The sequence below is a fragment of the Pygocentrus nattereri genome, chromosome 18, assembly GCF_015220715.1.
Source record: "Pygocentrus nattereri isolate fPygNat1 chromosome 18, fPygNat1.pri, whole genome shotgun sequence".
NCBI classification, from domain to species: domain Eukaryota; kingdom Metazoa; phylum Chordata; class Actinopteri; order Characiformes; family Serrasalmidae; genus Pygocentrus; species Pygocentrus nattereri.
In genome coordinates this window covers 10,476,508-10,764,865 of record NC_051228.1, presented here as the reverse complement: position 1 = coordinate 10,764,865, position 288,358 = coordinate 10,476,508, and the positions used below count along the sequence as shown (strand labels likewise).

Genomic DNA, 288,358 nt, shown 5'->3' with positions numbered 1-288,358 from the left:
GTCCAATGAAAACCATGTATCTCCATATTTGTTGATCTTTAGTTTTATACATCATTTCAACACACCAGCTGTCCTTTACATTGTGTAAATATTTCATGAGGAATGGACCGATAGAAATGCTCTAAAATCACTTGGAGCTAAATCTCTTTACATAGAAGTTGAGTGTTTTTGCCTTCTCCTGTAAAGTTAATATTTTGGAATTAGTTGTGTGTCATTGGACAGCGATGAGATGTTTTCTATTTTTTTTTTCCTGACACGAAAAAATTTGTAACTTGTACTTCATGGTCATTTGAGTGGAAGTTAAATAAGGAAGGACGGTCCCTGACTTTTGCACAGAGCTATATATATCAAAATGACAGTTATTCCTCCAGACTCCTAAATGACAAGCAGTCTGATCTTTAAAAACAAAGTTATTTCATCTATTTAAAGATAATAGATGTTGAAATGTGTCCATGTTGTCATTTTCAATGAGCTCCCATGAAGTGTGCTAAATATATCCGCCATGCGTCTGAAGCCTGTGCTAAACCACAGAGGGCAAAGTTCCTCCGATTTACTTTTTACTTCACTATTAGATCCTTAAGAGAACGGCAGTCTGACTGAGTGAGTGGCTTTGAAGTGCCTTCATTTCCTTCTCAGGCGCTTGCACAGTACAAAATGGCCAAACACGCCTCCAGTGCAGCAGAAAAACTGAAAAGCCTGTGAAAGTAGGACGCTGTTCCAGCCTTTATTGGATTTGGCTGCTAAGCAGGGAGTGAAAAGACTTATTGCTAAACTCGAGGTAAGGGTGGTGGCCATCAATAAAACATGAGGTGGAGGAACTTGGAATCCAAAGGATCATTCTTATTTATGTAGCTGTTTCAGCACGCTCTCAGATCCTATCTGCAGCGTACAGAAACCTGTGATCTATGCCTTAAGAGCTATCTGATCTCTGGGAGTTTGGACTGCTGCGAGAGGAGAAACATGCAATGCGCTGCTTAACCCTTCCAATTCGAGACTTATTTTTGATATTGTGCTATGCATTTGGCTTATAATTATTTATTTAAATGTAATTATACAAAATTAAGTGTAGTAGCATCTAGAGTTATTTAGGCCCAATCCCATTTCTTCTTTTTACCCCTACCCCTTGTTTTCAAGTGTCACCTTAAACCCTTGGTATGGAGTTACAAAGGGTAGTGGTTGATATCTTGCCCTATGAAATGGGACCCTCAAGTGAAAAAAAATCAAATAATTACTACATTAAGAGGCTACCAGCGCTGCTCTGTAGGCGACCCGGCCCGATAGCAGAGAAGGGAAAAGTTCAGCAACCTCGCCGCTGGGCTTTACTTACATTTAGGGTAACATATGCAAGAGGGGGTATAAGACAATTATTTATTATCACCCACTGCTAATTTGTTGGTGATACGAAGCTATTGTGATTTCAGCTTCCCATTCTCTGTTCCACCTTGAATGTTTTTTTCCTGTTCCACCTTAAATGGTGAAGCAGTTACATTCTGGCGCCTTCATGCATCAGTACTGCTGGACTATTTAAGGTGGAATGGGAAAATTAGCTAGTTAGCTACCGAGACATTAGCATACTTTTAGCATTTTTATTATGCTGTTTATGAAGAAAAGGACCATAATACATTGAAATGACACCTCAGATAATACAATGTTTGTTGTCATTTTTTTAACAGAGAAAACTCACATTTTGTGATTCTTTGGTCACTCGTGCAGCCATTTTGCCAGCTTTTGTTTTTTTTCCCCTCATAGCACTCCATTTGGAGGGCCATGTAGCCCTAACACTTTGGCGTACCCCTCCATCTCAACAAAAATTGGGACACCCTTATGTAACCCAGGTCACAAAACATCTGAATAAGACAGTCTATCCATCCATCCCCATCCATCCATTTTCTAAGCCGCTTCTCCGTCAGGGTCGCGGGGGGATGCTGGAGCCTATCCCTAATTATTAAGAATTTCGCTACAGAACACTGGAACCATGCAATAACTCATTCTTGATTCTAAGAGAAGAAACTAATGTTTAACTGTGATATTTCACCAGAAGTGAATGACACTGACCCTGATGGACCCAACTATGTCAGAAGGTCCACACGTCAGAGAGAGAAACCTGAACGTCTACAATATGCTCAGTTTGGAAACCCAATGATTTCCATTGTTCAATCCTTATTTCATGGGCTGAGCACAGCTTTCACGGAAACCTTGAGAGACGTTCCAGAGGTTGACTACTTACCTCGTCCCCATAACAAACCTATTGTTACACAGCCTTGCCATGCACAGGGACGTGCATTGATTCAAGCGGGGAGGGTGTAACCCAGGTCACAAAAGATCTGAATAAGACAATCTAATTATTCAGAATTTCGCTACAGAACACTGGAACCATGAAATAACTCATTCTTGATTCTAATTATTAAACTAATATTTAACTGTTAAAATTTAATGTACAAGTATTTCTGAGCCTGAGCCAAGCTCAATCTATATGAAATGAGCTGAGAATAAAATAAAATGACACAAATATTAAAAACAAAAATAGGTTTATTTAGTCCGTAAGTATCCATTTCACTGATTGGAGAGATATTTCACGTCACTGATCCAGCCAGCCAATAAGGTGGCCAGTTACATTAATGTGAGGGTAAAATACTGCTGGATTTGGTGCCGAACTCCCTTTTTGGGTTCAGCCAGCAGCGAAGGTGGTGGATTTCCCTGCAAGAGAACAGAGATAAGCTAAAAGTTATAAAAACAGCGCTAGGATTAAGAGAATCTTTTGTTTATTTAAGCTGCGGCGAACCCAGACGAAGCTATATAAGAGATATCTGTTGAATTCCAGAGTTCATGCAAGTTTTTTGGCGCGTTTTAGACACAGCCTGTGCTGCGCGTGGCTGAGAGGCGATGTTACGGTGCACGCGGCAGAAGTTAACCCTTTCAGTGCCGAGTGATGCAGTTTCTTCGTTTGTGTAGAAACAATGTGTAGATAACTTTGTAAATAAGTGCAGTTATTCGTGAGTCATGCCGGTTACAGTCTATGTTCATGTTTAAAGACACTTTGAAACTTGAATTTAATAGTGATTTATGGCCTTATTATAGGTCAGGTTTTTTTGCCAGAGTCAAAGTTGGATCCGTTTTCATTCAATGGCGAGCCACCCTGGAATATTGACCCTAAACAAGTGATTTGCAAGCAGTGGACATCATTTAGTCTGTGAAATCCCCTGTTCCTGTTGAACTTTGCACTGAAGCCTTTCTCCAGAGCGGTAGGAGGAATACTTACTTTTTTTTTTTCTTCACGGACTGGAACAGTCACAGCCACATGTGCAATTTGCAACCTGTGGAGCAACAAGGAACATTTATTATTTACACACACACGTATATGAAAACAAGGGATACTGAAATTGTAATTGAAATTGTTCCATTTTGCTAGACGAAATTGAATTGTATTATTGTTGAACTGATTGAACTGTGATTGGAGACTGTTTATGGTTTTAAACCAAAAATTGGATGTTTTATTTCCTACCCGGGTAGGAGCAAAGTAGAGTAGTAGATTTACTAGCTAATACCAACACAAATTTGATTGGTTTATTGTATGTTTTATTTATGTGTTTTTTTTTTTTTTATTTACATACCTGTTTCTTTATTAAATGGAAGTTTTCCTAAACTCCCAATCATAGTGCAGTGGTGCAGTGTCATCTCTTGGGTAGTAGTTGCCCCGGCTCCGTAGGCGATCCTGGGATCATTCTGATTTGCTCACAGTATCTTGTGTTTTCTTCTTTTGCTTATTCAATTAAACCCAAGGTCAATGATAGAAATTACCTACTGTGTTGTCGCTCCTAAATTGCAATGCCATAATCCAGCTAATGCCCGCTGTTAGCTAGAACCCGTGTTACAGGAATAGTTGGGGAGCCAGCCAGGAGCCTGGTATAAGTCAAATGCGCACTTGAGGACTACACTGCACAACTGTCTAAGCAAGGGTGAATTGTTGCACACACTAAAATGGAGTTCATTGAGCGAAATGGTGTAAAAGTCCCTAATTCTGTGGTAGTTAGTGGATTAACTGGTTCCAGACTGCGACGAAGAAATGTTTATATTTTTAAAAGAACATGGTTCAATAAACAGAACGCTAAAAGTAGATGATGCTAGCTCAGAGCTACATTCGCAAGTAATTGTAGAATATGTATCTGGTTCTGCTTTGCAGACTTTAGAAACCCTTCTACCCTACTGTCGTGCCCTTGCAAATGATCCAAATACTGCCTGCTGCATTTGAGCATTAGCCGATTTTTACTGTCAGGGAGTGGGTAGTAAGATCACTCACACTTATGTAGGTGAGCTACAGAGAGTGGCTAAGCTAAGTGGGAGAGGTTTAGAAGCAGTCCTGAAAGAAGCCCTAGAACAGATAGGTGAGTTTATTGTTACCTCTGAGGCCGCTGGACTGAACAATGACCCTCAACCTGTGAGTCCCATCAAAGTTTCAGAACCAAAACACTCTGAAACACTCCGTGTCCCAGACCTTGGTTGGTTCTCACCTGAAGCTTACCTCTGATAATCCGGAGAGTCGTCATACTGTAGATTCCTTGCCATCTAGGCATGGAAAAGTTCCGCTGCTTGAGTCTTCCACGCTTAATCCACCTGAGGTGCAGAAGCTCGTAGTAGAGCACATTGTGAGAAGTGAAGATAAATCTTTATATGCTTGTTCATCTATGAGATTGAGAGTCTTTTCTGGGAGAGTTCCCAAGCCTTACAGCGAGGTTGATTATGACACCTGGCGTTCCCAGGTTGGGTTGATGCTTAATGATTTCATCAGTTCCTGATCGTGAGAAAACGCGTAAGATTCTTAAGTCTTCTTTCCCCTGCCTCAGACATAGTCAAGCACATCAGTCCTGAATCTGCTGCCACAACATATTTGCAACTATTGGATTCAGCTTATGGCACTGTAGAGGATGGAGAAGAGTTGTTTGCACGGTTCATGAGTACTCTGCAAGATGTAGGTGAAAAACCCTCAGCATATCTCCAATGTCTTCAGTCTGCATTGAGTCTTGCAGAAAGAGCAGGTGGGATTTTAGCTTGTGACATGAATCAACAGCTTCTCAAGCAGTTTTGCCGAGGCTGCTGGAATGAGAGCCTATTGACAGATCTGCAGTTAGAACATAAGATTTCGTATCCCCTGCCATTTGCTGAGCTCTTACTGTTGCTGTGGACAGCAGAAAACAAGCAAGAAGTTAAGGTTGTGCGGAAAAAAACAGTACCTTAGCATGGCAAAACAGAAGGTAGCAGTGCAGTCACACAGTACCTGTAATAGTACTTTAGTGCCTGTTGAACCAGTTTCCAGTGGAATGAGTGAACTGAGAAAAGAACTAGCACAGATAAAGAGCCAACTAACCTCAATTCTGACACAGAGAAGTGAACAAAAAGTGTGTTCAAAGTCTCCACCTCTGAAAAATGATCCTTTGAAACAGTCTGGACCTACAGAACCTGACCATGCGCAAAGGAGAGGAATTAAACAAGTAAAGGAAAATGCTAGTATGAGACCAAGGCCCTGGTATTGTTTCCGTTGTGGAGAGGATGGGCACATTGTGGCTAATTGTGAGGCTGATGCCAACCCTGCTCTTGTCGCTGCAAAGAGGAGAGAGTTAAGAGAGAGACAAAAGGTTTGGGAGGATGACCAGAGACCTTTAAACTGAAGCCAGTTTCTGTCAAGGGACTGCCAGGAACTGCAGCTACTCATCCCAGTCCCATTAAGCAGGAATCTGCGAAGACAAATGCCAAACACACCTTGCTAAAACATGCACATACAAGACAATCTTATGCTATACCCAAAGGACTAATAGGAACCAAATGCACAGCTCAGGTAAAAATTGGAGAAATCAAGACAAACTGTTTACTAGATACGGGTTCACAGGTGACTACAATTTCCCAATCGTTCTCCAGCCAATATTTGCCTACACTTCAGATAAACCCGCTTGGTGACCTGTTGGAAGTGGAAGGGGCCAACGGTCAAAATGTGCCTTACCTGGGATATGTAGGTTTAAATATTACTTTCCCTAAGGAGAAAGGTTTGTTGGATTGGAGGTGGAAGTTCCTACCTTAGCTTTGGTAGTTCCAGACTTGAACACTGAAACTAAGTCACAGGTTCTTGTTGGTATGAACACCTTGGATGTTTTGTACAGCACTATCAGTGAAGGAGTTGTGGAAAGGTGCAATTCCAGCTCTTACGGTAATAAAGCCATATTGAAAATACTTAAAGCAAGACATGAACAACAAAGCCTTAGATATGGATTGGTTAAACTCCACAGCAAAACTCCAAGTCATCCCTGCTTGTGAAAATGTGGTCTTGGAAGGCTGTATTTTAGCCAACCAACGGATTTCAGAAACAGTTGCTGTTTTAGAGCATCCTACGAGTTCCACCTTGCCCGGGGGACTATTTGTGAAGCCATGTTTGATGAGCCTCCCTAGTAGACCACCCCACAAAGTGCCTGTGCTGCTGAAGAATGAGTCTCAGCACAATATAGTCTTTCCCCAGCAATGCATCATTGCTGAACTTAACTCTACTCAGGCTGTACTGCCTAAGCCATTCCGTTCAGCTACGTCTGTGCCAGTCAAGCCAGAAATGAGTTTTAACTTTGAAGGTTGTCCTATTTCCACTGAATGGAAAGAACGAGTCATAAAGAAGTTGAACAGCATGCCTGAAGTCTTTGCACAAAATGACCTAGATTATGGGAGAACCAATAGAGTTAAACGTAACATAAAACTTGTTGACGAAACTCTCTTCAAGCACCGAACTCGACCCATTCATCCTCAAGACCTAGAGGCGGTTCATAAACATCTGCAAGAGCTCCTGCAAGTTGGTATAATCCGAGAGTCTGAATCACCCTTTTCATCCCCCATAGTGGTACAGAAGAAAAATGGGGAAATTCGGCTCTGCATAGATTACAGGAAGTTGAACCTTCAAACTGTTAAGGATGCCTATGCTCTTCCAAACTTGGAGACCTTTTCCATGCTTACAGGTTCAAAATGGTTCTCAGTGCTAGACCTAAAGTCTGGTTATTACCAGATAGAAGTTGAAGAAACTGACAAGCCCAAAACTGCCTTTGTGTGTCCAGTGGGGTTTTGGGAATTTAATCGTATGCCACAAGGCATCACGAATTCTCCATCAAGCGTTGGAACGTGCTTGGAGCAATGTATGAGCGGCATAAATCTAAAGGAAGTTCTTGTATTTCTAGATGATTTGATTTTCTCCAAAACACTAGAGGAGCACGAAACGAGGCTGCTAAAGGTTCTGAATGACTCAAAGAGTATGTAGTTTAAAACTTTCTCCAAATAAATACGTTTTTTCAAACTTCTATCCGGTACTTGGGCCACATAGTATCCCAGAATGGTGTTGAGACTGACTCCAGCAAAGTGGAAGGCTTAAAAACATGGCCAAGACCCCAAGGATTAAAAGAACTGAGGTCTTTCCTTGGCTTTTCTGGGTACTACAGGCGGTTCATTAAGGACAATTCCAGTACTGTCAAGCCACTCACAGATCTAACTTCTGGGTACCCGCCTTTAAGAAAAGGTGTCCGGTCTAAGAGTGAGAGCAAGCAGTATCATGATCCGAAACAGCCATTTGGTAGCCGCTGGTCTCCTGAGTGTGAGCACTCATTTCAGACAATCATTGAAAAACTTACCTCAGCACCTGTTCTTGGGTTTGTGGATCCCCAGCTTCCATATGTCCTCCATACTGATGCCAGTACAACGGGACTGGGTGCTGCCTTGTACCAAGAGCAAGAAGGCAAATTGAGAGTTATCGCCTACGCAAGCAGAGGATTATCACGTAGTGAATCTAAGTACCCTGCTCACAAACTTGAATTCTTGGCACTTAAATGGGCAGTCACTGAAAAGTTCCATGACTGTTTATATGGAAGTCTGTTTACTGTTGTGACCGATAGCAACCCACTAACATACATCCTCACTACTGCCAAAATGGATGCTGCAAGCTACACGTGGCTAGCAGTGCTATCAACTTTCAACTTTAAGCTCAAGTACAGGGCTGGGAAGCTAAATTCAGATGCTGATGGTCTCTCAAGAAGGCCTCATGGTGAGCTGACAAATGATGCTATTTCTAGAAAAGAACAAGAACGGATCCATCAGTTTGCTGGTACTCACCTGAACAATTCAGATGTTTGTGTGAGCCCAGATGTTGTGAAAGCTCTTTGTGAGAAACATTTAATCAGACATGTGCTGGATGAATATCAAGAAGACAGTGACACTGTGGCACAAATACATTCTCTTGTGGTTTCCCCAGATTCCATTCCAGTTAGCTACATGGATGAGGAACAAAGTGGGTTCCACACTTCCATTCCACAGTTGTCTGAGGATGAGATCCAGAACCATCAAAGGGCTGATCCTTGTATAAGGGAAATCATTAACCAAATGGAGACAGGGGAGACTATTTCACCAATTGTCAGGGAGGAGCTACCCCAAGTTACAATTTTCTTGAGACAATTGATTAAGCTGAAATTTTACAACAAGATCTTGTATCGTAAGCGTTTAGAAGGAGACTATTCTACGTACCAACTAGTCTTACCGGAGGCATTAAGAGCTGTTGTCCTGAAAAGCTTACATGACGACATGGCTCACATGGGACTGGAGAGAACACTCAACTTAGTAAGGTCTAGATTCTACTGGCCAAAATGTTGGCTGATGTAGAAAGAAAAATCAAGACTTGTGACAGGTATGTCCGAAGGAAGACCTTGCCGGAAAAAGCAGCACCCTTGGTGAACATCACTTCGACCAGACCGCTTGAGCTAGTGTGCATGGATTTTCTGTCCCTGAAGCCAGACAGAAGCAACACCAAGGATATTTTGGTAATTACAGACCATTTCACGAAATATTCCCATGCAATTCCCACACCAAACCAAAAAGCTCATACTGTCACCAAATGCCTTTGGGAAAACTTCATAGTTCATTATGGTATTTCTGAGTGTCTACATAGTGACCAAGGCCCGGACTTTGAGTCTCACGTCATAAGAGTTGTGCCAGATCATGGGAATTCGCAAATCTCGTACAACACCATACCATCCTCATGGGAATCCTGTCGAACGTTTCAATAGGACATTACTAAATCTCCTTGGATTTCTTAACGAGGAGGACAAGTCAAAATGGAAACAATTTGTCAAGCCTCTGGTGCATGCTTACAACTGTACCAAGAACGATGTAACTGGGTTTAGTCCATATGAATTAATGTTCGGCAGACAGCCAAAACTGCTCGTGGATTTAGCGTTCGGCTTACCTCCGAGAGAGAAGTTATAAGTCACATTCTCAGTACGTGCACGAACTCAAGCTACATCTGGATGAAAGCTTCAAATTAGCCAAGCAAGGTGCTGACAAAGTAGCAAAAGCTAATAAGTCCAGATTTGATCGGCAAGTCAGTGCCTCCAAGCTCGAAGTTGGTTACAGAGTTCTTGTAAGAGCTGTCAGACTCTGTGGCAAGCACAAACTCTCTGACAAGTGGGAGCCAGATATTCACGTAGTGGTTAAACAGGCTGAAAACTTTCCAGTCTACACAGTCAAGTCTGAGGCAAAAGATGGTCCTCTGAGAACCTTGCATAGAGATTTGCTAGTCCCTTGCAATTTCTTACCTGCGACTGTTGTAGGACCAACTGTGGTACAATGTCCACAGAAATGTCCACAGAAACCTAGAACCCGTCAAGTGGCTAGACAAGAATCAGTGAACCCAGATTTGGCCTCTGACAATGAAGTCCTATACCAGAGAGTCAGTGCAACCAGTAGTTGAACCCACCAGTTTCACCACTATCTATGAAGTACCGCTGAGAATAGAGACATCAAAAGATTTACCTGAGAAGAACTTATATGAAGTGATCCTACCTGAAGATCTGCTTGAAGAAGACTTACCTGAGACGGAATTACCTGAAGAGGGTCTGTTTGAAGAGAGCTTACCTGAGAAGGAAGTACCTGAAGAGGACCTACCTAAAAGGATCCAACTTGAAGAGAACTTAACTGCAAGTGACTTACTTGATACTCCGGATGACTTGGATGTTAGTAATCCTAGGAGGGAAAAGAGAGATGAAGTAACCAGAGCTGAAAGTTTGTCAGTACCCCAAACGTTAGCATACAAACCTATACTGATTGAGTCAGGGACTGAGAGAGACTCTGAAACGAGTATCCAAGTGGAAACAGAAAGTGAAACCAGTGATATTTCACCAGAAGGACAGAGTCCACAAACTGATGACACTGACCCTGATGGACCCAACTATGTCAGAAGGTCCACACATCAGAGAGAGAAACCTGAACGTCTACAATATGCTCAGTTTGGAAACCCAATGATTTCCATTGTTCAATCCTTATTTCATGGGCTGAGCACAGCTTTCACGGAAACCTTGAGAGACGTTCCAGAGGTTGACTACTTACCTCGTCCCCATAACAAACCTATTGTTACACAGCCTTGCCATGCACAGGGACGTGCATTGATTCAAGCGGGGAGGGTGTAACCCAGGTCACAAAAGATCTGAATAAGACAATCTAATTATTCAGAATTTCGCTACAGAACACTGGAACCATGAAATAACTCATTCTTGATTCTAAGAGAAGAAACTAATATTTAACTGTTAAAGTTTAATGTACAAGTATTTCTAAGCCTGAGCCAAGCTCTTCTATATGAAATGAGCTGAGAAGAATAAAATAAAATGGACACAAATATTAAAAACAAAAATAGGTTTATTTAGTCCGTAAGTATCCATTTCACTGATTGGAGAGATATTTCACGTCACTGATCCAGCCAGCCAATAAGGTGGCCAGTTACATTAATGTGAGGGTAAAATACTGCTGGATTTGGTGCCGAACTCCCTTTTTGGGTTCAGCCAGCAGCCAAGGCGGTGGATTTCCCTGCAAGAGAACAGAGATAAGCTAAAAGTTATAAAAACAATAAAAACAGCGCTAGGATTAAGAGAATCTTTTGTTTATTTAAGATGCTCAGTGGTTGGACCTAAAAAAAAAAGCACTTCCCCGGCGAACAAGGAGTTCTATTTGCCGACATAAACGGATTTTCGCATTGGTAAGTGTACTGCATTGCCGATGCTACAGGCGATTATGCTAAGTTAAGTTAGTGTTTACCTATATGCAATGCGTTAAATACTACCGGTATAATGTGTTTGAACGTGTTCTTATAACTTGGTAGTAGAACGGCGAACCCAGAGGAAGCTATAGAAGAGATAGATAATGCAGTTATTCGTGAGTCATGCCGGTTACAGTCTATGTTCATGTTTATAGACACTTTGAAACTTGAATTTAATAGTGATTTATGGCCTTATTATAGGTCAGGTTTTTTTTGCCAGAGTCAAAGTTGGATCTGTTTTCATTCGATGGCGAGCCACCCTGGAATATTGACCCTAAACAAGTGATTTGCAAGCAGTGGACATCATTTAGTCTGTGAAATCCCCTGTTCCTGTTGAACTTTGCACTGAAGCCTTTCTCCAGAGCGGTAGGAGGAATACTTAATTTTTTTTTCTTCACGGACTGGAACAGTCACAGCCACATGTGCAATTTGCAACCTGTGGAGCAACAAGGAACATTTATTATTTACACACACACGTATATGAAAACAAGGGATACTGAAATTGTTCCATTTTGCTAGACGAAATTGAATTGTATTATTGTTGAACTGATTGAACTGTGATTGGAGACATTTTTGGTTTAAAATCATAAACATGGATGTTTTATTTCCTACCCGGGTAGTAGCGAATAGTAGTAGATTTACTAGCTAATACGACACAAATTTAATTGGTTTATTGTATGTTTTATTTATTTGTTTTTTTATTTACATACCTGTTTCTTTATTAAATGGAAGTTTTCCTAAACTCCCAATCATAGTGCAGTGGTGCAGTGTCGTCTCTTGGGTAGTAGTTGCCTGGGATCCTGGGATCATTCTGATTTGCTCACAGTATCTTGTGTTTTCTTCTTTTGCTTATTCAATTAAACCCAAGGTTAATGATAGAAATTACCTACTTTGTCGCTCCTAAATTGCAATGCCATAATCCAGCTAATGCCCGCTGTTAGCTAGAACCCGTGTTACACTTACCCTAGACGTGGATGCACAAAACAGAGGGATATGGGATAAGTGGTAGGGGCAAGGGTTGAAATGGGATTGGGCTTTAATGTGTCATTTTTACATTCTATGTCAACAGAATCTGCACTTGATAGTCTGTTTTTACTTTGGCTATATTTGTGAAATGTAAGTATGTCATTACATACAGAGATACATTTACAATCCTTATCAACCTTTATTCTCTCTGTATGTACTCCAGAGTGAGGGTTTCGCAACTATTTCAACCTCAAGGCCCACCTCTTTATAACTTGAAAGCACAGCGGCCCACAAGAAATAAAAATACTTTTGAATAAAATGTTATTTTGATTTTATTTAGTGCTGACATTGAAAACCTAAGAATTAATGTCTGAAAAAGATCAGACTGTCCAGAAGGAAAAGTTTTGAACATCAACTGTTGTTTGCAGCAGCTTGCACTGCAGGAACGATACAAGCATCTATGAAGAGTCAGACCCTGGAACAGGCAGATGCAGAAGTGAAAATGTACTCTGAAATACAATTCCCTTGTTTGGTGCGGATTGCTGTAAAAATGCATTCCTTCCAGCAGTGAAATGACCTAGGTTTCATCTGTTCACACAAATGGTCAAAAAGACCTATCAAGGTAGTGAAAGCACCCAAGAAACTTGTCCATCTCTGGCTAGTTAACATTAACTTGCGTGGCTGCGATGTCTCAAACTGATGTTTAATTAGCCCGTTCTTACTTAGATTGTTTATAATTTGAAAAATAATGTTTTATCTTACACATTATTAAGCAAATTGCTTGGCATCTTGTATTTAGCCTATTTTGTAGTTGCTTTAATTCACTTTCAAATGTTATGATTCCTAGTGCTGTTAAAAGCCCATTGAGAACTGCTGCCTCCCCCTGAGTCAGGGCACAGAACGCTAGAGAGTACCTTGTGGCCCACTAGTGGTTCAAGGCCTAGCAGTTAATAAAACTTGCTATACAGTTTGCATGATTTTTTTTTTATGTCAACAAATGACTAAAGTGTTTTCTTTCTCCAAACAACACTGTACACCCAACAACTTTTTATTACATTCAAATGAGAATAATATGCAGTCATATTCAAAAGTTTGAACGCTGCCAGTAAAGTAAGGTGTTGTCCATCCATCCATCCATTATCTTCCGCTTGTCCGGGGTTCGGGTCGCGGGGGCAGCATCCTAAGCAATGAAGCCCAGACCTCCCTTTCCCCAGCCACTTCCACCAGCTCTCCAAGGGGGATTCCGAGGCGCTCCCAGGCCAGCTGGGCCTTCCCCGGGGTCTCCTCCCAGGTGGACTCGCCTGTGACACCTCCCGAGGGAGGCGTCCAGGAGGCATCCTAACCAGATGCCCGAACCACCTCAGCTGGCTCCTCTCGACGTGAAGAAGCAGCGGCTCTACTCCGAGTCCTTCCCGGATGACTGAACTTCTCACCCTATCTCTAAGGGAGAGTCCAGACACCCTGCGGAGGAAACTCATTTCGGCCGCTTGTATTCGCGATCTTATTCTTTCGGTCATTACCCAAAGCTCATGACCATAGTTGAGGGTGGGAACGTAGATCGACCGGTAAATCGAGAGCCTTGCCTTATGGCTCAGCTCTTTCTTTACCACAACAGACCGGTAAAGAGCCCGCATCACTGCTGACCCAGCACCAATCCGCCTGTCAATCTCCCGCTCCCTTGTACCATCACTCGTGAACAAGACCCCGAGATACTTGAACTCCTCCACTTGAGGCAAGAGCCTATCCCCGACCCAGAGAGGGCTCTCCACCCTTTTCCGCCTGAGAACCATGGTCTCGGATTTAGAGGTACTGATTCTCATCCCAGACGCTTCACACTCGGCTGCAAACCGATCCAGCGAAAGCTGAAGTTCGCGGCCTGATGTCCCCAATAGGACCACATCATCTGCAAACAGCAGTGATGTGACCCTGAGGTCACCAAACCGGACACCCTCCATCCCTTGACTGCGCCTAGAAATTCTATCCATAAAAATTATGAATAGAATCGGTGACAAAGGGCAGCCCTGACGGAGTCCAACTCTCACTGGGAACGAGTCTGACTTACTGCCGGCTATGCGAACCAAACTCCAGCTTTGTTTGTACAGGGCCTGAATGGCTCGTAGCAAAGAGCCATGTACCCCGTACTTCCGAAGCACCTCCCACAGAATACCCCGGGGAACACAGTCGAATGCCTTCTCCAGATCCACAAAGCACATGTGGACTGGTTGGGCAAACTCCCATGAACCCTCCAGAATCCTGGAGAGGGTGAAGTTGGTCCAGTGTTCCACGACCAGGGCGGAACCCGCACTGTTCCTCCTGGATCCGAGGTTCGACTATAAGCCAGACTCTCTTCTCCAGTACCCCTGCATAGACCTTGCCAGGGAGGCTGAGGAGTGTGATTCCCCTGTAGTTGGAACACACCCTCCGGTCCCCTTTTTTAAAAAGAGGCACCACCACCCCAGTCTGCCAATCCAGTGGCACCTCCCCCGATGTCCACGCAATGTTGAAAAGGCGTGTCAGCCAAGACAGCCCCACAACATCCAGAGCCTTGAGGAACTCAGGGCGGATCTCATCCACCCCTGGAGCCTTGCCACCAAGGAGCTTCTTAACTACCTTAGCGACTTCGGCCTCAGTAATGGACAAGCCTATTCCCATGTCCCCAGACTCAGCCTCCTCACTGGAGAACGTGTCGGTGGGATTGAGAAGGTCCTCAAAGTATTCCTTCCACCGCCCAATGACGTCTTCAGTCGAAGTCAGCAGCACACCATCTCCACTATATACAGTGCTAGTGGCACACTGCTTTCCCCTTCTGAGTCGCCTGACGGTTTGCCAGAATCTTTTCGGAGCCGACTTAAAGTCAGTTTCCAAGGCCTCACCAAACTCCTCCCATACACGGGTTTTTGCCTTGGCAACAACTGAAGCCGCAGATCGCTTGGCCTGTCGATACCTGCCAGCTGCCTCTGGTGTCCCACAGGCCAACCATGCCCGGTAGGACTCCTTCTTCAGCTTGACGGCATCTCTCACCTGGGGTGTCCACCACCGGGTTCGAGGATTACCGCCCCGACAGGCACCAACTACCTTACGGCCACAGCTACAGTCAGCCGCTTCAGCAATGGAGGAACGGAACATGGCCCATTCTGAGTCAATGTCCCCCACCTCCCCCGATATCTGGTCAAAGTTCTGACGGAGGTGTGAGTTGAAGATCAATCTGACAGGTTCTTCTGCTAGACGTTCCCAGCAAACCCTCACTATGCGTTTGGGCTTGCCTGGTCTGACTGGCATCTTCCCCCACCACCTGATCCAACTCACCACCAGGTGGTGATCAGTTGACAGCTCAGCTCCTCTCTTTACCCGAGTGTCCAAAACACATGGCCGCAAGTCCGATGACACGACTACAAAGTCAATCATTGAACTGCGGCCTAGGGTGTCCTGGTGCCATGTGCACTTATGGACATCCTTGTGTTCAAACATGGTGTTCGTGATGGACAAACTGTGGTTTGCACAGAAGTCCAAAAACTGAACACCACTCGGGTTCAGATCAGAGAGGCCATTCCTCCCAATCACACCCCTCCAGGTCTCACTGTCATTGCCCACGTGAGCGTTGAAGTCCCCCAGTAGGACAATAGAGTCTCCAGGAGGAGCACTTTCAAGCACCCTTCCCAAGGACTCTAAGAAGGCTGGGTACTCTGAACTGCTGTTCGGTGCATAAGCACAGACAACAGTCAGGACCCGTTCCCCAACCCGAAGGCGTTAGGGAAGCTACCCTCTCGTCCACCGGAGAAAACCCCAACATACAGGCACCGAGTCGAGGGGCTATGAGAAAGCCCACACCTGCCCGCCGCCTCTCACCATGGGCAACTCCAGAAAAGAATAAAGTCCAGCCCCTCTCAAGGTGATTGGACCCAGAGCCCAAGCTGTGTGTTGAGGTGAGCCCGACTATATCTAGCCGGTATCTCTCAACCTCGCGCACCAACTCAGGCTCCTTCCCCGCCAGTGAGGTAACGTTCCAAGTTCCAAAAGCCAGTTTCAGCAACCGAGGATCAGAACGCCAAGGCCCACGCCTTCGGACACTGCCCGATCCACAACGCACCGAACCCCTACTACTGCCCCTCCCATTGGTGGTGGGTCGATGGGAGGGGGGACTCATGTAACTCCTTCGGGCTGGGCCCGGCCGGGCACCATGAGTAAATGCCCGGCCACCAGACGCTCGCTGGCGAGCCCCTCCCCCAGGCCTGGCTCCAGGGTGGGGCCCCGGTAACCCTGTTCCGGGCAGGGTACACAAGTCCTGTTTTTGTGTCTTCATAGGGGTTATTATGGATCACACTTTGTCTGACCTGTCACCTAGGACCAGTTTGCCATGGGAGACCCTACCAGGAGCTTTTGCTCCAGACAACATAGTTCCTAAGATCATTCAAACACGCAAACCCCTCCACCACGATAAGGTGGTGATCCAAGGAGAGGTAAGGTGTTGTTGATTTTCTAAATGAAAATGATTTGACACATTCTGTATTTCATTTTTCTGCAAGTTTTTGTGCAAATTTTAACATACTCAAAATAATACTTTAAATATGAAATTTGCACAGACCACATTGTGTTTCCCCAATATATTAAATTCAGCAAATAAACAGTAATTGTAAAATGTGCAGAAGTGTGTTCTCTGTGGAACATCATTTGACTGGGTCATTTACTTATGCCTGTTTAATAAGTTGTTTGTTTTTTTTCCAGCTGTTTCAATGAACTATGATTTAATTAGATTAGAATAAATTTGCTAAAATTGGTACTTCACTAACTATGACTATTAGAGAGAAGCTTTCAATTTGGGCCACAAATCTTAAAACACTGTGACTAGAGCTCATTTCTGCTAATGCTATGGGATTTCTAACGGTCTATTAGTGCTAATGCAGATACACATGAAAACTTTAGGCTAGAGATGAAATACAGATATCTGAAGCTTGTAAAAGACATTCCATATCTTTTTTTATATTATCATATATTTTAACTTTATTGCAGTTTTACAGTACATCACCTTGGCGTAGAGCTGCTTTCCTCCTTTCCATTTCTAACAACTGACAAACCTGGTCAGATTATTGCTCAAACTCAGTCAGTGACATATCTAGGACTTCCAGAAGGCCTGTTTTCCTAAGACAAATGATCCCACCCATTGGAAGTTCAAACATAATTGATTGATTCCAATGTGAGTTCCTAATTGAGGTCTTCTGTCCAGCTCCTGAAGTACTAATCAATGGGATATGACTAAAATACTTGCAGAGTTTGAATACAACATGCTTGCTATTGTATTAAAGCTACAAAACTACATTTTTGTTAAAATGGTAAGAAGTAGCATTACCAAGTCAGGAGAAAAAAAAAGCCCTGTTCCCCTGTAAAGCCTGAAATAATCATAGTCAGTCGTCTCAGATTGTAATTTGTGTTCATTTTTCAGGCCATGTCATGCGTCTTCACATTTTAACAGCACACACAGACTCAAAAAGAAGGTCTAGCTCAGTGTTTTGGTGTCAAATTGGTGCAAATTGACATTATGCTGATGAAAATATGCTATTTATTTATTTATTTATTTATTATTTTTTTTAAACGCCGCTTTCTTCTGAATTATAGTCATCGCCAGCTCCACCCACTGTCCAGTCACACATTGCCAGCAGACTGGGAGGGTGAAGCACATGCTACCTCTGAGTCATGTGAAGGCAGCTGCACCTTTTTAAGCTGTTGCTGACAGTGTCATTGGACAGCTCAACATGCTTGGTGGAGAGCACCGCATGGCCATTCCTTTCCATTACGTTAGTTTTGCCAGTCTTCTCTTTGAATACCCTTTAAATGTGTTTGCAGTCATCAGATTCGTCTTCCTGGAGAAGGGGGTCTGAAGCACAACCAACATTACAGAATGTTTTTCTACATGTTGTATTTCCATGCTGTATTTCCACCAGAGAGGTCTCCAGATCCCCCAAAACTTGCACTGTGTAGTGTTAAATTGAGGAGGTGTGTTAAGGATGTAGTGTGAATGACCATCAGGAACATCAGCCAATGTAGTCCCCTTAACTTGTCCCCCTTAACGTCCATGGCCGTTTCTAAGGCTTCAGTGCCTGCTGTCCTGTTCTATGAACCGGATAGATGTGGAGCTACATGACTGCACCTCAGTGCCGTCCAGCACATTTATAAGACAATATTAAAAAATGTTTCAGAGAAATCAATCAGAAAAAAGGAGACTTTATTGATTTGTGGGCTGGGATTTGAAATGCTTAATCACAAGGGCATTGAGGTCCAGTGCTAGAGTGTTGGCCTTCAAGCCTTGAGGATTGCCAAACATGAGTGACAGATACGGATGAGTGAATGTGTCAACACACATCTCATTTACACTGCCAGTCAGAACGTTTAAGGACACCTAGCTTTTTCAAAATGAACTTTCTTTCTTATGGGGTTGTAAAAATGTGACATATTGAACACTAAGCAAGTTTATTGTAAAGAAATCATCATGGAGACAATATTTGTGACAATATTAATGACAGATCTGCTTTTAAAATGAAATCAGGCCACACATTTTATCTGTGTTGTGATGTCAGCACTTAAAACCTGGTACTTAAAATGCCTTTAGACTAAAATATTTTCTAGATGTGCTTTTAAAGTCCAGGAAAAAGACGTGTGGTAAAATACAGCTTAAAAACATAAATTGTTGGCTCCCGAGTGGCGCAACCGTCTAAGCGTTGGCCCCGTCATCAGGAGATTGCCAGTTTGATCCCATGATGCTACAGCCGTCTGTAGCCAGGAGTCCAAGAGAGCACAATTGGCCTCGCTCTCTCTGGATGGGTAGGATGGCCCACCTTCTCCCCCCATCACTCAACGCAATACTAGTCAGTGAAATGTTCCCCATCACTCAACATGATACTAGTCAGTGCAGGCGTCCGTTAGCTCACGTAACAGATCTGGCGGTTGGCGCTTTCCTCGGAGTGCGTTCAGCTGTCCCGTCACGTCGCATGAGTTCCAGTTCGAAAAGAAGCGGAGGTTGGTTTCACAGGTCTCGGAGGAAGCCTGTGCTGGCCTTCACCCTCCTAGCATTGGTAGTAATGTGTGATTGGGGGAGTCCTAACTAGCGGAATTGGATTCCTAACTAGGTGGAATTGGAAACGACTAAATTAGGGAGAAAATCGGGTAAAATAAAAAAAGGAAAACATAAATTTGTGGATCAGACCTATCTGAATACTGTGTGGGTGTGAATTAATATTCTGATAAGCTTGTTTGACATCTCTCTGTGCAGAGAGTGCCAGTGAGCAGAACTGAAAACTGTATGTAATGCGACAAATGCAGAGAATCAGGATTGTTCTTTCTACTCATTGATGCTAAGGTGGAGAATTAAAAGAAGTTCCAGACAGAAGTCCCATAACTTTGATCAGTCTAGACAGAATGGCAAGTTTTTGTTTTTGTTATTTTATTTTATTTTTTTAATTGTAAAGGACTATTTTCTGCTGGCTCATCTATAGAATTTGCAGTGTTGTGATAGCAGCAAGCTAGCAGTGATGTTTATTCACAAGCTAGCAGTGATTTGTTTATTCATCTTTTAAATTGTTAGGTTGCTCACAAAGCAAGGACACTCGAGCAGAAATGCATAGGTTTGATGAAAGCCATGTGGGCAGGACAAGTGACGTCATTCTTGTGATCAGGGTGAAGCTCATGTAAGCATTGCCCAAGATTAGGACTTAAAAAGAAAAATGGCAAATCATTATTTGGGCAAACCTGCTTTTCATACCAAGGAAGACACTTTGGCTACGTTTACACAGCAGGTAAAAGTGGCCCAAATCTGATTTTCTCACCAAATCAAATTTTTTCTGTTTGGCTGTTCACATTATCTTTTAAATTTGATCTGTATGTGACATCAGTCTGAACAGATGGCATGCGCAAAAGAACAATGTTTCACGTGGCTCAACCAGAGGTGAACATTAATGATGGCCAGCAGACACCAGTTGCTCCCTGAGCTTCAATTTCATCTTCGCCAGCATCACAGGAGTGATTTATTAAGTTCCAGTGGTTGTGCTGAGCTGGGCTCATCACCCAGAATGTGTTAGAGTTCACTGTAAAAAGTGCATGATATTTGGCCACGTTCACTTTTTTTTTTCGTTCGTGTCCTCAGATTCTTTGAACTGTTCTTTGATGCTGCAGCCTCTGTCTCCTCTGCCTGCGTTTGAACCTCTTCGAACACGGAGTGGTTGCTATAAGTCTCTTCCAAGTTTTTCATACGGAAACATCAGCCTAAATGTTCATGAGCCTCAGCCGCTCAAAATTATGATGAATGTTGAGATGGATTGATGTAAAAGTTGCATGAATTCCGATCTGGCTGTACAGAGTTACATTGCCACAGATCGGATACAGATTGGATTTCAGTACCACATATGAAAGAGTCTCAAATCGGAATTGAAAACGTCAGATCCAATGTGTTTTTTTTTTTACTGTTCATACAGCCACACAGATGACACATCTGTGTCACATACAAAGAAAAAGATCGGATTTGGGCCACTTTTACCTGCTGTGTAAACGTAGCCTTTTATTTTTTTTCTTACTTTGAAATAAAACATAATTTAAACAAAGTTTCTAAAGACAGTAACGTGTCTCTAAGCTCTTGATGGCTAGTGTAGATGATGTCCTTGTGTGATAAAATGAAGTCCTGAGCGCTGGCCGATTGCGTGCTTGGACCCCTCCCTCTGGATGATGAGCTTAGAGGTCAGGGGAAAATGAAGACTTCTTCCATTTGCAAATTTCACATGTATGGTAATTTACTTGTATGGGCTAAAAGTGTTCTGATAAGACCCTGAATCAGCTCGTGCTTCACTTTCATTTCACCCCTGCTCATCAGTGCTGGACGATGATTAATGTCTCCGCTGCTATCAGGGTAGTATCTGGTTCAACAAAATGATTCTATAAGTGACGACTGAGTCAGAACAGAGCGACCATGTGAGTTTATTACCCCTCAGAAATAGCTGTCACCAATGATAACGACAGTGTGCTGTAATTTTATGATAATTATTTCTTACTTGTCGGTCAGTGAACGTAGCGTAGGAATTCAGCGGAACAGAATTAGACATTAGTCTTTAGTTTTTATTTATTTTATTACAATTTGAATTACAGTTCTTACAGTCTTGTTTTTTGGGACGGATACATTTTTTTTGTCACTTTTTTGCTTTTGAAATAAATAAATCTGTGTATAAATGCAAATATTATGGTATTATGTAGTTTTAAACAGGGTAATTTACTGTGATCTTACATTTTTATGTAAGACTACATAGGATTTAACAGGAGGAAAGGACCCCAGACCCCCCTATAAGAGAGACAATACTTAACTTGAGAGAGTGCCGTGTTATTTCTTTGACTAAAAATGCAATTTCTTGACTGAACAAATGTCCTTACATGAGGTGACCATCTTCTTATGCTTTCTTTGTGTTCAACAGTAGATTCCTCCTTCTAGATAAACTGCAAGCTCTGAACAGACCAACAAACGTTTTTGTTAGTAGAGTTTCGGGAACAGTTTACTGTAAGTTACTGTTCATAGGGCTATATGACACCTACATTAGCTTGTTGGAATAAACATTTATAAATTCTTATGTAGGGTTGTGTCAGCTGTCATGAAAAGCTTATGTAGGTGTCATGTAGCCTTATGAACAGTACCGTATAGTAAAGTGTTACCAAGTTTTCAATTTAGGCTTTTCAGGAATGTGATGGGCAACTTTCACACTAGCCTGTCCCATCTTGTTATGACACATGTTTTTTGCACAGCAACTGATATTGGAATTTGGTTTGCCAATTCTGCCTGCTGATGACTAAATTATTTACTACCAAAAGAATATTTTTAAATTAATTAACCGCAAAAAGGTGTTATTAGACCTTCTTGCTGTGTATTCTCATGTGTAAAAATCATTGACGTTAAAAGCCTTGCAATGCCTGTGTAGAAAAACTAGAGGGCTAACCCTCACAAAAATATATAATGTATGGTTCATTCAGCCGAATTAGTTCAAAGAATTAAAAGGAATTTTTAGACTTTTAAATAATTTTGGACTTTCAATGATTCTAATCTAGTGACACTGTACCTTAACTATTTTATTAAAACAAATAAATAAACTCTCCATTTTGTCATTAACATTGATCATAATACAACCAGTTGCTTCTGTAGTGACTGTTTGGTACTGACAATTTTAGCTATTTTTGGCGCATAAAAATAGAACATTAATGCTAACCTGAATATGATTAGCAAGCACAGCTTTGAACAGTTGTGCACACAAAATATTTTTCATGAAAAACGTAAAGCTTACCTAATTGTAGAAAAAAATGTGTTTTGGTAGTGATGATTCTTAAGGTTACACACTGATTTTCACACCTCCCACATTTATTTCAAAAGAATGGGATCTAACTGCTCACCATGTGGGCATGAGGGACAGGGATGCAGCCTCACTTTTTGCTCTAAAATGTAGGGTTTGGCTAAAATAAGGCTCCACCTATGGACTAAAGCTCTGTGTGTTTCCGTAATGATTATAAAAAGGTTTTTTTTTTATTTAAAAATGTTACTCATGAGATTTGTATTTGTTTCACTTTAAAATAATTCAATCTTAAAAACAAACAACAAAAAAAACAGTACTGTACAAAATGTAAGAATTACGTTCACAGTTGAAATTTAGGGGTTAGGGTTTGAGACCATCACCTCCCAACAGAGAGTAGCCTATAAATTATGGTATGTATTTATCTTTTTACTATCTCAATTAATGCCTTGAGTTTAAATCATAGTTAGATTGTAACAATCTTTGTAAATATCTAAGTTAATTAATTGATACTTTTTTGATCCCACAACCGGGGAAATTCCATCTCCACATTTAACCCATCCGTGAAGTGAAACACCACATACACACTAGTGAACACACACACACACACACTAGGGGGCAGTGAGCACACTTTCCCGGTGCAGTGGGCAGCCCTATCCACGGCGCCTGGGGTGCAGTTGGGGGTGAGGTGTCTTGCTCAAGGACACCTCAGTCATGAACTGTCAGCCCTGGGGATCGAACCGGCGACCTTCCGGTAACAGGGCCAGCTCCCTAACCTCCAGCCCACGACTGCCCCCAAAAGGGCTGAATAATAATGTCTGCATACAGATTTTTTTATTGCAAGACCATAACACATTCAGTAAAACACTGTGTGTATTTTGTATGTGTGTGTGTATATGTGTGTGCTCACTTCTAGACTGGCCACTTAATTGAGAACGCCTCCTTAATTATAAACTCGTTGACTTAATTATAAACTCATCCATTTTATCAGCTCCGCTTACCTTTGTCTTGACCATTGAAGAACAGAGTGAAAGGGGTAGAGAAACAGATGCACTACAGTCGGTAGCTGCAGACCTAAAAAGTGTGTAATGGACCTGATGAAATAGACTGAGTGTAGATACAAGGTATGTTTATCCACCACTTCAGTATGCATAATCTAACTATACATGGCCATGTAGATTGTAGATTATTTTGTGTTTATTTTTTCCTCTATTTTAGTGGAATTTGTGTATGTGTACCAGAAGAATGCTCTTGCACAAATTGTACTTTGTAAAAAAAAAATTGTTTCCAAATAATTAAAATTGAATGTAGACAAATAAGAAAAATAACACTGAGCTTATAAGTATTAAAGCAAAACAAAGCATTTTAAGCATTTAATTTAAAAACTGCCCACTGATACCAAAAGACTGCGCACTGTTAACAGCTGACCAGCCTGCTGGAAAGCGAAAAGGCTTGTTCCAGAGCACAAGGTGTTTTTTAGCCATGGCACGACCACCAGCCTGTGAGGTTGTGCAGTGTTAGTGTTACCTCAATTTATGACCATAAAGTACCTTATGCCATTCCAGAACACAGCCGCTCACCGCGGCTCTCTTTTGCATCAGTAAATGGCACATTAATATTCTCAGTGCATCGTGCTGTGATGATTATGATGGATACACACTGACAACGGAGGTCTGCAGTGTCATTTGTAATTGGTTGGTGCGTGGAGATGTTTTCCATGTACTGTTAGGTCCCACAGGATTGCTAATCAGATACTGGACTGCCAGTAATTACCCAGCCCACCTACACCATAGAGAGTGGCAAGGAATCTTATTGTAATCAGCTAACCTTCAGATGTGAGCATGTTTATTTAGTGCATTTGACACCTGCCTTGCGCCTTTAATTGAATTAGGGCGAACACTCAAGAATACATTAAAGTAAACCAAGACTTGTTGTAATATAAGGGTATTACTTTCTCTGCAGATACGACTGCAGAAGCTGATCACATTTAGACATAACTATTCCTGACAGCACTAGAGAAAATATTGCTTAATGTTTTGTCTGTTTAACAAGTCTAAGATTTACATTCCACTCCTACCGCTTTATTTGAAATATCTAACTTCTATTTCCATTTGCTGGCCACTTTCTTAAACACCAGCCTGATAGGTCCAGTATATAGGTATACAACCCATCATTTGTCATGTACAGTCTGTCATTCGCCCTCTGTCTCGTTCATCATTGGTCAGGTTCTCACCACAGGACTGCTGTTGACCAGACATTATTTCCATTCTCTGCACAGCAGTGATGCTGACGTGGTAACAGCATGGTGCTAAAGCATCAGAGTGGTCCAAAATTCAAAAATATCCAGCTGCTCGGTGGTCAGAAGCTGACCATTTAGGGAGAGCAAAAGCAGTAGTGTCTGCGTGCTAACAGGTTGTTGTCCATGACATATGCTGACCATGCCAGCAGAGATCTGATCAAATATTATTTGTCATTGTTTAATTTCAGTCATAGTCATTGTTTATTGAATTGCTTTTTATAAAATCAACTAATATTTAGTTAATGTTTAAATAAAGACAAATTATGGAATCCATTTAAATCCAGGAATTTAATTCTTGCTCCTTTATGTATGGTGTGCCTTCGAGTCTTAAGACTGAGGCTTAAGCATTAGTTAGGAAACAGTTGCAATAGTAGCCTTAAGTAGTAGATTATAAATAAAAACAAATAATATAAGCAAGTGAAGAGAAAATCAGTCGATGATTTAACAAAGTCCTTTTGCCATGTTGAGAAAAGTATCATGTGGCCTGGAGGTCCCATGTGAACTTGGAGATCAGCATATGAAAATTAAGCCTGAACCCAACCTGTACCCAAAATTTTGAGATCTGACCCAGTTGGCGCTGCTAAATTTGGAAACTGAACCCACTCCATCGCACTAACGGAGATGAAATATCCTCAGGCATGTGCACATTTTGGGGGGGCTCAAGGAGGAAAAAGGGGAAGCATGAACATGAATTAAATTTTCAATGTACTATTGCAGTTACTCTTATCAAAAGAAACTGGAATTAAGTTTGAGATTAAAAAAAAAAGCCTAAACAGTGTTTGTTTTTCCAAAGGCAGTCTTCACTATATAATTCCAATGTAATACTTTAGTTTTAACTTAAGTCTCGTATAAATTCACATTTTTAACAGTAACAAAAACTTGGTGTAGCAAGTTATTAACATCTGTTATTACTAACATTGTTTTTAATGAAATAACCACATTATGGAATGTGACACTTGAAAGAAATTATCAGCATTTTAAGGCGTTTCCAGCACTTTGGTGACGAGTGATAGGTTGGAGTTACTGGAGAAATCTGATCTACAGGAAATTAACTAAAATAAAGATTAGCACATTTATCTGGATTGGGTATACTCAGTGTACAGTACACATACAAAGGAAAAAAAATGAAACAATCAAACTACTGTCAAGCTACGTTGGTGTAAATGCTTAAAAAGGACTTCACCAACCAAACTCAGAACAAATGGTTTTGTTTTGTCCGTGTTCTGTGCTGTTCAGTCACTACCAGAAAATACAAAAAAAAATGTAAATAGTGGCTCAGCATTGGCTAACAGGCTCATAGCCACACACCACAGAGCACACTTGATTTCAGCTGGCAGTCCATCACCAGGCACTCAACTTGTGCTCTCAGATATGAGTTTGTATAGTCCACGCTTGTAACAGTAGAGCACCAGGCCTTCCAGGTTTCTCAAACGCTAGGGGGCGCTCCCAAGTGAGCCCGAAATGAATGGCTTAATGTGCAGCATTTGAGTAAAATCATAGTTTATAAATGCTTAAACATTTTTAAGATAAAATAATATATTCATATCCTGAACACACAAGCAGAAAACATTTTAACATCACGGTTGTATTTTTAAGGGCTCTTAAACTTGAGTTATAGAAGTTTAAAACAATGCCTCATGTATGTTCATGACGCCAGTGAGCTCAAACAACCAATGAGCTGCTCCGCTCGCCAACCAATCAGCATTTGGTGTCAGTAATTCTAACGCCCTGCTGTCTGAAACACATTTGCTGTATAAAAAGGAAATATACAGGTATGTTTTCTTTGCTATTATAGTGAAATACATCCTTCAACTCTCAAAATTTCAAAATTTTGTTTTTAGCCGATTAACTCCATTCACCCCCATTCAATGAAGACACGCTTACTGGTGCCCTTTGGTATTTTGCAGTCCTGTTTTTGATATAACGGGAGAAATAGGAAGTGGTCAGGCTCCTCATAAACCAGCTCTGCTGTAGCCCAGTAGTTTAGCTGGAGTGCTGCTAACTAGGACACAGGAGCCAGCTAGCATTTAATCTCAATACAGACACCACAGAACAAGTTTAATTTTGCTGTCACTTAAGCCCAGATGCTCGACTTTACCTCCTCAGTTTTGTGTCATTGCCATCTAAGTTCTGTCAGAGTAGCTTCTGTTAGCCAGAATGAAGCCTGTTCTGTGGTGACCAGAGCTGGTATCATGCTAAAGCTAACAAGCTCCTCTCAGGACCATTTAACATGTTGTTAACTGCTGTTAGATTGATGAGTTTTTTATTTTATAGAACGGTGAATTGAAAATGCGCTCTGCTTTCACAACCATTTAAGCGAACTGAACTTCTCTGATTATTTTTGTTGTTTTGGTTTCGACGAGTGGTACATTACAACATAACAGTAGAACCAGTTAGCAAATAGCTACGTCTTTGTCATTCTCCTGGGCGGTTCTGTGGACCTCAGCAGGGGTAGATAACAGCGTCTTGAAACCGCACTGAGCAAGGTTTACAAGTGTTTCTTATCCAAGTGTGTCTGGAAATGCCACTGGGAACAATTATTCTCAGGGCTCAGAGCCATTCGGCCCTATGGTGGAAAAGACGCCAAAGGTTCCCATTTGAAGTCCCTGACTCATTTTGAGTTCTGCGTGAGTGCATAAAATGTATGTTGGCATAATCCTTCAATTAAAACCAAATCTAATACAAAATCAGTAACTGGAAAACAAAGATTCCAGCATAAGCTGAAAAACTGGCCAAAACAATATTTTCAGGCCCCATTGTGTCAGGTAGCAGACCACTAGTATAGTAGCAGATGAACGACAGCTGCACATCAGTAAGGTGGAGCTAGACAGTGTATCAAGGCTGAGCAGTGTGCAGTTAGCTGTCTGTGTATTTATTAGCAACACAAGTGGCATAATGTACAACATAATATGATCAATGTACTGTAAGACAGTGCCAGATGCTATAAAATTGATAGCGCTGCTGTGTACTGGGTCAGCTTCCATGCAAAATAATCGGACTGCGAAAGAGTAAGAGGAAGCTCACTCGCTTGAAGCTGGGCAGGCCGCTGTGGAAGACTGAGGATTTTCCGCTTGCCATAGCAGAAAATGCATGGGGATGAAAATAGCGAGGCCGTGCACTGCTCTGGAAAGGAGGGCTCTCCTGTGCCTTTCAATCAGTTCATTTCATAGATACTTTTTCCTTTCCCATTCAAAGAGTGAGAGACAGATTTTAATCATGAAATTGGTGCCATTGTAATGTATTTGATACATCTGGAAAGATGGCTTTTAGCATTTAGCCTTTGCTCTTCTTCTGATCCAATCTTCCTTTTGAGGTACTGGCTTTACTGTCTGTTCGTGTTCTTTGTATTACTTTTTTACAAAAATAAAATAAATACATTTTGTTCTTTTGTTTCTTCTTTCAATGTTTCCTTTAACCAGGACTGAATGTAAACATTTTGAACAAGGAGCACTGGTGCTACAAAGGTTAAATGTGTAGCAGTATTGACTGACAGACTGACTGACTGACTAACTTGAATTACTTACAGGCTTACTGGTTGACTGATTGACTTACAAGCTTGTACCCTGCTGCATAGCGCTGACATAACCCTGCTATAAATGTGTCACATCAGATGTCTTATTATATCTACTAAAATAAGTGTCATGTTACTCTTACTATTAATTGTTAGGACAAATATTTGATGTCATGATAACTAACGTGAATACACTTTTACTCAAAAACTAGCATGTCATGATGTCAAACATGGTCATTGGTCATGACAATTAACATGACACAAAATTTGGCATGCCTTTTGCCAGGACATGTTAAGAAGAAGGAGGAGGAGGAGGAGAAGAAAGTGAAGAAGGAGGTATAAAAACATCATCGTTCAGAAATATTTGAATTTACACATTGGCCCTTTTTCATCAACACAGATTTGACCTTCAAAGATGTACGAATGGAACATCATTTACATGAGGCGTGCCAGATGTTTTAGTGTGGAGCCAATACAATGACCACACTAGCAGCTCGTGAGCCAAGGGCTATGATTGTAGGTGGGATTTGAGGTAATGATCTGCATGGACCTATTTTTCCAGTCCTGCACCCACCCGCTCCTGCAGAAAATTGGATTCATTTGTCCCGAACCCACCTGCAACCCAACCATTTTGGCCTGCTCCCACTTGTGTGATTCTGTCAAGGTGAACTGGCGTCTCATATCTGACAGTCTATTCACAAATTCTCTGCTGAAATTAACACAGCAATCATGGTCATCAGGCTCCCTATGAGTAACTTCAGCAAATGGCATTTACCAGTAAACACAAAACACAAAGGAATTAACCACAGAAGAGTTATTTTTGCCGTTTTGCTGGGCTCGGCAGCTTTGGCTTTTGGAATGAAGGCTCTGCCATCTCTAAACTATAAAGGTTTACTTGCTGTTTATGTGATAGTTGCTTGGTAACTCTTTAGATTGACTTCATTCATTTGAACTGTTTTACTGTTATTTTATAGTGCATATAAATTTGATTTAGTGATCGTTTCTCTTTATTTAGGCTGTTCATTAATTTGTGTGATTTCTCTTAATGCATGCTTTGGCCTGCTCCCACCTGCAATGAACTGGTTACCCATCCGCTCCGGTGCACAACACTGAAAGGCACTGCAAGATACAGTTGCGGGTCCTGCACAAATCTGTGGGAGTGCAGACCTCTAGTTTGGATCTGTGCAGTGAATGAACTGCGGTCTGGCTGTTGGTGACCTCTGTTGTCGATGATATTGATGATAGTTTTGATTGGTCAACCGCAGATCAAACATTTTTTTGGCGGTTGTTAAAATATTAAGCTCAAATTTACACTGGCTCCTACCAGATGTGAGTTTAATGGTACAGATATGTCAAAAATGAAATTGATGAGTGAAGTTTCTGTGCATTTTTTTTATGATCATATTTGACTGTATCAGTACATGAATTGATACATGAATCTACCTGATTCCATAACTACTATAAGCGTCAGGGTCCGGTTGCATAAAATGTCTTTAATTGATTTTTCCTTTAAGGAACAGATTACTGGCTAGCATGAGAAGCTGAAGATATGGCTGAGTTTTGGAGATGTTTGAATAGAAGAGGCTCCTGTGAAATTATTTATGATGGAGAACATTTTTTTGACCGCCACTCTATTAGCCGGTAAATGCCAGTTTTCATGACTTCTGTTAAAACTGCATACATGTTTAATCCATGTGTGCTGAAGGATATATTGTCTTCAAAATAAGTTAAATGTATATAAAATATACATAAGTATTTATTTCTGCACTAATAACTCATGTTCACACTGGGTGCTGTGAATTTTTAGGCTGCCTCACCTTCATGGCTGCAGCCTTTATTTATTTATTTTTTTAAAGTGAAAGGTTGTTAGCAGCCATGCAACATATCTACACTATATTGCCAGAAATATTCGCTCGTCTGCCTTCACACACATATGAACTTGAGCGATATCCCATTCTTAATCCATAGGGTGTTCATCAAATAATGTCGGCCCACCCACGGCTTTCAACAAGGTTTAGGAGTGTGTTTATGGGAAATGTTGACCATTCTTTCAGAAGTGCATTTGTGAGGTCAGACACTGATGTTGGACAAGAAGGCCTGGTTCACAGTCTCCACTCTAATTTATCTCAAATCTTCTATCGGGTTGAGGTCAGGACTCCCACAAAGCTGGGAGCATGAAATTCTCCAAAATGTCTTGGTCTGCTGAAGCATTAAGAATTCCTTTCACTGGAATTAAGGGGCCGAGCTCAACACCTGAAAAACAACCCCACACCATAATCCCCCCTCCACCAAACTTTACACTTGGCACAATGCAGTCTGACAAGTAACGTTCTCCTGGCAACCGCCAAACCCAGACTCAGCCATCGGATTGATGGAGAAGCGTAATTCGTCACTCCAGAGAACACGTCTCCACTGTTCTAGAGTCCCTTTGCATTGCACTTGGTGATGTAAGACTTGGATGCAGCTACCTAGCCATGGAAACCCATTCCATGAAGCTCTCTATGCACTGTTCTTGAGCTAATCTGAAGGCCACATGAAGTTTGGAAGTCTGTAGCGATGGCCTCTGCAGAAAGTTGACGACCTCTGTGCACTATGCGCCTCAGCATCTGCTGACCCCACTGTCATTTTACGTGGCCGACCACTTCGTGGCTGAGTTGCTGTCGTTCCCAATCGCTTCCACTTTGTTATAATCCCACTGACAGTTGACTGGGATAATTAGTAGCGAGGAAATTTCACGACTGGACTTGTTGCACAGGTGGCGTCTGATCACGGTACCACACTGGAGTTCACTGAGCTCCTGAGAGTGACCCATTCTTTCATCTAATGTTTGTAGAAGCAGTCTGCAGACCTAGTGTCTTGGTTTTATACACCTGTGGTCATGGAAGTGATTGGAACACCAGAATTGATGATTTGGATGGGTGAGTGAATACTTTTGTGTATAGTGTATATGCAGTAAATAAAATAGTTTAAAGCATCTAATAAATATAATCCAACAAATAAACGACATCTAGCCGAGCTATTTGTGATGCAGATCATGGATTTTACCAAATTAAAATATTTTAAAACTGTCATTGTATAAATAACAGGACTCATAGGTGAGTTAGGTTAGATAGTATCAGTATCAGTACTCAGTATTGGCCAATTCTAAAGTGTCAGGTGTCGGTATCAGAATCTAGAAGGTGGTATCGGTGCATCTCTACTTGGTATGTAACATTGATGACGGTAAAACAGTGGTATATCTGAAAATAAATGCTGTACATGTTATGTTCTTAGATCGTAGGCCTAGTGCCAAATAATCTTTACCATACAGTCTGACTTAACATAAGAGCATAACTGGTGTTGCACAGTCTGCCATAGGATATGGCCAGGATTCCATTTGCGGCATCTTGTTCAGCACAACATAAATGTGAAGTATCATGGAATGCATGTTTGCTTTCTCAAACAAGTAGTTTGTGACTCTAACAGAATAAAAACTTGGCCTTGTTAGATCGTTTTCTAAACATTTTGAAATAAATGTAAGGACTGCATTGAGAAATCACACTGCTAATGGAGGAGAGTCGATTAATCCACTGAAACAGTCACTGTCACAGCAGAGCAGCGTAGGTGTTGCTGACTTGTATTCAGTGGATGGTATATGTGAAATAGCCTCTCAGTGACTCCGACATGCATGATATGACTTCACCTGAGAGCAAGCTAGTAATGCATGGTGGAGATGAAAGGTGCAGTCGCTGTCCTGAAAAAGCACTCTAGCGAGAAAAAAAAGAAATAAAACCCCGATATCTACTGAGAAAATGGGCTAGATTAAGGCCACTGCTTAGCTGGACGGCTCTCCCCCATGCTGAGATCAATAAGGACATCAGAATTCATGGCAGATGTTCACAAGTCTTACAGATTCATGCGGCCTACATTGGGGGCAAAGTAGTGTCGTTCTTAAGTATGGATTCAACGAGGCCCATATGCTTCATATGCTTCATTTTATGCAAACTTTCACAATATAAATAACAGTCAGACTCTTTCACTGGCATAAATACATATTTATTGAAGTCACTAGGGCTACACAGTTTATCTTAAATGCAAAATATTCTGAAAAATAAAGCTACTGTAGAAGGTTTATGAGCTTACATGCCACTTTATTAGAAACACCCACATTGTGCTTATACTCACTGTCCACTTTATAAGAAACACCTGCCTTGTGCATCCACTCACTGGTTACTTCAGTAGAAACACCTGTCTTGTGTTTTCAGTCACTGGCCAGTCTATTAGAAACACCTACCTTGTACTTCCACTCACTGGCCACTTTATTAGTAACACCTACAGTGGGGCAAAAAAGTATTTAGTCAGCCACTGATTGTGCAATTTCCCCTACTTAGAAAGATGAGAGAGGTCTGTAATTTTCATCATAGGTACACTTCAACTATGAGAGACAAAATAAGAAAACAAAATCCAGGAAATCACATTGTAGGATTTTTAAAGAATTTATTTGTAAATTATGGTGGAAAATATTTGGTCACCCACAAACAAGCAAGATTTCTGGCTTTCACAAACCTGTAACTACTTCTTCTCTCCTGTCCTCCACTCATTACCTGTATTAGTGGCACCTGTTTGACCTCGTTATCTGTATAAAAGACACCTGTCCACAGCCTCAAACAGACAGACTCCAAACTGAACCATGGTCAAGACCAAAGAGCTGTCAAAGGACACCAGGAAGAAAATTGTAGCACCAGGCTGGGAAGAGTGAATCTACAATAGGCAAGCAAGTTGGTGTGAATAAATCAACTGTGGGAGCAATTGTAAGAACATGGAAGACATACAAGACCATTGATAATCTCCCTCGATCTGGGGCATCACGCAAGATCTCATCCCGTGGGGTCAAAATGATCATGAGAACAGTGAGCAACAATCCCAGAACTACACAGAGGGACCTGATGAATGACCTGCAGAGAGCTGGGACCAAAGTAACAAAGGCTACCATCAGTAACACGCTACGCCGACAGGGACTCAAATCCTGCAGTGCCAGGCGTGTCCCCCTGCTTAAGCCAGTACATGTCCAGGCCCGTCTGAAGAAGTGGTTGGATAGTGTAGTGGTTAACACCTCTGCCTTCTACACTGTAGACTGGGGTTCAATCCCCACCTAGGCAAACACCCTACACTATACCAATAAGAGTCCTTGGGCAAGACTCCTAACACTGCCTTGGCCTACCTATGTAAACTGATCAAATTGTAAGTCGCTCTGGATAAGAGCGTCAGCCAAATGCCATAAATGTAAATGTAAATGAAGTTTGCCAGAGAGCATATGGAAGATCCAGAAGAGGATTGGGAGAATATCATGTTGAAACCAAACATCAGATGAAACCAAAATAGAACTTTTTAAAAACTCAACTCGTCGTGTTTGGAGGAAGAAGAATGCTGAGTTGCATCCCAAGAACACCATACCTACTGTGAAGCATGGGAGTGGAAACATCATGCTTTGGGGCTGTTTTTCTGCAAAGGGGTGAGGACGACTGATCCGTGTTAAGGGAAGAATGAACGGGGCCATGTATCGTGAGATTTTAAGCCAAAACCTCCTTCCATCAGTGAGGGCATTGAAGATGGAACGTGGCTGGGTCTTCCAGCATGACAATGATCCCAAACACACCGCTTGAGCAACGTAGGAGTGGCTCCGTAAAAAGCATTTCGAGGTCCTGGAGTGGCCTAGCCAGTCTCCAGACCTCAACCCCATAGAAAATTTGTGGTGGAAGTTGAAAGTCCATGTTGCCCAGCGACAGCCCCAAAACATCACTGCTCTAGAGGAGATCTGCATGAAGGAATGGGCCAAAATACCAGCTACAGTGTGCAAACCTGGTGAAGACTTACAGGAAATGTTTGACCTTTGTCATATCCAACAAAGGTTACGTTACAAAGTATTGAGTTGATTTAAATTCTGTCATTTTTGTGATTTCCTGGATTTTTTTTTTCTCATATTGTCTCTCATAGTTCGTGTACCTGTGATAAAAAATTAGAGACCTCTCTCATCTTTAAGTAGGAGAACTTGCACAATCAGTGGCTGACTAAATACTTTTTTGCCCCACTGTACCTTGTTTCGACTCAGTGGCAGTGGTGGACAGTAACTAAGTAAATGTAATTAGTTACTGTACTTAAGTAGTTTTTTCGTGTATCTGTACTTTACTTAAGTTTTTCCATTTTGGGTGATTTTTTACTTTCACTCCACTACATTTCAAAGTCAAATATCTTCCACTCCACTACATTTTGAGAAATCTGTCGTTCCTTTTGGTTTTTGTGTGTATAAAAACGTAACATGTCAAAACAAAAGAAGTGCAAAGCAAGAACACCAATGATGGAACTAACCTAACCTGTAAATAGACCACAATATAGAAATATGTACGCATATGCAGTCGTGACTGGCACGTTTCTTTTTTTCTGAATTCATACAAACACTTTAACTTTATAATAAATTAGTTTTGGTTAGTTTATGTTTATGAACAGAGACCTACAGATCAATATAGTAAAGGAAAACTTATTTGTGATCCTGAGTTTAAAGCCGGTTTTTATTCATCTTGTAACTAAATTACAAAGTAATCTTAAACTGAAACTTTGCTTGTTTGTAAAAGTGATTTCAGGGCCACTCAGTTCTAACTGATTGGAACTGTTTGCCTTTTAGTGTTTTGTGCTTATGATCATTTTAATAGACGTCAGCGTCACTAATTAATGACGTTCTATTAAGACTGGTTTATCAAGAGAGACGCTGGAGGATTTTCACCTAAAATTAGTTCATGAAGCGAGCCTTGTTGCAAAAATAACAGGACAGTAGAGCCATAATTAATCTTTTAGTACTTTTACTTTCGATACTTAAGTACATTTGAAGCCATAATACAATATAATATATGACATATTGAGTAATATTTTACCTTGGGTATCTCTACTTTAACTCAAGTACATGATTTGTGTACTTCGTCCACCTCTGCTCAGTGGTCACTATCAGAAACACCTACCTTGTACTTCCACTTACTGGCCACTTTATTTGAAACACCAAGCTCGCACTTCCATGCTTTCAGTGAGTCACGTCACTTGATTCAGTTCATATATAAGAACTGACTTATTCGGCACCCGAATGGCACTTCATTTGATAGTAATGCCAGTTTTTCCCACAAAGCTGAAGTTAGCAATATTATAACCTGTGATTATTTGCTTTAGTCTATTTGTAACTTTTGCTGTATTTTTTAATTGTTCATCTAATGGTATGTGTGTAACTTATAATAATGTAATATCCATTCACACATTTATTATCAAATTACAGTCACTAATGCAGGACTCAAGAAACTAGTTTAATAATTTTTGCAGCAGAGTGATGAGAAGTGGCTCGATTTTAGTTCATAAAAAAAGTGCAGCTGGCTGTTTGAGAATATGATGAATGGTGTATTATTGGTTAAACTGTGATTCTGAGAGGTCAGTTTGGGTGGGCCAGTGATAAGTGGGTTACACACAGGACCCAGTCAGAGTGCCGCCACTGATTGAGCATTGTGTTTAGATGTGTATTGTTCGTAGTTCTGCATTGTGTGCAGGTAAAATGTGCATGGCAGAGCTACTCCAAGACCAGGATTCAAAACCATTGAGTTACTGCAAGGGAGAGCCTCCTTAAGGGACAAGCTTTGCTGTGCCTTCTTGCAGTCCATTAGTGGTGGTGAGTATCTTTACGTGAGAGATCAGTGGGTTTTACCTGGCTCAGGCTGTCTGGCTGCATGGCTTAGGCACGCATCAGTGCGCCTGATGGCCCATCGATTAGCTGTGTCAACTCTCTGCTTTACAGAGATCTCTGCGTCACACATTAAGAAAGCAGCAGCACACGCTTACAAAATGCAGTGTCAGATACAGAGGGAGCTCATAACATCTGCCAACATGTTTAAGAAAGGGTCAGCGATTTCGAGGCAGTACACTTTTTGTAGTATTTGTTTCAATTCTCTGCACATTCTTGTAGCTGTCAAGGCAATATATTCTCAGAGGGCAAAAAACGTCTGCGTGGCTTCCCCAGGCTTTATAAATGGGAGGTAAATCAAATGATGTGGACCTCCAACATCCAACGAACCAAGAGTGGTAACTTGCCCAACAATCAGTCAGGACAAAGAGGTGAATCAACTTGCCTGGCAATCGTATAGCCCTAGCTTAATGTGCTTTGGTGGGTGGACAAAATTTGGTCATTATTTTGGTGGTTTAATGAACTGCTTTACTTAATAATGCAGCTGAAATTTGAATAGATCCACACATCCAATCAATTATCAAACCTTTGATATAGATGTTAGTTAGTCCTTTAGAGAGGAGGCCTTTGCCCCACCTATCTGTGTCACTGGCAATCGACATCAGCATTTAACATGCTCAATTAATTATTTATGTAATGGATTTGCATTTGGGCCTAACGCAGCATAGACCATCAGTTCACTCTGCATTACTGAAGGTACAGAGTTCTGAAATAGTAGGGAATTTGAATGGCCTGTGATCAGTTCATCAGATCCTATAAAAGTAAGTTTTAGAAGTGTGTATGACTTATAGTTGTGCTTGCAGTATTAATGCTATTCAGTTGCTTTTCTGATTGCATGGGATCTTGGGTCCTATTTTATACAATGCATTAAAAAAGTGACTATGCTAAACTGTATGCTGAAATCATTGAATTTAGGTGAATTCTTCAAGTTATGGAAATAACACACACACACACATTTTCTAAGGCGCTTCTTCCTCAGGGTCGCTGGGGGGTGCTGGAGCCTATACTAGCGGTCATCAGGCGGAAGGCAGGATACACCCTGGACAGTTCGCCAGTCCATCGCAGGGCAGACAGACAGACAGACAGACAGACACATTCACTCACACCTAGGGGCAATTTAGCAAGTCCAATTGACCTGACTGCATGTCTTTGGACTGTGGGAGGAAACGGGAGAACCCAAAGGAAACCCAAGCAGACACGGGGAGAACATGCAAACTACACACAGAGAGGACCCCAGTCGGGGAATCGAACCCAAGCTGTCCTCGCTGTGAGGCGACAGCGCTACCCACCGCGCCACCATGCCGCCTGGAAATAAAACACACATACAAATAATCAAATAATTGAATCATTTTAATGAAATGGCTTATAAGAATATTTAAATCTTTCAATTTGTCAATCATGTAGTGCTAGAAAGTTAGTGAACCCTTTAGAATTTTTATATCCCTGCATAAATGTGATCTAAAACTTCATCAGATTTTCACAAAAGAACCAAATTAAACAAATGAGACAAAAATATTAGACTTGTTCATTTATTTATTGAGGAAAATTATCCTATATTACAGATCTGTGAGTGGCAAAAGTATGTGAACATTTGCTTTCAGTATCTGGATTGACCCCTTGTTGTGCAGCAATAACTGCAACGAAATGTTTCCAGTAATTGTTGAGTAGTTTTGCACAACGGCTTGGTGGAATTGTAAGCCATTCCTCCGTACAAAACAGCTTCAACTTTTATGGTGGGTTTCCTCCCATTAACTGCTTGCTTCAGGTCCTTCCACAACATGTCTATAGCATTAAGGTCAGGACTTTGACTCGGCCATTCTAAAACATTACCTTTATTCTTCTTTAATAACAGCTCAGCTCACAGACAGATGTCCTGACATTTTTCTTTACAATTTGAGTATTTCCATCAATGATGGCAAGCCATCCTGGCCCAGATACAGCGAAACAGGCTTAAACCATGATACTACCACCACCGTGTTTTACAGATGGGATACGGTTTTTATGCTGGAATTTAGTGTTTTCCTTTCTCCAAACTTAACTCTTCTCATTTGAACCAAAAAGATCTATTTTGGTCTCATCTGTCCACAAAACACTGTTCCAATAGCCTTCTGGCTTGTCCATGTGATCTTTAGGAAACTGCATATGGGCAGCACCGTTCTTTTTGGAGAGTAGCGTCTTTCTTCTTGCAAGCCTGCCATACACACCATTGTTGTTCAATGATCTCCTGTTGGTGCACTCATGAACATTTACATTAGCCACTGTGATCCAGGCCTTTAGTTCTTCAGGAGTTAACCTGGGTTCCTTAGTGACCTCGCAGACTATTACATGCCTTGCTCATGGTCTTGAATTTCCTTCATTTGTATCTGACTGTGGACTGATCAGGTCCAAACTCTTTAGAGATGTTTTTGTAACCTTTTCCAGCCTGATGAGCATCAACAACTCATCTTCTGAAGTTCTCATAAATCTCCTTCGTTTGTGCCATGATACTCTTCCACAAACATGTTGTAAAGATCAGACTGTAATAGATCCCTGTTCTTTAAATAAAACATGTTGATCACGCGTTGAAAACACCAGACTCTACTTCCACCTTCAAATTCATTTATCTCATTTGTTTAATTTGGTTCTCTTTATCTACTTTTAGGACGTTTGTGAAAATCTGAAGGTTTTAGGTCAAGTTTATGCAGAAATATAAAAAATTCACAAACTTTCCAGCACCGCTGTATTTAGATTCAGCGTCGCTCCAAAAGGGTTTTGGTTGCCGTCTCATAGGTGCTGTTAAACCTTGCTTCTTTATTTCCTGTACCGCAGTGTTCGCACACTCACAGACTGAAATCTGAAAGAAATCAGAGTAAGAGTATACATGCACTGAAAAACCCAAATACTGAGCTAAAGTCCAGCTGTCTTTATTGGATTTGGTTTGGCTGTTTATAGGACCATATGAAGTTCAAGCAAACACAGTGTCTCTTTCCAACATTGGAGGGAGCTAAAGCAGTTGAAGGACATATGATCGGCAGCCCTTGCTATATCTGCTAGACAGGTGATTTTGTACAGTTCACTCAGTTCATTTTAAATGGTACAGCTGAGGAGCTAGATAGCTAAGGAATTAAGTCAAATAGAGATTTGGTGAAAATTTGCTTAAAGCTAACAAAATGGGCTCCTGGTTCTGAGGGACTCAGTCCAATAAAGATAGTATTAGCTAGCCTCTGTGTTAGCTGACATTGGCTAGCTAACTGGCTGTGTCCATATCCTGTGTCCATAATTGAAATCGTTTGTGACGGTCGTTTACAACCAGATGTTTTAGCCTAGTTAGCCTGTATGCCTGTAGTTTGAAGGCTTTGACAGGAACACTTAAGAGAGAGGCTGTAAGTACTTAAGTTTTAGAAGAACAAGCCTTCCCTAAAATCAAAAGTAAGTCCATTGAACCAACCAAAGTTTTTTCAGTTTCAAAGTGTCTGGTCTGCTTCCTCAGTTCTCCCAGTTCCATTGTACCTCCTTTATGCAGTATAATGAACGCCAGTGGAAACATGCAATTTGGCACAAAAACTCCTGTTAAGACCTCTTACATCTGATGGGTGCACATGAATAAAACTCCCACTCACTTGGTGACTGAAACGTCACTGTGTTCTCAACGCTCGATGACCCTACTGATCTTCCTCCATTTCGTTCTAGTTTTTCACATCTCTGTTGCTGGTCTTGGCTGTTTTGTGCCTTTAGTCTTCAGGCGCTGTTTTAATCTTTTCATTCCTCTGGGTTCAGCATGCATAGGCCTTGTTTAGCTCTCTTTTAAAAGCTGAGTGAGTGAAAGACTTTGCCATCCTTGAAAGGGGGCTGTGGGGAGGGGTTGGGTTATAGGTTAATAAACATCAAGTGGCCTAATCCAAACAGTTCAGCAGTTACAACACATCACAGAATGACAGTAGCCAGTTTAATTGACTCTTTTGTGACCTTGTTAAATGGAAATTTTGTGCATGTGTCCGTGTGCATGTGTCTGTTTTCACTTATTACTGCACAGTACCAGTGAAGTGTCTACATCCTTCAGCTATAACGTTTGTGCCTGTGAAAAAAACAGACTGACATTATAGTCTACACTGTCCTGAATGTATACATCTTTAGTTTTCTGATCTAAATGTAATTGGATTTTTTACAATTTTGCATTCACCGTCCTTTATTAGAAACCCCTGCCTTGTACACTTGTACAAGCACCACACCCTCTACAACTACCAGCTCCTGCTGTATCAGCTTCTTACAACTCATAACATTTACAGTTACAATTTATTTTTAATCCAGCCAGCAAACCCCCCCCCCCCCAGTTTTCTTCTGCTAAATATTTACAGCTGGTGGGTACTTCACCCTGCTGACATTATGGCTGGTTACCCAACATAAATGATATAAAATCAGCACAGACTGATTTTTATGATTTCAGAAGCAAAATGTAAGAGGAAACATCGTAATGGAAACTTGATGCATTGCAAAGGCAACACACTAAGCAAGTATGGTTATAATTTAGCTGTAACTAAGTTATTAATCTAGTTTAGACTGCTAGTTAGTTAAATCTGCCTTGGATGATTCATTCATGACACAGTGCATCAGAATTAAGACAAGAACAGAATTGTCAAACAAATCTACTGAGCTTTAACTGCTTGATGTGCCAGCACTCGCAGTTACTTCACTTGCATTCAGGAGGAAGGCCGGTATTTCACACCCCATATTATGCTACTGATAAACAGAATGGCCAGGGCCTAGCAGTGGGCCTAAAGTTTTAATAATAATAAGTTACCGTTTATTAAGCCCACAACAGGGAATTTCACCTCCGCGTTTAACACATCTGTGCTGTGACACACCCACATACACACTAGTGAACACTAGGGGGCAGTGAGCATAACCGCCTGGAGTGGTGGGCAGCACTATCCATGGTGCCCGTGTAACAGTTGGGGGTTAGATCATGACTGATCTAGGTCATCAAGGGCACTTCAGTCATGTCCTGATGGTCACAAGGCTGGTTCTGTAACCTACAGCCCATGACTGCTTAGTATGCATGGGATTTTGAGAGGTTAAACACTGAATGTATCAAACAACTACAACTATTGCTGCAAGTCGTCTTCTTCTTCTTCTTCTTCTTTTGCTTCTTCAAGATCCCCGTCATTGTCACTGTTGTGCTGAGAATGGTTCAACATCCAAACAATATCTGATCAACAGCAGTCCATGTGAAAATAGTGAAAGTACAAGGTAGGTGTTTCTAATAAAGTGACCAATGAGTGGAAGCACAAGGTGGTGTTTTCTATAGTGACCAGTGAGTATATACAAAAGACCAGTAATTCTCAATTATGAGGCATTAAAAAAACCAACAGTCACTACAACACAGGACCTGACAGGCTAGATCATGGCACATGGGTGGTCTCTGTGGTTGGCAACAAGAGGGTTTCATACTCATTTTAAACAAGAAACTTCGACAGAATGATAAGTTATCCAATTACTGTATAATGGACCCTGGATGGTGTTTGAGGTGACATATGGAGTCATTCTTACACTAGATTAATATTTCAAAGTTATCACTCGCTGTATGTTTGAACACACAAATTCATTCTGCACATTTCTTTATAATCACATTTGACATAATGGGAATTCATTTTGCTCAGGCTGCTAATAATCACAGCTCCGTATGACTCAACTAAATCAGTACCACACTGACCTTCACGTTGGGACCCATTTTTGTTTCCATTTGTTTGTCTTATCTGACAAGACCTCTGGCAGTCGACTGTTCTTCACCAGCATTCAGCAGGTATATGAATAGAATTAGTATGAATAATGAATATACCTGATTAAAAATAATGAAATATTATGGTTTCCGTGCTTGCTGTCAGAATGTGTATGCAACTTATTTATTATATTTTTCATCTAGCACACTCTGCACACTTAGCTATATGGATATGATCATCTGATCTAAAATGAGTGAAAACAGGGAAGAGGGGCTTCAGTTATGGTCCTACCCCAATCCTCAGTTATTCCATAACTCTCTTTATTGTACTTTATGAAATATGAAGTTGGAAGATTGATTCCAAATGTTAGTTGTCAGTTGTTGGTCAGTTTATACTACAGATCAAAAGAATGAATGTACTTTGCACCCCATCTGACCACAGGACCACTGCTGACCAGATATTATTCTCTGACATAGTAGTGTGTGCGGTGCTGACACACGTGTCAGACGCAGTGGTTTTGCTGGGGTTTTTACACATGCCAGAAGATGGCAAACACTACCAGTGTAGTAACAGAAGGGCTAGTCTCTAACTGCACACCAACCACATACAAGATAGAGGTTTCTGATAAAGTGACCAGTGAGTAAACAGCAGTGTACCATTAGGCTGGTTTTACATAGTGAAACTGTCATATTTCACTAGTTGCACGTCATGAGTTGCCTGCAACATAATTTACATGCAACTTGACAGTCAAACAAAACCATTCAAAAACACAGTTGCATGCATTGCATTCATTTACTCCACTACTTGGCCAAAATAGCAGTTCATATTTTTGCATGCATGGAATCTTTCTCACCATGAACTTATCTGTAAGGGGTAATTTACATAATTGCATATTTTAATCATGTTCTTCCAGCTGTTTTTGCTGTCCTTTTTTCCATGTGTAAACACACCAAACAGCCATAACATTTTGACCACCTCCTTGTATTTTTGTCCATTTTATCAGCTCCACTTATGATAGAGGTGCACTTTGTAGTTCTACAATTACAGACTGTAGTCCAATTGGTTCTGTGCATACTTTGTTGCAGCACTGCTGTGTCTGATCCACTCGTACCAGCCCAACACATACAAACACACCACCACCACATCAGTGTTACTGCAGTGCTAAGAATGACCCACCACCTAAGTAGTGCTTGCTCTGTGAGGGTCCATGGGGGTCCCAACCATGGAAGAACGGGGTAAAAGGGGGCTAACAAAGTATGCAGAGAAACAGATGGACTACAGTCTGTAACTGTAGAGCTACAAAGTGGAGCTGATAAAATGGATAATGAGCGTAGAAACAAGGAGGTGGTCATAATGTTATACCGATCTGTGTATATCTGTATTTTATCTTTCTAGGGTTTTTACTATATATTTGAGCTTTATTTTTTCGGTTGTTTGTATGTTAAGCCATTGAAAAGTAATGTTGTGTAGCCATTATGTCCATTACTCACGTCTCACTCATCCTGTAACATAAGCACAAGATCATCATGGGCTGAGTCTCACTCTCCTTTTCTGTAATAAATTTAATCATTTGCATTATAAATGAATGCTTTCTAAAATTACGGGACATCAAAAGAGGAAAAAATGATTATAGCTATGTAAATCACAACAATTGCCCAGTAAACCATCCATTTTCTTGTGCGCCTGTCCAGGGAAAGTAAGTGCTTGCTTGTTTCAAAGTCCTTTGATGTGATCCCATGATGCACTTATTGGTGTTCTGATTTGGCTGTTTCATGAAACTTGGCCCACAACCTTAACACATGTGCTACTGTTGTGGCTGAGTTTCAAGTGAGTTGCTGAACATTTTACATTATGCAACTCGAATGCAATTTAGTTCCATGCAAGTTTCATGCAACTTCAGTTTGAGCGTGTAAAGCTAGCCATACACAGGTACAGTAAGAATTCTGAGACCCCCAAAAACTGATAGTTTTTCCCTGCATTTTCAGAAAACATATTTAGCTTTTAGATTTTTAAGCTTTAACCAGTGTTGGTTGTTTATTTAATGTGGAAAAAGTCATTAGCATACTCTGTACTTAATAATGCTGGACTTCAACATAGAGAAAAAAAATATATATATCAACATCCGGTTTACTCCATTGCTGTGGTTTTGCTTGCATACTAGCAAGTTATAGTGCTAATATTTGCGTGGTTATATTTTGTATCGCTTCTTGTTCATAAAAGTGAAAAATCTTCCCTGTAGATTAACCAAAAATGGTGGCAGAGCCTAAACTATCTATTTAAAATATTGAAGGGACAAAAATATTAAAATATTAAAGAGAAAAATAGCTGTTTATCTAGATACTTTACCTGAGTTCAATTTCTCTGGTTAAAGTATTTAATAAAAACAACAACAACAACTCGTCTTTAATGCTATATAGCTCAGTGGCTTGGCTAGCAGTCAGGATCAGTAGACTCCAGAGGGCTTCGCCGTAGTTGAAAGAAATGAGTAGCAATGTAGTGGGAGAACATTGATGAATGAAAACAACATGAAAATGATATTGAATTGTGAATTCTGTTAAAGCAATGAGGCTAAAGGGATAATCCTGCACTATGGAATACTGTGTAACACAACAATAGCATTTTCTCTAGTTTCATCTTGGAATGTCCCTCAAGTTATTAAAAACTGTCAAAGAAATAAGTCTCCCTGGATTGATGGACACTGTAAAGTCAGGGTCAGTGTAATTAATCAACCCAAGGTTATACACACCAATGTTCGCCAAAAGGCTCATTTTCAAATGTTTAAATGACGTTTTACATACAGAATAATATAAAACGCTATTATTAACATGCTGTCAGTCTGCATACACCAAATCTTTCATTTATTTGTCCTCCATGTCCTTGACACAAGTAGACAAGCTTGGTTAGGGTTTCAGCTCATAGATGGAGGATATTTACAGTCTCATGCTGAACAAGGACATGGGATGTAGTGATGAGGGAGGTCAAGCCTGACCACACGAGCTGCATTGAAATGATCAGTATTGGCAAAGTGAGGCTGCTGGAGCCCGAGTTTCCCACCTCCTCTCCACCACAACCTTTATAATGACATGTACATAAGCTATTCCACTCATGCAAGCCTTTTCCAGGCCCACTTGCTGCAGCGGTATGCAGGTCTAGCGAGGGCCTGTAACTTCCTCGGCTATTCTAAAGGGACTTTGATGTCCTGCTCTGGTTCTGTGCCGGTTCCCATGCTAGCTGTGTGACATAACTCTGCACTCAGCTGGCCCTGACCTGCCCTAAATAAGTTATGTGTCTCCCGGCACAGTGGAATATATATGAAAGACTGAAAAAGCTTCTCGGAAATATGAAAGTGCAGGTGCCGCAGGGATGTGAAGTCACTATAGCAGAAAAATCAGTACGAGCAATGGATGTGCATTAAGCCTGATCAAAATGATTAAACTTTCCCCGATGCATTGTGAAAGCATGTATGCTGGTACAGTATCATCACTCTTTGTTTAAGTCTAATGGTACTTATTATTATTTTAAAACATTTATCAAAGCAAATGAAATACTTACATTTTCAATAGAAAAAGCATTTGTTTTATTTCTTTTTTATTTAGATCTTTTTTAATTTTTATTTAGTCATTATGCATCTCAGAGGCCAACAGATTTTTTTTCTCCTCCCGGTCAGTCTCCACATATTTCAGCTTTCATTAATTTATTCTTATTCTTAATTTTAAAAATACAGACCAAACTCATATTATTGTAAGATGCAACTACCTTTATCTATGCTAATTTGTCTAGTTGCTGCATAGGCCTATTAAATAGTAGGCCAACACCAACAAACTAAGAAATCTTTCAATTTATTTCTTAAAATATTTACTTTTTGCTTTTATATGCTTGAGTACTTTTATTTTTCATTTTGATGCTTATTGACTTTCATTTAAATATATTCTTGGTTTCTTGCTTCTACTTTTAACTGAGTCATGCCTGTAACTAACATGAGGACGTCAAGGTCCGATTCTCGCTAGTTTCAGTTTTATGAGATTAATGCCCAATACCATTTCTTCTTTTTACCCCTACCACTTATTTTTAAGTGTAAACCTAACCCCTTGGAATGGAGTTACAACGGGTAGTGGTTGAAATCTTGCCCTACGAAATGAGACGACCCTCAAATTAAGCAGGCTACTAGCAGTGCTCTGTAGGTGACCCCCGCCCGACTTCAGTGATAGCAGAGAAGGGAAAAGTTTATCGACCTGCTGCTGAGCTTTAGTTACATTAAGGGCATAATATGCTTCAAAGAGGGGGTATAAGATAATTATTTATCACACACCGCTAATTCATTGGTGACACGAAGCTGAAGTCAGCTATTCTTCAAATTTTCATGTTCCACCTTAAATGATGCAGCAGTTACATTCTGGCGCTTCAGGCGTCAATACTGCCAGACTATTTAAGGTGGAAGGGGAAAATTAGCTAGCTGGCTACCATAGTGATTTTTTTTATGCTTGTTATGAAGAAAACGACCATAAAACATTGAAACGACATTAAACTAAAGATTAAAGATAATAGAATGATTATCGTGATTTTGTAGCACATTTGTGCATTTCTTTGTTCTTTGTTATTAGTTTTTCTTTTTTTTTTTTTTTTTTCTTCTTCTTATAACACTCTGGAGGGCCGTGTAGCCCTAACACTTCGCCCCATCCCTCAATCTCAACCAAAATTGGGACACCATTACCCTAGACGTGAACATGCAAAACAGAAGGCTAATGGCTAAGTGGTAGGGGCAAGGGGTGAAATGGGGTTGGGCCTAAGTGTGGAAGCAGTGATGAGACCACAAAGTCAGCAGTGACTTGTTCTTAGCTGACCTCAGAACAGCTGTGGTTTGGCGATCAAGAGTGACTTGGGCCTCTTGAGATGTTAAGGTATGCAACACGCATGCTATATGCCATCATTCATTATGGGAGTTCATGGAGGTAATAAACAGATTATACTAGCAAAATGCAAACCCTTCCATTTGTTTTATTTATATCACTCATGTTACTAGCTAAATCAGCATGCTTTAGTCTAGCTGCAGTAGATGCTCAGTTTAGGTTACAGAGTTCATAGCTACAAACGGAGAAATGGTAGTTCTCTGTTCTGTTACTTAACTGTGCAATTATGAAAAATTAATTGGTCACTCAAACGAACAACAAAGCCTTCTGTTATGAAAGGGAATTGAAATTAGTTTACAACAGTAAACACAGTGTGTTTTTATCTTAAAATAAAATAAATAGTTTTTCCCTCCAGGATTCATTATTTCGTTTTACAAGCACAGTTCGCTGAAGGAGAGTGTGATGAAATTATTTAATCATTAGCATTTCAGGGCCAATTTAGATTGCATCATCTGCTCCTGAGGGATATTTTCCTAGTTCTGATGCAAATAGTGTTTTTCTGGTATTACCTTTTTTTTTTTTTTTAAGTATAATGACAAATGCAAACAGAATGTCACTTTGCAGTTGATTTCGTATGCAGATTCCATTTGATTGTGTCTCTAAGCTGTTTTGAGGGCTACGGTGTTGGCTAATTCAATTGTGAAAACTCCAAATTAAGACTGGAGACAAAAAGACTTCTTGAAAAATACTGTCAACCGTGATACAGAAACTTCTCCACCGCTGAATAACACACACTCCACTGGACTGGAAAGCTTGTTTCATCATCCACCTTGATCAGAGCCAATTAGTTTCAGTGTATCGGAAGGAATTTGAATAAAACCTTGAACCAGATTAAATGCCTTAAAATGTGTGACAGGCTGGCTAATGGCAAAGCCGGTGCTACTAATCAGGGCTTGGTCACCGTCTACTGAGAGGGAAAGAACCTTCAGAGCCACATTACTCACGTCTTATTTCCTGGCAAGTCAAGGTCATAATAATGCATGTGTTTAATTGCCGATACACTTGATTATGCTCAAAATACGGGCCAAGCAAACAGGCCGAGCTGCTTTGCATCTTAAGAAGCTACTCCTGGTGTTCAGGCACACTGAGGTTTGCCGTGGGATGTATGATCACACTCAGGGCCAGGTGTTCTTTTGCAGCAGATTTCAAGCAGAAATGGGACTCAAGCTGCCTGAAAAGCATTTGTTATATGTATATAACTGCACCTACATGCAGTGTACATAGCCTTAAAAGCAGTTTAAGCTACTTACACATGGACAAAATGCTTTTCTTCTCCCAGTCTTGCTTGGAATTCTGTGGCTAGGTGTAAATTAAGGATTGTGTAAATTGAGCCTGGAGCAAGCCGGATCACTTTGTACACACTGAATTCATTTGTACGGAAATCCAAAGAGATGTCTCTCTAGTTCTTGTAGCATCAAGAAAAAACTGATAAGATTTTCTGCAAACTATTAAATATAAATAACTAAAGTAAAAAGCAGAAAGCTGTGACTTTGTTCCATGGCACCCACACAGCTTCTCTTATTGTTTGCACCTGCTGTGACTGAAACAGTCATAAAATCAACACCAGTGCTGTTGATCACTCATACTACTGCTGTGATGGTTCATTCCTTAAAAGAGCTTAATAATGATGAGCTAAACCACGGGCTTGTGACCGGTAGGACTGCTGTTTTGGATGGGCTGGTGACCCAAACCTTAAATTTCACTCCCATGGCCAGTGGCTACAACAACATAGTAACCAAAGTTGGACAGAATACTTTAAAAAAGAAGTGATGGCTCAATACTGAATACACTGTCCTGAAAATATTCAGTAATGTTTTCCATTACAATACATGAAAAGGGGCATTCATGCGCTGGAGGTTAGGGAACCGGCCTCATGACCGGTTCAATCTCCAGAGCCGACAGTGTGTGAGCAAGACACCTAACCCCCAATTGCTCCCCGGGCACTGCAGATAGGGCTGCCCACAGCTCCGGGCAAGTGTGCTCACTGCCCACTAATGTGTATGCACTTCACGGATGGGTTAAAAGTGGAGGTGAAATTTCCCCGTTGTGGGACTAATACAGGTCCTTTAATCTAATCTAACATTCAGAATACACTGAGTGTGTTTACATGCACTTAATAATCCGGTAACTTCAGAAAATCGGTCAACGCGTTTACATGCACTTGAGTAATCAGATAATGTGAAACTCCATGTTTACATATATCAGATTTCTGCTTTGTACTTGGTCAATAAACTCGCAGAAACAGACATGATGTAAGTAATGTAAAACACAAACTTCATGCCGCACCATTTTACCTGAAAATGTGAACACATCATCTTGGAGATGAAGGGTATTTAGATCCTTAATTTAGTCAAGCATGTAGTTTCTGGTACTGCCATCTGTTTTCTCTCATGCAAAGACTGGACGGGCGTGTGCTACAATGATATAGATTTTTAAACTGTAGTGTATCTAAAAATTTTCTCTTTACAATGTAAAAAGTAACTGCCTTTACAAAATGTAACTCGAGTATGTATTCTGAATATTTGTAGTCTGTTACACCCAAGCACTGGTATTAATCCTAAGAGATGTCTGTTTGCGTTGACCTCAGGAAAGACTTTAAATAAGCCCTATTCATGCTTCTGGTCCATCTGCCACAGTGACGATTTCTTTGACATGAAATAGAAACGCAAATCTAAGGCTTCATTATAATGGTAATTGGTCAATCTTGGGGCAGCACGGCGGCGCAGTGGGTGGCACTGTTGCCTCACAGCAATAAGGGCCTAGGTTCAATTTCCCAGTAAGCCAACCAGGGTCTTTTTGGTGTTTTCCGTGTCTTTGTGGGTTTCCTCTGGGTTCTCCGGTTTCCTGCCACAGTCAAAGACATGCAGTCAGGCTAATTGGACGTGGTAAATTGTCCATTTTTAAAGCTAATCTAATTTTTATGGTTTTAGTGTTGTTTTTTTTTTTTTTTTTTTTAGTCGGGCCAATAATTTTTTAGTGGGCCTAGGTCTGCTGCCACCAGCTCCACTGGCTTGTAACATTATCCATCTACTGGCTGCATTAGAAACAGTTAGTTTTGAAACTCACATATGAGAGAACGGTTGATGTTTAACATGTTTGTTAGAAGATGCAATAAAAGCTCACCCTGAGCTTTCTCCTTTTTGTATTTTTTCCCTAGCCCCCAGAGCGAAGGACTGTCCATGCCTCGTTGACTTGCTGGATAACAATGGCAGTAGACAGTGGCGAGACGGAGTGGAAGGCCTTGAAAGAATTGCTGAAAGAATGTTTGTTTACCAGCAGCTCTTTTATGCTGTAATAAAATAAAATAAAACTATTTCAACTGAATAGCTCTAATTCTGTAGAACAATGCAGATTAATAGAAGAACATTTTCAGCAGAATAACACTGTTTCAACTCTCTGAACTCCTCCAGAGTTTTCCTAGTGACTCATGGCTCATGACTTGCTGTATTAGTTTTTCCCAAATTCTCTTTTCTGAGCCAGAGTAGATTTACATCCCTGTAGAATGTTTCAGTTACATTGATTCATCACTGAACTTGCATGTCTGAGCATTTCACTTCACTTCTTGACTTGTTTGATAGGAGACGTGAACAGTGTTTAAGTTTAAAAATGTACTACTCGCTCCACAGCCCATAAAGTCTATAAAGTCCATAAAGAGAAGCTAAGCTCCAACTTGTTTTGTATTCATTGTTTTTTTTTGGATAATGTTTAATACAGAGCAGCCAGTTAGAACAGAAATTATAAACATATATGGCTCTTAAAGGCAAACAAAATTAGCTAAAGCGAGGTTATGGCATATAAATCCTTACAGATTAGACCTCAGGGGTGTATCGCATAGTCCAGTTAGTATGCGGTCTTATGTGCAGTTTGGCTACGGCCTAAATTAAACATTTATTTCAGGCTCACTGTGCACACATTTTGCTGCATCACAGGCACATAATGCACAATTCCTCCTGATGTATGTACATGCAGGCCTACTTTAGTCACTGAAATAAAACTAGATTAGAGGGGAACGTCACCATTTTTGCAGTTACTTAATCATTCAATGGTATTGATGTCAACAAAATCCTTCAGAGTGGTTTGGTGTGGAATGTGCATTTGTAGAGAAATTTACAGAATCTAAATTCTTCAGTTATAATACTAGGAACCAGACATCCAAGCATTTAATGGCTCTAAAAGCTACATCCCATCAAGTTATTACACAAAATGGTTATGAATGTGATGCTTGATGGCTGAGACATAGTTTTTTGATTTGTAATCATTTCTTAGCCTAAAACCTATTTTTTATCGTAAATTATTACTCCAGTATTACGTCCGTGTTTCCTCTAAAAACCGCGTTCTCAACTGAGATCGATGCAATTGTTACTTAGCCTGTAGCTGCAGCAACCGAGGGGTGCATGGAGATTTTTGGTGTCAGCAACAGAAACTGCTTGCTTTGCTTACCAGTTTATGAGGTAGGCTAGCGAAGTAGAGAGCTATTTTATTGTGTGGCCTGTTTTAAACAGTTTGTAAACTAACGGCTAACAATGATTTATGCACAGTGGCTAATTAAGCAATAGAACACAAGAGGAAGTGTGGTATCATGAAATAACATCACAGCTGTGATTCATAGACAACACACAACCTCAAGTGTTCTGTTGCTTTTATACAGCAGTTAAATAAATAAAGTAAGAAATTAATAAATCGGGCCGTGAACGCGGCGATTAATGTTTTAATGTTCGCAGTTCCTTCTGCCAAATTATAGCCTTAGCAAGCAGCTTATTGCTACGTCAGAGTAACGAGCTCCGCCCACTCGCTGCACAGTTCGTGGCCGGAACTAACTGTTGTATAACAACGAATAGCTTATTTCACTAGCAAATGCTTCTTACCTTGATTCCAGTTTCCAGTTTTTCTTTAGCAGCCAGCATTTGAAGGAATCTGCTTTTTCACTGGTCTTATGAACTTTATGATTTCTAGTACTTGTAACAACAATGGAAAAAAAAAACATTATACTATATTTTCTCTGTTTAGTTTGCAGTTTTGAGTTTTGTTGACACCGTTTGACGCAATGCTGCATACCCAAACAGAGGTACATACACGCCATTGTAAGGAATGCAATTGTAATTTAGCTCGATTTTACCGTTTATCAGATTATTAGTGTGGCGTATAAAAACTTATGACACGTGTAAGTTCACTAGTCATTTAGGAGAGCAGATAAAATTGATATTTGTAGTGTAGACATAACATCCGGTTCCTAGAACTACAAGGCACATTTCACGCTAAACTACTCTTAATGGATTTTTTTACATCTAAACCACTAAATGATAAAGTAATTTTGCAAAATTGGTCCCCTTTAAATCCCCATGCTTTTAAAATGTTAAATGTTCAAATCACAGCCCTTTTTTCAAGCTTCAAGCGGCCACTGTAGCCTTTCAGAAGTATTTTTTCTTTCATAAATCTTACCAGGCCTCAAGGTGGCAAGCTTAGAAGATGGAAAATAATCATACTTGCTTATTCTGTATGTTCAAAAGCAGTGTAGTCTTTGCTCAGACTATCATTGCAGAGTTTTCTGTGCTGATTTTGTAACACTGACCCACTTTAAAATCAGCACAGATCTCCACTTTCCTCAGATGCTCGGAATTCCACAGAGGGAATACCAAAGGGGGTTTTCCTGCGCAGGTGTTACAGTTTTGATGTTTGACAAATGAGCTGTATGGTACAAGTCCATAACTGTACATTTTTCATAAGTTTAAAGACATTTGGTTCTAAAGTCTTGTGCTTGAGGTTCATTCATGAAATGATGTCCAAAACAAGCATTTTCAGCTTCAAAATTAATAATATTTATGATAAGTCTTCACAGATTTTTTTTTTCAGTGAGTACAAATAGTAGCTGCAACATTGCACATGCGTACACAGAATAGGAATTGCATCACTCCAGTGCAGCCCTTCACTGCCTTTCTGTCCATTACAAGATCCAGTTCGGAGTTCTTTTATTTTCTATTAAGGCCCAAAATTGATCTGCACCCTCTCATATCATAGTGTTAAACTTGTTTTACTCTTAATTCCATAATTTCTGAAAAAGTTGATAAAAGAAAATGCAAATGAATCACTGTTTCCATCAGCTACTGTTTTGCACAAATCCCTGAAGATGACCTGACACACTTGCGTTTGGTACGAAACAGTCTTGCTATACACTGGAGGAGTTCAAACTTTTATTAGCTTTTAATAAAACAGCTTTGACAGCCCTTGGTCATCTGTATAAGGCTGCAGTCTTGGGTGTTGGGGTTCAGATGTTGGGTGGAGTGGAGCAGGCAGGTTCCAATTTAATGAGGACTGAAGTTGCTGTCGCACTGGGGCCTGTGGAATTAGTTAAAATCTGTATTCATCACCATTTTTTTCATTTCTCTTTTATAGACATATCAACTTTTTTCACCTCATCCAAACTTCTTTTGCAGGGTATGGGTATACATTAGAATGGGGGCTACAGTGTGATCTAGGTGACTTTGACTGTGCCGTGGTTGATGGTGCCAGACAAAGCAGTTTGAATATTTCAGAAACCAATGATCTTAGATTTTCACTCACTACAGTCTCCAGAGTTCATACAGAACTTTGTGACAAACAAAAAAGTGAGAAGTTCTGTTGGCTGGAAAGCCTTGATGAGAAAGGTCAGAGGAGAAAGGCAGGACTGTTCCAGCTGAGAGAAGATGCAGCAACTCAAACACTCTACAAAAGTGGTAATCAGAAAAGCATAACACTAGAACTTTGAGGTGGATGGACTACAACAGCAGAACACCTAATTGAATTCCACTCCTATCAGCCCGGATCACGAATCTGAGGCAAATCCACAGTAAGCACAAGCTCACCTAAACTGGACAGCTGAAGATTAGAAAAATACCACCTGGTTGGAAGAACCTTGATTTGATGACAGTACACGTGTGTGTGGATGGTGTGTGTTCCACTGTAAGTACGCTGGTGCAATATGGTTGCTGTTGTACATCATTTTTCCAATTGTTTTGTATCGTTTCTGTGTATGTTATGATGTTTCTGTGCTGGCTGAGGAATTTGTCGTCATCTCCACCATAGTAGTGGCCGAGAGCAATTCTCAAACTGTTGTTTAGAGGCTTCTTGGACTTGCTGTTTTAGACCTGATTGACATGACATTGCAGCCGGGGCTGACTGCTTGGCTGATGCTGCACTGCTGGCAGTGCATTGCTTCATGAGCAATGCTACACTGCAGCTGCGAGGCCTCTCAGGCCAGCTGCCTACGAGATGCTGCTTTGCAGCTATGAGGCTGCCTGGACTGGTGGTGTTTGGCTGCAGGAAAACGCTACATGGCAAAGGATGTGTTTGAGGCTTTCCAGGCCGGCCTGCTGTGTGATGCACTGTACTTGCGGCTACGGTACTTCGCTAGCTGTGGGGACTGTGGAGTTTTGTGTGTGTTCTGTGTTATGTATTGTTGATTATGCATTTTGTTGCTTTCTGTTTGTAAAGCATTCTTTAGCAGATGAAAGGTGGTATATAAATAAAAGTGGTGATGATGATGATTTCTGCTGTAATTATGCTGATGGTAGGCTCAGTATTTGGCATAAACAGCATGAAAATGGACGCAACCTTCCTTGTGTCTACTGATCAAGCTCATGATGCTGTGAATATTTCCATCACTATTCACCTTGTTGAATCCATGCAGAATTCAAGCTGTTTTGAGAGCAAAGGGGGTACTACCCAGTATTAGAACAAGGCTCCTAATAAAGCATCGGATAAGTATGTTGTGTTTTTATAGGTACACTAATATGTTGCAAGTTTTATATCACCTGTGTACAGAACATTAATTTTAAACAGTTACTTATGTGCTTTAAAATGTCTTTCTTTCATGTCTGGCCCCAAAAAGTGACTTTAAGCAAACAAGGTCTCAGAATATGTGTATCTTCTTCAGGCCTGTTGGAAAAGCATCTTAGGTGGCTCTTCATAAAGCTGTGAGAGAAAACCGAGTGTGCAAAACTACATCAAAGAAATTTTCATAGTTTTGATATCTTCATTGTTTTAAAATGTGTAAAATTGTAAAAACAAGAAACAATCCTTTTATGAGCAGATGTATCTATAATTTTGACTGGTACTATACGTATGGCCAACATTAGCTGCACTGAAGACAGTCAGGCTAAGACAAAGTCGTAGCCATAGAAACAGTAATTGCAGGGGTGGGCTACTGTGAGCAGATCCAGCATGCGATATCAGGGCGAAACTGGGTGGCTTTAGTTCAGTGTATTTACATTAGCAGTTTCTCAGGCAGACAAAGTGAAAATTTTTTATCATATACTGAGCACTTGGGAATTAGAAAAAGAAAGTCTTCGGCTCAAGCAGAGTTTAACAGGTGAAGAACTTATAATTGATTGGTTGCCAGAAGGCAGAGATCTTGACATGTAATTATCACTTAACAAAGTTAGGCAGAAAGTCTGAAAATGATAACTGTCCATTATATTTGAAATGCCATGTATTTCCACTCACTCTTCACTTTGGTCTCCACCTACTTTACTGCATACAGCCATAGACTGTAGGGCATCTGTTCTGAATACAATCTGGATATAGAGCTGGGCGAAATGGCAAAAAATGTTATCAAGATCAACAAAATTCATATTGTTCGTTATCAATACATATCGCAATAAATGTCAAATCATTATTTCTCTCAAGCTTGAAAGCTGATTAAAACTATCCTTTATGGTCAGAACAAGACAAACTCACCGAACAGTGGAACATTTCACAAATCGGTCATGGGACAGTGGGAGAAATTGTCTGGTCAGCTCTTTTTACCAGCTGGAAAAGCACAGTCACAGTGTTTATAACAGTCATAATTTAAGGAAGAAAATATTATTTTCAGGTGACGAATGCTCAGCTGTCCTATTACAAATGCTAAACAAGTGGCCAAAAACAGTGCTAAACTGTTGTTTCTCAACAACGTCAACAGCAAGTATTAGCTGTCTCACACCGTCTTAGTGCCAACTACAGTATCAATCTACAGTATCAATTCACCCTGTTGTGCGAGTGATGGAGCTGCTTCTAGTTAGCCAGCAGCTAAAAACAGCTAGCCTGGAAAGATCTCATTCTCTTGCCTCACAGCTTCCTCAGTTTACTTTCGTTGCTTGGGAATGCACTAATACTGAAATATGACTTTTTGAGTGCTGTAACAGTGCTGTAGTTGTGAGGATTGTGATTTAAAGCTGCTAAGGCTTGTTAGGTTGTACAGAAGGAGTTCACTCTAAGTCAGAACAGTAACACCACTGATCTCGTCACTCACACTTGGTCACAGTGAACAGATTGCCGGTTGCTCCACTCAAACAGGGAATGTATAACTTGCTAAAGACTCATCTTACTCATGGCCGCACCTCTATAATCGACAAAAAACTCAGAGGTGCGCCCTCTCCTGGTGACAGTAGAAAACGGCACCAGGGCTGTCGCTAGAACATGAAAGTGTAAGTATGGCATATTATATCGAAAATTTATCGAACAGGTCTTATCGCTCAATCGAAGAAAAGTTATATCACGATGATTATCGTTTATCGTTTTATCGCCCAGCCCTATCTGGATATGCCAAAAATCTGATTTAGGCCGGCAGGCTGAACAAGGCCTTAGAACATGTGTGTCAAACTGGGGACCTTCTGGGCCAATGTCCTGCAGATATTAATGTTTACCCTCATCTAACCCTCTGAAAGGCCTTGCTAATTAGCTGATGAGCTGAATCAGGTGTGTTTAATGGGGCATTGCGCTGAAGTCTGTAGTGTTTTGGTCTGTGAGGACTGAAACCTGACACACATGCCTTAAAAATGTAAAATTTCAGATCATCAGCAGTTACTATAACCTAGCTACGTTCTTTTTAAAACATAAAAAAATACATCCCAAAAAGATTACTGACTCTTTTATATTATAAAAAAATAACTCTCGTTTTAATTGGGATATACAGGCCTCCCTCTGCCCCACACTCTGCAGTCGAGGAATTAGTGGATCTTTTATCCAAATTTAGTGCTACTGAATTGCTGGTCCTTGGTGATTTTAATCTCAACTGGTTTTCTAATGCTCTGATCACTTAAAGGAAATATGTGGTAATCTTAACCTAACACAGTTAATCAATGAACCAACTCGCCCAAATCTGAAAGAACCCACCAAGTCAACCCTGATAGATCTAATACTCTCCAATAAAGCTGACAAAATTACTGCCTCAGGAGTTTTTGAACTTGGCATAAGTGATCATTGTCCCATCGGATGTATTAGAAACAGTTGCACAAACAAAACAGGCTCTCGGTTGGTGGTTAGAAGACATTTTAATAATTTTAATGAGCAAGCTTTCCTTTCTGACTTAGCAATGAGTGAAATCCACCTTACACTAGAAATCTCCGATGTTGATGGGGCACTAAACCACTTCAGTAAAACTTTCCTAACAGTGGTAAACAAACATGCCCCATTCAAAAAGTCAAGAATAAAAGACAGATCAAGCCCCTGGTTTACGGGTGAAGTTTCCTCATTGTTTAAGGCCAGAAATAAAGCTTGGTCAACTGCTAGACGCCCAGGGGAGAGAGACCATTGGCTTACCTTTAGACAGCTGAGAAATAAATGTACTTCTGCTGTTAGCCTTTAACTCACATTTTGCTGCAGCTGGCCACATCTTTGATAAGAATAGCACAAACCTATTGAATAAAACTGATCTCAGCTCTAATGTTTCTAAAACGCATGGTCTCTTCTCACTCCAGCCATTTTCTCCATACTTAGTTGCTAAAGCCCTGGCTAAAATGAATCCACGAAAAGCCACTGGAGAAGATGGGCTGGACCCCTTTTTATTGCGTCTCGCAGCCCCGATTATTTTAAAATACATTTTATACATTTTTAATCTTTCAGTTTTATCTTGTTGAATTCCCAGGGTCTGGAAAACAGCTCATGTAATTCCTCTGCATAAAGGTGGTGAGACAACAGATCTGAATAATTACAGGCCAATCTCAAAACTGTCGTGTTTAGCAAAACTGTTAGAATCTCTAGTAAACCAGCAATTGAAATCATTTCTTCATTAAAATTCTGTTTTATCTAAATATCAGTCTGGTTTCAGAGAAGGTCACAGCACTATCTCTGCTACAACACTGGTTTTAAACAATCTTTATTCAGACATAGACAAGAAGAAACATTGTGCAGCTGTTTTTATTGACTTAACAAAAACATTCGACACAGTTGATCACACTCTTCTTTTAACGAACTTAGAAAAGATTGGCTTTGATGCAACTGCAGTGGACTGGACCCAAAACTACCTCACTGACAGAAATCAATGTATGGCATTGAATAATTATAAATCAGAGTTGGTATCTGTATCTAAAGGTGTACCGCAAGGTTCAATTTTGGGTCCAGTCTTATTTAATATCTACATAAATGATATTGCTACCTCTGCTTCAACCTCAGACTGCAAAATTCACCTTTATGCAGATGACACGATTTTATATTGCTCAGTTGATTCTATTCATGCTGCAACAAGAAAATTACAGAGCTCATTTAATGCTCTGCAGGTGGCGTTATATAAGCACAAATTAGTTTTAAATGCCACGAAAAAAAGTTCATCCTGTTTTCCAGATCTTTTAATACTGATTTTAGTACTGTAAATATTACTACCCTGGCAGAATCCACAATTGAGAGAGGCACGGAATATAAATACCTTAGCATATGGCTGGATGATAAACTCAGTTTTAAACCACACATAAATAGACTAGTTAGTAAATGCTGACAGAAGCTGGGTTATTTTTATAGACATAAGTCCTGTTTCCCCATGCATGCCAGAAAAAGACTAGTTGAAGCAACTTTACTATCAGTGCTGGACTATGGTGACATTATCTATAAATATGCTCCATCCAGCTCTCTCAAATTACTGGACCCAGTGTATCACTCTGGAGATCCGTGCAGAACTCACCACTGTGAGCTGTATGCAAAAGTTGGTTGGCCCTCTTTAACGGTACGAAGGGAAACACACTGGTTGATTTTTAATTCTAAGACGCTCTCCGGTCTAGTAATTGGATCAGCTGCCAGGTACCAAGAGTTTTTACTGAACTGGGAAAATCTGCTTTTAGTTACAGCACCAGCAAGCTGGAATTCACTACAGGACACACTAAAACTCAGCTCACTGGTGTCACTCAGTCATTTGAAGGCTACCTACATAAGGGCTTCATGACGCATTCATAAGCACTATACATTTAACATTAAAACACTATACATAATTGCATCAATCATCTTATCCATGCCATGGAGTGAAGAGGGGGTGGTTTCCAGGCATATTTCACCTGATATCAGCACAATGATCTTAAGAATGCTGACATAAATAGTCATGTATAGTGTTTTAAATATGTTTAGTGCTGTAAATATGTTCAATGTTTATTCTTATGTCAGTACAATGTCATTTATTTCATAAAACATCTTATGTCAGGTTGCGAGAACCGACATAAGCACTTAATAAATGTTCAAGTAGTGCTTCATAAATACATTATTCAGTGCTTATGAATGCGTCATAAAGCCCTTATGTAGGTAGCCTTCAAATAAAGTGTTACCAAACTTTTAATATCAAACCACCTGTACCTGACAGCCTGTACCTGTTTTACTTAATCTTATTTATTCGTAACTTTTATTTTTGTGTTAGTTCTCCTTAGTTCTTTATCTCTTTTTATTTATTTCCTCTCCTTTTATTTTTAATAGTTTTTTATCATTACTTTTTAAATTTGTGATACTGTATTATTACCATACTAATTTCTTATCTACTTTTGATCTTAATTTCTTATCATTTAAATCTCAAGTTCTATTTTTATCTACTTTTATTTTTTATTCACTGTTATTTTAAATTTTCTTTTAATTTAAAATAATTAAATGTAGTTATTATTTTCTTTGTCATGTCAATCCCTGTTTTTGTAAATGCTCGGCTACACTGAAAATGAGCAATGCCCTCAATGTACTTCTGAGTCAAAATAAAGGTCGATTGATTGATTATGTGGGTGTTCTTTAAATTCTTTAAAAAAGGTTCTTCACATTCACACTCATTTCATTCAATGAAAGGTTCCTTAAGGAAACCAAAGTGGTTCTTCTGCGGCATCTTTTATGGAAACCCTTTTGAATGGTAAACGAGATGTGTAAGTGTTCTAAGTAGCCCCTTTGTATTTAAAGAACCTCCACTTAATGTAGAGATTCAAAAAACCATTAAATTGCTAACAATTTTGTTTGGTTCTCTAGAAATGTTTTGATTCATTGTTGTGCTGTGATCAGAAAACCACTTCTTTAAATTGTAGCTACTTTGTATAGTTCTTCCACCTATAATATAAAGTTCTAAGAAGAGTCCATAAATTGATTAAGAGCCTCTGCATGAAGGTTCCTGTAACCGTTAAAAGGTTCTTCACATTCACAAATTTTCTTTTTTCGACGTAGTTGTTTAGGAATAAATGGTTCTTCTATGGCACTGCTCTGAGGAATCCCTTTTGGCCCCCTTATTTTTGACTTTTGGCTCCCTAAAAACAACTTCCATTTGAAAGTTCTTTAGAGAACCATCTTTGTAAAATGAAATGTCTTAGTGTGAAAGACATTTTCACAGACTGAAGGACCTCCATGTACTGTAAAAATCCTAGAAAGGAACACATTCATCACATCTCTTTTTCAGAGCTGGTTCTTTAGCGTACCAGAAGTGGTTCTCCTATGTCATTTTTTAAGAGTGTGGTGGAGGTGAAACTTCAAGGTAGGGGGTTTCTAAAAGGTGGCCAAGGAGTGTAGAATATAAGAAAATGTCTTTGTGTCATGGTATTTGACAGAAAGCCCAGTAATTGTATGGGTTTGTTTGTCTTGCTGGTCCCTCTCTTCTTTAGTCGTAGCTGCCAGCTGAAGTACGCCATGTAGAACCAAAGCTTGCATCACATCATACACACCAGCTATAGCCCACTAGTAAAACTCCTCAGGTTTTCCCACTGGGCCTTGGCCCACCAAGTTAGGGTTGGGTGATGGAGTCAAGCATCCAGCCATCTGTTCTGGGCTACAGCCAGCTGGCTGGCTGCTAAAACCCAACGCAGGCCAGATGTATGGCTCTTTCAAGCTCGGCCCCCAGCCGAAATGTGAATTCTGAAGATAAAGGAGGAAAGGGAGGTAGAGGTTTAAGAAAACGTAGCTATAAAACATCATCAACAACAGCAACAACAACGACAAAAAAGTAGCATTACCACTACTGGAACATTCATAATCCTGTTTCATGGAGACAAACAAACTGTCCTTGAAAATATGTCCTCAGGCAAGCAGACCATCTTCATCCTCGGTAGCTTTTTTCATCATTCTGTAAACTTGGCCCACTCGACAAGGGAATCTCCTCTCATGCTCTGGCCATGAGGACCGGAGATGCCAGTAGGAATGTTGTATCTCTTGAAAATGCCATGCATGGACCCATTGCCTCACCTCATTTGCTATAGTAGAACGTGCTAGAAAACATTCCAAAATAACATCACCCATTTTTTTTAGCAGCAGCAGCAGGCTGTGAGCAGGAATATAAACAACTGCATAGAAGTGTCAAACTCAACCAGTAAAAGGGCCATTTTAAAAATCTCAACAAATCCGAGGGTCAGAGAAAGTTTACATTTAAATGCGCCAAAACATCAATAGCAAAATACACTGACTTGTAGGAAACCTTCAAATGTTACATGCGCTTACTTGATACAATGGCTACATCAGCTAAGCATAACTGTTAAATCTCTTTAAATGTCACCAGGATGTAGGTCCTTTAAACGTACCTGTGTGCTTGATCTTCATGCCTGACATTTTTCTTTAGCTGCAAGTTTGTTAATTCTTGGGATCAGTTTCTGAGCTGTTGCATGGTTGAACTGCAGCTGAAACGCAGGTAGTGGTGATATGACGTGTGTAATTTTGTTGAAAACTGCTGTCCCATAGCGTGTTGTTGGGGGGAATTGCGTTGCAGTGCATGCTGGGGTTTGTAGTGCAGCTCATTGTGAAATGGGTTAATATTAATAGAAAATCCAAATAATTTCAAAGACTAGATTGGATTGTGCCACAGGCCTCATTTAGCCCACACCTGGGATATCCTATAATCAACTCGATGAAACGGTAGTGTCCGTTGATCATCAAAAACGGTTGTGTCATGGCTGTTGAAGCAGAACACCATAATAAACTGTTTTTGACTGAAATAGGACAGACATTATTCAAAGGTACATCATTCATCCAGCTATAGATCATGCAATTGTGGAATGATGGAGATCTGATTTTATGTACTACACTTAGGCCAATAGCTTGAAGGGCAGGCTACAGTGTATTCTAAGTATGCAAAGTGGAACACAGGACCATTTTCTGCTTTGTCTTTACTTTCAAGTTGAACTTTTAGCTCTGAGTGTTCAAGACACCGTGACATCATAACAAAACAAAGCTGATTTATGAGGGAAAACACAAACTGGGAGACACTGTGTTCCTTGAATTTGCTGTTCTTGTGTTTCTTTTTTCCTGCTATTTTTGCAAGCGTGACTTCTTCATTTGAATGAATTGAGGATGTGTTGCTGTTGGCACTGTATCCTAAACTAGTCTTCAATTGTTATTTAATGAATTAAGTGTTTCAATTAAGAAGTCACCTGCAAAAAATAGAAAAAAACCCTAGAAATTGTGCTAACCCCACGATGCAGCTGGGATATATGCAAAATGTCTAAAAGTATCTAGACAGTCCTTCTACAGCTTGTATATTTGCCAGAGAAAAGATGATCTGGAACATCTACAGGTCAGCTTGCCCAATACCCCCAGAACTGTGCTGTGGAGCAGTATAACGGTGTTCTCTGGAGTGATGGTGCTCCTCGTGTGCGAATGGGCTGAGTTACAGTGATGTTGGGGATCCAGATCTAATCATCCACCATCAGTGATCTCATTTATGCTCTTGTGGTGCTCAGATCTTCACAGAAATGTTCCATCGTCTAGAATCGGTTGATCAAGCCTAGTTCTTTCAATGGACAATGCCCCTTTAGAATGCTCTCTAGTCCTGGACTAGGCCCAAGTGACTGGGAGTAATCAGTGGGTGGCCACTATAGTGTTAAGCTTGGCCACTCGTCTGGCCACCGCAAGCAAAGTCAGACAGTCAGCCATCATCAATAAAGCAGTCACCAGAGAAAGGCTGTCTTACCTTTCCTGTGTGAACGGTTATGTTTATGGTGAAGATCTGCTGTCAGGGCAGTTCCCAGTAGCTGTAGGAGTCTGACGATACTGCACTCAATAATCAGTAGTGCTTGGTGATGGTCTTGTTCCATCTGGTCTTGTTCATTTTGCTTAATGAGGCAAAAACTTTGTTAGTGTGTTTACATACATTCAATATTTAAATGGTCATGTAAACAGAATACTGATTTCTTAGATTGGAGTAAGGTCTAGACATCTGAAGTCTGATGAAGGGAGCTGGATTTTAGCTCAGTAATCGGATTTCTCAGTGCATGTGAACTCTTACTCAGATTTCTTTCAGATTTCTTTGTGCATGTGTGGAACAGACTGCAGTACTGAAAATAAGCAAACAGCATTGTGGGGAGATGCAGCAAAACACTTGGAGCTATGCTGAAACCAGATACATGCTTGATGAGATGAAGGATTTGAGTATTCATCTTCTAGATGATGTATGTGTATATTTTCAGGTAAAGTAACTTTAAGCTGCAGAGTAATGTTTCAGTTTTACGTTCCATTTACGTCACGTCGTCTTCCGTGAGTTTATTGGTGGTTGCAAAGCAGAAATCTGATTACTGCCCGACTTATGTCGACCCAGAGTTTCCCATTATCTGATTATTCAAGTGCATGTAAAAGCATCGATTGGATTACTGATGAACTTTTCTGCAGTTTTCTGCCCTGATTTTCTGCAGTTATCAGAATGTATAACACTCAATGTAGCGCAATACTCTGTGTGGATCACATGACTGAAAATTTTTACCTGTATAACAGCCACAGCTGTAACAATGATACAAGAAATGAAATGAACCTTATCAAAAAAAAAAAATAAAAAATCAGGAAGAAAAAAATCCCTCTGCTTGTCCAGAGTAAAAATTACACTTAAAAACATGGTTAACTTTATGATTAGACTCATAAGTAACCAGTAGTGAGGACAGCCTAAATGAGTCACATTTATGACCTAAATTATTAACGTTAATGCACTGAAAATGCACCCTTGCTCTAGTGTAAAGCCTTGCCAGAAGAGTAGAGGCTCTTCTGCTGTTGTGTGCTAATACCATTATATGCATTCCTACCTGCCACGTCATTAAATACACCTCTTTGTTTCTACACACACTGTCCATTTTATCAGCTCTACTTACTGTATAGGTGCACTTTGTAGTTCTATTTACAGACTGTAGTCCATCTGTTTCTCTGATACACCACAGAGCAGGTACTATTTGGATGGTGGATCATTCTCAGCACTGCAGTAACACTGACGTGGTGATGGCGTGTTAGTGCTGGTACGAGTGGATCAGACACAGCAGTGCTGCTGCAGTGTGCCCACTCGCTGTCCACACATGAGACACTTCTTGTTGGTCCACGTTGTAGATGTGAAGTCAGAGACAGTAGCTTATCTGTTGTTTTGTGTTGGTCATCCTCTAGTCCTTCATCAGTGGTCACAGGACAGATATATTTGGTTGGTGGATTATTCTCAGTCCAGCAGTGACACTGATGTTTAAAAACTCCAGCAGCACTGCTGTGTCTGATCCACTTATACCAGCACATCACACACTGAAACACCACCACCACCACCACATCAGTTTTACTGCAGTGGTGAGAATGATCCACCACCCAGATAGTGTATTCAGAGAAACGGATGGACTAAAGTCTGTAACTGTAGAAAGTGGAGCTGATAAAATGCACAATAAGCGTAGATACAAGGAGATATACAGAATAAAGGGTCTGGTTGGGGTGTGTGTCACAAACTCTAGAATTAACTTGGAAAGGATAAATAACAACACAGGTTTCTTTCGTTGGTGGAACAGATTGATGTAACTCACTCCAAATTTAAGTTCATTGATTTATTTCCAGATTTGAACATGACAGTATCAGTTATAAACAACCCGGGTATATGAAGAGCCTCAACACTGTACAAGATCAATATCAGTCACCCACAGCTCACCTCTCACTCACACTATACTTACTCAATAAGTTTATCACAGCTGTATCACTTCATAAAGTTCCCAACACCAAATGGAGAAGTTTTTGAGACAGAACATTGTTGTGTCCTTGTTGATGCTCAATTAGACGTGTTATACCACTGCCAACTGGCCAGTTGTGCTCTAAAAGAAGAATGGGCCCAGACTGTGCACGGCACAACTGGGATTCAAACCTGAATGCAATGCTTAGGGTTTCCTTCTTGTGTGTAGTAGTTGGACACAACATGAAGTACCACAGTTATTGAAATGGGCTCACTTCCCAAACAGATTAGGCCTCCTTCCTTTCTGGATTACACCGCGATTCCCCTACGATGCCTAATCTGTGTCCGGGAAACCGGCCCATAGAGACATTTAGAGTGGGAAAATTTGGCGCCTGATGATTACAGGATGAGTAGTGCTGGCACCTTTTTTTGCCTCCGTACAGTTCCAATGTAATGTAAAGGTAATAGAGTATCGCTGTCGTAACAAAACCTTGTACTTCTGAAATCATAACTTTAGAGGAGATGTTAAGGTAACATTAGAATCTTCACATCAATGTAGTTAGTGTAATTCAATGGTATCCAAGTAATTTTGTATCATTTCTCTTGGTTATTTACACAGATTATTTTAATCCCTCTATTGGTGCCTGTAACATTTGCTTTAAACCATTAACCATTAACAATTCTTCAGTAAGAGCTAGTAAAGAACACAATGATAACCTGAAGGAATTCAAAACGGGTCATTTTTTAAACTGTATTATTCACAGACTCATCAACAGTGTACTACAGATGTCATCAGAATAAAATTAAATCCCTGTTTTTAGATTAAAATTTAATTTGCTATTCAGCACAGCTACTTTTCACTAATCATATTTGCTTTAAGATGTATTTTATGTATTTAGGTTGGAAAGCTTAATCAGTTCAAACAGCATGAAACTGTACTGACATTTACTGTGCTTGCACTGACTTACTAGACTTTTCAGAGGCTACCCCCTCAGTCTGTTACAGGTAATCTCAACTGGGGCTGTAATATTTGCAATTGTTCACAAACGTTGCCTGAAACAGAGTTTACATTTCTATTTGTAGTAAGTTTAGTGTATAAACAATGAATACATTTACATGCACCCAATAATCTGAACATAATCTGATTTCTGACGTTATCTGATTACTCAAATGGTCATGTAAACAGCATACCTTGTCTTCTTATATCAGAGTAAGGTCTAGAAATCTAATTAAGAAATCCGATAAAGAGCTGGACTTTAGCTCAGTAATCAGATTTCTCAGTGCAGGTAGACTCTTACTCTGATTTCTTTCACATTCTCAGTTCTGTGCATGTGTGACAACAGACAACAGTACCAGAAAAAGGCAAGCAGTGTTGTCAGCCAACTACATGCTTGACGAAACGAAGGATTTAAATATTCTTCATCTTCTAGATGATGTATATTCATATTTTCAGGCAGTGTGGCACAATGTTTTTAAATGGATGTAGTTTGAGGTTCACATTACCTTTACGTCACATCTTCTTCTGTGAGTTTATTGGCTGGTTGCAAAGCAGAAATCTGATTACTGCATGACTCATGTAAACCCCTTTCCCCCTTATCTGACAAGTGCATATAAACATGTTGATTTGGATTCCCAACAAAATCAGATTTTTGGCAGTTATCGGATTATTAAGTGCATGTAAACCCACTCATTGATTTATCTTGCTCCACAGTTTGCTATGAAACAAAATGTGTTAGGTTGTGCCTCACCCTCCCTGACAAAGTTTTAATACAACAGCGATGTGTTGTGGTTTGCTTTATGAAAAGCTTTACCTTTACCCTCTTCATAAACACACACCCAAGTCGGTTTTTAATAGTATTTCTATTTTTGGATAGAAGCTTTATTCTAATCACACAATTAGAAACACAAATATGAGCAGAACTGCTCTTGGTTCCACGGACCTTTGTGTAGCTCACTTGAGTCGTTATTTTTCCATTCAGAGACATTCAGTACCACCTTATCACCAACCAAGCTGTAACAATACAATCATTACAAACAGCCATACATCACCATACACTGAAATATCCAGAGTGAAACAGAGTGTACAGGACTTTCCAAAGGATCTCGAAAAAATAACTTTGCGGTTGGTTTGTTGTCGTTCGCCTCAGTGGCCTTTCAAAATGAAAACGAGTGTTCAGCAAACTTATGACTCTCGTTCAGAGAGCTTAATGGAGTCATGTATATTTCATGTGCTTTGGGAGAATGGAATATAAAGAACCGTATTATCTGATTGGCAGCCACATAAATGAGTAGTCAAACATCCAAGGCCATTTGGATAGCAGTGAGTGTTGTGGTGTTGGGTAGCGTAATGCTAAATGCTAGAATCTTTCACAGTCAGAACAGCACCGTAATGCTAATAATGAATTAGGCCACAGGCTGTGTATTTCTTGTGCTTAACTTTGCCTCTCTTATTTACTCGAGCAGACAGAAGAGTAAAGCAGATTCATACTTGAAACTTCCAGAAATTGGTCCAGAAACCAGGTCCAGGAAAGAGTTAGCAAATGAAGCTAGCAGTCAATGAAATGTGTAACCCGAAGAGGTTTGCCTGTGACAGTGTGATACTATTCCTCCTAAACAACCTAGTAAGCTATGGCCATTTTTGTATATGTCTGTAGAGGCTGCATTAAGCATTTGAGCATCCAGTGCATTTTGGATTGACAGCAAGATAGAAGAATGAAGATGCTGGGATGTGGTGATATTTTCAATACTATCTTGATGGCTTGTTATTCATCACGTCGCTGTCAGCGTTCAGATTAGCATCCTAGCACTATTTTATCTGGGGAATTATGCACAAACTGGCAGATGGATAAGTAGTGTATTTTCATAGGATTAACATAAAAACTGAGAAAAAAGGAAAAATCCATTTGTGCAGAGTGAAGCTAACAATCACTGAGACGTTTAGCATCATGTTTTTTTTTTTCTTCTAAGCTGTGCTCTTTGCAGGTGGTTTGTGCTGGTATTTGATGGCATTAAGAAGCAATTACAATTTATTTTTGTCCAGGAAATGCAGAGAAAGCGCTGAGGAGCACTTAGAATGTTTGCTGAGACATACCTCCCTTCCGTCTAATGGAAACTACGAGTGGGCAAAAGAAACGAGGGCAGAGCCGGCTGAGCGAACAGCGCCAAACCCCTTCCAATTCAGGAACTACCAAAACACAGGAGATGAGCACATCTACACAAGGTTTGTTTTTGATGTTTTGAGTGCTTTCATCCACTTAAAAACAGGAAAGACTTAAACCGCCATTGTACCGTTCTGCATGTGTTCATTAGTGTAAAAATCTCATGTATACAACACAAATGCCATTATTTCACATACATTCCAGTTACCACTTCAGACATTTATTTCAGCCAAGTTATACGACGTATTTAAGTCTTTCGGTTCTAGATGTAAGTCGACGGATCTTTTCATTAAATGTAATACTGAAGAACGTCTTTTAAAAGGCAAAATAAGAAGGTAACCATTACAAAGATATTATTTCAACATGTACATTTCAAAAGAATATTTACAGTTGATGATCATTATACACACCTTAGAAACAATACTATCTGAGCCAATTGTTTTTGGACCTTTAAGCCTATGTACAAAAAAAACAGGAGGGACAGCTTGTTCTTCCTCTTCATGTCCTGATCCAGCAACCGGTGACAGTTTCTGAGGGTTTTTTCCTCTGCATAACGCCCCATGAATGTTAATGTCTAGGCTTGGCAAGGCATTTCTGTCCTCTGCTTTGCTGGATTAGTCCAAAGTTTGGGTAAATAGGTGTTGGAGGAGGGCGTCATCATATGAAGTACTCTTTTTGGGTGTCACTGATTATGCTCTGCGAGTGGGGGTCAGTGTTGAAGGGAGTTTCGGGACTGTCCTCTGGTTTGGTTCCTTTAGGCTGCTGTGTTTGACAAGTCTCTTTTCGTCTGTAGAGGAATCTTGCCATCACAGCCAGAGCAGCCAGGATCACGAATATCACGACTGCGATTACGCCTGGAAATATGGAACATGACGTTCAAAATTAGTCACCACTTTATGCAACCGTGAAGAAGAGGCCAAAGAACAAAACAGCAGTATGCACATGAATACTGCTGCTCTAGTTCCTAAAACTAAACCCATTTCAAAAGATTTCTTATTAAAAACCATAAAACTTGCCCTCACTTCTTCTTTTCAAGATAACAGTGCTGTGACATTGCTTGTGAAGGTGCTATGACAGCATCATCACTTTTGCATCCGTAATCTATGCAATCAATGAGAGGAGAGGCCACCTGACATCTTTAAACTCCTTTTCAAGTCAGATTAAATAACCTCAGTTTTCAAACACACAGTGGAGGAAAGCAGTTGAGTGAAGCATTAATCCTATGCTTTAACCTTATGTGCTAACATAGATAAAAATAATGGGGTTGGAGCAGTTAGTGTTTCATTTGACTCGCCTATTAGGGAAATTAGCAGCACTGTGACTTTGAAGATGCTGTGATAGCATCATCACTTTTGCATCCATAGTCTATGTGATCAGTGGAAGAGGAGCCTTGCCACTTTGTCATTTTCAGGTCAGCGTAAATAATCAGTTGTCACACACAAAGTAGTAAAACAGTTGAAGTGTTACGCTAATACTTTACCCTAAAATCTTAACATGGATTACAAAAAAAATTGGGTTTTGATCATTTTTGTTTGTTATCTATTAGCAAAATTAGCGCTTTTGGGTGATTTTTAGGTGAAAACTGCCATTTTCTTACATTTTGCACTAAATTAAGAGTGAATTTAAAGAAATCTAGTAAATTTGCTGCTCATAGCTGCTGACTGCTTTAGCCCAGGTACTTATATTACCTTAAATTCCCCTTGAGGTTTTTACTGACTTCCTCAAAAGTACATCTATCCGCTAGTAAAACTGAGCAAAATAAGTGATTCTGCAACTGAATGTTTTCACACAGTGAAGTAAAACCGAAGCATTACCCTGAAATGCTAACAAGGACAGAAATGATGGTTGGACTAGTTAGCATTATCCCATTTGAATCACCTATTAGCAAAAAATTGCTTTTTGGATGAAGCATGCTTGAAGTTTTAGTTTCAAACTTTTCATATTTTGCACTGAATTAAGAGAAAGTTTTTTTTTAAAAGTAAAAGTAAACCATTTTTCTATCCTGCTGTTCATAAATTAGCTGCTGATTTAGTGCAGTTACTTAAACTAGCATGTTAGCGGTGTGTAAATGGTTGTAGCACTGTGTTCAAGAACGTCTGATTAATCTGGATTTCAAATGAATATCAGTGGATGAAACTGAACAAAGTAACTGATATTTCAGTCAATAGTTTTACACACAGTGGAATCAAAGAGTTGCTAAAGCTTTACTTTAAAAAGCTAATACTTTAACCTTAGATGCTATCATGGATAACAAAAAACAGGTGGTTGCACCAGTTAGCATTACGTCATTACTTTTTGAAGAAAAATGCTTTTACTTCTATCCGAAAACTGACATTTTCATACATTTTGCACTGAATTAAGATTGAGTTTAAAGATATGAGGAGAACTGCTTTTTCGGTCCTGCTGTGAACACTTCTAACAGCTTTGGTAATTAAATTAGCGAGTCAGTGGAGTAGTAACAGTTTTAGCTCAGTCTTCAGGCAGGTCAGATTGATTTAGATTTATATTCTCATTAAGGCTTTGTAGTGACAATAAAAATGGACATCTATCAACTAATAAACACTGAGCAAAGTAGTTTAAATTGCTGTTAGATTTTCACACACAATGGAGTAAAAGACCTGCCTTAAGCATTAAGCTAACACTAACCTTAAATGCTAAGAAAAGCAAAAAAAGATGGTTGTAGCATTATCTTATTTGAGTCACTTATTAGCAAAATTAGCACTTTGGGGATGAAGCATGCTATTAGCACATATTTTACGCTGTATTAAGTATGAAAATCAAGTCAACTGTTTTTTTATGTCCTGCTGTTAACAGCTGCTAACTGCTTTGGTGCAGAGTTACTTAGATTAGCAAGTTAGCAGCGGCAGCAGCCTTCAGTTCATTTAAATTCAGATTCTCACTAATGTACATCTATCAGCGCCCGGAACTGAACAAAGTAACTGATATTGATGTCAAAGGTTTTACACAAAATAAGGTAGAAGAGTTGCTAAAGCTTTAAGCTAATACTTTAACCTTAAATGCTGACATAGGTAACATATACAGATGGTTGCTCCAGTTTAGCTCCTCTGCTAGCAAACCTAGCGCTTTTAGATGAAGCAAGGTTTTAATTCCTTGTGAAAACAGACATTTCCTTATGTTTTGCACTGAATTAGGAGTGAGTTTAAAGATGTCAGGAGAACTGCTTTTCCTCTTGATCACTGTGAACCTCTTTGGTGCTTAAATTAGCCAGTTAGCGGTGGGTAAACAGTTTTAGCACAGTCTTCAGGAAGGTCAGATTAATACACATTTATATTCATTAAGGTTTGGTTGATTAAATGTTCATCTATCAGCTAGTAAAACTGAGCAAAGTAACTGATACTACTGTCAAAGGTTTGTGACCTAGTCCATCCTATCATACACACACACACAGTCTCTTAGCTTAGCACTGGGACACAGCCTAATTTACCCTGAATAGCTTTTACCTACTGTCAGAGGAAGACATTTGCAAAATATTTCTCTCCTTTGTGTTCAGCTAAGCATGGTCCATTTAATTATGATGGCTAAAAGAAATGTCTAATTGAAGCGCCCGAATACATCTCAACTCAATTTAATGCCACATTACTGTGGTTCTAAAAAGGACAAAGTATTTGAAGATAGTGGTAAAACTTCTATAATCAGCAAATAATTTCTTTAAACGTTTAATTAGTTTTGGTGTCCTTTGTGAATTCCTTTCTATTTACAGATAACTTTGGACAACTTTCCATATTCAGCCAACATAAAAGCAGGAATTAATCAGCCATTACTTGAAGCCAATGACATGTCTTAACGTACGATTAGCTCTCTTTAAAACTGTTTTTCTGAATCCTCCGAATACTTGGACCCAGGTAGCGTCACAGGGGTCGGTCTAAGTCTGAAGACTTTGAAGTCTCCCACTACAGACTGGAAATTGTTAAACAAGGATGATTAAGGTTTTCCATTATGAATCTTATGTCTTAACAGAGTGATTCATCCATTCTTAAAACCTTAGAGGTGAGCTTGTGAAGTTACAGCTTCAGACCTACAATGAGAAGGATAGCAAAAGCTGAAGAGAGCAGGAAAGCAAATAAAATCAAACAACTATGACAGAGGAGTAAATGAAATAGGGCTGGACGGCAGCTTCCGTGGAGGCATGGTCATTTTCTCATCAAATCAAAGTGAGAAAAGTGCACTGAGATCACCGTTACCTCCAATCAAAGCTGAGTCACTGCTGATTGCATTGACTACTGGCTCGCCTGTACCTACGGTACCGAAATGATCTACGGCAGAAAGAAGAGACAGACAGAGCATCAGCACGATTCAAACACTCGTCATTCCAAGGACGTGGCTCATTGAATAGTACATCTCCAGCCCATGAAAAGGCAATAAAGCGCGAAAGTGGAAAAAGAGAGAAGAAAGATTATGCAAATTAAATTCTCTCTCATGCAGATTAATAAACTGATTGGCCACGTTTGAATCATTATGCTGCTAATTTAATTAGGGATGTGGATGTATTCAGTGAGCCATTGATAAAGTTTTCTCTTTTTTTTTTTGTGAAATTAGACACTGAGGAAGAAAAACAAAGTGCAAAAGATATGAAACTCACCTTTCTGTACTAAATTTCAAACAAGCGCTTTTGAAAGCAAGGGGCACTTCATGCGATTTGGAATAAGCTTAAGTAGGTAGGACTTAGAGAGAACAGAGAGTTTGGTGAAAGTTTTGTTTGGTTTGAGAGTTTGGTTTCCTTCTTCCTCCCAATGTAGATGATAAGCCATTGCATGTTTGGTGTTTGATTCTTTAGCTTTGCACTGGAGCTATAAAGCTAATGTAGCTAACAAGTAATGGAAACTATGTCTGAAGTCATGTAGTCATTCTGTCGTAGGCATTATTCCTATAGGTCGAACTCCGGGTCTAAATATTCTTTATAGCACTATTTGAACGGGATAAGTTTTACATGAAAAAGTGGGGTAATGTAATTTAAACTGGCCTTTTTCAGTGGTTTCAGTCCCATTTGAATGGACCATGTCAGGTATTTTTACCGACCGCACACTCCTGCTTTAGTAAAGATTCTGCTACTTTTACCTTCCATAAACCAAACAGTAGAAATAACTTATTATATTAGTTCCATACGACTCAACATGTTGATAAAAATGCTTTCACGTGCTGTTGAAAAGGAGTTTCCTAAGTATGGAGGCAGTCGAAGAAGCACTGTTCTCTGTGGCTAAAATCAAGCCAGTATGTAATATTACTGTCTTATCTCACATGCACAACTCAGAACATATAAAAATTACATAAAAAGATGTTGACTGTTTCCTGAGATATTCCCAAGATAATGATGATCCTAATGACATACTTGATTCACTTAAGACAGCAAGGTAAATGGTTAGGGTAAACATAATAATGGCTAAATGAAACATTTTGACAGTTTTCTAGTCTTTTCTGGAGTAAAAGTGGTGTGTAAATCGAGTAGCCACTCCCATGCTTTTCATATATACTGAGATTTCTTGACCTGTGAGTTGCTCATGAACATTACAGACATTCTGTGGTAGACTGGCATTACCTCACCTCCCCCACGGAAAACTAATCCTGTCCGAATTGGGCTTATAACAAAAAGATACGGCATTGTGAAAATTCAGCACTGTTGCATCCTGTGGTGAACTGAAATGTTTCAAAGCTGATATATTTTGCACACCGTATGGACATTTTCCCTCCGAATGTCACTAGATAAGGAGCTAAAATACAACTAATGCTACATGCAAGCTAACACTGCTGTGCACTGAATTGACAACATAGCGTGCAGCTTCACCAAAGTACCCCACACAATGCAGTAGGTTTTGTCAGGTGTGGCCGGTAAGAGGCTTTGGCAGATTTAGACTGCAGCTTGAGGTAGTAGACCTACATTCATATGACAATTTCAGTATGCAGTTATAGTTTGCTTGTAGCATGTATGTAGCATCATTCGTATTTTGTCTGCTAAATGAATCTTATAATTGAGAGGATCTAGTGACACTGTGAAAAAATCTACACAGGACAAAACGTATCGGTTTTGGGGCATTTTAGTTTACCATAAATTCAATAGTGGCAATTCAAAGGCTGCTTGTTTTTCCCATTGAGAAAACCAGCTTAGACTCAAGGGTTCCTAATATGGGCATGACGCCAACTACAGAACGATGCACACTTCAGAGATCTATCACATCTATAATGCTAACTGCATGCCTGTATCATCACACTCTTGCCTTTAAGTAATAAACTTGAATGACAAAATGGTCACTTTGAGATGGCTGCTAATACTGTCTTTAGCTGTGTAACTAACTATCGACCATTTCTATTTGGATATTTATATTATTAATAGATAACAGATCACATAAGCAAGTCTACTCTTTAGACTTGGTTAGACTCTTTAGCATGGTTTGCGGTAAGTGATACTGACTGGTTCAAGCTTCCCTTACTTGTTAGCTACATTAACCTCGTAGCTCCTGTGCAAATCTGGTGAAGAAAACAAGATGGCTGTTTATATGCAGTGTATTTTAGTCCATTGTGTTAAATGTACAAATAAAAATGATTCATTTTTACATTTACCTTCGAGGAAGGTGAGATAATGTAGATTTTTTTGCTGAACTGCTGCTTTAAGTCAGAGTGAATGTGAGGGAAGTTTCGCTCTCTAACCTGTATGAATTAGCCAGCCTTACCGGAGAGTGAGTGGGTGGTCTCTGCTGCGTAGGGGCTGGATGATGATGAGGATCCACAGTTGGATTCCGTCAGTGGACCTGTGACAATGACAGGACTGGTGTCTGGATATAGTAGCGCTGCCTTCAAAGGAGCTATGGAGTTAAACTGGACAACTGACAGGCAACCTGTGAAGCCCAGAGAATTCAGCCGGGCTATCTCTGGATCCATCTCGCCCGATTCTGTGCAGATAGAGAGAGAGAGACGGAGAGAGGGACGGAGGGACAGGGACAGAGGGAGAGGGATAGAGAGTGAGATAATAGATAAAACATCGACAGCTACTTGGGCTGAGGAATTTATCATTAACACTTGAAAAATCCAGTTCTTCCAGGGTTCATGAAAGGGTTCTTCTGTTGTTACAAGCTTGGCATCATAACCATAGTAGAACCGTTTCCCAAAAGGTGCTATATAGAACCATCGACAGCGCATTCTCCATCAATCTGAAGAACCCTTTCAGGATGCATAGAGCTCTTTAATAATGCAGAGAGTTCTTTGAGCATTAATGGTTCTATGTAGAACTCATTCAACCTGTTCTTCACAAAATATCTAACCTGAACCATAGCGAAGTGAAGACCTTGCTAAGATTTGTCAGGTACTATAACATAAGATGTTAAAATAATCCTATGTTTTACCCATATAGATGCAGCTGTCTGCCAAATTTACACAATGATGATGCTTTATGAATATGTATGTCTGGATTATCAGGCAGACTGTTGTGGTTTGTAATTTAAAGTAAACTGACTGTTTCAAGCTTTTGAAACAGTTCTCAGCCTTTTTGCAACTTAAGGCCTATGCAAACAACAACAGAAGCTTCTGCGACCCACAAAAAGATTATATCCATCTAGGCTGGCTTGCCTAAAAGCAAAATGATTCTTAAATGGCAGAGTAATGTAGTCTATTGTAATGTGCATAATCGTGTGTACTGTAGCCTATTATATATGTGTGTGTGTGTGGGTATATATATATATATATATATATATATATATATATATATATATATATTACACATACACACACACACTCTTCTGGTCCATTCTTTATGAAATGTATGCACAATGTAAAGGACAACAGGCATTTTCAAATGATGTCAAACTGAAAAATAACAAAAATAGAGATACAAGGTTTTCCTCTGACAGCAGCAACACACACACACACACATATATGTGTGTATGTGTGTATATATATATACACACACACACAACACCAATTCCAATGAAGTTGGGATGTTGTGTAAAACAAATAAAACCAGAATACGATGATTTGCAAATCCTTTTTAACCTATATTCAATTGAATACACTACAAAGACAAGATATTTAATGTTCAAACGCATAAACTTTATTGTTTTTTGCAAATACTCACATTTTGAATTTGATGCCTGCAACACGTTCCAAAGAAGTTGGGACAGGGGCATGTTTACCACTGTGTTACATCATCTTTCCTTTTAACAACACTCAATAACTGTTTGGGAACTGAGGACACTAATTGTTGAAGCTTTGTAGGTGGAATTCTTTCCCATTCTTGCTTGATGAACTTCAGTTGTTCAACAGTCCGGGGTCTCCTTTGTCATATTTTGCTCTTTATAATGTGCCACACATTTTCAATGGGAGACAGGTCTGGACTGCAGGCTGGCCAGTCTAGTACCCGCACTCTTTTACTACAAAGCCACGCTGTTGTAACACGTGCAGAATGTGGCTTGGCATTGTCTTGCTGAAATAAGCAGGAAGTCCCTGAAAAAGACGTTGCTTGGATGGCAGCATATGTTGCTCCAAAACCTGTATGTACCTTTCAGCATTAATGGTGCCTTCAGAGATGTGTTAAGAAGTTACCCATTCAATGGGCACTAACACACCCCCAGACCATCAGAGATGCTGGCTTTCAAACTTTGCGCTGATAACAATCTGGACAGTCCTTTTGCTCCTTGGCCTGGAGGACACGACGTCCACGATTTCCAAAAAAAATTAAAATGTGGACTCGTCAGACCACAGGACACTTTTCCACTTTGCGTCAGTCCATCTCAGATGAGCTCGGGCCCAGAGAAGCCGGCGGTGTTTCTGGGTGTTGTTGATATGTGGCTTCGCTTTGCATGGCAGAGTTTTAACTTGCACTTGTAGATGGAGCGACAAACTGTGTTCACTGACGATGGTTTTCTGAAGTGTTCCTGAGCCCATGTGGTAATATGCGTTACAGAATGATGTCGGTTTTTAAAGCAGTGCCGCCTGAGGGATCGAAGGTCACGAGCATTCAATGTTGGTTTTCTGCCTTGCCACTTACTTGCAGAGATTTCTCCAGATTCTCTGAATCTTTTGATGATATTATGGACTGTAGATGATGATAATCCCTAAATTCCTTGCAATTGCACATTGAGAAATGTTGTTCTTAAACTGTTGGACTATTTGCTCACGCAGTTGTTCACAAAGTGATGAACATCAGCCCATCCTTGCTTGTGAACGACTGAGCCTTTCAGGGATGCTCCCTTTATACCGAATCATGACACCTGTTTCCAATTAACCTGTTGACCTGTGGAATGTTCCAAACAGGTGTTTTTTGAGCATTCCTCAACTTTCCCTGTCTTTTGTTGCCCCTGTCCCAACTTCTTTGGAACGTGTTGCAGGGTTCAAATTCAAAATCAGTGAATATTTGCAAAAAACAAAGTTTATCCGTTTGAACATTAAATATCTTTGTCTTTGTAGTGTATTCAATTGAATCCAGGTTGAAAAGGATTTGAAAATCATTGTATTCTGTTTTTATTTATTTTTTACACATCATCCCAACTTCATTGGAACACACACACACACACAAACAAAACGAATGCCCTCATACAGGGTGACAGTCTTCTTTGCAGATTCCTCTCCCTGAAAAAACTGTAAATTTGCCCAGTATGTATTCTGAACGGAACTGTAAAATCTTGTGCACAGAGCTGCATAACTCCTGTTTAAAACGGGAGCAGCTTAAAGCTCAAGTTCATCTCAAATTTGACAAATTTTTGACTTTGTCAGCAGCAGCCATGAACATAGAGAAAATACATGCTGTCAGCAGCCACAACAAAAGCCAACTAAAATGCTTCTGTTAGCAAAGAGTTTTCAGTTCATAGCTGTTTGAAAACATGCCACCGGTAACGTTCACACCAAGCTATTGCATCGTGTGATAGCACAATTTTGTGCAGCAACTAACATATGACTGGGCTTTTATGTATTTTTACAGTAATTTCAATTGCAATGTAGTTTTAAAGTCTAAAAAAGTTTTTACTGCCTAAATAGTATATTTTAATTAATGGACTGAGAAAACTTAGGCTGCTAGACCTGCTTGCAGTAGGTTTAACATGAAGTTAACTCCTCAAGTAATGACAAGCATATAGGTCTCATATACAAGCATATAGCCCCCTCCCCCCATATTCAAACCCTGCTCTTAACTTGCTGGAGTTAAATTTGTAACCTCAATGGCAGCAGCTGGACCTCGCACACAGGGCTTGACAAAGCATGAGCCATTTCTCCTGCGGCTTGTATGCGTTAGTGTTACTCATATCGGCCCAGCCCTCATCACATGAACTGGAATAGCTCAGATTGTGTGACTAAACCGCTTTTGCCTCTGCTTCTTGCCCGAGAGCGTAAAGCTTTTAAAGCTACACACGGTGAATTCTAAAGCCATTTTGTGTAACTAGACTTTGCTGTGTACGAATGTTTATTCCTGAAGGATTTCTTTCAGATGCCTCTGGGGCTTGAAAGAAGTTTCCCACCCCTTTATGCGCCATCAGCAGACATTTTATATATATATATAAGCAAGTATATATAAAAAAGCAAATAGAGCTTTAAAACATGGAGGTTGATGTTATGGACTACTGCCTCTTATATCAAGACCGCTGTTTATGGATCTGAATGGAGTAACCTCACCTTCAACTATGTGTGTGTGTTTTTAGCTTTGTAGCAAAGACAGGGACTGGCACTTTGTTGTTTAAAACCATAAGATGTACTTCTAAAGCTTCAGGCTGATATCTGGGTTGCTAAAGGGAAATAAGAAGGCATTTGTTAGGGGTGCTGAAAATTTTATGCAGTGTATACACTATATATCCAAATTATCCAGGCGCCCCTTTAATAAGTGAACTCAGCTACTTTAAGGTCACCCATTGCTAACACTAGTAGTCACACAGCTTATATTTCTAAAGGCTGAGGACACCATGCCCAATGACAAGCATTGGCTAAAGGGGTATAAAGCCCCCCCCCCTGCACTGAGCTGAAGAGCAGTGGAACTGCATTCTCTAGAGTGATGGAGCTGCATCTGATACCTGTGCGATGCACTGGAGTGATCCAGAACTAATCATACCACATCAATACCTGAGATCACTAATGCTCTTGTGGTTAATTGCAATCCAATCCTCACAGCAATGTTCCAACATTTAGTGTAAAGCCTTCTCAGAAGAGTAGAGGCTGTTACTCCAGCAACAGGGGGACAAACACCTTATTTTTTCAGAAACACAAAGCACATGTGTCCACAAACTACTGGACATGGCGTCCAACAGGGACATTATAGAAAATGTCTATTTCAAGTTAACTTAAACGTTTGTAGAATTTTCATCAAACAGTAAATGTCTTAGGAAATAATAACTAGTGGACAAGTGATATTAATAACGCAATACAAGTAATCAATAATGAGGACAACAGTATATCTCTGGATAAGTCATTGATATTGTTAAATATTATTTTACTTTATTTGCCTTTATTAACTTTGTAACTTCTGTTCCCTTCTGTTTTCCCTAGCCATTTGGGTTAATCTCACTTGCATTTTCCATGTCTTTTCTTGGGTGATGTGTGGGGGCTGTGGAGAGCGGTCCTTTGTCATGTAACGACCCCCAATGGTTAGCCTATTTTGACATCTGGTTATCTATACCTCCAAATCTAGCAACAGGGAGACTGTAAATTCCTGGGTGGACCTCAACACATCTATTTTAATTACAAAGGTAGAGGCAGCCGGCCATCAAGTAGGGGGACCATTTGGAGCCGTTTAGACAAAGAGACAACTAGTGGGTGTGTTTTTAGCGGAGTGACTATAAGAGTGATGGTTGTCTAAGCTAAGTAGACTCGCTTGGTGGGAAGACGCGCGTTATTAAACTTCTTTTTCTTTGAGTCTCGACTCCTGTTTTCCTTCAAGAAACAAACGCTTGCCAGCAGAAGTCAACAATATCAACTACTGAGTTTCAACGGTGCAAAAGTGTGTCAACCAAAAATTCTAATGTGATTAATGCACATATTGAAAATATATGAATGAATCATGAAAAAATTCCACTACAAAATTAATTTTCCTACCTCTCTCCAGCCCTGGGATGGACATATGTAAATTACATATTGAATGGGTGGAGCTAAACATAGGTGGATACATGCACATCACCATTCAAAAGTCTGCAACCATTCTTTATCAATAAGAAACTCAATTTTTCTAAAGTTTTTCTTACTCTACAACTTATAATAAATAATAATAATAATGTCAGCTCCAAGTGTAAAGCTTAACAGATAATTTTAAATTAGTACTCAATTTCTTATTAAAGAAAATGACAGGTCAAATTAAAAGATAAATACCACAAGAGATCTTGACTGTCTAATAAAAGGTTGAATTGAGTTCCACAGTTTAATAACTGAACGAGTCTCTATGTTTTCTGTATTTTACTGAAGGTCAGTATCTGCAGATCTTAGATCAGGTGCTGGAGCATCAACAGACAGACACTTTGTCTTGTAGGTGGGTGCTTTACGGTCATTTAGAGCCTTATAGTTTTTAATATGTCAGAATAATAAATAAAACAAAGAAATGTTAGATGTGTTAGAGTGATATACAGAACTGTAGATGATTTCATAATGATTGAGAAGAATCATTCAAGAATCAAGTTACAGAATAGAATGGCTCTTATTTGTAAAGCAGTGATTAGATCTTGAGGCAGATAACTAGAAATGACTAAATGCACCAAATTTATCAATCAGTAACTTTTTAGTGTTCCCAAAAATAACTGATATATTGAAACATCTTGTCCACTCTCACATGTTTTCCCTGAGGTCCTCTTATGATGCTTGTATGAGTTTAATATGTTTTAATGTTAGCAGTTCCTTCCACCAAATTATAGTTCCTTAACATCAGCTTATTGCTATGTCAGCATAACGAACTCCACTCACTCACTGTACAGTCTGCTGTGAGCCTCGCCCTTTGAAGTTCTGACTGAGCCATAAAACTGCCGCAATATCAAGTTTAGCTCAGTGCTGTCTTTTTTTTGCTAATCAATATTAATGTTGTTTTGTTCCAGCCAGTCTGTAAAGCATCTTACAGCCCATTTTGTTTGGCGAATGGTATTGATTCTAGGCTGGTTGTTTAGCTGTTCTTCTGTCACAGCTGCTGACTGAAAAGCTGCTCAGTGGTGATGACAGTTTGGGTTTTTAGTGTAGTCTCATCTTCAGAGTCTGACCAAGTCATCTGCCGGTCAAATGTGACCTGAAAAGTATCCATTTTCTGTTTAAGCAAAAAGTAAGAAGTAAAAATGTTCAGATGGCTTGAGCTTAGCAACGGCATCTCAGTGGATTGATACCATGATGTTATGGCGAAATAACAGTACAGTTAGAACGCCACTCAACCAATCAGCTTGCGTGGCTAATGGAACTAACTGCTTTATAAATTAAAATGCTTTAGTTTTTGCAACATCACAAAAAAAATAAAGCATAAAATTTACTGTTTTTGTGTGTAGTTTCCATATATACTTTGTGGACTGGGAAGCCAACAGTACATTTTGAAACATAACAATGCTAACTACATCAAAAAGTCTATTTTATACTCAATTGACAATCTGTTACATTTAAATAAAGTGTGAAAAATAAAGTGTTTACATACTACAATAAAAAGAAACAAAAACAAAACTCTATCCTACAAGAGACAGTTTTTTTTCCAACCTTTCTTCAGCCCTTCTTTCAAAAGTATGAAGGCTGCTGCAGCACCTCCAGAGCCCCAACTTCTGCGGTTCCTGGATTGCTATTAATAAAGCAAGTAGGTGGGCTAATCTTGGATCAGATTCCTTTATTTTTATGGTGATCCTAGTGAGAAAAACTGAAGCCAACTATACTGCTTTATGAATCCTGGCCCTCAGCCCCTGCCTTCACTGTTCAAATGCTTCATGCATGTTTTGCGTCTGATTCTGTATTCATTATGGGCCAATTTGGTGGGGATGATCGATGGCAGGCTTTGCTGGGAATGACACAGAATCTGCTTTCATGCTGGCTCTCTAATCCCCTCCGATGACACACTATACGTGGGGTTGTGCGTAATTTGCTTCCAGGCTCAGGCTAACAACACAGGGGAGATCACGCAAAATAACGTGGACTGCGGCCTCCCCCAGCCTCCATTAAATCAGATCTAGCCGGATGTGGAAATCTGCGTAATTTGGTCAACTGCTCTCTGGGTAACAAGAATCGACCTAAAGAGCCAAACAAGGTTACACCGAGTCAAACAATATTGAGGGCCTAGGAGGATCGAAAGCTTTATGAGAAAAGTACACTCAGCCTAAAACTGGAGTGGACAGTGAAACATTTTTTCTCCCCCCATTGGCTCTTCTGCACTTTTGTGTGTCATTTCAAAGTACTGTAGTGTAAAAATGCAACGATGCATCATGATGTACTGATCTGAAAGCCATTATTCAACTGCAGTGATTGTGGAGTATTATAATCAGTAAAAGTTGATTATAATAATACACCTTCTTGTTTCTATGCTCATTGTCCAGTTTATCAGCTCCATTTTCTATATAGCTGCACTTTGTAGTGCTACAATAACAGACTGTAGTCCATCTGTTTCTCTGCAGACTTTGTTAGCCCCCTTTATGCTTTTCTTCAGTGGTCAGGACCCTCATGGAACCTAACAGCAGGTACTATTTGGGTGGTGGATCATTCTCAGCACTGCACTAACACTGTTGTGGTGGTGGTGTGTTAGTGTGGGTTGTGCTGGTATGAGTGGATCAGTGATTGGAACACCTGAATTTTATGATTTGAATGGGTGAGTGAGTACTTAATGTAGCTAGATGCTGCTTCCTACTTGTTGCTGGATCCTCTTACAAGCGAGTACCTTCATTTAGGAAAGCACCACACATAGTGGCCCATATAAGAATAATAAGCAAATATGTTACCTACTGCCCCCAACATCAAGGCCCATAGTTCTTCCCTACAAATGCACTTTACAGCCATGGCTATGAAGTACATTTATGTGAGCTTGTGTGACCTCAGAGGCAGGGTCCAGCAGTTAGCTAGCTAACTAGGTAGGTGCAGGTTACAGATATAACTTTGTACATAATGTAAGATATAACATGCAAGGGGTTAAAATACAGAACACAATATTATCGCACTAACAAAAATGCATGAGTTCTCAGAGATTAGCTGCAAATAGACCTGTAAATTAAGCACTATGACAGCTTGTTCGCCATTCTGCACCTTGAACTCACCATTCAGAGAGCAGCTGAGAAGAGCAAAGTGGTCTACTTTTCTGCGGGGGAAGCTCTAACATGTAGGGCCACTCACTGCTGCCACTGGTTGTTAACATTGCCTGGGAGATTCTACTGTCAATCATTTTGCATACTGACATGACAGTTAACTAAAACACAGGGGAATAAAGTAATCACTGCAGAATGATCCAGTACATCAGCTCAAATGCAATAGTGTTAAAAACTATACAGGAACTTTTCCTTATTTCCCTTATTTGTCAAAAATCTGTTGTTTATCACGCAAAAGATCAATCTGGTATAAATCTTATTTTGAGATAACGCCTCAATAGTAATCATAAAAAGAGGTCAATCTCTCAACTCTAACTGCCATCCTTTGTGTTCCATCTACTAAAAGGCTGTACTGGCCCATAAAGTTTCATGTTGGTGTGTCACACTTCGATGATCATAGTTTGTAGACACTCCCTAATCAGCTTTGTTGTTTCAGCAGTTCATAGAGATCGTATACTATGAACTTACAAAGGCATAACCACATGAATGTTTTGCACTCATCGTTTGAAATGATAAAAGTAAGAAAGCAACCATAAATGCAGAAATGAAAGTTTGCTGCTCACAAGACTTTGCTTTCTGTCCATGTTTCAGACTGTTAGTTTAAATCGGTCAAGTTATCAAGGGTTTGATTTGCAATCAGTCAAACTGCAGAATTTCATGGCACAACAAACAAAAATGAAGAGCTCCAGATCAGTCTGCTGCTGTAGAATCTGGCGGGTCTGACATTAAAAAAAAATATTACTGAAATTTCTATATACACAAAAAAGTTTCAAAACTGTCACTTAGGCAGTCCCACTCTTGTCACTGGGGTGGTACCCTTAAGAGTACATCTCAGTACCTTTAGTCAGAGAACATAACTGTACCATAATCCAACTGAAATGATTTTTTCTAAGCTGTCTCATCTCCAGGCGTTTTATTTTATTATTCTGTTTCTCACCTGAAAAGACTTATTTAATGTACACAACTGGACTTTAAAAACCACTGTTGTAACTTTGAGGGCACATTTACATTGTGAGGGGCTTTGATGAATGAAAAATGTACCTGCACAGAACTTTTATTTCTAACACAGTAGAAAAAAGACATGAACTGCTGCTGTGAGGAAGTTTAGAATGTTCTCCTGGCAGCAGCACAGTTTCCTCCCTAAACCCAATTACAAACTCTACACGACTCATACGACATATTTATCATTAAAACAGCTAATTTTGTGTGAGGGAATCCAACTTGTGCTTTGGCTTGGGTTCCATGAGTTTAGTCACTCTTAGATGATTCTCTGGTAACAGAGAGATCTTTTCTCAGTAACTCCAGCTCATCACAGATCCATGCATCACTGCAGCGATGGATCTCCCACCAATAAAGCACTGATAATCTCCTTAAGAAAATGTCACGTTCCATAATGTGGTTACTGTGAACAACAACCAAACAATTATGTTCACAGCAGCAAGCGTTCATAACTTTCCTAAACAAGATTTTTTCAAAACTCTCAGACATCACCACCTTGAAAATGGGTGATGGCCACCCTCATATCAGCCTGTAACTGCTAACCATACACCAGAAGACTTTTAAAAGACTTTTAAATGTCCCACTCACATCTAAACACAATGTGTCATAAGAGAGTTTTTAGTTACAGACTACGATTCTGCAAAGACTGGGGGTCTTGCAGGGTGTAACGGCTAGTGAATGTGCACTGTTCCTTTAAGAGGGGCTCAAACTTTGTGCACAGAAGCCCAGCATTGAAAGTTGAAAGTTGAAGCAAGATGACTCCATGCATTACAAGGGTCACTATTTGCACAAGCAAAGGCTAAAAATGTATATTAAACACAGTTGACTTTATCGGGACATCGAAACAAGAAAAGACTGACTTAAGACAGCTATCCTGACCATCTTATGCCAGATGATCAAATGATGGGAGCACACAAAACTAAATTTTATTTTCACATTGAAACTTATCTGCGACAGTGAAATCATTTGAAAAGTTGTTTGGTGTAATACTGGCATAAGAGTCATTGGGCTAGACTCCCAACACTACACTGAACATGTATGGACTCTGTCTGGATAATAGTGCATTTAAAGTATAGATTAAATCAAATTTCGTCCCCCACCTCTCAACACCCCCAACTATTGCTGAGTGAAAGCACTCGGTTGGCTCAGAGACCTTCTCTGATACTGATACCTGACACAATTTGTACCAAATAGATCAGATCAAATCATGGTATTCCACTAATTTGTTTGCTAAATTTACTCCCATACTAGTCCCCCCAGATTAGTTTAGCTATTGTTCAGTTACTTCATTTTAAGGCTCCACACAGAACAGCAACAACAGCTGTGATGTACTTTAGGTTCATAAAGAAGACCAAATGAGGCTACAATGAATTCAATCCTGAAGAAACATCACTGAATGGTGGTCTAACAGGTCAGGAATGGGCTTTGAAATGGGAAGTACAGATGTGTCAAACAGCTACATGTGTAAAACTACACTTGCAGAGTGTCAGAGGACAGAAAAGACACCACTAACAGTACATTCCAGTTGCAGTTTGCTAGAAAGCACAAAAATAAATCGAGAACTTGGTCTTAGTGATGGATGGAACAAATTAACTTCCACGATGAAGGAAAAGGAAAAAAAAGACCACAGTCTGAAATCACTTCATTTGTGATGGTGGATGTGCAACGGCATTATGGCTGCCACTGAGAGGGATCACTAATCCTCAGTCATAATGTGACTGCTGGTGGCAGATGTTGATGTCTACAGAAAATCAGCCTAATACCTCCAAATGCCTCCTTTCAACACACTAAGAATGAAGGAGTTCTGGAAACAAATGGGAAAGACCTGATTTAAACCCATTACACATGCTAGAGATGAGAGTGCAGGGGAAGTGGGGGAGAGGAGATTGGGGGAGACACCTAAAGCATAAATAAGCTCAGATTTTTATTTTTACAAATAAAATGAACAAAACCATTACACAAGCAGAACCTCAGAATTTAACCAGTTTAAGGCCAGTAACCTCCTCTCACCTTCTTCTTCTTCTTCTTTCGGGCTGCTCCCTTTAGGGGTCGCCACAGCGGATCAACTGCCTCCATCTTGCCCTATCCACTGCCTCCTCTACTTTCACACCAACCATCTCCATGTCCACCTTCACTACATCCATAAACCTTCTCTGAGGTCTACCTCTTCTCCTTCTACCCGGCAGCTCCATCTCCAACATTCTTTGACCAATAGTAACCTCCTCTCACCCTTAGTCTTTAATCATGTTCCAGACTTTGGCCTTAGTTTCAGAGGCTCATGTAATGTGCTGAGTTTCTATTTTTAGACATGTACATTAGTCTGACCCATTTCTCTCCATTCCAGACAGCAACAATAATGCTAAATTACAATATTTTTCTTCTTCTTTGAAGTAAACAGACCCCAGCAATACAGCATCCTTAAATATCTTATTGGTCTTGCGCTCGCCTGACTGAACAAACAAGCCCAGAAAGCATTTACGTGTTTTTTTTTTCTTTCCCAGGCGTTTCCTCTTTCTGATATAGGCCTAAAATGCACATAATAATACATAATGATCAATTACAGGCGCATTCTATGTGCATTTCTCGACGGCAGCGCTCAGGATTCCCCCCTCCCCCACCCCCCACCATGTACAGAGGAACAGGACAGAAGCAGAGCCTTGAAAGCACTGTACTTTCAACAATCAGTTTTTTTTTTTATTGAGCGCCCTTTAATAGCTGAACCCAGATGGGCAGTCTGCAGTGTTTAATGGTCTTACTCACCATGCACTTTCCCAATAATGACAGCTTTGATGGCGTTGAAATCAACATCTGATGTTAGGTTGAAGTCTTCCCTTGTGTGCTGGTCAATCTGGGAGATGCAAAATAGCAAGAAAAAAAAAACAAAAAAACAAAGGCTGGTAAACATGGAGGATTGTCAAGTGGAAGAGGACTTTGACGCTTTCATGTTTTAAAATTATCAGGGGGCTGTTCTTCCGTGGCGAGCGTTTTTAATTAAACCCGCTCTTCAAAGTCATTTAAACACGTCGCCATGTAGCGCTGTGCCTCTCCACACTCTGCAGGGGGAGGCTGGGAAAAAAAAGTGGGAAGTGCTCGACTCTGGAAAGATTTCCAAGCCTAGCTTACATATTTGAAATGTGATTATCAGCAAGGCTTAGACTAATTGGTGGGGGTTATCTGCTGAAAACCACTCTGGCACAGACTTGTTTCAGCTCCGCGGAGCAGATTGCCTATTGACTGGAGCATTATAGTGACTAAAGCAAGTACAGCTTCTAGCCCCACTTGTTAACCCTAAAGGATCCACTTTGGACACTAAGGGACGAAACAGTCAAGTAAACATTTGCTTCTCTTTCAAAATATAGTGCATCTGTTCAGTATTACAAATGCCTAGTTTGTTACCTAGTATGGTTTACGGTTATAAGTGATCAGTCAACAAATTTGTGGCATTATTATTCTAATTATTAAGGATGCTATGCAGGATTAAAATGCACTTTCTTGATGATTAGTTAGCAATTTGTATGACAATACATGTTCAAATATTCTTCTTCAATAAGAAACAGCTTGATGAACTGTGCTGAACACATTTCCATGTTTTATAAAGGCTTGTTTGTTTTTTCAGTAATGTCTTTTGGAATCCTGTCCAATCCTGTCCTGTCATGATTTGTCAGTATGCCTTGGTATAGATGGACAAGTGGACCCACTCCATACCAGCAGAACGCCCCTCACGTCATAAAAGAGCCACCATTACTATAGGGCTCAAGCATCCAGGCCTGTACCATTCTCTTAGTGTTGGCCACACATGCACTCATCCACTTTTGGAGAATATGGTGAAGGATCTGACCATATTACTTTTTTCCACATCTCTGTAGAACAGTGTGCATGAGGCTCTTTACACCACTGAACTCTCAAATGTACATTTGTCTTTGTAATGAGTGGTTGATGCACTGCAGCCCTATTATAACGTCCTCTATGTAGTTGTGGGTGGACTGTTCTTGCTGACAGAGTCTGATCACATCCTGCATTGACATTCTCAGCTCTGTTTTTCCTCACACATCCCACTAATACACGAGCATCACTGCACTGCACTGAATGCACTTTTGACCACAATTTCCAACCCTGATGTCTTCACCATAGATCCAAATGCAGATGCTGCTTTAGTGTTAATATCATTGAGGTGGGAACTGGGTGCGATTTTGAAAGTGAGAGACTGAAGGTATTGCCATTTCATGCTATGCTGTTTTGGGAGGCACTGGATCTTCTCTTAGCCTTTATTAAGGCTTGTGTCGAGGTGCCTCTTCAAAAATGAAGAGCTTTTACCTAAAAAAAAAAAAAATCATGCTATGTTTAAATATCCTCCAGCTTCACTGGCCTCAGCTTTCACTTTGTTGGAGCACCATTATTGGTAGTGAGGTTAGCTTTCACCAGCTTTGAATTTGTGGCCAGTAACAAGAGCACAACAAATAGCAGCCATGGCTAATTTTAGCTCTGAAAACAGCTTGTGTATAATATCTTGTTACAGTAACATATTAAGAAGTGTTGGGTTAGCTAACACTAACATTAACTATGCTCAGGTTGTCAAAAAAACACTGTAGAATGTCAAGTAACATTAGTCTATGGCTGCATCTCAAACTGCATACTGCCACACTAAATAATATGTAAAAATTAGTACAGTACACCACCATTAGAAGTGCTTTGAGTAGTCTAGAATGTAAAGTTTCAGAGTGTGTTGGTCGGGACGCAGCTATGTAAATGAATATAAAGTTAATATAAAGTTTGTAGTATTTCTATTGGTCCAATCATCATGACATTTTCAATGTCAAGGGCATCTGCCATCCTCAAATGATGCGGAAAAGTGAAAAATGAAAAAAAGAAGATATGTTTGTCTTTGGACAGCGACGATATGCCACAGTGCACGGCAGGATGCTAATTGCTTAATTGCATTATGCAGTACACCTGTCTGGAAGAATCTCGTTATGGTCCTTCACTCCTTTATTCAGATTTTTCCTTTAATTTGTCACCATTAGTACTAGCACAGCTGCTGGGCAGAAGACAGCAGACTGTGGTCCTCAACAGCCGTTTAATTTGAGCTGTGATTCAGCACAATCTTCCCAGTGTAATAATGATGAGCACTGCTGTTCCAGCGAGAACGGTCAAGGTGGTGCCTCCTTTACAACATAATGACCACTCTGTTATGTTGCCTTGACTGGAATTGCATGGAGTTCTGCGACCATTTCCATCTACGTGAAAAGCTCTTTTGTCTTTTGACTTCAAGGAAAAGATCAGTTAAAAAATGACTTTGCCAGCTGTCAACACATGGCCTTGATATCTCAGTGAAGTGTGTGATGTGTCCATCTCACCTGAACACCAAGGCTCTCTGAGACTCTTCTGATGGACACTCGGTGCAGTTGCCCGTTGGCCAGGTTCCTCGCGCTCGATCGGAACACCTCCGCATCTCTGTTGTTCTGCAATTTGTACTTCACATCCAGTTGCCCTTTAAAAAGCACAGAACATCCCTGTTACACATCAAAGGCAGATACTGGTGTCCTCTCGGTGGCAAAGTTGCAGTGAGCGTGCCATAATTCAGATGTTTATACCAGGACGGCGACATCAATATGCAATAGCAGTAACTAGTATTTATGAGACAACAAAGCTGTCTTTTAAGAGGATTAATACTTAATCCCCTATCAATATCACACACTAAAACAAATTAATTTTCATAATTTTGGGGAATTAGCAGCCCGTGTCCCTTTTATTAATGCACCGAAATAAGAGAGAATACTGTATGGCAAATCCAATAGTTAAAAGGAAAAAACATCCCGGAGCTGAGTTTTATATTCCTCAGTGATAATAATGTCTCAAATATTAGTCAACACTAAAATAAACCCTCAAAACTGGGGCTTTAGCTCAGTCAATTGAATAATCCATCACCATCGGCTGAATTTCAGTCTGTTTGAGAAGCACAGATCTGAGAGGCTTTGGAGAAGTTTTTTGAAAATAAGCCTTCCATAAAAATAGCCTAGAGCAAACTCTCTCACATCTGTTGAGTGGGTCAACACTCTAGAGGACCCACACCACTGGACACATCTAATATGGGTAGGAGTTATCAGCTGTCAGGACAGAACTCTGGGGCTCTACGAACTGTCAGATGAACCTCTGGAACTTCTTTAATTGGGCTAACGGACATTAGTACCATGCGCTGTCGATGGCTCTGTTGCCGTGGTAACGCTAATTCATTGAATCGTCTACATTGACTTTGTTGAGACCAGCTTCTGACATCTGTGTTACTGGAAGTGCAGCTAATTGAAGATAAATCTGAATTATTCTTGCTCCACACATCGTCTAAAGCTGTGGATGTGATGATCAAGCTAACTAACCCAAAAGGTCACTGCCTTAATGAAGGTTCGCTGCTTTAATGGCAACTTTTCCATCACTAAATATGGCAAGCACATGATTAATGGATTCGAGTTATCAGCTGGAAGTGCACCACCAGGGGCACAAACCGCAAATCGTGGCTCTTCTCAATCTCCCTTTCACGAGCATCGACAGATCACAAAGTAATTTACTCGCTGAGAATTGAGGAGTGGGTGGTGGTTGACAAGGCATGTGCCTTTAGAGACTATGAGCCTTCTCACTAATGCAAATGAACGTGCTTAAGCTGCAGTGAGTGAAACGAGGGGGGGAGATTAGCGAGGTCTCAGACCGTTTCTGTTCAGGAGGATGCCGAGGTACTCTCTGTAGTAGGAGCTGACGTAGAGGAGCAGCGCTGGCGCCTGGCTGGTGCGGAAGCTGAGCGAGATGTTCTCCCCTTTCAGCGTGAGATCCGAGTAGATGGAGGAAGACTGTGCGCTGGCATTCCTGTTCAACTCGTACGGCTCCTTGAAGGTGTAGGCAACTGAGGTGCCGGGTCTGAAGTGCGCAGAGACCTCTGGGGGAGGAAGTAGGTCTAAGTTATGCAAGGGTAAGTCTTCGGTTATGAAAGACATCTTTTAAGACCAGCCCTAGTCCTGGAATACACCTGACCTTTGGAGGATCTCTGCACCTAATCCAGCTAACTATCTAGCTATCAAGAACATCTTGAGTTGAAGGGGGAGTGTCAGAGCAGGGAAAACACTAAGTATGCTTGCAAACCCAAGTGTCTGTGGCATGTTAGTGGCTCTTATGTAAACCGTTGTGTAGTTTGTCTATAATTATGACAGGCATGTTGCTAAACACCGTTGTAGCTGTGCTTTACTGAGGATGAATTGTCACAACTGTGGATTCAGAATTTCAAGTTTACCTTTCGTTGGCTGGGTTTGCCATGATTTACCATGTGAACCATTTATTATGACGCAACTATACTGACTGAGCCAAACCTTTCTGGCAGCAAAAACGGCATATACCAGATCTTATTAATAGAGTGGAAACACACTCAATGGCACAACCAGCATATGTGCTGAGTGTATACTGAAGCACACCCACAAAAATATACAGAGCAGAGGCACCAGTGTCCTGTTTTAATACTGTCCTTGAGCATGACTTCACCCGATTTGGCTTGCTACTTGGTAGTCTGTCACACCTATGTACACAAGTGTCCATTCACAGTACAAGTAAAGAACTGGACAGCAAGGAGCAGATTTTACAACTCTGCTCAGCTAGCCTCAGAGAGCTTATCAGCTAAAAGAATGACTTTTTTCTGAACATGTACATAATTCTTGTGACTAACTGATCTGTCTGGTTACAAACTGTGGGACACCCTATTAACTAGCAAGCTGGCCTGCTAGCAGAGTAATGAAGTATCAGCCATCATGTATAACAAATGGGGTAGTTTTCAACCTGAGTCTGGCTTACACAGTGAAACTTGTAAATTGTGAAATGTGCTGGACACTTACATGAAACTAAAGTGGCTACTTCTACCAGTATTCATTCTTCTCTAGCTATGCTGAACAGTTATACATTTCCATTCCTTCTAATGATCAAGACTCTGTAGACAGGAGTACCAGCTGTGTGTCATAAACTTCTCAGTGGATGTCAACATTTTCTACAACCAAATCACAAAAAAGCTAAAATACTGATCTTTGGTCTAGTACCTTGTGTATGAAAACTGGGTGTAATCTTAGACTATGAACTCTGTTTTATCCTGCATGTAGTTGCAGTCATGAAAGCAGTTTGATATCGTTTGAGAAACAATGCGATCTCAGTGAGACACAGATAAACTTGTTTGTTCATTTGTTACAAGCAGCGTTGATTACTGTAATGCTCTTCTTACTGGGTCTCCTGAGAAAACAATACAGGCTCCACAACTCATACAAAATGTGGCGGCACGAAACCCAACAAAAACAACACAGATCATATCAGTGCCGTTTTGAAAGAACTGAACTGGCTACCTGTATCGTTCAGGATAGATAGAAGTTCTGCTACTAGTTTTTAAGGCTTTAAATGACCTTAAAGCTCTGCTTACTTCAGAGTGTCTGTGTGTGTTATAGCACCTGATCTTAGATCTGCAGATACTGGCCTTTCGCAAACACCTTCCATAAAATACAGAAAACATGGAGAGACTCTCAGTTATTCTGCTTTTAAACTGTGCAACTCAATTTTTGCCTTTTATTCGATAGTCAAGCTCAGTGCTCATGTATCTTTAACTTGTTTAATCAAAATCTTACATATTATCTTTTTAGCTTGATCTGTCATTTGTATGTGATTTTAAATAATACCCATAATCTTTTCTATTAAACCTTGTCATCTGTCTGTAAAGCACTTTGAACTGCCACAGTGCTGTATAAATAAAAAATTATTGTTATTATTATTCTTTTTTATCCTGCTGTTATTGTAGATTATTCCTCCTTTTTTGCTGCCTCCTAATTTTACCCAGAGCAGGGATTCCTTCGGGATCCAAAAGATGAACCTTATTACAGAAGAGGAGATGCACTCCTCAGTAAACTTGCAGTGCTTACAGAAATGAGGCAGGTACAACTGTAATAGTTAATTATACTTTCAAAGGCTTAACATACACATAAATGAAAGTCAAACCTATTGTAAAGAACTCTAGACAGAGACGAAAAAAGATAAGAGATGACAGTGACGTGACCAGCAATTGAAGTGTTACGGTTCTGAAATCTCAAGCATTTTAAAGTCGTTCACAGCTGTGGCTCATAAACAGCTTTGTCTGATTTTGTGATTTGCTTTCAGATGTGAAAAGTGCACTGAGTGGCAATGATTTCTGGGAATGTTCACTCTAACAAAGGTCTCCTCTAATAAACTTCACTTGAGTCAATATGTAATGGAACTGCCTATAATATAGCGTTGGGGAATTGGTGAGGCCAATTGGATGAGGGCTTGTCAAAACTGGTATTGAAACAGGCAGCCAGAGTAGTGCTGAGAACCACTTGTTCAAGGGATGCATTCAAACATGCTAAAAAGAATGAAGGCAAAGTGAGGACTGTATAGCATGCTAACGAGCCCCTGAGTGACTTCTGTTCATTCAAGGGATGCACACAAAAAAGGCTAACATGGCTAAGAATGAATGAAAGCAATATGAGGACCGGTTAGCATGCTAATTACCTCTTCAGTTGCTGTCTTTTTCAGAGCCAGTCTAGCATTCATGGGTGAGGTGCCCTTTAAAACAGGCCCCCAGTGTACAGAATAGTGACAGCACTTGGAGGAGTACACTGCAGGTGTTAATAGAATTTCCACTACCTCGTAATGTGTTGGAGGAAGGTGTGTCAACCTGAGGTCAGGCCAAAGCCCCTGCAGAGATTTCCTTCTTCTGACACTGTAAATTCAACTCACAAAGGTTTTGCTAATTAGCTGATGAGCTGAGTCAGGCGTGTTAAATGAGGTAGAATGCTAAACTCAGTGTTGTTGCCCTCCAGGACTGGAGTCTAAAACCCTGTGCTAGAACAAATAAGTATGGTCAGAATAGCTGAGAAGACATGTGCTCACGATTCTCTACTCACCTTTGTGGCAGAAGGTCCCGGAGTATGGCGAGGAGCCACAGTCGCACGCAAAGCCATTATACTTCTCTACGCAGCGGCCCCGGTTCTGGCACAGTCCACCGTAACTGCTGCAGTGCCCCGGGCAGCCTGGCTGCACCCCAGGGGTAATCTTCGCCCTCTCCTCCAGATCCAGAGTCTTCCCGTTCAGCTTTAGTGAGCGGATGCACCCCAGGAAGCCCTTCTGCCTCGAGGCAGTTCCTCCTGAAAAGCATGCAGAAAACACATGTACCTTTTATTCTTTCTTCCCCACCCCCACTGTCTTTAGTGCCCTCCTTTATTTCCCTGCCGGCAACATGACGGGTGCTGCCACGGAGCAACTCCGTTGCCACCCTCTGTTCTCCGAGAGCACGCGGCTGTCAACTCTGTTGCAAGGATGGCAAAAGCCATTTCAAATGACAAGATGATGAAAACAATGTTGTGGGTGGAAATATGAAGCAGAAGGCAAAGCCGGCTTTTGTCAAACCGCCCGTCTCCTGTCTTTCCTCTGCGTGCCAAGCGTTCCTCAGAAAGTACAGGCCTGGCAGACGAGGAGAGGGGGGGGGGTGGGGGGCTTTTTTTCGAAACAAACGACCAGCAAGCTTTTTTCTTTTGTAACACGGTGCCGAAGCTTCTGTCATTCTCCTAGCAGCCCATTCAGCACCTCACTGTCCTTTGTGTGGTAATTGCTGCAGGGAAAACATTGACTCACCAATGCTGCACTTGCAGCACTACAGATGGTGAGCAATTCAAGGTACAAGGCACTAGACAAGAAAGATGGAACTATCATCTTCGTAGCCTTTCCATGCTAAAGACTAACTGGGTAAATTCTAGCAGGAGGACAGTGTACCAGTTGACCTGAATGGAAGCTCTCGCTTGCCCAGGTCTTGCCAATCAATTACAATCAAGATGGTGAAGAGAGTCTGAAATATATCATTTCTAAACTTTAGATCTGATTGTCTGAAATGAAATGATGAACCGCCGGAAGGATTTGTGAGAGCCGCTGAGAGAAGCGTCTTGCTCATTCTGGGTAAATCAAGTCCAGTGGTGGTCAATCACAACTCCTGGCAAAAGGGCTGACTTCCTTGGCCAGCACAATCTATATTCATTATGTTTGTCTTTAGTAGATGGATCGTCTCTTTGTCTGTTTTCTCACTAAAGCTGATTTAAACTGGAGGAGAGCCACACACACATCCTTAATATTTGCCTTAAGATTACATGTCATCATCCAGGCTTGTTTTCTTGGGCTTTGATTTTTTCTTATGTACTACACTCGAGAGAGTCATCTGTCAGAGAGCTAGAAGCAGTTGGAGAGACTGCTCAAGATTTTCTACAAACGGTCTAAATGAGGTGTTGAATAAAAGTGATGGTGTTATCAGTAATCACCTTTGCTGTTCATTTTGGAATTACCAGATTATGATGGTACATACAGTATGTTACAAAATACTGAACAGACTGATATTCCATGGCATTTGTGCCCCATATATGCAAACTTAACCATCCTCTGAACCCACAGTTGACATCGTTCACTAGGTCCCACCATAAAAAGCAAGAAAAAATTGCCTTTGTTTTATCTGTCTTGTTTGTTTCTCTGTCTAAATAATGACATTTTCTAGAAATACTGACTTACTACACTGAAGTAATCACTTATTTTCTTGACATTTTGACTGAGTATCTCTGTTTTTGACAAAATTCGAATATACTACATACGATACTGATGTTTCATTCTTCTGTCTTAATAGCTAAAAAATTTAGATAAATCAATGTCTAGAGAAAATTATAATTATTTTGACAATAGAAAGTCAACATTTTTGGAAAAATAATCTTTTTTTACTAAATAAGTCAATATGTCAAGAATCTAAGTCAGCACATGTTTCGGTCATGTTCAGTTGTGAAGGCTTTATAGCTGTATGTCATACAAATCTCGTCTGGTTATTTGTCAGTCAACATTCCTTTGTCTCCAGCCTTACTTTTACTTCTTGTTGATTCTAATTTGATGCTTACTGTACAAGAAAGAAAAAGCCATGATGGCAGCCCTAACTGCCAAATTCTTATTCTAGAACGGGCAACTGCCAGATTCCACAATGCCAAGGCAGCAATGACTCGCTTTTGGACTAAGGCCATTAATTATGTTAAGACTCTGTAATCATAGGCATCTTGCTTTTGTAGAATGTGTATAAATGTATGATGCATATGTATGTACGTACATTTATGTATGTAAGACACCCCACCTTCTTCCGTGGTATTGATATGCAGAGAATGTTGTTGTGTGTTTACTATAAAAATAATTAGAAAAGTTGTTAACAAAAAAGAATCTAAGTCAATATTTTAAAACAGCAAGTTAATGTTTGGGAAAAGTCATAATTTCAAGAGACTACGTCACAATACTGACAATGTCATTATTTCAAAATACAAAACAAAAAAAATTCTGCTCTGACTGAATTGGGCTTAAATACTAACTTTTATTGTACATGTAACAAAATATTAATGAAACAAAGACAAAATAAACAATGCAATGTATGGAAAACCACACACTAATGCAACTCAGAAACGGCTTGGGCCAAAACCACAATATGAATCTGACGATATGAAGCAAACAATAGTGCATTAGTGTCAAATACACTGCCAAGTCATCATTAATACCAGCTGTACTGTGTATTAATACTTTTGGAGGCTGTACTGTGCATTTACAAAATAATCATACTGAGTTTTTTTTAAAAATATCTTTGGGAACAGTCACTCCTACCTACAAACAGTTGGCTGTTGAGCTGCAGGTGAATGTGACCATCAGCAGGGGCCTTCTGCACCACTCCAGGAAAGTGGTCTACGTGGAGGGAGGCTTCTTTCACATTACGCTCGGCCTTTACGCGGTGCCAGCGCTCGTCATTCAGAGGCTCTGTTGTCTCCACACGCACTTCAAAGGGCCCATTTCCCACGTCGAATGAAAAGACTACTTCAGTTGGTGCTGGAATAAAAGGAAAAGCCTTTGTTTGTGAGTCAGAACAAGGCCTATCTTCCAGTTATAAATTAGGGCTATCCTTGATGGAGACTGACTAGCAACTTGCTCTAATCTTCATTTGCAGAAACATCTACAACTTTAGCTATGATTCACGAGTAAGCACAACACAAAGCAGTGCAGTGCCCTCTGATAAACATGAGCAAAATGTACTCTAAAAACATTCTTTAATGCTCATCCTTTTGATCTTTCATTTAAAATGTGAACAAAATCTAACATTTATTTGAAGTATAGTGATTGAAAGAAAAAAAAATGGTTTTAGTGGTTTGGAGACTGTGACTGTGGCTCTGTCTAAAAGACAGGAGGCTGAGCTGGAGGTGGCGGAGATGAAGATGCTGAGATTTTCGTTGGGAGTGACAAGGATGGACAAGATTAGAAATGAGCAGATCAGAGGGACAGTGAAGGTGGAGCAGTTTGGAGATAAAGCCAGAGAGGCCAAGTTGAGATGGTTTGGACATGTGTTGAAGAGGAATAGTGGATATATTGGTCAAAGAATGTTGGAGATGGAGCTGCCGGGTAGAAGGAGAAGAGGTAGACCTCAGAGAAGGTTTATGGATGTAGTGAAGGTGGACATGGAGATGGTTGGTGTGAAAGTAGAGGAGGCAATGGATAGGGCAAGAAGGAGGCAGATGATCCGCTGTGGCGGCTCCTAAAGGGAGCAGATGAAAGAAGAAGAAAAAGAAGTGATTGAAAGAAAAAAACCTAAATATTGTTATGAAAGAAATATTTTTCTCAAAAAAAAAAATCTTATGAGTAAAATCTAACAAGTATATTCTCGTTCACATTTTATGTTTGAAAGTGAGGATGAGCGATTAGGAACACAAATGGTCACAAGGACGTCCTGGGTCACTGCGAGACAAAGGCCAAATTCCCGAAGTCATCCATCACTATTAGAAAAGCCAGAGAAAGCAGTAATGATGTGCAACAAAAGGTTGTTGAGCTGCACAAATCAGGAAACAGCTCAACAGATGAAAAAACCCAGGGCATTAATAAGGAATCTAAAACATCTGGAGATGTTAAGAATCTGCTGGGAAGAGAATGTATCTCTATATTGACCTCACGCACAGTGAGGAGGATGGTTCTGGTGCCCAGAGAATCTCCAAAGAGCACAGCTCTTTCTGTTCCATGTATTGATTTGTTTCATAACTTTTGTAACGGTATACATTCATTTTTAAGCAGGAACATGAATTTTACCAACCAGAAAATGCCAGGTGGCATAACCACATATTAATAAATGTTCTATTTTCAAGTTATTAAACCACTACAGTAAATGAAGTACCATTACTATATAAACTAGTCTTTGTACTTGGACACCTCTATAAAGCTTTGTCCTTTCACTCAAGTTTATACGTACAATTTTTAAAATAAGCAAACAACATTATAGTAACAGGCTTTCATGGTTTTCTTGGAGTCACATCACCAAACCTGGCAAACTGATTAAAAAATGTCACATTTTTCAGTATTTGTGAAAAGGCTACTGATCTCAGTATTTCACCATGAACTTCACTTGGATCTTCATTTTGATGCAAAACTCTGCCCACTCTTTTTAAAAATAATGTCAGAATAAAAGTCCTTTGTTGTCAGTTGTGCTGCATGACATATACAGTAACCAGTATTTACAGACAAGCTGAATACTTTTAAAGCTGAAGTATTTTGCAACATTTATGATAAAGGTTTTAAACATAAAATCATATTGAAGTATTTTATTTATAATTTTAGACAATTAAATACATTTTAACAATTTACTTATTGTGCATATATGACTGGACGGATGTACCCCTGACATTTTTAGAGATTTAAAACAGAAAATTTAGCATTCAATGGACATGGCTTGTAGCTCACTCACTCACTCATACTGATGCAGGCTGAAGATTCTCCAGAAGGGGATGTATTAACACTTTGCCTTAGTAACACTGTGTTCTTATATTTTCATGCACTGATAATGTATTCACATAAAGAAGGTACCGTAGTATAATATTATATATACATATTTTATGTATTTATTATTTTAAGTCGACTGTCAGTACATTATTTTAAATACACTAAATCATGTTAACAGAATTCCACAGCTTTTCTGCACTGAATGAAAACATCTGTAAGCGAGGGTTTATTTGAAATTTTCAGTGTGGGCAGGTTGCAGTAATGAGACATGATTATCAAAGAAATGAGAAATCCAGTTCAGAGAGAACCGACTCATTTTTATTATTTTATTTCCTCCGCGGAGGGAAATCGTGTAGCGACTTGATGATAACGCTAGGGAGGGTAAATTTAGTGGCGGGTTCATGAGCAGAGAGCAGTTTGTCTTTAATCTCGGCATGTGTTTTTTAATCTGCCTCTATACGACATGCTGGAGGTTTACAGTAGGAGATGAAAGAAGCCTGATGCTTTTCTTTCTAGCCAGCAGACGTTTCCTCAAAGAGAATTAAATCCAACTGGGCGCTTACAGTGGAATACCTTTGGCATTGTTCCAAAAATAATAAACCACATCAGGTCCTGACATAAACACTTATGTCAACAACTCCAGCGACATATCAAGTCCAAAATGTGGGTGCTTGTAGAGAAATATCATAAAGTTATGATGAATGATCCGACTTGCAGTCTGTTCTGTCCTCACTGTAAAAAGAATTAATAAGAAACTTAGTTCCAGGAGTGAACTCATAATATACACTAATGGGTCACTTCATTAGAAAGTCCTGCTGGTGTACAGTTTGAGACTGCAGCCTGTCTGTTGATGCGCAGCTGTCTTAGCAATCCTCTAACCATTCATAACTGCTCATTGTCTGGCCACAGAGCTGCTCTTAAATCATTTTTTTGAGTGGTGGACCTCTTTCAACCTCACCCTCGAGTGACCCTGACATGTAAAAACCCCTCCTGTGGTCAGACATTGAGTAATAAATGTTAGACAGCTGACAAACTGAATTACAATAACAAAACAGTGAGTGGACATATAAGGTGGAGTAGTCTGGTCAGCACCCTTTATTTATTTAATTTCCAGTCAAAACTGCCATTAAATATACATTTTCAGTGTCAGAAAAAATACACATCTTTCATTTTTCCAGAGAAATCTGCAGGGATATTCTTCCTCTCCTCCAAAGCTCAGTCTTAGAAATTGGGTGCATTTTCTGCTCTGTCACAATCCAAGAAATCCCAGACACATTCAGTGATGCTAAAGTCTGAACCATTCAGTGGTCAAGCCATTGTTTTGAGAACAAGAGCAGCTTCTTTCTTTGATTGGTTACCTTTTGTTTTTGTTTCGTTTTCTCAGGATTGTGTCAGATCTGAAGCAAGATTGCAGCTTAATGTCCTCAAAGACGAAAGCTTTGCTGTTTATCTGATGGGGACAGTTTTGGTGGTTGACGAATTTTTTGAACTCCTTTTGAACACTTCCTCTTATTTTCCTTCATGTTATGTGATTATCTTTAATCTCCTCACAAATATCTCTTTTAAAAATGTGTATCTTCTATTTAATAGGCATATTATCATTCTAATAAAATGGCACGTGAGTCAGAAGAGCCCACATGCTCATATTCAATAATTCATGATAGCCCCTCGACACATTTCTCAAACATTCTTCTCATTCTGCACATACAATCAAAAACCGTCCCCAGCTCAGACTCAGCCTTCCAGCCCATCTGTAAGAAGTGCTCGGATTTTAATGCGCTTTAACGAAGAAAAGGGCCACCTTCTGTCATCCGGCAGCTCTCTGATGGCAAGAACAGCTCGGTGAAAATGCTGATCGTGTGTTATGACCTCTTTATTATTCATAGCACATAGCTTTCCTAACCAGGGCTGGCACTCTGGGCCAGATATGGCACTGCAGCGTCTCTAGCAGAACAAGAAATACGCTGACCCTCAAAAGTTTAGAGACACATATCGTCAAAAAGGGGACTATGTGTGTTTTCTTTGTCAGTTTGCAATAACTTTAAATATTAAAGAGAAACTGTAGATTTGGCCATTTTCATGTGCAAAATGAGCAGAATTGAAGGAACAAATGCATCTTAGTGATAACATCACAGCCCATAGCCTGTGCCCTGTCAGCTGTCACGGTTGGCCCCTCCCAGTCCTGTCCATGTGCTCCTTTGTTTTGGTTTTAGTCCTGCCCCCTGTTTGGTTACTCTGTCCCTCATTGTTCCGTGTATTTAAGCCCTGTGTTTGCCCCTTGTGTTTGCCAGTCTTTGTATCTTTGTATTGGTCTTTGTTTGATGTGTTCATTCTGGTTTTTTGTCATGTCTGTCCCCCGATCTGTCAGTATGAACATGAACCTGGACTTTTTTGACCACGACCCTGGATTTGCACCTAATAAATCTCGCTTATCTCAGCGTGTGCGTCCGCCTCCTCGCTCCCCCTTACATCAGCACTCACCAGCACTCGAACCTTCAGGTGTTTAAACCACCTTTGGGCCAAAAGAGTTTCAAAAAATAACATTCACATCATTCGTATCTGCTCTTCTTACCAAGGAAGCTTCTTTAATGATTTGAGTATACATAAATGATGTACCTGCTTGTCTGAGCCACAGTGTATTTGTGTAAACGACCTCTGCTGGTTTTGTGTGGTGCAAATCCGTCATGCGGCAAAAAACTGATGTTAGAAATGCAAGGACACGATCCTGGCATCAGGTACTGGCCCAAAACTGTGCTCATTGTATTCGTATTGTATTATATTGTATTGTTTGTATTTGTAAAAAAAGCACCGATACCCATATGTAATATCTGATACCACATGATCTAAGACTATTGTATGCTTCCCCTCTAATGAATGAAATTTAAGGTGGAATGGAAAATTGAAGTTATGTAGTTTCTTAACAGAGAAAATACTCACAATTGCTGTTTTTTCTTTTTTTTCTCATAACACTGTTTGGAGTGTGCCTCTGAAAACCTCCATTTGAAGGGCCATGTAGCCCTAACGTTTCACCATAAAAATCAGAAAATGGAGGGGTAAGCGGCTATATATCCTAAGCAGAAAATATCGCCAGAAATTAAAAGAATAGTCAGGATATTTTGATAGCCTGTATCAGCTTATCAGGGGGAGCAGTTATAATAATACACAATTATAATACACTAATACACCAATTAAGAATATGCCGTTTTCAGCACTTACTGATTCTGATACCAAACTAAGCGACCTACTTAGAATTAAACAGTTGTTAAGGTAAATGAGTGTAAATGAGTGCTTTCTCTAGATACTTTCTGTAGATAGGCAAAGCACTTTTTGTAAGTCGCTCTGGATAAAAGCGTCTGCTGAATGCTGTAAATGTAAATGAACGACTCGAACTGGCAGTGAACGAGGATCTGATCACACAGCAAATTGAAAGCCAAGTTGGTCAAACATTCGGCTTTGGCATATTCCCGCCAGACACAAACTGTGCGATTCTAGCCTGTTTTAAACACACAAACACAATCATAATTATTATGGGTGGAGACAAGTAGGCTAGCAAAACAGGCAAAAAGACACACTGGCGGTACTGAAGTCTTTATATGCCGACTGTGCTGTGTTTGAACAGAACGGTGAGGTATAAATTTTAATACATTGATAGGTTTTAGTTTCAGTGCACAATGTGGCACAAGTTAGCAAACCCGCTGTAGTGCAGTTTCTCAGCATCTTTGCTCCATACTCTGTGTGCAATGTGTTATTTTGAAACAGCTTTACTGATAGTTGCCTGTAGGGGCTTCATTTTCTGTAGCATGTCAGTCAGTACAATGTGAGGCTTTGTACATTGATGTTCTGTTTAAACTTATACAACAGTTAGCTCCGGGCATGCATCATGCAGGCTGATTGGAAGCGTTCTAACTGTGCTGATATCATCATAACATCACAGGTTTTTCACAAACACTATCACTCTGCTAAGATGCTGTTGCTAAGCAATGAGTTTGACAGCTGTAGGAGACACTCAAGGCATTTGAACGTTTTTATTTCTTCCACCCATCCATCCATTTTCTAAGCCGCTTCTCCGTCAGGGTCACGGGGGGGTGCTGGAGCCTATCCCAGCAGTCATCGGGTGGAAGGCAGGATACACCCAGTCCATCGCAGGGCACGTTTTTAAAAACAGAAAACGAACACTTTTAAGATCACATTTGACCGACTACACTAAATTCTCAAACTGTCAGTTGGTCTGTGTGGAGCTGCAGAACGAACTGCAGGCTGTGTGGTGAGTGGGCGGAGTGCGTCACTTTATCATAGCAACAAGCTGCTTGTTAAGGAGCTATAATTTGGTGGAGAGAACTGCAAACAATAAAACATGTTAAACGTCACATTCAAGGCCCAGTTTATTCATTTCTTACTTTATTTATTTAACTGTTGTATAAAAGCAATACAACACTCGAGGTCGTGTGTTACTGCGCATGGTTGCAGGCTCGTGCCTCTAAAGTAGCACAGTGTATGCCTGACTTTAACAGACATTCAACTACCGCTCAACCAGAGAACTCCAAAAACATATTACTCAGATGTGAGTTCATATGCAGATCAAAACTATGAAATGTACTGTATTTAAAGCTGTACAGAAATGCTTTCCTGACTAGGAGCAAAACCTGCTTTTCTCCACTGCAATGCTATTCAGTTCAATGTAACTAATATCAGCATAACTAACTAATGCACGTCATTTAAAATCAGCTTGATTGTAATTATTTATTTGTTAAGCTACATTGGACTCATTTAACTTTAACCATTATTTAATTCAAAGTAGGTCACTTAGCATGGTATCGGAATTGCTATCAGTAAGTACTCAAAAGTGTAAAAATAATAGAACGATGTATTCTTAATTGGTGTATTAGTGTATTTTAATTGTGTATTATTATCACTGCTTCCCCCTGATAAGCTGATACAGGCTATCAAAATATCCTATTCTTTTAATTTCTGGCAACATTTTCTGCTAAGGATATGTAGGCCCTTACCCCTCCATTCTGAATGTTTACGCCTAGGGGGAAGGGTGTCCTGATTTTTAGGGTGAAACGTTAGGGCTACAAGGCCCTCCAAATGGAGGTTTTCAGAGGCACACTCCAAACAGTGTTATGAGAAAAAAGAAAACACTGCAAATGTGAGTATTTTCTGTTAACACAGCTGTTAATGTAATTTTTTGTCCTATTTTAATGTTGTTTCAATGTATTATGGTCCATTTCTTCATAACAAGCATAAAAAATTGCTAGAAGTTTTCTGATGTCTCAGCAGCAAGTGAGCTAAATTCCCCGTTCCACCTTAAATGAGGCAGCAGTTACATTCTGGTGCCTCAATGTTTAGAACTGCTGCACTATTTAATGTGTAACAGGAAAATTTGAACAAGAAGCTGGTGAATAGCTGATTCAGCTTCATCTCACTGAAGAATTAGGGGTTGGTGATGATAAATAATTGTCCCTCTTTGAAGGCATGATGTCCTAAATATAGCTAAAGTGAGGAGCAGCAGTGAGGAGCTGAACTTTACCCTCCTCAGCTATCTTTGCACACTGTCTCCTACAGAGCAGCACTAGTAGCCTGTTAATGAAGTAATGTTCTTTGTTTTAATTTGAGCCACTACCCCTTGTAACTCAGTTCTAAGGGTGACACTCGAAAAACAAGGGGTAGGGGTAAAAATAAGAAATGAGATTGGGCCTTAGACTATCCAACTATCCTAAAATGAAGTTGACTTCTCATTCGCCAGCTTCTTGCTCCAATTTTCCAGTACAACCTTAAATGTTTACCAATAACAGCAGAAGCCTCGAATGTTAAAACGTAACTGCTCCATTTAAGGTGAACCAGAAAATTTGAACAAAAAGCTGGTGCTGTAGGCTTCATCTGGGTTTCTGAGTCCAACCATATTTCAGAGTAGCTACTGATTTATAGTAATTACTGAATAATCAGATGAACGACTGAATGAAGCATATAGTTTAAGGGAAACTGTGCAGTTATATTTTTCCTTTTCAATTAAAAACTAACAAACATGCTCTAAAAACGTCAAGGCAAGTGTCCAAATTTTTGACAGGCAGTGGATATGCTGATGTATTTAAGTGATATCTGTCTTTGTGACATCTTTATTGTGTAGAGCTGGAACATTTACAGAGCGGCAGAGTGCTAAAGGTGATTTTATCGCGCAGCACGCCCGCGTGTGCTGCACTGTCGGTTTTCACCTTATGAAAGCAGACCTTTTTCAGGGTTAGCGTCTTACATGGCCCCTCTCCCCAGACTGCTGCCTCAGTCAGAACATAATGAGAGGTTAATTGGGCTCTCTCGGCTAAAGGATTGTCATTATAGGAGAACAAGCGTCCAGGCCCCGTTAAAGTCTCCCCTGCTCTGTGCTCATCCATCACGTGAACCTGTTATGTGTGAGGAATTTAATAGTTCTTTTCTATGCACTCTAATGCTACAGAAATCCCAGCAGTCATGGATTTTCATCAGGGGTCGTGTAGAGCGTGGCGGACAAGGTGCCAAGAGACTTAGACAGAACAACAAAAGAGTTGTAGATGATTATTTACACTCAAGTGGGTCTCATACCAAAACAGAAGAGACCCTCCAGCCCACAGAACGTATCAGCAGCCACCTATACTGCAATTTCCCTCGAGAGGCAGCAGTCTGTATACGCAGGTGGTGGCTTCTTGAGATTATTTCTCCTTTCCATACATGGGCCACATGCATTTTGTAAACAGGGCTGCCAAATAAGAAAAACAAACATATGGACGCGAGCGGACAAACATCGGGCGTACAAACACGTTTTCTTGCCAGTGTCCTACTTTTGCTCAAGACAACTTCATACAGAGTGAAGCTACTGGTGGAAAATCATATCCTCTTAAAAATAAAGGTTCCTAACTGGTTCTTGGCTTGGATGCTTGACTGAACAAAAAGCCTTTAATTAGTATACAAATTTACAATGCGCAGGTTCTTCACTCTTGCACAACTCATGGGCTGCTGGAGCCTATCCAGGTGCTCATTGGGTGGAAGGCAGGATATACTATTTGGGTGGTGGATCATTCTCAGCACTGCAGTAACACTGATGTGGTGGTGGTGTGTTAGTGTGTTGTGCTGGTACGAATGGATCAGACGCAGCAGCGCTGCTGGAGTTTTTAAACACTGTGTCCACTCTCTGTCCACTCTATTAGACACTCCTACATTGTCAGTCCACCTTGTAGATGTAAAGTCAGAGACGATAGCTCATCTGCTGCTGCGCAGTTTGTGTTTGTCTTCCTCTAGTCCTTCATCAGTGGTCACAGGACACTGCCCTCAGGACTCTGTTGGCTGGATATTTTTGGTTGGCGGACTATTCTCAATCCAGCAGCACTGCTGTAACTGATCCACTCGAACCAGCAAAACACACACTAACTAATAGTACCTGCTCTATGAGGGTCCATGGGGGACTAAAAGGGGCTAACAAAATATGCAGAAAAACAGAAGAACTACAGTCTGTAACTGTAGAACTACAAACTGCACCTACACACCAAGTACAGCCAATGACATGGACAATGAGTGTAGAAACAAGGAGGTGGTCATAATGTTATGCCTGATCGGTGTGTGTGTGTGTGTGTGTGTGTGTGTATATAAATATAAATGCTTATAAAAATGTCCATATCAGTTGTGCTCTAGTACCTGTGTTATCTAATACTAAGCTTATCTACTAATCTTTTTACCACATCTGTGTCACTTTACTGACCAACAGTCAACAACAGTTTCTTTATGCTGCTGGCACTACTTCTTTGCTTCTTGTACAAAAGCAACAGAATAAAATAGAAGGTCATGTTTTATCACCACTAATATCATGGCTGTGATGACCTACTGAGACCAAATCACAACCTTGACGTTATTCCCAATAACTCGCTTGCTCTTGTGTTCTGGTGCTTAAGAATTCACTCACAACTCAGTTCGATCCGAATGAAATCTTTGATTCCCAGGTTTTCCAGGAAGACACCGGAGGACGAGCTGGTCTTGAATAGAAAGGAGATGTCAGCGCTCAGCTCACCGTGGAACGTGGGGAAGTGGAGGTAGGAGGTTTCCTTATTGAAGTAGGCTGCATTCCAGAAATCATCTAAAGGGAGAAGGCATTTATATTCAGTGACTGTACAAATTAGTAGGGGGTCGAAACCTTCCGTCATCATTTGCATTACTGACCTACACTGAACAGCCACTTTTAAATTAAACTCTTTCCTGGCCAGTGAGTGGAAATACAAGGCAGGTGTTTCTAATACAGTTACAAGTAAGTGGAAGGACAAAGTAGGTATTTCTAATTAAGTGGCCAGTGAGAGGAAGTACAAGTCAGGTGTTTCTAATAAAGTGGCCAGTAAGTGGACGTGCAAGGTAGGGGTTTCAAATAATGTGACCAGTGAGTAGAAGTACAAGGATAGTGTTTCTAATTAAGTGGCCAGTGAGTGGAAGTACAGTAGGTGTTTCTAACAAAGTGGCCAGTAAATGGAAGTGCAGGGTAGGTGTTTCTAATAAAGTGGCCAGTGAGTGGAAATACAAGGCAGGTATTTCTAATAAACAGGACAGTGAGTGAATATTTAAAGCCATCAGAGTTTATAGCAGATGCACATCTTTAATAATTCAATAATGTAGGATGTTCATGTAGATCTTCTGAGTCAATAGTATGAGCAGGTCAGTGAGCAGGTGTACAAGATAGATGTTTCTAATAAAATGGATGGGGAGAGTAGAGCTCTGTACAGTTTTTGTTGCTCTGAACAGCATGACTGATGACATGAATCTCTGGGTAAGGCCATGTCTGACAGACTTAGTACTTACTGTCACCATAGCACTGTAGGGGACCCACTCTATATGCCGCTTCTGAGCCTGGCCTGTTGATGTCACCCACAGCTAAAAGTCTAATGGGCAAATGCTCCTTATGAGAGATGACGCCTGAGTCATTCGCCCTGTCGAATATAAAAGCAGAACACAAACAATTAATGCATGTGACAGCATCATAACAACGCTGACAAATACTGACGTGCCAGAGCAAAAATACTGCGTGTTTTAAAAGGCAATGTGACATTTTAATAATTTGGTCAGTGCCCTAAAGTGATATCATCTTAACTGCCTTGTAAGCTTCTAAGAAAATGGAAAACTACACCTAATGGAGTATTCAAATCTCTAAATTGGAGCATCCCAAGTAGCACTACGTCCACCTCTGTGCAGAGTTAAAGGAATGGCTCATCAAGAAATCGAGGTAACAGAATTTTCACTGTTCAATCAGCCAAGACATTAGCCTCATAACTGTAATAGAAAACTAAAGAACAATCATGCCTTGACTGATAAACTGTGTGTGGGTTAAGGGGGAAAACCCTGTACATTAAATGAAAGGAAATTCCTTCCTGACACAGAACAATGTAGGCCTGGCTGATAAATCAAAATTAAACAAAATTAAAACATGTTTTGTTGCTTTAGTTAAAATATTACATCTTCTGCAATGAACAGTTTAACAGAGTTTAGTGCCCAGTTACTGTTTATTTGCTGAATGTAGCATATTGATGGGAAATATAATGAAACATAAAATGTGGCAAAAGCACTGAAATGCAGGTTCAGTACCAGCTGTCGAGGTCTCCATCGCAGTTGCAGAAATGCTCTGGGTCCACACAATCCTCCTGCAAGCCGCATGCACACTGCTGGCTGCCTGGCCTTGCCCCTCCCCAGTAAGTGTGGGCTTCCCCTGACCGGCCCACCCACCAGGTGAACGGAGCCCCCTCTGCAAGATCCATAATGCATCAAAGCAAGTTACTTTAATAAGACCCATAAGAGCCCTGCTAGCAAGCAGGAGCCCCCAGCTGCTCTTTCAGTTAACCCCTAGATGTCAGAAATTATTACTGGTGATATAGATTTCTGCACATTAAATAATTCATATGTAATTACATTACTACACAACTGATCACTTTAATATTATATATTTACATGTACATATTCTTTCAATCATCCAATGATTTACTTCAATCTGATGTAAAAGAAGCCAAACTGAAGCCAAAATGTACTTTGCTAAGTTTTAGCTTGTTGTCCAGTCCTCTACACAATAATGGCCTATTCACACTGAGTACGTTGTTTTTGGACAACAAACATGGATATGATTTTTAATGTTGTGATTTCGCTTCATGCCCAATTTTTTTTGGTCAAAACACTCTGAAAACACTTGAAAGATGAATGGATTTTCCTTGAGTAGCAGTATTAATTCATCGCTTTCTTTAAGCACTTCAACTAAACAACACACACACTGGGTTCACTCCATTCTACAATGGAGACAACAACATGGAGAGTTCCACTGAACATTTTGATGCACATTTGTTTGGGCTGCAACTCCAAACTATATTAAATATAATTATGTATAATAATATGTGTTCATTTTTTAAAAACTTGTTCATTTTTACTCCGTGAGTAGGCCAACATGATCATTTGAAGACTACACTTACAAGACATTCTGCTTCCTAGCAGTAACATTAGCCATTTGTCTTCCTTCTGCATTCGCCCCACCTTCAAGTTACATCATCATTTTCCTGCCTTTACTCCTAAAAATCTCACTTTACAGACTACTGTGGTGCTGTTTGGCATGTTTGTAATAGATGCTAGCAATGTTTACATTTATCATGTTGGCCAGAGTGTTTCTATAATTATCTGCAAAACAGCAAATCCACTGGAAACACCAATACTCAGATCAATGTCTCATGAGCCATTTGTGGACATGACTGACCATTAGAAATGGGCAAATGCATATACAAGCTATAAAACGACTCTTCTGGACAAACAGCCTTGGCTTGAAGCCTCCAAGCCCAGCAGATCTGTGTTTTTTTTTCTTTTCTAAAAACACTTGGAAAGAGATTGGCATTGATTTGTCTGCCCCATCACTCGTCTGCTCACATCCATCCATCTAAACCTGCCCGTCTAGGTTTTAAGTGACCTGCTGGCTCCTTCTCTTTTCTCTTCATTTGGCATTTGGGAACATTATTTATTTATGTCTGACAGTTTTTTTTTTCCCAGCTCATCAGCATCCTCAGTAATGAGACAAGTAATGGACGTCGTGCTCGGGTGTCTCCTGTTTATTCAGGGGGCACGAGAACTGTTATCAAGTGGCTCCGACCTTTAATAGGCCACATACGTAACCGCCCATGACTAAAACCCACACAAAAACAAACAAACAATAAACAGCACTTTAGCAGTACAGTAAAACGAATAATCCACCCTAAAGGTGACTTTTCCCCAGCTTAATGCACTGTGACATGAAGTAACTACTAATAATAAAAGAAGTCAGGAGAGAACAAAAAAGGAGAAAATGAAAAAATCTGCCAAATTAGTTTGCGAAAAAAAAAGCATAATCAATTTCTGCTGTCTGTTAAGCTCCATGAGAGTGGTGGGTTCAAGTGTAGACAGTGTGGGGTTTTTAATAAGCCTGACCTTTTTATAAGGAGAAGAAGGGGGATCGATACTCTCAATAAAAAGGGCTTACCTGGTGTATTTAAGAGGCGTGACTTTTTGCAGTGGTAGGAGAGTTCCTGCTCGCAGTGCTCAGCTTGGCTAATTATAGCCCCGAGCTGCTCGGTGTCGGCGGAATAGTTAAAGTAGGCTAAATGCTGATTCGTCCCTGAGGATGTTCTTAATTTGGTGAGCTCCGTGTTATTGTGTTGGATCACCATCCACGCTTTATCTGTGGGGAGAGTTTTGCGGGGAGAGACAGAGGGGAATCATTAGACATAATTATGTAAATGATAACGAGGCTGGAATGACGCAGGGGAGAAAGAAGATGAGACGTTTCCGATAAAAGCGCTGCCCAGGACGCCCCGGGGGCCGGGACACCACAAAGCGACCTTTATTTTTGACAAGCTGCGGACAACGACATCATTTCCTAAATTGCACCACTCCACCGTCTGCTATAGAGGATAGCATTGGTAACAGGCTGTTGTCTGTTCTGTACTCACTTGAATTTTTTTCTCTTTCGTTTGATAAATTTTACCCTCACTGATGTCGATCAGCTAAAGACATGTTTGCTTCTTTATTTTTATACTGGAGCTTTGAGGCCACTAAGTAATAAGCGATACTTTTTAAATCCCACAAACAGGGAAATTTCACCTCCGCATTTAACCCATCCGTGAAGTGAAACACCACATACACTATAGTGAATACACACACACTAGGGGGCAGTGAGCAGCCCTATCCACGGTGCCCGGGAAGCAATTAGGGGTTAGGTGTCTTGCTCAAGGACACCTCAGTCATGTGCTGTCAGCACTGGGGATTGAACCAGCGACTTTCCGGTCACAGGGCCAGTTCTCTAACTTCCAGCCCACAACTGCCCCCTAATGTAGCTCAAATCTCATTTGTCCATTTTATCAGCACCACTTACTATACAGATGCACTTTGTAGAGTTGTACAGTTACAGACTGTAGTCCATCTGTTTCTCTGATACTTTGTTAGCCCCATTTTACCCTGTTCTTCAGTGGTCAGGACCATCACAAAGCAGGTATTATTTAAGTGGTGGATCATTCTCAGCACTGCAGTAACACTGACATGGTGGTGGTGCGTTAGTGTGCCTTCTGCTGGATTGAGTGGATCAGACGCAGCAGTGCTGCTGGCATTTTTAAAGTGTCCACTTACTGTATTACACGTTTACCTTGTTCGTCCAACTTTTGGATTTAAAGTAAGACACCAGTGGCTTATCTGTTAGTGCACAGTTTGTATTGGTCATCCTCTAGTCCTTCATCAGTGGTCACAGGACACGGTTGGCTGGATGGTTTTGGTGGACTATCATCAGTCCAGCAGTGACACTGAGGGGTTTAAAAACTCGAGCACCACTGCTGTGTAATTCCTGGCCACGTCATTAAGTTCACCTCCATGTTTCTACACTCACTGTCCATTTTATCAGCTCCATATTTCATATAGGTGCACTTTGTAGGTCTACAATTGCAGACTGTAGTCCATCTGTCCCCGTGCTCTTGCTATGTGTGAATGGTCCCTGTGTTCATGGATACACTTTTGTCCATAATAGCTATATTAGCCTTTAGTTAAAACTGAGAAAGCAAACCAGGCTTGTCTTACATGATCAACTCCCTTTAGGGTTTTTGTATTTTTACCCAACTTTTCCACCAATTTAGTCATTGCCAATTCCTGCCCGCTGAGTAGGCCTCCATGAATGCATATACAGCTACCGAGCTATGAAAGTGAAGACTAGCATGTGCTTCCTCTGAGACTCATGAAGCATCACCGAGTCTTTTCTGCTGCTAAAACATAATTGCATGAGCTAATGATGGTGAAGGGGGGGGACCACCCTTCCCACCCGTGTGTTCAGTTATGCTCGTTTGGACACCTGGCCATGGATTCATCAAACTCGGTAAGGGAAAATTCCAATTTCTCTCCACACTGCCACACTGCTGATGCCACAGCTGAAAGGTAAGCTGATGCAAGTTAAAATAATGACTTTTCAGTGACTGGAACCACCTTCTTTATGGTGCGTCATACAACATTTACCTGACATGTTGCAGTAGATTAGCTGGGGCTTGATGGGTCCGCTTCCATCCATGTCTACGTAGTAGTACCCTGAAGTGTTCCCTCTGTGCTTGTATGCTTCACACGACGGCTCGTAGATGGCTGGTAAAGATGGGAAAACAAGTTACTTCTGAGAGCGCTTGACAAATGAACAGCACAGAGACGGACACAGAAGCACTCTCACCGCAAAATGTAACAGTTGCCGCTCTGTATGAAAATGTATGTGGGAGCAGAGATAATGAAGTGTGACAGTCCTCATTAGGCACTCTAGGTGTAGTCTGCTTTTTATAGAGCCAACGGCTTGATACGTGTCAGACTTAAAACCATATGAATTCCGAATGGGAGGTATAGGCATCTTTGCTAACACAGCATTAATTTTTTATGCCTGCTATGTGTAAAAACATGAGCTTGGCAGCCACAGGGTCAGCCCTTCAAACACAACTTCTACATTCACAACGTATACTGTGCTAACCTGTTTGCATGCATAGCAGCGCGTACACTGAGTTTGTTCAGCGTAAGGCTTCACTTTACTCTGCTGAACTTAGATTTGGACTCTACATGACTTGGCTCAGTGTTGCCCTTCATGACCTTAACCGAATTCTCGTTTCATACACATTAGAACTGTTCTACAGTGTTGAATTATTGAATATGTACATCTGCTATAGACTACTTGGGTGAGATTAGAAACTTCTATTAGAAACACCTACCATGTGCTTTCATTACATGGCCACTTTAGTAGAAGCACCTGTCTTGTTCTTCCATTTACTGGCCAATTTATTAGATACACCTGCCTTGTACTTCTACTCACTGGCCACTTAATGAGAAACAACTACCTTGTACGTCTACTCACTGGCCAATTTATTAGAAACACCTGCCTTGTACTTCCACTCACTGGCCAATTTATTAGAAACACCTGCCTTGTACTTCCACTCACTGGCCACTTAATTAGAAACACCTACTTTGTACTTCCACTCACTGGCCACTTAATAGGAAAGACCATCCTTGTACTTCCACTCATTGGCCACTTTATTAGAAACACCATCCTTGTACTTCTACTCACTGGCCACTTTATTAGAAACACCATCCTTGAACTTCTACTCACTGGCCACTTTATTAGAAACACCATCCTTGTACTTCTACTCACTGGCCAATTTATTAGAAATACCTGCCTTGTACTTCCACTCACTGGCCAATTTATTAGAAACACCTGCCTTGTACTTCCACTCACTGGCCAATTTATTAGAAACACCTGCCTTGTACTTCCACTCACTGGCCAATTTATTAGAAACACCTGCCTTGTACTTCTACTCACTGGTCACATAATTTGAAACCCCTACCTTGCACGTCCACTTACTGGCCACTTTATTAAAAATACCTACTATGTGCTTCTACTCACTGGCCACTTAATTAGAAACACCATCCTTGTACTTCTACTCACTGGCCACTTTATTAGAAACAACTACCTTGTACTTCCACTCATTGGCCACTTTATTAGAAACACCATCCTTGTACTTCTACTCACTGGTCACAAAATTTGAAACCCCTACCTTGCACGTCCACTTACTGGCCACTTAATTAGAAACACCATCCTTGTACTTCTACTCACTGGTCACATAATTTGAAACCCCTACCTTGCACGTCCACTTACTGGCCACTTAAATAGAAACACCATCCTTGTACTTCTACTTACTGGTCACATAATTTGAAACCACTACCTTGCACGTCCACTTACTGGCCACTTAATTAGAAACACAATCCTTGTACTTCTACTCACTGGCCACTTAATTAGAAACCCCTACCTTGCACGTCCACTTAATGGCCACTTTATTAAAAATACCTACTATGTGCTTCCACTCACTGGTCACTTCATGAGCTACTCCTACCTTAATTGTCCAATACAAAGCTGGTAAAAACATATTTCAAAACAAAACTGTCTGTTTTTTTTATCAAAATGCCATGTTCGTTTATGCTCGTATGGTGTTGTATACCAGTTGCTAAACAGAGCTGCTAAACAGAGCCCCCACCCTCAGACTGTAACTGATCCATATCTCACATGATTGCCTGTGTCACTGCAGAGAGGGGAATCTGTTGGTACTGAGTGTCAGAAAGTCACACATCATTCTTTTTAAGTATACTTAAGACAGCCTGTTGTGCGGTACCTCAGTTTTGTTTCTTTCTTTTTGTCTTTAGATATATGCACAGGCTCACATGAGCTGAAGCCCAGGGATCCCGAGTAATTCAGGGCATCCGATGGGCCTTCTAAAGGTTAAAAAAAAAAAAGTAATGGGATATATATATTTCCCATTTTCATTGGGTAAGTCAGTGGTAGGCTCAGGCAGTGGAGGGCACAAATTATGAATTTGTAAAGATTTGTGAAATTTGATTAGTTGTCTGTGAGTGCTGTCTCTCTATTACGGCCAATCGATACACTCTCCGCCAAACCCCGCCTTCTTTTCTCAGCCCTCCAACTGTTGCTACCCCTTAAGCCTCCAGCTTGTTTTCTGCGCGTCAGTGTTTGAATTTGAAGCTCAAGTTGTTGCTAAAAGATATATGTTTAACAGTGAGATTGTCCTGTAAAGTATGTCATTTTCTACCCACCTAAAGCCAAAAAATCATCAGTTTTCAATGCTCTTTTACTACAAAAGCAGAAACAGGCTTTGTGAAAATGTCTAAGCAAATGTCTGTTACTTCACTGCATCTTAGCTCAGAAATGGCCAGACCATGAACATTTTTCATGGTCACTGTGGCAGTATGTGTTTGGCTTTGATTATCAGGATTTGGTTTTTTAAGTCTGCTGTGTTTACTTTGGCTAGTTGTCTGGGCAGCTGTGTCTGTGGTGAGTGGACATGTGCTTCGTAGTGAAGGGTGCTGCAGTGCTGGGTTTTCAAACATTTATATAAATTGGTGGATTTACCACATTTAGTATCAGTTAACAAACTCTTCCTCAAGCTCGCTGTATTTGAGCTAAAAGGTATGAGTGAGGCTGAAACTGGCTTCTTATTTGCCATCCGAATTTTCCGTTCCACCTGAAATGGTGCAGGAGTTACAGGTGCCAGAATAAAGCTACCACTGCTAGCATTTCCTGTCTTTAATATATGATCTTATGTACCCACTGAGATCCAGCACACGACTGTCTTCATAATATAAGTTCTGTTGTGTGAATCTTTAGTACTGTGAGTGAAATAAAGCAGCTTTAATTATAACCATCTTCTTGGCAGTTCTTGGCAGAGAATTCAAGATGGAATAGAATGAAGAATGTTAATTATGATTAAGGTGTGTGCGCAAAATCACAAAAAAACCTCATATGAATAAAGTAATTGAATGCTATATGAAATCTGTTTAATTCTGTATGCATGAGTCGAAACCATATCAACAGACAGATTTTGATTATTATCGCTAATAGGGCTCCATGACAACCTGGTCACGAGCCCAGAATTGCAATTAAAGTCGAGAATGATACATTTATAGGATAATGTGCCAAGACTGTGTACTCACACTGTTTCTGAACATATTCCACACTCTGGCAGTGTTGCTGTATAGAAAAACACTGTCAGCGTGAGTAAGAGGGTCAAATCTGATTAGGAGAATGTGTTATGTTTCATTACTCCTGACCACCAGGGGGCAGCAGCAAGGCTTTAGTACTGGATGATCTTGGCACCCTTACAGGTTAGGCCTTTATAGCAGGTGAGAGGAACTGTCACTGCAGGAAAGCAAGATAAGCCATCCACACAATGAATGTGCTAACACAGTAAGCATGGAAGTAACACAGGATGTTGTTGGAAGTAGTGACTGTAGAATGCAGATCAGGAATGAAAGGGGTAACGTCAGAGCTCTTCATTTGCAATGAAACGGTCTTTTACAGCACTACAACAACAAACGGAATAGGCAACTTAACATTCATTTGGAGACATTGGGCCTCCTCCAAAAATGTCATTTTATGGGGTGGAGCTGGCGAATGAGAAGCGACTTCAGCCTCATTAAATAGTTGAATGTTGAGAGATGTTTTACGTGAAACTGATCTACTTTGGAGGGAAAGGGGAGGAAAGCAGCTATAGCTAAAGCAAAGTAAGTTGTGTTTTTGTATTTATTTATATTTTCTTTAGCCTTTAGGACATTAACACACACTGAGACATACCGAGGACATTAAATGTTGTGCCTCCCAAGGTGGTTTGATTTTGTTGAAAGGATAAAATGGCTCTTCTTAACATATGGGTTGTGACTCCGAACCTGACCTGGCTTTCACTTTCCACCAAGTTCTGCCTTTTGCATTCCGTCAACATCACATTATCAATTAAAATACAGAAAAACAATTTTCGTCCTCTATTTCTGTAATTTTCATAGTAATTTGTATGTACAACTTTGAATTGTCAAGTAATCTGAGCTCTGTGTAAAAGTAGGGGGAGTCATAAGAACAGAAGTCTAGCTACACAGATGACGATAACAGTGGGATATAGACGAATAAAACAGCCGTTACTCTTATCTGTCTAGTTAACACACCTGGTTACTGAAACATTAGCTTTGAGAAGTGCACTGTTTATTGTCTTGGCTCAGGAAACTCAAGTTGGAAAACCAACTTAAGTCAGTCTTCTTAAGTCCATTTGAAAGCATTAGGCAAGGCAAGGCAAGTTTATTTATATAGCACCTTTCATACACAACGGTCATTCAAAGTGCTTTACAAATGAAAAAATACAGAAAAATGTAATTAATGTAAATAAAATAAAATGTATGTAAATTAAAAAAATTTTAAAAACATAATTAAAACAATAGATTTAAAAGAAGTTAATCAAATTTAAAAGAAGGAGATAAAAAATTAGAATAAAAATAAGAAACATGATTAAAACAATAGATATAAAGAAGTTAAATGAATGAGGATAAGAGTGCCGTTACAGGATAAAAGTGGATTAAACTGAGCTAAAGGCCTGCTCAAACATGAAGGTTTTCATTCTGGATTTAAAAGTGTCTAGTGTTGGGGCTCTTCTAATGCTCTCTGTCAATTGGTTCCATTTCAGAGCAGCGTAGTAGCTAAATGCCGCCTCTCCGTGTTTAGTTTTTACCTTAGGCTGCACTAACTGACCAGTTCCTGATGATCTGAGAGTTCTGCCCGGCTCATATTGCTGGAGCACATCTAATAAATATACTGGTCCTGCACCATTAAGACATTTATAGACCAGTAATAGTACCTTAAAGTCTATCCTGTAACATACTGGTATCCAGTGTAGGGATTTAGTAGTGATAACTCTGGCAGCTGCGTTTTGAATCAGCTGAAGCTGTTTGATTGTCTTTTTTGGGAGTCCAGTTAGGAGCCCATTACAGTAATCCTACTAGAAACAAAGGCGTGGATGTGTTTCTCCAGGTCTGCTTATCCAGAAAATCTCTGATTTTGTTGATGTTTTTGAGGTGATAGAAAGCTGATTTGGTGACAGCTTTGACATGACTGTTAAAAGTGAGATCAGAGTCCATTTGTACACCAAGGTTACGTACTAGTTCTTTAGATTTTAGGCCTCTCGAATCTAGATAGGAAGCTAGTCTGTGTCTTTCATTGCTATTCCCAAATAAAATAATCTCTGTTTTATCTTTATTCAACTGCAGAAAGTTGTTTCATCCATTTGTTTATGTGCTCAAGGCATTTGCACAGTGAATCTAGGGGACCGTAGTCATTTGGGCAGAGAGCCATGTAGATCTGCATTACTGGCACTTTGACAGATTTGAGGAATTTGTAACTGTTTTGGTTGAGTTGCATGTGAGTTGCATAAAGGTTTACTTCTCCTGATTCTTTTGTTTTCAAAAAACATGGCTGTTGTCATGTGAGCTAGAAGAAAAAGTGTTTGGTTCAAAAGTTATTAGTCCATCACACTTGATTTAAGTAGGGGTTGATGAGCTACACAAGCAGACGTTAAATCAACACTTTGTCACTACGTCACTACTTATTGTATTAATACTGTTTTCATTTACTGTAGTATTTTCAGATCAAATAAGCATGTAATGTCCAATTAAATCGTTTTTAAAGTTTAGAGTAATATTATAACTCAAACCATACTCTTGCTTTGCTTCCAGTTTGTTTACCTTGCCTAAGAGTATGCTAAATATCCAAACAAGTTATAAATTATATTTTCTTTTCACGATAAACATGATTTGCCATTAAATGAGTCACCCATGGTGAAAAACACCACCCTCCTGTGGTCAGGAGTCATGATGCGGAACACTGGTCACAAAAGCTGTCTACCTGGAGAAAATCCCAGGGATCACTTTAGAGAACGCACATGTTACTAATGACTAACTGACTTTGTACACAATGGCCACCTGTTCCTAACATCTTACAAGCTAAACCACTGAGACACCGTCACCATCTATAAATCAAACCTGTGCACAATCAACAGTGTCTCTCTCAATTTCTTTCAAATGTCCTATTTAACTGGCCTGGAATGCTGTAATATGGGGCAGGACCTTATTACTGAGCAGCATTAATAATGGAAAGGGAGATGTAATTACTGAGACATGTAGGAAGCAAGCGCTGGAGAACAGGACCAGGCTTTGTCATAGCTAATTAAAATCTGGGATCAAAATTAGGCTAAAGTGCGATATGCACCAGATGTCACCTACTACGCCATGTGAAAATACGCGTGAGCTGGAAACTGTAGATCTTTTAAATAGAAAAGATACATCAATGACACAAAACTGACACCTTAATCATGAAAACTGTCTGCATAATGAAGAAGAAGTTAAATTAAATCTGAGAATTTTTCCAGAACTGTTGTTATAAGTCTGCTGTAAACTCTTACAGCCAACGGGCTATAAGTTACTATTACTCAGAATGCAGCTTTTAATGTTTCCTACAATTTTCCTTTTAGAGTACATTACTGTTCATCAAGTGTCTGTAAATTAATGTAGATTGATAGCAACTTATCATAACCAAAATAGAGTAAAATACTGTTGTTTTCTACAGTACAATACTGTCAACATGTTACCAATAACTTACCATGTTTTAAATTACAGTGATTTACTATGATTTTGTCTGCTCTGTTAAAATACAGTATATTATCATATACTGGGCACACAACAAACCAGTTTTCATTCTGAGGCATCTAATAAAGTCAAGGCACAACATTCAATGTGACATACATGAGCTCACTTATTTCAGGAAACCTGGGCATATGTATCTTTATGCATCAGTCTGCTGCACCTGCACACTTTCATATACAGCTCAAACCCTACTGACATGTCCACCTACACCAGTCTGCACTGCTCATGTACATTAATATCATGCACCTGATAGCCCTAAACACCGTTATACTTGCAGGACCAATGTAGAGATATGACTTCACCTGTCTACACCACGTTCCTAAACATTAGACATTTACACTTACCAGCAACCAGTGCATATTCAGGCATATTCAGTTTCAACCCTATTGTCCTAACAATGCCGTGTATCGACCAGAAACAAGAACGCCTATGGTGTCATTCAAAAAGAAAATTATTGCATTTATTGTTTCACCCGAAAAATACGCAAAAACACTTCAGTGCTGTGGTCTCCAGCAACATCCCATACCCAAAACCTTATTATTGCCAGTGTTTTGCAATTTAATTGTGATTGAACGGGCTTCAGCGAGTTTCAGCCATGGTAAACTGGAAACAGGAGGGTGCTGGGAATTTTAATTTTATTTGAGGCAATTGTGATGTTTTATTAAAAGAAAAAAGAAAAAAAAAGGAACACACAACAGACATGGGAGACCTGAGACCTGTCTCACAAAGTATGCTCATCTAAATCAGGGTTCTTGACTAAGCTTCCCAAACCTATTATTATTATTATTATTATTACTATTACTTATATTTAAGCAACCCTGACGGAGAAGCGGCTTAGAGAATGGATGGATGGATGGATATTTAAGCAAGAGTTATGGAGAATCATCACAGCTTTGATTTGGTCATAGGCATGACCCGAAGGCAACTGCCATAGTGGCGATGACACATGACTTTGAGAGTTCTACTGCTTTTATACAGCAGTTAAATAAAGTAAGAAATGAATAAACTGGGCCGTGAATGTTTTAATGTTCGCAGTTCCTTCCCCGATTATGGTCCCTAACAAGCAGCTTGTTGCTACGCCAGAGTAACGAGCTCCGCCCACTCGCTGCACAGCCGGCAGCTGGTTCTCCAGTTCCACACAGACCAGCTGGGAATTTAGTGTAGTCTCATCTTTAGAGTCTGAACAAATCGGCTGTCGTTCGAATGATCTTAAGTGTTCGTTTTCTGTTTGTGCGGAAAGTAAAAGTAAAAATGTTTGAATGGCTTGAGCGTCTCATATCAAAGCCATTGGATTGCAACGGTGTCTTAGCGGAGTGATATTGTTTGTGAAATAACAGCACGGTTACAACTCCTCTCAACCAATCAGCCTGCGTGGCTGGAACTAACTGTTGTATAATATACTTTATACTATATACACAATGTGTAGCTAAAGCTAGCAGGCTTCTTATTTGAAAGTTTTGTTCAACCTTAAATGCAGCCACAGTTACATGTTAATGCTGCTCATTTTAAGGTGGAATGGAAAATTTTAATAAGCAGCTTTAATGTAGAAAGAGGACTTTAGCCTCACTGGGAAACCAGTCTCGTCTCAGCAGGTCGTTGAGCACTCAGGCCACTCTGAATGGCCAAAGCAAATAACTTGTTCAACAGGGATGTTTATAGCGCAGCTCTCAGTTTATTTAATAATGAGATGTAGCCTTAAAGTTCACATTTTTTGTTTACTTTTACATAGATATTGCACTTTTGTTTACGTTCTTTTTATTAATTTTATGTCTTCTAAGATGTTGTATTGTTACAACATTGGGAATTACTTCCCAAAAAAAGAAAACGCTTATGTTATAATAGCATTTGTTTTCTAATTCTGTATCGAAAATGTCGTATGATGCAGAAATGATCGCAGAACAAAACCTTATATCGCCAAAATGGTCATTTTAAGCCATTTCTTTTAGTCCACTCATCATCAAATTTACACACAATATAAAGAACAACAGACATTTTCAAAATATGTCAAAAACAAAAATGGAGATACAAGGTTTTGTTCTGACAGCAGCAAAATACCCCAAATAAACTTCATAAATACATGACAGACACGTTATGTTGTACATTCAGTCACTATATGGCCACTATTTTTAGGTGCCCTGTAAAGTTAATGGCTCATGCTGACTGGTCTTGTTTGTACACAACTGTGCCGTGTTTCCTTGGCCTCATGAATGACCAAGTTTTGACCAACGGGCAGATGCTGCGGAATGATATTTTATATATGTTCATTTCGACATTATGCAAACATTTACAGATGTAAATACATAAAAACGAAGCAGCTCGTCTGAATGTTTTCAGGAAATTAAAACTAATGAATATGTAAACTTACGTTCTCTTTTTGCATTGCTCAGACACCCAAAACTCGAGTCTATAAGCTGCCTCTAAAAGAGGCTGTGCCTTCCCACTCCCCACTTCTTTCCAAACCTATTTATCGCTGATTGTCAGAAAGAACTGATTAACCTTCCAATATTTCAAGGAGAGCTGTAGGCATAAGCCGTCTTTGGGGTGACACTGACTAAGCAGTCTTTTACAGAGAGAGGACCGTGCACTGAAGGCGGTCTCACTTTTTTGCTTAAGCTGGGTTTGAAATGCTTGCATAAACAGTTTTTACAAACACATTTCTCAGTGCATATTAAACAACAGCTAATACCTTCCCTTCATTCTAAAATAGATCAGTCGCCAGTATTAGATTACAGGATTTAAACAGGATTTAGACTCCAGTACAGTTAGCCAACCAATATTAGGGTAGGCTTTGTGATTATACTGTTGCATATTGACTGGTGAGTCACTAGGCTGCCCTGATTAAAGTCAACATGAATAAGAAATCAGTGCATTTTACTTCCATTTTGAGTCATATTTTTTGAAATACCATATCAGGGAGGGTCTCAACTACCTCAGCATTTTTTTTGAGGTGGGAAGGGGTGGTTAATTAGACTTTATACACATCTGTAGTCTCTGTGTTGTGAGTCAGACTCGTGTCTCTGGTCTCTGAGGTGGGAGTCCAATTCAGGTCTTGAGACTGATGTTCGAGTCAGAGTGGAGTCTCAAATCTATGAGGTGTGTTTTGGAGTTTGAAGTCTCTAAAGTGCGAGTCTGTCGAATCTCAAGTCTCTGAGATGTGAGTCAGAGTCAAGTCTCAATTCTTTGAGGTGCGAGTCAGAAACGTGTTTTAAGTCTCTGGGGTGCAAGTCTGAGTTGAGTCTTGAGTCTCGGACGTACGAGTCAGAATCATGTCAAGTCTCTGAGGTTCGAGTCAAAGTCAGGTCTTAAGTTTCTGAGGTGCGAGTTGGAGTAAAGTCTCAAGTTTCTGAGGTATAAATGAGTTAAGCCTCAAGTCTCTGAGGTGCCAGTCAGAATCGAGTTTCGAGTCTCTGAGATGCAAGTCAGCGTCAAGTCTCAAGTCTCTAAGGTGCGAATCCTAGTGAAGTCTCATGTCTTTAGGGTGCAAGTCTGAGTCAAGTCTTCAGTGTCTGATGTGCGAGTCCAAGCCAGGTCTCTGAGGAGTCTTTAGTAGAGAAATTGAGTCTTGTTCTTAACCGCATCTGTCAGAACTGAGTCTCTGACGTGTGAGTCAGAATCCAGTCTCGAGACTCTGAGGTGCCAGTGAGATTCGAGTCTCTGAGTTGTAAGAATCAAGTCTCGAGTCTCTGAGGTGCGAGTCAGAATTGAGTCTCCAGTCTGAGGTACGAGTCAGATTTGAGTCTCAAATCTCTGAATTGCAAGTTGGAGTGAAGTCTCAAGTCTCTGAAGTGTGAGTTAGATTTGAGGCGCGAGTCTGTGAGGTGTCCAAGGTGGTGTTATTTTCTTCCTCTGTGAGTGGTCATACTGTTTTCGCTGGTCGGTGTATATCATGGTGTGGTGTGTATGTTGCTGCTGTCAGAACAAAACCTTGTATCTCCCTTTCTGCGGAATGGGAAAATGCCTGTTGGTCTTCACATTGTGTGTAAATTCCATGATGAGTGTTATCTTTTTGGAGAGATGAGGTTTTGTCCCGACAATGTTTATATTGCAATAAAAACATTTTAGATACTAAAGTAAATCCTATTCTTGTAGATTAACAGGGGCTTATTATTCTGAGATGTTTTAACCATTTTAACCACATATGTCCCCAATAAACCGGCCTGTAAGACTCATTTTCTACTGTTTGGTTAGTCACTTTAATTACTGATGTCTTTCACACTCTACTCACTTCTCTATTTGTTAGTTTTGCCCTCTCCCCTCCAAAGTTTAAAACCAGTCTTTTGACTGGCAGTGCTTTTGTTAAAAAATCTAATTACACAGTCAAGACGGTGAAGCCTCCTCCTATCATTTTCTCACTTTTAAGCAACTCAAGTGTGAAAGTGTTAAACACTGGAGAGATTTTGTTTGAGTGGCATGTGCTTAATTTCACCCCCAAACCTGTTCCGTGCAATTTATGACAGAACTGGCGGCGAGGAAAAAATAAGGCTTTTCACATCATTAGAGACTGTCACATTCCATATCAATGGCGAGGCTTTGTCAACCAGCCGGGCCTTTGCGGTTACCACTGAATCACTGATAAACGTTTGACCTTGGGTCACACTTTTTTTGTTTGGGTCCTAATTTGTGGTGCGCACAAAAAAAAAAAACACTTTCTCTCAGCAGTTCTGTCCTTGACTTTGTGCCTAGAATGAATATTTTGTGTGATGTGTGTCAGTTAAAGTGAAGCCAGACAAGTCAGACGAGATGTTGGGTGTCTGAAGTTATTTCGTTTGGCGCTGGAGCCACGAGGCTGTAGCTAACAAGTCATTTAAGCTTCTATACATTTGCTTGAATGTGTTGTTAACTAATCTTAATTGGATTTGCTCATGTGGTTTCTGACGCTGTATTACATACTGCTATCAATAAAACTGGATCCAAGCATGTCATACAGCTAAAACTGGGAGTAGGAAGCCTCGAGGCCTAAATGTTGTCTGTACTTGTTTACTTTTTCATATAGTGTTGGAAACAAGTCCAAGTAGTCTAGAAACTACTTTAATTTGACTTTAATAGGGTTTTAAAAGGGTTTTTAATCATATAGCGAATGGTTAACAAAGTCTTTCAGGGTGGTTTAATGTGAAACGCTCCATTTTAGAGAAACGTACTGAGAATTTAGTGCTAGTAATAGGAACCAGCAAGAGCAAGAAAAAATACCCTTTCCTGTGCCACTACCACACTGTCGGGCTGAGCGTGCTCCCAGCACGTTTACATCTGAAATCACTTAAAGTTTTTACCTTGTTAGTTGTTGTCTTTGGTTGTTTTAAGCACAATCCATTGCATCCTATTGTAGTGACGTTTGCTGCCTCTAAGTGCTGTCTAACGTTTGCATTACCTACTGAGCCCTACTGGTGACATCCTGTAGAAATAAAAAAGAAGTCATCTCGTTCCCATGCCTTTCTAAGTCGTGGCCATACATTAGGATCTCGTTCCCATGCGTTAATAAGGCGTGGCCACGCATTATTTTAATTTCTACATGATGTCACCAGCGGGGCTCCGTACATTACTGTATAGAAATCAATGAACCAATTATATCTTTACATGTCTGCAGCCTATAAATAGCTTCTTGTTAAAATAATAAAATGGTTGCTCTCCGCTGCAGAGGCACTCAGTTGGGAAAGCAGCGAACGTTTGTGGCAGACCTGTTCTGTTTGACCAGTTAAAATTGAAGGGTTTTGAAACATTTCTATTCAGCGGTAACTCCTCGTCCAGATGCCCTGTTCGTGTAGAGCTACCTCCTTAAACTGTTAGCAAGCGGTGCTAAACGTTCTCGGAGAACGGAGACCTGTTTGGAAACGCTCTCCTGTGTTCGCCGAGTTTCAACACACCGGGGGGCTCGGCTTTAAGACAACGAAGCGGTGTTTAAAAGTGTAAACGTTATACTGAAAGTGAACAGGCTCGCTGTGAATAATAGGTACTTGCTTCTCTGTTTCAGCTCCATTAACGACACCAGAGAACTTCGAAATAGGTGTTACAGCTCAGCTCAGAACATGAAACAGGGCGGAATTTAACACTAACCAACTAGCTCGCTAGCACAACTATCGCCGCGTCCCCATCCCCACACTACCGTACTTCACATACTACACTAATGAGTGCACTTCTAATGCTATGTGCGCTGTTTTTACACACTATTTAGTGAGCTAGTATGCGGTTTGGGACGCTGCGTATTTTAGAGAGAGTCCTTAGAGGAGCTCCAGCATGGAGAATGTATTTCCATATTCAGGTATTGTCGGCTTTACAAATAGCATAACGGACAACCTTTTTTCCTGAGTTTAGTTCCATATTTATGACGATTTTTGAAGGTGCAATCGCACTGTTGTGAACTCTCGAGTATTCCTAGTGAGCGCGAGAAAGATGCGTAATGACGTCACCAACTAATCGACTACTAAATTAGTTGCCAACTAATTTGGTCATAGATTTTAGTCAACTAAGTCAAACAATAGTTGCACCCCTAATCGCAATAGATGGAAACTATCACCAACTTGATTCGATCATCAGTCGGCTGAAGCCACAGGTCTGGTTCTTTACCAACCCCGTGAACAATTCTGACTGACTGAAAGTTTGTCCAGACAGTGTTTCACATCAAACCCTCTGAATGACTTTGTATGAGGCAAGTGTATGATGAAGACATGCATAGTCATAAGCTCCCATTGTTTGTTAGCTACCCTCATAACTTTCATGCAAAACTAAAGAAACAAACTTCAGACACCAAACAGGTGAGGGTTAATAATAAGGTCTTACAGCTGTGGCACGTCGCTCCGCTGTAGCCGGTGTTGGAGCAGTTGCAGTGGAAAGTGCTCCATGACTGTGTGCATTTTCCTCCATGCTCACAGTGGCTTGGAGAGCACCTGATATGAGAGAAGAAACAAAAAAACTTTGCTTACTTCTGAGTTCAGCATTTCTATTGCCTAGTGATAATGATGGAAATCAACTGGCCCATTAGGCTGGTTTTACACAGTAAAACTTTCATGCAACTTTAAGCTGCTTGAAACCTACATGAAATCTTACCCCTACCACTTGTTTTCACCCTAACTGCTTGGAACTAAGTTACAATGGGTAGTGGTTGAAATCTTACCCCATGAAATGGGCTAACTCTCAAATAAATAAATAAAAAAAGTAAATATTACATAATTAACAGGCTACCAGCGCTGCTCTGTAGGCCACCCAGCCTGACTTCAGTGATAGTAGAGAAGGGAAAAGTTCAGCAACCTCGCAGCTGGACTTTAGTTACATTTAGGGTAACATATGCAAGAGGTATAAGTTATAAGGGGGTATAAGACAATTATTTGTTATCATAATTATACTGCATGTATCTCACAATATTCAAATAGAGGCATTTCTATAAAGTTGCTCTGTGACAGTGTCTGTTGTAAGAGCTTTGGAACCAATAAGGTGGTTTATACTCTAGCAAAGCAATGAAAAAACTCTTCCAACCATCAGCCATGTCTGCAAGTACAGTCAGTCAAGTACTGTGTAGGATCATTGCAAGTTTGGGGACGTATATCTAGATAATCTAGAGCTGGTGATTAGTTTTTTGATTGAAGGCATCATGAATACATACAGGCAAATTTTAATACACCATGCATTACCCTCTGGAAAATGTCTGATTGGGAAGAAATTAATTCTACTGCAAGGTAATGACCCCAAGCACAGTGCTGAGAAGACACACCTGCCCGAAACTGTGTTGCTAAGTAAGCTTAATAAGACTTGCGTATGTGGTGGGCTGAGGGCCAAGACCACAAACCAAAAAAAAAAAAAAAGAGCTGATTCTCTTTAGCCTTATGCTTTTGCATGTTACCAGTACTTATATGTATATATCGCTGCTGTCAGACCAAAACCTCGAATTTCCAAAATGGTAACTTTACAGGAGAAGGAAAAAACATACTTTATCAATGGAACCAGACATTTTCCCAAGTAATTTTGGGCCGTTTCTTTTGGTCCATTCACCATGAAATTTGCATACAGTTTAAAGAACAGCAGGTATTTTTAAATGATATAAAACAGGTATTTTAAATTGTCAAAAACTGAAAAACAACAAAAACAGAGATACAAGATTTTGTTCTGGCATCAGCGATATTCTTCCAATACTCCAATAGCTTCCTTACATTTGAAGAACGCTGCCTTTAGATAAGATGTCCCGTACTGGTGGTCTCTGAATCTCCTCTTGTCCACTGCTTGTCTAGCAAACTGCTGACAACGTGTTGTTACATGTGCATGATCTCAGATTTTTCTTTATTATGTATATGTATATTTTCTTATAGGTTAAGAGGATGAGGATTAAGCAACTTTCTGGTAGGCCAGAAACATACATTAAACATCCTCATCCCCCAGTCCCCACATCATTTTTCTACACAATTAAGGGCCCATAATGGAAAAATTGGGTTGGTATGTGAACTGCTAATAAAAACAGAAGCAGTGATCAGTAAACTCTGGCCTGTTTTAAACTGAATACAATACATAGTACTTGATGTTTTTGAATGTCACCTTTATAAACCGCTTATAAACCTATATACATATATTATAAACCTATATATGTATATAAGGTACCAACAGATCCCGCTTTGAAAGTAGATATTTTTGTCATTCTCCTCTCATGCAGGTCTTCAGCTGTGCACTTGTACAGGGCCTTTGCTGAGGCATTTTGCACTTCATATTGCGCTCCACGTTTTCAATAAGAGACCAGCAGATCAGTCCAGCACCCACATTCTCTGATTACGCAGCCAGGTTGCAACGTGTGCAGAATGTGGCTTGGTGTTGTCATGCTGAAATAAGCATGGATGCCCCTTATAAAGATGGTGGCATATGTTGCTCCAAAATGTGTATAAATCTTTCAGCATTAATTGTGCTTTCGCAGATGGGCAAGATACCCATGCCATGGGCACTAAAACCCCCCATACCATGACAGACCATGCTGGTTGGATGGTACTTTACTTCTCTGGCTCAGAGAATGCAACATGCTGCAGTATTTTTGGACGCTGTTGACATATGACTTCTGCTGTGCACAGTACAGTCATTTGTGGACGTGGTGATGGTCAGTATTTATTGACAGCTTTTGAAGGATTCCTCAGCCCATGTGGTGATATCCATCACAGAAGTATGCCAGTTTTTAATGCAGTGGTGACTGAGGGGACGTCATGGGCTTTCCATTACTTTTCCATTTTTGGCCTTACCCTTCATGTGCAGAGATTTTTTTGAAGTGAAGTACCTAAAAGCTCAAGGGCTTGCGGCCTCACCCGGAAGATCCTTTTATACCCAAGAATTGTATCACCTCTTTTGAACATTTAACCTCTTATTCTCCAGGGAATGTTTTGGTTTGTCCATCTAAATGATTAAATAAATAAACAAATAATTAAATAAATACATTTATTTTGGTAAAAGCTCCCCTCAAATGAACAGTAAATGTGTTTTATGAGACACATATCGCTATATGCTCACAATTTACTGCTAAAAACCAAAAATCTTACCCACTTTCTACCCAATTTTTACACAGCAAATCACTGAAGAGACACCACCTGTTAATAGTTTATAGCCCATACTTGTGGAAAAATTGATCAACTTTCAGTAAAAAGAAATTGAAGTGTGTCACGCGCTCAGATCCAGTCTCGCAAGACAGTTCAATTCCCAGTCCTTTGGAGTCTCACGTGACTTCATATCCCCCCCCCCCCCCCGCCCCCCCCACTCGTGGCGGAGATCAAAGTCTCCTGATTATTAAAGACTTCCACCTGCATTACATTAGATGGGACTCTAAGGTTGGGCTATTTAAGCCCAGACATAGCACTGCTACAATGCAAAGTATTGTTCCGCTGAACCTCACCAAGCGTTTTCATTGTTCCATTTGTTTTCTAGTGTTTGAACTTTCATATTGCTCTGCTGACTTTCGTTTTTTGCCTCGCCCCTTTTTGGATACCTCTGTCTTTGTCGTTTTGGATATATACCTTTTTGACCTTGGCTCGGACTGGGATTCCGATTTTGTTTTGTTCTATTGTCGATCGATAATCTTGCCATTTATTATAACCACGCTGATTTCCGATCTGCGTGCGTCTGCGACTTTCTCACCCTTACAAAGAGGTTAATGACATTCCTAGTCTTAAATTGAAAAATCAATTTCAGAATGAGCATATGTTTACACAGAAACAGTGATATTGATGAGATAAAGCATTATATATCTTGTGCTGCTTTTTTGTAAATGTAGATCTAAACTATTTAAGATTTACAGATCACTGCTTTGTATTTTTATTTGCTTTTCACATACTGTGCACATACTTATATATTTATAAACACTACAAAAGTTTCAAAACATGCCAATCATTTTCCTGATCGTACTTAAACCTAAGCTGCAAAAACAGCCCTTTTTCAATTCACAATTTTTGTGATGTCCCAGAAAATAACACAGTGGACCTTGAATTATCCTCTAGCTAAAACTTCAAGGTTGAGATTAAGAATTCCGAAGCATTCAGAATGAAAACACACAACAACCTTCAGAGAAGTGTCATTGTCTGTGTCCCACAAATCTGCAGCTTCCTTAGAAAAAGCCATTAAAGGCCTACAGGATATCATCATGTCCTTGAGAGCAATATCCTTAGACAGTTGACATAATTAAATCTTTGTCTCTCTTGAATTCTCTCTCTCTCTGATTGCTTGCATTTGCTATAAAGGAGGTATCTTTCACAACAGTTCCATCTGTGGTGAACAGGTTTCTATCTAAACAACATTTCATCTGCCTTCTCAAACAGTTGAGTTGCTTCCAGGTCTGAGTGACCAGGCCTGACACTGAAAAGTCTACCTGAGTCTGCGGTGGCTTTGATTCTGATATTCTACTGGAATAAAGAAAGAGTTTCAAAGAAATACTTCTTCTTACCCCTAATGTAAACGATATTTGATGTTTGGTTTTTCGAAAGTTTTCTTATTCCGTTTTGTGGTTGGTTAGTGTAGTGGGTAACACCTCTGCCTTCTACGCAGTAGACTGTGGTTCAAGCCCCACCTGGGTCAGCACCCTACACTATACCAATAAGGGTCCTTGGGCAAGATTCCTAACACCACCTTCGCCTACCTGTGTAAAAAAAAATATCAAACCGTAAGTCGCTCTGGATAAGAGCGTCAGCCAAATGCCATAAATGCAATGAAGCTATGCTAGATAACTAGACTGCTGTAGCTAACAAGTAAATGTAAGTGACCAACAACTTGCATTGTGCAAAATGCAGGCCAACATCACACATTTTCCTTTGTATGAAGCTGCTAAGTCATCTCGAGTCCTTGGTTAACCTTTCGAGCTGACAGCACTCAAATACTAAAATCACTATTACTATCATATGTTCCCTAACATGAATGCTCTGCTAAGGATGTGTTGTTAAGGACATGACCGGGAATTCAGAGATAGCATGACCAGCTCTGACGCTGCTTTTCGGCAAATTAGGCTAACTATCGCAGCTGAGTTTGGCTCATGTGAAGAGGAAGCCTCTGTTTCTCATCACACTTGAAAACCTACTGCTTTCTTCTACTGCTTTCGGGGGCAGTCGTGGGCTGGAGGTTAGGGAGCTGGCCCTGTGACCGGAAGGTCGCCGGTTCAATCCCCAGGGCCGACAGTTCATGACTGAGGTGTCCTTGAGCAAGACACCTAACCCCCAACTGCTCCCCAGGTGCCGTGGATAGGGCTGGTCACCGCTCCGGGCAAGTGCCCCCTAGTGTGTGTGTTCACTAGTGTGTATGTGGTGTTTCACTTCACGGATGGGTTAAATGCGGAGGTGGAATTTCCCTGGTTGTGGGATCAAAAAAGTATCACTTAACTTAAGGCTAATTTTAAATAATGAAACATGTATTTGAATGTTTTTCTCTGTGCACTGTTAAATCTTTGTTCTACCCATTTTTAGCCTTCTAGCAGCACTGCTATAGCCTAGAAACACTAAAGCTAGGGCTGGGAAATATGATGTTTACTGTTATCGTGATAAATTACATCACAATATGCTTTTCTGAGCATGTCAGTGATATTGTCAGCTTTTACGCTTTCCTACTGTATGTTTGATTACAAAAAGAGTTTAGAATATAAATGATTGTGTTCATAGTTTTTGAGTATTAGTACTTTTGAAACTACTTTTCCTAGTCCGGCTGTGCGCTGCACAAGTCTGTTTTGTATTTTGCCTTTTCCTGTATTGTGTTTAACCAAATATCTGTTCATCCACTCTTAGGCCTGAAACGTACTTAACATACGTAACATACAAAATAACATGAATGCTGACACTTCGAGCTATGAAGACGGGGTTTCACACATAGTTGCGTTCAAAAATGTGTCACGCCGCATTTCATAACATGACGCAAGCGTGAGCTGCATTCTGAGCATTACAGCAAGGGGCACTATAACGACAGCCAAGCCTGACCAAGCTGATGAGGCTGTTGGAATAACAGTAGATCCCTCTCTGATTTGTCCTCTATCGTCCCCTTCAATACTGAGTGTTTTAAGCTCCACAGCAACGGAAGAATGCACAGTGAGTTTGTACAGAAGGACCAAGCATTTGCAGTGCGTTAACCTTAGCGCTGTTATTTGCGTATGCGTCCTTGCATGATGTTTCAGGCCTTATGCTTTCTTAAATATTATCCCTAATTATTCTGACATACTTTATCCACTTATATAGCCTGATTAAGATCACCTAACTACTCAACACAGTTTGAAACAAGTTAGTGATAATTTAAGCACGCAATCAGCACAATGCTAGTTGGTGAGTTATAAGTTTTCAATGTCCCAAATATATTGCTTATCAGTTGCATTTATATATCACACATGATTTATCCATATAAAATATGCTTTTTTCAGTTCTGGAGGCCTAAAGCAAGGGAATCTAGTGTAACACAGTTTCTCCATATAGTTTTCCTTGTCATCCCCAGTTATTCTGTCATGTTCAGGTTTGTTTTTCATTTTCTTTTTTATTAGACATGCGAGCCTAAAAAAGTAGTCAAACTATGGATGGAAGGGTTTCAGAACTGAACAGTTTAGCTGAATCTTGAAGTTTTCAAATGTAAGAATCCACCGCCATGACCCAAAGCTTTTTGCAAGAGTTTCATAAATGAAGCCTTTCCTAAAAAATGCAGTGCTTGAATGATACAAAATGCCCTTGGAACTACAAATGGAATAGTCTGATATGGTCAGATGACACAAAAAACAAACTTTTTGGCTATTAACATCAAACTTAGCAAAAAAAAGGTGGGACTGTATCCAATACAAAGCACCTGATAGCCATTGATGGGTCACTTATGCTTTGGGGCTCTTTAGCTGGTAGTGGTCCAGGTGCTCTTGTAAAAATCACTGGCATAATGAATTCCATTAAATACCAGCCCAAACTCTGTGTGCCTCTGCAAGAAGGCTGAAACTTGGCCATGGATGGACTTTTCAGCAATGATCACGGGAACATAAACTGAAAAGTCTCCAGATTTGAACCTGGAGGAAATCCTGTGCTGTATCATGAAGAAGCCAGTCCACAAGTGAAGAGCCAAGAATACTAAGGCACTGGAAATGTTTTCTGCATGAAGGAGTGGCCCAAGATCCCTCAACAAGGGTTCTCCAAGCTTGTTAAGCATCACAGAAAGCATCTCAGTGCTGTCATTCTCATCATGGAGGCTTCACCAAATAATAATAAAGATGCTAAATCATTTTTTTGTGTTACATATATTTATATTTTACATTTAGTAAAACATTACTAAATATTTTGCCCATTTGTTTAAGCTTTAAGTATCACTAATTGCTTGTGTGTTTCATTTAATGTATTAAATTCGGCTCGTTTTAAATGTATGCTAATAGCTCCAAAGCTAAAGAAGCAAACTTAAGGCACCAAACATGGTCTCGGCTGCTGCATTTGGTAAAGAGAAAACTGTCTACATTGGAATTTGTGCCAAACTATTCCCCTTTACAATGACAAAAGGAGGACTGGAGCGAAGTGTTTGGCTGGCGCTCGGCTCTGTGGCACACTGCAAGCCGTACTGTAGCGCTTGGCATCGAGCCTGCCGCATCTACTGAGTCACAGCACTGAATCCCAAAGGCTTCGGCCACTCTCTTCAGTTTTCCAGCAATCTGCCTCCTCAGGTAAGCTAATGACAAAGCTTCAGCGAAGATGAGTCACGCGCAGAAACGCGCCCGCTTACTACTGAACTTGCTGACGTGATGGCCTAAATGAACACAGCTGAGGCCTGCACGCAAACCGCTGACGCTACTGGCCTGGAGTAATCGATAGTGACATACATTACACAAATGAGTCCGATGTTGCAGGAGCATCTCTCACCACTAATGGTTCAGAACAGAAGGCAGGGAGAGCTGAGAGTAATGTCAGATGAACAGGGGATGCTGAAGCAAAGGGGCATGCTTTTTTTTTTCTCCAAATGCTCTCAGACTGATAAATCCTGGAAATGAAGAAACATGGATGTTTGCTAATGAATGTGCTTTGACATTTGAAAAAAACTGAATTGTGGGAGGCCGCCTTGCATCTATAGCATCTTAAGAAGAAAGCCGGAGAAATTCACACAGTGCAGAATGTGAGAACACAATAAAAGCTCATTCCAAACAATATGGTACTGCCTTATTTCAATCTTTTAAAGAAATGGCTTGCCGGAAAATCTGCTTCACACTATTTTCCTCTTACCTCAAACGTAATCCATCAGCCAAGACATGTTTGTTGTACATAGTTTACTGTTTTAAGTTTTGAAATGAAGCTGAAACTGGAGCCTCACATAGGCTTTTGTTTTTTTTGTCACTCTCTGACTCAGTCATATATGTCCCTTAAAAGGAATTTTAGAGAATACAATGAAAAGATGGTACTTATGCTCAATATGAAGAAGACTGAAGTTATGATAACAGGAAAGACTGCCAACTTTACTACTGAAGAAGTTGGGTAAGTGGTGGGCAGCTTTTGCCTGTTTAGATCATCTAATCACAACAAAGATCCAGCACTCAATTATGGCACAGATTGGCACTTGGCGGAAGTGAGACTTGACAGAGCTTGAAACGATCTTCAAATACAACAATTTGTCTCTACAGACAAAGATCAGAACTGTCCAGGCGGTGGTCTTCTCTGTGATTCTTCATGGACGTGAAAGCTGGACTATAAACATGTGAGACAGCAAATATACTGATACATTTGAATTTCATGTGGGCAAACACTTCTGAGAGAACAAATAAATGGATCCTGGACTAAATCGAGCCTCACCTCTCACTCAAAGCCCAGATAACCAAACTGAAGCTCTTATTTTGGACATATTCTGAGAAGAACTGATTATGCCCAGAACAGTTTAAGGGAAAAGTGGTTGAGAAAAGAGCTACAAGATGGATTTAGACAATCAGAGGAATCATGAACCAGCCATTTAGAATATATATATATATATATGTCACCAGGAGCTGAAAATGGCTTGACAGCACTTAATAATGCATGGACAAAATTCAGGACACTAATGTTTTTAACTATGTTATAGTTTTGCCTATCACTGTAGATAAGCGTATGTCTTAGGGTTGTAAAACCAAGCAACTCTATTTCAGTTTACTGACCTACTCATTGTGGTCTGAGACACATTACTGCAATTTTAAAGGAAGCAGAGCACAGTGAGGCACTGAATCTGATGGGTGAGGGAAGACGGTTGGTTAAAATGCTATTTATTATAGTAAATTTAACTTCAAAATAGTATTTAAATTAAAACACTGCATAACTCAACATTTAAAAACTACACAATATTGCCAAAAGTATTCACTCACCCACCCAAATCATTGAATTCAGGTGTCCCAATCACTTCCATGGACACAGGTGTATAAAACCAAGCAGCTAGGCCTGCAGACTGCTTCTATAAACATTAGTGAAAGAATGGGTGTGATAGGATGCCGCCTGTGCAACAAGTCCACTCGTGAAATTTCCTTGCTACTAAATATTCCACAGTCAACTGTCAGTGGTATTATGACAAAGTGGAAGCGATTGGGAACGACAGCAACTCAGCCATGAAGTGGTCGGCCACATAAAATGACAGAGCGGGGTCAGCAGATGCTGAGGCGCATAGTGCACAGAGGTCACCAACTTTCTGCAGAGTCAATCGCTACAGATTTCCAAACTTCATGTGGCCTTCAGATTAGCTCAAGACAGCATAGAGAGCTTCATGGAATGGGCTTCCATTGCCAAGCAGCTGCATCCAAGCCTTACATCACCAAGAGCAATGCAAAGCATCGAATGCAGTGGTGTAAAGCATTGCCACTGAACTCTAGAGCAGTGGAAACGTGTTCTCTGGAGTGATGAATCACGCTTCTCCATCTACCAATCCGATGGACGAGTCTGGGTTTGGCGGTTACCAGGAGAACAGTACTTGTCTGACTGCAGTGCTGAGTATAAATTTTGGTCGAGAGGGGATTATGGTGTGGGGTTGTTTTTCAGGAGTTGAGCTCCGACCCTTAGTTCCAGTGAAAGGAACTCTTAATGCTTCAGTAGACCAAGAGATTTTGGAACAGTTTGGGGACGGCCCCTTCCTGTTCCAACATGAGTGCGCACCAGTGCACAAAACAAGGTCCAAGACATGGATGAGTGAGTTTGGTGTGGAAGAACTTGACTGGCCTGCACAGTGTCCGGACCTTGACCTGATAGAACACCTTTGGGATGAATTAGAGCGGAGACAGTGAGCCAGGCCTTCTCATCCAACATCAGTGTCTGACCTCACAAATGCGCTTGTGGAAGAACGGTCATAAAATTACCATAATCACACTCCTAACCCTTGTGGAAAGCCTTGACAGAAGAGTTGAAGCTGTTATAGCTGCAAAGGGTGGACCGACATCATATTAAACCCTATAGATTAAGAATGGATGTCACTCAAGTTCATATGCAGGTGAAGGCAGACATACTTTGGCCCTGGTTGAACTGAAGTGCCTTGGCATAAAGAGTTTTCAACTCAAAGTTATAAAAAATGATTGATTTGTTTAGTAGTTATAGTTTAGATGTGCTATTTATTTAGTAAAACAATAAAATGAAATTTGGGGATTTGGAAGACCTGGTAGAAACTGTATATGATGTGCAGTAGAACATTTTGTGGGTGGTGCTTCTAACCCCTTCCCCAATTGGATGAATCTGATGATTGTAAGCATGTTAAGAGTACCTAAAGATAAGTCAAAACTTGGTGAAGGACATGTGTTCTGAGGATGTAAGTGAATTATCTACTATTGTCATCATATCTTCATCAGTATAATGTTGATTTTACATTTGAGACCTAAACATTGAGCCAGACCTTTTTTGGACTTGCGAAGAATACATGAAGTCACCTCTATCTTTTAATTGATTACTTCAGGTTTTACAGACTCTTAGCAGAGCAGTCGCACCATATTTTAGTGGGTTTTTTCCATCCTGACTCAGTCATGCTACTTCTTCCAACTGTAGCAAAAAAAGATCTTAAGTTAGCAAGCTAAATCATAGAGCTTTGTCTGGTTGCAGTGGGAGTAGTGTTATTCCAGCTGTGCACTGCTGCTATTCTTGAGTATCATTCACTTTAAGCTGTGCAAAACGGAGCAATTTCATTCACCAAAACACAGTATCATAGAAATGTTCCACTTCACAGGCAGTTAAAAGCACATAAACACATCAGATCAAAGATCTTAAGTGGGTAGCCCCCTTGTAGTATTTAAATGTTCAAAAAAAAACTTCCATATGAAAAGATGTACAAAATATCAATCTATATGTGCAGGTATAGATTAGCTAGATTGAAGTTACGGTAAGATCTGAGTGAGTCTGCAGCAACAAAATGAGGAACTGCCAGTAGAATACAACCACTTTCTCCTGATTCCTCAACAACAAAGCAATAGACAACACCCAACTATCCAGAACTGACAACCTATTAAGCAATCACCTAGCAGCTTCAATGCGATGCCACCTGTGGTGGACAATCAAGTTTTTTGTGGTGGCCAGTGCTACGCCAGTGCCACCACAGACACATGACTGGCAGTGTGTACAGAAGGGGGCAGTTACATTCAGATTTCATTACATGTTGCTCAAACTAACATATAATTATAAATATAAGGATTATTTTTAATACTCGGATGCAGACCATTTGCAGTCAGTGACTGCCTGAAGTCTGGAACCCACAGACAGTTTCCTCCCTTTGCTAGGCCTTTACTGCAGCTGCCTTCAGGTGTTGCTTGTCTGTGGGTCTTTCTACCCTCAGTTTAAAATCATTCTCATTTGGGTTGAGGTCAAGTGACTCAGCCATTTAAGAATTCCACTTAGTTGCCTTAAGAAGCTCTTGGGCTGCTTGCGTGGTATGTTTAGGGTCATTATTATTTATCTGTACTCTGAAGCGCCGTCCAAAATTCGACTGAATGTGAGCAGAAAGTATGGCGCTATACACTTCAGAATTCATCCAGCTCTTGTATTAGCAGACACCAGTGACCCCCTTCCATTGGCAGCTATACATGCCCATACCATAACACTACCTCCACCATGTTTACCAGATTATGATGTATGCTTCAGATCATGAGCCCTTTCTTCTCTTCCCATCATTCTGGCACAAGTTTATCTTGGTTTAATTTTGTCCAAAGAACCTTGTTCCAGAACTGTTCAGGCTTTTTGAGATGTTTTCTAACAAAGTTTCATCTGGCCTTTCTGTTCTTGAGTGTTACCAGTGGTTTAGACCTTGAGGTAGAACCCTCTGTATTTTCGATCATATATCTATTGATTGTAGACTCTGACAATGATAAGCCAACCTTCTCAAGAGCATCCTTGACTTGAATACATGTAGTGAAGAGGGTTTTTCCATACCACAAAAAGAATTGTGCAATCATCCACTTCAGCTGTCTTCTGTGGACTTCCAGGCCTGTGGACTTCCAGGCCTGCCACACACAATTACTGTTTATTTGCTGAATTTGACACATTGGAGAAAATGTGCAAATTTTAATGCACATTTTGTGTGTAATGCTTGTTTTTTCCCAAAATTAAACTCTACAAATTAATAAAAACTAACAGAAAAAAGCCATATTATGTTCTCTGTAAAGGACATGATTTTTATTTAGAAAATTCACAAATAAAGGTAATTTGACCAGAGTGTTTAAACTTTTGGATCTGAGCAGAAGTTACTTGGTACTGCAGCAGTTTTTCTGATTAATTTTCTACTCAAACTATTTTTATAAAGTTCCTTTTATTTTTACTTCACTCATTTCACCAGAATAACAAAACTTTCATGTGGGTATGGGTTTAGGCTTCTCTTCCCATCTCTGGTGGAAGCTTCCATTATTTGTCCATTACTTGCTTGAATGTCTTTCTTTTACTCAGTCCCAAAGCCATGTAACATACAGCCTTTTGGAAAGCAACTGAAAAAACAGAAACCCTTCTTCGTGGAATAAAAGAAGGGAAAATTATCTACCTAAACACACATTTGCGTGGAGAAATAGGTCTGCACGTCTGCCCATAGAGCTGACAGTGACAACAGGCTTTGGGCAGAGGGCTGACAGCAGAGCGGGCTGAGTGCCCTACACCATCCTCCATCTCCCCATACAGACAGATTCGCTTTTCTCCTCCAGCAGAACAGGTCTCCCCACCATGACCCTAATCACCGCGAGGCAACAAACAGAGACGTGCGAACGCCGGGCGGGAGACAAGCGCAGTGGGAGAGGAGAGGGAGCCCTCTTCCTTTTCCTCCTAATTTCGAGGAAGCTGACACAGAAGACAGGCCTGTTGCTCCAGGCCAGAGTTCAGAGGTGAATCATGGGACATTAGGAGAGACAGAGCCTGTGCCGTCCACATGACCTTCACATGACCTCTGAACAAGGCGGAAGGAGCTAAGCTGCGTGGACAGCATTGACATCAACCCCGGGTTACAGTTCCGGGGCTGTTCGGCTTCTCTGCATTCAAGTCAGTTCACTTATCGCTGTTTAGCAGTTTTTAAAAAAAAGCACGTCTGTCGGAATCAGAAAGAGCAAAGCTGACAGGTATAAGAGTGGACAGGAACTTTCTGAACTTCTGGCTTTGTTGGACCATTAAGCACCACAGCATGTTGAGGAGAATGCTAAGTGGTCCACCACAATAAATGGGCATTCCAGCCTAACACTAAAATTTATTATGCGTAGTATTCTGCAGAATTGCATCCCTCCTCCTCAGGTTTGAGAGAATCCACAACTTTGTGTCCTTTTTGATGTCACTACAATACCCAGCATGCTTTACACAAATGTCAAACATCCACTGGGAATTTCCCTAACATTACAACAAATAAATCCTGACTGCTGGCGTAGCTTCTGATGGAGAGACTCATAAATAGAGAACTGACATTCAGTTTCCTAGCACTAACTTTAGCTACCTGGCCTTATAGCTCTGTACGTTTTTACACCTTATTCATAAAGATTTCATTTCAAGGTTGTTGTTTTTATGTCGGTGGGTTCTACTGACTGGATTCTGGCTTTTCAAACAGCATCTTCCATCATTTCAATAAAGCACTGTGTACTATGTGTGTCTTTGTGTTCAGGGTAAAGGCAGGAATAGTGTGATTTGGCTATTTCTTTCTAAATGAAGTACTAAAAATGACTATTAGGGATTCCCTTTTACTTTCCAGTTAAAATAGATCGGTATGGGTTTTAGAGAGTGCCTTAAAAGTAAAGTACAGAGTAGTAAGATTATTTTTTCCAAGAAGTAGTCAGTAAACTTCTATTATAGTTTGAGAGATGTAATTAGTAATTTATTATGGATTACTTTTTGAACAACTACCCCGACACTGAACTGCTCTACCCCATCATCGGTGGTCAGTTTCTGACTTCATAAATGCTTTTGGCTGGATTTTTTTTTTTGTGGTGCCTCTCAGCCTAGTATGGACACTGAGTTATGTAGAACCCCAGAGGCTTCCATCCAGCACCACACCACACCATGTCAGAGTCACTGCTGTGCTGAGAATGAACTGCCTATCAGATAACATCTGCTTAACAGTGGCCCTGTAGTCAGAAAATGAGGTGTGAGGTAGAGCATGGAAAATAAACTGAATATTGCCACAGGCTACAGTCCTAGGAAGCCAGTTCCTGGCATAATTTGGTGATTTCCCAGCTCAAACACACCTACCACACCTCATGAGTTGGATCAGGTGTGTGTGAGCAGGAAAACCACCAAACTGGACACCGCCATCCAAAAGTGGAGTTGATCATCCTTGACCTCTATAGTGTATATATATATATTTAGACATACTAGATAAAGTAGCCAGTGAGTGCACATACTAGGTTACTGTTTCTAATAAAGGGGATTGATGAATGAACAGATGGCATTTAGTGATAGGTGAGAGAGCGACCCTCCTCCATTTCCCTCCCAGTGAGGATATTTACTATAGTGTTCTATTTGCATGCTCTGTCCAAACTAAGCTCAGGGCATGAGAAATAATGATAAACAAGCGGTAGGATGGAATGACATTGCATGAGAGAAAGCACAAGCCCATTGGCTGCTCTAGTGCAACTGGCTTTGTGGAACTGAAGAGCATTACACCATCCAGGGCAGGACTCTCTGCTAGGAGCGTAGTCCCGTTTGCAGAAATAATGAGGTGGCTCAGCGTGGAGGCAGCTGAGGGAGAGTTCCCCTCCACGGAATTAATGGTGGGATGGAGAGTCCTACAGTTTCTTGTAATGGCAGACAAGCATGGTGAAAACATCGTGCTGGAGCGCGCCATAAATTATTTAACCCAACATACATTACTTCCAGCCAGATGGTGCTGCCACCACATTCCTCTGACTGTGGCTCGGCTGCTCTGAGGTAATGGAGTGGTCTTGAAAGCTGTGATGTCAACACGGCTGTGATGTGTGCCTCATTCCATCATAAACGCTGAGTTTTCCATTTTTCGCTTCATCCGCTGACGTTTATCTCAGCCAGCATTGCTGCCTGACACCCATGCAGAACAGCAGTGCCGCTCCTGGCCTTCCTGTAATTAAGTTTGGGGCCCTACCTGCAATATCTGCCTGTTTAGTTAGCTAATTAACATAGCTAATTATCTGACTAATGATGTCAGATCTGCCTTTAGTTTCCACTCTTCATTCCTGTGGTGATCTCAGCAGCTAAAAGCTGAATGCTTTCAAATGTTTGTTGAATACTAAGCTAAACATTACCAAGAGACAACATACTGATTTTTTTTTCTTTGCTCTGAACAAGGCCTGGGCAGCTTGCCAAGTAATAGATAATATGTACGGGTATTTTATTCCCTTTTACTGTTAAAGCGGCAGATCATTATTAGGCCTTATAAGCCACTAAGTTACACTGGGAAACTGGGAGTGTGACATGTAGTTTAGCCTTACTCACAGTGGGGCTGCAGGTTTTCCTTCCAAACAAGCAGTTGGACACCTGATACCATTTCTTTAATCAACTTGTTTCAGTCAAACAACTGATCATGTGATCTGGAATGAAGCCTGCAGCCACACTGGCCCTTTGCAGATAATACTGGACATCCCTGGTCTAAGGGAACTTTTATACAGCTTAACCCCTCAATAATCCAGGCTTATTTCATATAAAGGCTAATTATTCAGCAACTATGGTGACTTCAAAGCAAACTAATGGAGATATTCTTAGGTTGTAGAAGTGTGTAATAAAACTTTGGGCCCATGGTTTGTTAAGCGGTTAAGTGTCCCGATTAGTGAGTTGTACAGTTGTATTGCTTCACGATTTCCTACAGGCATTTATATATAGCCAGCTTCCAGAGTGCCACAATTTTAACAACCGAAAACACCTTTAATATGCAAAGCATGTGAACTTTGGTTTGGAAGTCACTCACTCGCACAAGTGAAGCACTCTAAAGTTCTCCACAAAGAGAAGCTATTAGCAGGCAAGTTACTTTTGTTTGCATCATTTGAAAAGAGAAAACAATCGTGAACCCACACCAGCAAGAGTTCACAAATGCATGTGTGTGTGGTCACAACTGTCAAAAAGAGAGATGAAGTAATTTATTACCAAAAGCTGTTGAGTTACTCAATATTAGTATGTGAATGTAATTTCAAAAACTTGTCATTAAAGCAGTTGTTAAGCTAAAAAAGCATGTAAGCCAATGATAACATAGAAAGTAGGTCTAAGATGCAGCAGATTGTGTGCATGTTTTTGTGAGGGGTAACAAAATAAGCAAATACTGTAATTGTAGTAATTAAAATGTGTCAATTATTTGTAGGCATTTCCCAGGCCTACTCTGAATGTGGGGACTTAGCAGACTTATCTGATAGACTTATCAGAGTGCCAATAAACTGAGTATGAATTTTAAAATGCCTTGTGGGGTCACGGTGCGCTCGTCAACACTGAGCAGCGTACAACAAGCTTATCGTTTGCTAAAAAGCCCCCCAGAACACTCCAGATAAGCATGTAGATATGTGTCACATGAGCAAAGGTTAGTGAAACTAAACATTACCTCCAAAGATCATCGATTTTTATTTTCTTAAACCCGATTTTCTCCCCAATTTAGTCGTCTGCAATTCCACCCGCTACTTAGGACTCCCCCAATCACATGTTACTACCAATGCTAGGTGGGTGAAGCCTAACACAGGCTTCCTCCAAGACTTGTGAAACCAGCCACCGCTTCTTTTGAAACGGCCACTCACGCAATGTCACGGGACAGTCGCACGCGCTCGGAGGAAAGCTCTAACAGACACCTGCGCTGACTAGCATCGCGTTGAGTGATAAGTTAAGTGATACTTTTTTTAATCCCACAAACGGGGAAATTCCACCTCCGCATTTAACCCATCCATGAAGTGAAACACCACATACACATTAGTGAATACACACACACTAGGGGACAGTGAGCACACTTGCCCGGAGCGGAGGGCAGCCCTATCCACGGGCCTATCCACATTAGGTGTCTAGCTCAAGGACACCTCAGTCATGGACTGTCGGCACTGGGGATCAAACTGGCAACCTTCCGTTTACAGGGCAAGTTCCCTAACCTCCAGCCCATGACTGTCCCTAAAGCCCACGACTGCCCCCAACAGTGGATCCTACCCACCCAGAGAGTGAGGCCAATTGTGCTCTCTTGGACTCCTGGCTACGGATGGCTGTAGCATCACCATGATAGGGCCAACGCTTAGACGGTTGCGCCACTCAGGAGCCGATTTTTGTGTTTTAACCATCAAGTTGTAAACTGTGGGTTTGCTTGGATAACTACATTTTTGTCATGTTTATGATCCTGTTGGGATACAAGCCGTCTCTTTTCTCCTGAGATCAAAAGTATATGAAGTGATTTCATGGAATCGATTTTGTGCACTGAAAAGTGACAAAACTAGATTGACCAGAGGTGTTTGTAGGCTAGCCTTTTCTGCGTTGCAACTGCACTACTTTTATTATTACGTTGACTTAAAAGACCACTAGAGAAACTTAAGTACTGTTAATTTACCTAATGTGAGCATATATCACATCTGGCCCCACAAAACTCACGTTCAAACATTTCTCCACAAGAAACAGCCTTGAACCCACACCAGCAGGAGCTCAGCATACCTCTGAACATACAACTGCAAAACCAGTTGTTGACTCTGGACATTAAAAGAGCACTGAAGGAATCTGAGTATGGGTTTTAGAGGGGGCATACCATTATACCATTATGCGATCTCATCCAAGCATATTCAATCACTGATTCTCATTATGAGATTACTCCACGAGATATATAGCCATCTAAAGTTTCTAAACAAGGAGAAGCTGTTAGCAAGTTACTTTCATGTAAGTCATTTAATGGGAACCCACATCAGCAGGAGCTCACAAATGCATGTGTTGATCACATCTGAGCAACTTCAGTGACTGATTTCCATTATGAGATCAGTCCTTTTAATGCTAACCAACATAACGTAACCACAGTTTTGGTTCATACGTTGTCAAACTCTTAGGCACTTTAGACATTTGCAGGCCTATAAAGCATAACTAAAGAATTAATACCAATCAAAATGAATGCTATCACTATCAGGCTTGCGCAACTATGGAGTTGGCACACAGGAAAGACACCAGTACAACATCCAGTGTCAGCTAAAAGCAAAGCTAGCCTAAAACACTGATACGTGTACACACACAGCTCCCATGGGACACGCTTTTAATGTATCACTTCCTTCATCTTTTCTGACGTGCTGCAAAAATACAGCAAGGTGCGACAGTCGGTATTTACTCTGCTAGCGTTTGAAGTCTCGTAACTATAAGGAGAGACAGACAAGCATATAGCTGTCTGTGTCTGCCAGGGGAAAAGTGTAGACTAGGCAGAATCCCCCCTCCTTTTTTGGAGTAATATTCACCCTCCCAACATCACTTAGTCAGCAACACTGTCAGGACGTTAGCTCTTCATCACATTTTGCCTGTTCACTATTCTGCAATCCATCTCTTGCGAGCTCACACTACACATTACCTTATGACTTAGTAAGCCCTTTCAGAGCCAGAGCAGTGCTGTAAAAAGCCAAACGCCTCAGTGCTGATTGACTTCTCATTACAAGGCAGTATAATGTCAAACTTGTTCCTTTCGACAAAAAAGAACAAACCGGCAGTGTCGACACGACCCAGGAAGCCACCACTCGATGCTGCCCGTTAACGTGATTACGGGGGTTTAAGAATTGTGCATGGACTATACATTTTCCACTTCTCTGCAAGGTTCTTTGATCTGGGGGTTGCTAAAGGAGGCCTGGTCCGTGGGAGATAGCGAAGCGTGCCCCATGTTAATGCCTCCTTTGTCCAGGGCCGGTTCCTCGCGACTGTAAGACATGCTGTTGTCCCAGAATGCACTGCTCCATTATGGGCGGCACTATTATTCTGTGTAAAAAAGCAGCACTCCTCTTTCAGAGCTAATAACCCTCACAGTTGAATCTCTGTCCCTCCATCGTGTGGAGGAGACTGCACCTCCCTCCATCTCTCTCGCTCTCCTGCTCTCTTCCTCCCTCGTCTGATCTCTTGCCTGCAGACTCAATAACCCCTACTTTAATGAGAGAAGAGAACTGCTGGGAGGATTTCAAGCCTAACTTTTGCACTCCCAAGAACGCAATAATGGTCGCCGAAACCGAAGCCCGTTTCATATTCCATTTCTAACAGCCCCCGCCAGCTGCCGGAGCAGAGGCTTCTGTGCTGTTTTCAAACAACTTAGCACAAAACACTTGCGCACAGAAGCTCTTTAATGATGAAAAAAGTTTATGCTAAAAGCACATCATTTGATGTCGCTTTTGCTGTAGGCTTGAATCAATGGGTTCCCTTTGGATGATAGGAGATGATTAGTAGACTCATCATAGCAGATTGTATATGGATAAGAGCTGGAATAGATGAAAATGAGTAAATATAGAAAGTATTTACAAAGGAGGCTTTACAGTCACTGATCGTTTTGCAGTAGCCATCCTCTAGAACAGGTGTGCTGAACTCCTGTCCTCATGGGCCACATATTATAACCTCATTCAACGCAACAGATAAATGCCAGATTTAATAAGCATGTTAGGAGCAGGAAAATCACCAAACTGTGCTGGACACCAGCCTTCTGGGACCACAGTTCAGAATCCCTGATCCAGACCTTCATTAGTGGTTGGCTTCTGACCACAGAGCTGCTCTTGGCAGGTCATTCTCAAACTAACAGTGGAATGATCTACCACCAAAATAATTAAACACCGAAAATTCCAAGTATTTTGTAAAAAATGGCACTTTCAGATTTTAGCCTGAAGGAAAAAGTGGACAAAAGCACAGAAGCACTCAAACAGTAAGAACGTCCATTAACAGTGACAATATTGTCCATGTGCAACCATTTCACAGGACGTTATACAGTCTCAGTTCATGCCAAGTATCAAGATGAGGGACAGCATTCAAGAACTTCTCCGCTACACTGAAAAGCATGACATCTCACTCAATATGCAGTACACAGCAAAACAACGCTGTTAGCAAGCTAATGCTATCTGTAGCCAGATGTTAAAATAACAGTAACAGAGGATGCAGGATTTTGTGGGTACATGCTGTAGCTGTATTTATAATGTAAGTACTGTTTTTTTTTTAATACTGTGTTTTGTCACCATTAACTTGTAGTTTCTGATTTCATTCAAAAGGATAAATAAAAAGGCTATTTAAAACAACAGCTTTCATTTTAGTGCATCACTAGTGAATCACAAGGTCCAGTCAACTGCTTTCCTGTTGTGAGAAACTGACCAATGAGGAATGTGGTAGAGGGGCAGTGGCAAATTGTGCATTAACAAACGGACCACAGTCTACCATTATTTCTGTATATTTCACCTATAAGGCAGGTGCTCATAGAGTGATCAGTGAGTGCAATTACAGTGTGGTAGTTTTTGTTAAAAGCATTTGTCATTAAACTCTGAACATGCTCCATCCATAATGACACAGATATAAGCTGTTAGCTGTTACATTAAGACATATGACCAAAAAATGCAAAACCACTAAAGGAAAGGATCCATGAACCAAGAGAATGGTCATGGCAGGTCAAAGGCATGCCAGAAATCGGTGGGCTGAGGGGGCTGCAGCACCCCCAGATTTCAGGACTGCTTTAATGCAGCTGCTAAAAATAATAAGAAAAAGAAACTGAACTTTAAAATAAATTGAGCATTGTAAAGACACATGCTTCATTTTTGGTGGAATACTGTTCGTTCTATTTCTATATTTTTACAATCTATTTAATTTAATACTTCTGGTGTGATTTTCATGTCAGTGAGCCAAATTGCTTCCCACAACAGCTGCTGGCACCTTTAGGCACTTTTTCACTGCGCTGTACCGACTCGACTCGCCTTTTTTAGTTTTCCATTAGGCAAAAGTTGGTACATGGCAGTGATGGACAGTAATGAAGTAAATGTAATTCGATACTGTACTTATGTAGTTTTTAATATTTCTGTACTTTACTGACGTTTTTCCATTCTGGGCGACTTTTTCCTTTCACTCCACTACATTTCAAGTCTAATATCTCACTTTCTACTCCACTACATTTTGAGAAATCTGTCATTCCTTTTGGTTTGTGTGTGTATAAATCATAACATGTCAAAACGAAAGAAGCGCAAAGCCAGAACACCAATCAGGGCACAGCGGTCAGTTGTTTTGAGCTTGTTTTGACCTGTTGGTCATACCGACCCAGTGCAGCACACGGTTCAACATCAGTGCAGCATCATAAAATTTTGGGAGAGTCTCTTCAATATAAATGATGAACTAACCTAACTCTGTGTAAATAGAGCACAATATAGAAATATGTCCACATATGCAGTCGTGACTGATGTGTCTTTTTTCTGAATTTATACAAACACTATTTGATTTTGTAGTAAATTTGTTTTGGCTAGTTTATGTTTATGAACAGAGACCTACAGACACAATATAGTAAAGGAGCTCATTTGTGATTCTCATCTGTGATTGAAGCTAGTTTTTATTAAACTTAAACTTCTAACTAAATTGCATTAAGTGGTTTCGTACTAGTACTTAATTATTAGTATTTGATACTTAAGTACATTTGAAGGCAATTACTTTTGTACTTTTACTCAAGTGGAGGTCGAAAGGGAGGAACTTTTACTTTTACTGGAGTAATATTTTACCTTGACTATCTCTACTTTAACTCAAGTACATGATTTGTGTATGTCGTCCACCACTGGTACATGGTACCCAGTACTGTATTGGCACCATCTCCGTCTCCATCGGCTATAGATCAATCTTGATCAGATGATTTTTGGCTTAAAGATCTCTGCTGATTTTCTGTTTATTTACCTGATAGTGAAAGCTGATAATTACTTAATAACACATAATATGAGAGCCCTGCGATGGACTGGCGACCTGTCCAGGGTGTATCCTGCCTTCCGCCCGAAGACTGCTGGGATAGGCTCCAGCATCCCCCGTGACCCTGACGGAGAGGCGGCTTAGAAAATGGATGGATGGATGGACATAATATGAGAGCTAAATTTTGTTCTGTGTGCTGAAAGGAAACATTTTAATCAGTCTGGAAGTTTTTTTTTATAAGTTCTGACTCACACTAAGCTGCCTTTACATTAAGGGTCGCCAATCAATCATTAATTTCACCGACTGATGTTGTTGCTTTGCATTTCTTTCATTTTGACATGTTAATTTTTTTATACACACAAGCCAAAAGGAATGACAGATTTTGCAGCATGTAGTGGAGTAAAAAGTAAGATATTTGACTTTGAAATGTAGTGGAGTGAAAATGAAGTCACCCAAAGTGGAAATACTACCCGCTGCACCGTCGGAACCTCTGTAGCTGCAGCGGCCACTTCGGGAACAACAGTACTTTTTTTGATATCTTTTGTTTATTATCTGTCGTGTAACCTGACCAAAACTAAATATCATGACTGCTTCAACCAGCACCAGCATCTACCAACGCCAGAGCCTGCTACAGCTGAGAAATCAGCCACAATCTCTGCTTCCAAACAAACTGCGGGTAGAGCTAAGCCTGCTACGATCCACGGTGCTGTGTGAGCCTGCTGGCCGGAAGCGATGCGTGAGAAGGGCGGAAGTGAGGCAATTGAGCTGGGGTTAGCTAGGCTAATGGCTAACAGCAGACGAACAGCCGTTCCATCGCTTCTTTTCTCAAACGTTTGTTCCTTGGAGAATAAACTGGACTACCTCTGGATTCAGCGGGCTACCCAGCGTTTTTACGGAGATATGGATGACGAGCCCCACTCCGTTCAGCTCAACGGCCTGTTGCACCCTGAGCTGTGTGGTAAGACTCGAGGTAGGGGACTGTATGTTTACATCAACACTGAATGGTGTAAGAATGCAGTGCTAGTCTCCAGTCACTACTCACTGCTGGTGGAGTGGCCTTTTTATTTGCTAAGAGAGCTAAGTACGCTGTACATAGTGGCAGTAGGTCCCAGTGATAATGCCAACGCCGCACTGAATGAGCTGTACAGCGCTATCAGCGATCTGCAAAACACACACCTAGACGGACTGTTTATTGTTGCCGGAGATTTCAAACATGCTAATCTAAAAAGTCAGTACTCCCCAAATTTCACCAATATGTGGACTTTGCAACCTGGTGGGGGGCTAACGTGCTGGATCTTGTTTACACAAACATCCCCGGCATGTACAGGGCTGAACCCGCCCCCCACTATAGCTACTCAGACCACATCTCTGTGATGCTCATTCCAGCATACAGACCACTGATCAGATGTGCCAAACCAGACCAGAAGCAAGTGAGAACTTGGCCACCAGGAGCTATCTCTGCTCTTCAGGACTGTTTTGAGCACAGTGACTAGAAGATGTTCAGATAATCCATCAACCTGGAGGAGTATACAGAATCAGTGACTGGCTATATCAGCAAGTGCATTGATGATGTTATTGTCTCCAAACTCATCACTACACACCCCAACCAGATGCATGCTGCTGAGAACCTGTGACAAGGCTTTCAAGTCAGGGGATAAGGCAAGCCTTAGGATAGCTAGAGCCAAGCTTTCCCGGGCCACCAGAGAGGCAGAGTGTGCCTACTCAAAGAAAATCCGTAATCATTTTCAAAACACTGCTGACACACTGCGCATGTGGCAGGGCATCCAGGCCATCACCAACAACAAGTCACCTCCACCTGTTTGTGATGGTGATGCTTCCCTTCCAGATGTGAGATGTGCTTAATAACTTCTATTCTCGGTTTGAAGCACAGAATGGTGCGACAACGAAGAAAACCACACCTACTCCAAGTGAACAGGTTCTGTGTCTGTCCACAGCTGATGTGTGGAGAACTCTACACAGAGTCAACCCAAGAAAAACACCAGGACAGCATACCAGGCACAGTGCTCAGAGAATGCGCCGAACAGCTGGACATATTCACAGACATTTTCAACATCTCTCTAGCAAGTCCACCATCATCATTGATTCAATGCGGGGAAGACCAAAGAACTGGTGGTGGATTTCCACAGGCGCACACATCCCCCTCCAGCAGTGAACATCCAGGGAACGGACATTGAAAAAGTGGACTCCTATAAGTACCTGGGTGTGCACCTTAACTATAACTGGACTGGCCAGACAGCACTGCTGCACTTTACAGGAAAGGACAGAGCAGACTCTACCTGCTCAGGAGACTGAGGTCATTTGGAGTGCAGGGGCCACTCCTGAGGACCTTTTTTGACCTTTTTTGGCATCAGCCATCCTCTATGGAGTGGTCTGCTAGGGCGGCAGCATCTCCACTGCAGACAGGAAGAAACTGGACAAACTGATCAGGAGGGCTGGCTTGGTCCTAGGGACTCCTCTAGACCCAGTGCAGGAGGTGGGAGAAAGGAGGATGCTAAACAAGCTAGCATCCATGCTGGAGAACGACTCCCACCCCATGCATGAGACTCTGGCAGCACTGGGCAGTTCCTTCAGTGACCGGCTCCTTCACCCCAAGTGTGTGAAGGAGCGCTATCGCAGGTCCTTCCTTCCAGCTGCTGTGAGACTGTACAACCAGCACTGCTCCCAGTAGACCAGACACACATACAATATACACACATACAATATACACACATACAGAATGCGAACATTCTTCATTGTGCAATATGTTCCTAAGTGCAATACAGATTTCTATGCAACTCTTATTTTATTTTATTATTATCCTTATTTTCCTGTAAATAGTCTAGAGATTTAGCTTTAATTTTTATTATTTATAATGTTGATAAGGTTTATACCGTTTCCCATTTCTATTACTGAGTGCCTTACTCCTGTTACTCTGCTGCTGCTGTAATACTGTGAATTTCCCTGCTGTGGGACTAATAAAGGATTATTTTATCTTATCTTATCTTATCTTATCTTATCTTATCTTATCTTATCTTATCTTATCATATTCCTGTGCTGAAGAAGTCTCCAGTGTCCTGCCACAATGACTACCGTCCCATTGCACTCACTCCCATCATCATGAAGTACTTCAAGACGCTTGTTATGAGGCACATTAAAGACCAGCTTCCTCCTTCACTGGACCCACCTCAATTTGCATATCGCCCCAACCACTCAACAGACGACGCCATCTCCACCACACGCCACCTGGCTCTCACCCATCTGGACAATAAAGACACCTATGTCAGAATGCTGTTCATAGACTTCAGCTCAGCATTCAACACCATCATCCCTCAGCACCTGAATGGAAAACAGCCTGCTGGGTCTGAACGCCTCCCTCTGTAACTGGATCCTGGATTTCCTGACTGAGACCTCAGTTAGTCAGGATAGGTAATAACATCTCCAGCACCACCACACTGAGCACTGGTGCCCCTCAGGGCTGTGTGCTTAGTCCGCTGCTGTTTACTCTGCTGACTCATGACTGTACTGTACTGCAAAGTACAGCTCAAACCACATCATCAAGTTCGCTGATGACACGACTGTGGTGGGTCAGATCAGCAAGAATGATGAGTCAGCGTACAGAGAGGAGGTGCAGCGGCTAACAGACTGGTGCGGAACCAACAACCTGTCACTGAATGTGGACAAAACTAAGGAGATGGTTGTTGACTTCAGAAGAGTCCGAGGTGACCATCTGAACTGAACATCACTGGCTCTGCTGTAGAAATCGTCAGGAACACCAAATTCCTTGGTGTCCACAGAGAACCTCACTTGGTCCCTCAACACCAACTCCATAGCCAAGAGAGCCCAGGAGCACCTCTACTTCCTGAGGAGACTGAAGAAGGCTCATCTCACCCCTCCCATCCTCACCATGCTCTACACGGGGACTGTGGAGAGCTTCCTGAACAGCTGCATCGTCACTTGGTTTGGGAATTTAAGACCCTACAGCATATAGTGTGTAAGGGGGAGCGAGGAGGCGGACGCATACGCTGAGATAAGCAAGATTTATTATGGGTAAATCCAGGGTCATAGTCAAAGGGGTCCAAGGTCAAAGAGCCAACACGGATAGAACGAGGGTAAGACATGATAGACGGCAGAATACAACTGTTAACACAGACAAGCACATTCAACAGAGACCGGTACAATCATACAAAGACGGGCAAACACAAGGGGCAAACCCAGGGCTTAAATACACGGGACAATGAGGGACAGGTGAACACAATCGGGGCGGAGTTACCAAACCAAAACAAACGCACATGGACAGGACTGGGACACCAAAACAAAGAAGTGCATGGTGTGGGAGGAGCCAATCGTGACACAGTGCTGTGTAAACGTAGCCAAAGTGTCAAAGCACTTAATGACCAAAGGGGTACAGTGAGGTTATTTTCATTTTGTCTTTTCTTCATTTTGAAAAAGGCCTGTCAGTAAAATGACATAGTAGTCCACATTAATAGGTAAAACAGGTGTGCTTTATTCATGAACATGTTATGGAGTGTTTATTTAAGATGTTATGAATGTGTTATGTAGACACCTTTCAGGTAAATGTTACCAAAATGTCTCTACGATTGCCGTATGCTTGTTGAGTACTTATGAGTTTGCTGCAATAACAGTTTCATCATTTAACTTGTTGATTTTTGTGTCTGAAAATGCAATCAAGAGTTTAAGTTTTAACACAGGGTTTGTCCATGAGGCTCTAAGCAGAGGAACTTTTAGAATTGGGTGGCCAGGTTAGACTCCGAGACTTTGTTGGGGTGGTATGCTGCTAAGAAAAAACGAGAAAAGAAAATAGGGCTACTGTATTAAAATTCTGTAAAAATGTATGCCTTGGTTATTCTCTGTGCTGTTACGATAAGGTGTGTTTGATGTAAACAATCTAAACAAAATTCAAATGGCGGGGAAAAAATGCAAGTCATTTTACATGACATCACTTTATACAGCATCCATAAATCATTGAAATCCCCCAGAAGAACCTCCATTTTTGTTGATTTTCTTTTTCTCCATTTGAACATGGCAGCTGTCCTTTGCTCTACTGTGTGAAAATATCATGAATGGACCAATAGAAATGCTGCAAATCACTTTTAAAACATCTCTTTAGAATAACTTGCATTAACAGTTTTGAAAATATTGGGTTATTTTTTAGACAAAGATGATATTCCGCATCCTTAGCAGGTCACGACTGCTTCTAGTGACTGCTACCAAGTTCAATCTGATATGAAGCTGTGAGAAACTGTTTTTGTTGTTAATGTACAGTGCAGATATAAACTGGTTTAAACTAGCAGTGTGTGAGAGCAAGAGAAAAATGAGGATAAATTCCTCAAATGGAGAAATGGAGCCTGAACAGGGAGGCACTTTGTGAGCTAACACATCTATTACTGTGGGGAGTGTCAGTACGGTTATGTTCAAACTGCAGCATCCGCCAAACAATAACTTCAAATTTCACATGGGATGGTGTGTGGTGCCCGTCGCTGATTCTGGTTCTGCGCCAATTGCTTGGTCCAAGTAATCCATTTACCTTTCTTCAAAGCACACAACAAATAAATTGTAACTGTCGAGAAAGAACATCAACCCGAGAAAAGTTCCCATGGAACTTTTCAAAGGGAAAAGTTTGACGAGAAGGAAGAAAACAAGATGTATCTTCCGCTAGAGACAAGCTGAAAGATTTTTCTTTTCTCTGTCTCTCTTTTTTCTTTCTTTTTTTTTTTTGTTGTTACATTAGACCAGGGAAGCAGAGGCAGGAGATGTGATGACAGCACTTTCTGAACTGAGAGTGGAAAATGGATTGTGAATCTAGAACAAGGTGTAAAAATGGATTTATTTCTATTGATTGCACAGAAAAAAGTACAATTCATTAACACTGGCTTCCTCCCATGGCACACACTTCTGTGTCTTGCTCTCAGGCGGCCGCATAAATATTCAGTGCTAATGCTTCGCCTAATTAATGAAGCGCAACATCGTATTTGCATGATGAAGCTAAATACGTCTGTTTGCAGAGATGGAAAATATCAAGGATTGATAGGTTTCAGTGGAGCTCAGTGATGAACTGGTCGACGTACCTGTCTACGATTCCGCACATGTCCATTTGGAGGTCGCTGAAGTTTCCGACCAGCATCTGTTGCACCTTGATCAGATCCACTAAGTTGCTTTCCAAATGGATGAGCCGCATGCATCCTTGGAAAACGTTGAAGGGGTTCCTGCATCCACTGCCGTCTTCTGTGTTTGGACATCCTGTAGGCCAAATCAACCGAACCAGTCAGCAGGTTTCAAACAGCAGACAAGTTTCCTGGAGGAGAGGATGCACTGACAAAATGGTGAAAGATAAACAAGCCAGACGAACATTGTGTCAGTCTAACTACATACAGCTGCTGGGTTTTTTTTTAGATATAACAATAAACATGAGCTCAACTGTACAGTAACATATTATGCAGTAAGGGTGTAACGATTCATATATATATGTATATATATATTTCAGTTTTTCACATAATTTGAAGGACCTGTTGCCCTTTACATTGTGTGTAACAGAGCAAAAGAAACAGCCCAAAATGACTTGGAAAAATGTCTGATTCCTTTGACCTTTGACTACAGTATGATTTTCTTTCTCCTGTAAAGTTCTAATTTTGGAGATCCGACAACAGCGATATATATATATATATATATATATATATATATATATATATATATATATAATGTATAAACCTGTATCGTTAATACTCCCTTCAGTCTCTCATTTGCCATCTTTCTTGGAAACCTATGAAGCCCTGCTGGTGACATCCTGTATAAATAAAAATATGGCTTAGTAAGTCATGATTATGTTTCCAAATTTTATTAAGTCGAGGCCACGACTTAATTATGTCATTCCCATGGCTTAATAAGTCGTGGCCACGCATTATTTTTATTAAATAATAATATACTAAATAACTAAATATAATAAATGCAATCTCCAAGGCTCTGAAGAAACCACTGAATTCAATGATAAAAATGATGCGCTTGGGTGCAGCCTATCAGAGCGAGGCTGGCTCTACATGGCTTTACAAACTTTCATGCAACTTGTAAGTTCAACTCAACACATTCAGTTAATCCTCACGCTAGCAGTTGGTATTTTTTGAAACACTGTATTGTTCTTGCTATAAAGTCATCTACGAGGTGTAATTTACACATTTTGTTTTTTTGTCATTTTCCAGCCGTCATTGCCGTTCCTTTTCGTATTCCTACATATCCGTCACTGACCCATCTGTGTAGGGCTCTTTATTATGTTACAGAGTTTTTCCTTTTAACTGTCCAGTAAACAAGCATTTGTTTTGTTTTCTTGCTCAATGATCTGTTGAAATCAGTGGTCTGAAAGTACGCTGTAAAACCAGCCTAAAGGGGGTGGGACTTATGCTACGGACACATCCATATGCAAATGACTAGGCATTTAATAAATCAACTATAAATTGCAGGGGTCGAGATTTTTGGGGATTATTTTGTCACAGGGCTGCACGGCAGGTGTAATGATTTGAGCCAAATCAACATGTTTAGTTCATAATTAGAGATCCAAGGAAACAAAATATCAAAAGTCTTGAGCTCACTATTGAAAGTCTCATAGAATCTGAAAATATATGCATCATTCATGGATGAAATTAAGCTGCGCACCTGGTACTAATATTTTACAATAAATTAACATTAACATATTAACACATATTTAGGCACTCCTTATTGTTGCTGTATCTGCAGGTATCAAACATTTTCATTTGATGCATTTTTAATAATTTGACATCCCTTTTTGATAAATCTGTAATGCTCACTCGAGCCAGTCAGTTCATGAACATAACACAGCTGTGAATATCATTATATAGCAGTGTTTACTGGAGTAATCCTCAGTTTGTAAGTACCACCGCGATAATGGCAAGTTCCACTTCTGCAGTGCCTTCAGTGAGTGCGTTTACATGCATTTAATAATCTGATAACTGCAGAAAATCAGATTTTGTCTGTAATCTGATCAGCACGTTTACACGCACTTAAGTAATCAGATAATGGGGAACTCCAGGTCTGCATGAGTCCGGCAGTAATCGGATTTCTGCCTTGAAATCGTCCAGTAAACTCACAGATGAAGGCGTGACGTAAACACAATGTAAAACTCAAACTTCATGTTGCGGCTTTTTTTTTTAAACATTGCGCCACCTTACCTGGCAACATCATCTAGAAGATGAACGATATTTCAATCCTTTATTTTGTCAAGCATGTCGTCAGTTGTAGCATCGTTCCAAAAGTGCTTTGCTGTATCTCACAGCAACACTGCTTGTTTATTTCCTCTACCGCAGTCTTACAGTCTGAGAAATCCGAAAGAAATCTGAGAAAGAGCTTACATGCAAGCTAAGCTAAATTCCAGCTCTCTTTATCTGATTTATCCGATTTTTTAAATGGGATTTCTAAAGTGTCTACCCAGTTTATGCTGTTTTACATGACCATTAAAATAAACACATAACCGCATATGATTATGATGAATTATTGAGTGCATGTAAAAACACTCATTGTTTTGTTGGTGCCAAGTTACCACTACATAAATGCCTTAACTTTGAATGTATTTGAAGCTGGTCACAGGCATCCAAACAGCATACTCTTTATTTTGTTTGTATTTTGTTTCACTGTATAGTGATGGTGCCTCTTAGATGATTAGGTCTCTTTTACTTCATGTACACTTTTACTTCATATAAATGGAATTTGTAGCTACAAACATATGTACATTAGTGAGATCCGGCTTGTGTGTGTTCCCCTTTATTTCAGTGATGCTCACGAAAGAAACTTTAGTGTCAGTAGCTCCCTCTTGTGGAGAATGTTCACACTGTTAAACATGGCTTTGTAACTGAGGTTCCTTATGTGCTTTGAGTCATCTAGCACATCTAATTCAGTGCATTATAATGACCAGCGGATACCCAGTTTATCAATGTACCGGCTAAAAACAGCCACTTTGCTGAGAGCGTGAATTTAAAGTAATCGATTTTAATGAAGTATTCATGGCAGCTCTAAGCATCAATTTGGTAAACAATGACATTTACACAAGACACGTCTGGCGTCCAAAATGTGCTTCTTTACTTGTGCACAAGACCCAAGCAATGGAAGCTTATATCCCGTCGATTAGCATTAGAAAGTGTATTATCATTACACACTTGCCTTAAAACCTTCTAGCATCCAGCTGTTAAATAAGCTCAAACAGACTTCCGTGGACACTGCATGACATGCTGTTCCCTTATAAAAATACGCAAACATACACAGGATGAATGAAAACAACAGTAGTAACCATCTGGAAGCCTGAAGTTTTGTTGCACTCAGGCCCTCTCTGTATTAGGAATAAATCACCACAGGTCCCGATATAATGCAAGGGTGTTCACATGATTTAAAGGCTCACACTGGCAAATCTCATTTTGTATGTGATCCTCAACGGCGTGTGCTTTCGGCTGAGGGCGAAAAACGCGGCAAGACGCCAGAGACCAGAGCAGAGCATTGACATGATCCCCAGTGCAGCACCTAGACGCCGTTAGCGCACCCTCCAATTACTGAGCTAAAGGTAATTAAACCACATGCTCTCATATCTCTCTCTCTCTCTCTCTCTCGCTAGGAGCGCGACGAGTGGGAGAGACGCAGGGAGACCAATTCTCTCCCAAGCAGCCTGAGCCATGAATGAGTGGCTGTGTTTTCGAAGAACAGGAGGGCTGGGTGAGTGGGACGAGGCGGTCTGCAGTGGTGTGGCATTGATGGATTAATGCTAGGAACTCTGCTTTGTTAGAGGAAAGGGTTTTTTGGGGCCTGGAGGAAAGCTGTATATTGAGTTTTGCTGTACCTCCTAAAAAGATATGATGCCCCGGCATCACTGGAAAGGATGTGGTGGTTGTTGAGGCATCTGCTTTGTCCACAGCCAGGACAAGGCGACCTCGCCGAACGCTCAGTTCCACAGAATGCCACTGTCCATCATTCAGCCCCGAGCCTGTAACAGATGCATAAAGTTGTTGGTACTTTTTTTAGGCCAAGAAACATTACTAGCTCAATCAAATGCACAGTTTGTCCCAGATGTACCCAATCAGCCAAGAGACGTTTAGATCTGGTGTCTGCAGTTTGCTCCTTTATGTTCACCTTAGACCTACACAGCTAATGTGGCTATTATGTGATATATTATACAACTTAACTTAATATAACTTATACACTACCACTTAAATGACCACTCATTTGCCTCTTTCCTCAACCTTAAATAATTTTTCTTATGTGGGTTTTGACTCTACGATCTACTGAAATGGGCAAAAGTACTAAAACAGTATTAGTCCATTACAATTTAGCCTCATAGTTTTAGTGCAAAAGGAAAGAAACAAACTTAAAACATCAAATATATCTTGACTAATTGGCTATAGTTTAGGTAACAGGGAAAATGTGATGTTTTGCTAATTTATTTTATCAGTGACTTAGGTTTCATTTCAACTTTGGGGCGTAAACACTGCACATTCAACTCCATAATATAATATAATATAATATAATATAATATAATATAATATAATATAATATAATATAATATAATAATAGTGTTTATTCTAAATATTAGCATATCACCAGTAGTGTAAATCAAGTATTACCGTCTTTTTCTATGTAATTTGTACATGGCAGCTGCTCTTTACACTGAGGGAAACATTTAAGGATTAATAGAAATCCTGAAAGGTTGCTTGGATTACAATCTCTTTACATTAACTGTGATTAAAATTGAATGTATTTGCGTTCTCCTGTTATTTTGGAGAGAATTGTTTTGTTGGACAGTGACGATGTTATATGTGTACATTAAGAACATGGCAACATATAGTTATTCAATGCTTCAATATGAAAAATATTCATTAATATTTTACTTAAAGGCTGCCTATACAGGGACTTCATGAACTTGCATATCGCTGCTGTCGGAAGAAAACCTTCAAATGGACCAAATGAACCAAAAGAAACAACCCAAAATGACTTGGAAAGATGTCCGGTTCCATTGACTTGCATTAAAAGTACAGTATGCTTTTTCCTTCTCCTGTAAAGTTACCATTTTGGAGATACGAGGTTTTCTTCCGACAACAGCGATGTGACAGCGATATGCACTGAAAAACATTCTTATACATTCTTTATGCTTTATGTACTTAACATTGATGTGCGTCAGTGCTCTGCAACTCCAGGCTCTTCAATTTCTCAGCACATCATTGCCATTACTGCATTAAATAAAAGCCATATCGAGACCACAGACAGCCATAATAAATGACTTATTTTTATTTATATTTAAGTTTACACCAAGAATGGCAGTTAGTCTTGTAGATTAACAGACAATTTCTATAATGGTCTGTTACTTCAGCTAACGTTATTGGCCTTGACTTTGAGTTGGAAAAAAGTAATTCATCTTTTAATGCAACGCATTCTACATAGCATAGTGGCTCTTTGTGCTGTGTGTGCTACATGATTATGCATCTGATGTCTCAAGGATGCACTGAGAAGGAATAATTGGGCCAATTACTGGCATGACCCCTCCCCAGCACCCCCATGCACAATTAATCCTAGAAAGCACATTTAAGATCAGAGTTTCATAACAATTTGCCTGGAAGCTAAGCAGAGCTCATCAAAGTATTCAAGGTTATTTACGAAATAAGGTCAGCAAAGCTTAGGGCTGGGCGATAAAACGATAATTATCACAATATAACTTTTCCTCGAAAGAGCAATAAGAAAGGTTTTAAACATTTCAATATAATACACCATTCTCACACGTTCAGCGAAAGCCCTGTGGAGTTTTCTACTGCAAGGATAGTGACACTACTCTGCTGTCACCAGGAGAAGGTGCACTTCTGAGTTTGAACATGATTAGAGAGGGAGGGGGGCGATGAGTACAGTGGAGTTAAAGATTCGCTGTTTGAGTGGTGCGACCGGCGATCTGTTCTCTTGTGAGGAAGTTTGAGTGACGAGATAGGTGGCATAACTGTACTGTCCTAAAGTGAACTCTTTCCGTAAATCCTATTAAGCTTTAGCAGCATTAAATCACGTCTGCTCCTCACAACTAAAGCGCTGTTTAAGCTCTCAGTCATATTTTAGTATTGGTGCGTACCCAAGCAACGGAAGTGAAAGAAAAAAGCGGGTTCATGTGAGTTACAGCGCTGATGTGAACTAAACTGAGGAAGCTGTGAGGCATTGGAAAGCTGGAGAACGCTAGTTTTCCAGGTTAGCTGTTTTTTATAGTTGGCTAACTTGAAGCAGTGCTCCGTCACTCTCACTACACAGAAAACTGATGATACTGTAGATCAAACACAACACAAAAGCACCACTTTCAGTTTAAACACACCTAAAAGGAGGACTCGTTTGTCTGGTGTTGATATATTGCAGTTCACCCCTCAAACTACTACGACAGAATAGAGAGATCCAGTCATCTGCTAGCTGGCGTTTGAATACAGTGATGTGCTCTGACATGGCTGTATTAGGACAGATGGCACTAAGATGGTGTGAGCCAGCTAATACTTGCTGTTCGTACTAATCTGACGTTGTTGAGAAACTTAACAGTTTAGCACTGTTGTTGGCCACTTGTTTAGCTGCTTTTCCAGCTGATAAAAACAGCTGACCAGACAATTTCTCCCACTGTCCCATGACCGATTTGTGAAATGTTCCAATGTTTGGTGAGTGTTTATAAAGGATACTTTAAAACAGCAATGAATCACCAGGACCAAAAATCAGCCTTCAAACTTTAAATAAATCACAATGACATAGTGATATGTGTCGATATCGAACAATTTTGTTTATTGTGATAACATTTTTGGCCATATTGCCCAGCTCTAGCAAAGCTACCATTCATTTCACTTAAAAGAAGAGATCTGACCTGCTGTGATGTCCACCATGACCCTCCCGGCCTTGTGGATCTGCAGCCGCGTCTTGGCCTCACTCAGGTAAAGCCACAGCGCTCCCGCCTGATGCTGGAGATCAAAGGTCATCAACAGGCCCACCTTGTTCCATGTCCGAAACTGCAGGCTGACTGACACGCTGTCTCGTGACACGGCCCAAGGCAGCCGCAAGAAGCTCTCCGGACTGGCAAAGGTCACCGGCACATCAACAGCCTCGGAGCATATGAACGTTATGTTCCCCTGCGAAAGAGTCAAAAGTGCTTAAACCGTGAAAGACAAAATCCATCTTATTTCCAGCTCATCCAAGCTTGCAAGTCATTATTCATGCAAACAGATTTCTGAAAGTAAATTACTCAGGATGTGAGTTATGATGTTTGCCTTGTAAATTATGCATTGGGCTCCCCCACACTGAGTCTGGGCTGATTAAGACCATGATTAACAGAATTTGTAATTGCCTTAACCTCTAATTCCCCAGCGAACAGAACTAACACAGAAAAACAAGCAGTGGTGTAATGTAACTATGCTCCATATTAGACTATGCAGTAGATGATTCAAAGAAACAAACACAGTGGATAATGATATTTAGTGATAAAGAACTCTGTTAATGTAACAAGCATCATACTTTATTCTGACAAAATACAGCAACAAACAGATTAAATTAAAAAGCCATTCAGGCTGGAATTTTAAATACGCTAAGTGATATTTGTCACTGCTGCTGGTGCCAGTTGTTTCCATTCTGTTGAGATGGAGAGTCTGTGCAAAGTGTTAGAGCTACTTGGCCATCCATTCCAGCGAGATGGCTGTGCAAGCGACCACAGAAACCCACAAATGGGAAATATTTTCTCCATTAAAATAAATCAGATTAAAACTCAGAGAGAGGAAACTAACAACCAAGCAAAAGCTAACCTAAGGATAACTGAGCTTTCAAGCAAGCTCTGTCTGCCTGTCGTCTGTCCATCTGTTTGGTCAGTTGTCCACACCAGCATTCCTTGGATACATGTGCAGCAGTAGAGCGTCCCTTGGAACTTGAAGTGATCACAAATAGACTTGCCTACAATTATGCAAAAGTTTGGGCACCCTTGATCAAATTACAGGTTTTGCAGATTTGACTGTTTTGATGAAGTTCAGTTATGTGAATTTTAATGCACACTTTCTTCTGTGTATTTGCTGAATTTAACGTATTGGAGGAAAAGTAAAACATACAAGATGGCCTGTGCAAAAGTCACATTTTATTTTTTATGCTCATTTTTTTTTACAGTGTGTTAAACTAAATACATAGACAGAAATAAAATAAATAAATACTTGCACAATATTGCCAAATTAAGCTCTCTGTGGAGATCTTGTTAACATATTTTCATTTAAAATGTCAACAATATTTGTAATTTGAGTAAGGCATTGAAACAATTGCAAATGACTGTGATTTCTAATACTATATGCATATGACTTACTACTAGCCATAAAAATGAAAAAAGGTTGCATAGCCAAAAGAGTAGCAGTTCATTATTTACAGATAACATAATGTCAAACCACACAAGCTGGTCTAACTGAGGCTCCAGTTTGCTAAGGTTTTTTTGTTAGCTATTAGCCTGAACAAAATATAAGTGCTGAACTAAAACTTTGGACTTGGTTCTGCAATTTTCTTTCTAGCCATATTAGCTCCACTGACATTAGTGTGGTTTTATTTATTTATTTATTTTACATGACAAGTTTCAAACTTCTCTTTATCTATTACCGTTAACCAGGCTGTTTTTGTTATTATGTCTTCAACACTGATGTATGCAAAAGAGAGCTGTTCTAATGGGCTCTTCCGCAATGTTCAAGGTAGCTGAAACACTTCAGCGTGAATGGGATTGACTAAACAGCTGTAGGCTGAATGTGCTGTTTCTTGTGACATTCATCAAAGTTGCATAAATAAAAGTGCAGATTTGAAACTGTAACTACCCTGGATCTGATTCATGAAATACGCTGTGGTAACAAGCAAAGACTTGAGCGCAAATGATGAATCAGCTTCAGTGTTCAATGACTGAAGAGGATAAAATGTAGTAACGACAGTAAATTAATGTGATGATGTATGGTTTGGAGACTGTGGCTCTGTCTAAAAGACAGGAGGCTGAGCTGGAGGTGGCGGAGATGAAGATGCTGAGATTTTCGTTGGGAGTGACAAGGATGGACGAGATTAGAAATGAGCAGATCAGAGGGACAGTGATGGTGGATCAGTTTGGAGATGAAGCCAGAGAGGCCAGGTTGAGATGGTTTGGACATGTGTTGAGGAGGAATAGTGGATATATTGGTCAAAGAATGTTGGAGATGGAGCTGCCGGGTAGAAGGAGAAGAGGTAGACTTCAGAGAAGGTTTATGGATGTAGTGAAGGTGTACATGGAGATGGTTGGGTAAAAGTAAGAAGAGGCAGTGGATAGGGCAAGATGGAGGCAGATGATCCGCTGTGGTGACCCCTAAAGGGAGCAGCCAAAAGAAGAAGAAGAAGAAGAAGAAGTGTCATGCATCCCTCAGGTTCAGAGCGACTAGCCACTAGCGACTCCATTTCCTAGAATCCCGAGGAGGAGTCACATGATTCTCAGCTGGTCTCGTATGATTATCTTACTATAAAGCCTGGGCTTTTAGACTAGTTCAGTGCAAGGTATTGCTACTTGTTCCAAGAACTACTGAGGATTATTCTTCAGATTATTTTCATTTTTCCAGTTCTGACTCTGTTTTGCTACACTATATTGCCAAAAGTATTCGCTCGTCTGCCTTCACACGCTTATGAACTTGAGTTACATCCCATTCTTAATCCATAGGATTTAATATGATGCAGCTATAACAGCTTCAACTCTTCTGTGAAGGCTTTCCACAAGGTTTAGGAGTGTGTTTATGTGAATTTTTGACTATTCTTCCAGAAGCAAATTTGTGAAGGCTTCGCTCGCAGTCTCCGCTCTAATTCATGCCAAAGGTGTTCTATCGGGTTGAGGTAAGGACTCTGTCCAGGCCAGTCAAGCTCTTCTCCACCAAACTCACTCATCCGTGTCTTTATGGACCTTGCTTTGTACACTGGTGCGCAGTCATGTTTGAACAGGAAGGGGCTGTCCCCGAACTGTTCCCACAAAGTTGGGAGCATGAAATTGTCCAAAATCTCTTGGTCTGCTGAAGCATTAAGAATTCCTTTCACTAGAACTAAAGGGCAGAGCCCAACTCCTGAAAAACAACCGCACACCATACAGATTCAGATTCCTTTATTGATCCCAGGGGGAAATTGCAGTTGTTACAGTTGCAGCCATTTATGTAATAATAATTACAGTAATAATTTAAGACAATATAGAGAATTTACAGTATGTACACCAGATTTAAGTACTCAAGAATACAGTAGGGTGGTGGTGATTTTGATAGTAATATGAAACATCAGGTATAGAGCAATTACAATTATTTAAATTATTTAAATTAAGTTAGTGTCCCTCTTGAATTATTGCACACACAATTGTTGTTATTGCACATATGAACAGTTTGGTATTGAGTTTTGTGAATCACACACTGAGGGAGGAGTTATGGAGTTTGATGGCCACAGGTAAGAATGACTTCCTGTGGCGCTCTGTGGTGCATTTTGGTACGATGAGTCTTGAGCTGAATGAGCTCTTGTCTCATCACCGTATCGTAGAGTGGGTGGGAGCCATTGTTCATAATGGCCTGCAGTTTAGACAGCGTCCTCCTCTCCGACACTGCCTTCAGCGAGTCCACACTCACAACATCACCAGCCTTGCGGATCAATTTGTTGAGTCTGTTGGCATCTGCCACCCTCAGCCTGCTTCCCCAGCATGCAACAGCATAGAGGATAGCACTCGCCACCACAGACTCATAGAAGATCCTGAGCATAGTCCGGCAGATGTTGAAGGATCTCAGGCGCCTCAGAAAATAGAGACGACTTTGGCCCTTCCTGTAGAGGGCGTCAGTGTTCTTAGCCCAGTCCAGTTTATTGTCAATATACACACCCAGATATTTGTAATCATCCACAGTGTCCACACTGACCCCGCTGATGGACACAGGGGTCACCGATGCCTTGTCCCTCCTCAGGTCCACCACCAGTTCCTTTGTCTTTGTCACATTGAGCTGCAGGTGGTCCTTCACCGTTGCCCTGTACTCATCCTCTTCACCCTTGCTGATACATCCAACTATTGCAGAGTCATCAGAAAACTTCTGAAGGTGGCAAGTCTCTGTGCAGTAGCTGACGTCCGTGGTGTAGAGGGTGAAGAGGAAGGGGGAGAGGACAGTACCTTGTGGGACTCCAGTGTTGCTGACTACTCTGTCCGACACACAGTGCTGCAGGCGTACATACTGTGGTCTGCCGGTCAGATAGTCAACAATCCAGGACACAAGGGGGGCATCTACCTGCATCACTGTGAGCTTATCGCCCAGAAGAGCGGGCCAGACGGTGTTAAATGCGCTGGAGAAGTCAAAAAACATGACCCTAACAGAGCTGGCTGGCTTATCCAGGTGAGCATAAACTCTGTTGAGCAGGTAGATAATGGCGTCTTCAACTCCCATGCGGGGCTGATAGGCAAACTGGAGGGGATCTAGAAAAGGCTGGACTATGGGTTGGAGCTGATCCAAGACGAGCCTCTCCATGGTCTTCATGACACGAGACGTCAGTGCCACTGGCCTGTAGTCCTTGGCGTCACTGGGTCGTGGCGTCTTTGGGACAGGAACAATGCAAGATGTCTTCCACATCATGGGGACCCTCTGGAGACTCAGGCTCAGGTTGAAGACACGTTGAAGTACTCCACAAAGTTGGGTAGCACAGGCTTTAACACTAGAAGTCCCAGAGATTTCAACCTACCCCCTGAAGTCCTGAAAGTGGGTCAAAAGACCCTTAGTCCAAACTGATGACTCTGATGGCTCCAATTAGCATCCTTTCATTTGTAAATGTGGCCATTACCTGAGGAATCTGCAGGGGGACCCACAGCCTGCCTACACACAAACACCTCTCATCCCCCTCTGCCCAAATTCTACAGACAGGCCTGAGTGAGCTTGTTTCAAGAAACATACAGGCAGCAAGATTTTTCACAGGAAAAAAAATCTTACAAAATCAATAGACACATTGCAATTTACATGTATGTATTTCTTACTTTATATACTTGAATTCTATTTACTTCATATCTTAGTCCTTAGTCAAAAACATGAAAAATATTTCTCATTCTCATTCCTTTCTTTTTATTTTCTTTTTGTCGTCCAATACGTTTTTTTATTACTCAACATATTTTATGCTCACATATTCTTTCCCCTTTTGTTCTTTTCTTTTTCTTTTCTTCACAAAAAAATACAAGGTTTTGTCTATTCATTCTTTTAATTTTTTAATTTTACCCTTTTCTTCACCTGCTTTTTCTTCTCCTGCTCTTCCCTTCCATTTCCTTCTTTCTTTTTTCTACATTGTTACATGTATGTATATATGAATATTATTTGAAAACTGTTTGACCATGCTGGCTAGCAAAATACAGAAACATAGATTAGCTGGGCGTAGGTTGAATAGTGTGTTACCTGCAAGCCTATGCATGCCAAAAGAGGACTGATAGTGTTCTAATGGTTAGGTAGAAGGAAGGGGCATGTCCTGAGCATGGTGGCATGGTGGTGCACATTTTGAACAAATTAAAGTTGATTTAAATTAAAGTTCATCTTTTTTTTTCAATTGGTTTGGCTCATTTCTTGATACCGAGGTGACATTCTCAAAACACCATGTGAAACACAGCTCAAGAGACTTTTTTGGGCATTTTGAGGGAACTGACAATTTGTATAAAACACACATTTTGTTTTGAAGCATACATAAAGTGTATGGGGGAAGATGTGACCTTTCGCTGCTGATCTGTGATGTTGTGCTGCATTATACAGATCATTTAGGCAAATGTACATATAGTTTGCAAAACATACAATCTGTTTCAAGAAATATGCAAAAGTTTTTTTAAAAGATGTGGAAGAAGTGGGTTCAAAATGACAGTTTAGAAAAAGAAAACAAATTAATTGTGTTGATCCACCTCAACCTCTTGCAAAAGGGTGTGAGCAAAAGAATGTAAGTTACTCCTGAGTGTCTGTCCACCCCGCAGCTGCATTGTTGTGCAGGGGACATGCATAAGGTTGCTAACACCTTAGCAAATTTACATGCAGCCTTTTGTGCTGTGGGGGATAAATAAGTGACTGCTTCACCTATTTTGTTCACAAGAAACAAAATGCAGAGAAGGTTCACCACTCAACAGGCATTGGAACGGATCCTGAGTAACACCAACCCTTGTGACTCAGATGGAGAAGACATAGTCCTTCAACCAGATTCGGACTCTGAGCTGTCTTCAGGTTAGATTTCTCAAATTACATATTTCCATTTTCTGACTATCTTTTTTATTTAGAACCAAAACAAAATGTTAATTTTTAATTATTTATCTTGCAGATGAGGAGACTCGGTTGGCGAGTGAGCCGACAGAGACCGCAAAAGATGGTACAGTGTGGCGTGAAGAACAAGTGGGGAAACGTCTCCATTTCACCCCAATAGAACCGTACCCTACAGATGGAGAGCCAAGAGCTAGTGTCCGGAGTCGCCTTCAGAGCTTCCTCTGTTTTATCACTCTTGATGTAGCATCAAGCATAGCTTCGTAGCATTCAAGAATGGACGACACAACATGCACGTCACACGGAGCAGGTGGATTGGTTCATGGATCTCCCAGAACTAATGGCATTTATTTCAGTCATTATCATGTTGGGGGTGACCAAGGTTCCACCACTACGTGACAGCTGGTCAGCAAACCTTGCAAACCCAAGGATCATTGCAACTATGGCCCGAAACCGCTTCCAAGACATCATGCAACACCTACGCTTTGATGACATGTTCACACGCAGTGAGCGAGCGGAGACCGATAAGTTTGCTGCAATCTCTGATGTGTGGAGATCATTTGTCATCAACTGCATCGCAGCCTACAACCCTGGTCGACACATCACTATTGATGAACAGCTTTTCCCGTCAAAGACTCGCTGCTGTTTTCTGCAATACAGTGCAACAAAACCAGACAAGTTTGGTATTAAGTTTTGGGTGGCTTGCGACTTGAAATCAAATACATCTGTAATGTCCTCCCATATCTTGGCAAAGACCCCAGTCGTCCCAACGGGGAGAGACTGTCCGAGACTGTAGTGATGAGGCTGATGGAACCATTCATGGACAAGGGCAGAACTGTAACCACGGACAATTTCTTTACATCACTCTCACTTGCACAACGACTGCTTAGCCGGAAAACCACTATCCTCGGCACAGTCAACAAGAGTCGCCAGGAAATTCCTCAATCCGCTAGACAGATGGACCGCACTGAATTCACCACTCAGGTGTTTTCAACCACTGGTGCAACACTGACAGTGTATGCACCCAAATGGAAGAAGGTCGTCTACATTCTCAGCGGCATGCACAGTGTGGTTGAGACTGAGGATACCACCAAAAGGAAGCCAACACGGTCACACAATAAAACACAAAGTGTGGGGTGGATGTAATGGACCAAATGCGGGAGTACAGCGTGCGTGCAGGAACACGGAGATGGCCAGTCGCCTTGTTCTACAACATGACACTAAATGCGCATGTGCTTTATCAGTCATGCACTTGGGTGCAGGAGAGACGGGTGGACTTCCTGGTTGAGCTTGCAAAAGAGTTGGGTGACTCTCATGTGAGTGAGAAGAAGGCACGCAAGGAGAACCTGCTTCGGCAACAACCTTCCACACCCAGCCCTGGCAAAAGGGCGAAGTGTCAGGTCAACCATCGATGCACAAACAATTGTGCAACTGTGAGATGTGTCAACTGCTATAAATGCACGTGTGGCAAATGTACCAGGGACAAACCCTGGCAGTGCCAGGTATGTTCTGACAGTGCAGACAGACTGCTGAGTGAGTGCTGAAATGCTAGCCACACAAAGAAATGCCACTCACACACACACGCAGCCCTCCACTGCAGACTATTGTAAATATGTGTGGAATTGTTCTATTCCTTGTATTATTTTTATAACAAAAATAAAAAGCATGGAAACAAATAAGAGTTGTTCTTAAATTTTTCACGCTGAAATTTCAGTCCTCTTGACACAAATGCTTCTGGTCATTACTCACAGCTGTACCTTGCTGTAAAATTTCTAATTCTCTATTTAAAATAAAAAAATAAATAATTCAAAGTTTGCTTTTTTACTCAAATAAAACTAAACTAAATACAAAATGTATAATCTTTATATTATCAAATACAATAAACTGAATAGAACTAACTAGAAACTAAATAGCTAAACTCAATGGCAAACAACAACCCCCTGTGGGTCGCCAGTAATGGCCTTATTTACAGAACAAAAGACGGTGATTATAGGATGTTAGCTAAAATACTTCAGGTCACTCGACCCGTCTCTGGGTTCCAGAGGTAGAAATGTTAAATTACCCCTCTCTGGGACTTCTAGTGTTAAGCACCCTGTTTGGAACCCCATCAGGGCCTGCAGCCTTGTTTGTGTGGAGTCTCTTCAGTTGTCTTCTCACCTGGTCAGCAGTGAGACACACTGTAGAGGAGGTGGGTGGGGGAGGGATGGAGGTGTGAGATGGGCTATCACACGAGGGGGGCAGGCTATCAGGAGGGGGAGGGGGGATGAGTGGTATGGTCTGCTGAGGACTGGCAGCAGAGGAGTCAGGCTGGGGGGGGACAGAGCCTGCCGTGTCAAATCTGTTAAAGAACAGATTTAGCTTGTTGGCCCTGTCCACACTGACCTTTACTCCTCTGTTGTTGTTGGACCTGAAGCTGGTGATGGTCCTCATCCCATTCCAGACCTCCCTCATGTTGTTCTGCTGGAGTTTCCACTCCAGCTTCCTCCTGTACTTGTTCTTCGCCTCCTTGATAGCTGTCCTCAGTTCCCTCTGGATCGTTCTCACCTCCACCCTATCTCCAGCTCTGAAGGCCCTCTTCTTCTTGTTGAGGAGAGCCTTAATGTCCTTTGTTACCCACGGCTTGTTGTTTGGGTAACATTTAACAGTCCTGGTTGGGACAGTGGAGTCCACACAGAAGTTAATGTAGTCTGTGATGCACTCTGTGAGCCCGTCGATGTCCTCTCCGTGCGGCTCACAGAGTGCAGACCAATCAGTAGCCTCGAAGCAATCCTGCAGTGCCTCGTAATTCTCCACAGACCATCTACTCACTATCCGCTTTGTCACAGGCTGACTCTTCACCAGCGGCACATAACAGGAGCTGAGGTGAACCAAACTGTGGTCTGACCTACCCAGCGGGGGAAGGGGGGAGCAGCTGTATGCGTCCTTAACATTAGCATACAGCAGGTCCAGTGTTCTTTCCTCTCTGGTGGGACAGTCCACATACTGCGTGAAGTGTGGTAGTGCCTTGGCCATAGCGGCATGGTTAAAGTCACCTGATATGGCGATAAAGGCACTCGGGTGTTGCGTCTGGAGATGTGCTGTTGTTGAATAAATGACGTCACTTGCCGACGTCGGGTTGGCAGAGGGGGGAATGTAGACAGTCACGATGATGGCATGTGAATACTCGCGTGGTAAATAATATGGCCTGAGTCCGACAGCCAACAACTCAATGTCCGGGCAACAGGTACGTTCCTTGATGGTAATGTGACCAGGGTTACACCAGCGGTTATTAACTAGCACCGCGAGCCCACCTCCTTTGCGCTTACCGCTCTCGGTGCAGCCCCGGTCGGCCCGAACAGTCTGGAAGCCATCGATGGAAACATGGTCATCCGGGATGTCCTGGTGTAGCCATGTCTCCGAAAAGTACATTATACTACACTCCCGGTACTCCCTCTGACTCCTGGCTAGTGCTGTCAGCTCGTCCATCTTATTCGCCAGCGACCTCACGTTGCCCATGATGACGGAGGGGAGACGCGGCTTATATCCCTTCTTCTCCATAAGCCTCCGCCGTCTCTCCCTCGCTTTCCCCGTGCGCTGGTTAATTCCCCCTCTGCAACCCCTGTGCGTCCGTCTCCAAAGCTCTTCAGGGATGTTCTTTGTCCTGGTTGCCATGCCGACCGGCTGCAGCGCGATCAGCTGATCCCGGGTGTAAACAAAGCGGCCATGCTGCATCGCCGCGGCAGACACGGGGAGTGAGTGAAAGTAGCGCTTTCACGGCGAAAAAACAGACCAAAACACTCTCTACTCGCATGTTTCGAGAGGGCACAGCTTCCCTAAATTGCCTCGTCAAATAAATAAACTATTACAAAGGTAAAGAAAAGTTACGAGCAAAAACGAGAGAACATGAACGGGAGCTACTGTAACAGGCAGCATGCACGTTCGCGCATGCGCACTGAATCCCCCCTCCACCAAAATTTACACTCACAATGCAGACAAGTACTGTTCTCCTGGCAACTGCCAAAACCAGACTAGTCCATTGGATTTCCAGACGGAGAGGCATGATTCGTCACTTTACTGCTCTAGAGCCCCATGGCGGCACTTTACACCACTGCATACTACACTTTGCATTGAGCTTGGTGATGTAAGGCTTGGATGCAGCTGCTCAGCCATGGAAACTCTCCATTCCATGAAGCTCTCTATGCTGTTTTTGAGCTAATCTGAAGGCCACACAAAGTTTGGAGGTCTGTAGCGACTGACTCTGCAGAAAGTTGGTGACCTCTGTGCATTATACGCCTCAGCATCTGCTGACCCCACTCTGTCATTTTACGTGGCCTACCACTTCGTGGCTGAGTTGCTGTCGTTCCCAATCGCTTCCACTTTGTTATAATACCGCTGACAGTTGACTGTGGAATATTTAGCAGTGAGGAAATTTCACGACTGGACTTGTTGCACAGGTAGCATCCAATCATGGTACCACCCTGGAATTCACTGAGCTCCTGAGAGTGACCACAAATGTTTGTTGAAGCAGTCTGCATGCCTAGATGCTTGACTTTATACACTTGTGGCCATGGAAGTGATTGGAACACCTGAATTAAATGATTTGGAAATAAAGTGTATTTTGTCCTTTGCCCTTTGGACTCTTTGTCTGCCAGGTTGTGTGTGTTTTGTCTTTTTTGGATTCAACCTTTGCCTGTTATCTGACTAAGTGTTTGGACCACGATTCTAACATTAAAGCCTCACTTTCTCTTTTTACCCATGAGTATCTGAGTTATTCTGCCTCGTTACATTAAACACTGTCTTTTTGCCATTTATGAGCAGCTTCTGCATTGGCTGTCTTTTGTATTGTTCATTTTTCAAGGTGGGGTCAGTTGTATAAAACAAAAGCACAGTGTATTTTGTTTTTAAATAGAACACAGAAAAATTGCATTTTTGTAAAATTGTTTATTCTAATGTGAATAAAAATGGTTTATTTTGCAAAATTGTTTATTAATAATTACTAATAATAATTAACTAATGTGCATGAAAAATAAGTACATCCACTTTTTTACTGGACTGCCATGTGCATACATTTTTAGTATTATTGTTGTTTTAGATTTTTAATGATTAGTATAGCAAATAATACTGATAATAATTTGGTCAAGCATTTTTTCATGTGCCCTGCGATGGACTGGCGACCTGTCCAGGGTGTGTCCTGCCTTCCGCCCGAAGACTGCTGGGATAGGCTCCAGCACCCCCCCCCCGTGACCCTGACGGAGAAGCGGCTTATAAAATGGATGGATGGATGGATTTTTTTCATGTTGTTAATTGCTCAAATTCACACACTCCTACCAGACATGAGTTTGATTACATATACACTGAAGATGAAACTGATGAGTAACAAAACTATAAGTGAAATCTGCATGTGCTCATTTTATGATCATATTTATGTGTATGCAACACTGATGATTGAGGCTCAGTGAATTCAAATCAACCATATGTGAACTGTATGGATGGGGGGAGTGAATGGATTGTTTTGTCATTTTAGCAATGTTGATGTACTATATCAAACTCTTATTTCAAAAAAGTAGGAGGAATTATGTTTTGTCTGATATGGGCCAACGGCCAAAGACCACTGATTCTGCTTTTTACATTGTCACTGGTGTGCAGCTTCTTACCATTACAGAGACTTGCTTCTCCTTGGCCTGCTCAATCACGTTAACGGCGTTGTACAGCACGTTCTCCAGACAGCCGTGGAAGTTCCCTCTGGAATGAGCCCCCACAGCCGACACGCCACCGAAACTGATCTTGTGAAAGAACAACAGTCTGATGTCAAATTATCCACGCTTCCTCTAAACACATGCGCTCAGTGAAGGATCAAGAGACCATGATGAAAATGTTAGAGCTTAACGAACTCAACCTGACGGCATCTCGCATCGAGGCGGATTGATGAATTAAAACTGATTACTTTGAGCTGTTTAAAAACAGGAAGTCTTCTAGCACCCGTAAGCGAGAGGCTGATGAAAACAGGCACTTCTATAACGAAGGACATTATACAACCATCAGCCAGAATGCGAAAAGCTGAGCGCCACTCATGGCCATTTTTATCCTGGCCAATTTATATTAAGTGTGAGCTTGAGCATATGAAATTGAGTATGAGAGAGACAGAGAGAGAGACAGTGGAAGAGAGAGAGAGAGAGGGGGGGGTGGGGGGGTGGGGGGGGGGGGAGGGAAATGGAGCAGGCTGTTTATGAGTGTGGGCAGTGGGCAGAAGTGTGAAGCAGGTCAGTGGCAGCACACCTCGTTAATCTCAAAGTGACTCTGGTGCTCGGGGAGCTGCAGCCGCTGTGTATTTTTGTCCACCGTGAAGTTGACGTGTCCGCGAAGCCGCTCGATGCTAATGTGGTGCCAGTGTTGGTCATCCAGCAGACTGCCCAGTGACACCGTGGTGTGAAAATCGCCTGATGCGCTTCTTCCTACAAAAGACAAAACACAAGCACTGTTAAAACTCCGATAAACTCTCGACGTAACAACGTGAACCTATGAACCTGGCAACTGTGCTTTCAAAAGTTTGAGAGTGCCTTTCAAAATGGTTTTAATTAAGTACAGCACTGTGCAAAAGTCAGGGATCACCATTTATTTATGCAATTTCCATTTAAAAAGGCCACTAACTACAGGTTATTCATTTTTCAGCATCACAATAAAAACAAACAAAAAAAAAGTATATATATATGTGTGTGTGTGTGTGTGTGTGTGTGTGTGTGTGTGTGTGTTACATCAGTTAACAGACACCTGCAAGGGGAGACACAGAGAGAGCAAGACCAATTGTACTCTTTTGGACTCCTGGCCATGGATGGCTTTAGCATCACTAGGGACTGAGCTTGAGATATCCTGAGGATAGGGCCAAAGCTAAGACAGTTGTGACACTTGGCAGCCCCAAAACTCATGTATTTAACAGAAAATTTTCCCTATGTATTGTAAACATAACTATAATTTTAAATCATTTAAAATATGCACTGAAAGGACCTGAGATAATAATAGATGCAAACAATTTGTTTTTAATTTTCATTTCCCTCCATCATATCCATCACAGTGGTTTTGTCCACTGTCAACCATCCCTGAACCATAGATGGACAGATATACATGCATAGATGTCACATTGGGCTTAGCCAGGCACATCAACAGACAAGCCATTTTGGGACAGTCAGCATCATTCATGGCCTGCATTCAGTACCATTGTAGAGCGTCAATTAAAAAAAAATACTGTCCAAAATTACAATACACTTAAAGTATATGGCATTTTGACAGGATTATATAACTGAGAGAATGCTGCAATCCACACTCGTTTTGTGTGATGTTTCCATATAGATGGCTGATGGCTGGCAAAGCACAGAGAACTCACTGGTTTGATTGTTTTTTCTCTGGTTTTGTATTAAGCTTATTTCATTTTACAACCTACAGAAGGGCTCTTAACTTGACATGAAGCAGTTCTGTTCATTTATTTATGATGATTGTTAATGCTGAGTGAGCACTGTAGGTACAGCATTCCTTAATCTGTATAGATATTCCCATTAGATTAGCACTTTTTTTTCTGTGGTTTTCCAGGTTATTGCACGATTATGTGCATAATTTATGAATTTGCTGATGGGTGATGGTATTTCTATTGGATCTCTTGCTAAACTTGGTTTTTAATGCCAAGTGTAGACTGCAGCACACGAGGCAGTCCGTGCAACCTAGATTAATCTGTCTGAAGATCCAAAATTTGGTGCAAATCAGATGGATAATAAGGACGTTATGGCCATTTGTACTGCAAATTACATGAATGAAGCTGGTCTCGCCTTTTAATCAGCTCTTCTCCATTAATAATGGGATTTTTCACATCAAAATGCATTTCCATTTCCGCTGATTTGCACCAAAACAGAGCAAAAGCGATTTCCATCAAAACAGATTTGAAGAGACGACGGTGCTTTCGCAGTATTCAGGCGCCTTTTTGAGACAGCAGACCCACAACCCTTTGAATAGTTAAAAGGTAGCAGAGAGCGAAAGAACGTGAGGGGATTTCCTCGATACAAGAGCTGTGCAATATTAGAAAACAATAAGCAAGCAATCCATAATAATTAGCAACCTGCAGCATGTTGGAGGGAATGAGGGGGAGTGATCAATGAAACATGAAGCTGAGCGAGTCCCTAATGAGTGCAACTCTCTTTACTCCCCCTCTCTCCATATAATGCAGCGAGGGGAGTTTGCCTCACAGCATTGTTCGACGCCAAACTGCCAATGGCACCTGTATTAAACTTTCATTAAGCAGCAGATCACTACGAATGGCAAAAATGTTCTATTACTACAGCGAGCGACTACGGACTGTGATGGGTATTACAACCCCCCAACACCTCCCCCCTTAAAGACATCAATTATTCAGCTAAATAATGAAGTCAGGTTGATGTCATGCAACTATTAGTCAGAGGCTCATTCTCTGTACGTGTTTCTATTTCTTTCTGCATCCCCTGACAAAGGTATATGTATGTGATGCTGTGGGTGATCAATATTTGATCATCTACATTTCTGTTTCATTTTTTAAGTCCTACATGCTTGTTGGATGGACTGTGAGGTTTCCTGACAACTTCATAGTCCAGTCTGTTTTCAGATCTGTCCCAAACCTAACCCTAAATTTACATTTCAAGAAATAATACTTTTTTTTTTCTTCCATTTTTTAACATCTGATATTTTGTATTCTAACTTTGAACCAATTTGAACGTATGGTCCTTATCAGAAATTATTTTGTGACAATTTGCAGGATTATAATACATTACAATCTGTTATAGTCAAAAACAGAGCTTAAGCGAAACACCCCTTTACAGTCATATGCAAGTTTGGGCACCCTTGGTCAAATTATGTTTCTTGATTTTGATCATCCTCTACACATTTTAATACACATAAAATATTTTTTGAACTTCAACAATGGAACAATGGAAAAAAAACTGTAGCTTGTGTAAAATGCATGACAAATCATGGTTTATGTTTTATTTTTTCCCAATTTGTTAACCTCAGCAAATAAGTAGAAATTGTGCACTACAGTAGGGCAATATTATATGTCATATTTAAGTTACTAGTAGAGGAGGTGTTAACTCATTTTCACTTAGAAAATGAAAAACATGAAGGATTTAGTTGCAAAATTTTTTTCCCCTATGATATGTTGTTAGAAGTGGTCTTTACACATAGAAGATACACTGCCTGAACAAAAATAAAAAGATCACCGCCTGGATTTAACTAAGCAAATAGGTAAGAGCCTCCCATTGGATAATTACTGCATGGGTGATTATGTTTCAGCTGGCAACAAGTTATTTAACCCTAACTGATGCAGTGAGTAGCATCTCATTTGTTAAACAACCATGTTGAAAGACGCGTCCCGTGGTCGTGGAAAAAATGTGAATCTGTTTCAGAAGGGTCAAATTATTGGCATGCATCAAGCAGAGAAAACGTCTAAGGAGATTGCTGAAACTACTAAAATCGGGTTAAGAACTGTCCAACCCATTATTAAAAAGTGGAAGGAAAGTGGGGAAACATCATCTTTGAGGAAGGAATCTTGAATGATCACAATTGGCGATCACTTAAACGTTTAGTGAAATCAAATCGTAGAAAAACAGAAGAACTCAGGGATGTGTTTAAAATAAGAGCATTTCCACATGCACAATGCGAAGAGAAGGTAGCCTTAAGAAAACCACTTATCAGTGAGGATAACCAGCAAAAATGGCTTCAATTTGCTAGGGAGCATAAAGATTAGACTCTGGAGCAATGGAAGAAGGTCATGTGGTCTGATGAGTCCAGATGTACCCTGTTCCAGAGTGATGGGCACATCAGGGTAAGAAGAGAGGCGGCTGAAGTGATGCACCTGTCATATCTAGTGCCTACTGTACAAGCCTGTGGGGGCAGTGCTATGATCTGGGGCTGCTGCAGTTGGTCAGATCTAGGTTCAGTAATGTTATGTGCCCAAAGAATGAGACCTGAATATACTGAACGACTAGGTTATTCCATCAATGGATTTTTTTCTTCCCTGACGGCACGGGCATATTCCAAGTTGACAATGCCAGAATCCATCGGGCTCAAATTGTGAAAGAGTGGTTCAGGGAGCATGAGACATCATTTTTACACATGGACTGGCCACCACAGACTCCAGACCTGAACCCCATTGAGATCTTGGGTGAAAAATGAATGCAACTCTGGACAGAAATAAATGTTGTGACATTGCAGAAGCTTGTGGAAACAATGCCACAGTGAATACGTGCCGTAATCAAAGCTAAAGGCGGCCCAACGAAATACTACAGTTTGTGACCTTTTTTTGGCCCAGCAGTGTATATTAATGCTATACTATGATTAATACCATTTTAAAAAGAGAAATAAAGTTTTTTTTATTAAAGTCAAAGATTCTTCTTTTCAAAGCCCATTATATGCAAATTTGGAGAGAAACTCTTGGCATGTGGTTTACCAGAAGTGCCCAAAATTTTGTGACTGTGTTTGCATTTTCTGTCATATTGTGTCTTGAGTCTTCTTCATTTCCCACAACATATTTCAAAATCTTTGAAAGGATGTTTTCAGGGGCAAAAATCAAGAGCTTTTAGCTTTGCTGTTGCTTTTGTTAGTCTGTTGCTCATTGATTTACCTATAGTTCTCCCGTGAGCACTGTCCAGCATAGTCTGCCGATTGTGCTGTAGCTATCACTTTAAAAGCTATTTAAAAGCTACGTTTGAATGAGAGATCTATACATAATACTAATACAATCAATAATGCCAGCCCTAATTTGACACCGAGAACACTAGTTTTGTCATGCAAATACGATGCATCACAATGTGGCGAAAAGAAGCCATTTCGCAATAGGTGGTACTTTATAATTGGCATGATGAAAATAAAATGAAACCTCTAGCACTCCTCCACAGCCTTGGAGAATTTATTAGGAACACTAGAAAGGGTATAAAAACATTTTTATTAGCTGTGAGAAGTTTTGTGGGTAGATTGAAAGAAGAATCATTAATTTATAATGTGCTGCTAAATCCAAAGAGACCCACACGGCCCCTTTATGGAAATGAGGGGAAAAAAAAGAGAAAGAAGAAGCGTGAGGGAAAATAAAAAATTAAGAAATATTTGAAAGAAGGAATGAAGACTTCTCACCTTCTTCTGATAAGCAAGAAAAATGTCCTTGTATTTGACAATCTATGTCAAAATATTTCCAACAGCTACATAAACACCTACCATTCTACGGTTGTTTACAGCTGTCACTGCAGCATGAGAATGACGGAAAAACGCACATACGTTTTTCATCTGCCATCTGTGCCCGCAAACACGTCTCTGCTTTATTCTAACCAACTGCATCATAAAAGAAAAAAAAACAGCGTAATATTCTTCCATCTGGCTAATTTGTCTGGACAGATTTGACAGATGATTCGAAAACCACAACACTGACAAAAAATTGATATACAGGGGAAACTTCCTTATGTTAGCACAACTGTTAAAACAGTTAAAAGTGCAGAAAGTAAGATTCACATGAATGCTATAGTCATGAAGGCTACGTTCACATTACAAGCCTCACTGCTCAACTCCAATGTTTTGCTCAGATCCAAATTTTCTAATTTGATGGTTCTTATTTGCGTAAGTTTAACATTTATTGCTGGTGTGCCACGAATGAGCTCAGGTAAAGCAAGTAGAGATACGAAGTTATCCTGTTTAGCTGAACAGATAATGGCCCATTTAGCTGAAAGAAGTCAGAGATGTTTATGTTTCAGAAGAAATACAAATGGAAACATAGAAGTCCCATACCAATTTGTTGTCAAAGGAGAGGACATAGCAAGAAGGATATAAAGAACAGCTGATCTTTTAGGTTGTGCTTTAGCCTAGTATGGACAATGGCCTGCTTGCTGGATGACAGGCCACCAAACCGAGAATCTGCAGCTGCTACTAAAAGACAAATGACTTCTAGCCCAATGTTCACCAAATTCTAGCCATGTCTGACGCGTGTAGGTTTAAGCACAAGTGTATGATGCTAAATGATTTGAGAAATTGAGATGTGAAAGAACATCTGCCAGGCCTAAGGAAGCTGCTGTGTGCTTACAAGGATGAACCAAAGGTTTATTTACATATTCTTCTCCATTCTGGTTAGCTAGAAAAGAACAGCCAATTGTGTGAACAGAATTTTAAAAACATTTAAGAGTTAGCTAAAAGCTAACTAGTGTCAACAATGATGGTAGAAATCTAAGGCTAAAGAAACTATTTTATCTCAATTTTCAGCAACAAACCAAAGGCAATTTTACCTCCAGCTAATGCTAGCATCAGCTATTTTTACTAGTTTTTGACAATGCTAAAACTGGACAAACTAGCTAAATAATTAGCTAACCTGCATCAAAGTAAACTGAACAGGCAAATTGCTAGCTTGTTTTTGCCCAGTAATAGGCCATCAAAAAGCGTCAAATTCTAGTTCTTGCTGAAAAGGTTCTACCTTATGGCCCAGTCAAACTCTGCTACTGAAAAGGTTCTGCCTCGTGGCCCAGTCAAACTCTGCTACTGAAAAGGTACTGCCTTATGGCCAAGTCAAAATCTGCTACTGAAAAGGTCCTACATTATGGCCCAGGGAAAAAAAGAGAGAATCTGATTCAATTCTTTAACAAATTCAGCCTAAAATACCACATTCTCTATCTGTGTGATGTGATGTTGGCTCTGTATTTTCTTAGGGCAGTTTGCCCCGTAATAGGCCATCAAAAAGCGTCAAATTCTAGTTCTTGCTTTTGACGACATTAAGGCATAAATGATCTTGCAACCAGTTGGTAAGAAGCTGATCTTGCTAGAGACTAAACCATGGTGTTAAAAGCAAGAAATTACTGTTAAAACAACTTACTTCCAGAATGACATGAAATTAAAAGGTGAAGATTTTATTCCTTTACTAACTCTGAATCTTTTGTAGCTTTTAATTAGTTTAGGGTGAACTTAAAATTCATGAGGAACTTCCCAATATCTGGATCTTAAACATTCTGGTTTCCTTTCTTATTTGCCCCCCCCAAAAAAAAATTGTGCATCTTCTCCATTTCGGAAAAGCAAAAGAAAACTGCTTCTGCATGATCTCATATCCACTGCTGCCAACACAAACATTGCACACAAACTCTGACACGCTGCATTTTTTGAAATATGAGTTTGTTTACTTAGAAAAAAATAAAAAATATCAATCGTAGTACGAACATTAATTCAACATCCAAGCACAGACTGTATCAGTCTTGTATTTGTGAAGCGTACATGCAGTGGAGCGAGTGTTTCATATCACTGTCCCACAAGACCTGAAACTACAACAAATGAAAGCATTCAATATGCCTTCAGTGTTTGGTTCATTTTAGAAGTGAAGCATGGTGTGCACCATGAGAGATGATTCATTTTGATTTTGATGCTGAGTTACACAGTTTACTGCCAAGTTTGGAGTACCGGGGATAGACTGTCTAACTTGCGCACTTATGCACACTCAAAATGGCTATATAGTAAAGGCAGTGATTATATAAAACAGTGGCAATGAATGTGAATGTATAAATGATTCTTTGCATGTATTTGATTCTTTAACGTACCTTTTCAAAAATGCTTCTATATAGCACCAAAATAGTTTCACAGAACATTTTGTTGGTATACAGAACCCAGGACAGAACTCTTTTTGCTGTTAAAGTGAACAGTTTGGTTCCTGCTTTTTTCTGTCCTGTCTTACTGGAAGCTATATAGACACACTGACAGGTGATTGTAAGCTGTTATTAGGCCACATTTAAATTACTTTAAGTGACAACGCTGTGGGGAATTTATGCGCTTGTTAATAGACTCTCTTATCTTCTGCTATAAAAGACATTACTTGCAGTAAATATATTTAAAACAAACCTATTTGACTTGCTAACTAGGGCAGTCATAATTACTCAAACCTTAAATTGACCTTCTCAAGGAAGTGGTAGCGATTACTTGGGAGTTTCTATGATGATGATAATACGTTTAATGCCTTCCTTAAACTGAACGATGTGCTAAAATAACAAGAACATTATTACAAAAAAAAGAAACAAAACAAAAAGTTCCCCAGTGAAAACCTCTGACCACAATGTACTGTCACTCAACCCTCAGCCCAAACTATGCTAATGCGGTAAAAAGTGGCCATGCTTGTGGCCCAGTCCAACTCGGCTAATCCAGTGAAAAGTGTCCAGGAACAGTGACCCAATGAAGCTTTGTAACTACAGTGAAAAATTGTGCAGGATTGCAGCCCAGTCAAACTGTGCTACTGAAAAGGTCCTGCCTCATGGTCGAGTCAAACTGTGCTACTGAAAAGGTACTGCCTCATGATCCAGTCAAACTCTGCTACTGAAAAGGTCCTGCCTCATGGTCGAGTCAAACTGTGCTACTGAAAAGGTACTGCCTCATGATCCAGTCAAACTCTGCTACTGAAAAGGTGCTGCCTCATGGTCCAGTCAAACTTTGCTACTGAAAAGGTCCTGCCTCATGGTCCAGTCAAACTCTGCTACTGAAAAGGTACTGCCTCATGGCCCAGTCAAACTCTGCTACTGAAAAGGTCCTACCTTATGGCCCAGTCAAACTCTGCTACTGAAAAGGTCCTACCTTATGGCCCAGTCAAACTCTGCTACTGAAAAGGTGCTGCCTCATGGTCCAGTCAAACTTTGCTACTGAAAAGGTCCTGCCTCATGGTCCAGTCAAACTCTGCTACTGAAAAGGTACTGCCTCATGGCCCAGTCAAACTCTGCTACTGAAAAGGTCCTACCTTATGGCCCAGTCAAACTCTGCTACTGAAAAGGTCCTGCCTCATGGTCCAGTCAAACTCTGCTACTGAAAAGGTCCTACCTTATGGCCCAGTCAAACTCTGCTACTGAAAAGGTCCTGCCTCATGGTCCAGTCAAACTCTGCTACTGAAAAGGTACTGCCTTATGGCCCAGTCAAACTCTGCTACTGAAAAGTTTCTACCTTATGGCCCAGTCAAACTCTGCTACTGAAAACGTCCTACATTAAGGCCCAGTCAAACTCTGCTACTGAAAAGGTCCTGCTTCATGTCCCAGTCAAACTCTGCTACTGAAAAGGTCCTGCTTCATGTCCCAGTCAAACTCTGCTACTGAAAAGGTCCTGCTTCATGTCCCAGTCAAACTCTGCTACTGAAAAGGTCCTACCTTATGGCCCAGTCAAGTTGCTACAGAAAAGGCCCTGCCTCATGGCCCAGTCAAACTCTGCTACTGAAAAGGTCCTACCTTATGACCTAGTCAAACTTGATAGTAGAGATGGCGTTGATCTGATAACAAGTATCGTTACTGGGCCATTATCAACAGAAAATGCTACTTTGGATATTAAAGGGAAAAAAAGAGAGAATCTGATTAAATTCTTTAACAAATTCAGCCTAAAATACCACATTCTCTAACTGTGTGACGTGATGTTGGCTCTGTATTTTCTTAGGGTAGTGTAGTACAGGGTTTGAGTAGAGTGAGCATGGTAGCCCATCTTAAGTGAAGACCTTCAGTCGAAAATAGTTCCATTTTGAATCTTCATAGAAATACTGGATTGGTTTCAGTAAGTTTCATTATTGGAACTAAAATCTCACCGGTATCTCACCAACTCTACCCGTTAGTCACAACCGTTTATATGTGTTTTTGGCACCGATGCAGATGTATGTGTGTAAGAAAACACAAAATGCAATATTCAAGTTCACTAAGGCTGTAGCTAATCTAGCTAACTGCACATTAAGCTTGTGAGGCACAGGGCTTCAAAGACACAGGGAAATAGTGGAGCTAACAACAAGTTTGAGACACAAGAGAAAATGCAAGTTAGCAACAAATTGATAGCACTGCTTCTAAATGAGGTTCTTTCCTGTCAAAACATTATACAAGTGTGTTATTGTACTCCAGCTAAGAAAACAGATTTTCAGAAATGACAACATGGATTGTGAGTAAATATTGTGACAGCATTGAGGCATATTATGTACTGCATTATCTCATGTGTTTGTGGCTTGTACCTCCATCTAGCATGAAGCTGTAGTTAAAGAAAGTTTCTCAACAGCACACTTTGGAGATATTACCACTAATTTAGGAAAAGCATGCTGCCAATAGTTGCTCAAACTTACTTATTACTACATAAACACACATTTCATTTGCCCCTTAAACTGGGGCAAAGGCCTATAGTGTAGCAGTGGGCAGGACAGCCCAAACAATGTAGGTCTATTTACATACATTTATATATCCATATGTATAATGCATTTTTTAAATAATTTTAGTTTTATTATACTATAGGGTGTCTGTATTTGTGTGTGTTTACCTCATATTTAAGTTTTTTCCAGTTTTGGACTATTCCTATTGGTTAATTTAGTATGAAAGTTTAACACAGTATAAATAGCTCCTGTATTTTTTTTAATTAAACCAAAAAAAGCGAAGAAAAACTTTTTTTTTGCACATATATGCTGTAGAAAACATACTATATTTTTGTAGGTTAACAGAGGCTTATTATTCTGCAATGGCCCTTCACTTTTTTTTACAACCACATTTAGCCACATTGGAGTAGATTTCAAATATTTTTATTACACAAAATCTAAAAACAGAACAGAACTGAATGTGTAGTGCATCATAATAGATGTCCTCCAGACTCCGACATTGGTATTGCTACTTCAGCCAGATGTCCTGTGTGCGTGCCGGCTTATTCATCCATTACTGTCTGTCCAGTGAACCTTCGGCATTTGTAACAAAAAGCATCAACAAGGTGAGCAGTATTTTCAAGAAATAAGCTGCAGACATAAGGACAAATGTTGACTGATGACCGTCATGTAATATTTGTAGCTGCTTTATGGTCCACCTTCACTGGTTTTCACAGGAAATTCCCCCCACAGGGGTCACTTCATTAACCAACAAACTGCGTCCTGGTAGCATTCAATACTGGCATATGACTCCTGATACATGACAGATGTCTGCAGCTCATCAGTGGTTGGAGTTATTGGAGCAGAGCAGAGATCCAATATGAGCGGCGTAAATCTGAATCCAGTGCGTATCGGCGAGACAGTAAAGAAATTGGGACAAAATATGAGGCACTGAAGCACAATCCAAACAGACATTTTGATGAATGTAAACTACAGGCAAAATGAAATGGTTTAGGACAAAGAAAATAAATCTTCATGTCGTTTCATATTTATTTATTTATTTATTTTCTGTAGATAAGCAAGTCCTTCCCGGTTACTAACATCAATCTATACAACACAAAGTTCCTTCATGCCTTCACATATTTTCATGTGTACAGGTCTGCATGACTATGCTGCGTATGTATAGAAATATATAGAATATATACATACATACAGTACTGCACTGTGAGAACACAAAGCTTTGGGTGTGAGAGGATGTGTAGCTGACAAGAAGCCCTTACTGAGAAAAGGAAATAGAAAAAAAAAATAAAGAAAGAAATCCCACAAAGAATCTACTGATATTCTCAAAATAATGGACCAAGCACCTCAGAGATCAACATTATTGACCTCAACAAGTGCAGCTTAAAGACCAAGACTGAACATTGGAGATGTGGAAAAATATCTCTGCAAATTTCTTTGTGAACTGAAAGCAAGTCTACTGAAAAGAACTGAAGCTGTAAGGTAAAGAGTGGACAATATTTTAAATAGTCATACCTACATATTTATATATATAGTGGTTAAGGTTTCTTTGTAATTGTATGTTAAATATGTTTCCTGCATTTTTCCTGATGCTAAAAAACAAATAACTTGTATTTAAGGACTGTAAACACATTAACTTTGACAGCCTAAACAATATATGTTAATATATTTCTATGTATTTTCCTAATTTGACCATTCTAATCTTCCACAGTAGTCCAGGCTGAAGGCCAGCTGTATGTGCACTGCATGTTGTTGGTATGAGGTATGACTGCAGGCTTATGCTTCAAATGCAGCTTTTAAAAGGCTTTTAAAGTGATATTTTCAGCACGTTATGTCTGGACAGTGCTCAAAACTATGAATAAATCAATGAGCAGCAAACTAACAAAAGCAACAGCAAAGTGGAGCACCAGTTACCCTCAAGAGCTTCCACTGTAACAATAATCCATAATCCATATATGTATACACACACACACACACACACACACACACATTGAAAAGTTTCAAGATGAACATAGGTGAAGGATTCTTCTTCAACTTTGTAGAAAACAGTTTTGCTGTAAACAGAAACTAATAAACTTATAAAATTTGAATAACAAAAATAAACCTCTAATCTCTAAGAATAAAAGAGAGATGGCTATCAGAAGAAAAACACTGACGGGAAAAAAAACAGCAGAGCAGAGTAAAGAGAGAAGTCTTTTTCTTTTCTCCTTAAGGCCGCACTAAGGTCTAAGGCCATCATGAAATAGTTCGTTTCGCTACAGGCATTTTAAAAGCATGGTGTTCGTCCCACACATTGTTCTGCTCGGCAAAAAAGGAGTCAAATGCCGTGTGAGTAAGAAAAAAAAAATCGTGACACCAAGAGTCCCTACAGCAGCGTAAATCTCTCCCCAGCCCATCCTGAAGAAGACAGGGAGAATGGGCAGCCATCACTGCCTCGGGCAAGACAAAAAGAGAAAAGACATGAACCAAGCACAGGCATTATCACGAGAGAGGCACTAGGGTCCCACAATCAAGCTTTTAAAAGCCATTATTATGAGGGAAGATACACATCCCAGACTTGCCTGACATCATGGGGAATTCAGAAAGTTGAAGCTATAATAAGATGAAAAACTTATACTTTCTATTCACCTAATGAAGTCAATCAGCCAAGACATGCTAGATGTTCAAACCTTGCTTGTTTAGTGGTCCAATGACGCTACAAGGCTAATGCAGCTAACAAATAATGGAAGCTACGCGTCACGCTAACTTTATACCAAAATCTTAGGCTTGTGTTGGCAGCTGCTCAGCCATGACGACTCAATTAAAGAAACTCTGGATGAACAGTTATTGTGCTGATGTTGCTTCCAGAGGCAGAAGAACTTGGTAGTGATGTTATCTAATCTAGGCTATGTCTTTAGGAACCATTTAGCTACTGCAGTGATTGCCTCTGGGTGTAATGCCAGCTTATTTCCTTATTTCCTAGACAGATTTGAGCAAACTTCAACCAATGAAACATCATCTATAACACCAGCTGGAGCAGCTCAGAAAGGGGACCACCACAGTCACCATCCCATCACAGCAATTGCAGTGTCCATCTGAATAAGTTTGTTAACAAACGGAAAAAGAATGCATTCAGTATATCAAACTCAAGTGACCACACAGGCCACAGGCTCTGCATTTGTAGTGGCCTAAACATAAAATAATGTTGCCAGGGTTACCAGACAGTAGGCAATAACCACGCCTGCTTCAAGCATCTATTACTTGTTAGCTACATTAGCCTTGAAGCTTCAGTACATAAGCACCGAAGCAAACCTTGAACCAAACTTGTTTTAGCTGATGAAAAAGTAGAAGCTGTGAATTGGATTTTTTGGTCCAACTGGATCTTTAACTGTTAGTTTGGAGACACAGCTGTATTCCAATCAGGCTTCGGCGAGCGAGTGTAGGCGCTGAGCGGGAACAAGTCTCGTCTAGTCATAAGCTGACTGATCATTTTTAACTTTCACAGTTCACAGTGTGCCCCCCTGAAAGCGCACCGATAGACATGCTGAGATCTAACCAAATGCAGCATATGGTTGAGGCTTTCAACAAATATCCCAATGCCAGCTGAAACACGCAGAAGCAGTCAGAAGTTTGGCTTCGTCATGGTTTTATTTATTTATTTATTTACAAATCTCTACATTTTAGAATAACAGTGAATGCATCAAAATTATGAAATGACACATGGAATTAGAGACCAAAAAGCATTATTTTAGATTCTTTAGTAGCCCCGTTTTCCTTAATGCAGTTTTTTATATTCCTGGCATTTTCTCAAGCAGCTTCTTGAGGAGCCACCTGGGATGCATTTCTAACTGGCCTGAAGAAGCTCTACATATGCTGAGAGCTTGTTGCGTGCAGAGAACTACCTGTTGTAGGTGTTTAAAAAGAAAGAAATATTGAAATTTGTGTTTATTATCATATATAATAGCCATACTAGGGGCATTTATATGGACATGCCCCCCCCATTTGCTGCTTTAACAGCCTACATTTTACTGGGAAAGCTTTTTGCTGGATTTTAAAAGGTGGGTGTGGCAATCAGGTTTCACAAGGGTGTTAGTAAAGTCAGCTACTGATGTTGGGTGATGAAGCCTGTCTTACAGAGAGAGAGTTCCAGTTCACCCCCAAACATGTTGGATGGGTTCAGGCCAGTCCTCGCTTTGTGCATGAGGGTACGGTCATGCTGAAAGAGGAGAGGGCTCTCTTCAAACTGCTTGACAATTTGGACAAACATTTCTAGAATGGCATTGTGCACTGTAGTAAAAAGGTATTCTTTTACTGGAACCAAGAGGCCATTATCACTCCTCCACCAAACTTCACAGTCTGCCAAACCCAGATCTGTCTGTTAAGACTGCCAGATGGATGTGCTTCCACTGCTCGAGAGGCCCTCGTTGATGTGCTTTACCCCCCTCCAGCTGACTCTTTGTGCTGCACATGGTGATCTTAGGCTTGTGTGGGCAGCTGCTCAGCCATGAAGACTCAATTAACGAAGCTCTGGATGAACAGTTATCGTGCTGATGTTGTTTCCAGAGGCAGAGGAACTTGGTAGTGTTGACGATTTTTAAGCGTTTCAGTAATTTGGCTGTCCTGTTTTGTGAGCTTGTGTGGCTTATGCTTCATAGCTAGGCTGATGTTCCTCTTAAACATAGGTGCTCAATCCTGGGTCCTGGAGATCTACCACCCTGGAGAGTTCGGATCAACAAACCTGGTTCTGATATTCAGGATCTCCTGAAGGCCTGTGTGTTTGATTAGAGGTGGAACCAAGCAGTGCAGGGTGGGTAGATCTTCAGGACCAGGTTTGGGTACCCCTGCTCTTAGATGTCAATGGCACCTGATAGATTAACAATGGCAGCCCCAGCTAGGCAGAAACTTGACAACCTGATTTGTTGGAAAGGTGCTGTTCTATGACCGCACCATGTTGAAGTTCCTACAACCCATTCTACTTTTTGTGTGGGAACACTGCATTGAATTTATGCGCCTGTTAGCAATTGGCGTGGCCAAACTTACCTGACCTACTCCTTTATAGACGTTGTAGACAGTAACCCTTATATTCACCACATCCAAACTATACAAATTCATTGATATAAACACTTACATAATTTAACTCATTAGCAACGTCAGTTAAACCCATTATGCTTGTCTTCACCGGTTTCTGACAGAATTCTATATAATCAGAAACTTCATTTTACTTTAAAAATAGTTAATCAGGTGTCAATTAAACTATTATTCACATTGAGGTAAATTCACACAGAAACAAAAACGTATTCAAAATGAGTCAGATTGTATTCTATGACAATAAGACCTAATACAACTTCACCCCTTGCCCCTACCACGTAGCCCTTACCCCTCTGTTTTGTGCATTCATGTCTAGGGGTCCCAATCTTTGTTGGGACAGAGGGGTAATGTGAAGTGTTAGGGCTACATGGCCCTCTAAACGGAGGTTTTTCAGAGGCTTACTCTTAATGGAGTGAGGGAATGGTATGAGGAAAAAAAAGAAAAACCGGCAAGATGGCTGTGTGAGTGACCAAAGAAACCGACAAATGTGAGAATTTTCTCGGTTAAAAAAAATTCCGATAACTATTGTGTTATCTTAGTTTAATGTCGTTTCAATGTATTATGCTCCTTTTCTTCTTTGTTCTAACAAACATAAAAAATAGCTAGTAGTATGCTGATGTCTCCATAGTTAGCTAAACGTCTTGTTCCACCTTGAATGGTGCCTCAGGTGCCCCCCCGAATGTATATGATGCCCTAAATGTAACTTAAGCCCAGGTTGCTAAACTTTACCCTCCTCTGCTATCACTGCAGACTGCTAGGATGGGCTCCAGCTCCACCACACGACCCAGAAGGATAAGCGGCTTAGAAGATCTGTGTGTGTGTGTGTGTGTGTGTGTGTGTGTGTGTGTGTGTGTGTGTGTGTGTGTGTGTTATCACTGCAGATGGGCAGGGTCACCTACAGAGCACCGCTAGTAGCCTGTTAATGAAGTAATATGTCCCATTTCATAGCAGAAGATTTCAACCACAACCCCTTGTAACTCAGTTCTAACGGGCAAGGTGACACTCTAAAACAAGGGGTAGGGGGTAGAAATGCGATTGGGCCTATGTCTCTGATGATGTAATGTCAATTTCAAGGCGAAATCAATGAGCAAATGCATCTTTGCTAACTTTTCAGCCTCAATTATTGCGCTGTATGCTCGAGTGCATGTTTAAGTAAGTTACAATCAGGACACAGCAACTTTTAATGTATTTTTTCCTACAGGGAACACAGGAACTAAACTCTAATCCCTCAGGCAATGATCTGATTATTACAGCAGAACACTTTTTCAAGCCTGGTGAGTGAGGCACTGAAGACTGCCCTGTTTCTCATGTGTAGCTACATCCGTTTGATCTATTACAGCAACAACAACATTTCACAGAATGTACTGTGTTGAAGTCAGAGTTCTTTATTTATTGAACGCATAGTCAAGAAAGGAATTAAGTACAAGTTAGTTTTGTTGCCGCAATAGGAAAAACATGTTAACAGAATATTGCCACATCAAGTAAATATAACGTCACATTTACGGTATTTGTGTTCACTCTGCTTCTATTACAGCTTCCGTCCTTTTAAGTTTTTTAAATAGATCTCCAGGGATGTTTTTCACACTTCCAAAGTTCGGTCGTAGAAGTTAGTTGCACTTTTTGTTTCTAATGATCGCAGTTATTCCAAACACATTCGATGATTGAGGGTGGTGAGTCTTTTTTGTTTGATTTGTAGTTTACTTTTCTTCATAGTGGCTTCTTGACAGCTACACATCCTTTCAGACTCATAGAACTGAGTTGTCTTCTCACAGTAGAAGGATGTGGAAAAACACCTGTGGATGCTTTCAGATCGGATGCAAGAGTAGAGCTTGATTTTCTCCTCTCTCTCAAAGACGAAAGCTTCTCCTTGAAAAGTTTACATGCAACCTAATAATCTGTTAATAATCTGACTAATGGCTCCACGTAAACCACCTAAGTCAGAAACGGACTAGTCTGACTGAGGCTGTTCAGAATACAATTTCTGTCTCACTGTATGAGATGGGAAGTCCTGTAAATAATCTGTTAAAAAGAAGAAGAAGAATCGTGTGCACATCTGTATCTGCTTACATTCCCATTTGGAAAGTTTAAATACGTTCATGTGCCTTTACATCATAGCAAAAGTTTATAATCTTCAACATAGTTGAGCAGAAACTGGTCTGCAGAGGAGATGATATTAATGCTGCGATCTTTAAAAGACGGCAGTGGGGAGTTCAGCTTATGTGTCTCAGAACACGACGTCTTCCTCTCGGCCTTAATAAGTGCCTGTGAAGAACATTTTCCTGAGTCTGGCATCATTAAAACATTTAAAAGCATAACCACTGCCCACTGCTGTTCATCTCACTCTGACTGGACTCTACACTAAGCAGCTCTATAGATGTGTGTAATTTTAGATCGGATTACTTGTAGTGTGTACGTAAACTTTCCATCAGGCTGTTGAGAAAAGGGAGCATAAACACCTCAGTCTTAAAATACACCAATCAGGCCTAACATTAAAACCACGTATAGGTGCACTTCTTAGTTCTGCAATTTCTGTTTCTCTGCATATTTTGTTAGCCCATATTTGTCTAGTCCTTCATCAGTGGTCACAGGACGCTGCCCACAGTACGCTGTTGGCTGGATATTTTTGGTTGGTGGACTATTCTCAGTCCAGCAGTGACACTGAGGTGTTTAAAAACTCCAGCAGCACTGCTGTCTGATCCACTCAGACCAGTGCAACACACACTAACACACCACCACCACATCAGTGTCACTGCAGTGCTGAGTGAGATCCACCACCTAAATAGTACCTGCTTTGTGAGGGTCCATGGGGTCCTGACCATTGAAGAACAGGGTAAAAGGGGGCTAACAAAGTATCAGAGAAACAGATGGTCTACAGTCTGTAATGGTAGAACTACAAAGTGCACCTATATAATAAGTGGAGCTGATGAAATGGGCAATGAGCGTAGAAACAAGGAGGTGGTCATAATGCTATGCCTGACTGGTGTATAATCGGAATGCATCCATTCGGATCGGCAAAAGTCTTTACATGTGAACACAGCCAGTACTGACTGGAATATAAAATAACTGGCTGAAGTTTATGAGACTTCAGCCTTGGACTACATTTGCCGTATCCTAATATTGCACAGCCATTTTCATCCAAAATTGTGGGAAAAAAAAAATTTCACACGGCTAAACCATAAAGGTTGACACCTACACTAATTGGAATGGGTGTCCACCTACTTTTAGCTGTGTGGCTTAAAAAGAACGTACATTCAATCAGGTGTGTCTACGCTTTTGGCTAGTACTGCTTGGACGCTTCTTTTCGTTGCCTGCCAAACTCATTTGACTTCAAAGACAGCCTTCAGACAAGCCTGAGGTTCTTTTTGTGAGCTGGCACATTTGGTCACAAAGACATAAAGGCATACACACACACCGAGAACAAGAGCTTTGGGCATAAGAGGGACGAGCAGAGACAGGACGCGATAATTGCTTTGACAAAGTCCGCAGCACAGCCCTCGTGTTCCTGTGTCTGTTCCTGGCCGAGGGAAATAATTTGCAATCCGTCATAAAACGCTTTTAATTTTTATTCTCAGGAGATGGAGCTTTTCAATCGTTTCTTTCTGTCTAGGGCACGACTGGTATGAAAATGCTGTGACTGGTGACACTGTTAATGTCAGCAAAGAGTTACAAATTCCATTAACCAATAATCATTTCCAAAATTTTATTTATTTATTCATTTATTACAGCTTTCAATCTTCTCCCAAAATTTACTTTCAGTCTTTTCTTTTTTTAAAAATGTACAGGGACATTTTTCCACATCTGCAAAGTTCAGTCTTCAGGCTTTTAGAATCAAGAAACACATTGAGTAAACCAAACATATCACAGGCACATAAAGACTTCATATAGCTACAAACATTCGGGAACACCTGGGAGAGGGAGGAGACCGGAACAGACCTGTATCCTTATAGAGAGATGCAAGCACTTGGCTACAACACGGGGGACGAAACGGACACTGACAATGGGACAGAGGAAATGGTGACATTCGTAACTAATTGCTTTACTCTTTGTAGTTAATCACAATTAAAGGCTTTACTCTTTGTAGTTAATCACAATTAAAGGCTTTACTCTTTGTAGTTAATCACAATTAAAGGCTTTACTCTTTGTAGTTAATCATGATTCATTGCATTACTCTTTATAGTTAATCACAATTAAAGGCTTTAATCTTTGTAGGTAATCATGATTATTTACATTACTCTTTGTAGTTAATCACGTTAATTGCATTACTTGTTATAGTTAATCACAATTAAAGGCTTTACTCTTTGCAGTTAATCATGATTAATCACTTTACTCTTCGTAGTTTATCACAATTAAAGGCTTTACTCTTTGTAGTTCATCACGATTAGAGGTTTTACTTTGTAGCTGATTTGGATTAATCACTTTACTCTTTGTAGTTAATCACAATCGCATTACTATTTGTGATTAATCACAATTAATCGCATTACTCTTTGTAGTTAATCATGATTAATCACTTTAGTATATGTAGTTAATCACAATTCAAGGCTTTACTCTTTGTAGTTAATCACAATTCAAGGCTTTAGTCTTTGTAGTTAATCACGATTAATCACTTTACTCTTTGTAGTTAATTACAATTAATTGCTTTACTCTTATATTCCCAAATTTGAACTTCAAGAGAGATTTTTTTTATTTAAAAGTGCGTTTTGTTGTAGCTATATGCTCAGATAAAACAAGCTCCATTGTATTTATTACTTTCAATATACAAACCTTACAATAAAATCTCATGAGTACAGGTGGTACAAGAAAAGAGGATGAAAATAGAGTTTCCCAGTATAAATAACTATCAAAATATTTGCTTTTGTGCTCTGAATCACTTATTCTGAACTTCACTCACTCACCCAGCTTGTTTTAACTTAGCATGACCTTGTCGACGTGACAGTGCAGTCAACCCAGACAAAGCTCTTTCTTTGGAAAACTACACACCATACAGGCTACACTGAATGTGCACAACAGAACAACTGACCTAGTTACTTTTCTTTTCTTCACCAGTTCTTTTCAAACAAAGATTGTTTTTGTGTTGGCTTTATTTATAAGGGTGGCTTTATTTTTCATGTGTTTGCCATTTTATCCCTGCTAGCATTTTGTAAAAGTGAAGAGTTTTCTTAGAGCCGCCTGTCAGTTACAATAAAAACAATTCACTAAATACATCATTTACAGAAGGACTTCTTCACCTCTATTGATGAAATCGGGGAAACTCAATATCAGTCGACTGATGTATCAGTCAGGTTCTATTGTTTTTACAGTTTATCAGGATCTCCATGTCTAGAGTTGACCCACAGCATGCCAAAAAAGCCAGCGATGCCGCAGACTAGGAAAGCACAGCTCTGCCTGGCAAACAGGGATACGTTTTGGTGTGTCCATTAAACCGGTTAAAGAGTCCTAATGAACATTTGTTCATTTTGTTTTTCAGTTTTATATGCATGTCATGTCGACCCATTTACATATATTTTTGGTCAAGTTGTTCATTATTGCAAATAAACAGTGCCAAGGACGTCATGTTGCTGAATACATCTCCATTATGGCATGCTAGCTTTGGATCCAGGACGAGCTAAAGCCAGCGTTTCTGGGGACGGGCTCACGCTGCGTGAGGCTGGCAGTGGCTCCTGCGCCGCACGCACACAGATGGCATTCTCAGAGGCTGAGCTGAAAGCCAATGCTTACGACAGCCTGGATGGCTGACAGCACCTGAAAGCTTTTTTCTCTCTTACTGCTGCGTCAAAAACCTTGCAAAATATATTGCTCTTAAATCGTTATTGCAATATTGGCCTGTGCATTACTGATGCTGCGATATGCAAATCTCTAACCAGTCACAATGGTTTAGTCTGTGTTGTGAACATCCTGACGAATCACAGGTGTTTTCTTGTGTGCACTCGTCGTGTTTGACAGAAATGTAAAATAATGCAGGCCAGTCTTTCACTGCATCACATCCAGGGTGCACATTTGTCTAAAGCTGCAACAAATATTTGGATAGTCGATTATTCATGTGAATGAATTGGTTAGTAATCGATTAACTTGCTTAAATGTGGCCTGTAAATGTGAAGTGTAATAAAGAATTACTAAAAATAACCTACACTCACCGGCCACACTTTATTAGGTACAGTGAACTAGGTGCTAGTAAAAGGTTGGACCCCCTTTTGCCTTCAGAATTGGCTTAATTCTTCGGGGCATACTTTCAAAAAGGGAAAAATTCCTCAGAGATTTTGATCCATATTGACATGATAGCATCACGCAGTTGCTGCAGATTTGTCGGCTGCACATCCATGATGCGAATCTCCCGTTCCACCACATCCCAAAGGTGCTCTATGGGATTGAGATCTGGTGAATGTGGAGGCCACTGGAGTGCAGTGAACTCATTGTCATGTTCAAGAAACCAGTTTGAGATGATATCAGCTTTGTGACGTGGTGCATTGTCCTGCTGGAAGCAGCCATCAGAAGATGGGTACACGGTGATCATAAAGGGATGGACATGGTCAGCAACAATTCTCAGGTAGGCTGCGGCATTTAAACGATGCTCAATTGGTACTAAGGGGCACAAAGTGTGCCAAGAAAATATCCCCCACACCATCACACCACCACCACCAGTCTGAACCATTGATACAATGCAGGATGGATCCATGCTTTCATGTTGTTTATGCCAAATTCTGACCCTACCATCTGAATCTCGCAGCTGAAATCGTCAGACCAGGCAACGTTTTTCCGATCTTCTATTGTCCAATTTCGGTGAGCCTGTGCAAATTGTAGTTTCCTGTTCTTAGCTGACAGGAGTGGCACCCGGTGTGGTCTTCTGCTCCTGTAGCCCATCTTCTTCAGGGTTCGACGTGTTGTGTGTTCAGAGATGGTATTCTGCATTCCTTGGTTCTAGCAAGTGGTTATTTGAGTTACTGTTGACTTCCTATCATCTCGAACCAGTCTGCCCATTCTACTCTGACCTCTCACATCAACAAGGCATTTCCGCCCACACAACTGACCGCTCACTGGATATTTTCTCTTTTTCTGACCGTTCTCTGTAAACTCTAGAGATGGTTGTGTGTGAAAATCCCAGTAGATCAGCAGTTTCTGAAATACTCAGACCAGCCCATCTGGCACCAACAACCACGCCACGTTTAAAGTCACTTAAATCATCTTTCTTCCCCGTTCTGATGCTCGGTCTGCACTTCAGCAAGTTGTCTTGACCACCTCTACATGCCTAAATGCATTGAGTTGCAGCCATGTGATTGGCTGATTAGCTATTTGAGTTAACAAGCAATTGAACAGTACTTTATTGTACCTAATAAAGTGGCCGGTGAGTGTATATAGTAATAAATATGCAGATTATCATGACAGCTATAATCTTACAGCATTGTTTACTGGTTAATTATTTTAAGGTGCCAGTTGACTAGATGAGCTCTATGGCTTTGTAACACAGCAAGTAAAAGAGGCCCAAATCCGATGTTTATCTTCATGTGACAAAGGCTATGTTCACGGTACCAGGCTGAAGTGGCACAAATCAGATTTTTTGCCCTAATGTGACTCTGGATCTGATGTTTTCAGGGCAGTGTGGACACGCCAATCTGATCTTTTCAAATCTGACCTGAGCCACTTTCATATGTGGTCCTAGATTGGATACATATCCGATTTACGGCCATGTGAGTGCATCATTCAGAGCCATCATTTAGCGTTACCATGGCAGCTTTAACAAAAGCCTGAAACACATTTTACCTTTTTCACCTAATAACGAACAGCTGGGAGCTAATCAGAGTGAATTATCTTCACAGCAATGCTTCTGACCATTAGTCTGTTAGCTGATGCACGAGATTCATTCACGTGATGTTAGTAAGCAGGACGTGCTAATGAGAGTTATTTCAGGACGCCGGTTCGTTCACATTAATGGACAGATTAGAGTCACTTACCATACCACTGTGTCAGAGAGATCGGATTTGAGCAAAAATCGGATTTGAGCAATGAGGCTTGTAATGTGAATGTAGCTAAATATGTGTATCTCTGTGGTAGCCTGAACAGCAAACACACTGAATCTAACATTTTCCATTCCGATTTGAGACACTTATATACGTGGTGCTGAAATCCGATACCTATCTTATAAGCGGCACCCACATTCTGGGAGATGAGCCCAGCTGTCAGTCAATGAAGCTTCATGATGACTCCTGTGATGCTGGCACAGATGAAACTGAACCCTCCAGGAGCGACTGGTGTTCATTGGCAGTCATGATTGTTTACCTCTGATGAGCGCACAACTTGAAGCATTGTTCCTTTGTGCATGCGGGTCAATTTAGGAGCGTGACCTGTTCACATTTAGGCCACATTTAAAAGTGGTTATGTGAATAACCAAGCAAAAAAATCATATTTGGTGAGACAATCAGATTTGGGCAACTCTTACCTGTTGTGTGAATGTAGCCTATATGAACAAGTATCTGCCAGATGCTAAATACCTTTAATTAAGAGGAGAAACTGATGACGGGCGCTTTAACGACAGCCAAGCCTGACCAAGCATACAAATATGATTAACTATCTCATTTCCAATCCAAGACTAGAGGTAAAGCAGCTCACTCTCCTCTGCTGTCCATGTTTAGCTGTTGAGGCTGTTGGAATAACAGTAGAAACCTCTCTGATCTGTACTGTATCGCCCCCTTCAGTACTGGGTGTTTTAACCTCCACACCAACGTAAGAACGTGCGGTGAGTTTGTACATAAGGACCGAATGTTTGCAATGCGTTGACCAAGCGTTCTCATTTGTGGTCGCGTCCCTGCGTGAAGTATGTTTCGGGCCTTGTAGTGTGACCTGCACGTCCTCAGGAAGCAGTTTGGTTTCTAAGAACACCAGCATTGAAGGAAAGTTACCCTTTACTGACTGTTCGGCTGCTTCAGCTTGTTTTCTTTTCCTGTGGTTGAAGGTAACGTTGTGCTTCTGAAGAAAGCTAAGCCAGACTTGAATATGTTGGGTGTGACTACTTTATCTTTCATTTTAAGAAAATACTCTAAGACTTGAGTTCTTTTTCAACTTTGACATGTTCTCTTACCTTCACTATCTGCTCACTAGGTGCAACACTATAAGTGCATTGCTGCCCTCTTCAGTTTCGGCATGTGAAAAAGTCGGTACCTTAGTGCCAAACTTGTTTTTAACCCGTCTAGTTAGGGTTAACAACACAGTCCAGCTTGGCAGTGTGACATTTTCAACTGGAAATTCAATAATATGATGCAACTCTAAACAAAGATCGCAGCATTTTCTCAGCAGGGTATTTGGGATTTTTGCCAGTGCACCATGTTTCTGACTGGTTGTCCTGCTGTCTCTCTAAATCGGCTCCAGCTAGTTCAGAATGCAGCAGCACAAGCTTCCCAGGAAAAGAAATTCTGATCACATTGCTCCGGTCTTATTTAGTTTACATTTGCCTCCAGTTAATTTCTACTCCTTACGACATTTAAAACTTTTAATATTTTAACAAAGTCCAGCATATCTTAAGTGATCTTCCTTCCAGACCACATAGCACAGCTGAGACAGGCTTCCTGCAAACTCAAGATAACTTGCACTTCAATTGGTTTAGAGTCACTCTCTTATGCAGGTCCTAAACTCAGGAATAGCGTTTACATTGACGAATACTCCTACCCAGATTATTATTTCTTATTTTCTCCTGTTTGTAATTGTGCTGTTCATATGTTTTTGACTTTTTTGTCATTTTAGTTACAGTAGGCTGATGAGAGATCATGGTGTTCTGTATGTAGCCTTCAAATGCATATCAGAGACCTTCGTGTATGTTCCTTTCTGAATTTTTCCCCAAAAACTGATCAAATCTTTTACCTTTGCCAATAAATCCTCCATAAGTGCAACTATGTGAATTACATACAAAGACACAACTACAACCTTCACAAATGCTAAACTCCCTGATGCACCCCAGCACCATTAGTACAGCAGATAATGTTCCATATCAGCCTCTGAAGACCACAGATTCTAGGCGAAACAAGAGCACACTACTCAAAAGTGCTTCCATCCATTCATCCATCCATATGCTCCATGGGCCATCTTTTCCAAGGCCTATTGAAAGCAACTGAGCTCCTAATGCACCTCCCAGCTGATGGGCTTATCAATGAATTGATTCAGGAGTGGTAAGAAATAGAAGTGAAGAATCATGGCTACAGTACCTTTCCTAAAATGTAGGAAGAGTTTCCCTTTGAGCAACTCCAAAGTGAGTGTGTGCCCATGTTGGCCTTCCATATGAACCAGTATTCCAGAGTGGTGGAGGCTTTTGAAGTTCATGGTAAGCAGATCTTTGGCTGACAGGCTGGGGGCTGGATCGGACCTGAAGAGCAAGTAGCTGGCTCCATCAAAACTGGCCACATCGGATTCTGCAAACAACACAGCAGAAAGTAAACATTCCATAATCGATGCAAAGTATTGACTTGAAAATGCTAACCACTCACACCTTCTGTAATAAAGTGGTGAGGTAGTGCAACAGCTTTTATGGTTAAAGAGTTGATGCTGGTGACAAAAGCTTGTGTAATTTGATATCAGTTAGTACTCATTATGAAAACAAGCAGAGAAATTCTGTGGAAAGTGCTGATTCTTAACTTTCAATTTGAACCGCATAAGTGTTTATAAGTAGGAGGTATTTTAGTCTGATGGAAAGTTATTGTTGTGTGTTGTGTCTTGTTCTGTAGAAAGAAAAAACATAAGTTTGCCACGTTTTTGCCTTGAAAACAAACAGGATAAAGTTAAGTTGGAAGTCGCCTTGAACCTGTGGATATAGAATGTAAATCAAATATGGTAAAACTGAGAAATGTACTATGTAGCTTATTATGGAACCAAATTACATATATACCTTCCACTAAACACCTCTTAAAACTCCAGGCTCAATATTCATTATAGTCATTAACTCCTACAAGCTGGTGCAAAGAAGTGCTGTTTAATCCACTTTGTTCCAAATTCTCACCATTGTTGCATTTATTTGTATGTAAGTGCAGAATATAGTTGTAATAAAATTGGTTCTAAAAGTGGTGTATCGCTGATAACTTTCTTCAAGTCTTGGTGGTCATTTGGATATGTAACCTAATCAATGTAATTATTATTATTATTATTATTATTATTATTATTAGACGAGTCACATGTTTACTCCTCAAGATTTCAGTCATGCATCATGACTCCCCATTCACGTTGATTTTGAGGAGTTACTTTAAAACTGGCCACTTTTTTCTTTCTAGATCAGCGTCTTGCTTCTAATTCCTGTGGCGTATTCCACCGCGTCTGATTCAAATAAGGCTGATAAGGTCATCTGATCTTTGCTCTTTCACGTCAAATAATTGATACCCCAATTAACTGCACAATCTAATGCTTTCGTTTCTGAGGCACGACACAACTCTTCTAGCTCATCTTCTTCATTCTGAAGGTCAGTCATGTACCCACAATGAGCCAGATGTATGTAGGCGCGCAGGTGCAGCACAGAATGTGCCTCAAAGCGGCTGCCAATACAGCCACAATAGCCTGATTTCCTTCCACTGCAGCTTATCGTGCAAACTGTGTGTAGCCTGCCCACTAACTGCTCGCTTGTGGGACGTAGGGTTTAAAAGAAGCAGTTAACAAGCTCAAGACAAAAAATGAAATAAAATAAATGAAGTTCTTTCCCACTAAAATGTTCTTCACAGGTGGTATTTTACTTTGGTTAAGCGGCCGGACCTAAGTGACTGTCAAAGCATTGGCCCTATCATCAGGAGATTGCAAGTTCGATCTCCGGTGATGCCACAGCCATCTGTGGCCAGGAGTCCAAGAGCAAACAATTGGTCTCGCTCTCTCTGGGTGGGTAGGCCTCTCCATCTCCCCCATGATGCTAGCCAGCGCAGGTGTCTGTTAGCTGACGGGACTTAACTGGCGGTTGACTCGTTCCTCTGACCGTTCAGCTGTCCAGTGATGTTGCATTAGCGGCAGTTTGAAAAGATGTAAATGATAGCGTGGACTGGGACTGCATACTGTGGCCACATCACATCCTGTGTCTACTCACATCTGTCCATCTGGTCCTGAGAGTTTAAACAGTGTTATTCTTATTGTAAACATTCTTTCAGCACATGTTCGAACCCTCTATCTGTACACGGTGTCTGCTGCTGTTAAAGGAAGTCTCTCAACAGCACATCTTCTGAGAGGCTTTCGCAAATGTATACCCAGTCTTAAAAAGGGGGAGAAGGATCGCAGAGAAAGCAGCCACTGTGAGCTGCTCAGACTTCAGTGAATCAAGCAGAATATGTAATCAGCCGTGTGTGTAATATCGCCACTCATTTTTACATGGCCCTTCCTCAAATGCACGTGTTTGAGGAAGAGCAGCACTTTTTGCCTTTTTCTTGAACGTGGCCCATAAACTGTTGTGTTTAGCCTCATGTGCCTGATTCATACATAAAGCTGGAGATATCACAATGTAACTTTAGTTGCTTGGAACTTACATGAAACCATATTTCACTTGAGTTGCATAATGTAAAGTGTCCTTCAACTCACTTGTGGCCCATAACCTGAGCATTTAGGCTCCTGTGTCTAATTCATACATAAAGCTGGAGATATCACAATGTTACGATGCAACTTTAGTTGCTTGAAACTCACATGCAACCATATTTCATTTGCAAGTGTCTCGACTTCATGAAATAAAGCGCAAATAATGCATTACGTGATCATGCTGAACATGCATAGGAGATTCTCCTGATCGACTCTGGTACTATTTCATTTGTTCAGTTTCCTGAGCCACGACAACAAACTAACAAGTTTCGCAAACCTAATGTTCATGTGACTAACTGGATTAACCAGCTAGCTAATGCTAACAGCTGCTCTATATTCATTTTCTCCTCTTTTGATGATAATTTTACAGAGCTCAGATTTCTTTGGGATCCAAAGGATGAATATCACTACATAAAACTCGATGAGGAGAGGACAAACAAAGCATCAAGTACAGCTGTTATAACTGCTTAAATATTCATTTTCAAAGTTATACATACACAGAATAGATTAAAAACTAAATAATATTGTCTTGAACCACAGATGGATGAAATATAGATATACAAAATTATATGAAGGCAATTCATTGCTACATATCTACAGTGAGACTGGTATAAAAAAAAAAACACTAATCTGGCTAACAGGTGTATATTATCAAATGTGCTGCATACAAATTTGATTCATTTTGAACTGCCTTGGGTTTCCCTGAAAATTATATGGTGACGTACAAGCTGGCTGCCGCATTGGTGTTCCCAGAGAAAGCCTAATGGACAAAAGACGTAAAGGTTTACAAAAAAAGCAGAAATTTGACGCTTCCAAAAACGACACAACCGTCATGACTTACATTCTGTGGTCTACTATTCAAAACTTGAATCTATATATCAAACATCATATAGAGATCATTCTACCAAATTAGTTCAAACTGCAGTCCCACAGTAAAAAAAACAAAAACAAAAAAAGGAAAAAAGAAACAAAAAGCTATTGTGTATTCAGACCTTAGATGTTCACACGGTTTATATTATAATGCATTTAAATCTAAGGTGTTAATTGAGGTAGTAATAAGCTAAATTTACACCAACCAGTCATTTACAGGGTACTGAAAGACTTGGGCCCAATCCCATTTCACCCTTTGCCCCTTCCACTTAGCCCTCTATTTTTGCATGTTCACGTCTAGGGTTAGGGTGTTCCCATTTTTCGTTGGGATGGAGGGGTAGGGCGAGCGTGTTCGGGCTACATGGCCCTCCAAACCAAGGTTTTTCAGAGACACAATGCAAACAGTATGTTGTCAGAAAAAAAGAGAAACTGACAAGACGCCTCCTCTATGTAATGCAACTCACTTCATATAACTAGTTGCTTGAAAGTTTCACTGTATAAAGCTTTCTTAGGCGCTACGTCGGAGGATGTGGTACAGCTCGTCGAGGGTCTGTTAATGGACTGATTCAAATCAATGCAGGAAGAATTGAGTCTGCGTAAGAATGGATTTCAGAAATAGCAAAGATTGAGAATACACCCAGATGAGTAATTGCTCTGCATCTTTATTGGCCTCTATCCCTGCGCCTCTGCTGACTGCTAACAATGCTGGATGTATCAAAACAGAATGAGACCATTCAGCTTAATTTCGCCAACAATACATCTCCCTCCAGTTGTGGCACAGGAGGAAACCAAATACAAAAAACAATCATATACAGTATTTGTGTACAACAAAACATAAATCAGCCATGTGAATTGCAGCCTGATTAAAAGGAGTCAAGTGGAGGAGAGCTGTTCTTTGGCGATAAGAAGTCAAAAACACCCGAAACGAACCACATGCCTGGTCACGTGTTGGGAACAGAAAGAGACAGATTGGAATTCATTTGGATCTTCATCAGATTCCATTGTCCCTTCGGTGCAGCAGAATAAATTACATTCTCTTTGGGAGCAATCAGTGGAAATTTCTGTTGTTTTCAGCAATGTCATTACTGCCTGGCATCGTGCATGTGCTATTCCCTCAAATGTGGTGCTGGAACCATGGGATAAACTGCCATGGTGGACTGTTTAGAGAGCACATTAAACAAAAATAGTAACAGCGAAAGAAAGCTCGGAACCACTTGATACTATATAATCGTGACCACTGCCGCATCTGTAGCATATGGTCAATTACCACAGACATTAATTCCCCTCTACTTAGATAAGAACAGAAAACCTGTTGACTCGAAAAGCACTTATAATAGAAGCCAATAAGCAGGTGCTGAAGAGGCTGAAACACCTGTCCATTAGCTTCTATTATAAGTGTGTTTGAAGCGAATGAGCATTGTGCTCCTTTAGTAATTACAAGGAAAAATGTCAAATGTATCATCCTAATCAACCCTGTGCTACAGATGTGTTAGATCTGAACGAAAAAAGTTACAATATTCCTTTAACTGATCCATAAAAGCAACATTAGCTTTTCTGGTCTGGGCCATACTTACTGTATTGGCAGCCGTAGACCTCCAGTCTTAACCCCACTCTTCCATTGGGGTTCCAATCCAAAGGCAACACGCGGAGGTACTGAGTGAACACTGGCTGCTGCAGCTTGTACGTCACCACACTGTCAGCATTGGTGTTCCCAGAGAAAGCCTAAAGGACAGAAGACGTAAAGGTTTACAAAAAAAGCAGAAATTTGACGCTTCCAAAAACGACGCAACCATCATGACTTACATTCTGTGGTCTACTATTCAAAACTTGAATCTATATATCAAACATCATGGAATAGAGATCATTCTACCAAATTAGTGCAAACTGCAGTCCCACAGTAAGAAAAAGAGAAAAAAACAACAACTGTGTATTCAGACCTTTACAGGGTACTGAAAGACTTGGGCCCAATCCCATTTCACTCCTTGCCCCGTCTGCAGCAGAATAATCCATATTCGAATACACTGTAACTTCTAATCTTTCATTTTAAGATCTCACAAAGTCAGGATGAGATTTTTTTTTTTTTTTTTACAAATTTGTACTGTAGCATTTTTTCAATATTTAGAAATCATCTTATCTTACAGAATATCATCTTATCTTAATCACCTTAGAAAGTTTCATCGCGATAGAAAATACTAATCAATAATAATAAACATTGCTAATCAAGCAAGTGACGATACACGCAGAGCTGAGAAGGGAACGTATTCAAAATAATGTAAAAATGTCAGTAAATTAGCTAGACAGCTAGTGTTACTGATTTAAGATCAAGATGCTTAAACAAAACAAACCCCCTGCTATTTGTTAGGGCTTCATTGCTCTGCAGTTTCAGGGTCCATTTCTCAAAGCTTTATCTGGTGTATGAACTGGGACTCAGCCTCCTCATTATTCAAAGGCATCACTAAAGTATTTCATTTGAAGAGTTTTCATTAACATTAATACCATGCAGTCTCTGGGTTTTTGAACTGCAGAGTCGGGGAAAAAATCAGCTCAGAAGTGAAAACACCGTTTTGCAACATAAATAAATGTCATTATACTAGTTGTAGTGAACTTCTGCTATCACAGTTGTCTAAAAACGGCAGAAATCGAAGGGTAAAATGTACGACACTTGGAAAGCTTTTTCTTGTTAGGATGCTTCTGTAATATTGTTTTCTTATCTGGACTTATGATAATATTATGAATTTAGGAACCTATTCTTACAGCTAATGTCATCAATTCAGTCCTACCTATTACATATACACACTTCTGGCATATACTAAGGCAGGGGTGCTCAGTCCTGGCCTTGACATGTGCCACCCTGGAGAGTTCAGAGCCAGCACACTTTCTAATATTCATGTTCTAATGTTCAGATGCCTTTTAAAGGCCGCCTTTAACTGTTTCAGGTATGTTAGACTAAAAGTAGAACTATGCTGGGTGGTAGATCTCCATGACCAGCACTGGGGAGCACTATACTAAGGTACATACATTCAGTGTACCTGTAATCAATGTATGCAAAATTTGGTGTATATTATGGACTCTAAATAATAATACAATCTACAAATCAAACCTGGTGTATACATTGGGCTTTTATCTAAAACCTGGAATCTACAGACCAAATACTATGTATACTAAGCATACATACTACTTTAGTCTATAAATCAAAACTGGAATCTAAAGACAAAGCTAGTGTACAGTTAGACCTATACTACTAAATCTATAAATTACACCTGGAATCTATATACAAACCTCATGTATACTAACTGTACCACTACAGTCTAACAATCAAACCTGGAATCTGTGGGCCAAAGCTGGTGTGCATGAAGGCCTAAACATACTACTACAGCCTATACATCAAAACTAGAATCTATAGGCCAAAGCTGATGTACTTTTAGGCCTAAATGTACTACTAGAGCAGGGGTGTCTAATCGTGTCCTGGAGATCTACCACCCTGGAGACTTCAGATCCACATCTGACTGTAATATTCATATGCCTCTGAAGGCCTTCAATACCTGGATCAGGTGAGTTAGATTAGGTTTAGAGCTAAACTCTGCAGGGTTATAGTTCTCCAGGACCAGGACTGGGCACTGCTGTACTAGAGTCTATAAATCAAAACTGGAATCTGTAGGAGAACAAGTGTACATTCAGGCATTTACATACTGCTAGCATCTATACATCAAATGTGGAATCTATAACACCAAACTGGTGCATACTAAGCTCTACGGGTCTTTTTGATGCACTGCTCAGCCCTTATTGGGACCGAGACTCACCTGTAACCTAGGCATTACAACTTCACAGCACTGCCAGGGATCGATAAACACAGGACCTATTCACTACTCAGGCCTAGCATTTCCACCATGAAGAGTGGTCTGTGCATTCCCAATCACCTGCCTGTATTAAAGGAAATCAATAAGGCCCAACTTAACTCAGCAAAAAAAATACCCGCTGACGCTCACCAGTTAAGGGCATGGCCGCCATTTACAGGAAAAATGAAGGAAAGAAAGACTGAGGCCTGAATACCAACTTTTTTTAATCTTGCAGTGCTGTACGCTCATTTTATTCCATACTGTATTTGAATTGAGCGCAAATGCGACTTCCTTAGCGCCGTCTAATTCTAGGTTGAGCAGCGTTTTCAGCGCCTTTGAAGGGATCAGGCGTCTGGTGAAGTGGAGCGTTAAGCCGAGCAAATTGCACTGTTTCCTGCTGAGGAAGAGCAGCTCATTTGCTTTAAAGTGCCCTCCTGAAATGCACCGGGGAGTCAAGGTGCAAATCCTCCAGCATTAGCTGCTGCAAGCCTTCGGTAGCGGAAGAGGCGCACAAGAACGACTCAAGGCGCCTCTTCATTCAAAGCTGAAAACATGACTTGTGGCTTGCGAGGCAGACTGTGAATCTGCTCAGATTGACTGCGGCAATTAGGATCAGTTAAAAACGCGGCTGGAGAATTTTCACGACTCCTGCCCACTTTTTTTCGTCACACGATCAAGGGGGAGATTGGAAAACAGGCACTCAGCCCTTCGCCTTTCAATGTCGGAACAACCCAGGAGTACTCTGTGTGGCGTTTTCTATTTCATATGAAGCGGCCCACCCAAAGCTGTAATGAGAAAAAAAAGAAGCCGGAACATTCCCTTAGCGCCGCAGCGCACGCTACATCCATTTACATTTCCTGAAGCCAGCTCCGGGCAACTCTTATTTACTGTCAATGTCAAAGTCGGCAAAGCCTACTGGAGGCGATGAAACAACTTTAAATGCTTTTGAGTGGGCTCCATTTTCCACGAGAGCCTATTTAAATGGGCACTTCATGAAAATGGCCCTTTTCATCATCTTTTTATGCGAATGTTCATGTTTTTCAGCGACGCAGGGCGAAGTAGAAACAGTGTTTAACGTAGGCCAGTGTTCCTCCATACTGGTCCTGGAGTACCCATGTTCTGAATGCTTCAGTGGATTCTTACTGCTACATACCCACTTCAACTCAGCAAGGGCTTGATAATTAGTTTCAGCAGAGACCTCAAGGTAAATGGGCTCCAGGGGTCTGTTTCACCAAGTTGAATTGTTTAACCAACTAACTCTGAACTTAACTAGATATAACCCTGGATTTTCTGTCTCATGACAGTGTATCAATATACTGCCATACATGCTGGACGCCTGACCTGCTCAACAACAGGTGAAATTCGGATGTCTGATCATAAACAGCTCTTTGACCAATCAGGGCCAAGCTTCTGGCCAATCAAGAATCCCCTTTGTGATGTTTGTACTTTCAATCACATGAAAAATGAAGGAAGCAATTCATACTGCAAAAACCAGCAACTTTCTGTGTAGAATGTTAGCCCCTTTTTACCCTCAATGATCAGGTCCCCCACAGGACCACCACACAGCAGGTATTATTTGGCTGGAGGATCATTCTAAACACTGACCTGGTGATGTTGTGTCAGTGTGTGCTGTGCTGGTATGAGTGGATCAGACACAGCAGTGGAGATGGAGTTTTCAAACACATCGTCCATTCACTGTCCACTCTAGACACTCTCCTACCTTGTTAACACTGAGGTGTTTAAAGACTCCTGCAGCACTGCTGTCCACCTGTCCCAGTACAACACACAGAAACACACCACCACCACGTCAGTGTTACTGTAGTGCTGAGAATTATCCACCACTCAAACAATACCTGCTCTGTGTGGGGTCCTGTCCTGACCATTTGATGAGCAGAGATTTGATGGGTAATGAAAGTATGCTTTCTTGTGCATGTGCACAAGGATTAATTTAAACCAGGATTAACTGAGAAAGTTGTTAATGACAATGGTAAAACAAGCTAACCACGTATTACTGACCCAATTGAGTCAATATTATTGGGTCTGATGAAACTTTGTCTGTAACCATGCCTGAGTTTAATGTGGTCAGGCTACAGTCAATTCAGACAATTCTACCAGGCTGCAGTTTGGTTAAGACAGAATTTTGACAGTCTAAAGTCGGGTTTGAACAGAATTTCAGAACAGTTGGATTTGGGCAGAATTTTGTCGGCTACAGTTGGATTTGGGTCGAATTTTGTCGGCTACAGTTGGGTTCAGGCAAAATGTTGCCAGGGCAAAGTTGGACAGAATTTTGTCAGCTACAGTTGGATTTGGACTGAAATTTATTGAGCTACAGTCAGATTTAGAAAATGTTGTTGTCTACAGTTGGATTTGGACAGAATGTTGTTGTCTACAGTTGGTTTTGGACAGAATGTTGTTGGGCTACAGTTGGTTTTGGACAGAATGTTGTTGGGCTACATTTGGATTTGGACAAGTTTCTCAGCTACAATTAGATTTATCCATAATTTTGTCTGACTGCAGGTGTATTTGGACAGAATTTTGTCAGGCTACAGTCAGATTAAGACAATTTTGTTGTCTACAGTTAGAACTGGACAGAATGCTGTTGACTACAGTTAGATTTGGACAATTTTGCTGGCTACAATTAGATTTGGACAGAATTTTGTCAGGCTACAGTTAGATTTAGAAAATTGTGTTGTGTACAGTTGGATTTGGACAGAATGTCTATGGCTACAGTTGGATTTAGAAAGAATGTTTTTGGCAACAGTTGTATTTAGACAATTTTGCTGGCTACAATTAAATTTAGACAGAATTCGATCAGGCTACAGTTGAATTTGGAGAAGATTTTTGTTGCGTACATCAGGGATCAGGCTACAGTCAGATTTGGATACAATTTTATTGGGCTGCAGATGGATTTGCACAGAATTTGATCTGGATACAGTTGGATTTGGACAGAATTTTGTAAAGCTGTAATTGGATTGGACATACATTTGTCAGCTACAGTTACAGCTACTGGGCTATGGAATGTTCTTTGGCTACAGTCAGGTTTGGACAGAATTTTTCTCAGGGTCCAGAATGTTACTGGCCTAGAGTCGGGTTTGGACAGAGTTTTGTCAGACTACAGTTGGATTTTAAATCTAATCTTGTTGCAGTGGGCTGAGTTGAACTTGTTCAGAGAATGTCAAATTATATTTCATGCCCTACATGACCCCAACTGAGAACAAAGTGATGATAGGCTTGAGCTGCTTACCCCAATGCTGTCCTCCTGCCGATACTGCCTCCAGTTGTGGCCCGTGTCACTGAACATGAGGAGGTAGCTGGTCACCCAGTCAGAGCTGCCGTACCTGCCCTGAGTGGCCACGGCAGTGATCTCTGTCCGCTCCTCCAGATTGATCTCCAGCCACTGATACTTGTTTGAATCTAGTGGAGACCAGCCGCCAGCCCCTTCAGGAGAGACATTGATTGGTTGATTGATTTTACTTGACATGTAAAAGTAGCAATACAACACATAAGACCTTGTAAACACCGACACAGATTGTAGAACGCCACTCTTAACCTAGCAGTGATGCTGATGTGTGTAGAAACTCAGCAACACTTCTGTCATACAACACACACACACTTCCACGTGAGTGTGTGCTGGTGCTGAGGATGATCCACTGCCCAAATCACGATCATGAGGTCAGAATCTGGCAAATGAGGAATGTCATAGAGGGTGGCATGAGAACAGGGCTGAAGCATGTAATTGTAGTCCTACGTAGTAGACTTAAATTGTCTGGTCTTATAATAAAGTGGCTGGTGAGTGAAAGAGTTAAAAGAGAATATGATAAATGATAAATGATACACTGTTGAAAAACTTATTGATGTTGATTTCTTTACAATGGAGGTGACAAGAAACAGGGGTTGCAATGTCTACAATGCAAAAAGTTATTTTATTTACTATCCAAAACCGCCAGTGAGCCCACACACGTCTTCTGAGTTTTTAGATGTGATGCTGATGATGGTAAAATAGTGGTAAATCTGAAGAAAAAAAAGGAAGTACTTCTTTAGGAAGTATTTGTCCTAAAACACGTTTCTATATGCAGGATGTTTTAAGGCAAAAGCACAGCACCCGGGAGATGGCAACAAAACAGTCCGGAACATGCTTGTTAAAATTATATGCTTGATAAAACAGAGAACTCAAATGTTCTTCATCTTCTAGATGATGTATATTAATATTAACACATAAAGTTGTGCAATGTTAAAAAAGCTCTTCCGTTTGCACCACATCTTGTTCTGTGAGTTTATTGGCCAGTTGCAAAGCAGAAACATTGAGTACTGCCTGATTCATGTTTCCATTATCTGATTACTCAAGTGCATGTAAACACTTTGATCGATTACTTACAAATTCTGATTTTCTACAGTCATCAGGATTATTAAGAGCATATAAACGCACTCAGTGTCAGGTCTATGTGGAACTGTTTTTCAGTCCCCTCCCCCCACTTATGCAAGATTTCATCCTGCTCCTGGAGAACAATCAGAATCCTTTGTCCCGCTCCTGCCCGTGCAGTTCTGTCAAGGCAAACTCACGTCCAATATCTGACACAGTCTATTCATAAATATATTATTCTCATTGTCAACAAGGTCACTGTAAAGTAACTTCAAGTGCTGAAAATTCATTAATTAGTCATTCATTTTATAGGATTTCTATTCATGTGTGCTTTGGCCCATTGCAGCCTACAGTGGGCTGATTTCCTGCCCCGCTCCCATACACCACACTGAGAATCTGTCTCACGCCAAAACATATTGTGGCAGGTCCCACTGGTCCCGTGGGAATCCAGGGAAATGCAGACCTAGCTCAGTGTCTCAGTCCCAAGGCAGCGTATCGGTAAACAATTCTTTAATGTCTTTGTGAGGTAACTTTTAGAGCAGGGGTGGGAAGCTCTAGTCCTGAAGGGCTGAATTCCTGCACAGTTTGGTGATTTTCCTATTCAAGCACACCTGATTTATCTCTTCAGCTAATCTGCTGGACTTTTTTTTTTAGAGGTATTAAACACTTCTGAAGTCTGGTTCCTATAACCACCACTGTGAACAATTCTGCCTGGGTCAGTTTCCCTACAATGAACCATTTCAAATCAAACCTCTCTGATTGACTCTATTAACATCTTAACCATTAAATCATCCAGACATTTTGTACTTCCCCTTTAAGTGGAAGGTGAGCGTACAGTTTGTCAAGTTGCGTGTACAGTTCATTCATTTTTTTATTACTGCAGAAAATTAGTGAATACATCAAAAACGAATGACACACATTGAATCATGCAGTGACCAAAAAAGGATTACAAATATATCTTTCATTCTATCTTCAAAGCAAAACTATCTCCTTCTGTAGATTTGTAGATGAAGCCCCTTTTGCTTTAATGCAGCTTTGCACCCTCATATCATGCTCTCAAGCTCTCAAACTGTTCATGACTTCATTTTTTTAACTCATTAATATGGAATTTGTGGGCTGATGCAGATATCTGATATTTTTCATGTACATATCTGCACGTATATCCCAAAATTGAATAGTTTATATAATGCAGAACCTGGGAAAAGGTCCAAGCGTTACCAAAACATTCTGCTCTTTTTTGAGTACAATAAATACATAATTAAATATCGGTATAATCTGGTATTGTTGTGGAGCCTTAATGTTTTATTATTATTTGTTTCAGAAATCAGTATCAAGCATTGAAGCAGCTTTAAATAGTCCTTAAAGAGCATTTTTCAAAATTTTTGCATGATTCATTCAGAATGTGAAAGTCAACACTGTAGATAAACTGAACTACTCTGATGTCTTTACAGGGTGGTGATGGGAACCAGGGGTCGCCATGTCTACAACACAAATATAGCCATTTTATTTACTAGAGAAAACAATCAGTGAACCTACATGTGATCTGATGTTTTCGATGTAAAATAACAGCAAAAGCTACAATAGTTCTCTCTTAATGCTGTTTTGCCTTAGATTGTCCCTCTTCAATATGGATGTATATGTTATGAAATTTATGGTTTAGGCCAAAATCTTACATTATATTGCCAAAAGTATTTGCTCGTCTGCCTTCACACACATATGAAACTGAGTGAGATCCCATTCTTAATCCATAGAGTTTAATATGATGTTGGTCCACCCATTGCTTCTATAACAGCTTCAACTCTTCTGGGAAGGCTTTCCACAAGGTTTAGGAGTGAGTTTATGGGAATTTTTGACCGTTCTTCCAGAAGCACATTTGTGAGGTCAGACACTGGCGTTGGACAAGAAGGCCTGGCTCATAGTCTCCGCTCTAATTCATCTCAAAGGTGTTCTATCAGGTTGAGGTCAGGACTCTGTGCAAGCCAGTCAATTCTTCCACACCAAACTCACTCATCTCATGTCTTTATGAACCTGCTTTGTGCTCTGGTGCGCAGTCATGTTGGAACAGGAAGGGGCCGTCCCCAAACCGTACCCACAAAGTTGGGAGCATGAAATTGTCCAAAATCCTTTGGCGCTGAAGCATTAAGAGTTCCTTTCACTGGAACTAAGGAGTCAAGCCCAACTCCTGAAAAACAACCCCACACCATAATCCCCCCTCCACCACACTTTACACAATTTTTTGCAAAATTCAGTCAGACAAGTACTGTTCTCCTGGCAACCGCCAAACCCAGACTTAGCCATCAGATTGGCAGATGGAGAAGTGTGATTCATCACTCCAGAGAACACGTCTCCACTGCTCTAGAGTCCAGTTCACTGTACTTTATACCACTGCATTCGACACTTTGCATTGTGCTTGGTGATGTAAGCTGCTCGCCTATGGAAACCCATTCCATGAAGCTCTCTATGCTGTTTTTGAGCTGATCTGAAAGCCACATGAAGTTTGGAGGTCTGTAGCGATTGACTCTGCAGAAAGCTGGTGCTCTCTGCGTACTATGCACCTCAGCTACCACTTCGTAGCTGAGCTACTGTCGTTCCCAATCACTTCCACTTTGTTATAATCCCACTGACAGTTGATGGAATATTTAGTAGCGAGGAAATTTCACAAGTGGACGCAGGTGACATCCAATCACGGTACCACGCTGGAATTCACTGAGTTCCTGAGAGCGACCAGTTCTTTCACAAATGTTTGTAGAAGCAGTCTGCAGGCCTAGGTGCTTGGCTTTATACACCTGTGGCCATGGAAGTGATTGGAACACCTGAATTCAAAGATTTGAATAGGTGAGTGAACACTTTTGGAAATATAGTGTATCTAAAACTATCTTAAAACAGTGTCAGTGTTATGAATGTCATGTAATCGCTTTTAGAAGCATTAAGCTCTTCATCTGGTTCCTATCACCACCACTGTGAACAATTCTCTCGAGTCTCTCTAGAACTGAGAATTTCACATCATTTCTGCACAATCAAATAGTTAAGATTTAAACAAAGTCATTCAGAGTAGTGTGATGTGTAATTCTCAATTACAGAGAAACTTCACAGTGGTGGTAGCGGGAACCAGACGTCCGAAGAGTTTAATACTTCTGAAAGTTCCCTCACATAAAGTTATTACATGACATGCTCTCAGATACACAGCCTGACACCTGAGACACTGTTTTATGATATCTTTGAGAAGGTTGTGCTCTAAACAGTACATGCAGGGTGTCATAAAGTATAATAGAGTTCCCAAAGAAAGCTTATTTTTTCAGATTTACAGCTATGTTACCGTTTAAGCTTACATATTAAAACTCAGAAGACACATGTAGGTTTAGCAGTTTTGGAAATAAAATGGCTTTTTGTGTCCGTAAGTTTGTCCACGCTAAACCACTTTACAGCGAATCACTCGGAATGACCGCTTACACCTCAACCACGGAATTATGTAGAAAGTTTGGAAAAACCTGTGGAATTCCACCTGTGGAACTAATGATGCAGATAAGTAGAAATAAGTGTAATTCTCTTTAAGATGATGAAAAACACTTTCTTTACATTTAGCAGACGCTCTTATCCAGTGCGACTTACAAAAAGTGCTTTCAATCAAGAAAAAGTATCTTTGCTAGTTACCAATAGCTTAGAGAAAAAGACAGTCCTGAGCTCAGATACTGCTAGAAACAAGATGTCACTGCAGACACCAAGAGAAAAAGAAACAGAGTTGAACACAGAACTCTGTGCCATTCAATGCAATACAATAACAATAAGATACAATACAATAAACTACAATACACAGTGAAGTACAATAAAAATAAGTGCAGCTTATAATTCAGTGCTCAAACTTTTTGATGGGTACTGTATATGGCCTCCACTAAAAACGCATTTTCAGCTACATACAACCCTCCCAACACCCCCACCCACCCCACCTTGAACATATGCATCTGATCCTTGACACATTACAATTAAGAAACATATTTCAAAGTTTTCTAAAAAGATGATCAGAACACCACTCCAGTCCAGTGTAGTCCTCCATAAAAAATTAACCAGCATGATGAGAGCAGAAGATTCTTGTTATATGACTCTCATACCGAGAGGTGAAAGGCAGTGAGACAAGCTGAACAGATTGCATTATGCGCCGCTCATATCTGGAGGCGATCTGTCAAGGGATTGTGTAGAGAGGAAACAATTTTCCCAGCTTCCCCCTCGGCATTCGTGCGAAAATTGTGAAGCAATCCTTTAGCGGATGATTAAGAAGCGGTGAGATTAAGATTTAATCAACATATTTCATTAAGAAGCAAGCTGTTATACAGTCATCATGTAGTGGGTTATTATTCACCTCTAGTGCGTATTTGTGTGTATGCAGATAAATGCGCCATTTCATAAAAGATGAAATATGAAATATGACAATATGATGAAATGCAGCCCCCCCCCCCATCAGGACTGTCTTTCTGGGTGCGTTCGAGAGACGGTTCAATTCCGTTTGCTAACAGGTCTCTTCACAGCGCAGCGTCGTTGGTATTCTAAATCCGTGCGGCCTCAGTGTATTAACAGAGTCCATTTCCCTATAGGAGACCTTTAAATCCTGCTCTAGAGGGCACGGACTTCTACTGCCTTGCTGATTTCAAAGCCCTGAAACAGCCGTTCACAGCCTCCCCGTTACTCAGTCGTGCAGCTCTGTGGCTGAAGAAAAGCTCCAGTTTGGCTGTGACACGCCTCTTAAACATAAAGCATTTAAAAGGCTGCGACAAATGCTATGATATCAGTGATGCGCAACTTTGGTTCTCGACTTCTGCCACTCAAATAGATGGAGTCGATTCCTTGATTGCACTTCATTTTAACCAAGATAGCGACAGAGCCAGTCATAACGGAGTATAGCAGATATTAGAACAACCAAAACATTGTTTTTTTGAGTACCTAGAGATTATAGTGATATTACCATTCACAGATTGTACCGAGTAAGCTTGACAACCACACAGCTTGACAAATGATGGCAGTGAACTAATGTTTCAACACATCTTACCATCAGCCTATTTCACAAAATGAGAGCTTTCAAAGGTGGCCTGGTGGTGCAGTGGGTAGCACTGTTGCCTCACAGCAAGAAGGGCCTGGGTTTGATTCCCTGGCTGGGCGAAGGGTCCTTTCTGTGCATGATCTCCAGCTGTCCTCCCACAGTCCAAACACATGCAGTCAGGTGAACTGGACATGCTAAATTGGCCCTAGGAGTGTGTGTGTGTGTGTGTGGGTGGGTAGGTTTGTGTCTACCCTGTGTTGGACTTCTGACCTATGTTTTCTGCCTTCCAACCAATGACTGCTGGGATAGCCTCCAGCGACCCACAAGGATAAGCGGCTTAGAAGATGAATGAATGAAGTTTTAATTCTGTATCAATTTGCATCTTTCATTGAGCTTGTGTTCCATTGTATATGTGCTCCACCTTAAATGACGCTGCATTTACATTAAAGGTAACTGTAGGGCCATTTAAGAATGCGAAAATTAGAGTCAAAAAACAAGAAGCCAGCCTTCACCTACATTGATTTTTCTTCTTATGTTTTACTAGTTGCACTAAATCCAATTAAACAGGTCTAATTATACTCACTTTCTAATGAAACATGTAGTTAGTCAGCGTTTCATTTAGTAGTCACAGTGGTCTTCATTCACCAATATCTTCCTACGCTTTTTCTTAAATTTGTTCTTGAGAAAGGTCTTACGTAAAAAGTCCATGTCAGATTCATGGCGTGTTCTTAACCTCTTATTCTCAAGGGTATATTTTGGTTTGTCCATCTGAATGTACATAACCAAGGCAAATTATTCAGTAAGTGTTTTATTTGATTTGATTTTTTGATAAAATCTCCCCTCAAATGAACAGAACATATGTTTATGATCATACACATATTGCTATTTGCTAACAATCTACTGCTGAAAGGCAAAAATCTCAGATGCTCTTTGTATTATTTCATAAAAATCATTTTTACAAAGCAGATCACTGAAGAGATGCCATCTGTTTACAGTTTATAGAAAAATCAGTCGACTTTCAGTAGAAAAAGTTCAGCTTCTTTTATTATAAGGGTTTAAAATGACATCACCATCTATTTGACTGGAAAGTAGACAGTTACAGCCTCATACGACACCCACCTTTTGACTGTAGCTTATGAAATATGAATGTTATGAAGAATATAACGAAGTGCATTTTGGAACCAATCATCAGTTTAAGAGGCTACACTGCAGAACTGTTCACGCCTTTCTGCTCTTGAGTGTGTGTAGATTGTTTGAATTAGATTATGGCGAATGAGGTCCATTATCCACAATATGCTCATAATACATCTCCATCACAATAAAACAATGTCGTTTATTATCCACCCCCACCTGGAACCCTAATCTTGAAGAAAATCAATAGTTGCGGTGCAGGACATACCAAAAAAGGAGAGTCTGTGCTAACAGCAGCTGGTGGGCAGTAGTTACTACATACGCCCCGATCAAAATCTTCAAACCAATTCCACTGCATGCGTTTTGACTCTCAGAGTTATTGGTCAAGAATTGAGCCTGGCTCACTGGCATGTCTGAGTCGAGGGATCGATTCTTTGGAATCAACTTCCCATCACTATAATATGTAAATCACAGGAGAACTGAGCACAGAATGCACTTAAAATCCACTGGCAAAAAATGACCATACCTTTTGCCCTTACCTCAATTGTGTTGAGCATATGTGTTAAGTGCTTTGTGCTGGAGCAAAAGGGCTAAAGTAGCTAACAGAAAACGGAAGGTAACATTTTACTAGCTAGCACTGACAAACAGCACAGCTAAATCATCACACATTTGCCTAAAACTGTGTCAATAACGTTCAGTAATCTAAAACAGACTTGAATATGTGGTTTCTGATAGTGAACGACAAACTGTTAACTATAAAAATACAAAAAAGCATGTAGCACAGTTAGCAACCATCTTGAGTGCATTTTGGTTGGTTTTCCGGACTAAAGGACGGTAACTAGAAAGCACAAACTAACACATTCTGCCTTTTTGTAAGTAATTTTAAAAGTATCTGACCGAAATATCTTTTTCATACAAACAACTTACTGTGCCTTCCAGTACGTTTAGCTGACCGTTTAGCTGAAACCGGCCTACTTGGTGCGGTACAAGCTTTAATTACTTGTTAGCTCCAGTATGTTCTCCTCGCAGCTCCAGTTCAAAATGAAAGAAGCAAAATCAGACTCCAAACATGTCTTAGCTGACTGACATTTGAGATAAGAGGAACATCACTTGAAATCAGGATGAGAAGCAGCCGGGCTAATGAGCTCAGGCTGTACGGTGGTAGATGGTGGCCTGTGCGGAGTGGAACGCATGTTTGTATGTGTGGAGGACAGGAGGATGACCAAAAGAGCAGCGCACGGAGCTGCAGTGGCAGGTGGATTTAGCAGGATCAGCCTGAGGAGCCGAGTAAGTCACTCAGTCTCACTCACAGGCCGGCTAACGTTAAAGGAACAAATCAGTGAAGTTCAAAATGCACTCTAGTCCTTTTCCTCTGCTACTAATGGACGCCTATATACTAACAGTTTGTACTGTGCAAACTGCAGGCCTAAACCACCACACGCATAGATCTCTCAAGTAAAGAGTGATCGATTCACTTATAAAGCCTGTGTCTATAAACCAGTGGTGGACAGTAACGAAGTAAATGTAATTCATTATTGTACTTAAGTACTTTTTTGTGTATATTTACTTTACTGAAGTTTTTCCATTTAGTGTGATTTTTTTCCTTTCACTCCACTGCATTTCAAAGTCTAATATCTGACTTTTTACTCCACCACATTCTAAGAAATCTGTCCTTCCTTTTGGTTTCTGTGTGTATAAAAACGTAACATGTCAAAAGAAGCGCAAAGCAAGAACACCAATCAGGGCACAGCGGTCACTTTGTTTCGAGCTTGTTTTGACCTGTTGGACACACCAACCCAGTGCAGCACACGGTTCAACATCAGTTCTGCAGCATAAAAATTTAACCTAACCTAACTTTGTGTAAATAGAGCACAATATAGAAATATGTACACATATGCAGTCATGACTGGCGCGTTTCTTTTATCTGAATTTACACAAACACTATTTGATTTTATAGTAAATTAGTTTGGGCTGGTTTATGTTTATGAACAGAGACCTACGTTATTTATTAAACTTAAACTTCTAACTAAGCTGCAAATAAATCTGAAACTGAATCTTTGCTTGTGTGTAAAAAGTGATTTCAGAGCCACTCGGTTCTCCCTGATGGAAACTGTTTACCTTCAGTGTTTTGTGCTTATGATCATTTTAATAGACGTAAGCATCACTAATTAACGACGTTCTATTAAAAGACTGGTTTACCAAGAGAGGCGATGAGTATTTCCATCTAAAATTAGTTCATGAAGTGAGTCTTGTTACAAAAATGATAACAGGACATTAAAGTCTTTTTAATCTTTTAGTACTTTTACTTTCGATACTTAAGTACATTTGAAAGCAAATACCTTTGTACTTTTACTCAAGTGGAGGTCTAAAGGGAGGAGCTTCAACTTCAAAGGGAGTCATATTTTACCTTGAGAATCTCTACTTTAACTCAAGTACATGGTTTGTGTACTTCATCCAGCACTGCTATAAACTGTTAAACATATTAGTGTAACACTAATTGTAGAATTGAACCATTTCACATACAACTGAATTCATCCATCATCCAAAGAGACAGCTGTGCAACAGCGTTTTACAAAATAAACGAATAAAATCAACTAACATTAGACCACCTTTGACAGGAAACACAAAGCAGAACAGCACAGCTCTCCTAACATAAAAAGAGTTAAAACACTCAGTGGCTGACAAGCCCATTAACCGTTGATTTGCATATGGCACTGACCTCGTCACCATGTTCTTCAGCATAATGGTAGCCCTTATTAGAATGCACAGCTCATTTGGAGTTCACTGTTTATACTGGTTAGTTATATTTATGGTGGAATAACAAGCCTGTTTTGGCATTTAGGACAGCGGCGAAAGGCCAAGCGTAAGTACTTCAGTAACCGACACCGCCGCTGACACTGAAACGGGCTGAGAGAGCAAACACATTGACCTTTGCTCATTACTGAGAGCAGAATAGAAAGTAGGAGAGAAACAAAAAGAGGCAGCAAACAGAAAGTCCCGGCTTTGGGCTTTTAAAAACTCAGCTTCAGCTTCCCAACTATAGAAAGAGCGGCCGCCCTGATTGCACGTCCTCTACTTTCGGCTGTTCTCCAAAGATCTCTCTGGGTCCTGTACTTCTTAGGGCTGTCAGCTTGAACTGGAGGAGTTTGGCACAGGCAGCCCACATGACTAGTCCCACAGTCCTCCAGCTACACCACCATATTTATGTCTGCTCGTTCACTGCACTGCAAATATTGACCACTTTGTGTCTTTAAAGCGTCTCACACCTGGTGTTTTATTTATTTTTTTGCTTCAGAAATTATACTGGGATGATTAAAGCGATTCTGCACATGATATGGATTCTTTTGTATCAAATTGTGATACTATGTTTAGCCCAAAAATACAAAGATACAAAAATAGCCTGACCCCCAAAACACTGAGTAAACATAATATCAGTTTTTTCAGTATTTACTGTGTTTATTCTTTGCCTTTATTACAGCGTCCATTTTTTTCAGTAGCCTTGCTACTTCACAGTACAATGGGGCGGCCAGTCCAGTTGCTTGGTTTGCACTTTTTTCACCATTTCCTTTTTCTCTTTGAGAGCTTCTTGACAGCTACACATCCTTATAGAGTCATAGTGCTGAGCTGGCATCTCACAGTGGAAGGATGGACAGAAACACTTGTAGATTTTTTTTAGATATGATGTAAAAATGGTTGATTTTCTCCAGTGTCTCAAAGATGAAGCTTTAAGTACTGTTTATCTGATGGAGGCAGTTTTGGTGCTCTTTCAGGTGGTTGTTAGGAATCCCATTTTCTCTGTATCTTGTAACCATTTTTGGAACTCCACTTTGGTAAATTAGATTTTTCCACTTTTCCCTTCTTCATGCAAGTGGGTCATCTTACATCTTACACCGAATCTCCTCAGAAATGGCATTATTACTATTTCATCGTCTCATAAATACGTCATTGCTAAAAGGAATGAATTCAATGAAGAGTAGTCTGACTTTTGCACAGTACTGTATCAATGTTGTGATATAAATGAGCTCATCCACTCCTATTTTCTACAACTTTATATATAATTATTCACTGATGAAGTCATTATGCCATCTTATCTTTGGACTGAACCACCACCTTGTGGGTTTTAAACATCATCATCTAAGCTAGCGGTGGCCAACTCTGGTCCTGAAGATCTTCCTGCACAGTCTAGTTCTAACCACAATCCGCCTCTCCTGCTCTAGATAATTCACTTCTTCAGAAGCCCTTGAATGACCACTATTCTTAGGCTATGTCCAGATTGACAGCCCAAATCAGATTTTTGGCATATTCAGATTGCATCCAGATTGATTTCTGCTAGTCTAGACAGCAAAAAACACTTTTTTTGCAAACTGGTTCCAAACCACGTTTGGAGGTGGTTTACAATACATTCCAATTGGATTTTTACAGATGTGTCTTAGTCTGGAAGCTCTGGCCACTCAAATCAGATTTCAAAGGCTACATTCACATTACCAGGCTGAAGTGACACAAATCCGATTTTTTGCCCTAATGTGACTCAGATCTCATGTTTTCAGAGCTTTTTTTTCAGATATTTTCAAAACCGACCTGAGCCACTATCATATGTGGCTGGATCCCCTGGTCCCCTCCATCCTGTAGCCTCATTTGAAATCTGAGTCACCAGGGTAGCTCTGTAGTTACTAAGGCCTACGTTGTTACCACAGCAGCCCATAAAGATAAGTTACTGATGTCTAGACGCACAAATCTGATCTGATCACTTGCAAATAACAGTGTAGACTGTCGTCCCACAAGAAGTGATTTGAGAAACAAATCCAATTTATCTGCAGTCTGAACATAAAATACATGGAAAGCTCTGAACGTGGCTAACAAGCCTCATTTTTTGGAGAATGTGAAAAATATCTTTGACCATGTTATTCATAATTCAGAGCCAAAAGCTAGACACAAAAGCCCTCTGAAGACTCACTGACACTGTATTGAATATAACTGTTCAGCCAGTCACCAAGGAAGTATTTGCTATTATAATAATGGCCTGTAGGTCAGTATGATGCAATGCGGTGTCAGCCGACACTGTCTGAAGAAAAGCTACTGTTCTGTGGATCTTCATGCTGCTTACAGTATCTCACATCATCAGCAGGTTAAGTAGTAAGAAACACAATTAATGATATGTACCATACTGTGGCATTTCCCACTATTTCCTCCACTTCTATCCCGTCCCCCCGCCTTTTAAAATGTAATTGAAGAAAGCAGCTACTTTTACAGCGGCTACCATTTACATTTAGCCATTTAGCTGATGCTTCTGCCCAAAGCGACTTCCATTAACCAACTGTAGAGACAATCGCCCTGCAGCAGCTTTAGTGCCTTGCTTAAGGGCACAATGGCCAACAGCCATCAGCTCAGACCACATCCATGACGTTAGAGCTGGGCGATATGGAGAAACATTATTACGATAAACATTTCAGCAAAATATCTTGATAACCATACTTTTGAGAAAATAAGATTAGATGTCCTGTGTGTGTGATGGGTGACCTTAAAGTGGATTAATTACATTTAAAAACGTCTGTCTAGATACCTATAGACACATAGTGTAAGTAGTGTAGCATTGATATTGATGATGAAGTGTTAGTAGCTAGTCAGCATTCATAACACCTGAGCTACAAGACTAAAATGTTCAGTAGTACCAAAGTCCATACAAGAAAGTCTGTTAACTCATTGTGGCCATATTTGCAACGCCACAGGGCAGTTATTTCTAGCCCTTCAAGTCCAGACTTCTACCTTTTTGAGTGGGAGAGACCATAATACTCAAAACTGAAAGTCAAATTACGGTTTCAAAAATATTGACAAAATCTGACAATTATATCTGAGCTTATAGTTTGTGCTGTTTGGATCAGTAACACACAGAAATTGTATTTTTTCTAAATGTTGTTTTTACTGCTCTTGCAAAGACCTCCACAATGAGAGGGGGGGGGTCTTTCCTCACTCGCGGCGTAACCAGCAAGCTGACTGTTATTTCTTCTTTCTCCATAGATGCCATGTTGAGTGTTACCAGCTTTCCCATTCATATTTCAGCCAGTGACTGGTCTCTTCCTTTATAACGTCTCTGGCAGTACAAAGGAAAATGTAGACGCACACATTCAAAAATGTCAAAAAAATAAACTGGCTTTCCAAAATGTTTAGTACAGACAGATAATTTTAAGAAGTGACAAAATATGAATCTAAAGCAATTTAAAAGCAAAAAACCAATAACTTTCATTCAACAAACCAGGGAAATGGTTTAGTGACTCAACATTAAGCAGCGTGTTTTCGTGTCTAATAAAGGGGAGGTTTTAGCAATGGAAGCTGCCCCTTCAGATGAGGTAACACTAACGCTAGCAATGGAGCTAGTCGGTGCTGAGGAGAACTTCTGTATCTTTTACACAAGGTCTTTTAGCACAATTTAACAAAGAAAGACACGTGTACAAATACATTAATTTGCAGTGGACAAGAGCGGGTTTCCTTCCACATCAAAAAAGCACTTCTGCACAGCTGTAAGTAAAGTATGTTTCATAGTTTTGATCCTCATCTGTCTCTTTCAACAATAGTCTCTGTAGAACAGTGACTGCAGAAATCACATCAGAGGTGCTCACATGTCGAGCTGCAAGTCTTTTGTTGGAGTCTTTTAAAAGGTTGGTGAAGCTGTAGTGTAATGTCCTGTAAAGCCAAACACTGCTCGATTCCAGACATAATTTGATTACACCATCACATTTGGACAAAACCTAACACTGTACGAAAACACTCTGGCTTATTGACGTGATCTGAAATGCAGCCCCTACAGACAACTCTGTCTATAGACAATGCTGAGAAACCCAGCAACAGCAGCTTTGCTAACATTGTGCATAAAACCAGGCAGTGATGTACCACATGGGTAGGACAATGCAGTCTCTCTACAGCCTATTTTACAAAGACAGTTTTCAAATGTCACTATATTAACATTTATACTTTGAAATTATACTCAATCAAACAGATTTTGGTTGCAAATGCCTACTTTTTTACCTCCATTTTTATTAGCCTATGTGTCCATCCATATTGGGGAAGTGGTTATAATAGTGACTGCATGAAGTAAAAGTCTAAAATTGTCTTTTTAGAAAAAGTCTAAAACTGCCGCGTACATCTGGCAGGAAAATGCCAAGGCTGAATGTTTAAAGTGAGCAACAACTTCACATCCAACTGCCACGGTGTCAGCAAAACTTTGCTGCATGAGCAAGCCCTCATTCACTGCCAGTCTGAGTCATTTGTTTATTAGCATGGCAGCATACACTAGACATACTTTACAAGGTTTCAGGTGGTATCAAATGTTGGCATGAGTACATTTTTATGAGTACATAAGCATGGAATCGAGTCGATAACAAGGAATAACAAGGATAACAGTATGAATGCATCCACTAATTAAAATCCTTTATTTTTTCCACAGAGGAAACCAGCTTAGAACCAGAGCTCCTTACACTGGCATGACACCAACTACAGAATGACAATTCTACTTTAACAGTCTACTTTCTTAACATTTTTTCTGTTACATTCTTATAGTGGCCTATTGGTTGTCTGTTGCTGTCCAATTCAAACAGCTGACCTAGCAATTAGAGCTAAGTAAAGTCAAATTAATCCCTATGAAAAGGCTCTGACAGAGCGAGAGAGCCTGTCTGACTTAAACGTTTTAGATTGTTTTCAGTGCAGCTAGACTGACATACTGGCAGCGCAGCATACTGGTGACATCATTTCCACCGACGAGAGTCAGCCCGTACTTTTCTGGTTCTGAGTGGCCCTTCAAAGCCTTCTGATTAAAGTGTAATAACTTCAGTCCAAATGAGCTCAATCACTGTCCGGCTGTCGGCTGAAATAAAGGTAAAGTCTGGCTTTTCGCTCACTCTCTCTGACCAGAGTGGACAGAGGCTGCTCTGGCAAATGAACAAAGCAATTAGGGTTAATGACGGGTTGTGTGCAAGGGCAGCCAACCGGTGCTCCTGATAGCCATTTGCTCGTCCATATCGTCATATTATATCACCCGATCCAACACACGTAAACCACCATTGACATTTAATCTCTAGGCTGGTGGGAAGCGAACAAAGGGCAATTTGCAATGGCTAATCACTAAAGCCGTGGCCCATGTCGGCCCGCATCGAGGGGGGGTGACAAATGGACGTCTTGTTCTAAAATCATGGAATTATGGATTTCGAAGAAGTCACAGACATTTTAGCCTTTAGACATGAAGTTATTACCTATTTTTGCTATAGTAGTTACGTAAACAGAATTATTTAATTAGAGTGCTTGAAAAAGCGCTCTATTGTTATCTCTCATACTTCTTATTCTTCTTCCACACTTTCCTGCGATTAATACAGCCCAAACCGCTTAACGTACAGACTCCGTTCAAACTGCATTTCGAAGGTCTCGGTGCTGTGACTTGTGCTATGTATTTTTGGAGACCGGATTGGTAGTTTTTAACAAAATTAAGTTTAAAAGTTAAAAACCTCCCATAAGAATGATTGTGGGAATGTTCAGAACTTCAGATTCTAACTGACATCGATGATGTCACAGCAGGTCACTCAGTCTCACAGACACAGCTGATCATGCAGGGAATATGCTTTAAAATCCTTAAACTTTCACCTAGAAACTCCATTTCAATTTTAAATGGTATGGAAACTTGTCCTTTCTGACACCTCAAAATATCTAATTATTTTATCAATTAGCTTTAGAGTTATGAGCATTAGAAAACTGCCCCATTCACTCCCACGTAAATTTCTCAAAATCAGAATCTGCTTATTTCAAGATTTTCTCTGAGTTTAACTCGTCATAACTCAAACATTTTCTTCTCAATACACACAACATGACACCAAAATAATCCCCAAGGGATCTTATCTCACAAAATATATCGGTTAAGCGATAGAGTAAACATTTCCCGAGTTATGACTGTTTGTTCAGAGGGTGCAAATTGGACTCAAACAAGGCTTCTCCACTAAGAGCTGCATAATAACAGAGTGACAGTTCATTTGAATGACTCCCCCTGACTGAAAATTTTGAATCCACAGTCTCCACAGAATTTCTCCACTTTTTTAAAAGATAAAAGTGAAAAATAAGTCATAATTATGAAGGGCTAACATTGTCACTGTCAAAACAAAACAGTGTATTTCTGGTTTTGTTGTTCTAAATATTTTTAGATCATTTGAAAATTTCCAATGTCCAACTTTCATTAAAGGCTTAAATGGTTTAAATTTCTGCATTATCACGTCATTAAGCTCTAAAGTCATCCACAATGGACTGATACAAAATGTTGCGTTCTAGAGAAACATAATCAAATGTGAATTGTTCACAGTGGGAACTCGTGCCTAAAGAGTTTACTGCCTTCAAAAATCCCTCACAGAAAGCTACAGCATGAAAGTCATGAAAAGGCTGCCTGATGCCTGCAGCATTTTTTTTTTAATGGTTCTGAAATAAGATTTTGGCGTACAACATACATTAAAATGTATTCATGCCAGAGAGATACTTGCAGGGCAATGTGAAGCAAAAAAGTCACCAAAGTTTTTTGGGTTTTATAGTAGTAAATCTACAGTACTATATAGTACTATATTATAGTATACAATATTACATATAAAATTTACTCAGAATAGATTCAATGGCCATTTTGCATAGTAAATAAAACCTACCAACTTTGTAAAGAAATCCAAGTTAGTGCAAACCATTTTACATTAAAGTACTCCGAATAACTTTCATACATATGAATAATACATACAATTGGTGAAAAATTTGGTGGAATTGGTGGAATTCTCTGTTAAGACATTACAATTCTGCAGTTACAAGGTTTTGTTCTCACAGCTACAGCTACAGAGATAAGCTAACAAAATCATACCAAACACAAATGCACAGTAAACTCCCAACAGGAGCTTGAATAAAAGCATTATTGCCTATTATCCCTTTACAGAAGCGGGCAAATCACCCTTGACACGAGTCTGGCATGGCAAACACCGTTCCAATGAAGAGCAGATGCGCATCTAATGAACTGGCCAAGTTCTCATCAATAATTCACCATTTTTCCACCTGCATGGGCTCGAGACCAGAGGGACAAGAGGAAATTCAGGGAAACTAATGGAAGCAGTAGAAGTGCTGCTGCCTCGGTTGGGGCACATGTAACCCAAATAGAATTTGTTAATGGCATCTGACTTGGTTAAGACTCGTTTAAAGACAATTACGTTCCAGTGAGCGAGGAAACACCACATGGAGCTGTATGGAGGCGATCCAATTCTGCACAATCACCTCCATGAACTTCATTAGAAAAGGTATCTGATTAGAAGTTCATTTAATTACAGGATCTAATCTTATCTCTTTTTTTTTCCTGGACTGATTAGAACTCCAGAAGCCCATTTCAACACATCTGAGTCACCTGTGTTGTGCAGCTGGTATTACATGATGAAGACGAAATTATTCAGAATGTTAAATTACACCTATTACCGTTCGCCAAAGCAGTGAAGCAACACTAAATAGCCCCTTAAAAATCTGAAAAGGCAGCAAGACATAAAAAAACCTTGAATCAAGGTGAATTTTCAACGCATGGCGGGAGGCGTACGCATGCGTACGTGTGAGGATAATGTGTGGATAAGTGAGATGTAGCCTAAGCTTTCAAAAATCACGCCTGCGAGGTGGATATTTATACTAATATGAATAATCTCCTCGAAAGGGTATTTATTGCATCAAGATTAAGCCGACTTAGCTGCTGGTAGAAGCCTTCACGGAGAGACGCGATCATGTTTCCAGGCTAATCAAACTCACAGTCTTCTCCACTCGGCCGCCCAAGTGAGACGGCCAATAAACCTGCTGATATGCTAATAGTCGACTAATAGCAGACGATTAAACAGGTAGATAATGGTACACCTGATGACAGTAGCAGAGAGATACATTTCTCAGTAATCTTGTCTCCACAGATGGCCTGTGGCGTGTGCAGAATTAGCACAGTATTAGCAACCGCCTTGGCTTATTTATCTTGTGGCTTGGTGAGGTTTTATGAGTTCACAAGAAACAATCATGTTCAGCCATCTCTTGCACAAAATCTTGTGTGAATATTTCCAAGGCCTCCTAATTAGTGAATTCAGCTATTTTCAATGGTCATAATTCAATCATTGGGATGTAAATAAAGCCATTCAATGTGTTAATGGAAATATCAGCCATTTTACTTCCCTAAAGCAACAAGACTTCAGAATTTTGTATGGCAAAACACAAAAAATTAGGTTCCTTTAGGGCAGGGGTGTTTAATTAAAATTCAAAAAGGTCCAGTTAAAGAAATTTTCCTCAAGTAAAGGTCCGTCATGATGTCATCATCATGATGTCTAACTTCATGATTCAGTGCCATATTCTGTAAACTGAAGTAGCTTAGTAGGTACATCAACATCTTATACAGTCAACAAGTGAATGTCAAATCAAATAAAGCACAGTTCAGTCATATTTCAACGACATTTATTGTCAGTTTTCTCTTTTTACAGCACGACTTAAAATAATCTGGCTCACTTTCTTTTCTGACTGCTTGGTTTTCGCCTCGTCTCTCCTCTGTCAGTGCACTCATTCAAGTCTCAGTGCTCATCGTAATGCACAGATCTGATTGGCTGAGTAGCGTTACATGTGATATGTACAACTTGATTGGTCTGTGAGTTTCCCGGGCTGCTAAAGCTACCATTAGTGTAAAGCTATGCCAATTAAAATAGGACAGAGGTGGCCAACACGCATGCGGCTCTTTGCCTGCACATGTGCGGCTCTTCTATTTTCAATTACATACATATATATATATATATATATATATATATATATATTTATTTTTGTTGCACACTTGTAGCAAACGTTGCGTATTTGAGTCACTGCTATTTTCCACGCTGGAAGAAGCCAAAGTCTGTTGCCACGGTGATGCACCGACCCTCCCCCTGCAAGGAGAACGTTGCAGCAGAACCACATGCTGAGCCAGGCTACTAGCTATCCAACCACCGAAACATGGCAGCGTCGGGCAAATGGAAAACCAAACGAAAATATGAAGATGAATCAAATCAAATCAAATTTATTTGTATAAGTTTTAACAGGACTGTAAGAATGTACAACCCCCCCCCCCCCTCCACCCCCACCCCCACCCCCCCGATGGGCAAGCAAGGGGCAACAGTGGCAAGGAAAAACTCCCTCAGAACTGAGGAAGAAACCTTGGGAGGAACCAGGCTCACCAGGAGGGACCCATCCTCCTCTGGTCAAACTACCTAAAAGTGATTATACTACTAATATTAATAGCAGTAATATTGGTATTAGGAATAGCTAGCAGTCTATGAGAACATCAGTGTAGGGTGGGCAGCTAGTCCAAGAACACAGAACCTTCTTACCAGAGTGGGAGGATTTGTATTTTTTTATTGAGCGGGAAGGGAAGCCGTTCTATTTGATATGCCAAACGTCGTTATCCAATTTTAAAGCTTCCAATCTTCAGCGCCACTTTACCTCACTGCACGCCAACGTGGACCAGGAGTTTCCCAAAGGTACCGAACTGCGCAAGCACAAGCTGAACACTTTGAAACGCCAGTCAGACAAACTGACTCAGTTGTTTCAGAAGTTAACAAAACAGTCAGAAATTGTCACGCTTGCATCCTATCAACAGGCATGGAATATCACTCATGTTAAAAAGCCATACAGGGAGGGGGAATTTGTGAAAAGTTGACTCAGCGACGCCATTTCAATCTTATCTCCAGAAAATGAACATTTGAAACGAATGGTATCAGAGCTCCAGTTGTCATGACAGTCGAACACAGAATATCAGACATTAACAGTGCAATTGAGACACAGTTATACTCTGATCTTGAGAAATGCCAGTATTATAGTCTTGCTCTGGATGAGTCTTGTGACATACAAGACAAGCCCCAGCTGGCAATTTTTGTACGGTCAGTAACAGGACTGCACAATAAAAGAAGAGCTGCTTGATATTGTGCCACTAAAAGACAAGGACTCGTGGAATCGACATGAAAGAGACTCTGATGACTGTTGTTGAAAAGGCAAATTTGCCACTATCAAAACTCACATCCATAGCCACAGATGGAGCACACTATGCAACACTTCTTGAAAGTCTGCAACAGAACTTTGAGGACAAATTCCATGATCTACAGCTGAAAAGGCCACAAATTACATTCCTTGTTAACCCTTTTGCTGCTGACTCAGACTGTTTGAAACCCCCATTGGTGACAGATGAAGCTACATCTCAAATGGAGATGATTGAACTTTTTGAAGATGACAGACTCAGGTCTGTTCTGAGTGAGGGAACCCAGGAATTTTGGAAAACTGTGCCTGTGGAGAAGTATCCCAATGTAAAACAAGCTGCAGTGAAGCTCAATGTTCAGCTCAACCTATGTTTGTGAATCAGTATTTTCCACCCTGAAACGTGAAATCAAAGCATCACTCTGTTCTTACTGATACACATGTGAAAGAACTGCTTCGAGTAGCAACAACTGAATACAAGCCAGATTTGTGATGGATTGTGGAAAGCAAAGAATGCCAGAATTCCCACTAAACTCATCTACATGACAGGTAGAAAAATGGGGTTAAAAACTATAAATATTTGTGTAAATAGAGCCTGTGGCTCCTAGTAGTAATGAGTATTTTTTTCTGGCTCTTGGTGTCTGGTGTTGGCCACCCCTGAAACAGGACCACCCTGTCGAAAATAAATAATTCTCCGTAATTCTCGTTTATCGGTTATAGGTCTAGGTTCACATAGGACAGCTTCTGGGTCTGGGCTCGGACCGCGGTCCGCCTATTAGTGGCTTCTGCTTTAGGGCCTATTTCGCCTTACAATGGCTTGCATGTACCTCTCCACCATAACTGGATTTAAAAAATACATTTTGCACCAAAGTTCTGTCTCAAAACTACAGTAATACAATGTCTGAGCCATCAAGCACTGTATTCATAACTTTTTCATGTAATGATTTTCCGTGAGGAAGCTTTTAGAAGCATTATACTATTCAGATGTCAGGTTCCTATCACCACCACTGTGAACAACTCTCCATAGGTTTCTGAAGAATGGAGCATTTTACACCAAACCACTCAGAATGACTTGTTTAGCTCTTAATGATTTAATCATGCAGACAATTCTTTTTTATATATGTTGGCTAGAGGGGGTAAAGCCCACCAGCACTGGACTGTGTAGCAGTGGAACTGTGTCCTCTGGAGTGATGGAGCACATGGTTATGCCTATAAACTAACCGCCCTCCACCAACAAGTGTGGATAGACAGACAGTATTTAGCGCCTCTCTCAGATTCCAAGACAGGGATTAAGCCTAATCCTGGACTACACAGCATTTTCAATGGAGATTTCCACCTAAAAGGGAATTATAGTCCAGTACTTTTAATCTCTGTGCAGGAAGCCAATCTACAGTGTACATATTCATCTGTAGCCTACTAGTGATGTTCTCTTTGAGTTCCTTTTGAAAGGTTCTTGACTGACTAACTTTTCTTGTTTCTGGTTTAATCATATATTGCAATATTGCAAAGCAAAACTTCCCAATTTCCAATTTCCAAAGTGTTGTTCGGAATGGGCAGCCCTTTATGAATCATGATATTTAACTTAAGAAGCTTCTGAAACATTAAGATGTACCATTTTTTGATTAGATATAGGGTTTTTGTCATGGCCCAGGTACGGCCTGATCATCTGATCATCTCTCGTGAGTGTCATAAGACTGAATAACAAAAAAATGAGAAGACCCTCTGTATTCTCTCTCTCATAAACATGGTATTTTACAGTTTTGATATTTTAGACATTTATCTGTTTCAATTTCCTTCATAATATTAAACATTTAATGTGTATCTGAAATTACCGTCCACACTGTTATAATGTTACTGTTTTCTCATCCAAACTTAATTAGTTAATTATAACAACTGCAGCATGTACGGTAAACACACCCTCATCCACATCCCTCATTTTCATCATATTGTGGTTGCAGCTAGATGTGGTCAAGCTTAACATGTCCACTATGTCATGATAAAATATTCAGTTATTGAATAAAATGTCAAAATATTAAAATATTTGTGACACAGCACAAGGTCAACTTGACCAAATTTAGCAGATTGTTCGTAAGATGCTAAATTTGGATAAAACTGTCAATGTAAGCAAATACAGCAATTGTACAGTAAAAGATTAGAGTCACATACTGTTTTCTTAAATTATTTGAATTGTTCATTTTTAATTTTAATTGTTGCTTCCTGTGAATCCTGGGAGTTGATGTCCATTCTTAAAAATCTCCTGTATAATTTACAGTAAGTTTCTGTGAAAACTATCCCAGAAATCTTAACAAAAGCAAATGGGAAAACTCTACAAACTGCAGTTAACCTGACATTTTTACATTTGTTATTTGAAATCAATTTAACGTGAAATGTCACTCATTAAAAGTGTTTCCCTTTTTTAAAAGTTGGTCAGTGCACTCATGACTTTGTCCACGCTGTCATGCACCATTTGCGATGCCCTTGACCACCCTGTCATTTTCATGTTTTAGCAAAATAAACAAATTATTCCAAAAAGTAACTCAAATATAGGTAAACTGTTACAAACACCAGCTCATAATATTCTAATCTGTCAAAAACATTGTTAATAAAGGGACACAGCATTTCCCAGCAGACATGATCTTAATCAGTGCTGTATTTGTCTATAACAGGGTGGACATTACTTTGGTAATTGCTTTGCAAAGGTGTTTTAGCTTGACATACATGTGTATTGAGTAGTCGACAGTCTAATTAATATAATACACTTTCAAAAAGGCAGAACATTTAAGTTTTTTTGTAAGTTGGCACCCATCATGACTCATTGTAACTGCTAGAGTGAGTCATTGTGATTTTAACATGTGAGAATGATAGAGGCATGGACAGATAATTGGCTTAATTTATGCTAATGTATGACAAATTAGACGTTCTGAAGTATTGTTATTATAGTTCATAATGATGTAAGACTAGAGGCGTTCAAACAAAGAAGTGATCACAGCTTTAAAAAATTCCTGAGGTTGATGACTTGAGAAGCGAAAAGGGTCATTTTGCTGCATTAGTCGGAAAATCTATTCCAGTCAAGGAGCTGATAGACAATTAGATCTTTACAAATTGTTCAACTTCATTCCAACAAACCAATCCACTCTAAAAAGCTCTGCTACGCTGCTTCTAACAATCTGGTCAGAAACCCAACTGCAGCAATAAAAAGCTCCGTCTGGAAAGAAAGAAGGTGGCATGCCTGGAAAGTATTTCCAGTTCAATGTGTAATGTAGTTCAATGTAAAGCTCAAGCACAAGCAGATTGCCTGAAATGCCATCAGTCTTTTCTTGATTTAGTGCAACCATGCAGTATACGGTGGGAGATGGATGGAGAAAGGAGCTTGATGTGACAGTGGAGCATGTGCTCCAGGCTCATTTGTGATACTGAATAGTTTATTTGGACTGTAAGGAACAAAGTTTCCAACATTGTCTTGGAGAACAAGATGTTCCTGTTCAATCATTCAATTGTTATCTCACAATTGCTAATTTGAGTTAAGTTCAGTAGTAAAGTGGGCAGTGCAGGTGCTCTGTAAGACTGGAGTGGCATAACTATGCCGCTCAGAATTTAAAAGAAATGACTTTTGCTTTGCTCTCCCATTCAAATATAATTACGTTATCACATTTTTCTGGGGGGGGGGGGGGGGGGGGGGGGGGGGTGCACACCATAATTTCAGCCACAGAAAATATTCAGCCAAAAAAAAACAAAAGAAAATAAATAAATCTCTAAAGAAAATGAGAAACAGTGATTAAAACCCTTATTCGCTGTCCTCCACCAGTTCACACACCACTGAATTACTCAAACGTGGTCCACTGCAGCTGCGCTCTGTATGGTCTTTAACTCGCATGCTTTTTAACATTAACTGATTTAATGAAACTTCATAGAACTCAATATCTTCTGGTAGTAAACCTTGGTTTTGACAGTTGTTTCTTCTATAAACACTGAACACTAAAGCTACCTGTGTGCCAGCAGCACCCCCTGCTGGAGCAACTCCAGACTGCTAGATGTGAGTTCCAAAGACGACAAGTCTACGTCCACATGTTGTTTACCAGGGTTGGTAGGGTTACAATTAAAATGTATTCCAGTACAGATTACTAATTAAAAACAGTAATCTGTAACCTAATCTAAAAGATTATTATATTACAGTAATTGATAAATAATCTGATTACGCCTGGTTATCTTTGGATCATTTGTATTACAAGTGCTATAATTATAATTATAAAAGTAAAAACAAAAGAAAAAAAACTAAAACTAAATGACTTAAAAGGACAAACACAATGACTTTAAATTAACTGACTTAATGAAAACGGACTTAATGGCTGTGCTTTATACCAAAGTCAAAATATTAATCTGATAGGCAGCTTCTTTTGAGACCCTTTATTAGCATAATTATAAATAGAGACCATGCTAAAACATAAATTTCGACTTCATTTTGGTGCCTCGCACACAGATTTTGACGATTGTCATTTGTGACGTCATTTGTAGACGGTCCCTTAACTCTCAGCAGTTATTGCAGTCCACAGAAATCAATGTCTCCTAGTGGTTTTAAATGCCACTAATCTCACACAACAACTAAGTGGGAGCTGATTGGTTTAGTTATCAATGACCATCATTCAAAATCTACTGAAGAACAAAATCAAAAGTGTGAAAATGAAACCAACTTGACTTTTTCGCTGCTCACAAAACTCTTTTCGCATTTATTCCTCTGTTCACATTATTCTTATTTAAGGTTATTGGTAGCTCACTTCACCACGTTAGCAAACGATTGATCAATCAAACTGTAGAACTGAAGTGTCAAAAACCAAGAGTTTACTCAGTTTGCTGCTGTAGGATCAGGTGATATGTAAAAACAGTATAATGATTCTGAAATCTTCAGGAAAGCACTGCAGTCCTTAGTTCCAATGAAAATAAAACGCTGCGTATAGATCGGCTGAATAAAGGACTGTTAATGTTTCCGAGGGGGTCTGTTCTTTAGATTTCTCTAGTTTGGAGTGCCCTTCCCTTCCCAAAATGAAAAAAAAAACCTCTTCATCCACACAACCATATCTATGATAGCCAATGCTGACAACAGGTGATGTATATGTAGTGTACAGGCAATTTGAATGTTATCCTGCAGGTAATCCCTCTATTCTTATAAGGTATCTGTAATTTACTGATTACTGGCTCTTTTTCCAGAATACAGAAGTTATTTTGTATCCTGATTACATAAATAATATTTCTATATATTTAGCAGTGAGGAAATTTCACAAGTGGACTTGTTGTTTGGTACAACAAGGTAGTATTATATTTTTATACATTTATAGCTTTTAATTGTACATATGTATTATTGTTTAGCAACCTGTGCTAATATTAAATTCATATTCGAGCTCACTGTCAGTTTTCTTTCCCAACATGGCTACAATCACCATCCACAGCATTATTCTGTTAATGTAAAATAGTAATAAATAATAAATAAATAAATAAACAATAAATTACATATAAAATAGCTTTTCTTTTTGTTTTTTTGATTTCCAGTTATAGATGTTTTTGTTTTCCAGTTTCTATTATGGTCAAGAATTTCAATTTCAGAGCGTCACTAATGTAATTACACAGTAAGTGAAAAAATCCTGAAATTTTCTTCGTGTTTCCCATTAATACCTGTTCCACTTTAAATGCGGCAGCAGTTACATTCAGTTAAATACACAAGGCTGGAGGTGGCTTCTTATTCGCCAACTTTTGCCTTGCAGAAATCGAGATAGAGAAACAAAATTTACCACCATAGTTGGGTGTTTTGCATGTTAGAATGTAATATTGAAATAGATTTATTTATATATTGTTCTATTTTGTTTGTACTATAATACTATACTATATACTATTGTGTTTATAATACAGTAAACATATTTCAGATTTCTCTTTCTTATTAAAAAGTGAAGTAAAGTGATCCTAGAACAGGGGTCAGCAACCCATATGTTAAGAGTTGATGCTGATCCTTGTTAATGCTGATCTTTCATCAAAAATGTAAACATCTTGAGAGCTACGACATTTTATCTCCATTTTACTGAAGTAACGTTTTATCATCTTGGCTTTAAATATGTCTCAGTATGTGTTAATGTCCTAGTATAGACAAAAAATATATAGTATGACCGTAAACTTACTTTGCTCTGCTTTAAGCTTTAGCTCAGCTATAGCTGCTTTTCCCGCATCTCTGGCAGGAAACGTCTCCACAAAAGTGAAACAGTTTCAAGTAAAATGTCTCTCAACATTCAACTTTTTATGAGGCTGACGTTGCTTCTTATTCACCAGCTTCTTGTTTGAGTTTTCATGTTCCACCTTAAATCTCAGTCTGAGGCCCGAGAATGTTACTGCACCAGTTAAGGTGGAACGGGAGAATTCGAACGAGAAGTTGATTTCAGCTTTGAACTTAGTGTTTGAAAGTTTCTTGTTGCAGATTAAACGCATCAGGAAAGCAGCTGAGTAATTATAATTGCAATTAAGTCCATTTGTCTCTAAATGATCAATAGTCATCTTAAATCTCTCTCTTTGCTTTTTCACTGTTGTCATCTTTTTTCTCTCTCTTTGCTTTCTTCATCTGTTGTCTTAGTTGCTATGGTGACCAGCTTGCATGCCAATCTTCAGGGTTAAAGGGTGAATTAGTAGTTATTCATTAACTCCAGTGTTTAAGACCATTTATTGTTAAACTGCGTTGAACCATCAACAGAGATTTTTCCGCAAATTAAGATTATTTTTACCTATAAATCTAATTCTGCCGTGGAGCTGCATCAGGGCAGTAAAAGAGTTGCATGTTGTCAATGCCTGTCCTAGAATAATAAGCCAATGCAAAAACAGGTTTTCCTAAGCATCTATATACGCATGACGGATACTGAAGCTCACATTTTAATTATACTGTAACATGGCCATATTGCCCACTGCTTAAGGTCATACTTATATATATTTATATTTATAGTTTTAACGGCTGCCATAATTGCATTTAACTGCTATAATGTTCATTTCACGGTGTGATTGACAGGCAGTGCTACACTGCTAAGAAAAACAAGTAATTATCTGTAATTTTACACAAGTTTCTTTTCCAGCATGATTCTCAGGCAGGTGGCTGTGGTTTTGTCCAATAAATCTTTAGGTGAGGAAATCTAGTGAATGCGCTCTGAAACACTTCCTGTGAGTGTGCCTAATTTAGCCACTGGGATGAGTAAGCACAAGCACCACTCTGTCCTCATGACCACCCATAAAAATGCTCGTGGGGATGTATTCATGAAATGGTAGACAAAATAAAAGCGATTCCTAGAGGATATAGTAAAGCATGATTCAAGTTGAGTAGAAAGTATCAAAGTTAAAAACTGTCCTCGCTATTTTTAGAGCCTCTTGGTTTTTATGCTTTATGATTATTTCCCAGAGTGAAGTGGAGGCAGCCCTGAGGAAAAGAAGTTCGAATAATTAAATATACACAATCCTGGATCTTGAAAGCAGCAGCGTATTTTTTGTGGTCTAGATTGCAAGGCCAGTGGAATAATGGAAATATATCGAGGTGGAGCTCTTACATTTATTAAGGATCGGCTGTTGTGACCCAGACGCTTTCAAAACCTCTTACGGATTCAGTTAGAAAAAAAAAAAAAAAAAAAAGGCCTCTGTTCTCATCCAGGCTCTATGCCTGACACTGTATCAACCCCACTCTGCTCTCAAGAGGAGGCACTAGTTTTGATTTCATTTTATTCTGATGGTGGCCGGATGCAAAGAGTTTAGCGCTGCATTAATAGACGCCTCCGGCTGAGAAGCGGGTGGGAAGAGGTGGTAGAACGCTACTGTTTCTTTCTTTTCTTTCAAGCTAGCTTTTAAGTAGAGGCATCAATATGGGACCTGGCTTCAGTAGGCTGCCTTTGAAGTGCGCTGTGCTCCGTCCTGTGGGAAGTAAAGCCTCCTGCACTGCGTGCGCCTGCGCTGGGTGAGGAAATGAAAGCACTGGCTCGCTAATCGCCGCTAGAAACGGAATTTCGCCCTCTTAATAAAGCTCGGGCCTTTTGTGAAGGCCTCTTTCCTCTGGCAAAAATAATTACACCTTCCTCCCACTTGAGTCACTAACATCTTTTTTTTTTTTTTTTTTTGACTTCTGACATGTTTACTTAAAGCACTCAAAAACACCGCACGTACCGAAGCGATGCCCTATGAGTCCGTGCATTATCCTACACTACTGCAAAGCAGGCTAGGCTATTGTAAATGGAGAGAGCACGAATAAGAGAGCGTCATTACTGGTGTTCAGCAGATGTCTTTACACCTCGCTCTAATGTCGGATAATAAGGGACTCGTATTCACCGAGAGCCATTAAACGGCTCAGCGCAAATGGACTAAAACAATAAACACCGCTGAATCATGCGGGAGTTGATTAGCCGCTGCGAACGCTCTCGGATGTTTCACAGGGTCAAGTGCGACTTAGTACCTCAAAACGAAGCTCTTTAACACGGCGACGAGTTGTGAGTGCTGCATCGGCATATTTGTTTCCTTGTACTTCACTGATTCACTTCACTTTAAGCTTCAAAACACACAAATCCCTTGGATTTTCAGAGGAGTACTGAAGTCAGCAGCATGGAGTCATCAATTTATCTATTTTGAAATGCACTGTATTGGAAATCTGTGGGTGCTTTTAGGGTAAAACATATACAAAGTTCGGTAGTGGTCAATTATGCTACTATGTCTACCAAAGTAAACCAGCGAAAGCACCGTTTTTTCCTCAAGACGCTTCTTCAGCAAGCCTGGAGATCGATTAGCTGAGTAAAGAAGCATCAATCAGCATTAAGGCTTTAAAAATTGGTTTTAGTATTTTTCCCAACACATGTCTGGATGCACAACATGGACAAAATGCCATTTTGCACTTACATTGCTTTTAAAACACATCAGAAATGCATTGGTGAATCAATAACCTGACATATTAAATTGGGTTATATTTAAAGTTTTAACCAAATTAACCCAATTTAACCAATTCAACCCAAAGGTGTTTACTGGGGTTGATGTCAGGGCTCTGTGCAGGCCACTGGAGTTCCTCCACACCAAACTCGTCAAACCATGTCATTATAAGCCTCACTTTGTGCACATGGGCCCAGTCATACTGGAACAGGAAATGAAAAACTGTTGCCACCAATTTAGAATATATAAGTGTCAAAAATGTCTGTGTGCTGTAGCATTAACATCACCCTTCATTGTAATTGGGCAAATCCCAAAACAGCCCAAGACCATTATCCCTCCTCAGCCAAACTTTACTGTTAGCACTACAGACCCATTCTTCTGGCATCTGCCTAATCCAGATTTGCCCTTCAGAGTCCATTGGCAAAATGTTTTACTAGTTAAAGCTTGGCATCTGCTCAGCCATGGAAACGCATTTCATGAAGCTTCTGACATAGTTTTTATGCTGATGTTGCTTTCAGAGTGATGCAACAGAGGATAACCAAGGACAAGTTTTATGCACCATGAGTTCCAGCACTCGCCAGCCCCACTGAGCAGCTGAGTTGTTGTTGCTCCAGAGCACTTCCATTTCAAAATAATAGCAGTTGACTTAGAGTTGACTGGGGCAGATCTAGCTGGACAGAAATTTCACAAACTGATTTGTGGAACAACTGGCAAATTATCACAGTGCCATGTCACTGAACTGTGAGTGTTTGTCAATGGAGACAGCATGACTGTGCTTGCTTTTATACACCTGTTAGCAATGGGTGTGGATAAAGCACCTGTATTCAAAAATAAGGTGAGGTGTCCACACACTTTTGGGCATATACCGTATAAGCAGGAATCAGAGACCAACATGCCAGACTATGGCGGAATAAGGGAAAGAACCAGCGAAAGATCAAAGATGTGCATGCAGAAAACATCAGCTTTTCTGGTTGCTATTGTGTTCCTGCACTGAAAATCAATACTTTTTTCAAACTGTTAAGCTCAGTTTCACTATCAAGGCTATTTTCTTTTCCAATTTCTGTTCTGTTCTATTTTCTGGTTCATGCAGTTTAACAATGGAGTTACGTTTTCTCAAGCTTTGCACTAGGATTGGAACAGCGCTGCCCTCCCAACTTATGCTTTTTGTGGGGGGCAATGACTCAATGCCCCTCCACAGATTGCGCCCGTGTCTGAAATTATAATTGGTCAGTCTGCTCACATCACACATTCAAAACACTACGACTGGTTAGTGGGCTCATCTGTATATTGCAGCTTTCTTCAAGATCATTATGACAAAGGACTGCATAACAAGTATTGTGTAACCCTGACACCTACTGTATCATTCACTATGCTATTGCTAGTGGACCATCAGTATCCTGATTTCACTGACCACTGTACTCACCATCTCTCCTGTTGAGTTTTGCATAGCCCGGGTCGTGGCTGTTGGATAACTGGGATGAGCTTTTGAAGGCAGACTGGGGCAGATTGGACACCAATGGACTGTCGCAGCCCTCTGAAAACAGAGATAAGTACACATTAGTGAGGCATTCAAAGGGACTATTTCATCACAGGCCCAGCTAGAGGTGGTCAATATGATGATGTTGTATTCTGTACCTCAAACAGGACACTCGACTTGGACCCACACCTAAGAAACTCGAGACTCAACTGACTCACACTTCAGACACTTGATTTTGACTCACAACCAAGAGACTCTGACTTGCACTTCGACTGACACTTAAGAGACTCAAGGCTTGACTCATACTCTGGTATCATCAGTAGATTCTAGGCTTTACTCTGATTCATGTTACAGAAACTCTGGACTGGACTCAGACTCACAACTCAGACCATTGAGACTCAACTGATTTATACCACGGAGACTGAATACTTGACTCGAACTTGCAACTCAGAGACCCGATTCGGACTGACACCAAAAAGACACCTGCACCTCAAAGATTCAAGACTTCACTCTAACTCACATAACAAAGATTGAGACTTGACTCGGACTTGTACCTCAAAGACTTGAGGCTCAGCTATGGCTCACACCTCAGAGACTTGAAACTTGACTCGAACTTGCACTTCAAAGACTTGACACTTGACTCTGACTCACACTTCAAACACTCAAGACTTGACCTGTACTCTAGTATCATCAGTACTCAGACTTGAACACGTTAGACTTGACTCGGACTTGTACCTCAAAGGCTTGAGGCTCAGCTATGGCTCACACCTCAGAGACTTGAGACTTGACTCGAACTTGCACTTCAAAGACTTGACACTTGACTCTGACTCGCACTTCAAACACTCGAGACTTGACCTGTACTCTGGTATCGTCAGTACTCAGACTTGAACACGTTAGACTTGACTTGGACTCACAGCACAGAGACTTGAGACTTAACTTGGGCTCCCACCTCAGAGACTCAAGACTTGACTGATTCATACCTGTGAGACTCAAGACTTTAACTTGCCCCTCAGAAACTTGGACTTACAACTCAGAGACCCGACTCAGACACACACCTAAGAGATCGAATTTTTGCACCTCAAAGATTCAAGACTCAACTCTGAATCACATCTCAAAGCCTCGGGACTTGACTCAGACTCGCAACTCAGAGAATTGTGACTCAACTGATTCACACCTCAGAGACCCAAGACTCGACACAAACTTGCCCCTCACAGACTTGGACTTGCAACTCATAAGACCCAATTTGGACTTGATTCACTTGATTCACACTTGATTCACACCTAAGAGACTCAACTCTATGCACCTCAAAGACTCAAGACTCGACTGTACATGAACTCGCACCTCAGAGAATCGAGACTCAACTGATACACGCCTCAGACACACAAGACTTGACTCAAACTTGCCCCTCAAAGACATAGACTTGCGACTCACATCTAAGAGACTTGACTCTTTGCATCTCAAAGATTCAAGACTTAAGTCTGGCTCACAACTCAGAAACTCTGGACTTCACTCAGACTCCCAACTCATAGAATCGAGACTTAACTGATTCACACCTCAGACACTCAAGACTCTATGCATCTCAAAGATTCGAGACATCGCAGAGACCTGGGAGTTGACTCGAACTTGTACCGCAAAGACTTGATGCTCGACTGAGACTCGCACCTCAGAGACTCGACTCAGACTTGGACCTCAGAGACTGAAGATTTGACTCAGACTCACATGAAGCGACTTGTGAACATCTCTGCTGCGCTCCCATAGGCCCACCCCTAGATGAGGGCACTGACAAGAACTTGAGAGTTGCCTTTTATATCTCTTACCGTCAGTAATCAAAAAGGTCAGACTGCACACACATTTGGAGGGTAATTTATGGCAGAGAGCAGAGTAAAGGTCATTTAATTAATGGTAATCCTTAACAAAGACTTATCATTAAAAGAGTAAAGCGCGGTCAAAATGCTAATGTGGCTAATTAATATAGAATGCTCACGGGGGACCGGCATCTCATTTAAATGATGCTAGCTAGCCCCTTGTAGCCTAATGTTTTGTTCACTAACAATGCAAGAATATTAGAGTGAGGTATGCCATTACACACACCTTTTAGCCTTATATAGCAATTCACCTCAGATAGCATCTGCACACAGCTGTCTGTTTAGCCTCTCTCATGAATTGGGCTGTAATTTCAGCACTTGGGAGGAAGAAGACTTTTCCAGCTCTACACAGCTCTGTGTTTACTACTGATAAGGCTGAAATTTACGACCACAGTAAAGCAAATTCAGTGACAGGAGCCCTCAAGGAATGGTCCCAAATTGCTCTTCACAGAAAATACAACATTTCACACTAGAAGAGTAGTGCAAGCACACATAATTACTTTAACAGCAGTTGTTAGCCTGAGGACACATGCTGGAAAAAAACATACATTATTTTACAAGCTCTGAGTGCTCCAAATAATTATCTTATTGTATGTATTAATTAGTGTACACAGTACTGCTGCTTTGTGGATTTCACCCAGTTAAGCAGACTGCAGTACCCCTTCGTCTATAGTGTCAGACACCATTAGTATAATTGGCTTCCGATGATCCACATCAGTGTCGTTTTGTTAATTAGCTGGGATACTAAAATATAATGACTGGGAAAGTGAAGAACTATTTTAGCTGCTCTACCAACAGTAAGTCAACTGTAAGTGTGGGAGAGGCTTCGACTCTACAACACCAACTACGGGTGGGCGATATGATATGTTAACATTATTATAATTATTTACATCACTACACACTATTCTGAGTTCACTGTGGGCACTGTCAGTACTTCTACAACACTAACTGAATGTGTTATAAAAAAGACATTAGACCAAGTAAAATGCAGAGCACCTGAAATAACCAACTGCATAGTAACAAGTAGCTGATTGAATGTCAGCCTGCTATGTTATTTTATTTTATTCATTTATTTTTACCAATAGACCCTTCATAAAATAACAACTGACATGCTTATCAGCCATTCACAACCATCTCAAAATGCTACCTCCTCCACCAAGCTAAGGAAAACTGAAAGCACTTCTCTGAACAAACCTGCAGTGAGAACGGCAACGGCAGTAAATTAGTCAGATTTATAGGCTCAGAAAAGGTGCAAAAGAAGTTGAAACATGCTATTCTGACAACCTGGAAGTTGCTGTTTTATGTCTTTCCTGAAGCTGAAAAAGTTTTGCTTTAGTCTTGGTGGAGGACCACACCCACAGCTCAATGTCACAAATAGTAACACACAGACTTACAGTTGTATGCAAAAAATTTGAACAACTCTGGTCAAAAAAATGTTTTGTTGTTTTTGTAAGTAAACATGTGTTAACACACCCAAACCAAGCCAAGTTTGGCAGACAATGTGCTCTAAAAAAAGCCCTCTTTAGCACTGATTAGCTTCCAACGTCTCTCACTATCTCCAATGTTAATTCTAGCATTACCTCATCTGAAGGGTCAGCTTCCGTTGCTACAACCTCCTTCTTAATAGATATGAAAACAATTTAACTGGTTTGATCAACGAAAAGATGGTTTCCAGAATCCTTTTTTTATGTTTGTTCTACATTGGCCTACATTCATATTTTGTCAGTTCTCAAACGTATATGTGCACATCAATAATTTAAATTTTGAATTTGGAATTTTGAGGCTGGGGCAACCCTAAACTCTTCGTCATATTCCTCAAATCATCCTTAACAAAGACTTATCATTAAAAGAGTAAAGCGCGGTCAAAATGCTAATGTGGCTAATTAATATAGAATGCTCACGGGGGACCGGCATCTCATTTAAATGATGCTAGCTAGCCCCTTGTAGCCTAATGTTTTGTTCACTAACAATGCAAGAATATTAGAGTGAGGTATGCCATTACACACACCTTTTAGCCTTATATAGCAATTCACCTCAGATAGCATCTGCACACAGCTGTCTGTTTAGCCTCTCTCATGAATTGGGCTGTAATTTCAGCACTTGGGAGGAAGAAGACTTTTCCAGCTCTACACAGCTCTGTGTTTACTACTGATAAGGCTGAAATTTACGACCACAGTAAAGCAAATTCAGTGACAGGAGCCCTCAAGGAATGGTCCCAAATTGCTCTTCACAGAAAATACAACATTTCACACTAGAAGAGTAGTGCAAGCACACATAATTACTTTAACAGCAGTTGTTAGCCTGAGGACACATGCTGGAAAAAAACATACATTATTTTACAAGCTCTGAGTGCTCCAAATAATTATCTTATTGTATGTATTAATTAGTGTACACAGTACTGCTGCTTTGTGGATTTCACCCAGTTAAGCAGACTGCAGTACCCCTTCGTCTATAGTGTCAGACACCATTAGTATAATTGGCTTCCGATGATCCACATCAGTGTCGTTTTGTTAATTAGCTGGGATACTAAAATATAATGACTGGGAAAGTGAAGAACTATTTTAGCTGCTCTACCAACAGTAAGTCAACTGTAAGTGTGGGAGAGGCTTCGACTCTACAACACCAACTACGGGTGGGCGATATGATATGTTAACATTATTATAATTATTTACATCACTACACACTATTCTGAGTTCACTGTGGGCACTGTCAGTACTTCTACAACACTAACTGAATGTGTTATAAAAAAGACATTAGACCAAGTAAAATGCAGAGCACCTGAAATAACCAACTGCATAGTAACAAGTAGCTGATTGAATGTCAGCCTGCTATGTTATTTTATTTTATTCATTTATTTTTACCAATAGACCCTTCATAAAATAACAACTGACATGCTTATCAGCCATTCACAACCATCTCAAAATGCTACCTCCTCCACCAAGCTAAGGAAAACTGAAAGCACTTCTCTGAACAAACCTGCAGTGAGAACGGCAACGGCAGTAAATTAGTCAGATTTATAGGCTCAGAAAAGGTGCAAAAGAAGTTGAAACATGCTATTCTGACAACCTGGAAGTTGCTGTTTTATGTCTTTCCTGAAGCTGAAAAAGTTTTGCTTTAGTCTTGGTGGAGGACCACACCCACAGCTCAATGTCACAAATAGTAACACACAGACTTACAGTTGTATGCAAAAAATTTGAACAACTCTGGTCAAAAAAATGTTTTGTTGTTTTTGTAAGTAAACATGTGTTAACACACCCAAACCAAGCCAAGTTTGGCAGACAATGTGCTCTAAAAAAAGCCCTCTTTAGCACTGATTAGCTTCCAACGTCTCTCACTATCTCCAATGTTAATTCTAGCATTACCTCATCTGAAGGGTCAGCTTCCGTTGCTACAACCTCCTTCTTAATAGATATGAAAACAATTTAACTGGTTTGATCAACGAAAAGATGGTTTCCAGAATCCTTTTTTTATGTTTGTTCTACATTGGCCTACATTCATATTTTGTCAGTTCTCAAACGTATATGTGCACATCAATAATTTAAATTTTGAATTTGGAATTTTGAGGCTGGGGCAACCCTAAACTCTTCGTCATATTCCTCAAATCATACCAGAACAATGTGCAGTGTGGCAGGGCCAACTGTCCTGCTGAAATAGGTCACTGCCATCAAGGAATACTACTGACATGAAGCAGTCCCAAATGATGTTTAAGTAGGTGGTACATGTCAAACTGCATCCATGTGAATGCCCTGACCCAGGGTTACCCAGCAGAACATTGGCCAGAGCATCACGCTCCCTCCATTGGCTTGTCTTCTTCAAACAGTATATCCTGGTGCCATCACTTCCCCATGTGATGTAAAAGAAAATGAGACTCATCAGACCAGGAGATCTTCCAATGATCCAAGGACCATTGGTGGCAGTGGACAGGGACTCTGGTCTTTGGCTACACAGCCTCATACGCAGCAAGATGCAATGCACTTTTTGTTGTGATACATTTTTTCAAAATACATCTTTAGAAATTTTAGTGACTTTTGCCACATTGGCCCTTCTGTCAATAAGGACCATTTGGAATAGCTTTTGTTGCCATTTAGCATCAATGAACCTTGGGCGTCCAACACTCTGGCCCAATCCCATTTCACCCCTTGCCCCTACCACTTAGCCCTAGCCCTCTGTTTTTTTTTTTTCTTCATGTCTAGGGGTAGGATGTCTTGATTTTTGTTGAGACAGAGAGGGGTAGGGGAAAGTATAAAGTGCAGTGTAACTGCCACACCATTTAAGGTGAAATGGGAAAATTCAAACAAGAAGCTGGCTGACTTCAGCTTCATTTCACAGAAGGTGATATATAACGATAATATAGGCGATAATAACCCCTATAATATCCCCCCTCTTTGAAGGCATATGATGCCTCATAACCAGCAGTGAGGTTGCTGAACTTTACCCTCTTACCCTCTTTACCCTTTCAATCACTGGTGTATTTTCCACCTCGCCCACCCTCAACACAAACAGTCACTTTCATTGTAAAAGTTTGTCTGATTTTGTGAAACAGCAAGCTGATTTCCATTTCCGAACATCCTGTTCCGCTAGCAAAGGCAGTGCTAGTGAAGCGGTGAAGGGCTTAGACGATTACATTAGCCACAAACAGCTCCGGAGGTGAGCTTTTTGTCAGTTTTTAAACACGTCCTTGGGCGAAGAGGACTTTTTTGGTCTTATCTTCGCGATGATGAAAGGTAATGAAGGCGATGATTTATCTTTCTTTAGCTTTGAGCCTACTTTGTCCAATCTTACCTCAGATACCAAGGCCATAACTCACAGTTGAGGACATAAGATAATTAAAGTGGGCATGTACCTGGCAATTCTGGTAATGAGTAGATAATTGGAGTTTGAGAAAGTGTCTTGACATGTGATTTGATTCGGGGTGGCTTTCAGCTGCATGGATTAAGATATGAGAGAGAAATACAAAAGCCAATTTTAATTGAGTGCTGCATGTCAATCAATATACTTTCGCTGGCCACTTTGTTAGGTACACCTAACAACTAAACAACTTATTGTTAGTTTTAGCAGGTCCACTAACTACATAGTATGCAGAGAAACAAACGGACTACAGTCTGTAAGCATAAAACTACAAAGTGCATCTACGTAGTTAGTGGACCTGCTAAAACGGACAATAAGTTACAGATACAAGGTATGTGTACCTACTGAAGTGGCCAGTGAGAGTATATTGATTGACATGCAGCACTCAATTAAAAAAGGCTTTGTATTTGTATACCTACAAAGCGTACCTATGCTAAGTGGACCTCATAAAATGGGTGAAATTGGCCCATGAGGACATTTGATTTGGCCTGCAAGTAGCATATTATTTTCCTTTTAAAATTATAATTTTAAGTACTTAAATGTTGCCCTGTGTCCTGAAGAACCTACATTTGAAAATTGTACAAAAACATGACATATGATCTTTAACTTATGAACTTTGTTGTTTTTGTACATATCTGCACATTCCAAATTTGATGCCTGCAACATGTTCCAAAAAACTGAAACAGGAGCATATTTACAAACTAGATATCATCACCTTTCCTTTTAACAGCACTTTTTTAAATACTTGGGGACTGAAGACACCAACTGATCCAGTTTTGAGAGTATACTATTTTGCCATTCTTCTATGATACAAGTCTTTAGCTGTGTAACTGTACAGCTCCTTCACATTCGCATTTAAAGATTAATAAGACATGCATTTTAAATAGGAGATAGGTCTGGACTGCAGGCCATGCTGACAACGCAGGCATACTGCTGTAATGTTCATGTTTAGGAGTGTGTTTATGGGAATTGTTGACCATTATTCCAGAACCGCATTTGTGAGGTCAGACACTGATGTGGGACGAGAAGGCCTGGTTCGCAGTCTCCGCTCTAATTCATCCCAAAGGTGTTCTATCGGGTTGAGGTCAGGACTCTGTGCAGGCCAGTCAAGCTCTTCCACACCAAACTCACTCACCCATGTCTTTATGGACCTTGTGTTGCGCACTGGTGTGTAGTGATGTTGGAACAGGAAGGGGCCGTCCCCTTAAGAGTTCCCCTTAAGAGCATTAAGAGTTCCTTTCACTGGAATTAAGGGGTTGAGCCCAACTCCTGAAAAACAATCCCACACCATAATCCCCCCTCCACCAAACTTTATACTTGGCACAATGCAGTCAGACAAGTACCGTTCTCCTGGGAACCGCCAAACCCAGACTCGTCCATCATGTTGCCAGATGGCGAAGCATCATTTGTCACTCCAGAGAACACGTCTTCACTACTCTAGAGTCCAGTCACGGCGCTTTACATCACTGTATTTGACGCTTTGCATTGCTCTTTGTGATGTAAGGCTTGGATGCAACTGCTCAGCCATGGAAACCCATTCCACAAAGCTCTCTAGGCTGTTCTTGAGATAATCTGAATGCCCCATGAAGTTTGGAGGTCTATAGCAGTTGCCGACCTCTGCGCACTATGTGCCTCAGCATCCGCTGACCCCACTCTGTCATTTTATGTGGCCTACCACTTCGTGGCTGAGTTGCTGTCGTTCTCAATCGCTTCCACTTTGGTATAATATCACTGACAGTTGATTGTGCAATGTTTGTAGAAGCAGTCTGCGTGCCTAGGTGCTTGATTTTATATACCTGTGGCCATGGATATGATTGGAACACCTGAATTCAGTGATCTGGATGAGTGAGCAAATACTTTTGGCAATATAGTGTATTTTCACAGAGTTTCTTGTCTCAAACTGCCCCATCTTAACTTTTTTGGAATGTGATGCAGGATTTCAGAATGGGCATATATCCAGCAAGGGAGACTAGTAGGAGAATCTGATCAAATACAGGTTACTGCTTTCTGGTTTTATTTGCATTTTACATACTGTCTCAACGTTTTTAGAATGGGGTTTGTATAATCTGATACCGTGATGCTGTATTTAAACTGAGATGCCAACACATATTTACAAAGTAACATGATATTAAATCATTTTATCAGTATTGCCCAGCACTACATGCTGAATTTGACCATTCACAGGATGGATAGCGTCTTGTCTGACAAAGCGCAGTGGCTATATAGGGTTACTGTGGTACAAAGCAAGGAGTGAGAGGAAAGTGTAACAGCTTTCTTCACACTCTCTGATACCCTGCCTTTCTGTGCACACCAGCGCAACACATTACTGCCAACATAACATCACTGAAAACCCAGAACAAGGGGGGTTTCATACAAATACTGTGCTTGTGACTCTCAGGTAATTTCTACTTGCACATTCACACAATTGTCTTCAGTTACTCAGAAGCAGTAGGGTCAATGCTAGCAATTACAGCTTCGAAGCCAGCTGACATTCAATTTAAAACCTCTTTACAAAAGAGTGCCATTTCACATCAATCACAACTCATTCTTCATTATTAGGTTATTGTTTTGGTAAAATCAACAATATTTTTCAATGCCTTTCTGCTTTCTTTCTTCGTTAGCCTCATAATGGGAATGTTAGAAGGGTATAACAATGGGTCTCAGTCAGTCAGTCAGTGACTCAGTGAGAGACATTGACTCTCACAGGCTGGCCTGCTGGGCAGTGCAGCAAAAAACAACATTGTAAATGGATGTACTCAGCAGTCTCAATTCTTTCTGCAAAAGAGACTAGTAGGAGAATCTAGAAGATGCATCATCATGATACACATTACATATGTTTTCTTTCGCATGTAATGATATTGGTATTTTTATATAGTTTATATAGTACATAGATTTTCAATTCAGAGGTCAGGAATCACAAACCCTACAAGGTATAAGCTCTTCAGGGAAAAATCCATATCCTGCCATTTTTTGATAGTCAGGACTCAGTTTTGTTCACTGACAGTTGGTTCCACATCTGTCATATGGTAAAACATCGCTTTACTCTTTTATATTAAATATTTTGATTCTTTATTGAAATCGTTTGTCCATTTTTGTGATTCACTTCTTCAACCAAAGCTGGGAATGTAATTCAGATCAGATGATGATGTTATCAGCAAACCATTTAGTGCATCCAGCAGCAGTCAATTCAATAGAAATATAGATGATTAAATATTGAACATCCATATAATCTGTATAAAGCCTCAGGGGAGATTACAGTGAGAGAGAGAGCAGTATGTGAAAAGAAAATATACATTGTCATTAGCAAATATGCCACAAATCATTGCAGATTCTTTGAGAATGTACATTTTAACTGATGGGTTTATGATGATGTAATCGTGACAGTAGAACACGAAATTCTTCTTCCCAAAATGTACAAAAAAGCAAATGATGCTTAAAAGCTCAGTTTTTAATACAAAACTCCTAAAGCCCGTAAAGCATCTTTAATCGCTATCGATAAGAGCGCATCTCATCTCGGCAGGGATGCGTGCTTCCCGCTCTATTATTCTTCCATGGTGTCTGATTTTACAATTTACTGGGATAACAGACTGACCTAAACGTCCAAATGACAGCACGAGAGAGCGAGCACTAATGACGGCGATCCATCATTTACAAAAGGCTGCTGAAATCCTCTCATAACTTTTAATAATGCTTTCTGAGAAAACTCTGAGAATAGGGGGAGGGGAGTCGGGGGGTGGGCTGATCTGAAAAGTTGAGGAAGAGTGAACTGCAAGCAGAGCTGAGTCAGAGCGAGAGATTACAGCTTTGAAAACACAGCATGGATAAACATTCAAAGCATGAGGGAGAGCCGAGTGCATGCGTGGAGGGGGAATTGTTTTCCCCCAGTTCATTAGCCGGTTCTTCTGGTTCTTCGTTAATTAGACAGACTTAGCACCAGAGATTCTGCCCCAGACAACATTCAGACTACAAGATGGCTGATGATGTCCCTGGAGAAAAGCGTTTCTTTTGCATGGTACAATGTTGTGGATGCTTGTTGGGTCAAGTTACTCGTGATGAAATCTACAACACTGGAAGTGAAAAATATGAAGGAAATGCATAAGTAGCCTCCTGCCCCTAAGACCAAGGAGTTACAGAGACATGGCCTACAGCATTTCATTGCAATCCAATCTCAGATCAAATATTGGAAAGATCATTGAGATGAACCATTGATATTAAACCTTTCATATCTAGTTATCAAGTTAACTAGTTAGGGATCCAGCACTGTGACCGGAAGGTCGCCGGTTCGATCCCCAGAGCCAACAGCACATGACTGAGGTGTCCTTGAGCAAGACACCTAACCCCCAACTGCTCCCCGGGCGCTGCGGATTGGGCTGCCCACCGCTCTGGGCAAGTGTGCTCACTGCCCCCTAGTGTGTGTGTGCTCACTAGAGTGTATGTGGTGTTTCACTTCACAGATGGGTTAAATGCGGAGGTGAAATTTCCCCGTTGTGGGACTAATAAGGGTCAATTAAATTAAATTAAATCATTTTCATAAATATAGATGTAGATTAACACTACATTTACTGCAATTGTCTATATATTATCTTCACAATAGAGCTGCCACAATCACTCAGTTAGAATCAATTACTTGATTAAAAAGAACACTAATTAAAATGTGCATTCTTGATGAAACAGTCCTCTGTTTACAGTTGAACATTCTCTATCAAGGAGACTTGTTAGCACTCAATTCGATTTTGTGTGTCTCATTGAAAGAGAGGAAACCCACACCAGCAGGATCTCACAAAAGGTTTCTAGCTGCAAATGTCATGCATATAAAGTACAATTAAATGTTTGGTGTTCCAGTTTTGTTCTCCTTTATATCTTTGATGGAGAAAAACATTGCCAGATTTTGTCGACGTGACCAAAAACATTATCCTGTTTGTTTTAAAAAAACTACTTAGTATGCATCAGAGCATAATTCTACTGGTTCTAGCAGACACGCTAATAGCTGATTAAACATTTAAAATGCTGCTCGATGCATTAGGTAGCTGTCGTGTGTTACTAGTACAGATAATTCTTATTGTCTAAACAGCCATGTCAGTTATTGATTATGCAGAATCCAAAAACAAGCATTTTCTACCATTTTTTAATGCTGGTTACCTGTAACTGAATCTCTGAACCCGACATATTTTGAGTGACACTGAGAACACTGCCATAGACTGTCATTCCACTGTCAAACGAGGAGAGGGCAACTGCCTCTCCACAACACCACGGGGTTGTGCACACGCATCACCCATGCTGATAAGTGTCAGTACACAGTTCCAACAACAATTCCATACTGGTTGCTTCATAATGCAAAGAAGAAAACCACCTACTGCTCCTTAAAACTTTACTAGATATTGAAAATTCAATATTTATTAATTTATAAATATTACATTATGAATAGCTCCTGATTTATTCAGCCAGAGCATAAAGGTTTCCCTCTCAAACTCCTCCTCGTTTCATGGTTGTCAACCTCTGCTTGAACGCCTAACCTGTTTCTAAAAGCTTTATACCTGCAATACAGTCATACTCAACTCCTTTTCCTACCATGTTCTCCTACCTTTTATCTGTCTGAACTCCTCCAAATCTATAGTGCTTTAACCCTCCCAGCTCCCCCATGGCATATACATGTTGAAAATCTCCTCTTTATATTTTACTTAATTATTTATCACCTGCAGCTCATAAAAAAAACACCTGCTCAAAGTGCCTATTCTAACTTTCAATCCACACCACATTTGTGTTTGGAAGTAGCAGAAGGTATATTTTCTTATGATATGAATTTGATGAACATATTGTTGCACTTCAGGTACCTCTATAAATAAAGAAATTAATTTTCCACAGAATGTTATAGTATTTTCACCAAGCCAATTCACCAAGGATTAAAACAACCTACAGCTATTTCTATGGCTCATTGGGAAAGTAGGAAAAAAAGTTAATAAAAACAGACAGCAAATCTTGCAAAAAAAATCTGACCTTGTATTCAATTAAAATTTTTTACACTTTTAAACTTATTCGAAATGTTATACCTGCAACGTATTCTAAAAATGTTGGGAAAGGGGCATGTTTACCACTGTTGCATCACGTCCATTTAACAATGTTCAGTAATCATTTGGAAACTGACGACACCAATTGTTATAGTTGAGAAAGTGTCAATTCTTCCCATTCTTGCTTGATGTAACACTTAAGCCGCTCAATAGTCGTGGGTCTCCATTGTTGTATATCACTCTTCAAAATGGGCCACGTGTTTTTAATGGGAGATAGTTCTAACCTGCAGACAGGCCAGTCTAGCACCTGTGCTCTCTCACCAGAAAAACGCAGTGGTAATGTGTAGAATGTGGCCTGGCATGGTTTTACTAAAATAAGCAGGAATCTCCTTGAAAAAGACGTCATCTGGATGGCAGCATGTGTTGCTCCAAAATGTGGATGTATCCCTCAGTATTAATGGTGGCTTCACAGGCATGCAACGTCATTGGTACTAACGCATCCGTATAACGGATACAACATACCGGATGTATAACGGATGTAACGTATGACAGATGCCAGCCTTTAAACTTTGTGTTGGTAACAAATGGGATAGTACTTTTCCTTTTCAGCCCAGAGAACACAACATCCATTATGTCTAAAACCAATTTGAAGGGTGGACTTGTCAGCCTGTCAGATCATAGCACACGTTTCCACTCCACGTCAGTTTCTTTTTTCATTCTTTAGCCCCAGGCTTTAACATAGGACAGTAGAATCTTAACTGCATTTGTAGATGCGCCGATGAACTGTGTTTACTGAAGTATTTCGGAGCGTGGATGTGGTTATATTCAATACAGAAACATCAGTTTTTAACATGGTGCTGTCTGAGAGACCAAAGGTCATGGGCATTCAGTATTGGTTTTCAGCCTTGGCCTATACCCACAGATTTCTCTGGATTCTCTGAATCTTTTAATGCTATGAACTGTCGATAAAATTCTTTCCAATTGTGTGTTGAAACATTCTTAAACTGTTGGATTATTTGCTTATGCAAGTTTTTGCAAAAGGTGGTGACTGAGCCTTTCATGAATTCTCAGTTTATACCCATTCATGATAGCATCACCTGTTATCATCTGTTTACCTTTGGAAAGTTCCAGGTGTCTGTGATCATTCCACAACCTCCAGTCTTACATTGTCTCTGTCCCAACTTTTTTTGCAATGTGTTGCAATAACCTAATTTGGAATTAGTACATCCATCCATTTTCTAAGCCGCTTCTCCCTCAGGATCGCGGAGGGGTGCTGGAGCCTATCCCAGCGGTCATCAGGTGGAAGGCAGGATACACCCTGGACAGGTCGCCAGTCCATCGCAGAGCAGACAGACAGATACAGAAAGTCACTCACACACTCACAGCTAGGGGCAATTTTAGCACGTCCAATTCGCCTGACTGAATGTCTTTGGACTGCGGGAGGAAACCAGAGAACCCGAGGAAACCCACGCAGACACGGGGAGAACATGCAAACTCCTGGAAATTAGTATAAATTTACGAAAAACAATAAAGTTGATAAAGTAAATTAAATACCTATAAAAGACTGTTTACAAATTACTGCTTTTTAAATTTGGTTTTACCTACTGCCTCAGCTTTTTGGAACTGGATTTGTAAAACTAGTCCCATCCAAACAGTGCTTAAGTCCATTTTTACTGTTTCACTTTTTCCCTGATTACTCAATCAATTCTCAAAATAATCTTTATAGATTACTCAACTACTAATACCTGAAGCAAACAAATTGTTTTGTCACGGAGCCATGAAGAGTGCACTTGTGGAAGGCTAGTAAAGTCCAGAAGTTCCAAAACTTTCTGGCTAGCCTTTAAGACCAGGTGTCCAGGTTCATTCTGCCTATAGAGTATTTAATATTTAAAGTGAATCCGTGCAGACTCCCTTAGCTGGGTGCTGTCAGCTCCTGAGCTCCACGCTGAAGTGAGCTGCCGTTTGATCCACTGCCTTTATCTTTGAGCAAACATACCTGGCAGTTAAGCGCCTCTTCCACCTTCGTCTTTGACAAATTATCTTGTTAAACAATGCAAAACAATTAGCTGTAATGTCAAGGTGGCCAAGTCATGTCTAACAATGGTCTAGCAGCACGTGAACCGGGCATAACGGCATGATGAAAAGAATAGGGAGTTGATCGGCCTTCACGCTTTGACTTGGAGAGGCCCGCTGGAACAAGGACGGTATGCGTGCTGAGATCAATGTGATGAATGAGAATACGTAACGAGCGAAAACAAGGGACCAGTGCATCACGAGTGCTTTTCATATCGAGCCTCACATTGTTCATAGTTATTGCCCATCATTAGAGTGTTATGGGAAGGACGCAAGCCGCCCTTTTAGTATGGCAGTTCTTCATTATGCATTTTGTGCTCTTGTCACTCGTACTCCTGCCGTGTCAATATACACTACACTCACCCGCCACTTTATTAGGTACACCTGTTCAGTTGCTTGTTAACACAAATAGCTAATCAGCCAATCACATGGCAGCAACTCACTGCATTTAGGCATGTAGAGGTGGTCAAGACAACTTGCTGAAGTGTAGACTGAGCATCAGAATGGGGAAGAAAGGGGATTTAAGTGACTTTGAACGTGGTGTGGTTGTTGGTGCCAGACGGGCTGGTCTGAGTATTTCAGAAACTGCTGATCTACTGGGATTTTCACCACAACCATCTCTAGAGTTTACAGAGAACGGTTAGAAAAAGAGAAAATATCCAGTGAGCGGTCAGTTGTGTGGACGAAAATGCGGTGTACCTAACAAAGTGGTGGGTGAGTGTATATGGCCAAAAGTATATGGACAACCCTCCTAATTATTCAGCTCAGGTGCTTCAGCCACACACCTGGCTAACAGATGTATGAACAACTGTAAGTGCTGTCTAGGACAGAGGTCGGCAACCCAAATGTTAAGAACAGCCATTCTAACAAACCTCAAACCACCCTGCGAGCCCCAAAATATTATGTCCATTTTACCATATTGGATGTCAGTATGAATCAGTATGTGTTTATGTCCTAGCATAGGCTAAAAAAATAAACAGAAATGCAGAGTTTCTTTGCTGTGTTGTAAGATGTAGCTCAGCTATAGTTACTTTTCTCACATCTCCGACAGGAAACTTTTCCACAAAAGTAGAATGTATCTTAAGATAAATTTTTCACGAGGCTGAAATCGCCAACTTCTTAAATCTTAAATGATGCCAGATGCACCAGAATCCATCTGCTGCCCCATTTAAGGTGGAGCAGCCTCGCAAATCTTTAGTGTTTGACAGATTCTAGTTGCAGATTAAATGCATCATAAAACCAGCTGAGTACTTAGAAATGCAAATAGGTCCATTTGTCTCCAAATTATCGATGTCTTAAATCTTTCTCTTTCCCTTTTTGTTAGCTGCCAGCTGGGTGAGACTGTTGTCTGCACTGCTGTGTGACCAGCAACCAGCATGCGAATCTTCAGGGTTGAAGGTCTGTGAATTAGTAAATATAGGCTATATTAACTCCAGTGTTTACGACTAGTCATTAAAACTATGTTACAACCAACAGCAGAGCCTCATTTTACTGAAAAGAAGGATTATTTTATTTCTACCTAAAAATGTAATTATATTGGGGTGCCGCAACAGGGCAGTAAAAGAGCCACATGCAGCTCCAGAGCCACATGTTGCCGACCCTTGATCTAGAATCAACAATAGCTCAGCTATGGACCACAAAACTCATAGAGTGATGCTCCCTGAGTGCTTAAACATGCAGCATGTAAAAACACCTATTCTTTGTTGCATCAGACACTACAGGGTTTCAACCTGCTTCTGGAAGTAACATCAGCACAAGAGCTGTGTATCATGAGCAGCCAAGGCCAAGCTACTTCCATGGCCAAGCTGCTGCCTAACATCTTAGGTGCAGGCCTAAGATCACTATGCCCAATGCCAAGTGTTGGCTGGAGTGGCGTAAAGCTCTGAACTCTGGAGCAATGTAAACATGTTCTCTGAAGTGATGAATTATGCTTCACCATCTGTCAGGCTGATGGACGAATCTGGGTTTGGTGGACGCCCAGAGAACACTACCTATCGGAATGCAGAGTGCCAACAGTAAAATTTGGTGGAGGAGGGATAATGATCTGGGGCTGCTTTGAAGGGTTTGGCTAGGCCTCTTAGATTCAGTGAAGGGTAATGATAATGCTACAGCACACAAAGACATTTTAGACAATTATATGCTTTCAGCTTTGCAGCAACAGTTTGGGGAAGTCCTTTTCCTGTTCCAGCATGATTGTATCTCTGAACTCTTGAACAGAGCGATATCCATACAGACACAAAGTTTGAGGAGTTTGTTGTGGAGGAACACCAGTGACCTGCACAGAGCCCTGACCTGAACCCAATTGAACCCCTTTGGGATGAACTGGAAAATCGATTGTTGGCCAGGCCTTCTCACCCAACATCAATGCCTAACATCAAACACACTCCCAGAATAGTGGAGGCTATTGCAGCTGCACAGAGGGGTTCACTCCTTATTAATGCTCAAGGGTTTGGAATGGGGTGTTCAACAAGCTCATACAAGTGTCAAGGTCAAGTGCCCACATACTTTTAGCCACACCGCTTGCATGCGTGAGGTCAGGACAAAAGCTGCAGGTTGACAACCTGCATTCTCTGCTGTTTTTTAGGCAGTCATTGGAAATTGTTTTCACGCAGCCACACATACAGTATTACTGTAGGCAATCGCTAATCGAAACTGTCTGTCAAAAAACTGAAATGCGAGCGGTTCATTTCTGGTTGAACTGAACTAATATCCTTCAGTGGGCGCAAAAAAAGAGATTACTTATCCATTCAAAATGTACAGAGGTCATATGAGGTTTCACCAGCTGATGTATATTTTAGCCATACATGAGCTCCTTCACGAGTGCAGCACTCGCACACTGTCTATCTTCTGACTTGCAGACAAAGAGAAAGAGAAACAGAGATTGAGAAAGATTTGGCCTAAAAACTGCACCATGTCTTCAGTGCTATTCATAATTCAGCACTAGTTCAGCTTATCATAAGCTTACAAGTTCAAGCTCCTGGGAAGGGCCTGGTATGTGGGTGGTGAAGTTTGTGTCCTGGGGTTAGACTGACAGCTTTGAAACTTCTAATGTTATTCTTGATCAAATACTTCAGCTTCATCAACAGCAGGCTTACCACAGATGCAGCTGTTCCTTATCATCCATCCTACTATAGTCTATGAAAAAAGTTCTTTTACTTTTAAGCAAAAAAGTGCAGATACATAGCATCAAAGTATCTATGCATCTCTCCCCTATAGCCCATTAACGTACTCTCACTTGAGGCTTCTTTTTCATCTCCACGTGTTTCATCTGCATGCTGCCTCTAGAATGCTTCAAAGCTTTCCGGCCGGTGTCTTATCTGAGCCTGTGATGTGCCCACCATTTTTTATTTGAGGATGAGATCTGTCTTCCTGTTCAAAATGATAATTCCTGACAGAAGGCTATTTAAAAGGGCTTGATGAATGCCGGCTTGTAACGGACTGATGCCCAGGGATCAGGAAAGGCGGGAAGCATAAATTCAGTCGACGTGCGCCGCACTTGCTGTAATCGCTTCTTTTAACAACTACTTAGCCTCTGTCGGGAATGCAAACGACGCATTACTCTCTCAGCAAAATTGTAAGGAGCAGTGTGCCCATCATAGTCAACATAGGTAAGCAATTACAAGAGACTGCGGACTCGGCTCGCAACGATTAACGGTCATTATTAAAAACATCAAGCATGACGGTGATTTTACATGCACATAACAATAACATGCACCAATTTTAAATATAATTACACTTATTATGAATAAAAATGCAGATAATGTAGTTCACTGCGCTGTGCAAAAAGTCAGAGAGCACCCTTCACCATGTCTCTAGGAGATTAGATATAAAATAGCTTGGGATTCTCTTTATTCTTTCGCCTTTTACTAAAGATTTCTGTTGATGTTGATGAGTTGAGGGCTGGAAGTTAGGGAGCCAGCCTTGCCCGATTCCCTGAGCCAACACTACAGGAATGAGGTGCCCTTGAGAAAAGCAGCTAACCCCCAAATGCTCCCTAGGGCTGCCCACCACTTTGGGTAAGTATGCCCCCTAGTGTGTGTGTTCACTAGTGTGTATGTGGTGTTTGAATGGATTAGAATGTGGAGGTGAAATTTCCCCATTGTGGAACTAATACGGGCCACCTAATCTTAATCTGAAATGATCCTCCTACACACGGAAGTGAAATACAAGTGAAAAACGAGTGAAAAAACAAGAACTTCAAAAACTGGAGTTCAAAAAAGGATTAAAGGAAAAAGAGAAAATGTGACCTCTAATAACCATGCAAGACCTGGTAGACCACTCAAACTGTCACCATCAGACAAACAGTACTTAAAGCTTCCATCTTTGAGAGAGAGGAGAAAATCAAGCTCCACTTCAAAAAAATCCGTGTTTCTGGCCATTCTTCCACTGTGAGAAGAAAGCTTAGCACTATGAGTTTGAAATGATGTGCAGTCGACAAAAAGACCACTTTAGTGTTACTGCAGTACTGAGAATGATCCACCACCCAAAGAGTGCTCTGTGAGGGTCCATGGGAGTCCTGATCATTGCAGAACAGGGTAAAATGGGGCTAACACAGTATGCAGAGAAACAATTACTGTAACTGTCTGTAACAGCTGAACTACAAAGTGAACCTATATAGTAAGTGGAGCTGATAAATTGGACAGTGAGTGTAGAAACAAGGAGGTGGTTTTATTGTTATGGCTGAATAGTACATGAAAAAGCTTACTAACCCAGCATCACCTAAACATTCTGCTCTTCTGGAGTTTTATGAATACATCATCAAAAATCTCAGTCTAGTCTGTCCAAAGCCAATATTTTTTAAAACAAACAGCTACCAATGCCGATTTGATTGATACTGTCATGGACCCCTAATCAGTATCAGCAAAAATTCCATTGATAAATCACCCGTATTTCTGAGTGTCATGTTCAGTGGTCATCATGGATTGGTCATGTAAAGATATAGACTTTAGCATGAGAATAACATCATTTATGTGAAAGGAACTGTTCAATATAAGACAAATAAGAGCCACGTGGCAGAATTCTGGGAAGCTCCAATCTCTGCACTAAAATAGTCTTATTATTTAGGCCTTAAAGTCAACCTGAAATCAAAAGAGACATTTTTTTACCTTATCCTTAGTCGCGTAATCCACAATCCAATTTTATTATTCAAAAGATAAAAGTTTTGTTTTGCTCTAATCTTTGATGGACGCATAGTGACTTTTACCGCATCTAAATGCCGTCTGACATTTGGTTGCATCACCGTATTCCAGCAGCAGCAATACATACTAACCAATAATATCTTAACATGTTTTCGCTTCCACCAGACTGACCCATCACTGAGCGAAAACAGCCATCATCACCTCCACTCCCGACTGCACGTACATGTCAACAGACAAACTCCTTTCTTATCCTCACTTCACACTCTCACTTTCCATTTATGAACCGGTTGCAAAATCACTTATGAGTTATTTCAGCTCGTTTACGCCTCAAACCTGTGTTCCTGTTAACACGAGTGAGGTACTTCAAACGTCTGGGAGCGCAAGCGCTGGTTTATGAAGGTTTCTGCTGCACTGCGAGGCTGAGAGGTGCTCTGGCTGATGACGGAGTGACACACACACACACACGCGCACACACACACACACACACACACACACACACACACACACACACACACACACACACACACAGTCCATTCCTGCTCACTTGTTAGGTGGTTACACTCGTACAAGGGTTTAAGTGTAAAAAAGCAAAAGCAGTACAGAAGCTGCTAAAAAGCTAGCCAAAAGGCTAAAAGGCTAGCCTGCAAACGGTGCTTCGCCTACTCTATATCTTAAAAAGTAACAAAAAATACATATTAAAATCAAGCTGTCAACAACTGATATGTCAGAAAATGCTACAAAAAAAATCCTGAAGAATAACATCACAACTATTTTCCGTCTGAGGATCTTTTTTCACTCAGAAATACATCACATTAAGCAAGAAAAATGTGCTCTGAATTCTGATTCACATTGACTTTAAGGTCCAGCCACATTTACATTAACAAGCAGATTTTCATGAGCAAAACTACTGTCGTTTTAAATGAATCAAAATATATTTCACATGCAAAATTCCATGTGGAGTTAAAGTTTGGTGAACTGTGAAATGCTAATCCATATCTTCGACCAACAGCGCTACTGCTTTGGCTGTGAGGAACTCTGAAAAGCATCTAAAATGGAGGAGACACTAATTTCAGCAGTGTTTTAAGCAGAAAACTTTAACCATTTCTTCTGCTAGCTATACAAAAAGACATGAAAAAGAGACAGGCAGTCAGCAGACTGTATTATCTCTTACATTTGGGTTTGTTTTAGGTGAGTTAGCCAGTTTGCTAACAGCGATGTTAGCTCCATGGCTAATGGCTCTGCACACAGCTCAGCCCAACTGCCACCAACCACGGCAATTATCTACACTTTGCCCTCACAAAAAAGTATACTTAAAGTTCATCTTATTAAGTAAACTTAAGTAAAGTTCAAGTGTGTTGCCCAAGTATACTTTATACTTTAAGTACTGGTATAGGCCAATCACCATTTCACCCCTTGGTCCTACCACTTAGCCCTTCTTTTTTCAGCGTTGATGCCTAGGGGTAGGGTGTCCAGATATTTGTTGAGATAGAGGGGTAGGGTGAAGTGTTGGGGCTACATGGCCCTCCAAACTGAGGTTTTTCAGAGCTGCACTCCAAACAGGAGCTTTTGGCTGACCAAAAAAAATCTATGAATGTGATTATTTTCTCAGTTTAAAAAATTACAATAACCATATTATCTTAGTTTGATGTCGTGTCAATGTACTGTGTTCATTTCCTCCATAACAAGTATAAAAATGTCTCGGTTGCTGATGTCTTGGTAGCTAGCTAGCTAAATTTCCTGGTTCTCTTTAACATTTCACCTGACGCCCGAGGCATCCAATCATAACTGCCACACCATTTAAGGTGGAACGGGAAAATTTGAACAAAAAGCTCGCAAACAGCTGACTTCATATGACCAAAGAATTAGGGGTAGACGATAATAAATAACTGTCACACCCCCCCGTATAATGCGCTAAACTGAACTAAAGACCAGCAGCGAGGTTGCTATGCTATTTCATAAGGGGAAGATTTCAAACACTACCCCTTCTAACTCCATTCTAAGGGGCAAGGTGACACAAGGGTAGGGGTAAAAATAAGAAAAGGGGTGGGCCAAACTTTTCTTTATACTGGTCAGTATAAGCCAAGTATACTTGAGTATAATTTCGTTTAGTATAATAAAAGTCAACTAAAAGCATAATCACTTATTTTTAGTTTAAAAGAAGCATTTTCTTTGCAAGAGTAGCTACAGACTAGTGTGTTTCAATGTGCTGTGGCAAATAAATAATTACTTTTTATACTTATGTTCATTTTTGTGTCCTTAGCGTTTATAGTTAGCGAGTTAGCTAGCTCATTCCCCAAGGCAACGCAATTTGCATATACCTAGAGTCGTATTTGACAACACTAAGTGGACAATCATATTAGCCAGTAAAGCATTTTTAACTAAAACGACTGTTTAACTTTTGACAGTATTAAATGATATCACCTGATGTCAGTTACCGGAAGTCTGAGATTTAAAACCAGTATTGGTAGCAGTTTTCATGTGCCTTGTCCCTATTTGCAGCCAACCGGCCTCCAGGGATTTTTACCATACGCAGCACAGGAACATCGAACAGGTTCTCTGTTCATGGGTGAAAAGGGTGCGAGGCTCCCCTTTGACCCACTTTGGCAGAAGGCTGGGCTTCCTCGCTGCCTTGTCCCAGGGGAAAGCACTGGAGGGTGAAATAAAATACAAGCTCTGAATGCCACACAACTTTGGAGTGGCAGACAGCTGGAGGGTGGCCGCTAGGTAGGATGGTCAGACAATACACCTTAACTTCTTGCACTGCTGTGCTCCGGTGCTGTCTACTACTTCTCTGCTTTCTTTTATTTGCAAGTGCCATGCAATTTGACTGTCCCGTTTGCATGCTGGGATTAAACTCACAGCGTTTCTCAATCAAATAGATCAGTTTTGTGGGGCTTGTCTGTTTGGTTTTGTTCATCTCACTATACACTATATAAGAAATTCCAAAGAGGAATGATTCAATCAAATCAATTTTAGTTCTGATATCATTAAAAGGAAATTCCAGCCACTTTTACATAATTACTGTACATTTCAATCATTAAAATGTAAATAAAGTCAGTCAGAGTGGTTTGATGTGAAGGGCCTCTATTATAGAGAATCTAGAGAATCTGTTCACAGTGGTGGGGATAGGAACCAGACATCTGAAACCATTTTGATGCCTAAAATCTCCCTCACAAACTTTTTACACAATATGGTTAAGAATACACTGCCTGACTCTAACTCAGACGTTGCTTTGCGTTACTGTTGCGATGTTTTTAAAATACGTTCGTGGTGGAGAGAAAGAGGCAAGACGTTCAAGGCAAAACAGTCCCTAATTTTTTCAGACCTACCAATATTGTACCATTATCAACACTGCATATTAAACTCAGATACATGTAGTTTTACTGATCGTTTTGCATAATAAATAAAATGGTTATATTTGTGTTATAGCCATCATGACCCCTGGTACCACCACCGCTGTAGAGAAATCCCAGCCAGTATGTTTCTCTGCAATGCACCACTTCGCATCAAAGCACTCTGAATGACTAATTATACAGAAATCAGAAATTTCTATTTAACTGTGCCAGGCTGTGATCCAGGAGGATCTGCTCCACAATAATCATGCACATCATATACTTCTATACATATGCATAGATTTCATTTACTTTTTTTACTCCTCTGCTGCAACAACTGCAGGTGTTTCCACTGAGGTGTTTCCTCTGGGGTGACTCTTTTTCTCTCGAGCTCATAATGTGATTGCTGTAAAATGCTTGTTAGCCAGCTCAGGTTCACAGTTTGCCAAGAACAGGCAGACTGTGCCAAGCAGAAATTATTCAGACGGTCAAGAGGATGCAGCCAATTATGGGACTTTTTTCATTTCGCTGATTTTGAAAGTATAGATTTGGTTCCCCGGCTAGCATCAAGCTTGTTAACTGGGCAATAGTTCAGTCAATTATTATATCAGTAGGGTTGTTAAACTTGGACTGATAAATTATGAAACAATGAGATGTCATGTAAAGTCTATAGTACAAATTATTTTCATTCTGTAAAAGTGAAAACTTTGTCACCCATATACAAATCTGATATATCTGATATGTCCATAAACAGATTTCAAATATATATTATATTTATCACATAAGTACATATATATATATATATATATATATATATATATATATATATATATATATATATGTCAACTATGAAATTTGCCACTTATGGACATATGCATGGTAACATTTTCAAATACGGGACGTATATTTCAGCCATATATGAACATATACAAATGTATATGTGTAACACGTTATATACGATAGAAAACATGATTCATATATACATGGTATATATTACATTTATATGCTGACTTCATGTTATGTAACACAAGGTTTTTATGCATCTTTGTTTCTTCGGCATGAATGAAGTGGAAATGAGTATAATACCTAAAATATAAATAAATAAAATCATTAAAATATATAAATAAAATGAAAATATTGTTCTCTGACATGTTTATACAATATTTAAAAACAGATGTTTGATCTCTGAGGTGTTTATCCATCTATCAGACATATAGATATGACCCATATGTTTTGCATTTATATATATATACACACATACACACCAAGTATGGATTCTCTAGTAGTAGTAAGTCATGATTGAGTGGAAATCTAGGCATTTTTCAGTCAGTTTCGTCTCACCTGCACACCAAACATTAGGACTGGGCGATTAATCAAATTTTATTTTCAATTACGATTTTAGCTTCCAAGATCATTGTGCAACCGATTATTGCGCCACATTCCGTTTTGCAATAATGCTTTTGTTTTGCTTTGTGTTATAAATCCTGCGCACCTCTTTTCCTCTACATTGCTGCACGCTCACCTCTCCCTAAACGCCCGAACTCACTCTCAGCCAGGCTGCAGTGTGTTTAGTTCTTCTGGAGCCAAGATATCGGAACGAGAGCTTCTGTTCAACAAGAAAGGTAAAACTATTCAGCTGTTTGGAGACATTTTGGTTTCAAGGAGTCCCTCAAGAAACAACAACAAACACATCTTGCACATTTCTTTATGAAGTGGCAATGCCACAGTGGGTAATCGGGAAAACTGGGAGAATTCTCAGTGGGCTGCTAGAGTTTTGGGCCATAATCGAGCAGCTCTAACCAGCATTAATGCTAACAGTGCTCAATGATCACCAATGAATGCATTTACATGTGCTTAATAATCCGATGATTATTGCAGAAATTGCAGAAAATGCAGAAAACTGCAGAAATTCAGATTTTGTCAGTAATCCAATCAATGCGTTTATATGCATTTAAATAATCAGATAATGGGGAAACTCAGTGTCAACATGAGTCAAGCAATAATCATTACATTACATTACATTTACCCCTGCGATGGACTGGCGACCTGTCCAGGGTGTATCCTGCCTTCCGCCCGATGACTGCTGGGATAGGCTCCAGCTTCCCCCCGCGACCCTGACGGAGAAGCGGCTTAGAAAATGGATGGATGGATGGACATTACATTTACATTTATGACATTTGGCAGACGCTCTTATCCAGAGCGACTTACAGTTTGAGCATTTTACACAGGTAGGCCAAGGTGGTGTTAGGAGTCTTGCCCAAGGGTTCTTATTGGTATAGTGTAGGGTGCTTGCCTCGGTAATCAGATTTCTGCTTTGCAATCAGCCACTAAACTCACAGTCAGACGTGACGTAAATGTAACGTAAACTCAAAGTTCAAGCTGCAGGTTGGTGAAAAACATTGTGCCGCCTTATCTGAAAATATGAAAGTGAATCATCTAGAAAATTAAGACGACTTAAATCCCCCCATTTCGTCTGATTACTACCTGATTCATGTAGACCTGGAGTTTCCCCATTATGTGATTAGCCAAGTGCCTGTTAAGCACGTTGATCGGATTACTGACAAAATCAGATTTCCTGCAGTTATCCGGTTATTAAGTGCATGTGAAAACACACTCACGGTAGGTGACAATGATGTTACATGATAACCTCAAGTGGTACTGGAAAAAAAGCTTAGTGATTAATTAGCCTTATTAGTGATATTGCTTGGCACCATAACACGCAGTGCTGTAGGCTATGCATTGGTCTGTGCTGTTAAAAAGGTTGGCAACCCCCGATGCAGGGAATTTATGTGTAAATGCATCACATTAAATTAATATTGTTCTCTTAGAAACAAAAATAATACAAATAAAGGAGAAGAGTAACTTTACTGTGAACTTAAACTACATTAAACTATATTTACAATGTGTTACACTCCTGTTTTTAACAGGAAAACATTACTGTATAATCATAATCATATTACTGTCACACATACCCCCCCAAACACTGCATGCGGAGGGGCTGATATTCAAGACAAATGCCCTTATAGCACTTTGTAGTCACACTAACAGCCGGCACCAAAACGAAAGTGTTCAGACCTTCAGCGCAGATAGAAATAGAAGTGCATGCAGAATAAAAAAGTAAGCAGACTCCCAATCTCGCTTTTGCATTGGCAGCTAAGGAAATATTTTCCCAGGTGCAGAATATACTGTGAGACAGAATCAGTTTGGATGATGAATTCGCTCCCCTGTATCACCTATCAGTACTGACAGTTGCACAAGATGAATGTGTCCAGCTTTAGGTGCTCAAGTCTTTTGAGGAATTCAGCCTTGAGAGCAAACAGGGAGGCATATGTCACTGACAGGTGCGGGCGTAATTTTCGGCCAATTTTCTGCTTAAATACTGCACTGCGTATTAATAAATCTAGATTCATGAGCGCCGGCTCGGAGTTCATGGTCGGGAGGGGGGCGGAGGGGTGTTGGGAGGAAAAAAAAAAGCCCCCGCTGATACTATTGTAACCTTGACTTCATAACGCGCTCATTCTCCGTTTGACTTTCCAATCACATATTTTCATAAATGACAGTAAAGAAGATGTATGAGGGTGATTTATTCTCTGCTTCCCCCCCAGTTCCTTTATCCAAGCACTTCGAGACGCCTTGCTCTCATGAATCATAATGGACAGTGCGCTTTTGCCCGGGAACACACGGAGCATTCTCAACAAATTGATCTTACGCGGGGAGTTTATGTTCCTTTCCATGCAAACAACTGACTCATTGAAAAGCGATAAATTCGCATGAGGCTGCCTTCGACTGCATCTTTCGTTTTTCTTTCTTTTTCCCATCACGCTCTTAAAAATAAATGTGCCGAAAACTTCCAATCCTGATGTTTCTTACTGAGGAATGATCCTCACAAAAAACGACATCGATACTAGGTGTTTTTTTAAGCAGTGAACTGAATGTACATCGGTAATGGTGAAAATATGGAAAGTGAAAATTTGACCTAATAACTATAGCCTGGGAACTTCTGTGACATCACAACCACAAAAAAACTGGCAGGCTGGTATACCGTTTTGACAATCCAGAAAATTATACTCTGGTCTTCTTAGCCCAAAAAAGGCCAATGCCTCAATTAATACCTCAATTATAAAAAATTTGAATTGAAATCATATTTGCAATATTGGTCCGAAATATCGCAATTAGACATTTTGCCAAAATCATTCAGGCCTGGTCATAAGTGGACCCAAAAAACAAGAGAAATGTAGGACACAGCCTCTTTAATAGTGCATGAGTTCATCTTATGCGTGCCTCCCTCGGCTCATAACAACATGGAGCAAATTGGGCGACGGGACGAGAACAAGTGGACACACAACAGCTCATCAAAGATTAAACCTAGTCTTTAGAGGAGCTGACTCTTCCCACGGCATCTTTCGGCGGCTGACAGCGGACGGAGTTGAAAGCCGGCCAAAGCAGAGACCTCTCTTGGCTTTTCCTCTAGCCCGCCCCCTTCCAGCAGTGTAATTGATTCTGTTGCTCGCTTTAGCCAGCCATGCCAACATACTTCACAATTACAGCCGGGGCCTCTCCGCAGCTCTGCCGGCGACTAACTTTTATCGTAACACATGCTCGCCCAAGATACTGCGTCAGGCCCATAAGCCGCCATACAGTCGATGATTAAATTGAGCACTTGGCTGCCTCCAGACTGGCTTTCCGCGGAGATAAACGTCTTGAACGAAGCGATAACGAGAGGAGTGAAAGTAAGTCCTCCCCAGATCAGATAGGCAGTCCCTAAATTCTGCTGCCGCCGAATGGAGAATGTGCGAAAAAGGCAAGACGCCGCATGAAATGAACAAACCTGCCGTCTGTTTTTCTCTGAAGAACCAGCCTGAGTGAACTGCGCATCATTAATGCAAAGAAGAAAGAGTGGTGTCATGCTGCTCTGTTGATTTGCATGAAAATCGCTGGGTCGAGCACAGACAGGTAAACAGATGAGGATAAAATGGTCCTCTGTAGTGGAACATTTGAAGAGTAGCTTTTTAATTGGGGGATTTTAGTCTTCCCCGCATGGCCTACATGAAGCCGTGCACCTGCATCTCGGTTGTTGCATCACATGCCTGCTTCTAAACATCCAGCGTTCAGATACACCTGGGGCGTTTCTCAAAGGCATGTACATTAACTACTATATCCATATGGCGTTAAAGAGGAATTCCACCATTTTTTTCTCCATTTCTAGCTGATTCAATGGGTAAGATGGAAATAAAGTCATTCAGAGCAGTTTGAAGTGGAATTCTCTGTTCATGAGATGTGTACTGAGTCGGAACTGCTCACAGTGGTGATGCGAACCAGACCTCTGAAGAGTTTAAAAGCTCCCACACAAAAAGCTATTACATGAAATGGTTATGAATGATCAGGTTTTGGCCTGGTACATGCAGGGTGCTTTAAGGCAAAATAACCCACAATAAAAACCGGTTTTTCTTATTTTTAACAATTTTATCATCATCCACATTACATATAAAAACTCAGAAGACACGTTTAGGTTCACTGATTGTTTTGGATAGTAAATAAAATGGCTACATTTGCACTGTAGGCAATGCGAGCCCTGGTTCCCATCAGCACCACTGTAAAGAAAACCAAGCAGGTTTCTCCAGCGTGAACTATTTCACATCAACCCACTCTGAATGACTTTATATGAGATCTGAATGAAGAAATGACGAAAATATCACTGGAATTCTCCTTTAAGTGCCTATATGGATAAGGTTAAGTGTCTCACTCAAGGACACAATGGCAGTAGCGATGAACTGCAATCCACATGACCTACTGAGTCGTAGCTAATAGTCTTATTTTTATCCACACAATGCAACTCTATACTGTGTTTCCTCCCAGTTCTACAGCCCATATGGTCCATATATGGAAAATGAACCACAAAAAAAGAGCCCATTGTGAAATCACTGCTTTTGTAACACACAAAAAAACAATGTATCACATTCAGCCAACAGTACATTAGCCCACCCAATTCCTTCCAACCTTTTATCCGAATTATAAATATTGCTTTATGAATGAGGCACAATGTAGTGTAGCCAATCAGAAAAGAGACATGTGTATCAGTCTTAAAGGCACAGTCTGTTTAATTGTAAGGGATAAAGTAAAAACAGTGATGTAAAAATGAATTATGACACATGGGGTTAAATGCCTACCCACATGAGGTTAAGCACCTCACTCAAGGACACAATGGCAGTAGCCATCAGCTGAAATCAAACCCACACCACCTCTTGGGTCAGAACTAATGGCATTTCCCACCAGGTGGCACCCTTCAAAGTTGGGTACATTGAACTTTTCAATGTAGCACAAACACTCTGTGATGTCATCAAGGCCAAGAAAAGAAGCGAAAAGACCATGAGTGAACAGTAAGTAATCAAATAATACTGTACAAATGGTAAATTCTAATATATTTAAAATTAGTATTAATAGTAATAATGATTATACATATTAACAGAAACATTATCAAGGAGGAGGAGGCAGTATACTGGTCATAATATGAATGGAAAAAAATGAACACTTTACATGGCAGTTGTATTCCGAAAAAGTGACACCCTTCAATAAAAACAGCCAATCAGCTTGTTGGTACAGGTGTAGGTACATGGAAAAGGCCTGCCTTGTTGTGGAAATAGGAGCGTGTGTAGTGTGTCCGCATTCAAAGAGGTGAGAGCCTGTCATCACATGCATGAAACATAACTAAAAGTTCACCTTGGCCTTAAATTGTCTCTGTATCTTAAGTTTGCTGTGTAAAATCTTTTCAGGGAAATTTTATGTGAAAAGTGAAAGAAAAAAAAGTAAATCGAATTTTAGACCTCAAGTTTAGGTTCGGCTCAGGACTTTTTAAAAGTTGCAAAGAAAAAAATTACTTACAGCTTTAAATTTATCCTAAAAAGACCATCTGTCCGAAATAAAAAACGTACCCATTTTTACATCTACTGTAAACATGCACACTCGCCTCTTACCGCAGGGCCACTGCAGTCTTTAAAGTGATGTTATGGTTTAAAAACAAGGAACCGCCCCCTTCTAATGATGCTTCTTTAAGGTGAAAGTACATTCTAAAAGACTATAAGAAAATGAAAGGGGTGGGCTGTTGTTTTTTTCAACTGAGGTTATTGTTATAGTTTTAAAGGCAACACAGATGCACTAATTAGCCTTTTGATCAGCGGCTAGCAGTCAGGATTTGTTGATCAATGTTTGGGTAATGTATTTGTGAAATGCATGTTGGGTATTGTAGTGACAGAACACTGGATGAAAACACAAAAACAACACAAAATCACAAATTCCGTCAAACAGATGAAGCCAAAGGGTGGAGTGATGCTACAGAAGACTACGTAATGTAAGCAAAAGTATATTAAATACTAGTTGTAAGCCAGAAATTCCCCTTTAAGCATACATCCATGCAGACATCCACCTGTCTTGTATGATTGGAAAAAACTGGAGTGTTGCCAAGTTTGCCGCCAAGCAAACAAGACTTTCCTGAAAGGACTTGGAATAATGAACTCACATTTTGTTTCTGCTATTTGTGCTTAAAACCACATGCAACAGGCCTAAATCAATAGACAGTCATTGACTGCTAGTAAATTACAACTACAACCAATCCACAACCTCCATGAAAACTTACACCTAAAGTTCTCGGGTCAGCAGGCTGCTGTTCTCATCTCCCACTACTCGCTATAGGGGTATGATTCTCCCTGAGAGTGTGAGAGGTCCCAGGTTCAAATCCCGGACGAGCCCTGGCATTATGGGGGTAATCATGGGCTGGAGGTTAGGGAACTGGTCCTTTGACTGGAAGGTCACCGGTCCTTGAGCAAGACACCTGACCCCAAACTGCTCCCCAGGTACTGCGGATAGGGCTGCCCACTGCACTGGGCAAGTGCGCTCACTGTCCCCTACTGTGTGTGCTCACTAGTGTGTATGTGGTGAAATTTCCACCGTTGTGGGACTAATAAGGGTCACTTAATCTTAATCTTACGCGGGCAAAAACTCACGTGAATGGCCCTTTTGGGCAGTGAAGGATGGGGAGTGGAAAACGAGCAGGAAAGAAATGGGTCACTTGGCTCAAACAGTAAACAGCAAACGTTAGGCTCCAGCTGTGAACTTAGGCTCCGCTACTGTGAGCTTAGCCTCTCCAGCTTCAGCCCGGCCTCCTCTGGAGACTCCGGCAGAACACAGCGCGGCTTTGATTCTGTGTCCTGCTTTCCAACACCCTCCACAATCTCGTGGCGATGATCACCAGAATATCTTAGCATCTTCAACCCGACTCCTGGAACAAAAACCCAGCGAGGTCACTTTCATTCCAAGTACTTTCATTTAAAGTGCCAAGAGCGATTCATCCTCTTGAGCAGCTCATTTCGACTGCCTTGACCCGAGACCATGCGAGGCATTGTTTCTTCTTTGGCCTCGAGAGCACCTCGGGCAATCCAAAAATAGAGGGGAAGCGCTTTTGTAGAGGCGTAGAATTAAAGAGAGGTCTGCCGAAGATCTCTGCAGCTTGTCGGCTTGTGATTCCATTCCAAGTGGATTTTTAACGATGGGAAAAAAACGGATCTGTCACAGTGTGACAGATCCAGATAGGAGCCAAGGGTGCACTGAAGACAGCCAGAGGCTTACAAAGTTCAGAACCATCTGCTTCAATTACAACACAGATGAATCTCATTACAGCTTCCCTAAACAGAAACACTGTACACGGGAGCGGGGGATATGGCAAAATTCATTTTTTGAAGTTTTAAAGTTGGAAGCGACAAAAATGAAACAATTATGGTGTTCAAACGCCTTGAACAGAATAATAATTTAATGTTTTACATACTGCCCTGCACTACATTTACTCCAACAGCTCAGTTAATCATGCTCTATATGTGTTCTTTAAAGACTGACAGCATCCACAGTACACAGGAAAGCATACTGTGCCACAACTGTGCAAAAGACAAAGAACATTCATTTCATTTCCAGTCAAAGTGAACATTACATACAAGTTGTCTGGGAGATATTTCTGAAATTTGATTTAAAATAATTGACTTTCAAAAGGATATGGCTGAAATCTTGCCCTACGAAATGGGACCCTCAAATAAAAAAAAAGCGCTGCTCTGTAGGCGACCCTGCCCGTCTTCAATGATAGCAGAGCAGGGAAAAGTCCAGCGACCTCAATGCTGGGCTTTAGTTACATTTAGGGCATCAAAGACTTTCAAAGAGGGGATATAAGGCAGTTATTTATTATTGCTCACCACTAATTCTTTGGAGATACGAAGTTGAAGTCAGCGAATCGCCAGCTTCTTGGTCAAATTTTCCCGTTCCACCTTAAATGGTGCAACAGTTCCATTCTGGCGCTTCAGGCGTCAGAACTGCTGGACTACTTAAGGTGGGATGGGAAAGTTAGCTAGCTAGCTACCAAGACATAACACTCCATTTCAAGGGCCATATAGCCCTAACTCTTAGCCCTACCCCTCTATCTCAATAAGAATCGGGACACCCTATCCCTAGACGTGAACACACAGGGCTAAGTGGTAGGATGAAATGGGATTGGCCCCAAGTCTCCAAAGAGAACGGAGGCTGTAATGAAGTGAAAAGGTGGATGCACTCAATATTGAAAAGTCTAATACTGTAGTCAGTTAATATTTAGACATCTGTTAATGTTTTCTGCTTTTCACCTGATGCTGAAAAATGAATCCATCTTGCCCGGAAATGAAACGTGCTGGGTGGTCTCTGACTTTGGCACAGCGCTGTACAGGATGTTTCCTAATCCTTTCCCCTCCAGTGGACAAAAGCAGAGCCATGAAACATCTGCATGCAGCTGTTTGCCTCACGTGAATAATATATAACCATAACACCTCCTTTAATGCGCTCTAGATAGATACACTTCTCTCACTTTCAGAATCAATACTGGTGGAAAGCGCTGCATGTGAGCAGCAGACGAGGCACTGCAACGAAACCCTGGAAGCTCATCACCACCACACACTCGCGGCGCTGATTGACGTGGGCTTTTAACGTGCTCTGCGGACACAGCAGAGGAAGTGCTCAAGACGAAGCACGTATGGCACGGACTGACCCGAAGCCAGATGCCACGGATACGGGGGCAGGTCTGCATTAACATCTACAGCACTGAATTAACACACACAGCCCTGTAAGACATTTATCACTATCATGACGAATTACATTAGATCACATCACAATACGCTTTCCTGAGCTTATCGTGGATGTTGTCAGTTCTTAAAGGACATGAAGAGCGCGTAATCCTGTTTAATAAGATGTAGTTCAGCATAGTAAGCGAGTAATTAAAATAATGAATTCTGAGATTTTGATTGTACTTGTAAATGTGGCTTAAGTGGTCCTTGTTCAAACCTCAAAACAACTAATGTCAAGGTGCACCTCATACAGAAATCTGGATATATATCATAAAAAGTCAGGCATGTATAAATATACCGCTGTTGTCGGGAGACAAGCTTGTATCTCCAAAATGGTGACGTCACAGGAGAAGGAAAAAACCTACTTTACTTTTAATGTGAGTCAATGGAACCAGATGCTTTTCCAAGTCATGGAATTCCAAGAATGGAGATACAAGTATTATATAAGGAGATATAAGTATTAACCCTCTGCCGCATGCATTATGAGAGCAATTAAAAAGAATTCAGTTCACTTTTCTTGCACAAAATGGTCCTTGGTTTATTTTTTCATACCTGATTGTTAAATTCAAACACATTTAAACGAAACAATGTGTGCAGTTTGTTGCCTCAAGGCAACATTGTGCAACATTGGGAAGAAATGTTCCCTGAAGTGGTGAGACCTGGCTTGTGACTGGCTAAATCCATTCCTCTCTCACACACTGTTGCTTCTAGGCAACAAACATATTTCTGCAAATTCTTCTAACAAAAAAAAAACTTTACACTGAATCTTTAAAAAGACATAGAAGTGCCCATTAAGAGATGTGTATGACCAAGTCCATGCTTTTTATTGACTTACTCAAACTCTTCCCTTTATTGTTAATCCTATCATTGCCTCAAAATATGCGTAATGTTATTGTAAAGTGAGGAAAATGGGTTGTTGCCCTGAGGCAACATTGTGCAATAAAGCATTAAATAAGGGTCATACATGCATAATATATGAATTACACACACATGTCTGATGGTTGAATGTAGATGAATCCATCCCAGTGTAGCTAGAATTGTTATACTATCTGTTTGATTTTGAATATTAAATGTGTCAGGGAACAATGTTTCAGTTTATACCATGTGTTAATGATCTCACTGCACACTTTACAAGGCGTTTTTAGAGATTAATAATACAGCAACAAAGAAGATGCAAAAAAACCTCATATAATGTGAAGCTAGCATATATGAGTAATATGTCATTCACACATGAATGATGCGTTTGGTCATATATATGTTTGTATATGTTGATATATGGCTTAAATATATGTCCCATATTTGAAAAATGGCCAAATAAGTTGGCATGTACATCACATATATGTCCAAATGTAAGAAATATATAATATTTAATTATATTATATATTATAATATAATTATAATATATATATAGACAATATATAAGTTGTCTATCTCAGGAAAATCTGCATCCTTTTGTCATTATTGCTTAGTTATCGTTTTCCATTTTTTAAATTCATTTTCTTGTCAATTTTTTTATCATTTCATCCCTATTTCATTTGTAATTTATGTTATTTTGTGCCGCCTGGCGATGGACTGGCGACCTGTCCATGGTGTATCTTGCCTTTCGCCCGATGACCGCTGGGATAGGCTCCAGCACCCCCTGCGACCCAGAGGGAGAAGCGGCTTTGAACATGTGTGTGTGTGTGTGTGTGTGTGTGTGTGTGTGTGTGTGTGTGTGTGTGTGTGTGTTATTTTATGTGCGCAATTTGATTTAGTGTATTCTCATTTGCTGTTTCACTCCTAAATTTTACTGCTATTTTTATTTATTCGTTTATTTATTTATTGTTTTAATATGTTTCTACAATCTAATGGTTTTCACTGCTCCTTGGCTGTCTGGCTTGGCTGCATTGTCACCCTCAATGTCCTCCAATTGAAATACAGGTTGACTGATTAGCAAAGAGGATCAATCAATTCATCAATCAATCAGAACATATCATATATGTTTATATATCTTGATATACACTCACCGGCCACTTTATTAGGTAAACCTTTTGCCTTCAGAACTGCTTTAATTCTTCATGGCATACTTTCAACAAGGTGTTGGAAACGTTCCTCAGAGATTTTGGTTGGTTATTTGAGTTCCTGCTGCCTTCCTATCATCTCGAACCAGTCTGCCCATTCTCCTCTGACCTCTCACATCAACAATGCATTTTCGCCCACACAACTGACCGCTCACTGGATATTTTCTCTAGAGATGGTTGTGTGTGAAAATCCCAGTAGATCAGCAATTTCTGAAATACTCAGACCAGCTCGTCTGGCACCAACAACCACGCCACGTTCAAAGTCACTTAAATCCCCTTTCTTCCCCGTTCTGATGCTCGGTCTGCACTTCAGCAAGTTGTCTTGACCACCTCTACATGCCTAAATGCATTGAGCTGTGGCTGTGTAATTGGCTGATTAGCTATTTGTGTTAACAAGCAACTGAACAGGTGCACCTGTGTAAGTGGTCAGTGAGTGTATGGCTGAATTATATGCCCCATTTCTGAAAATAGCCAAATAATTTGGCATGCCTGTCACATATATGCCCATAAGTGACAAATATAAGTTGGATATATAAGGAAATCCATATATGATGCAGTATGCATCCTATATATTTGAAAACTAGATTTTACAGTATGAAAACGTCAGGTATCGCAATGATATCTGTTTACCATATCGCCCACCCCTACAGTCCTGTACTGGCATAAGCAGTGTTGGACTGAGTCCTACAAGGTTAAATGTACACTTACAGCATTAACACCTACTGCTGAATGAGCCACACAGAGTCCTGCTTTACATTTACAGCTACAACTTCGACCTACCGCCCCCAATTAACCCATACAGTGCTGAATGAACCCCTCCAGAGTTGAATTACTGCTCAATAAACACGTCCAGGGCGAATTAACCCTTGCAGTCCTCCGTTAACACCTGCAGTGTCGAATGAACACAATGCCAAACCCCTTCAGTTCCGCACTGACTCGAGTAATTAACGCCTGCCGTGTTCATTCCAAGCCCAACTGGACACAAATGCCCACCGTATGAGTTAACCGGACAGTGTGTGTGTTACTGCAGTGCCAGTGCTCTCGCCGAGCACCGGCAAAGGCGAGAACAACGAACTTGGTTGTAATAGAGATCTGCGGAGTGGGAAACGAGCAGCAGCGCTCTGCCCCAACTCTACCCGGCCGAAGAGCTTCCAGAGCCGCAGCAGGTCCTCACCCTCCCCGCTCACCTTCTCTGGTTCTCCTCTGAGTTCCTGGAACCCAACCGCGCCAATTCTGTGCCATGTTAGTATTTTTTCTAGAGGAACGACTCTTTTCACACAAATTCGCATTCTGAAAATCCTTTTTTCTGTCTTTTTTACCCTCACAGCCTTCATTTGCACGGCTAAAAGAACTACTAGAAACCGAGAAATGTAGCCAAGTGAATGTCCAAATCCACCCGTCCACAGACACGCTTCAGATTCAGAAATGTGCTGATGCAAAACACACTTTAAAGCTTTACCGTGGAGAAAGCTAAACTGCAGAGTGGCGGAAAAAACACGCAAAACGTCTTCTAATGAAGAACACGACGGGAAAGTTCAAAAACAACTTGCTGACGTCTTTTCTAAATCTTCTCAGGACCCGGACAGTGAGGGAGAAAGCGACGTGACCTCACCTTTGCTGGACGACGCGCGGACGAACCAGAGAAGCAGAGAAAGTCCTGTAATCATTCCGCAGCTGGTTCTGAACAGCAAATCCATGTTGTGAGGCGGGATGCTGCGCCGAGTCTGCCTGCCCTCCTCTCTCCTCCGAGAGCGCGCCTCACTCTCTCTACCGGCCGTGCGCTCGTTTCCCACCCGTATTCAGACAAGCCCCGCTCCCTGCGCCGTGATTGGCTAGTAGTTTATACTCGCAACTCGTCTGCTGGCCAGTCATCGCTCAGGAGCTGAGATCTTAACGACCAAGCATGACGCAGGAGAGTAAGATACTGCTAGCCAATCAGAGACCACGAGCCTAGAGCTATTTGTTTGTTTGTTTTCATCAGTATTTACATTTTTAGTTACTGCTTCCTTATTGGTTTACATTTACCATTCTTTTATTCTATTAATAATCAACATTTTTATTTTTGCATTCCTGTTTCATTTCACATGTTATTTTATTTCTGCAATTTTATTGGTTTATTTTGATTTGATTCATTTTCACTTTATAATTTTTCTTCTTTACGTTATTTATTTTATAATGTATTCATTTATTTATTGCGTTGATTTGTTTTAATGTGTTTACACTATCACATTTTTTTCCACGACTCCTATTTCTTCAATGTCTGACTATATTTTAACTGAGAGTCACCCTCAATGTACACAAGTTTAAATCAAGGTTGATTGATGGACTGATTGATTGATTGATTGATTGATTGTATTTTCCAATCAGTACAGAAGACCAGATACTAGTGCAGGACCCTGGAAACCATATTGCAGGAGATGGAGTATTAGTAGCGCAGGAGGTGGGATACTTTCTGCCAATTCACCTCCTCTGAGCAGCACTTTTTTATGCCAATGCTGAAAACATTTGGATACAATCTGCATGAAGTCCTCAGACACACCTAGAGTCCAGCTTGTGACGGAGGCTCCCTGTGAACTCATGTATAAATTCCAGACACGACCATCCGGCTAAAATAATGAGGCCAGTTAGGGGTGTTATGACATCTTAAATCCATCTTTTCTTTGGCTTTGCATGGGATGTTCGAAACCGGTGATTTCCCTGGTCAAATGGTTACTACCCTGCATTTTTGCCAATTCAGAAGATGAACAGGAGATTTGACAACAATTCTGCATAATATACCTGTTAAGATGTAAACAAAGTCATTCAAAGAGCTTTGATGGACATGCTATAAGCTGTTGCTAGACCTTTCTGGATTGTTATCAAGAAATAACGAGTTCATTACCTTGTGATCTCAAGGTAACAACTTTGTTATATTGAGATCACAATATAATGAACTTATTATCTCAAGAAAACAACTTTGTTATCTCGAAAAAACAAGATGATTAACTCATTATTTCAAGATAACAGCTTTGTTATCTAGAGATAGCAAGATAATTTGTTGTCTCACAATATAAATCCAGACAGTTATAACTACCCCTTGCCCTTCCCGAACGTCCGTATGAATTGGTTCATGGTCTACAACACAAATATAATCATTTTATTTACAACCTCATTTCCAAATGGGATGCTGTGCAGAATATAAATAAAAGGTAATGAGAATGCAATTATATGCAAATCATGTAAACCATATCTTTAAAGGAAAATACTACAAAGACAGCATATTAAATGTTGAAACTGAGAAATTTCATTGTTTTTTGAAAAATACTATATGCCTATTATTAATTTGATGCCAGCAACACATTCCAAAAAAGTTGGGACAGAAGCGCAATTACCAACACTCAGAGGCGACCAACTGCTGTAGTTCTGAAATTGAAATGTTTTCCCATTCTGGTTTGATATAGGATTCTTCTAAACAGTTCAGGGGCTTATTTGTCATATTTTTCATTTGTTAATGTGCCAAATGTTTTCAGTGGGTGACAGGTCTGGACTGCAGGCAGGCCAGTTTAGCACTAGCAAAGACACTTTCTCTAGATAGATAAAGCACTTCTTTTAAGTCACTCTGGATAACTGCGTCTGCTAAATGCTGTAAATGTGTTGTTGGCATTAAATTCAAAATGGACATATAACAATAAAATTTCTCAGTTTCAATATTTGATGTGTTGTCTTTGTACTACTTTCAATGAAATACAGGGTTTAAATGATCTGCACATCATAGCATTTTGTTTTTATTTACACTTTGCACAGTGTCCCAACTTTGGATCTACATGTGTCTTCAGAGTTTATTAGGCACCAGGAAGCATATTTTTTAACCATTTTATGCAATAAATGTCATTTAATCAGTGGGTCTCCATTAAATGGTAAAATAACAAGGAAACGGCGCATTAAAATCAGCATACAGTGCTTTTAATACTATTCTACTTCAAGCTTTTGTCAGATTTCTTCTCAGATATCTGTGAGCACAGATTAGATTAAGCCCTTAGGTAAAATCGAACAATATTAGGGGAGACAGCAATCTCTCCCAATGATCACTCATTTAGATGAAATAGGTAGTTATAAATAAACTCTGAAACAGTTATAACTGTCAACAACACTTCATTATCTTCACTCTATTTTCTACCATTTGAGGCGAGGCTGGAGGGTGGGCTGTGCCTGTCTGACAATGAAGCAGGGGCTCCAGAATGTACAACAACAGACCACGTGGAGGTGGTTATTAATGTTAGAGTCAGTTAAGCAGGGTGACAGTGTTTACTCTTCAGTTCCTCTCTGGGGAAGCAGGTAGTGCCTTTAGGCCATGCAATAGGATGGTCACACCGTCTAGGATACTAAGCAGTACTGTTGATGTAGGCATTGTCCTCTAGAACATGAGGGGTGACAAAGCAGGTCAAAACTTGACGGTGCCCTCTGGACTTGGAGGCAGCACAGGTAGTCTCACCCTGCAGAATGCCAAACAGAGCTATAGGGGGGTCACTATAAGTGGATTGTCAAGAAGGGTCTAACGGCAGAGCCACAGAACCACACTCTCGGACCTGGGCTTTCAGACCCACACTCTCAGCTCTGGGTGCCGAGTGCCTTACTGCCTACCGTACCTTGTGTGTTATTACATGGAGAGACCGGCAGGTAGTGCATAACATTTTTAGACGCCCTCAAATACTACGGCTGAATCTACCAAAGGCACCCTACATTGGTCACTGCATAGGTCAGGAAATTATGGTTTCTGTGCACAAATACTGCTCTAAATGAGAAGGAGTCGTCCAACTAATGGATGAATATAAATGGCTTTCTGTTTGACATATAATGCACTGTTTGGGTCTAGGAGTCATTATTTTATGACCTACAGGGTACAGCATATAGTGACTCTGAAGCAATTTGAGATTTAGCAGTAATGGTTACACCTGCACATGCTTAACAGCAGCCTGCAGTAACAAAATATACTTTGGTATACCAAAAATGCTACCATAAATACAAATAGTTCCCTATTATAATGGTTTATTTCATCTAATGAGAGAAACGTACATAGTTAGAAATAAAGGTACTATGCAGGTACATTTTTCATTCATCAATGTGCAAACAACCTAAATGTCTCTCAAAGGTACAGCCGTGGTTTTAAGGTCCAAATGTATATATACACCTTATATAACCGTTTCATAATCTAACATTTTACAACAGAACAATAAAATATAAAGCCTGGAGGTACTGAGATGTACCCTTGAGGGTACCACCACAGTGACAAGAGGGGCACTGCCCCAGTGACAGTTACGTGCCTCTTTTTCTGAGAGTGTAGTAGAAGTTTGGTCCAGTCATGAAGGCCAAAAGTATGACTGTAGTTCCAAAACAGAGGTGCAAGCCTGAAAGTGTGGGGTCTAAGGTTGCGGTGCTCTGGCTCTGCAGTTGGATAATATTGGGACTGTCCGACTAACTGGCCTGGTTGGGACATGGAGGAGCTCTCTTGGGTCCTGTATACACTTGTGATTAACATTTGCCTTGAGCGAACTGGTCATAAGTGGACAGGAAGATGTTCAGCTGTTTACACCTAGTATTTTTTCAAATGCATCTCCATTGAGCACCTGGGATAGAAATATGTGACAGAAGAAAAAGTACCATGTTTACTAAGTTTGTCTCTCACTGCATTTGTTGTCAGACAAACATTCCCTGTTGTTCATGAATGGACAGAACGATGCAGACTGAATGAAGATGCTTTACTAGTTTGATGGAGTTCCGAAGTCATTGTCAAAAACAGTCCAAGGTCAAGTCTACAACAATCCAAAACCAGGAAAACACCATCAGAACTAAATCAAAGGCATAAGGCAGAAAGGCAAAATCAAAAGGCAAAGGTCAATATACAGGAAACCAAACTGGAATGCACAATGAAATGCCCAATAGCGCTAACAGCAGCAATACCTCACAAAACGTCTAAAGCTAAAGCATGGTGTTAAAAAGCTAACTAAACAGATCACATGATAAACAGAACAGGTGAAAGCAATCAGTAGTCAGACGAGGCTGATCTCGGACAGGTAGTGTATCTGCTATGATGACACAGCTGTTCAGGTGGTCATTCATTGTGGTCAGAGACAAAAAGCTATGTGGTCAAATGCATCCCTGTCCACCGCCAAAGATTGTTTGAGGGATCAGATCCCAACGAGTCTCAGAGACACTTCGTAACCCTGGTCCAAAGGCCTCGTTCATACCTAGCAATAAAGGCACAGGTCTGAATGTGGCTTTGGTCACCAGGTAACATTTCAGTGGAAGCCAGTGCACAGGGCCTCTCCCAGTCCTGAGACAACTCTGACAGGCTCCAGCATATCAACCATTAGCGGTGACTCAGAGGTAGGCCTTGCAGGCCTGAATGGGAATGGAGTTATTTAATGGAGTTATAACACTACACGAGCAAATGGGAGAGGAAGAGGCAGAATGGTTTGCTGACAACAGGCTTGGGGCCTGCAGATTACTCTGTGAAACAGATGAACTGGTGGCAGCTGTGTGGAACAGGGCCCATCTTGGCTCCCTCGGCTTGCCCACCTCTTTCTGTGGGACCCCAGTAGCCGATACGGTCATCTTTGATGACAGCTTAAAACATGGATGAAGATAATAGAGGAGAAAAAAGAATAAAGCAGCAAGACAAATCTTGGCATGACTGCCCTACTATACCAGCTGGGAGATGCTAAAGTCAACACTTCAGTTCAAGTCACAGTAAAGTCAAAGTAGCCCAATTTTTCAGGCCGCCTATATATGTTGGCGGTCAATGGCACACTAATAAAATAATGATGTTTATTTTGTTAAAACAAATGGTTGATTATTCTATTTTGTCACTATAAAAATGATAATAACACTGCTAAATATTTAAGTTTTGGTAATGCTGGTTTTAGCTAATTTTAAGCAGAATGCAAAAACACTCGCCAGTACATGACCAGAAAACACAGCTTTGAACATTTGCAGAAAATATATGTTTTGGTGGTGTCAATCTCTAATGTTACACACTAATTTTCAGACTTTGGGACACATTTACTTGGGACAATGGGATGTAATTGCTCACTATGTGGCCATGAGGTACAGGCCTGCAGCCTCACTTGCTGCTCTTAAACACAGGGGTGTGGCTTAAATATGACTGTCTAAACTCGTCTGTTTGGGTAGTGATGTGAAAACATGGGACATCATTTTTTAATGAACTTTTGTAAATTAGAAATTAAACTCATCAAATCAGTCTATCAACTTCACTTTTAAAGAAATCAAACAGACCTTGGGAAAAAAATACAGTAAAAATACAGTATTATTTTCACAAGTTGAAATTTAGGGGTTAGAATTTGGGACCGCCATCTCTCAATCGAAAATGCCTTAGATATTATGACTTTGCATATATTTAGCTCATTAATATCTTTAATAGTGCCTTGGGTTTAAATAGATCATAACACAATCCTTGGTCCAAATACACTCCCTGGCCACTTTATTAGGTACAGTTGCTTGTTTACACAAGTAGCTAATCAGCCAATCACACGGCTGCATCTCAATGCATTTAGGCGTGTAGAGGTGGTCAAGACAACTTGCTGAAGTGCAGACCGAGCATCAGGACGGGGAAGAAAGGGGATTTATGTACCTTTGAACTTGCCGTGGTTGTTGGTGCCAGACGGGCTGGTCTGAGTATTTCAGAAACTGCTGATCTACTGGGATTTTCACGCACAACCATCTCCAGGGTTTACAGAGAACGGTCCGAAAAAGAGGAAATATCCAGTGAGCGATCAGTTGTGTGGACTAAAATGCCTTGTTGATGTGAGAGGTCAGAGGAGAATGGGCAGACTGGTTCCAGATGATAGGAAGGCATCAGTAACTCAAATAACCAACAAAAATCTCTGAGGAATGTTTCCAACACCTTGTTGAAATCTTACCCATCTGTGCAGTGAAACACCACACATACACTAGTGGAGACACACACTAGGGGGCAGTGAGTACACTTACCTGGAGCAGTGGGCAGCCCTATCTGCAGTGCCTGGGGAGCAGTAGGGGGTTAGGTGCCTCGCTCAAGGACACCTCAGTCATGGACTGTGGGGATCAAGCCGGTGAACTTCCGGTTTGTCCAGCCCACGACTGCCCCCGCAAGTAGAGTATTATGCTCTCAAAATGTAGTCTTGCAGAAATATGGTTATATTGCACTTAAAATACAGTAAAATGTCATTACTGTATACAAAAACTGTACAGAGTCATTTTTTACAGTGCAGGGTTCAGGCCCTTAGTCAGCAGAAAGGCCGTATTTCTCCAGGCTACCCTTTTTGCTAAGGCTAGCATGTATAACAAAGTATCAAGGTCCCTTCTTCATCCCTGTTCCACTCTATATACAACTAGAGCACTGTGCTAAAATATTCACAGCACTAAAGCCCATTTTTAAAGTGTCTCCACTCCTTCCCACACTAGCTACACCTGGCTTCTTGACGACAGGGAAGAGTAATTAAACCAAATGAAATTCTAGTTATGGATGGTACTTCTACAGCTCCGCCCCTCTGGCCATCACAATAGCTGTTTCATTGTATTAATCTGCAGCACTTTAATTAATGGGTCTTCTCTGTGGTGAAAACACAGTCTACCTGAGAGTGTCTACGGAAGAGTCTGTAATACAGAGTCTGTGCAGGCCCGTTAGAGTTTCTGATGCAAATAAGTAATACAAGACGACAGCGCACATCAGAGCCGTGGATGCGCGGTTTGTCATAACAAAGCCTCACTGCAGCGCAAATCAATAGGCATCACATCGGGCCTCAGCTGCTGTGGAAAAGAGAGGAAAGGGTGAAGCACACTTAGCGAGCAGATCGCATCTGCAGGAGAGAACTGCTTATAACCACCTAACCTGGTAGCCTATCACGCACTCAAACACATGCAAACACACCAGCACTGCTGAGAGCATGTTGTGACATTGAAGGAGAGAGAGCCGCGCTGCTCTGCCAGGCTTTAGAAAACAACTTGGCCTTGTTTATTATGACGTTTGAGTAAAATCAGAGCACTCTGCTCCAAAATTCACTCTGATGGAGCAGCTGTGCTCCAAAAGGGAACAAAGAAGTCAAAGGGCCAAAATGAAAACTGTAACCATCACTGTATCTGTTGTAAACATGGCTACTCAGACCCTACAGTGGTGCTGCTGTCATCTCCAGAGCGTGATTTCCAGGTTTAAAGACTAGGAAACCTCCCCTTCTGATGACACATCTTGAGGGTGGGAGGAACTTTTAAAGAACTTCAGCTGCTTTGGGGTGGGCTGTTAGCAAGGATGGGGGAGGAGCTAAGTGCTAAGTTTTATGAAAACTGCACCTACAAATTTTTGTAGAGCTACAGCGATAATTTTCGCTACAATTCTGCTACAGTGTGAACCATAAAGCGCTGTCGTTAACTGGGGTGGCGGCGACTGTGCAGCAATGACTGAGCCGCGGACAGCTCAAGCAAACAGGCACGCGCTGATCACCCCTTACTATAATAAGCTTAGCTCAGGGGTCCCAACTGAAATGTTAACAAGAGCCATTTTATCCTTGAGAGCCACAACATTTTATATTCGTTTTACCATCTTGGCTGTAAATGCGTCTCAGTATGTGCTGATGTGCTAGTATAGGCTAAAAATATAAACAAAAAAGCTGATTTTACCTTTAGATCAGCTGTAGCCACTTTTCTTGCACCTCAGTTAGTCTCTCAATGTTAGACTTTCTTAAATTTTTGCTAGGAAAAACCTGCCTTTACCCAGTCTAAATTTATGTTTTTTAAATGTTTGTTTCTTCCGGGCACATGATTATGTCATGTTGGGCTTGTTTCTGCTTGTTTGATGTGTCAGGTGAAGCTTTGAAAGTAGCTAAAAAGTATTTTAAAAGTAGCCACTACTTTTTTTTTTGGAAAAGTAGCTAAATTGTAGCTAGCTACACATTTTGGGAAAGTAGATAACTACTCAGTAGCTATCCCAACCCTGGCCTGACATTTTAGTCTTGTATCATTGGGTGTATCTATAAGCGAATAATAGATGCATTCATATAGTTAAGTTCTAATGTTGTAGTAAAAATGTTATAGATTGTCATATTGAGGAACCATGCGAATTCTGAACTCTGTATCTGTGTATAATCTGTGTCTTAGATTTTCTTACCTGTTTAGTCCAAAGAATGAAGCACAAAAAGACTACTGCAGCTAACTGAAGACCATCATACTGCTCCACACTGTGCCTATATGAGATCTATTGATACCAGGTACGGTACCAAGGGTGTGGTATATGGTACCATAGGTACCATAGGAAGCAGAAAACCACAGATAAATATCAAGCTCAGTTTATTCTCTATTCATTTAGATGTAATGAAACAAACAATGCAGCATTTAGTGAATTTATTGTTTTGTATCAGCTAACTCAACTTACAACTTGATCACTTTAAACAGGTGGGCGAAGCTTTTGTTAGGAGTCTTGCCCAAGGAAGCTCATTGATGTAGCATGGAGTGCTTGCCCAGGGGATTAGACCCCAGTCTGTAGCATGAAGGGCAGAAATATTGTCCATTACACTATTTAAATACATCTTGCTCCTGAGTGGTAAAACCATCTAAAGTGTTGGCCCTGTCATCAGGAGATTGCAAGGTCAATCCCTGGTGATGCTACAGCCGTCCGTGGCTGGGAGTCCAAGAGAGCTCAACTGGCCTCGATCTCTGGGTGGGTAGGATGCCCCCGCCCTCCCCTCCATCACTCAGCACGATGCTAGTCAGCACAGGCGTCTGTTAGTACTAGATGTAATAGATCTGGCAGTTACTGACGTAATAGATCTGGCAGTTGTTGATTCAGCTGTCCAGTGATGTTGTGTGAGCGGCAGTTCGAAAAAGATGCGGTGGCACTTCAGAGGTGTCAGAGGAAGCTTGTGCTAGGCAGCACCCTCCTAGCTGTGGTGGTATCGTGTGATTGGGGGAGTCCTAACTAGTGAGTGAAATTGCAACAGCGATGTTCATATATACAGTACTGTGCAAAAGTCTTAGGCACCCAAGACACATTTTCAAAATCTATTTATTTGTGTAGTTTGTGTTTATTTGCTGAGAAAAGTGTTAATATCTGAATAAACAAAATGTATAGGATATTAATTTATATATATATATATATATTTTTTTTTTTAATTTTTTTTATGGATGTTAGTGTGTTTGTTTAACCATTTTCAAACCCTCCTCGAGGAAGCCCAGTAAAAAGCAGCTCCTAGTTTGACCAATCAGTGCTTCAGTAAATTGAGCTTATGATGTAACTGATGATATTAACAAGTCTCTGTGGTGGCTGTGAAGGTATCAAGGAAAAATATGGACCCAAGAAATTCTTATTCCTTTGAATTATGAATATGACTTTATTCTAATGTATATTGTGATAAACTCACTGATGAGGTAAATTGTTAAAAAATTTGCTTAGATGCCTAAAACTATACTATATACTATATTTACTATATAACTATATATAAATAGTTGTTCAAAAAAATAATTAATGTTTTGTATAACGCCTCTCAAAATGCTCATGTCTAGCCTATAGATCAGTTTCTAGGCTAGCAGTCAGCATTGGTTGACACCATAGGATTTCCTAATAGTTTTTTGTGAAAGCAGACCACGCCCAGGTAATTGAGATGAAGAGTGGAGAGGAATTTTGGGCTAGAGTTCTGCGGGTTGCAAGAAGGCCAACCCCCCATTAAAGATCAACTGCATGCGTGGACAAGGTTGAAGAGACAGGGGAAGAGGTGGGGTGCGAAGTAGGAGGAGTTAAGAACTGGTATTTATAGAACGCTAGAATTAAGTAGGAGGAGTTTAGGCGTGGTCTTTCCTCAAACTTCAGTTATGTTATAACTCCATATCATAGTAATGATGCCATAACCATTACTACAAAAATAGGTATGTACCTCCATTTTTGCAGATTTTTATTTTTCTACACCACTTATACCTGGCAGGTGTTCTCTGTGTTCTGTCAAAACGTCGAGGTTGATGATGTGGGGTAGATGGTTCAATGTTCCTGGCTGTTGCGAGGCAAATGTGTCTTAGCAGCCTTTCAAAGGATCCATACAGCATGTGAAGCTTATTTTTTCCATCATCCCTGAGGATTTCAGTCATAAATTCCTCATATTTCTGCCTCAACATCTTTTCGAATGAGACACAACACAGAGCAGCTGGTCTGAACAAAGGAAATTTACATATAATCGTAATAAAACCAGCCTGGTTAGTTCAGAGAGATAAAAAGATGTGGGAAAATATTCATGTTATAATGAATTATGACTGCTCTTAGTTCATAAACCCACACGTGTGTTATAAGTGGACTTCAAGGGGTCTATAAAACACAAGGCAAATTCAAAAACGTGGCCCCTTTAAGAGTACATCTGTACAAATAGTGTTAAATAATGTAAACATGGATCTGCTGCACTGCTTATTTGTCTCTCAGGTGGGGGGCGGGGGTGCAGGCCGAGACCCATCTGTCTGCGAGACATCTTCAAAGAAAACTGCATGTGTGTGTGTGTTTATGCTTGTGGACAAAATAGAAAGAGAAGGACGGCGAATTAGAGAAGAAGATAATTGGTATGCGTATCTATACGACTTAAAAGGAGGGAGAGAGGATCAGTGAGTGAAAGCATGACAGAGAAAATGAAAAATGATCCGTTTGTGTCTTGAGTTTTTGCATCACGGGTTATCTGGCTGTGTTTGTGTGCGTCTGGCAATGTTAGGAGCTATAGGCCTGAATATAAAGGAGCTCTCAAGACATGCTGGAATGAAGCCCTGCAGATTATCTAAGGTGATGGACATCCCCATGCATCAACACAACCTACGGCCAGACAAAAAATCCAGTGTCAGCTTACATTGTTGTCCAGTCACGTTATGACAGGAGCTTTTGTTCTCTGTTGTGTCCATCCGCAGAAGACCCAAATGAAGAAGAGGAAGAGAGACAGGTGGACATGCAAATCTGAGCTGTTCAAATCAGGCCTACATTCACATTACAAGCTTCATTAATTCCAACTTTTGCTTAAATCTGTTCTTAAATCGGATTCACATACATGTAGGTGACTCAAATCTGCCATTAATGCAGGCATCCTAATAAATAATGTCATGTGAATGAGCCACATGCATCATTAACAACAAACTAACCAGAAGAACAGGCCTTTATTGTATTGATAATTCACTCTGACCAGCCCCTGACAGTTCGTTATTAGAGAGAGAAGCAGGTGAAAAGGGACTAGATGCTCTGGTTGCACTGCTTACTGACAACTTTGGGTTTGGCTCCGCTGAATGACGCCGCATGCACAATGAAAAAAAAAA

General features: G+C 40.5%; 1 protein-coding gene across 3 annotated transcripts; it reads right to left on the bottom strand.

Annotated features, from left to right (window-relative positions):
* Positions 1-64,509: 64,509 nt before the first annotated feature.
* On the bottom strand, positions 64,510-276,815 carry cntnap3 (contactin associated protein family member 3). 3 transcript variants are annotated; one of them, XM_017681680.2, is made up of 24 exons: positions 276,675-276,815; positions 239,561-239,671; positions 208,941-209,134; positions 203,435-203,582; positions 198,662-198,865; positions 173,573-173,748; positions 172,951-173,079; positions 160,936-161,197; positions 157,909-158,052; positions 154,148-154,319; positions 126,172-126,278; positions 112,363-112,482; positions 110,351-110,548; positions 108,451-108,607; positions 107,671-107,798; positions 106,790-106,960; positions 96,712-96,930; positions 93,951-94,190; positions 90,719-90,943; positions 89,376-89,509; positions 86,782-86,869; positions 74,485-74,703; positions 72,004-72,075; positions 64,510-68,655 (listed from the first exon to the last, which is right to left on the bottom strand). In XM_017681680.2, exons 1-24 carry the CDS (start codon positions 276,757-276,759, stop codon positions 68,459-68,461), a joined length of 3,900 nt encoding a protein of 1,299 aa, XP_017537169.2. In that variant the 5' UTR covers positions 276,760-276,815; the 3' UTR covers positions 64,510-68,458. The 3 variants fall into 3 exon arrangements, with proteins under 3 accessions (XP_017537169.2, XP_017537170.2, XP_017537171.2); XM_017681681.2 differs by lacking the exon at positions 72,004-72,075; XM_017681682.2 differs by lacking the exons at positions 203,435-203,582; positions 208,941-209,134; positions 239,561-239,671; positions 276,675-276,815 and having other exon boundaries at positions 172,951-173,074; positions 198,662-198,859.
* Positions 276,816-288,358: the final 11,543 nt, after the last annotated feature.

Excerpts from the sequence above, each read along its gene's own strand:
- cntnap3 (XM_017681680.2), bottom strand. The coding sequence starts at position 276,759 with ATGGATTTGCTGTTCAGAACCAGCTGCGGAATGATTACAGGACTTTCT. Across the intron at positions 173,080-173,572 it reads GTCACTTTGAGATTAACGAG|ATCAGTTTCGGTGGCGTGTC; the intron begins GTGTGCTGCCAC and ends TTCTTTCACAAG. Across the intron at positions 86,870-89,375 it reads CAGAGAGCCTTGGTGTTCAG|ATTGACCAGCACACAAGGGA; the intron begins GTGAGATGGACA and ends TGCATCTCCCAG.